At 39.9% G+C, this 288,358-nt stretch overlaps 1 protein-coding gene across 5 annotated transcripts; it reads right to left on the bottom strand.

Annotated features, from left to right (window-relative positions):
* Positions 1–64,353: 64,353 nt before the first annotated feature.
* LOC149238733 (uncharacterized) lies at positions 64,354–197,807 on the bottom strand. Of its 5 annotated transcripts, none has more exons than XM_089373170.1 (5): positions 197,528–197,807; positions 196,843–196,990; positions 167,694–167,838; positions 137,782–137,874; positions 64,354–64,563 (listed from the first exon to the last, which is right to left on the bottom strand). In XM_089373170.1, exons 2-5 carry the CDS (start codon positions 196,956–196,958, stop codon positions 64,378–64,380), a joined length of 540 nt encoding a protein of 179 aa, XP_089229296.1. In that variant the 5' UTR covers positions 196,959–196,990; positions 197,528–197,807; the 3' UTR covers positions 64,354–64,377. The 5 variants fall into 5 exon arrangements, 2 of the variants coding, with proteins under 2 accessions (XP_089229296.1, XP_089229297.1); XM_089373171.1 differs by having other exon boundaries at positions 197,602–197,807; XR_016246399.1 differs by lacking the exon at positions 137,782–137,874 and adding an exon at positions 194,697–194,789 and having other exon boundaries at positions 64,362–64,563.
* Between the last annotated feature and the right edge of the window lie 90,551 nt (positions 197,808–288,358).

Here is a 288,358-nt window from a genome sequence, read left to right as displayed (position 1 = left end):
TGATTTGATGATTGTGACTGAAACCCAGGAGGCATGCGCCCTGGTTTGCTTTGGCAAGAAAACCCCAGATATAAGGTAGGTTTCTACGTAGGAATATGACTAGTCTGATACCCCTGTCCGTTTAGGAAAATGGATTTGGACTGGAAAAGGATTCCCTCGTCAAAGGTTATGTGATTGGCACTGACAACAGTCACCTTTCTCCATTTCGATGGACATCGCCAAGGAAGTGTTTTGTCTGTGACGCGACTTCCATATGGTGACCTAGAAACTCTACTTTATACCTAGGGGCATGCAAACCTTTTTGCATGCAAGTGAAAAGCGACCATTTATTTTCTTAGTTTGTAGGCTCTTAACCCTTTAAACTCGTAGGTTGGTCATTCCTAGCTTGCATAACGAAAGGCTTAGGAGCAAAGTTGTGCATGGGGCAAGCTCCCTAAAAAATGAACCTACTGATGAGACATCCTTATTATATGACTGGCACGAGCAGTTTTACGCGAAGTTCAAGCTCGTTAAAAAATAAACCTAGCCATGAGCAGTTTTACGCAAAGTTCAAGCTCGTTAAAAAATAAACCTAGCAATGAGCAAGTGTTCCCATAGATTTAAAGCTCATTAAAAAATGAACTCCACCTTCGGTAAATAACCATTGTGATCGCATAATTATTAGCTTTTGAACCTTGGTCATGTTCTTACCCTCACCTCCACTCTTTTTTAGCCGATCATACGCCTCCATTTGATTGTTTACCCTTTTGAGGAATAGCTGCAACGAGTGATTCTATTAGCCACCTTCCTTATACTACCGTGATTGAAAAGTTATAAACCTTACCTGGAACCAGTTGTTATCCAAAAACATCACTCGTTCCTCAAAAAACGAGTCTCCTTTAAGCTCTTTTCATCTGACTCGTAAAATATGAAAATATTGCCAAGCAATTGGCCTCTCCAACTCGTTAAAGCGATCGGAAGTGCCATCCCTCCTCTAGATTTTAATCCTTTTGGACCCTAGGGATTATTACACAAAAAGTTCGAGTGCTTGTCTTGTTCGGCTCGTTAAAACTATCGAAAATTCATCCCTTTCGTATTATTTTATACTTTTTTGGACTTAAGGGATTACATTGCGAAAAAGGACCACTGGATTTGCCTTTCTGTCCCTTTTTAGACTCTCTAAAATTGAAAAGGACCGAGTTATCTTTGTCGTTAAACTCATTAAAACAATAGCAACAAACTTGTCCATGCAGACAAGAGAGAGTTTCACTGTCGCTAGGCTCGTTAAAACATAGCGACAGGTTTGCCCGAAGGGCAAATTATAGAACAAGCATATGTTATCCTCCTCAAGCTTGAAAAAAATAAAGAGGTACTGGTCAGCAATGACTAGGGAAAAAGGGAAGAAAACTTGAATAGCTTCATTTGTAGCAGGTCGCTCTTGAACATGACACTTCCACTCCATCACGATGATTGAGTTGGGTTGGGTTATTCCATTCACTGGTCATATCACCATTGGTCCATCGTACCATCCACCTTGGGGTTAATGCTACCATTCCATTTCAGTGTCGTCGATATGTTCAAGAGAAGTCGCTCAAAGAATTCACCAACCTAGCTAATGCCTCATCCGCTACAATACCTTCACTCTCCATTTTTCATGACCGCCACCTTGAACCTTATATCATCAGATCATTTTCACTTCCACAAAATCATTTGCTCCATTCCGTGTCGTAGATGTGGGATTCATTAAGGCCCTCCTACGACAGGTCACTTCTTGCCGACATTAGCTCATTATCCAAGAAGTTGCCTTAGGAAAAACCCTTTCAATACTTTGAAGCTTACATGCCTTAATGGCAAGTTTCTCACTTCCAGCGACAGGTTTACATCAATGGCCTTCGACCGAAAGATTTTACGTGGTGTTTGACATCAACTCATGTATTCACACCACGTGAATTGTATTGTAGTACCTTGAGGGTCATCATCATTATCGGTGATTCCTCTCGCGCCTGTTAACAGCTTACATCATTGGCTGGTAATCAGGCGATGTCTTTCCATGTTCAACATCAGAACATCTTTTCACATGGATCGACTTGTACTTCGGGCGAAGATTGAACGAGTTTGAAGACCCTGGATCTAGTTTCATCCATCTGGGCTGCAATATATTCAGGAAAATAAAGACATCAAATGTACATCACAGTTTCACAGATAATCATCCAAACTAAGGATGATCGCTCTACCAGAATCATCAGTCTGCCACATAGAGGATTATCTGTCTTATGTACATGAATATGAATTTATAAAGTTGAGCATGGGAATGCCCGCCTCAACTAGATCATGAAAATATTATGAAGATAATATATTGTATTGTATCTTATTACAGGTCACCTTCCAGTTTGAAAAACCTCGAATCCTCATTATAAAGCATTTCACCCGACATCAAAAGGTTTACGACCTCATGCTTTAGGGGGCAACTGTTATAGACATATTTTGGCACTGCAAACCCAATCACATATGTCCATAAACCAAGGGCTTCTAAACCCCTAAAATTTCTGTTTCATACCCTAAAGGAACAAGGTCAGCTGATTACATCATCTCCCAGAAGTTCTCCATGAAAAACTACTCAGAACTGGTCAAAACTAGACCATACAGACTGCTCCATGCATAGGGTGTGATGCATCTCACCTATTACACATGGGGGGTACGATGCATATTGGAAAGCATTCTGTAGGGTGGGATGAGTGAGAGCAAACAAATGGTAAAAGCAGTTTGCTAGGTGGAAACTCAAAGAATCTTCTAGAAACTGCTCATTTGACACTTGCCTCTCTGAATTTTCCCAGGGATAAGTAAGTGACCATGAAATCTCCAAGTGGAACCAAGAACTATCAGTGAAATGACACTAATCAAAATCCCAAAAGCTGACTCACTCTCCTGTAAACATCTATATATGGATCCCTCATCCTAGAGATCCAAAGGCTGGAATTTTGTAATTTGAAACGAAGTGTTGTTGGTTTCTCTTTGAAGACATTGTTGGGTGATCTTGCTTTGTATGAGGTGAAGAGGGCTTTCATGCTGGGAGGATGATGTTGGATTAGACAGCTTGGTTGTAATCCTCTCTTCTACTACTTCTATCAATAAAGCTATTTGAGTTTTCCTCCATATGCTTGTATATCTCTGAATCTTGTATTTGTATATGCATTTATATGGTTAATGTACATCTGATCCTACATTGTTTATGGTTATAGATCTCTATGCTTTGATGGTATTTTGTTGCCTTGACTCTACAGGTTTTCTTTGAAGCGGGACAAGTGAGAAAGGAGTGGTGAAATCTCTATCAAGGGAGAGAGGAAACGAGCAAGGAGACTAGCGAAACACTGAGGTTGGTACTCTCTGCTTCTCTCTCATCTATCTCTCATAAAGGAAAACACGAGTGACTTTAGTTTGTTTGTTTCTAAGATAGCTACCCGTCTTAGTGGGACTAGCAGCTTTGGATGGACACTAGTTTTCCCGATAACAGATATATGTGGGGTGATTTTATCCTTTATTCCATCCATCATTAGTGTCATCGCCAATATCTATGTTCCTATTAAATTTTCCTTTTTTGAATCACTTGACTCATTTGTAGGCTTCGTTACTTTTCTTTTGACTAAATCCAAGGCTTTATTCTTCTCGAGGATGAGATCTATCCTCTTTTTCCATGCCCTGTAATTGGATGCTCCTTCTAATTTTTTTTCTCCCTTCATTAAGTTAGGCATTGTTCTTGAAGATGATAGGCTTGACTTCTTATATGAACCTTTTCAAGCTTCTTAAAACTCCTTTATTCAAGCTTCTTAAAACTCCTTATTCTCTTTTTAATAGATCTTCAAGATGCCATTTTCCTTATTTTTCACCTTAGCTCTGAAACCATGTTAGAAAATTAGAAAGGCATAAATATTTTCTTTATGTTGATAATTACTTGTGATATGCATATGTTCTTATTAACTTTCTTGTGTTCTTATTTTACTTTATTTCATCAAGAAATTACCAAAACAATAACAAGAAGATCACATACACCAGATGTAGGCGGACAACCAGGGAAAAACCCCTATCTAGGGGGAAACCCAATCAACAACTCTTCCTTTAATATTATCACGAAATGATCCAAGATTCCTTGGCCTAGATACAGACTTCCTCCAATCACCAAGTCATCCCTTCCTTTCTTCTTCCGATGATAACCTTCCAGCAACAACTTCGAACTAGCACTTCGACTACCTAGCAATTGAACTTCAACCCAACAGTAACTTCGATCCAGCAGTAACTTCGACCCAACAAAAATTTTGACCCAGCAGTAACTTCAATCCATCAATAACTTCAACCTAGAAAAAATTTTGACCAAGCAGTAACTTTGATCCAGCAGTAACTTTGACCCAGCATAATCCAAAATTTTGACCTTCCCAACAGCATAATTTTGACCTAATAAATATCCTAGTAAATCCACATGTGTGAGAGAGAAACAACCCAGAAAACTTCAATTTTCCTTCTCCAACAAATTTCCTCCTTATTCTGAAAATTTGCAGTTTTCTACCTCCTTTTCTTGGATATTGAACTTGTGTGAGAGTGTCCTCCAAATGAATCGAACTCCTTGTATATATACCCTTTTCTGGAGGTTCAATTACCCTCATGTAGGTCGACTTGATCAGGTAAGCACTAACTTGGTGTGGAGGTGAACAAATAATTATTTTACTCAATAATAATTCTTTTTACATGATTCAAAATCCCAAGAAGAGTCTCTTTAAATGGACGATGACTCTAATGACTCGAGACAAAACCTAGAAGTCCTCAATGGGGGCTTTGACCTAAAACATGATGACCCAAGCAAGAAATTCACACTTTAAAAAGTCATAATAATAATAATAATAATAATAATCATTTTTTTCTTTATTTTGATAAATACATTTCATTGTGACTCAAATACAATTATGAAGACCAAACTTAGTTACATTCTTCAACAACCTATTTAATAAATTGAATATGATACATGGCCTTTTGGAGAGAAATAAATCAAATCTCATGGGGAGGTGTTGAGTATGGCAGCCACCTTTGAAGGAATTAAACTATCCCATAATACATCCTATTGATAGCATCCCATTGATGAGCAGATCATTCTTCCATCCAACATTGGGGCTCACTCAACCTAGTTCGAAAAACAAAAACAAAAAAATAGCAAAAATACATGGAGATGCTGTTATGAAACCTACTCACAAAAATATAGAAAAGATAGATCAACGAATTAAAAATCAGCCACTTCAAGGGGAAAACCTCCTTTACATTACACAAATGAACAATTCTTGGATTTTGTGAATGACAAGACCTCCTTTCTATATATAGAAGTCTAAGGGATCATAATATAATCAAAGCCGACATAACAATAATAACGTAAGGGCACAATAATAACAATAGTGGGCTTTTATGGGGCACAATAATAACAATATGGGAACTACATGGGCACAACAATATCATAAGGGGATTGCATTAATAACAATAAGGGGTTACACTAGTAGTATAGGGACCTACCATGCCCCTCTCCTTCAAAACTTGTTGTCCTCAATGCTTGAGTAGTTCTGGATGCTTCTGTATAAAATTCTCATCCTCCCATGTGGAATCTTCAGCATGTAAGTTCTTCCACTTGATGAGATACTCTGAAATTGATCGATTTTGTAGCTGTTGGGTTCTTGTTTCTGTGACTGCTTCAGGTTCCAACATGATTTTTCCTTCCTCGTCAAGTTCTAGAAATATTGTTTGAACTAGGATCTTCTCATTAGGTAAGGTTGACATTTCTTAAGTGCATGTACTCTTGCCAACATTTCCTTCTCATAAATAGCTTTGTGAAAATACTTTCCTTTGGTTGGACGGCTTTCAAAAGAAATGGGTCTTTCTTCTTGCATTAAAACATCACCAATTCCATTTACTGAGGCATCACATTCTAGAATAAAGGTTTTTGTGAAGTCTGGCGTAGCTAAGACCAGTGCTTGGCACATTACCTCTTTAATATTTTCAAAGTCCTTCGTTGCTTCTGGAGTCCATGAAAATGCATCTTTCTTCAATAATGTTATTTTCGGAATGTCTTCAGTCTTCATTCTAATTTGATGATATCCTGAACGAAGATCCAACTTGGTGAAGCAAATTAATCCATGCAATTCATCCAATAATTCATCAATGACAGGAATGGGAAATTTATCTTTAATAGTGAGCTTGTTGAGCTCCCTACAATCTGGACACATGACCCATGACCCATCCTTCTTATGCACCAATACTACTGGAGCAGAAAAATAACTTTGACTAGGTTGAATTATACCAGCCTCTATTATTGTTGAAACCATACATTCAATTTCACTCTTTTGGGCATAGGGATATCTATAAGGCCTGATGTTTGAAGGAACACTTCCTGGAATCAAATGAATAACATGATCATGATCATGAATAGGTGGGAGGAATTTGGGAGTCTCAAATACCTTGGAATGATTGTTCAAAAACTTTTGGAGATCTGGAGAAATAGAAGATTTCGATGTGGAAACCTCTAGTGAACATAATTCTGCAATTACACCCCGTTGTTCTTTCTTTAGAAGATTTTTCATGCTGTTAGAGCTGATTATCTTTCTTGGTTTCCCTTCAATACCCCTTAATTCAACTTCCTTTCCTTCCCAAAAAAAAATCTATAAAAGTTCTTTAAAATTAAAAGTTATCGTACCCAAAGATTGTAGCCATTGGACTCCTAGTACAACATCTGCACCACCCATTGGAATGGAAAGCATTGGACTATTCAAGACATATTCTCCCATGGATAGCTTGATATTATGGCACTTTCCAAAGAAATTTACAGTTCCTCCATTTTCAACTATTACTTGAGACTCTAGTGCTGGATATAGGAAGCAATTCAATTCCTTGGCTATCTTACAATGAATAAAATTATGGGTACTACCTGAATCAATCAACACTATTACCTTTTTCTTCTTGATATGTCATTCTATCTTGAGAGTTTGAGGAGTGGTAATTCTTGCCAATGCATTACAAGATATGGTCGGATTCATTTCTTCTTTCTATGGGGTTTGTTCCTGGTGTATATCCTCTTATTTTGATGTTTCTTGATCCTTTTCTTCCTCCTCTTCACAATCAATGTAAAATGATTTATTCTCACCACACTTATGACCTTTAGAATAAAGGTTATTTTCTCGTTTTTCTTCCAATTGTTGTGGTTTCTACCTTGTATTTTGTGGAAGGTTAGGAGCAACAACACTTCCATCTTTATAATTGTGAGTGGTAGGATTTCTTGTTGCCATAATTTTGATTTCAATTTTTCTTGCCAACCTGAATGCCTTCTCCAACTAATCAAGTTCCCAAAGATGAACCTCATGTTGAATGTTATCCTTTAAAGTCCCTATGAAGACATCAATCCTCTGCTTCTTTGGAATATCATTTACCCTTATATTCAATTTTTGGAAGTCCTCAATGTGCTCTTCCATTGAACCCTTTTGTTTGAGATTTATCAATTGGCTAAAGAAGGCATTTCTCTTTGTATCCTCATAATGTGCTATCATTTCCTACGTGAAAATTGACCAAGTGACAAGTGGTTTACGAGAACAAAGCCCTTTATACCATAAAAATTGATTCGGTTCTAAATATAAAGATGCAATACGTACCTTTTGTAATAGTTGCACATCATGTAGATCAAAATATTTCTCCATCTGTAGTATCCATGTTATCGGATCCTTGCCATCAAAATTCCTCATATCAATCTTTGGAATATGGTAGTTCTTCAATCCAATATTAGATTCTATGAAATCATGATTAACATTTATTTTTTTTCTTATCATGAGTTTCCTTTACTACCTTTTCGTCATTAGGAGGTCTTTCTTGTAGCATCTTTGTCCCACCTTCCTTCAAACCTTCCACGTCTTTCTTCAAATATTCCATGCCTTTCTTCATCTGCTTCCCTACCATCGATATTAGCTTCCATGGCACATATAAAACTATTTGTCTTAGCTTCGATCGCATTCTTCAAATCATCCATCCAATTTTGCGTACTAGGTGTTTCTATTTTTTTTATTCGAGTTATTCTTTTTCTTGCTTTTAGCAGCTCAATCTTGAATCTATTTTATCTCTAAAATTTCGGATCTCCAAGGTCTTAAATTGCAACCTATACTAGCCCTCTGCATCCTCTTCCCAATTCCACCAATTTGATCAAAATTGGATTCTCCAAGAAAGAGTTATGCCCAATCTCCCAAGATGAGATGATTATATACTTTTTCAGTAGAGCAAACTTGTACGAAGTGCCACATGTCACTATTTCAACCTTTGGACCTGAACAATACACACAAAAAAATTAAAGTCCATCATGTTTCTGTAAATTCTTACGAAATTTCAATGTGATGCTCAGAGATAAAGTTACGACGATTTTCCCAAGAACATGTGTTTGGGATGTAATTCGGGAGCCTACAGAAACCCTAAATGTATTGGACTGTATCTCTACAAATATAGTGGAACAAGCTCTTAAATTTGGGCTCAATCTTCACCAGGATTTTGGTTCAAATGGGTTTTAATTTCAAAGTATGAGCCATCGAAGAAAAAAAATTATAGCGAAAATTCCATGATGACATGTTTATGATGGAATTCTGGAGCTTTCAAAAACCCTAACTTCCTCAGATCATATCTCTGAAAATGTAGCGACATAAGATACGAAATTTGGACCCACGTTCAGAACGATTTCGGCTCAAATGGGTTTTTTTAAGCTTCTGAAACTTCATAGCGAAAACGTTATAGTGAAACTTCCACGATGACCTATTTGGAGCAATGAAACCCTAGAATCCAAATCTCTAATACCAAATGTTATGAAACTAGCTCACAAAAATATAGAAAATATAGATCAGTGACATAAAAATCAGCTACTTCGAGGGGGCAACCTCCTTTACATTACACAAATGAAAAATTCGTGGATTTTACGAATGGCAAGACCTCCTTTCTATATATAGGAGTCTAAGGGGTTATAATATAATCAGAGCCGACATAACAATAATAATGTAAGGGCACAATAATAATAATAGTGGGTTTTTATGGGGCACAATAATAACAATATGGGGTTTTATGGGGCACAATAATAACAATATGGGGACTACATGAGCCCAAAAATATAATAAAGGGGTTGCACTAATAATAATAAGGGATTAAACTAGTAGTATAGGGACCTAACAGATGTTCAAACTTATCTGCATATTTGTTTAAAATGGCTCCTATGAATTTTAAAATCATCACAATATACAAATAGCATTAATAAGACTCTTTTACTCATCGTCCTTTCATAATAATTAAGCAAATCTATAACAAATTTGAGAATGGAATAATAAAGCATCACTTGTCATCACTCAGGTTGTTCCCTTTGACTCCTAAGGGAATACGGCCGAGGTAACCACAAACCAATCTTTGGATTGCAGGTCCTAGCCTACCTGCAATCAGAGAGGGCTCTCTCTTTATGATTTAGCTTTGTTTTGGGGTGATTTTAGGCTAGTTATGATGTGCAGGGATTTGTTTTAAGTTTGGTGGGATGGTTGATGTTTTCAGACAGAGTTGGCATGCAAAGCGTAAGAAGTTCATACCATTGGGAATGGAGTCAATGAATGTGAACTGCTGGGTGTGTTTTCTTTGGTAGAAGAGAGGAATACAGAGCAGGATAGCTACACATAGAACAATCTTTAATGCTGGAAATGAGATGAAATGGAGGTCAGGGAATGAAAGGCAATGAAGGATCTTTCATTCAGCCAACAGAGGGAAAGTGAATGAAGACTATGTAGGAGCAATGAAGGATTCCTAAACAGCATTCAGAAATGAGAGAACTAGCTTAAACATGATCAATAAAGTATTCATATTCATGACTAATTCAAAAGAAAACATAGAAAAATCACAGAAGTTGAGCACGGAGTACAGTTAAGTAACATCTGAGCTATTCTTTCTTTCTGCAACTTAGATCATGATACATAGATGATATAGACACATAGAAACTGAAAACAGAGGTAGGAAAGACTTATTGAACCATGAGGAAGCACGAGAATTCCATATTTTTCTCTTCAGCCATTAAAACCACAACCAGCCAGTTCATAAGCAAACATTCCAGCAATCTTTGTTCATAGAAGTTCTCAGGCTTGCACCGCAAGTCTAGAATGACTTAATCAATCAACCAACCAACCCTTAAAACATTGTTTAGGCAGGTATTTATAAGCAAAATATCTACAAAACAGATCATAAAAGATCTGAGGAAATAACTATGATTAACCTAACATCTACTGAAATAAATGCAACAAATATCTACCTAATGCTTCGCTGGAGGCAGCAGCATCAAAAATGAGGCCTTGAGGTGTCCTTTGAGCTCTGTGCTAGCCATTTTTCCATAACTGTGCTTTGGAACCTGAAGCGCTGCTCTCATGTGGCTTTAATGCATTAAACTGATCTAGTGAGCCTTAATGGCTTTAAACTCCATCACTGATACTCTTTGACTTTGTTGGGGGCTCTTTATTGCTCATCTGCTTTGATATTAAATTCTTCCACTGATACTCTTTGCCGCTGAATCTGATACACTTTTCGCTGAATCAGGGCCTTTTCTCCATTGCTGATACACTTTGCCGCTACAAAATCGCCCTTGCCTGCCACTTTATGGCGAGATTTGACTACTGTTGTGCTTTCCGTGGCCTTTAGAACTGTTTCGGCGCTTGGTCAATCAAAACATTATCAAAATTAAAGAAATACTGCAACATAAAGGAGGATTGCATACTGAAGACCGTGTTGAGGCCATGCTCGTTGTCTGGAGCAAATCTGGGCTGAAGCGATCAAAAATGGCCGAGGAATGGCCATATTTCCCTTTGAAGATGGAGCGCGCACGGGCACCGAACAAAAATCATGAAGAAATAGCCTTTCTGCCTTTATAAGGCAAAAGACTATATTATACGTGAAATTCATGAAAAACAGAGGCGGGAGCGATACTGTAGCTCAAAATAGATCTGGGTTGTTGGATTGCGCGAAGGCAGATCCAACGGCTGCGACAAAGTCGCAATATCGCTATCGGTGGGGCGGAGGGTTTATATATATGCAATAGCGAAATGGGAGCGATGCGATAAGATATGGGCCGTTAGATCTGGGGGTTTGATCGGACGGCAACGATTAAATCGGCGATCGGCAATCGGCGGGGACATGGGGCGATGGCTTAACAATAGCGATAAGATATGGACCGTTGATCTGAGGGCAGATCGGACGGTTGCCGCGCGATCGCAATATCGCGTCAGCGGGGAGCATGGGGTGCGGGCTTTATATATAAGCGATGGAGCGATTAGATGTGGGCCGTCGGATGGGTGGGGGCAATCGGATGGTTAAGATTAAGTCGGCGATATCGCATCAGATGCGATAGCAATATCGCATCGGAGGAAGGGAGTGGAGGCATGAATGGGGGCATACATATATTGCGACTGCCAACTGCGAAATCACATCGGCGAAATGATATCGGGGAGCATATATAAAAGGGGCCACTGCTAACTGCTTCCTCCGACAGCAATATCATGTCGGAGGGGGAGGGATTTAATCGGAGGAATGATTTATGAAGGGAAAAAGGGCTAATGTGATCGGAGGGGTTTTCAATGCATCGGAGATGGGTTTTATGAAATTGGAGGGGGGTTTATGTGCATTGGAAAGGTTTGTTAATGCATCGGAAGGGGTCTGATTGCATGGAAGAGGGTTTTTATGCTTTCGAAGGGGTCCAAAGCATCGGAAGATGGTTTAAAGAGGAAAATGAGGGTTCTTACTAAGTTTCAGGCAAACTTAGTAATTCCCAAGGCATATTTATGGTTATATTTCAACCAAAGGGAGGGGATATGTATATAAGGGGGATATTTAACATATTTTTAATAAAGGAAGGGGAAATAAGAAGGGATTTATATAATAGAGTTAGGAATTAATATGGATTTTGTGAAGAAAGTGCTAAGTATAGAAATCTTAGGCTACAAAGGGGAAATAGGACTTATAGAAGAAATATGAGCACCTATAAGCAAAGCAGATCTTTACTTAGGCAAATGTTATGGAATATGATGAATTTTTTAGATATTAAGTAGATCTTAACATCTTTTAGGGAAATTAGTGAATGATTTGGGAAAAAGGAAGAAGGGGAAGTTAGTCATGCCTCACTTGAGCTGCTCCAAGTGAAAATTGCTTTGCACTTGTGATCTGAAGTAAAATAACACTTTGAAATACAAAATTGATCACGCTTATTCATTCTGCAACCTCAAAAACTACCTACCCGGCCTACTTACCTAGCATTTTCTCTTCTTTTTGGTTTGGGTGCACTTGAACTAGCAAACCCAGCTTTTCAACTTTTCTTTTGACTATCCTCCTATCTAAATCTACCCTTATTTCATCCAGGGGCTCAGATTAAGCAGTTGAGCACCCTTGCTTCTCTACCTATCTAATAATCTGCCAAGATTAAACAGTTTGGCCAGATCTTTATTCTCTATCTCTAAACCAAGAAATTTAAACCTAGGGAAGCCAAGATTAAGCTGTTTGGCCTTCCCTTAACTGTGAAATCCTTCAAAAATGGAACTTTTGCAGCATGGAAAAGATGAACATTTTTGGCACTTCCACTATCAATCATGAAATATGAAACCTATTATAATAGGAGGCTAACATCACTTACATTATGTTAACTTTAAAATCATCACATCCTACAAATTTCATTAATAAAACTCATTTACTCATCATTCATTCATGTCATCACTTCATAATTTAGATATGAATTATGTTTACTTATGGTATTTGGATTAACAAATACTTCAACCAATCATTTCACTTTCCCAAAGTTAAATAAAACTTGTTGCATTTTATTGGATACTAAATTAAGTCTAATGATTATAGACACCTTTTGTTTATCATTCTTGCACAAAGCTTTAACAAATGTGAGAGTAGAATAATGAGTTTAAATTATTACATTTAACTTCTCCAACAAAAGATGCCACCATGTTAGAATTGCACTTGATACATAATTCTTGGAGAGGCATTAATGATGGAATAGGAAGTAAAGATCGATTAAGTTGTTGATCCTTTAAACTCTAAAAACATTATTATTTAATGAACTTGGTGTTGACCCTAAAAACTTTATCATCGCTTTGAAAATTGAACCTTAGTGGACATGTAGCATGTTACCATATTTAGGGACAACAAGTGCATGGAATATTAGGGTGGTTGGTGAAGGGTGTCATCCTTATGCCTGGGGCCTAAGACAAGCAACAAACAATCAAAGAAAGACCCAAATTCTTCTACAAGGTCTCCTTCTCACCAAATAAACCAACAATTAAACTCTAATTGCTTTAGGCTAGTGTGATTATCAAATCTATGGCTGGAAAAATGGCCCCAAAGGGGAATAATCTTGCATCGATCATCGAACATATTAACAAGGAGGTTAGGAACCAACTCTATCTCCAAGTTCTATAGGATCTAAACTTATAAGTTAACTCATGTGCAAAAAACACATCAACACTTAAATAAGGGGTACTAGTAAAACATAGGGAGAAAACAGCTTGCATAATCCCCTAAGGTTGTTTGATTCATGGACAATGACACATTGCACCCATAATAAATCTCATATGCCACCACATCTACGGCATCAATCTTATTGTGCAAGGAGAAGTTTCACAAGGAAAAAATCTCATTTTCATTGTTTGAAATTCATTATTATTATTTTAATTTTACAATTCACAAACATTTTATCTTTGAAACAATATGGGATTATGAATTGGAAAGGAAACTTTCGTGCTTGTTGGAGAATTCTTAACCATTTGATCTTTGAAAACAAGGCGGAATTATGAATTGGAAAGGATTCTTTCGTGCTTGGAGAATTCTCAAGCTACTTGATACTGAGGAAGGTCCTTTGTTTCTTGGATTGTTTGATTAAAAGAGGGGCCTATTCATCTCACATTGTGAAGAATCCAAATGGTTTTAATTATTATAGTGTGGAATCCCCTAGCCTCTTTTGTTTCTCTTGCTACAATTGGAAATTGGGTCAAGGGAATGTGTCTAAATGTCTTATTTTTATGCAAAACCCTACTTTTCTAGCCTTTATTTTATTTAATATATTAATCAAGCCTCACCATTATTTGTCACAAAAAGGTTTCAAATCTCTTCTCTCAATTCATAGCTAGGGTTACATATGTTAAGAAAATTTCTCCAAGTTTCCTTTCTCGATGGGAGGCCATTGTTTCTAGCCCATGTTTCCAATATATGACACAAGGATACCACTTGTAGGGTTCATATTTGAATACCCTATTAAGTCAGCTATATTTTTCAATGATTTTTTTTTGGCTCAATAAGTCATGGATCAAAGAGACATTCTACAATTTAAAAGAAAACTAAACGGTATGAAGAAATGATCGAAGCTAAACTCATTTTCTCATTAACTACCAAGGGTGTGAGAATGAGAACCATTATGCCTCACAACATGCAACAATTATGAGAAGCTAGATGTTTTAGAAGTTGAGTCCAACATGTCGAGGAACTTGTTAACCAACTTCAATAAGGAAGCCCAAACCACAACCTCCAATAATAGGATGTCCATCAAGTGATATGCCTAGTAAAGCCAACCTTTTTTTCTAAATTAAAGTTTCTTTGAGCTAATTAATGGTTTCAAATATAAACAAATATAAAAAAGCGATGAGGTAGTGAATGAGGATTTTAGCAGAATTTGAAATGGACACCACCATTAGAAGTCTAGAAACAAATGTTGAAGTTTAATAGGGTTTTGGTGGGCAGGCGAGTTATTTGGCAAATTGAGCTTTTATCAGTAGTACGATGGAGTCAAAGCCTACTTACTTTTATAAAATCCCAGGTCACATGGACATATTCCTCTCCGATGTGGAGTTCAAACAATCTTGGGTGATCACAAGACAATTATCTAACTTTTCAAGCAAGGGCATGGTAACTTCTATTGGAATTACCCCCAAGGCATTGTCGGATTTAGTCTGGATTTTGGCAGTATTGGCCCTTTTTATTCTGGTTTACCTCTGGGTTCAAACTTTTTACCCCTTCCCCGGGTTAATTTTTTTGTTTCAGAACTGGAGGGGTCGAATCAGGTTAACTTATTGGTTCCCCCTCTTTCTGGGGGTTCATATTTCTCTGATTGGGATCTTTGGCTTATGGATATCAGACACTAAGGTTTGACCCTCATCTAGTTTTTTCTCTGAGTAGAGAGACATTTCCCTACTTGGTCACAGAAGGAGGCTTTCCCTCGTCAGTTGTGGGGTTGGTATCAGAGGTTGAACAGCTTTCAGTGGTTTACTACCAGCTTCAAGTACCTTCTTGAGGAACTTCCTAATGGATGGGGATGGAAGTGTTCTTATTGTTGGGACTATAGTTTATGGGCAACAAGAAAGGAAATGTGAGAGAGGAGAAGCCTCACATTCACCGGAAAAGTATTGTCTAGACCTAGTCCCAAAACAAAAAAGGACAGGGTTATGAGATGTGAAAAACGCCCCGTTGACTATAATATTATTTTGGGAGTTGACGCCGAGATGGAGGAGGCTGAATCGTTGGCGGAGAAGACTCTAGTCGGTTAGGCCAGAGGGAAGAAGTTTAGTATTAGGACCCTACAAGAATGGATTTAGGTCAAAATTACCCCAAAGGTAAATGCTCCTACTTATATCTTCATGCTTGTAAAAGGGTGGATACAATTAAACTTTGGCTCTCATGAGGAGGCTGAAGAAATAGCTAGGGTTGTATTTCAATACATTTTACTCTTGTTTCATGTAAATTTTTCATGTTGCTTTTCGACACAAGCTGGGAAAGGCTTGATGTTGTGCTTATATGGGTTCATTTGCATGGATTGTTTTCGAATATGTGGAATGAAAAGAGCTTCAGGGACCTTATTTCCTTGGGGTCTTCCTAAAGGTAAACTATTCATTAAATAATCCAAGGTTATGTCCATGGCCTGGATTATGGTTAGCCTCAATCTGTGAAAAATCCTTCTTGAAACCATTAACATTGGCAGAGGCAATGAGTGGCTTTAGATCCTTAACTATGAAGGGGTTTCGTTTAGGTGTAGATGTTTCCATAAATATGGGCATAAAATCCACTATTGCATTCTCCCCTTCAAAAAAGGGCTAGCGTAGGTGGGTGTAAATAAGAAGAAGAAGATGGATCGAATGTGGGATTTGGAAGCGAGCTTGAAGGGTGGGGTGGTGGAACCTAGGTTGGAGAATATAAATATGGAGGTTTAGCCTACACAAGATCAATCTGATGGTGATGGGTTCTCTCCTCAAGCGCTTTATGGGATGTCTCCTCTGGTTGTGCATCCTCCAGGATCTCCCTCTCTCCTTCCTATAATTTCTTCCATTATTATTTATTTATAGATTCTAGCATATGATTGAGATATTTTATTTGTGAGGCTTGGGCCTATTATGTCGCAATTTGTTTCTAAGGTTTCCTCTGCTCAGGTCGTTTTCCTTTTTCCCTCTCCGTCAATGGCGATGTCCTCCCCAAGAGCCTTTATTTCCTGTGGCGTTTCTAATTCCTCTGGGGATCTTGATGTTGGAGGGATTCTCTATAACATTTTTTCTAGAAAAAATTTCCCAAGTTTTGAAGGTTCACCTGGTGGCTTAGGCCAATTAGTGCTCTCCTGTTAGAAGTCTCACGGGCAAAAGTTGACCTTGTCAAAGGCCAGATAAAAATTCAGAAAAGAGATGGCTACTAGCAAGAAATGTTCCATTACTAGGGCACTTACAGCATTGAATGACTAGGACATGGCATCCTAATGAATTTTTTACCATTCAATTGTAGAGGTTTGGCAAGTTCTTCTAAAAAAGTTGTGTTAATTGGCTAAGTTTGAGTGTTTGAATGTTCTTTTCCTCCGGGAAACCCTAGGAGTTGGGAAGATGATCTCTAAGTCCCTGGAATCGATGTTAGGAGGGTGGCATGTTATCGCTTCAGATGTATATGATTGTTTTGACGATCTCGTTGTTGGTTTGGATACCTACAATGTTTATGTTCAAAATTTCTAGAGTATTAATTAGGGGTTGGCGCATGAAATGTTCTCTTCGTAGCTAAGGGAATCTCTCCTATGTATTAATCTCTATGGGCCTTGTGAAGGGAAAATAGACTTATAGAATCATTTTTTTGATATGAAGGTGTTGGAAACCAAAATATGATCATTGGAGGGGATTTAGACTTCTCCATGCGTGTTACTAAGTCTTAGGGGCCAAGAGCCAGAGTGGATAACCTCTCTGATTTATTTTTCCAGCAAACGTATGGGTAGAAAGTTTTTGGGTATAGAGTCTGCAAAGATAAAACCTTCTTATAGAAACCACTATGTTGGGGAGGATCAAATTTCTAATATGATCGGTATATTTTTAGTGGTTGAAGTGATTTAATAATTCCCATCAGTGGATTGGGTCCAGGGCTAATTCTAACCACTCGCCCATATTGTTGGAGATTAAAAGTCATGGTCACAAGCCTAGAAGCCTATTTAAACTAAATTCCTCTTGGATTAAAGATGAGTTTGTAAACATGTTTGAGGAGGGTTGGTCCTTTTATGCCCCAAACATTGGAATTTCAACTACACAACATTTTGAAGAAAACCTCAAATGGGTCAAGAGTTTGGCTATGGATTGGGCCAGGAAGAAAAAAGAAGAGAGGAGTACGAGCTTATTGATATCGAGAGGGAGATTCTTGTTGTTTCTGACTCTAGGGATGGGGGTATTCTAAATGCTAAATCTAGAGATACATTGATCTAATTGGGTCCTTCATGAAAGCCATCTTAGAGCCTCAAGAAGATGCGTGGAGGTTGAAAAGCATAGTCATATGGCTCGAAGGAGGGGATGAGAACACAAAATTATTCCAAGCATATGTTAAGGGAAGGAAGATGTGTAATACAATATGGAATCTTTAGGATGAGGAGGGTAGGGAGGTCTCAAATTTCGAGGGCCTTTCTTCTCTTGGTCGAGCTCATTTTCAGAAGTTATTCAAAGAACCTGAAAGGGCTAGTATTTCTGAAGTAATCAAGGTTTCCCAAGTATTTCCCAGGTTTGTGGAGGATGAAGACAATAGGACATTGGTGGAGGTGGTCTCAAAAAAGGAATTGAAATTTTTTCTTGCCAGGTTTCAGAAAGACAAAAGTCCTGACCCGAATGGGTGGCGTATTGATTTCTTTTAAGGCTATTATGAGATAATTGGATCAGACTTGTTGGTTGTTTTTTTGGAGGCCTTCAACACAAATTTCGTTTCCCTTATCCCCAAAGTGGATAAACCTTCCTCATTCGAGGAATTTCATCCTATTTCACTTTGCAATTGTATTTATAAGATTATCTCCAAAGTTATTGCCCAAATTTTAAATCCTACTTTGTCATACTCTATTTCAAATGAACAATTTGGCTTCCTTGATAAGAGATAGATCCATGAATCCAATGGGGTGGGAACAAAAGGGGATCCATAACATAAAAACTATCAGATTAAAAAGATTTGTCATCAAACTTGACCTTTCTAAGGCCTTCGATCATGTAAGCTTAATGTACTTCAAACTTATCTTAATTGGCCTAGCTTCGAAATAGATTTTGTGAATTGGGTGATGGGTTTCATTCAATCTGTCTCTTTTTTTATTATAATCAATGGATCTACCTCACCTTAATTTTTCCATGTCTAAAGTGTGTTGAGACAAGGATTTTCCTTACTTCCTTTTTGTTTTTATTGGTAGCGAAGGGTCTCAACCCTCTAGTAGTAGATGCTATATGTAGAGGTGAATTTCAGGGAGTTGGTATTGCTAATGCTCTAGCAATTACTCATTTACTTTTTGTTGATGATATTCTAATTTTATGTAATGGTGGTTGTAGTGATGTGGCTAAGTTATCTAAAATTATCGATATGTTTGGAAAAGCTACATGCATGGTGGTTAATGACAAAAAAAAACCTCTATTATAGCTCATAACCTGGTAGATAATGAAATGATGAATCTCAGGAATACTTTTCCATTTTTTTCTAGAAATGGATGCAGTCCTAAAATATTTGGGTTTCCACCTGAAATTGAATTCCTACAAGAAATAATATTATTCGTGGTTAATTTCAAAGATAGAGAAAATATTAAAAGGTTGGAGCCCAAAGTGGTTGTTAACAGGGAGACTTGTTCTAGTCAAAATCGGTTTCCGAAGTTATTCATGTGTTTTGGATGTCAGTGGCTTGGATCCCTAGGGGAGTTTTAGAAAGAGCTAGAATTATTGGTTTTAAATTTTTATGGGTTGGCTCTCAGGAACATTTCTTCCTTCCATGGGTTAAATGGAATCATATCGCAATGCCTAAATTACTTGGTGGTTGGGGTGTCAAAAATATTTTCTAGTTATCAAAAGCTCTAATAGGTAAATGTGGTTGGAGACCCTTGTCCACTCACAACCTATGGACTTGGGTGATTTATCAAGAATACATTCACCCTTACTCTCTTGAGGATTGTGTAAGGTTGAGAGACAATCCTTATGTTAATATACTGGTAATTTGGCATGTTGTTCTTAATTCTTTGTACCTTACTACTTTAGAGCTAGCCTGGAAGGTCTGAAACAGGCTTAAGGTTAGAATGGGTTAGGACCCCTAGCCTGGCAATAGGAATACTCATTTCTTTCCATGGGAACTTATAAATTTTCTTTGAGATAGAGGCATCTCAATACTTTCTCATTTCAACAGCTTAGATCAGACCTCTATATGGCACCAAGGTTGGTTATTTGTCAAATACTTGCAGATTGATCAGAAATTTAGTGAGAATTGGAGGGGTTATCTTGATGCTCTAGTTGTGGCCCTTATCATAATTTTCAAGAATGATGATGAGTTGTTTTGGCCTCACTCTCCAATAGGCATTTATACACCCAAGATGGGGTATCTTCACCTGAATATGGTTATAGTGGAGTAGGAAGGGGAGTGGTAATGGAGAGGAGTTTAGAAGGTGAAGTGTCTGGAAAAATCCCACCTATTTATCTGGTGTCCCCTTCCTAAAAAAGGTCCCTACTTGGGATCTTCTATAGAGACATTGCAATATCGAACCTAGATGATTTTCCCTTTGTAAGTCAAATGTTGAATCCATAGAGAATCATTTCGATGAGTTTCCTTTCTCTTGTCATATATGGAATTTGTGTGGTATTGTGTTTGGTCAGGAATGTGTTTGGAAAGGTCCCTATTTTGAGGAGAAGTGGCACTCTTGCGTCCAAAATGGGAATAATAAATCTTATAAGGCTTTGCCTTTACATTTCTAATGGGGTGTTTGGTTAGCAATAAATAAAGTAAATTTTCATAGCAAGCACTCCTCTCTAGATCGGGTGGCAATAGAAGTTATAGCCATCCTTTCCCATTTTCCTCAGCCATTTATCTCTATCAGGAATATACTTGTGTTCCTGGAGAAGCCTAAAAAATCTCGCCCATGGGGATTCTTTCATGGGGTTGAGTAGTGGAAAATATCACATGTGGTAGTGGTTTAATTCTTTATTTATATGACCATCACTATTACAAAATCAACTTGGGGATTGGGAGGGGAACAAACAATATTGCTAAGTTGTTATATTACCGCTCTTTAAGGGCTTTTTCTTGTGAGAAGGGTTGTGATCAACTCCAAGTGTTTGGTGATTCCTTGTTAGTCATTAATTGGGTCAATGAAATACAACAATGTCGTTGTTTGCACCTTTCCCACATATTGGAGGATTTGCAGAGGATAAAGCTTTCTTATGTATCTTTTTCTTGCAATCATATTTACAGGGAATGCAATAGGAAAGCGAACAAATATTCTAAGGCCTTCAGCTAGATTGGGGGCTTTGGTCCATTGAGGAGGTTCTAAATGATTATCATTACAGGTTTTTTCATCACCCATTCATGGATGATTTTGGATCTCAGATTTAGTACCTATATTACTCCTCTGATTTTATCTTTATATTTTACACGTTAATGCCAAGTTTTTACAATTATGCTAAAGCCTATAGGATTGAATACTTTGTTATTTTATTAGACTACATATGAATTGTATTACTCTTCTCCTTCTGAGTTTGACCCCTAGGGTTGAATGTTGTAAAGATTTATTATCATGATGGGCATACTGGTTCTTTTTATTAGCCACTATAAGGATATGGGAATATATTTCATGAATACACATTATGTTGTGTATCTACAAAATGTAATTTTGTTTAATCTATAAATGAAATTATGGTTTTTTCCTTGAACGAAAAAAAAGGATTTCCATCAAGTCAATAGAGTCAATGTTCAAAGAGGAAGAAATAGTTCATTGAATGAAAGATACCATGGATATTGAGCAACAAAATTATCTTCCATTAAAAATTGGTCAAGGGGTGGAAAATATCCATCATAATTCCCATTGGTTTTAAATGCATCTTTTTATCAAGAGAATTGATAAGTCTATTTCCTACCAGCAAGGAGACCCAAGTCGAGTCAGAGGGAGTAATCCTATACTCTTGAGCCTAGTGCAAATGTTCACAAGCACACTAGGTGGGATAACTAAATTTCAAACTTGGTCAGAGCCCCAATATTGGTCAACAAATGATTTTTGATGTGGGAAATCCACCATTTGGCCTAAACGAATGGACTATATTCATTTTAATGTTAAAATTCATTTAGGAGTTTTCATAGAGAAATATACTTTCAATAATATATAGAATGTATTGATACATTCTAGATACACTAGCAAACTATTAAACTCTTTTATATCTATAAGAGTATTGATACACTAGAAAACTCTTCTATGTATTTACTAAGCACTACCATTCTAATGATGAATATTGTATCAACCTTTATGTCTGCTCATTGCTAATTGCGACACTTTTATAATATAATATTATCTAGTTTCAATTAAACAAAGAAAAGGGCAAAAAGACAAGTGCAAGGATGTTTTTACTCGATGATGATGGACATTAGGAGGTGGCTTAGAGCTTCAAATTCCTATTAACGCTTCAAGTTAAAATGAGGCAAGGGTGATAACCATCACCTTCATAGATGACTTGTTAATTATCCCACAGCTACTGTACAAGAAGTCTTCCTTGATCCCAAAATTAGCCAAAAGATCATTCAAATGATTACCAATTGGATACAGGGATTTAGCATGATGTCCTTCCATGTTAAGCATTGCATTGTGACCAATGTTGAAATCCTTCTCCCTTCAACTAGCTTACCTCTTAAACCCAATGTTTCATTTGATGAAGGGGGGGGTGTGGGGTATCTTAGAATGTTGTTACTACTAGGTGGAAAATGTTTCCATTGCAACAACCTAATCACAATATAAGGGAATAGTTTTCACCTCTCTCAATGTTACCTTGTGAAAAACTTCAAGATGAAGGAGAATATTAAAACCTCTCTCTCCATGATCCTACAAGCATTCAATAAAAAAATCCTTTACTGTTTGCAAACCATTATTCTAGATGCGTAAGAGAAAGGGACCATTATGAATCATTGGTTATAAATTGAAAACTAGGTGGTGTGTAAAAACAAGGATCCAAAATGACTCTGTAGTTTCTACACTTGGTAACCAGGTGGAAAGTATCCATTTTAGTGACCTAATTACATAAGAGAAGATAAAGTGGGGTATTAAAATATTACCTCAACATCGGGGTATTAAAATATTACCTCAAAATCTTTCCTCCCTTGATGTTGGTTCATGCAAAACTTCAAGAGGAATGAGAATGTTAAAAACATCCTTACCCTACAATCCTTCAAGCATTCAATACAAAATACATTGACTACAAATTGATCTTCTAGGCAAGTGAGAAAGTCAAGAGCATGACGACTCCCTCATTCTACACTAAAAATTAATGACAATTTTATTAAATCTTGGACTCTAGAGAAATGAATAGACATTGCTTACAATGGAGCTTCTAGTATCCCTCTTAAACATTGTTCTCTTCTTGAAATATTTTGTATCCATTGAAGGGGTTTATCAATCATGCTTTTCCTCCTTCATTATAATTACAACTTATAATACCCCTTATATCTTCGGTTGTATGTTTTCCAAACTTCTTAGTAGAAATTTCACTAGAGCCTAGGATTATGAATCATCAACTAGCCATGGATTCTAGTGGTTCATCAAGCACCCCTCTTCAAGGCCTACATTGGCGTGAATCATGTAGTGTCATTGAAGGTGATTTATTAGTCATGATATCCTCCTTTCTTCACTCTCATTATAATCGATGACCAACCAAAGTTCTTGGGTTGTGTGTTTTCCAAACTTCTTGGGAAGAGTCGTCTTAAATACTTGTCATTATGTTTAAGAGGTTCTCTAAATCCAATGAGACCTAGCCAAGAAGTATCAAACATTATGTTAGAAAATTATATATTACAGAGCAATGGAACACATAAAATATTGCAGAAATATAAACACAGAAAACGCATAAAACAAGAGAGACATAGATATACATGGTTCACCCAATTTAGGCTACATCCACAGAAAAACAGCCAATCCTTCCTTTATATTATCCAACAAAATGAAGAGATACAACCTACATCAGATCTGTTGCAATTCCCTCTTCTCTCTCACAGAATATCCTCTCTATTTCTCGCTCAAAATACACAGATTTTTATAGTTGCAATACAATTCCATCCTATATAATGAGGGGTTTCCTTCTAGGGAAAAAAACCTTAAATTAAACATAACTTCTACCATCATATCATCTACCTAATGGACAGCTCAGATTGACTACAAAATTACAATATTTTACAAGGCAATTTTACATCGTCGTCGCGCCCCCCACCCCGGACCCCCTGGCAACGAAAGAACGGGCGGGGTTGCTGCCCCATTATGAACTGGAGTCCAATGCGGCGATACCTATGAATAAAGAAGATAATCAAGCTCCAAACCCAACAATATCCCACTTGGAGACTGATTATAGAAACTCCACCACTGCTTCATTTGTTGGACAATGAGTCCACATTGGACCTGGTTGTTTCTCATCTTCATCATCATACTTGAAAACCAATTGAAACTTAGAAGAATATCAGTTTCTCCCTGGTTACAACTTGTGTTAACATATCTGTAGGATTCTGACTAATGTGTATCTTTTCCAACTTCAACTGTCCATCTTCCAACACTAACCATATGAAATGGTACTTGAGTTGTATATATTTAGCCTTGGAATGAAATGCATAGTTATTTTCAAGATGAATGGCACTCTGGTTTTCATTGTATAACCTGTCCAACTCCTTCTTCTTACCCAATTCATCCAGAAACCTTTGTAACCAAATCATTTCTTTACTAGCCTCTATAGGAGCAACATACTCTACTTCCGTTGTTGAGAGTGCAACAACACTTTTCAAACTTGAAACTCAACTGAAAATTGTTCCACCTACAGTAAACATATACCATGTGTTGCTCCTCTTGTTATCTCTATCGCCTGCCATATCTGCATCAACATATCCCTGTAGAGAAATGTTTGAACCACCAAAGCATAATGTTTGATTTTTTGTACCTTTCAAATACCTAAGAATCCACGCCACTGCCATCCAATGTTCTTTTCCTCAATTGTTCATGTACCTACTTACAACTGCATGTGCAATATCAAGCCTTGTGCAGACCATTACATAAATTAAGCTTCCAACTATTGATGCATATAGAACTTTAGACATATAATCCATCTCTTCCTGAGCCTTGGGACACATCTCCTTACTTATTTTGAAATGGCTAGCCAAAGGTGTAGTAATTGGTTTTGCATTCTGCATATTAAATATTTTCAACACCTTTTGTATGTACTCACTTTGAGACAATGTTAATTTGTGATTTTTCCTGTCTCTAGTTATTCTCATACCAAGGATTTGTTTTGCAACACCCAAATGCTTCATTGCAAATGAATTTTCCAATTTTCGTTTGAGCACATTTATTTCCTGCATGTTAGACCCTGTAACAAGCATGCCATCTACATATAATAACAATATAATATAGTTTCCATCATTTTTCCTTTTGAGATAAAAAAAATGATCAAAGTGACATCTAGTATAACCTTGTTCAGACATAAATCTGTCAAATTTTAGATGCCACTGCCTTGGAGCCTGTTTTAAGTCATACAAGCTCTTCTTCAACCTGCACACTAGTTTCTCCTTCCCTTTGACCTCATATCATTGTGGTTGCCGCATATAGATCTCTTCCTCCAAATCTCCATGGATAAAGTATGTCTTTACATCTAACTGCTCAAGATGTAAATCTTCAGCTGCTACTAGACTTAAAATAGTTTTGATTTAATTCATTTTAACAACAGGAGAAAATATCTTATCAAAGTCTATACATTTTTTCTATGCAAACCCCTTCATCACAAGTCTAGCTTTATACCTTTTTCTACCTCCATTGTCTTCCTTCAACCTGTAAACCCATTTATTCTGCAATGTTGTTTTACCTGCAGAAAACCTGACTAAGTCCCAAGTTTGGTTATGTATCAAGGAGTCCATCTCTTCTTTCATGGCTAGCTCCCACTTCTTCTTGGTTTCTACCTGCACTGCTTCTTCATAACATTCTGGTTTCCCACTTCTTCTTGGTTTCTACTTGCACTGCTTCTTCATAACATTCTGGTTCACCAGAATCAGTCAACAATACATAATATAATGAAGGAGAGTATCATTCAAGGGGTCTAATTATCCTAGTAGATCTTCTAACACCACTTTCAGGTGTTTGAGGTATGTTTTTGTTGTGGTTGTTGTTGTTGTTCTGGTTATTGATCATTATGATTTTCAGGCACCTTTACTTTTTTTGTGATCTCATCAAGCATTGTGTATTCTATGTTTTCTTTCTTCTATTTTTTTCCTGCATCTGATCCTTATACAAAACTGTTTCATTGAATATGTCATCTCTGCTCCTAATGTGTTTTTTTTATTTTCATAATCATATAAGCGATAACCAGAATCATTGACACCGTATCTAATAAAGGTACAATTCTTTGATTTTTCCTCAAGCTTTGTTCTATTTTCTTTATTAATGTGGACAAAGGCTTCACAACCAAAAGTCTTTAAAAATGAGTAGTTTACCTTTTTACTTGTCCATGCCTCCTTTGGAATACCACCATCCAAGGAACTTGAAGGCCCTCTGTTTATTAGATAAACAACGGTATCTACAACATCTGCCCAAAATTGTGAAGGCAATCCTGCATGCAATCTCATGCACCTTGCACGCTCCATGATTGTCCTGTTCATCCTTTCTGACACACCATTTTCTTGTGGTGTTCATAGAACTGTCTTCTCTCTACGAATTCCATTCTGTGAACAGTACTTATCAAACTCTTTGCTGCAATATTCACCTCCATTGTCTGATCTGAGACACTTCATCTTTTTTCCTGTCTCATTCTCAACTAAAGCTTTCCATTTCTTGAAAGTGTCAAATAAGTCAGATTTATTTCGAATATAATATATCCATGTTTCTTCTAGTTGCATCATCAATAAAAGTAACATAATAATGATAGCCATAAAGACATGATACCTAAGTAGGTCCCCATACATTTGTATGCAGAATCTCTAATTTTTCACTCTTCTTTTCTTTCCCAACCCTGAGGAATCTGACTCTCTTTTGTTTTCCATAAACACAATTCTCACAGAATTCCAAATCAATGTGCTTCAAACCTGGCAACAAATTTCTTGAGAGAAGAATTTTCATCTCCTTCTCACTCATGTCCCTGAGCCTATGATGCCACAATGTTGTATCTTCTCCCTTAGAGGTTAAAGCATTAACAGAATTAGAAATATCATTGCATAAATACAATGTACCAACCTTTTCTCCTTTTGCTATTACCAAGGCTCCTCTAGTGACCTTCTAAGTTTTATCTATAAAAGTAGTTACATAGCCTTCACCTCCCAATTGCCTTGTGAAATTAGTTTTTTCTTTAGATATGGAAATTCCTTGCCTCCTTCAATAGCCATTGGTTTCCATTCTGTTGTTTTATGAAAACTTTACCCATTCCAATGATTTTATAGGGTCTATCATCACCCAAATGAACCTGTCCAAAATATCCTTGAACATAATCATGAAAATGTTTCCTATCATGTGTGGCATGGAATGAGGCCCCTGAATCTACCACCCAGACATCAATAATATTTTCTAATGAAATAATCGAAGTGTCTTGCAACACATCACTTGTCATATCCTCTTCATGGTTATTTTCTTGTTGCGCGTCTTCTTCTTTTCCCTTCTGAGACTTACAGTCTTTCTTTGGGTTTCCTTTATTCCTACATTTCTAGCACACTATCCCTGATCTGGACTTGGATCTGCCTTTCCTTGACTTACTGCGATATCCTGGGCTCTTTCCTCTTTCCATTTTTCTTCCCCTAGTCTTTGTAATCAAAGCATTACATGATTTATCATTGGAGCTTTTCTGTCGCATTTCCTCGATAAGGATTGCACCAACAACATCATCAAACTTTAAAGTACTAGATCTAGAGATAGAGTTATTAATGGCCATAACTAAAACAATCTAACTTTCTAGCAATGACTACAAAAATAACATAGCCCTAAATTCATCATCAAAAGTTACCCCTACAAAAATTAACTGGCTGGTAGCCGTATTAAATTCATTTAAATGATCAGCACCATATCCACCATCTGACATTTTCATATTAAATAAACGCTTCATAAGAAATACCTTATTCAAGGTTGAGGGTTTTTCATATAGTTTCGCCAATGCTGACATTAAACCCTCTATTGTTGTTTCCTTTGAAATATTAAAGGTTACTGACGCTACTAGGCACAACCATATTGTTCCAAGTGCCTTTCTATCGATAATATCCCATTCTGTGTTTGTCATACTCGTTGGCTTCTTTTCTTTTCTGTTCAATGGTAGGTACATATCTTTTTGATACATATAATATTCCATCTGCATCTTCCACAGCTAATAGTTTTAGCCATTAAAGTTTTCAACCCTAAACCTACCATCTTCCGCCATTGCTCCCACTCGAACCAGGAACCCTTCTCTCCTGCGAGTTTATTAGCCAAATAGACCTTTGACTCTAATACTAGTTGCTAGAAAATTATATATTACAAAACAATGGAATACATAAAATATTGCAAAAATATAAACACAAAAAATGCATATAACAAGAGAGACACAGATATACGTGGTTCACCCAATTTGGGTTATGTCGATGGAGAAACAGGCAGTCCTTCCTTTATGTTATCCAGCAAAATGAAGAGATACAACCTATAGCAAATCCATTTCAATTCCCTCTTCACTCTCACATAATCTCATATCTCTTTCTCGCTCAGAATACACACATTTTTATAGTCGTAATACAATTCCCTCATATATAGCAAGGGGTTGCCTTCTAGGGAAAAAAAACCCTAAATTAAACATAACTTCTACCATCAGATCATCTACCTAATGAACATCTCAGATTGACTACGAAATTAAAATATTTTATAAGGCAATTTTACATCATCGTTGGCCCCATTGGACCCCCCTGGCGGCATTGCCGCCCCATTACGAACTGGGGTCCAATGCATTGATACCTCTGAATAAAGAAGATAATTAGGCTCCACACCCAACACATTAAAATGGAAGGGCTCACTCAAACAACAACCTAAGGTCATCATTATAGCTAAGAATGCAATCCTCTTGAAGACTTTTTTTTTTCAGTTAGAAAAAAACCATTGGTTTTCTATTAATGAAAATTGTTTACATATGTTGGAAAAAATCCAGCACCTCTAGCATCTACCACCCAGATAGCCCAAATTTACAAATATGACCCATGCATCCCATAGGGCTACTAACAAAAATAATCCTAATTACAGTATCATCAACTTTTTTACAAGAATGTAACATCAACATATAAACTACAACAATATATTATGCAAGATAACTCTATGAGAAATGCACCAAGTATAGAAAATTCTTCAAATCCAAGATAGATATCATTGAAGTATGAATTGTAGTTGATCTCTCCAGGATGATAATGATGGCCAACTTTTAATAATGTATCAACGATCCATTTTTCTCTGGGAATATACGAGAAAAAGACAACTTATCAAATATTTCGATCATTTTTTTTATCCTATGCATCCAAAAAGAAAGCATGGGAGGATTAAAGGAAGTATCATCTACAAACCACTGAATAACCACTTTCGAGTCACCAAATACATCCATGTGCTTGATGGATAACCGGTTAGCATAGTATACAACACCCCAACGTGTTATGATCTCCACCTTCATGTTGGTACCTATCACAACCCCGCACTGTCATTACCTTAAGACCATTGTGGGTGACGTGCAGCACCAACGATATTTCATTGCAAGTTATACAACTAATTTAACCCAGATTGTGCCTACTTCTTTACCATTCAATACCTAGTCAATCTTTCATGTTCATCTTACTTCTTATTCAATTACTTCATAAGAATTCAACAGTTATACAATAGAAAAAATAAAACTTCAATAAACGCAAGAATGTGCGACGGGATGGGGAAACTCCCAATAACAACTTCTCCCCTATTCTTCTTTCCATTAAAATTAAAATGGGTTACAATAGTTTACAAAGGGCCAGTCATGGCTAAACCTATGTGCTGCCCAAAATTACAAAGTGTGGTAGTCATTGGCCCAACCCAACGCACTTGCCCAAAACACCAAAAACCAACACCCAATCAACTCAGAAAACCAACCCTGGGACATGCCTAAAAATTTGGTTCACCTGGGCGAACCTACCTCTTATGTGACCTTGTCGTTTGTTGTGTTTTCTTCTTTTGCGTTGTGCACCCCTGCCTATGGTTCTACGATCTTATTGTGCGAACTTACATCTCTACCATTCTTGCTTTCCTTCACCGTGTGGTACTCTTCTTTTTATATGTGTCATTTCCTATACATTAACTTGGGCTGACACCTGTTCAATGTGTTGAGTCGACACAACATGTTTTGTGTGGGCACGCTCCATGTTGGGCGCCTTGTCATCCACATCAAACAGTGCCCCATTGGGTGCCTAGGCACCCCACCATCGTGCGAGTACCCATGTTATTATCTAACGCATGCCATGCACAATCTTCAAGTCTTTTCTCGACCACTCTTGCTTCAACTGCACATCTTGTCCTTACTTGATCAACATATCAAGTCAATTGCCACCTATGTCGCCTGGTTCGCCCTATTGTGCAAAGCTCGTCCGCCCATGGTCATGTCGTGCAAGTCATCTTGGGGCGTCTGGGCGCCCCGCCTTTGTGCAGGTATGCCCTTGTGTCATGCACACGATGCCCCACGGGTCCACTTTACTTCCTTTTCATTTGGTTCATCTATCATGTCACCCTTCATGTTTCCCAACTCACCCATGTTGGTATGTGATGCACATTATGTTTTCCCATGGATGCTCGAGTGCCCTGCCTTCGTGTGGGCATGCCTAGGGCACTCGCCTCCATTTTATTCACTTAACACCCCTGCGGTACCACTTCGGTTTTTTTCCACTTCAATTGGACATGGGAATTCACGGGCACATGTTTGGCCTTGTTTCCAACTCAGGGCCTTGATATCCTCCCCCACTTAAAAATAGTTGTCATCCTCGACAACAACTTCACTTGGCTAACTTCATCACCAAATCTAAATTGTCATAAATTGCCACCAGCTCCAATGTCTATTGACCCTATTGCATGAACTCCCTGCCTTCTTCATATAAACCTTCACCAAGGCTCAAGTATTCATGTGGGTTAGACTCCTCAATCTAATGGTCATCGACCGCAACTCATCGCAATCAACCACACTACTCCAACTCACAAAAGGTTTCCCCTCCAACTTGGTTGCATGCTTTAGTCATGACTAATATCATGCCAACCCACCACATATTTCCATGTGAACTTGTTGTTTCCATACTCAAATTCAACTCTAACACATCTCAGCACATTTCGCGGCCCCATGACTTGAACTAGTTGGGTGATCAATCCAACCATCACCTTAAGACCATGAGAATGCACCTCCTCATGGTTTCATTGATTGTTTCTCCATCACTTTTTACCATCTTCAACTTCGATCAAGAAATCCTCCCATCTTTATACATCATCCCTTCAACCAACACTCAATCATCATGCCATATCCAGGTACATGAAGAAAATGTCATGTCATCTCGGATGAGATTCTCATCAACTCTGTCAAAGGGGAAAGCCTTCACTTGCCTCGTTTTTTCATCCATGTGCTACCCTTTGTCATAGACCAACAACTACATCCATCAAAATGGTTAAGTATCAATTCAACCCATTCCTAAATGTTCTCACCAAGACACCTTCATCATGCAACCACCATCGAACTACAAGGCATTTTGCTTCTATTGCATTCGTCAAGTCACTCCTTGCAAACACATCCCATATTATGCCTAGGGTATGTGTCCCATACTGCACAAAAGTCAAGTCCAAGACTGAACTCGGCTCCTCAATGAACTTGACACTTCAATACCACCATCAAACAAAGTCTTCATCAGCTACAACTTCTTTCAAGTTATCTCAAGCTCCTTCGAACCATCTTCAACTCGTCACTTTAGGCAGGCACACTTGCCTTGGTCACAAGTCCCATCACAAGTTACTTCTGCCCTCTTCGTCACATGAACGCCCTCCTAGGTTGCCCATGTCTTTCTTCAAAATGACCCTAGCCTTATTGTTCTAATGTGTTAAACATCCCTATCGGTCCATTTACAAAACATATTCATATGGCATCGACATGTCCATCCTGCGCGACATACTCACTTGGAACTTCTACTTGATTCCCATATGTGACATCATCTACAAGAACCCTGCCTAATGTCCTTGAATGAAGTCTTCCATGTCTTTCTCTTCTACCCAATGCGCACAACTTCAGTTGTCCAACTCATCCACTTCATAAAGACCAAAACAACTTCAGTCATCGCATCCTTGCCTTAATTTAGGTTCGCACCCTCGGTCACCCTACCATCATTTCATCATCGCAGGTCCCTTCCATCATTGTGGTCTCCCCCACTAAAGGTTTGCCAAAAACTCCACCTTGGCCCAAACAAGACTCCAATGATGAAGCCCACCCAAGTCTTCTTCCTTCAACATGCCCTTCCTTCCTTCTTTCCATGAGTTATGTCGAGAACTTAGCCAAATCTTCATTCGGCCAAGTATGACTCACCCATCGCATAAGTCCATCATGTTCCACCCTTATCTCAGTCATTCACACCATCTTCCCTAAGGTCAAATACCATCGGAACAAGTCCTGCAAACATCAAAATCATCCATCACATAACTAAATGCAAACTCACCTCAACCTTCCAAGTGAAAGTCATCCATCCATTTTCCTCTCGATAAACACAAGGGTAACCATCACACGAATTCCATCAATAGCTTCCATGTAGGGTCTATCCAAGGGATAAACTTCATCTTTCTTCCGTGATTGTGATATGCACGAATTTGGTCCAACTTCAGCAAGCTTCACCTCACCAAGTTCTTCCTCTTTCATTAGAAAACTTGCAACACTTTTTTCTTCATACTTTTCCCAATGCAAGATGCCTGAATCTGGTTCAGTTATGGTAGGCTTTGTCCCACCATAATCTTCCTCTTTTCTTTGCATGTTCCCAATACTTACTTCATACATTGTAGCTTCTTTTCCAACAGAACCAGTATCTTCAACCAACCAACCAACCAACCAAGGAAAAGAAGCTCCCTTCTAACCTTGTCTTCCAAAACTTCAAGTTTGTCACATAACCTCGGCCTCTCTTCCTTCATTCAACCCAATGTATCCATGAGCTACATAAGTCTATCACGAACTTCTTGGATACCTGCCATTATGTTGCCCAACCCTTAACAAGCCCATAGGCTTGATTGCAATTCTTCTTACAAACACCTACCTTCACAAAGCAAGCTCCTATATCATCTATCATGGACCCACGATGGTGTTAGAAAATTATATATTATAGAGAAATGGAACACATAAAATATTGCAGAAATATAAACACAGAACATGCATAAAACAAGAGAGACACAGGTATACGTGGTTCACCCAATTTGGGCTACGTCCATGAAGAAAGAGCCAGTCCTTTCTTTTATATTATCCAGCAAACTGAAGAGATACAACCTACAACAGATCCTCTATAATTCCATCTTCACTCTTCACACAATCTCCTCTCTCTTTCTCACTCAAAATATAGATCTACATATACACAATACAATTCCCTCATATATAGCGAGGGGTTTCCTTCTAGGGAAAAAAACCCTAAATTAAAGATAACTTCTACAATCAGATCTCTGCCTAATGAATGGCCCAGATTGACTATGAAATTACATCATTTTACAAGGTAATTTTACATCTACTTTTAGCTTCAAGGGCGCTATCCCCGATCCCCTACCAGGGAGGGGCTCCAAATAATCATCATCACCCCCCCTGGAACCCCCTCATGACATACATAAACGGGCAATGTTGCCGCCACATTACGAAATGGGGTCCAATGGAGCGATGCCTCTAAATAAAGAAGATAATCAGGCTCCACACGCAACAATCTCCTACTTGGAGACTAATTATAGAAACTCCATCACTGCTTGATTTCCTAGACAATGACTCCACTTTGGACATGGTTTTTTCTCATCTTCTTCATCATACTTGAAGACCAATTGAAACTGAGAAAAATCTCAGTTTCTCCCTGATTACAACTTTTGTTAACATATCTAAAGGATTTTGGCTAGTGTGTATCTTTTCCATCTTCAATTGTCCATCTTCCAACACTAACCGTATGAAATGGTACTTGAGTTGTATATGTTTAGTCTTGGAATGAAATGTAGAATTCTTTGCGAGATGTATGGCACTCTAGTTGTCACTGTATAGCCTGCGCAACTCCTTCTTCTTACCCAATTCATCCAGAAACCTTTGTAACCAAATCATTTCTTTACTAGCCTCTGTAGCAGCAACATACTCTGCTTCCATTATTGAGAGTGCAGCAACACTATGCAGTTTTGAAACCCAACTGGCAGTTTTTCCACCTATAGTAAACACATACTCTTTTGTGCTCCTCCTGTTATCTCTATCACCCGCCATATCAGCATCAACATATCCCCGTAGAGAAAATTTTGAACCACCAAAGAATAATTCTTTATTTGTGGTACCTCTCAAATACTTGAGAATCCACTTCACTGCCATCAATTGTTCTTTTCCTAGATTTTTCATGTACCTGCTTACAACTCCCACTGCATGTGCAATATCAGGCCTTTTGCAAACCATTGTGTACATTAAGCATCCAATTGCCGATGCATATGGAACTTTAGACATATAAGCCACTTCTTCCTGAGTCTTGGGACACAACTCCTTACTTAGTTTGAAATGGCCAGCCAAAGTTATACTAACTGGTTTTGCATTCTACATATTAAATCTTTTCAACACCTTTTCTATGAACTTACTCTGAGACAATGTTAATTTTCGATTCTTCCTATCTCTATTTATTCTCATACCAAGAATTTATTTTGCAGCACCCAAATCCTTCATTTCAAATGAGTTCGCCAGTTTTCTTTTGAGCACATTTATTTCCTGCATGTTAGAACCAGCAACAAGCATGTCATCTACATACAATAACAATATAATATAGTTGCCATCATTTTTATTTCTGAGATAAACACAATTATCAGAGTGACATCTAGTATAACTTTGTTCAAAAATAAACCTGTCAAATTTTAGATACCACTGCCTTGGAGCCTATTTTAAGCCATACATTCTCTTCTTCAACATACACACTATTTTCTCCTTCCCTTTTACCTCATATCCTTGTGGTTTTTGCATATATATCTCTTCCTTGAAATCCCCATGGAGAAAGGTTGTCTTTACATCTAACTGCTCAAGATTCAAATATTTAGTTGCTACTAGACTTAAAATAGTTCTGATTGAAATCATTTTAACAACAGGAGAAAATATCTCATCAAAGTCTATGCCCTTTTTTTGTGTAAACCCCTTCACCACAAGTCTAGCTTTATACCTTTTTATACCTCCATATTCTTCCTTCAACCTGTAAACCCATTTATTCTGCAATGTTGTTTTACTACAGGCAACCTGACTAAGTCCCAAGTGTGGTTATGTGCTAAGGATTCCATCTCTTCTTTCATGGCTTTCTTCCGCTTCTTCCTAGTTTCTACCTACGCTTCTTCTTCATAACATTCTGGTTGACCATAATCATTCAACAATACATAATATAATGAAGGAGAGTATCGTTCAGGGGGTCTACTTATCCTAGTAGATCTTCTAACACCACTTTTAGGCGTTTGAGGTGCTTGTTGTTGTTGTGGTTATTGTTGTTGTTTTGGCTGTTGATTGTTATTATTTTCACATGCCTTCACTTTTTCTGTGAACTCATCAAGCACTACGTATTCTCTGTTTTCTTTTTCCTGTTTCGTTTCTTGCATCTGATCCTTATACAAAACCTTTTCATTGAATATGACATCTCTGATCCTAATGAGTTTTTGTTTTTCATCATCATAAAAGCGATAACCAAAATCATTAATACCATATCCAATAAAGGTACATTTTTTTTTATTTTCCTCAAGCTTTGTTCTATTTTCTTTATTAATGTGGACAAAGGCTTCACAACCAAAAGTCTTTAAAAATGAGTAGTTTACCTTTTTACCTATCCATGCCTCCTCTTGAATACCACCATCCAAGGAACTTGAAGGCCCTCTATTTATTAGATAAACAACAATATCTACAGCATCTGCCCAAATTGTAAAGGTAATCCTGCATGCAATCTCATGCACCTTGCATGCTCCATGATTGTCCTGTTCATCGTTTCTGACACACCATTTTATTATGGTGTTCCTGGAACTGTCTTCTCTCTGCGAATTCCATTCTCTGAACAATACCTATCAAACTCTTTGCTGCAATATTCACCTCCATTGTCTCATCTGAGACACTTCAACCTTTTTCCTGTCTCATTTTCAACCAAAGTTTTTCATTTCTTTAAAGTATCAAATACATCAAATTTATTTTGAATATAATAAATCCAGGTTTTTCTGGTTGCATCATCAATAAAAGTGTAAGGACCACATCCAGACTATATACAATTTTTATTTTTTTTTCTTTTTTTTCTTTTTTTAAACAGCAAATACAACTAGAAAAGAAACGCATTGAAATTCAAATTTATTTAGCACACACATTCCTGCCACTCCTTTTAGGAAACATATCATAACATTTTCATACTTTTAACTAAGATCAATAGTAATGAAATACATATGTACCATTCACCAGAAGGCGAGACTCCACTTGCTCTACTGTTGCTGGTATTCCCTTGTAGTTGGTCACCTCCGCGAGTAAATGATGACGCACTTGATCCGAATGCGAAGACCCACCGGTTAACCTCCCAGCCTACTCCTTGGGTACTCTTCTTCCCCGCGGACCCCCGAGCTGCAATGGGGTTGTACAATGGAGGAAAGCACTAGCTGGTAGAGGAGAGCACACCTTGGCTCCAGAGTCCCCTCTCTAAAATCCTCTACCTCACCAAACTCACTATAGCTTCGTAATCACTGCTCTGACATCATCTCATCCATCCAACAATAGGGTTCCCAAAAGTCCCTTCTCCCATGGCTTGCCCCTTCTTTTATAGGAGTCCTCATAGGTGACACTTGTCATGTCATGCATAATTAATTATTTTTTTATAATTCAATAGCTTGATTATTCACCCACCCATGTGTCATTCTCACATCAAGGGTATCCCAAAATTATTTACTTAAATTTTTATTTAAAACTAATAGTTTCCTCACCTCAACAAGATTCCTATTTCTTCTCCTAGTTGTCTCTTTATTCCGCCCTTTTATTCCTTAATTTGTGTTCATTACTTGAAGTCAATTAATGAGTCAAGATTTTATCCCCAATCTACTCCCTAATTTCACTCAGGTTATCTCTTAGATGGATATTCTTATGTTGGTTTTTTCCACATGGAGGTTCTCTACATTTCTCTAAATTTAATTTATTATTCTTATTTTAATTCACCTTCCTCTTCTCTTAATTAGGTTTAATTAGTTTAGGATTAATCTTTATCCTTACAATTATGTTCCATCTTTCCCCTTTTTCCCTAATTAAACTACATAATCTACCTAATATTTTCCAACATGGGAAGGGTAGAGTTTTTAAGGTAATCTATTTTATTTCTACCTATGATCCTCTTAACCCAAGTTCTATTTTTTATTTAATTACCTCGGTTTCTAACATCATTTACCCTTGATGCCAATTTACCTAGTTTTCATTTCTTGATTATATTTATCAATTAATTTATTTTTAATGATTCCAAGTGTGCCAAGTTTGGTCGTGCCCTTCAAGAACTTCCCTTGAAGCTCCAAGGGTGCCACGCCCAACAATTTATTTGTGATGCAAAGGGTGCAAAGTTGGTCGTGCCCTTCAAGAAATTCCCTTGAAGTTCCAAGGGTGCCACGCCTAACATTTTATTTGTGATGCCAAGGGTGCCAAGTTGGTCGTGCCCTTCAAGAAATTCCCCTGAAGTTCCAGGGGTGCCACACCACTTGCCCTTCAAGCATCCAGTGACTACGAGGGGAAAGTATAGTGCAACGTCATAGACCACTATCATCTCTTATGTTACCTGCTATAGTGAGACTAATGGTGTCGGGGATCAAGGAATCCGCCTTGATACGCGCCCCCCGGTAAAATCCTCATGAGCGACCTAACTTTGGGACCTCCCCTCATGGCATCGTGATCTTCAAGGCGAAGGTGTTTCAACCCTTCCACCCAAGTCACGGTGGGAGTGCTAGTGGGTGAGATCAGGGACACTATCCCACCCCTCCCATGTAGTTCCATCCACTTGTACAATCCCATCACCCATATGTGAGTCATTCGGCCAAGCAACTCATATGTGCCTGCAACCATTACCATATCATCAGAATATAGATAAACATATATAGCAGGTTTCAAAATCGATTAGAATTTCAAAGATAAAATAATATAAATTTTCATCAAACCAGGTGTCGTCAACTCGTCATGTGCGAGTGCCTCTGGTGGTTTCCTGCCATACTCAATAATAATCAGTAACCAGGTTTTTCAGTGTTAGTCATTGTCATAATAGCATTATTACCATCACCTGGTCATTCACATCATTGTTCATTGTGAACCAGAACTAATGTAAGTAGCTAATATAGGGGATACATCCATCATGGCTTTCATCATCAAAACATCAATGGAAATCTACATATCCATCAAGTTATCAACATCGTAACATCAATAGAAATATACCTATCCATCAAATTTATCATCCTCATCATATCAATAGAGAGCATACATATCCTTTATTGCCATCATTATCATAAGTTCAATAGAGACCAAACATAACTATTTATGCTACAATCACCATAATATCAATAGAGAACATGCACAACCATTAATGCTACAATCATCATAATACCAATAGATAACCTACATAACCATTAATGTTATCTTTATCATAACATCAATGGAGAACATACATAAACGTCTCAACCACTAATAATAGAGTCATGTGCCTAGATCCTCAACCTGAGGCCCTTAAAGAATAATGAGTGGGCCTTAGGGTTAAATAAATGTTAGAGTCATATCAATTTTAGTCAACTAGAGCGGGGCACTACATACACCCCCTCTTAATAATAGACTTCGTCTCGAAGTCCTTGGAATAGGTAAGGAAAACAGTGACGCATCTCTTTGGTGTCCTCCAAAGTAGTTATCAGAATTCCATCAAGAGGGCACCATTTGGGTTCTTATATGGAAGATTTTGCAGAACACCTATCAGTTGGGACCAACTAGAGGATCGAGTATTAATGGGACGGTTTGTGGGACCTTTTGAAATCTTAGAAAGGAAAGGGCCAGTGGCATATAGGCTTGCCTTACCTCCATCTTTAGCACGTATGCATGATGTGTTTCATGTTTCTGTTTTACGTCATTATATTTCAGATCCTTCGCATGTTATTGACTTCGGTCATTTGCAGCACCAAGCTTGTTTGAATTTGAATTTGCAATGATTGGTAATCACATAATAGTAATAAGCACAAAAAAAACAGGTTATATCTTAAAAATAGTTTTAGGATTCATGTTGGTGAATCATGCTAGCCATAGTTGATCAATTATGAATCACTAATAATTAGTTTGAAATGATTCTTCCTTCATTATCCATACTAGTGATTCTCTTTTTAAAAATAAAAATCCCCCACCCCTCATATTTGGCTATCAATGCAATGCCTTTGTGTAAACCAAAGATATTCATAGTAAGGAATTACATTTTCACTTGTAACTTACTAGTCTTCCACCAAGTCAATATTAGTGTTTCTTAGACAAGAAATACTCAAATGTGACCTCTTACCAAGAATTTTCTCTTGCTAATGAATACTCTATTTATTTATTTATTTTTATTTTTTTTTAGTTGGTCTAATATATATCATTTTCCTTTTACTTTTGTCTATTTAATGTTTCTAACATGGTTGCTCTTAGAATTTTAGTTTCATTTTAAATCTAAATGAAACAAACATGTTTTATTATTATTATTTTTTTAGTTTAACATTTTATTGACTTTTAAAAATTAAACATATTAATCAACAATATTTATATTAATTTACATACTAAAATATTTCATAAAATTACTTTTACATATAAAACTCCAAACCATCATTCAATAAAATTAGCTATATTACTTAACAATATTCCTATTACATTACACACAAAAAAAAAACATAACCATGTATCACTTTATTTATCATCATTCAATAAAATTAAACATACTACTCAGTACATACTAACAAAAATATTTCATAAACATAACTTTTGCTCATAAACTTCCATAACTTTTGCTCATAAACTTCCAACTCTCGTTCAACAATGTTCATGTAAACTTTCATTAAATAAGCATTTAAACCAACAAATATATTTCTTAAATTTCTATAACTTTTGCAAATAAACTTCCAAGCCATCATTTTCAACAACCTTCATATAAACTTAAAATAAACATTTAACAACCTTCATGGAAGCTTCCTTTAAATACAATTTGGGCTAAATAAAAATTTCGTTGACCACATTAGGGATTCTGCACTACATACTGAAAGACAAGCACTTCAAAAGTAATTATATGGACACGCTAAAATCTCTTTTTCTATTTTTTAACATTATCTAGACCTAAAGTTCAATATATGGTTGCATGAGTACATGAATACACTTACATGAACGCAAATGCAAAATATCTAGATATATATTGATATCTCCACCTCTCCTCATCGGGTCTTCTTCGTTTCTTTCACCATGTTTCATTTTTTTTAAAACAACTCACAATTTCAACTAAAATTTATTACAAAATTCCGAAAAGAAACACAAAAGCTGCACCAAAATTGTATTCGAAGATTATGTGTTTTTTTTTTAAATAGCAATAACTCACATGTCAACCAAATTCAACTATAATTTTTTTTTTTTTAATAACAATCAACCAAATTTGTATTACAAGTTTCAGGATTAAATTACTAAACCATTACATCGCCTTCATTTCTGAGCAATGACATCAACAGATTAGCGTGTACGTGAAAATATATTACATAGATTACAAGTCAAAATTTAAAAAGGTTTCAAATATATTACGTAGAGTACAAGTCAAAATTCAAAAGGTTTCAAATATATTACGTAGAGTACAAGTCAAAATTCAAAAGGTTTCAGTGTGCGGTAAATTTAATTCAAAAGAGAAGTAACGGTAACTACGAGAAGGTGCGAAGCGCGTGACCACGGGTAGTTACAAAGCAAGGTCTTATGTTGTTGTTGTTGTTGTTTTTTTTTTTTTTTTTTTTTTACGCATTGTTCAAAACCTTGTAATGTGCCTGCAACATTATCTAGCCATTTGCAACCCAGGTTTGGTCTCAACCAACCAAATGTTATTTTATTTCTTCCTTATATTGTATCTTTTATTCAATCTAAGGTTATTTTATTTCTTCCTTATATTGTATTTTAACGAAGAAATTTTGATTTCAGTGCTCTATTGGCAAAATTTCGCCAAAGAAAGGAAGATGGGAATGAGACAAGGATGACTTGCCCCTTATTCTATCTCAAAAGACATCAATACTCCAAATTTCACCAAAGAAAGGAAGATGGGAATGAGACAAGGATGAATTTCCCCTTATTCTATCTCAAAAGACATCAATACTCTATTTGTAATATGAACCAGACCATTTAAACCAAGAAAAGGATACTCATAAACCATTGGTTTGGCTAGCCATATAGCTTATCCTCAAGCGTGGAGGCCATCCGCCACACTATATAATAAGCATGCACCCATGTTAATACTATAATAATCAATGTTTCTTCTTTTTGTCTGTGTTTCAAGTCTAAATAATACTTCCCTAAATTCTAAGTCAAAAAGGGACCGTATATACACATATATATATATAAAATACATATATTCAATAACTATATTCATTTAGAAACAAGAAAAATATTTATTCACTAGACACCTATAGTTCTATTCCAACATTGGTAATAATCATGACTAATATTCCATATGCATTGATTTGATTGATTTTTTTATTCTAAAAGGAGATTACCAAGATTACCTTGTCTACTTTATTCCCAACAACCATCTTGATACAATCTTGATATGTAGAATAGAGGTCCAATTCTTTTAACCACACGTCTGATAGATTTGTAAATGTCTCTCAACGTGTTACATCATAGACTGCAACAAAACAAAAAAATTTCTCGCTATGCTCTTGGAATGGGATAGAAGACAAACTGAAGCAGCAAAACTTCTTGATGAGTATTGAAAATGAAACATTGCTACACATTTGAATATATGTGTTGAAAGATGCTACTTTTGGGAGAGAACGCTATGGCATTAGATGGTAGCATTATACACAGAGAATGCCACTACTCAAACCCCTTCCATTACAGTTGCATTGTAACTATATCGTTCTTAAAGTGCTCTAAAATGCTTAAACAGGGCATTCATTCACAATATTTTGGGTTTTAGACTTTAGTCATCTGGTTTCATTTTTCTTTATTGCAGATACATAGCTCAGTCAATGGCCAGAACTTCAAGACAGTTATAGGTGAAATACACAGCTATTGCAGTCACCTTGGTTACTTGAATTGATTTGCGTTTCAGATCAACACAAAAGATTCAGAACATGAGTTTTGGATACTCTAATTTGCAAATCTGGGCATATCTATGAGGCCACCAAGCTAGTTAATAGCATGCTATTTCGTGGGTGTGAGCCTGACGCTGTTACTTATGGTATTTTGATTGATGGGTTGTGCAAGAATGGAAATGTTGGGAAAGCTCGGCAGATTTTGATGAGATGAGAGAGTGGCTACAAAAATATCTGCATTTTAAATGGACAGAAATCATGGTATTATAAGAATTTGACACATTTCTCCATTTGTAAGGTCAATGTCCTAAAATTCCAGTTATTACCAATTACATCATCAGGGAATACTTTTGGAAAATATTTTAGATCTCAGCATTCTGATCCTGCTTTAAGGGCATATCTTAGAAAGATATGCTTTAAAATTCCTACTTGGACTTCCTTCTATTTTGAAATACCTTTTTCCCAAATTAATATGATCGAAAACAATAAATCAACTTATAGATCCTAAAATATTATAATAATTGATATTTTCAGCCATTTTTTTATTTTTTTTCCAGAATTGTTATTGGATAATTAAGGATGAAAAATATCAAATAGCATACATATAATATATTCTTAATACGATATTTTATATAAAATGAAAAAGACGATAATATATCAACGATCAATTTACTATATCGTACTTAATTCCATGTTGACCATACAATATAAATTCATTGTAATGTAATACATATTGTTCAACTTAGTTTTGACTCGGACTTGGATCCACTCAGACTCGATGAATTGGTTTTTAAAAAGTAGACAAAACAATTTTTATTTTAAAGAAAAAATGCGCTGCTAACAACTTAAGATTCTGTGAAAACAATTATGCCATCCATAACTTCCAATCCTTTGACCGCATGGGCAGAAACAAAGTTAAAACAGATTACATGAGTTTCTTCCAGCAAAAGGGATGAAGGAATCAAGGGTAGGAACAGATATGGTGTGCTCTGCACTGCCACGTCACACATCACGCACGGTATTAAATCTGAAGGATCGGTCTACTTCCTACCCTTTAATATTTATTGAATACGAATCCTCAGCTTCGGCGCATCTTAAAGGGGCAAATCAAATTAGAAATCCGGAAATAAAAACACCCCTGAGACACCTTTTCTTGCTTATCTTACATTGCGCTGGACGCAAACAGCTTTGCCTCGTTTATTCTATCTTCCCGTCGTGCAACTCTCGCGGCCAGTTATTTTGCGACTTTCCACACAATTTATTCTCGCTTTGTTCCCAATCAAATTCAATCTCTTCCCGCCTTTGTCTCGCCAGTTTTTTGTTGATTTTGACATTGGAAATGTTGATTAATCATCCATTTTTATCATTTGCGAATCCTTGTGAGTCAAGATCTTGTAACGGACTTCATGTTGTCTATTAAAATCTTGCATTTGATTTCGGGGTTTGAGTCAAAGTCCCTCGGACTGATCGGCTCGGCTTGCATCTCACTTGATGGATTAATTCACCGTTCACCTTTGTATTGGGCAGGAGTCGATGTTGCTTTGTCAATGGATTAACCACTGCCAATTTTGTAAATGTGTTAATCTCATCTGGAGTCAAATTAAATTAAGTACTTTCATAACACATTGTTCTCAAACTGTTTGATTAAATGCTTAACTAGAAAAGATGCATTAACTAAAAATCAGTACTTCTTGGAGCCATTTCACAAGAAGTAATCTCACAATCGCGGATGGAAGAGGACTAGTTCTCTTATTCTTTTTGGCCAAGTTCTGTTCAGGATATGCTTATCAATTGAATTGTGGAGTTCGAGTTGTGTAGAAATGGACTGGTTCATTATTGAGATGCCGGCAACTGAGTTTGTAAACTAGAAGAAATACGTTTTCTTTCTGTCCACGAGCAACATCATCAACTCTTGATAAAACGAGTTCTGGACAGCATACCCTAAAATGGGGCGTATTTTATTTTGGGCTGAGCATATGAGTTTGTTTCCTCTTGCGGTGCGTACAAGGCAAAACCGTGAAGTCCTTTCTCAGTAAATATTCGCTGGAGTGAGTAAAATACAGGGCAAAATTCGCACAGAGGAACTATCTGGATATGGTATTTCTTCGTCAATGCAAAGGACACTTCCTGTGTTCCCATTTCTTTGTCCATTCCCATTTCCATGGGGTGAGTGACAATAATTATATCAAGAAGGCCAAATTCTATTATTCTTCGAAATGGTTCAATTTAATACAGATTGCCTTTGATGATTTTGGGAGTTTACCTCTCTTGACCTTCAATGTATGATTGCAAAGGTTAACTTGTTCAATATCAGTATCAAGCCGAACGATGTTGCATCACAACTAATAAACTCGAAGATTCCTGTTTTGTGCACAATCTTCATTTTACAGAGAGGAGTTATATGGTTTTACAAATATCAATGTTGAAATGTTAGTTCTGGAGGCTATCTGCGAAAGAAGTGAAAATTATGAAGGGTTGAACATATCGGGGAAAAAAATACAGCTTTATACTTGTCACTTACACTGCAAGCGTTTTCCACATTTAGGGTTTCATTGAAAATTCCGTTGAAGTTGTCCTTGGCTCGATTCTATAACAAGAATATATCTACATGAAACCTAGTTCTAATAAGCACAATTGTCTCAGAAAGAAACCAAGTGGAAACTGGTTTATTTTCTCTCTCTCCTTATATAAATATTCCGGGCAAACTGCCTGCCCGCTTCCCTCCCTCATTCCAGTATGGTATGATACCAGGCTAATTTTATATTCTTTGAGGCACAATTTCAGGTAACAACTTGATATATATATATATACTCACTCACTCATGTACAATCCGACTAACTAAATTCAAACTCATGGGCAATCTGACTAACTAAATTCAAACATATAAACCTTTCATAAAATGGGACTTGAGCCGAGGTTAACCACTTTTCCTCACAACGACTGGAACTAAAATGATTGTTCATCACATCATTATAATAAATCTACAACTAAAACACTGAAAATCAGATCTCCAAACACAAGTTGGGAGAGTAAATCAATCTCTTGATTTTAGAGAAATACCCATATATAGCAAAAAAAACTAGTCAAGCATGCATGGGCCCATAGGCTTCAAGGGTTCAACTTGTGCTCTGATACCAAATGTAAGAACCACATCCAGACTATATACAATTTTTATTTTATTTTATTATTTTTTTTATTTTTTTTAAACAGCAAATACAACCAGAAAAGAAATGCATTGAAATTCAAATTTATTTAGCACACACATTCCTGCCACTCCTTTCAGGAAACATATTATAACATTTTCATACTTTTAACTAAGATCAATAGTAATGAAATACATATGTACCGTTCACCAGAAGGCGAGACTCCACTTGCTCTACTGTTGCTGGTATTCCCTTGTAGTTGGTCACCTCCGCGAGTAAATGATGACGCACTTGATCCGAATGCGAAGACCCACCGGTTAACCTCCCAGCCTACTCCTTGGGTACTCTTCTTCCCCATGGACCCCCACGGACCATTAATGCTACAATCATCATAATACCAATAGATAACCTACATAACCATTAATGTTATCTTCATCATAACATCAATGGAGAACATACATAAACGTCTCAACCACTAATAGTAGAGTCATGTGCCTAGATCCTCAACCTGAGGCCCTCAAAGAATAATGAGTGGGCCTTAGGGCTAAATAAATGTTGTCATATCATTGTTAGTCAACTAGAGCGGGGCACTACAAAAAGTAACATAATAACGAGAGCCACCGAGAGATGATACTTGAGTAGGTCCCCATACATCTGTATGCACAAGCTCTAATTTTTCACTCTTGTTTTCTTTTCCAACTCTGAGGAATCTGACTCTCTTCTATTTTCCATAAACACAATTCTCACAGAATTTTAAATCAACATGCTTCAAACCTCGAAACAAATTTCTTGAGTGAAGAATCCGCATCCCCTTCTCACTCATGTGCCCGAACCTATGATGCCACAATGTTGTATCTTCTCCTATAGAGGTTAAAGCATTAACAGAATTACAAATACCATTGCATAAATACAATGTACCAACCTTTTCTCCTTTTTTTATTACCAGGGCTCCTTTAGTGACCTTCCAAGTTTTATTTGTAAAAATAGTCCCACAGCCTTCACCTCCCAACTACCCTGTTGAAATTAGATTTTTATTCAGATCTAGAACATGCCTTACCTCCTTCAACAGCCATTGATTTCCATTCTAATGTTTTATGAAAATTGTACCAATTCCAATGATTTTACAAGATTTATCATCACCCAATCGAACCTGTCCAAAATCTCCTTGAACATAATCATGAAAATGTTTCCTATCAAGTGCGGCATGGAATGAGGCCCTTGAATATACCACCCAGGCATCAATAATATTTTTTAATGAAAGAATAAAAGCATCTTGCAACACATCACCTGTCACATTCGCTTCATGACTTTTTTCTTGCTATGTGTCTCCTTCTTTTCCCTTCCAAGACTTACACTCTTTCTTCAAGTGTCCTTTCTTCCTGCATTTCCAACACACTATCCCTGATATGGACTTGGATCTGCCTTTCCTTGACTGACTGCGATATCATGGGCTCTTTCATCTTTCCATCTTTCTTCCCCTAGTCTCTGCAGTCAAAGAATTACATGATGTCTCACTAGAGCTTTTCTGTCACATTTCCTCACTAAGGATTGCATCGATAACATCATCAAACTTTAAAGTACTAGATCCAAAGACAGAATTACTAATGGCCATAACTAAACCATTCCAAATTTCTAGGAATGAGCATAGAAATAACAAAGACCTAACTTCATCATCAAAGTTACCCCTACAGAACTTAACTAACTAGTAACTATATTAAATTCATTTAAATGATCAGCAACAGATCCACCTTCTGACATCTTCATATTAAATAAATGGTTCATAATAAATACCTTATTTGAGGCCGAGGGTTTTCATATAGTTTGGCCAATGCCGACATTAACCCTCTGTTGTCATTTCCTTTGAAATATTAAAGGCTACTGATGCCGCTAGGCATGGCCGTATTGTTCCAAGTGCCTTTCTATCAAGAATGTCCCATTCTGTGTCTGTCATACTCACGGCTTCTTTTTCTTTCCGCTCAATGGTAGGTATAGATCTTTCTAATATAGATAATCTTCCATCTTCATCTTTCATAGTTGGTAGTTTTTGTCGTTAAATTTTTCGACCCTAAACCTACCATCTTCTGCCATTGCTCCCACTTGAACCAGGAACCCTTCTCTCCTACGAGTTTATAAGCCAAATAGACCTTCGGCTCTGAAACCAGTTGTTAGAAAATTATATATTACAGAGAAATGGAACACATAAAATATTCCATAAATATAAACACATAACATGCATAAAACAAGAAAGACACAGATATACGTGGTTCACCCAATTTGGGCTACATGCATAGAGAAACAACCAATCCTTCCTTTTATATTATCCAGCAAACTGAAGGGATTCAACCTATAGTAGATCCGTTGTAATTTCCTCTTCACTCTTCACACAATCTCCTCTCTCTTTCTCACTCAGAATACAAATCTACATAGATGCAACACAATTCCCTCATATATAGTGAGGGTTGCCTTATAGGGCCAAAAAACCCTAAAGTAAAGATAACTTCTACCGTCGGATCTCCACCTAATGAACATCCTAGATTGACTATGAAATTACATCATTTTACAAGGCAATTTTACATCTATTTTTAGCTTCGGGGGTGCTACCCCTGATCCCCCACCAAGGGGGAGCTCCAAATAATCGTCGTCGCCCCCCCTGGTGACGTACATAGACGGGCAGTGTTGTCGCCACATTACGAAATGGGGTCCAATGCAGTGATGCCTCTGAATAAAGAAGATAAGAAGGCTTCACACCCAACATTGATTTCCTTAAGACCACCGTGGGCAACGTACGACACTGGCTATATTCATTGCAAGTTACACAACTACTTTAACCCAAACTACGCCTACTTCTTTACCATCAAATACTTAGTCAATTTTCCATGTTCATCTTACTTCATAAGAATTCAACAATTATATAGTAATAGAAACAAAACTTCAACATACACAAGTGTGTGATGGGAGGTGAAAAATCCAAATAAAAACTTATCCCCTATTCTTCTTTTCATTAAACTTCAAATGTGTTTCAATAGTTTACAAAGGGCCATCCATGGTACTTTGCCCGACATAAACCCCAAAAACTAGCACCATATCAAATTAGAAAACCAACCTTGCAACGTGCGGAGAAATTTGGTTCACATGGGTGAACCTACCTCTTCTATGACCTTGTCATTTGCTACATTTTCTTATTTTATGATGTGCGCCCCTACCTATGGTTTTTACGATCTTATTCTGAAAACTTACATATCTATGATTCTTGGTTTCCTTCACCATGCAATGTTCTTCTTTTTATGTGTATTTGTCCATACATTAACTTGGGTTGACACTCATTCAATGTGTCAAGGTCCACCCAACACGTTTTGTGTAGGTGCACTCCTTATTGGGTGCCTTTTTGTGCACAGCACGCGATGCCACTTCGGGTGCCCCACCATCATGCAAGCATGCCCAGGGTGCAAGCCCCTATGCTACCATGCAATGCATCCACACCCATCCTTAATTGTTAATTTTAGGTATGTTTTATGCTAGAGCAATTTATTTCAATTTCTTTTCCACATTAGCAATCACATCAGCATAAAGTAAACTGCAAATAGAACATAAATATAAATCGTAGAAGACAAGCCAAGACAAGAGGACACAAGATGTGGCGCTAGCCAAGGACAAACCCCAATATGGGGAGACCCTTGATCGATTCTTCTTTTATGTTCTTCAAATTTCAGCAGAGAAAGTGAGAGAGATAGTAAATTTACAATAGAATTCAATCACTTTGACTTTTGATATCGGCATGAGATCAGTTGAAGACATATTGCTTCAACTGATTCTCTAAGGTGACTCATTCACCTATCATAGTGCTGCATCTCGTCTATTTTCTGCACATTACCGTGTGACACCTTGCTGTACTGTCACATGTGTTGAACCTTGATGACTGAGCTACTCTCATCTTCATGTTGCTCATCATGCTCCATCTTCCATTGTCTTATTCTTCGTCAAGTTGCCCATGCTCATGATCCCATTCATCATTATGCTACCCATGCTCATATCATCATGCATCATTATGTTGCCCATGCTCATATCATCATGCTACTTATTATGTTTCCCATGATCTCATACATCATGCTGCCTTCCTTCGGAGACAGATGCTCCAGCGGTTTCGGCAGTTCCCGGTAGTTCCAGCTTTTCCAGCAGTTCCGACTTTTCCAGAAATTCCGACAATTCCGGCAATTCCGAATTTTCCAGCGTTTCTGGCTTTTCTAGCTTTTCTAGTATTTCTAGATTTTCCAGCTTTTCTGGCATTTTCAGCTTTTCCAGCAGCTCCAGCTTTTCTGGAAGTTCCGGCTTTTCTAGCGTTTCTATATTTTCCAGTATTTCTGGATTTTCTGGCTTTTCCGGCAGTTCCAGCTTTTCTGACAATTCCAGCTTTCCCAGAAGTTTCGCCAGTTCCAAATTTTCCGACTTTTCCGGATTTTCTGGCAGTTCCTGCTTTTCCGACTTTTCCGGATTTTTGGGTAGTTCCGGCTTTTTTGGCTTTTCCTTAGGATCTCTCCTCCTACTAAAACCCAAAGACAAGGAGAGAGAGGAATACATCCAAGCGTGTGTAGAAATGACTTGATGTCCTCTTCTATTTATACTAAAACATAGAGGTTGAATAGACATGATTGTTGGGCTTCTGAGCCTACATAAGTTGTTGGCCGACTTAACAATTTGTCCATAACGTAAATAAATTCATAACTTCATAAATACTTATCAGAATTAGATGATCTTTAGATCAATCCTACACCTCTCAATGAGAGGGATCCAATAAAAATATCATTTCCCATAAATAATGTGACCCACATGGAGTTTGACCCTAGTTTCCAATTTTAACACTCCCTCTCAACTCGGGAGAACTCCATCTGCTGATCCATATGTCCAACTGTATTATCTCTACTATCAGTGCCCTGCACTGCTCTGCTCAGCTCTACTCATCTCTGCTAGCTTTGCTCAGCTCTGTTGGCTCTGCTCTGCTCTGTTGGCTCTATTGGCTCTGCTCAGCTCTGCTGGCTCTACTGGCTCTGCTCAACTCTGCTGGCTCTGCTCTACTCTACTCTATTCTGCTCAGCTCTGTTGGCTCTGCTCTACTCAACTTAGCTCTTTTGAACCATGAAGAAGAAGAATTGATTGAGAATGTGTCATACCATTCTCCACTGACCCAAAGTCAGTCTTAGAGTGTGTACCACTCGTCGCAAACCAGTCCTCAAATGACCTGAAGTCAATCTCATAGTAGGTACAACTCCTACCACTGGTCCCAAACCAATACTCTACTAACTCGAAGTCAGTCTTAGAGTATGTACCACTAGTCCCAAATGAGTCCTCAACTGACCCGAAGTCAATGTCATAGTGGGTACAACTCCTACCACTGGTCCCAGACCAATATCGTTGATCCCAGATCAATGAAGGTCATCCTAGCATAGGGAGTACGATAGATATAGTGATGCGTCCATCAATACTACTATGGTCCCTATCCTCATTTCCCTACTCATTGATCAGATGAGAGGTACTTCCCATGAGTCCCAGACTGCATGGGTAGGATGCCTCGACAGGAGAACTTAATCAATCCTGTCCTCACAGGAGCACTAATCATCCTGCTACACAATCGCCATGGAGAACACATCATCCAGGCCTTACAGGAGAACTAATTATCCTGCTACACAATTGTCATGGAGAACACATCATCCAGACCTCACAAGGTAACTAATCATCCTGCCACACAATCCTCATGGAGAACACACCAAACCTCACAGGAGAATTAATCATCCTGCTACATAATCGTCATGGAGAAAACATCATCCAGACCTCACAAGAGAATTAATCATCCTGCTACACAGGAGAGTGAATCATCCTGTCCCACAAGAGAGCGAATCATCTTGTCCCACAAGAGAGCGAATCATCTTGTTCACAGGAGAGCGAATCATCCTATCCATAGGAGAGTGAATCATCCTGTCCCACAAGAGAGAAAATGATCTTGTCCCACAAGAGAATGAATCATCCTGTCCATAGGAGAGTGAATCATCTTGTCCATAAGAGAGCGAATCATCCTGTCCCAATGCACACAACTAGGGGAGGGTGAGTCACCCTGTGGTCGTATGTTGCTCCAGTAAGAACCATAAGCCCCCAGAGCTCCTAGAGCTCAATGTATACAACATGTAGGACCCTTGTACAAGGGTCTCTTGATGACTCCAAGTCGTTCGTGAAAATCACATATTTGATCTTCCCTCGGGGCTTAGAAAAAGTGTAGCGACCTGTACATTATCTCATAGCGATGGAGCTTCCTTGCTCATAGACTTACCATATCCTAGATAAGGTAGTATCTGATGTTTATCTACTGGAGCAACTGTCGAATACAGGATTCCTCAATAATCGAATCCCACCTCTGGTTGTCACAAAGAATCACAGTGGTACAAACAGATCACTTGAAGAGCTTCCCCAACCAGGCAGCTTCATACAAGATAATACTTGTAGATATATCCGGTCTCAGTGGTGCTTATAACAACCAACTTCTGCTTCCTACTCATCCATGATATCGAAGCATAATCCAAAGAGAAACATCACTAAGAAGTGCTCTAGTGATCCTCCACACTGCCTGCCCAATCAGCATTCGAATAATCATGCAGTTTCATATTTCCAACAGTGTATCTCAATCCATGAGAGATTGAACCTCGAAGACATCTCTGAAGATTCTTGGCACCAATCCAGTGAGGTTCAACCAAATATGAGCTCACCATGCTAACTGAAAAACATATGTTCGGACGGAATTTCACCAAGAACATCAACGTGAATGAGTTTATGAGATTCAGAGGCATTTCCCAAATCTAGTTCGACATCACTACCATATAACTTCTGAAAGTTAAGATCCTCGAGGTAGTCATAGGCTTGCAGTTCACCATTCCACATTTGGAATCCAACTCCCTCTTACTTCTACAAATGAGAGGGCCTGCACTTGTTAGAAGTAGGTCGTCCTCATAGGGTACTGGTATGAGAGGTCTATCATCCACAACCTTCGGATGGTTTGGATCCGTTTCACTCCCAGTGAATCTCAGCTTTATCAGACAGTTATCGATCCTCTCATACTATGCCTGGGGTGTTTTGCTTCAAGCCATAGAGGGCTTTCTGCCACTTGCATATGCAAGATTCCTGATTATCAATCTCAGGCCCCTTGGGTTGTTCCAGACCTGTGGACCTGCTACATGAGGGGAATGGTCCCCTTGTAAGATTTTCCTTCGGTAAATTTCAGACATGTACTTTCATACTCCTTTTGAATTCAGGCATCCCTATCACCATCTGACTCACAGACCTTCGGTGCTACGTGACTATGGACATGGACCCCAGTGGACTTCTTGCAATTTGATACAACCCTGAACTCAAAAACATCTTTGAAAATTCTATTTCCAAACACGTACCTTTCCATTAATGAGTGCCACCCTGAAACCTTTGACTTCCATTTCTGAGATGGACACCAGGTTCTTATTGCAATCAGGTACATAAAAGTGATTCGGGGTTCCTTGCTTTCTTTGAAGAGTCGACCATTTTCTTGATGACCTACATTACCTTTGGACACTCCTTCACACAATGGCCGAACTTATTGCAACCAAGGCAGCCGCCTTCCACAATATATATCTGAACTTCCCAAAGAAGTGATCTTTAGACGGGCCATCAGAAACTTCCACTATGCCATTCTGATAATATGTTCTACTTCAACTTCACCCTTTGTGAACTTAGAAGAGAGATGTGGAACCCATTGATCCTTTTGTCTTGTCCCTATTGTCTTTGGTGATTGCTCTTTCACTCTTCCTTGGGCATTACCTTCACCTCAGCTCCGATGCCATGTTAATTTTAGGTATGTTCTATGTTAGAGCAATTTATTTCAATTTCTTTTCCACATTAGCAATCACATCAGCATAAAGTAAATTACAGATAGAACATAAATATAAATCATAGAAGACAAGCCAAGACAAGAGGACACAAGATGTGGCGCTAGTCAAGGACAAAACCCAATGTGGGGAAATCCTTGATCAATTATTCTTTTATGTTCTTCAAAGTTCAGCAGAGAAAGTGAGAGAGATAGTACATTTACAATAGAAGTCAATCACTTTGAATTTTGATATATGCATGAGATCAATTGAAGACATATTGCTTCAACTGATTCTCTAAGGTGACTCGTTCACCTATCTGTTGTTAGGAAAAGTATCTACTCAGAACGCCCCTATCCCACTAAGGTGTGACAGTGCCTTAGCAACAAACAAGGAAAACTACTTTCGTATTCTTCTTTATGAAATGTAAACGAAGAGGAATAGGATGAACCAACCTGTGTCTTTCGCTAGTCCTTTGATCCAATCTCTCTCCTCTTTGACAGCTTCCAGCTACCTGCTCCCTTACTTGCCCAGCTTCACCAAGTTCCTGCAAGATCACAGAAGAGGAAAACTACACAAAGACATAGATTTACATTCATAAATAGCTTAGGATCAATTTAAGATAAACATGCAAATATAACAAAACATCATTGATACACAAGCGTGTAGGAGAAACTCAAATAGTTTTATTGATATAACAAGAAGATCCAGGAGGAGATACAACCAAGTGAGTCCCGATCCAGCATCAACCTCCCAGCAAAGGAATCCCTTCTTCACCTCCAACAAAGCATAAATCACCCAATGCACTAATCTCAATCTCAAAACCAACAGTAATTCTCTGCAAAGTACAAAATTCCAGCCTCTGGATCTCTGGGATGAGGGATCCATATATAGATGTATGCAGAGGGGATGAGTCAGCTTATGATTTGACTTGTGGCTTCTCTCTGTCAGTTCTTGCTTCCACTTGGAGACTGAGAGCTTCTTACTCATCCTTGGTCGAACTCAATGAGGCAAGTGTCATTGGGGAAGATTCTGGAAGCTTCCATTGTCTGTCCACCTCGCGGAATGACACTGCCATTTGTCATTTCCCGCTCAGCGCACCCTGGTAGTGCATTTAGGTGCGTTGCAACGCACCTAGCTAGTGTACTGGGGTGCTATGCAATGCAGGTAGCTAGTGGAGCAGCTGAAATGATCCTGATTTGACTGTTTCTGAGCAGTTTCTGGAGGAGAACTTCTGGGAGAAGCTGTAATTGGTTGACCTTGTTCCTTTAGGGGCAGGAACAACACTTTTAGGGACTTTGGATCCCTTGGATTATGGACATTTCATGCTTAGAGCTGTAAGGCACAAAAATGTCTATAACAGTTGCCCCCTAAAGTATGAGGCCGTTTATTGGGTGAAATGCTTTATTAGGAGGATCCGAAGTTCTTTCAATGCTGGGAGGAGACCTGTAATAAGATACAATAAAATACATTATCTTCATACTGCTTTCATGATCTAGCTGAGGCGGGCATTCCCATGCTCAGCTTTATAAATTCATTTTTATGTACACGGGACAGACAATCGTCTAATGGTAGACTGATGATTTTGATGAAGTCATCATCCTTTTGGTAGGATGATTATCTGTGCTGCAATGCTCTACATGTCAATGTCTTTATTTTTCCTGAATATATATCGCAGCCCGGATGGATGAAACTAGATCCGGGGTCTTCAATCTCGTCCGATTTTCACTCGAAGTACAAGTCGATCCATGTGAGAAATGTTTTTGAAGTCGAACATGGAAAGACATCGCTTGATTACCAGTCGATGATGTAAACTATTAACAAGCGCGAGAGGAATCACCGATAAGGATGATGACCCTCAAGGTACTGCAGTACAATTCACGTGGTGTGAATAAAGGACTTGGCGTCGAACACCACGCAAAATCTTTCGGTCGAAGTTCATTGATGTATACATGTCGCCGGAAGTGAGAAACTTGCCATTGAGGCATGCAAGCTTCAAAGTACTGAATGGGGTGTTCCTAGATCAACTTCTTGGATAATAATCTGATGTCGACAAGAAGCGATCCGTCAAAGGAGGGTCTTAATGAATCCCACATCAATGACACGGAACGGAGCAAATGATTTTGATGGAGGTGAAAACGATCTGATGATATATGGTTCAGGATGGCGGTCATGAAGGAATGAAGTATAATGTATGGTAGTGGATGGAACACGGGTGACTTCTCTGGATGACTTCTCTTGAACATGTCGGCGACACTTATGTGATGGATTGGTAGCATTTACCTCAAATGTGGATGGTATGGCGTGACCATGGTGATGTGACCGGTGAATGAAACAACCAAACCCGACTCAGGCACGGAGTGGAAGTGTCATGTTCAAGAGCGACTTGCTACCAATAAAGATTCTTTGAGTTTCTTCCCAATTTTTCCCCAGTCATTGCTGACCAGTACCTCTTTATTTTTGTCAAGCTTGAGGAGGATAACATATGCTTGTTCTATAATTTTCCCTTCGGGCAAACCCATCGCTATGTTTTAACGAGCCTAGCGATAGTGAAACTCGTTCTCGTCTAAAGACAAGTTTGTCGCTATTAATCTTTTTAACGAGTCTAACGACAAAGATAACTTGGTCCTTTTCATTTTTAGAGAGTCTGAAAGGGTATGTAAAGTTAACTCTGGAATTCCTTTTTCGTCATCTAATCCCTTAAGTCCGAAAAAGTATAAAACAATACAGAAGGGATGAATTTTCGGTAGTTTTAACGAGCCGAACAACACAAGCGCTCGATCTTTTTGTGCAATAATCCCTCAGGTCCAAAAAGATTAAAATCTAGAGGAGGGATAGCACTTCCGGTCGCTTTAACGAGCTGGAAGGCCAAAACTCGGAAATCTTTTCATATTTTACGAGTCAGATGAAAAGAGCTTAAAGAAGACTCGTCTTTTGAGGAACGAGTGATAAAATGGGTAGCAGCTAATTCCAGGTAAGGGTTGGAATTTTCCAATCACGGCAGTGTCACAAGGATGGCTAGTGAAATCACTCTTCGGAGTTGTTCCTCAAAATGGGTAAACAATCAAATGGAGGTGAATGATCGGCCAATGAAAAGTGGAGGTGACGGTGCAAACACGACCAAGGCTTTAATGGCTGATAATGCTACATTCACGGTGGTTATTTACCGGAGGATAGTTCATTTTTTAACGAGCTTAAACGCGGATTGAAACACTTGCTCGGTCTTATGTTTATTTTTTAACGAGAATTAACTATGTGCTAAAACTACTCGATAATCCAGTCATATGATAAGAATGTCTCATATAAAACGGCAACATTTAGATTTTTGCCCCACATCCTTTCTTTATGCAAGTTAGGAAACGACTAATCCTACGAGTTTAAATGGTTAGCCTATGGGTTTAAAGGGAGGACCTAAAAATTTTAAAAATAAATAGCCGCCCCTTGCTTGCACTCCAAAAGGTTTGCATGCCCCCAGGTATAAAATATGATTTCAAAGTTACCCCTCAATTTTCAGACAAAACATTTGTTCTATCAGGAAAAGCCTACCTCTTTCAGGTTACCAAAGACTGTCTCATTCGCGTTACAAACGAAACACTTCCTCGGTGATGTCTACCGAGATAAACAAAGGTGAGTGACAATGAGCGCCACACACATAACTTTGACAAGAGAATCTTATTCTAGAATAACCCCTCTTCCACTGACGGACGGGGTACAGACTAGTCATATTCTCCCGCGGAAACCTACCCTATACCCGAAGTTTTCCTGCCGAAGCAGACCAGGACGCATGCCCCCTGGGTTCCAGTCATATCCCTCCTAATTACTTGCGCTCATCGGGAGGACGGACCGTGGGTTGAGACATTTCTTGCGTGAAGAGACCATTTAGGGATGGTATATGACTATTTGCGATGCGTGATCCGGGAAATGAAAGCTGGTCCACGAGCTTGACCACTCTTCCTTCGTGCGGAAAACACATTACTCTAAAGAGTGAGGAGACGATGGCTCCCATGCAATAAATATAGTCTCGTCCAAGGAGTAGGTTATAATCCAAGGGTCCTTGAACGACCATTATGTTCATTTGAACTGACTTCCCTTTCAATGTTATGGGCACATTGGGAAGGATCCCTAAAGGTCGATTGGTTCCTTTATCAAAGCCTGTCAGATTTCTCATCTCAGGCGAAAGTGGTGGCAAACCAAGCGCTTTCCAAGCAATAGAGGAAAGGATACTCACAGAAGCACCCTCATCTATGATGGTACCAGCCATGACCATTCTATATATTTGAATGATAATTCGGAATGGTATTCTTGCTGGTAAACGGGGTCTGCCTAGTTGATTCCAGTCGAAGGAGACAACTAGGTTGCTTGGAGGTGGGACCGAGTAGACGGCCGGGTACGGATCTGACAAACTTCCTTCCTGCGGTAAAGGAATGGGCAAGTTGCCCTCGTGTTCGTCGGAGCCTGTGTTGATGAAGAGAATTTGGACGGTGTCATCCTTGTTCTCTCAAGTGACTGTGTCATTCGAAGATAAAACCTCTGAAGGCAAGACCGGGTCGACTGCCACCTCGACCTTTTGACTTTCGGCAGGTATGGATTCAGCTGGTTCATCTTCAATGACAGGCGCTTCAGCTGACCACTTGAGCGGGCTAGCTGGATTCTCAACTAACAAAGGACTCGGCAAGAGTTTTTTATATCCAGGAGGAAGTCGTAATGGTGAAACCGAACGATCATCCAAAACTCTTTTAGCTTCGTCTAAGAAGGGACAACGGTGGATGGCGTGATCGCCTTCGCACAGTTTACAGGGAGATCTAGCTCTCCCTTTTTGTCTTGGGACTTCACTTTCGCTAGTTGACGGTGTGCTTTCAACATGGCCATCAGAGGTTGACGACACCGGATTGTGCAAACGGGGAGACCAGTCCCTTAGTATCTGAGGGATGCAAGGACAATCTCTGTGAAAGTGGTCTCCCTTGCAAATGACACATGGCGATTTAGGCTTGGTCAGTGCAGTGTGTGGATTTTCGTTAGACGACACTCGTTTGCCCCCATTCGCTTTTGGCTCCTTCTTCTTCTTCTTCTCTTTCTTCTTCTTTTCCTTCTTCTCCTTAGGAACTTGACTTTTGGCTTTACCAGCCCCATCAAGCGAAGAGGAAGGAGGAGAGGAAGAATTAGAGGAAGTAGAAGGTTGGTGGGTAACTCTGGACTGGTCTAACTGCTGATTCGATTGTTCAGGAATAGTGGTGTTCTGAACGACATTGGTTGAGAAGAGCCAGACTGGCAAGCCAATTGTCAGTCTTGGAAGCGACAATGTGGCCATATGGGGTGCACCAACATCTCCCCAAGAGGAGAAGGGACTAGGATTTCCACCAAGGGGAATTCCTTGGTTGGTAGACTCCATTTTCTCAACCTAAGATCAACGTAGGAAAAGGGTATGAATATTCCGTTTAAAATAAATTTTAAGACGCTTGGACACAACTTGTTTTTTCAATTTTAAAGAGTCGAGAAAAAACAAAAGATGACTCTAGTCTCCTTCGATTTTTAATGAGCCTGAAGTGACAAGTGCTCAGATGGACCATTTCTGTTAAGGAGTCTGAAAAGGAACGAAAGGGACTGCTCTGGAGATCCAGGTAGAGGGTGTCCCAAACCAATCACAAAACTGCAGAATATGTTTTACGGTACAGTAGTCAATCTTCCCGAATGTTGTGTTCGGTGCATTGCGATCAGTAGGGCGGCCGACACGACTTCCTATGGATAAAAGGTTTTAAGCCTATAGGGGTCTCCCAATATATACTCGACGATACGTGGGAGCACAAGTCCGTACTGGCACTTATCGTCTCACAGTGGAGGAATCACCCAACCATCAGTGAGGACAACAGTTACCAGGTTTTACGACGCCGGAACACGTCTCTAGTCTAGACCTCTATGATGTGCGTTAAGTTCCAATGCGTTGTTAGATTCATTCAATTTATTTTAAGTTGATCTTTCTTAGAATTTTGCCTTTTGGGATCACCACGAGATGTAAATGTAATTCCTAAATGCAATCTAAAGATGATAAGCAAATCTTTTATCTCTTTTCAACAATGAAAATCCTAGCTACAAGGTGAAAAGAAAGACACAATCTTTTCTCAAATAACAAAGAGCACACTATAAATGCACTTTTCCTAAATCAAGCCATACAAATTATCAATATGCAAATGCACATATGCATGTATTTGTTTTCACTTTCTTAATATTGATGCCTAAAAAGAAAGTTGATGTACAAATCTGAATTTGCTTTCAAGTGAAAAACACAAACAAGCTTCTTTTTGAAATCAAAAAGGTAGAGAAGATTACGACACTCTATGATTTTGAAATAAACACTCGTTTCGACACTAGAAAGTGACAAATTCAAACCAAAGGTAAAAGTAAAAGTATAATCAACTGTCAACAGCAAATAAACTTTCTCCTAAGATCAAAATCGACACTTACGACAGATCTAAATCCAAGGACGACAGTATGACTATTTTACTCTTTCAATGGAAAACTGTAAATGATGTAACAAACACACAAAGAACATCTACAGTCTTTTTGTACAAAGGAGGCGGAATTAAGGCAAAGAAAAGGGGTTTTCAGACAGGTACACACACTGATCACAGGCTACAAAAATCATATACAAAACTGGACAAAATGAAGCAAAGAACCTCAGCTGCACAGGGCAAAGGCTGATCAGCGCACCTGTTGCACAGAGAAACTGAATTGCAGCGCAGGTAGCCCTCTCGGGACCTGCGTTGAAATGCAGAACCTCTTCACAGAGCCTGCGCTGGGGCAGAAATGAGACTTCTATCCGGGTTCTGGGTCACGGTTTGCAGTTTAATCTATGGTTTTTGGCCGAGTAAAAGCAATCAGTAAGGTACAATCAGAGGGATGATTTAAAGGAGGACTAAGAGCTATCACAAAGGGTAATCAGATCATTTGTGAATCAGCTGCAGTGAGTGGATTGAAGTAGCAGGTGTCTACTTTGCATTTGATAATGGCAAATGCAATTCGATTGCTACTTCTGTGTTTATGAAACAAACAACAAGAGAAACACAAATAAACTAACTAGACACGATTCCCAGTGGAGTCGCCATTTTGTTGTTGGGAAAAGTATCTACTCAGAATGCCCCTATCCCACTAAGGTGTGACAGTGCCTTAGCAACAAACAAGGAAAACTACTTTCGTATTCTTCTTTATGAAATGTAAACGAAGAGGAATAGGATGAACCAACCTGTGTCTTTCGCTAGTCCTTTGATCCAATCTCTCTCCTCTTTGACAGCTTCCAGCTACCTACTCCCTTACTCGCCCAGCTTCACCAAGTTCCTGCAAGATCACAGAAGAGGAAAACTACACAAAGACATAGATTTACATTCATAAATAGCTTAGGATCAGATTTAAGCTAAACATGCAAATATAACAAAACATCATTGATACACAAGCGTGTAGGAGAAACTCAAATAGTTTTATTGATATAACAAGAAGATCCAGGAGGAGATACAACCAAGTGAGTCCCGATCCAGCATCAACCTCCCAGCAAAGGAATCCCTTCTTCACATCCAACAAAGCATAAATCACCCAATGCACTAATCTCAATCTCAAAACCAACAGCAATTCTCTGCAAAGTACAAAATTCCAGCCTCTGGACCTCTGGGATGAGGGATCCATATATAGATGTATGCAGAGGGGATGAGTCAGCTTATGATTTGACTTGTGGCTTCTCTCTGTCAGTTCTTGCTTCCATTTGGAGACTGAGAGCCTCTTACTCATCCTTGGTCGAACTCAGTGAGGCAAGTGTCATTGGGGAAGATTCTGGAAGCTTCCATTGTCTGTCCACCTCGCGGAATGACATTGCCATTTGTCATTTCCCGCTCAGCGCACCCTGGTAGTGCATTTAGGTGCGTTGCAACGCACCTAGCTAGTGTACTGGGGTGCTATGCAACGCAGGTAGCTAGTGGAGCAGCTGAAATGATCCTGATTTGACTGTTTCTGAGCAGTTTCTGGTGGAGAACTTCTGGGAGAAGCTGTAATTGGTTGACCTTGTTCCTTTAGGGGCAGGAACAACACTTTTAGGGACTTTGGATCCCTTGGATTATGGACATTTCATGCTTAGAGCTGTAAGGCACAAAAATGTCTATAACACTATCATAGTGCTACATCTCGTCTATTTGTTGCACATTACCGTGTGACACCTTGTTGTACTATCACATGTGTTGAACCTTGATGACTGAGCTGCTCTCATCTTCATGTTGCATCTTCCGTGGTCTTATTCATCATCAAGCTGCCCATGCTCATGATCTCATTCATCATTATGTTGCCCATGCTCATATCATCATGCATCATTATGTTGCCCATGCTCATATCATCATGCTACTTATTATGCTACCCATGATCTCATACATCATGCTGCCTTCCTTTAGAGACAGATGTTCCAGTTATTTCGGCAGTTCCCGGTAGTTCCGACTTTTCTGGTAGTTCCAGCTTTTCCGGTAATTCCAACAGTTCTGGAATTTCTAGCTTTTCCATCTTTTCTGAATTTTCCAACTTTTCTAGCTTTTCTGGCTTTTCCGGCGTTTCCGGCTTTTCTGGTAGTTCTGGCAGTTTCGTCTTTTCTGGCATTTCTAGCTTTTCCGGCATTTCCAACTTTTCCGACTTTTCTGGATTTTCCATTATTTCTAGTATTTCCAACTTTTCCGGTTTTTTCGACAGTTCCGGCTTTTCCGATAGTTCCGGCTTTTCCGGCTTTTCTAGATTTTCCGACAGTTCCGGCTTTTCTGGCTTTTCCAGATTTTCTAGTTTTTCTCGCAGTTCTGGCTTTTCCGGCTTTTCGGGAAGTTTTGTCTTTTCCGAATTTTCCTTAGGATCTCTCCTCCTACTAAAACCCAAATACAAGTAGAGAGAGGAAGAGATCCAAGTGTGTATAGAAATGACTTGATGTCCTCTTCTATTTATACTAAAACGTAGAGGTTGGATAGACATGATTGTTGGGTTTCTGAGCCTACATAAGTTGCTAGCCGACTTAACAATTTGTCCATAAAATAAATAAATTCATAACTTCATAAATACTTATCGGAATCGGATGATCTTTAGATCAATCCTACACCTCTTAATGAGAGGGATCCAATAAAAATATCAACTACCATAAATAATATGACCCACATGGATTTTAGCCCTAGTTGCCAATTTTAACATTAATTCTTTGCCTGACCGCTCTTGCTTCAACTGCACATTTTGTCCTTACTTGTTCATCACGCCAATTTGATCGCCACCAGTGTCACCTAGTTCATCCTTGTCATGCTCAGCTCACCCGCTTGTCATCGTGTCATGCAAGTCATCTTTAGATGCTTGGGTTCCCCACCTTCATGCAAATGTGTGCCCTTGTGTCATGCACACGATGCCCCACAAGTCCAATTTAATTCCTTTTCATTTGGTTTGTCCATCGTGTCACCTGTCATGTCGCTCATCGTGTCACCCGTCATGTTTCCCAACTCGCCCATGTTGGTTTACCACGCATGCCATGTTTTCCCATGGGCGCTCACCTCCATGTTATGCACTCAACGCCTCCACGGTCCCACTTTGGTTCTCCACTTCAGGTTTTCGCCACTTCAAGTGGGCATGGGTCATCATGGGCGCCCGCTTGGCCTTGGTGCCAACTTAAGGCCCTGATAGTACCCAACCCATTGAACTAGATGAAATTATAGAAATGTTAAGGCTTTAAAACTATGAATGCACCACTCCCACATTTGTTCATATGTGAAGCCCCGTTGAAGAACCCGATCGGATATCATTGCCAAATTTGTACCATTTTGATGCACCTCTTCAAACTTTTTCCCTCTCAATGACCTGTCTCATTGAAGTGAGAGCATATATTTATACTTATTCGATTGATGTCCACATTATGATTCTCAAAAATGCACCTATTCCTACACTTCCAAATTCCCTATATGATATAGAACGGCAGTGTTGAGAATTTTATATATCCATACTTCCAGTACTTTAGACAAGCAACCATAAATGAAATATCTCAATCTATATTGATCTTCAAAATGCACAAAAGAAACCTCCATATAGAAATTTCCACCGAACATATGCGCAGAAGGTGGGTCACATCCTCATGGGCACCCTTGCATAAAATGCACCAACCCGATCAATTGAAACCACGACAACATAAATTGTCCCAGCTCAAGATTTTGTTTCTTCCAACGAACCAACCAAAGTAAATAATCCTTAGAGGATCTTCCGTGACCAATTTTTTTTAAACCATACCCATTCGATAGAAACATGTTGGAGTTGTGTAATGTATTTATAAACCTCATTTATAGTAACCATACCCGAATCAATCTTACCATCCCATATGAAAATGTTTTCCTTGTCCTTATTTCTTGAAGACTTATGTCAATATGTTCAAGAGGTTGCCTAAATTCAGTGAGACCTAACCAAGAAGTCTCAAACAACATTACAATGGAAGGCTCAACTCAAACAACAAGATAATGTTGTTAATGAAAATAAGGATAATTGTACACTTGAATCTAGGAAGCACAAGCACAACCTTAGGGGCTAGGAGGTTTAGCCCAATGAAGTGAAATTAGTAATTTGACGATGAAGTATATGGATCTCTAAAAGCATCCATCTCTACCTATTTAATGGATCAAATGGTTTATTCCATATGTTCGAGATTAGGACCCTATTTTAAACTTATTCTTTTTATTAACTCAAGCCCCCCACCATACTACAAAAGTCTGGTTGGACTAGGCACCATGAGTGAGAATTTATTTCACCAAAACTACCCAAGGCTCACAATTTGCCCCACCAATTTTCGTAACCCAAGCATACACAAGAAAAACCATATGCATTTCATTGTATATACAAGAGCTCCTTGTACTAACCCAACAATCTATGAACGGGGGTGTTTCTATTCCACCAAAATTGCCCATCTCACACTTTGTCCCACCCACTTTTGCAAGCACATGCCCACACAAGAATTAGCACAACCACATGCATGTTATTATATAAACGAGAACCCAAATGAGGATTACAACACCTCATTTATAAGAGAGAATTGACATCCTTTCAGAGGAAAGAGACTCGTCTATCTTTCAAAGTCTATTCTATCTATCTTACTTGAAATAGTTACTACTATTTAATATTGTGCAAATATAGCCACAACTAATTTCTGAAATAAAAATACAACCACTAATTAAAATTTGATCATGGAGAAATCCAAACTCTCAATTATCTTATCTATTGTATGCTTTGAATATTCGAATATTAGGAATAACTACACCAATTTTTTAAAATATAAAATTAACCATTAATTTAAAAAATAAAATTTCGACATATTCATCAATAAATCGTAAACTCATTAATAGTTATAGCCAAAAATTACACAACAAATTGAAATCTCAAACTCAAGTGTTAAATCCCATAAGCAAGCAAACCCAACTACCTTGCTCAAGACAAGTGTCATTTTGCAGTGTATTATCTCTGTCTTAGTCAGCAAATGATGAAACATGGACTTAATCCTTTTGGACTCATTTTGATTGTTGCCCTTCACAAAAATAGAGGGGTTAATTAGTTTTTTTTTCCTTCTAAATTACAGTTGAATACTATGGAAAATAACTATGAATATGTAAAACATTTTTCTCTAATGGAAAGTATTATGTTTTTTTCTCTTGAAAATATAAAAAACAATCAAAACAAACTAATTCAAAATAGCCACAATTAATTTTTGAAATACATATATAACCATTAATTAAAAATTGATCATGGAGAAAATCAAACTCTCAAAAATTATTTCTATTTTATGTTTTGAATGTTTGAATATTGGGAATAATTACACTTAAATCTTGAAATACATAATTACATAAAATTTCAAAACACAAAATTAGTCGTTAATTTAAATAGAGGTTGTCACGAAAAAAGTTCTTTCTGAAGAGAGTGTGCTAAACATCTTGTAGCTTCTTTCCTATGAAGGAATCTTGAAAAATCAACTCAAATCACATATGGAACTTACTAACTCTAAAAAATATAATCTAGGTTGGGAAATGGCACAAATCGGGCTCTTAGGTGACAGTGATCAGTATATGGACTGATCTTTGTTGGAGGAATATTTTTCCTACTTGAACAATTGAAAGCCCTCAACACAATAGAGTGGGCACATGAGCTAGGGTTTAGCAGGTCGAGGAATGAATCATCCTCCTTGCAAAGGTTGGAAAATGGCATAAATCGGACTCTTAGGTGATGGTAACCAGTATAGGATTGAGCTTTGTTGGAGGAACATTTTTCCTACTTGAAAAACTAAAAGCCCTCGATGCAATAAACTAGGCACATGATCTAGGGTTTGGTAGGTCGAGGAATGAATCATCCTCCCTGCAAAGGTTGGGAATGGCACAAATTGGGCTATTAGGCAATAGTGATCAGTATATGGATTGAGATTTGATAGAGGAACATTTTTTTTCTTAAGCCTAGAGGGACCGCCTTCGGGGTTCATTTCCTCCATCTTGGGAGAAGTGTGTTGATTTTTGTAGCATCAGATGTGTTATAGCCATGAAACTTGTGAAGAGGCTAGAATACATGTATTCTCCTAAACCTAGAAATCAATTGGGAAAATTCCACCTAGAGATGGTTTAATTAAAAAAATTAATCATTTTTAATGTATTCCTAAGTCTAAACTTAGGAAATGTGATTAACTAAAGGGTATTAATTAAAACTGTTACGAATCTTCTAGATAAAAATTAGCATCAACTCCCAGTTAATCTTCGCCTTTGATTATGTTTTAATCTTGGTTGTTGGAGCTCCAACGAGAGATTATAAGAAGGAGCTTTATGGGCACTTGGAGAACACACCAAGATATTAATATCTAGAGATCGAATTCTCAAGAGTAGAAGCGTTGAGTTGACAGAAAGAGATTGAGTGATCTTCTTGTAGTGAGGGGCAGGGATAGTAGATCGGAGGGGATTTTTCCAGTCTCGGTGAGCACAGGGCAGAGAAGGCATCAAGAGGTCTAGAGAGGCAACACAGTGCCATGGAGAGGTAGTGTAGTGCTTCAGAGGGAGTCTGCAATTTTTCTAAGGAGAAGACGAGATCCAGTTCCACAAGTTGGGGTGTGAGTCCGGAGGGCCAGAGGGTCGAGTTTCCAAAGGCAGAAGGTCAAAAGGAGAGGGTGACGTAATCCCTTGAGTTGTGACATAGTGACTGTGTGAGCCCATGTAGAGACTGCAAAGAGATAGCGTAGGGCAGCGCATCCAAAGCCCGAATCAATGTTGAATCTCTAGTGACAGAGTGAGATATTTTCTCACTACCTCTTTGCTATTTTATTCTCTGTATCGGATAGCCAATTTAGGCATCCAATGATTTGTACTTAGAAAATTGATGCTTAATAATAAAACCCTCAGTTGTTCCACTGGTTTTCCCGTATTGGGTTTTTCCGAGGACGTTTGTCCAAAAATAATAGTATACGTGTGCATTTATTTCTTCCTGTGTAGTATTTTGTTTCCGCAGTATTTTATGTTGTGAAGGCTGCATTAGATTTTATTCTGAAGTTTACTATGTAATATTGTAAATAACTTGATTCAGAAATTAACAAGTAGGAGAAATTTAATCAGTTGATGCAGTAGGGATTCGAGGTCACCGAATCTTCACGTGGTATCAGAGCACAGATCTTAAGTCAAAGAGTTCAAAGCAGGAGAAGAGAAGGAGGTTCAAATTTCTATGTAGGCATCAATTCAAAACCCCAGAGGCAGTGTTGTCCTTGGTCCAAGAGGATTGAGTTTTGAGGAAAAGTCTATTTCTCTAAGTGAGTCGACAGAGAAATTAGATTTTTCAGATCAAATCCTACCAGAGGCAGAAGGGAGCAGCAATATTTTCCTTGCAGAGAAGAACTTCAGCTCGGACGCAGATTTTGCAACAGTTTGCTAGTGCAAATAGCGTTAAGAGGAAGGAAGAGCACACACTAAGGGAATTATTTCCTTAGGGGACTTCTAGATAAGAAGTTCGAATTTTCCTATCATAGTAGCAGTAGTTGTGTGCAAAATTTCTCACTCCATAAGGGAGGGTGAATAGTTGGGCAACAGTTGCACAGAGGAGAAGAGGAGGAATTCAACATTTTCTGAGAGATGGCATCAGTTGGGTTGAGATATCAAGATCAATTGGATGGAGCCTCCAACTATGTGATTTTGAAGGCTATATTTCCTTCCTTCTAGATGAACATGATCTCAAGACTTATATCGATAGTGTGGTAGTTGTACCTGCTGATGTAGATCCGCTTAAGAAGTACAATAAGGAAATGGTGAAACCTGAGAGGCTGATTCTTGATGGAGTTCAAGATCACGTGGTATCTCACATAGTTGGCAAAGATACTGCCCAGAAGATGTGGGAGGCACTAGCTAGGTTGTACGAAGGATATTCAGAGCAACGAAAGATGTATCTTAAGGAGAAGTTGAGATGCATGAGGATGAAAAAAGGGGAGCATATAGACCCCTTCCTTACTAGGCTTCAAGAAGTTCAAGACCAACTGTCTTCAGTGGGTTCAATGATAGAGTTGGTACAATTAGCTCTTAATAGTGTTTTCGAAGAATGGAAAGTTTTCGTCCAAAGTATCCTGGGCAGAGAAAAACTACCTGATTGGGATTGTATGTGGGATGATCTACAGTAGGAGGAGATGAGGTGAGATCTGGTGAAGAGAACTATTAGTGGTAGCAGTAGCAGCAGTGGGATGAAGGAAGTAAAGGAAGAACAGAATGCAGTCGTCACATCATACAGGAAGCGCGGGAGGAATAAGGACATTTCCAAGAACAAGTGCTTCAGATGTGGTGAGCTTGGCCACTACATCTCTCTATGTCCTTTTAGAAAGAAAGACAAGGAGAGGAAGCAGGATTAGTAGGCTACATCAGCTGAGATCAACAGGTTTTCCTCTAGGTTGGAGGAATAGTTTGCCATGATCACTGAGATAGCTCCAGGAGTGAGGTGATATGATTTTGTTTTGTAGCCACAGAGAGCTACAATATGGGCAGGATCCTTGAGGAGTTCGCCTCTTGGATCAATACCTTGCTACAGGAGCCCACAGTCAGTAGTAGCAGGCTAGACCAGTGGCAGTTGATGTAGTCAAGTGCCATAGTGACAGATGCATTAGCTAGTAGCAGTCTAATACTAAGCAGTGCAAAGTAGAGTTGGTAGTAGTACAGATGGAAAAATGCAGAGTCAGCATAAGTGCAGTGGCTTCAGTAACACCGCAGAGGCTAGTAGCAATTAGAACTCGGACAACAGGTTCATCAAACTAAACACAATTGGTTCAGTAGGATGGAAATCTCTCAATTGTTGCAGCAGCATATGAGAGACCTTTGTGAATGTTGCAGTAGAAGCAACAACAAAGTTGCAGTGCAAATGCAAAGGTTGACAGCAGTTCAGCAAAGTCAACGGCAACATGGATGCAATGCAAAATCAAAGTTGCGTAGTAGTTGGTGGGCAGTAGATTCATACATCAACAGTGTAATAGGAGATGTTGTAGAGAGAAAGTGTTGCTTCAGTGGGTTGCAGTGCTAGAACACATTCCTTGCTAAGAGGGAGTGTTGATTTTTGTAGCATTGGATGTGTTCTAGCCATGAAACTTTGTGGAGAGGCTAGAATACATGTATTCTCCAAAACCCAGAAATTGTTTGGGAAAATTCCACCTAGAGATGGTTTAATTAAAATAATTAATCATTTTTAATGTATTCCTAAGTCTAAACTTAGGAAATGTGATTAATTAAAGGGTATTAATTAAATCTGGTGTGAATCTTCTAGATAAAGACGAGGATCAACTCCCAGTTAATCTTAGCCTTTGATTATGTTTTAATCTTGGTCGTTGGTGCTCCAACGAGAGATTATAAGAAGGAGCTTGATGGGCACTTGGAGAACACACTGAGATATTAATATCTAAAGATCGAATTCTCAAGAGTAGCAGCACTGAGTCGTCAGAAAGAGATCGAGTTATCTTCTTGTAGTGAGGGGCAAGGATAGTAGATAGGAGGGGATTTCTATAGTCCCAGTGAGTGCAAGGAAAATAAGGCATCAAGAGGTCCAAAGAGGTAACACGGTGCCACAGAGAGGTAGTGCAGTTCTTCAGAGGGAGCCTGCAATTTTGTTGAGGAGCAATCGAGATCCAGTGCAAAAGTTGGGGTGTGAGTCCGGAGAGCCAAAGGGTCGATTTTCTAGTAGGCAAAAGGTCAGAAGGAGGAGATGACATAGTCCCTTGAGCTATGGCATAGTGATTGTGTGAGCCCACGCAGAGAAAGGGTAGGGCAGCTCATCCAAAGCCCAAATCAGTGTCGGATCTCCAAGGACAGTGTGAGATATTTTCTCACTACCTCTTTGCCAGTTTATTCTCTGTATTGGGTAACCAGTTTAGGCATCCAATTATTTGTACTAAGAAAACTACCACTTAATAATAAAACCCTCAGTTGTTTCACTATTTTTCTCGTATTGGATTTTTCCGAGGACGTTCGTCCAAAAATAAAGGTGTATGTGCGTGTATTTATTTCTTCCTATGCAGTATTTGTCTCCGTAGTATTTTATCTTGTGAAAGCTGCAGTAGATTTTATTCCGATGTGTTGAAGAATCTAGGGCAAAGTAGTGTAGTGTGATTCTTCGTTACTTGATAACAATTTATGGAGTCTTTTTACTTTTCTTGCTAGCTTAATCTTCTTCTTATTATTATTAATGCATGTGTGTGTACTTCATCAAACTACTACCAAAACATGAAAACAAGAACACAAGATGTTGGCTCTCTGCCAGGGCCAAAACCTCTCTTCTCTTGAGAGGAAAAGCCTTTAGTGAATTTCTTTTATTGATCAATTCCAAACCCTAGACCCCTGACAAAGAGATCCTCCAAGCACAAGTCAAGCATTCACTCCTTTCTGCACCTTATAGCTTGGAACTTCTTCCAGCACTTTGTCTTCCATCACTTTGTCTTCCAATTAGAGTCCTTTCACCTTAGAGAGATGGGCTCCTTCTCTAGGATTGGGAGTCCTTGTAGGCTTGATCTCTCACCCAAACAATGGACTATTAGCTGCTTTTATGGTTTAGACATAACCTTACCGCACCTCGCAAGTGTGACTATTTCTAGCCCTAGAAATAGTCCTTTATACTTCGGTTTTCTGCTTCCTTACTTCGCTTGAGAGTCCTTCTTCCACACTGGATTAGGAGGCCTTGTAGGCCTATTTTTAGCCCCAAACAAAGTGATATATGCAACTTTGATCTTATTGTTGTGATAGTTGTAGGTTGTCCTTCATTTCCTCGCACGTGTGGTTGTGTATGCCCTAGGAAACAGTCTCTTAACCTTCGATGTTTCTCCTCCTTTCTTCGCTACCCTAACAGATCTTTTTCCACGGCTTCTTGTCTCCTATTTTATTGTAGATTTTAGAGCTTGAGTAATATTTTAATTAGAGTGGACGGCCTCTATAAATAGAGGATTTTCCCTCCATTTAAGTCGACTTATAGGCCAACTTGACTAGATGCTTGTAGGTCGACTTTGAGGGTTGTTTGTAAGCCGACTTTGAGGGAAGTTTGGTGGTTGATTTGTTAAGCAGACTTCAGATATTTTCCATGGTGTTGTAGCATGCTTGAAGGAGCTTCTTGGAGGTGCCATTGCATAGGAGTAGACTTGACTTTTCTTGGAGGTTTTCTCTTTGACTTTAATACATATTTATACATGGTGTAACATGCACTTAAGGCCTTCAATATTTTTCTCTTGACTATTTGACTCACCTATAGCACTTTGACATGTGTTAGACCTACTTAAATGCGCAAGAAGCTCATTGACATATTATAAAAATAATATTCCTTTTCTTGAATAAGTACAAATATCAAAATTACGTTTATGAAGACCGAACCTAGTTACACTTCCTTCAACACTCCCTCTTAGCGTTTGAAATTTCACCTCAGGCTGAAAAGGAAAATCTCAAAGCTACATCAAACCATTCAGCCTCGTAGCTAGCCCTACGGGGCAGGAGAAGGCTCTCTCCGGTCAATCTCGGTAAATTTTCAATAGGAAGAGATGACCAATAAAGGTAACACTGATATTAGGCTAGTAAACTGATTTGAAGGTTGATTTGGGGGTTTTTGGTGGCAAATTGAGGAACTGCAATTTAGGGTGCGGGGATTGGACATAGTTTCTGCAGGGGGGTCTTTGGGGCAAGGTAGGAACCTGTATTGATGTCTTTAGCTGAAAGGGATGATTTAGAAGAAAGATGAGAGGGCTAAAGAGAGCAAACAATGGATTTGAATTCTCTTTAGACAGCAGAAAACATAGAAATTAAACAAATTTAAAAGCAGAGCATGGCTAGCATGAATTCTAACTTTATCACTTCATTTGTTTAATATGCAACAGTATAGAAAGGAAATGAATCACATAACAAAGCTTACAATAACATGAAGAGACACACCATCAACACAATGAGTCCACAAGAATCCCAATGATGACTGCAAAACCCTGGTCTTCCTTAGCCAAAAATTGCAGAGATACAAGCAAAATATACAATGATAGTTCCTCCCTCAAGAGTCCAACCATGAAAATGAGCATGAAAGTACACAATATAGATGATCTAACCTCTTCCCCACCTCTAGGGGTTGAGCTCACTATCCTAGGAGCTGTTTGAACAACTCCTAAACTAAGCACTACAAAATAGGAAGTCAAAACAACTTGCCTCTAAAAACTTGGAAACCAGTTCATACAGTCAAATTTACCCTTTTACATGAGAGAAACTTCTAGAAGAGTAAAACAAGAGTAAAAGTACCCAAAAAGTGCTACAAGGACAGTCAAAAGGACCACCATCGACCTCAGCAAGTCAAACTGGAGCTAAACTGCAAATTCTGGGCTGAACTGGTCAAATCTGGCAAAGTTCCCTCAACGGCTCGCGCACATCCAGCTCAACAGGTCGCGCACTTTGGAGCCCTGTTTGGAGGCCTTCCCGGTGTTAGAATCAGGAGCAGGATAGCTCATTAGAAAGGTCTCTGAGTCTACTTTCCAACCCAACCGGAATTTTTGGATTTGGAGGTCATTTGCCTAGTCAAAAGTCAATTCTCCCAAGACTACTTCTGCAGCTCAAAAAAGGGGCAGAAAGTCAAAATTTGACTGTATTTTGACCTCCTGGAGGCCCAAAACTCCATGAAAACTCAAGGTAATGGATGGGCATATGTAACTTTTCATGAAAAATCCACCAATGCTGAGTTTCCGCAAAACGGAGCTACGATGACAAAGGGTCTCGCCGGGGGTGAGACCCGTTGAGAAGCCAAAACCTGTAAATTGCCCAAAAATGCCAAAAATGAGCCAAAACTTCCAAAATTTTTTGTGCTTGGTGCTGTGAAGAGGCTAGTGAGTGTCATGATGAGTGAGAGAAGCCTCGGCCAAGATGCGGAGTGGGTTGGCCTTCTTTTTCCTCTTAAGTGCCTCGGTCAACCTTCTTTGGAACATTTTCATCTTTGCTTTACAAACGTGCATCCTCGCCCAATAGTGGTTTTTCATGTTCCTTAGCAGCCTTTTGTCTTGGTTGGCCTTAGCCAACAGCCTCTCCAAGTGGGCATTCTCCTGAATAAGCAAAGACTCCCGGTCAATAGGCAATGGATCACCGGGCCTCCTACGGTTTAGGACTCGATCACTACGAATCCTCCAAATCTCATCAAGTGCCTTCTCCTCCTCCAGCTGTGTGTTCCGCTGCTCTAGATATGTGATGGTCCATTGGGCACCCTCAAGTTTCCGCTGCAAAGTATCATTCTCGGCCCTAAGCTGCTGAATGATCTCCTTTGCCTCTTGGCTAGGAGAACTAACCTCAAGATCGATCACTGGATCCTCATGAACCATGGGCTCTTTGCCCCTCTGCAATACCTCTGCTGGTGAAGAAAGTGAGGCCCCTTCCACCTGCTGTGGAGATAACACTCGCTGCTCTGAAGATGAAGGCGAGACCCCTTCCACCTGCTGTGGAGATAGTACTCGCCTGGCTGCTGCAAATAAGGCCCTTGGGCCTTTCTGATAGGTGACCATAGGAGTGGAGCTGACATGTCGGGTGATGGGAGCATCAGGCTGCTGAGATGGTCCTCCCTCCTCATGAATAGCCTCCTGATGTGGCTGAGGTGGCACTGTGAAAAACTCACGGGAGATGAACTCCTCCCATGAGATACCCTGCTGAGTCAACTGATAAGAAACTATAAGCTGGATCAAACCATAGTGGCAAAGGCTCCTGTACTGCTGAGCCGGGGTCTTCCTCTGCAACATAGGTACCATCCTCTGAATGTTCTGAAACAGAAAGATCGGGAGGTTCATCATCCTCACCCGGGTGAAATGCATCAACAGGCGAATGTGATATGAATACACCTGTGAAAATCTGCCCTCACATGTGAAGTAATGCATGATGAGTCTCATGAGGGGGGCATACTCACTGCGAAGAAATCTGAATGGGAAAACACCTGCCAACAGTTTCACAAATGATGGCCGGACATAGGGCTCAAAGTGAACAAAATAAAGTAGTCTGCGCTTAGACCACACCTCTCCCACATTCGGTATACCTGTAGCCTCTGAGATCGCCTCGGGTGTCAATATGAAATTCACCCCTGCAAGAGTGACATGTCCATCGTGGAGGTGTAAGACAAACAAGCGGGCCAACTCTCTATGATGCTGAATCTGAGAGAGCCTCTCACAAAACTGATAGCATGACATGTACTGGAAACAACTCAGTGCGAAAGGACAAGCCTGTAACTCTGCCAATGAAGTAGGCTCCTCCCTCTTATGGTGACCTCCCTTACCCCCTCTACGAGGCCTCCTCTGTTCCTCAATCTCTGTAGATGATGAATGGTCATCACCTTGCTCATAAGTCTCAGTATCTGACATGGTTTTGGAGCAAGGTGGGCAAACGGAAGGACAAATTGAACTGCTGCCTCTGCCTGCAAAAGTACTGAACTTTATGTTGTTTCAGGGGGGAAAACATGAGGGGAATGTTAGGGGAGGGAACTTCTTAACAAGGAATGGGAATATATGAAAATAACAGGGAATTTTTCAAGGGAAACTTTACAAATTGTCATGCATATAGGAACAATTTTAACATTGGGAAATCATTTGCAAAGAACATCTCATATGGGACAAAACATGTATGATAATGAACATGTAAGGGGATACATATATCAATAGGGGCATAGGGACACCATACACCAAATTTGCTTGTATGAGTTCATGTGTGTCATAAGGCAAATTTTGCTCTTTTTGTTCTTTAAGGAGTACATGCACATTAAGGAGTACATACACATTATTTTCACATAATGGGAAAGTATTCATGTACAAGGGGATGTCAAGGGTATATAGGGGTTATGTACATGCCTTTTGCTATACAGCAACATTTTAATTTCACATGACTCTTTTCTTTATTTTCAAATGTATCTTTTCTCTTTGTTTTATTTTTTGCATATGTATGGTAGAGGGAATTAGGGTTTTGAGTGCTTGTGAGAGGGGTAGGGTTTATAGCTTAAGGATGGGGGAAAAAATCAACATTTTATGTGCAAATCAAATGGGACAGAGATGCAAGCATGACTATGAATGAAAGAGGGGAAAAAGGAAGGGATCAATGGGACAAAAACACTTGAAACAGTCACAAAACCCTAGCATTTTACAAACATTAGCAACAGCCACATTAATCCATTCATTTGCAAATTTAAAAGATAAAACCATAGCATACATCATTATTTTCATCACCCATACCATCAACCATGGATTAGGAGCCTACCTCGACCGATCAAGCAAGTTTGAAGAGGAATGAAGGAATTGTTTTGAAGTTTTGATAGCAGGCAGATGAACGGGTCACGCACAGCCTTGGACGGGTCGCGCACAGCCCAACGGGTCGCGCCCGTTATGTTTTTGCACTGCCGAAGACTACTGGACGGGTCGCGCACCGCCCAACAGGTCGCACACGAGCTTGGACGGGTCGCGCACCTGCAAACTGCCCGAAACGCTTGTATTTTCGCCTCCTTCGCTTTTCACGCCCTCACAATCTCTCTTGGAAGCTCGAAATGCACAATGAGAGTGAAAGGAGGGAGAATTACCTTTTATAATCTCACTTTGAAAAAATTTCATTCAAAACCCCACTTTATAAAGTCTATTTTGACACTTTTAAAAAACACTGATTTTCTTGGTTTCCTTTATCCTGAAGTTGACCTTTTGAGTGCTTTGACCTGATTCTTTTTGCAGGGAGATCATCTGAAGGACTGTGGCAAGGGGACCAGGGTTGTTGCTGCCTTTCTGAAGACAATTTGGAAATTTATTCTCTTTACAAAAATTATCATGACCTTGGCTTTAAAAACAGGGTTTTTAAATCCAAGGTTTAAAATGAACTATACATGATGAAAATTTCAAAGGAACATGTTTACCATCCTTCCTCTGGCTTGCTGGTCACTCAAGGACTCTCAGAAACATGACCTTGCTAAGACAACTGACCAAAACCCTAGACCTGGAATTTTGACATTAAGACCAAATAAGAGCAGCTTGACAAACTCAATGACCTGATATGACCTGATCCAGCAAAGCCAAGAAGGGTATGGATAGACCAGCTCCTCCATCAGGGTTATGGCATGCCTAACGGGATGCAAACTTTGACACTGATGAGACACCTACCAATGCAAATGCAAAGAGCTTTGATCACTGATGGAGGGCTTTCAAGACCGACACTAACATTGGCTCCAATGGGGATGGTAGCTCCTTGGAGGTACCAAGAACCTCAGACCTCTGGGAGAGCAGATCAGTGCCTTTATCATTGGGCAATGGAGTCAACTTATTTCACATGTGACCAACTTGAAAACAACTCTACTTGACTTAGACAATTAACTGAAACTCAAAACTATCTTGGACACTAACTCACTAACTCTATACAGAAAATGAACTGACATGAAACAACTTTGTAAAACTCACACCAACTAATCACCATTTTCAGAATTATAGCCTTCACCGCGGGCCCCAAACTGAAGATGGAAATCAGCTTCACACTTGCTGCAGAAAGAAAATGACATGGTATTTACAATGAGAGTGATGAGAGCAGAAAATGCTCAAGCATGATACCTTTTGAGCAGCCGGCCATTCACCGACCCTCCAAGACATTCATCTCCGTTCATTTCTTTGAGAAGGAAAGCATTTGGACCACGGTATGCTGCAATTTTATAAGGACCCTTCCATAAGTTGTCGAATTTTCCATGCTTCCCTTTATCCTCATTGCGGGCATCCCACCGTAACACAACATCATCAATCTGAAACTCATCTGCCTTGGCCTTTTTATCATAGATTCTCTTTATGCGCTCCTGCAACTTAAGGGAATTCTGGTGAACTTCTTCTCGTGTCTGCTGCAAATGAATCATTTGACTGATCCGTCGTTGCATAGGATCCTCTTCACCACTAGCTTCTTGAAACAACTTGGCTACCGGGACACTAAGTGAAGTAGGAAACACTGCATCTACTCCGTAAACAATTTCAAAAGGTGACATACCAATTGACTTCTTTTGACTTACCCGATCAGCCCATAGTGCATTTATCAACTTCTTATGCCAGCTCTTCTTGTTTATTTCCAGCAATTTCTTGATAATATTCACAAGGGATTTGTTCGAAGATTCGGCCAGCCCATTACCTTGCGGATGATAAGCGGTTGAATGCCCCAAACTGATGTTATATTTAAAGCAAAAATCAACCAACTTCTTTGATTTGAATGCAGCTGCATTGTCAGTAATCAACTTTTGTGGACAGCCAAAACGTGACAAGATATTATTTTCAAGAAAGCAAATAATTACCAAATCTGTGGCCTGCCGGGTGGGAATGGCTTCAATCCATTTTGTGAAGTAATTTGTAGCTGTCAAGATCCATCGATGCTGCCCGGAAGATGCTGGGTGGATTTCGCCAATAAAATCCAAGCCCCATTGCTGAAATGGTGCACTGATTTCCACCGGTTTGAGAGGCAAGGGCTGTAATTCTGTTTTCCTTGAAAAATTTGACATTCATGACAGCTCTTTACCGCTTTATATACATCTGAAAATAAAGAAGGCCAATAGAAACCAGCTCTCAAGATCTTATTAGCCGTGGTCTTCCAAAATAAGTGGCCCCCACAGTCACCTTTATGGAAGTCATCTACTGTTGTTTTTGCTTCCTCTTCGACCAAACAGTTCAGCAAGATGCCACCGGGATCCTTCCAATAAAGTGTAGATTTGATAATGCAAAATTTGGCAGCCTTAAGCTTCAATGTTCTAGCTTTGTTTCTAGGCATGCCAGGAGGTGCAGATAAGTTTTGAAGCACATAAACTATATCAGCATACCAAGGAGAAGACACAAAGATATCGGACACCTGTAGGACTGAATTTTCTTCATCTTCATCGGACAAAGTAGCAATCAAATTTATATCAAGGACATGAAGGTTTGCCTCAGCCATCAACTTAGCTAAGCCTTGGCCTTTAATCAACTTGGTAGGCTTAATTTCAAGATCATATTCTAAGAGTGCAGCAATCCACTTACCCCTTCTTCCTTCCGGTTCCGTTTGTACTAAAACATCCTTCACAGCTGCATTAGGGACATATGCTAATACATGAGAATTCAATATGTAAACTCGGAAATCTTTCAATGCTTTAATCAGGGCCAATGCTTGCTTCTCAATGATATTATAATTCAGTGCTCCATCTCTTATGATGCGGCTGAAAAAGGCTATGGGCCTCTCAACTCCATCTCTCTTTTGCATTAACACGGCCGCCAATGTATGCTCAGAGGCAAATGAAAACAAAATAAAATCCTGTGTATAATCTGGGCTAATCAAAGTTGGAGCTGAAGATAAGATTACCTTTATCAAATTAAACGATTTCACCGCCCCTTCGGTCCATCTTAGTTCGCTGTCCTTCTTGAGCATATTGGTTATTTCTCTGAGATGTTCAGCAAGATTGGGAATGAAACGACGCAGAAAATTCAACTTACCATTGAAGGACTGAATTTCTTTCTTGCTACGGGGTTGCTCCACTTGCTGAATTGCTTTTACTCGTGCAGGGTCTATACGAATGCCATCTTTAGAAATGATATGGCCCAGCAGCTTGCCTTCACTCATAGCAAAAAGACTCTTCTTCGGATTCAATGAGATGCCATATTTTCTGCACTTTTCAAACACCTTATTCAAATGAAACAGATGCTCTTCATCTGATTTCGAAAACACGGTCAAATCATCAAGATAAACTACTAAAAAGAGATCCTTCTCATTTGCAAAGGCCATGTCCATTGCCCGCTGAAATGTGGCACCCGCATTCTTCAATCCAAACGGCATCTTGGCATAATGAAATGTACCCCATGGAGTAGTAAATGCTGTCTTGTCAAGGTCATCTTCGTGCACTAAAATCTGATTATATCCGGAGTAACCATCAAGCAATGACATCCTGGATGCCCCCACGACCCGCTGCAATATGTGATCCATCTTGGGCAGCGGATAATTGTCCTTTAATGACACTTTGTTCAGATTTCTAAAGTCTATACACAAGCGAATCTCACCGGTTTTCTTCCTCACGGGCACCAAGTTTGAGATCCAATCGGAAAACCGGATTGGCACTATGATCCCGGACTTATACAACCTGTTGACTTCCTTCTCAATTAATGGCAGCAATTTAGGATTAATTCTTCTCAACTTTTGCCGGAAAGGCTTTTGATTTGGCTTTATAGGAATGGTATGCTGAATAATACTTGTGTCATAAGTTTTCAAATCTGAATAATCCCATGCAAAGACATTAGAATACAGAGACAATAATCTGATATACTCTTGCTTTACCTTAGGCGGCAACGCTTTTGAAAACTTCATCATCTTTGGATTTGCAGCTGTCCCAAGGTTCACATCTTCAACTCCTTCGTCCGTTGGCCTCAAAGTTGGCTTGCGGGCCACATCATCCTGATCAAACAATTCCTCTAAAGGAATCAATCCTTTTGGAATGTGATTGTCTTTGAGCTGCAATACATCCATTTGATTTACTCCTTCAGCTTCCGTATCTATTGAGATGTCTTCAAACTTACCCTTAACTTGCATAAAATCTTCAATTTCTTCGTCATCTTGGAACACTTGCCAACACCTTTGGTTATCTGGAACTGTAGGACGATGCTTCACATATATCTCAAACTTATTGCTGGAATTCATGGGTATTTTTAGATTACTTGCTGCCTTAGCCAATGCATCCGCAACACCATTTTGAATCCGGGGCACACATGTCAAGGTATGTTCAGAAAATCTTTTCAGGATATCTAAAGCAGCATTTCTATAAGCTCTCATGCGAGGATGTTTGGACTGAAATTCACCTTTCACTTGCTTGATAACTAGTTCGGAGTCGCCATATACTGCTATTTTCTTTGCCTTTAATTTCAGAAGGATTTTCAAACCAGCAATAAGAGCTTCATATTCTGCCTCATTATTCGAGCAATCAAATGCTAATTTATAAGAACATACCCGTACCTTGCTTGGGACTTGATCTTGGACTGAGAATGGGCTTCGAATCCACACACCAATACCAGCACCATCGCTGCCCATGGCACCATCAAAATCCATTGTCCAAAGACCCTCTTCATCATCTTCTAGGTGCTGAAAGTCTGATTTTGTTTCATGTTCTGTTTGCTGCCCATTTATTTCTGCAATTGGCCTTATGACAGCAGACCTTTCTTCCCTTTCCTTTCTCAAAACATCCCTGAAATTTTCTGAAATGTCTGGTATATCTTCTACTTGAACTAACTGACTATCTACCTCATTGAAATTTTCCGCAAACAAAACAAAAGATTCTAAATCTGTTTGTACATAATTTACAGGATGATTCACGGGCTTTTCCTTACTAGTGATCATGTATTTCATCTTCTGTTCCCGATATAACTTCCTCATTTGACCGAAAACTGGAATTGAAGCATATGAAAAATCAAGCTGAATCGTACCTTTGAGTTTGGCTCCCCATGACCTTGAAAACAACATGCCAAATCGTGGAGGAATGTCCGCCACCACCACATCCATTAAAACATTCTTCGCTGGAATTTGATCTAGACTCACCACTAAGTCTTTGATCAAACCAATGCATCTTACCCGGCTAGAATCAAACGAATACAAATCATGGTACTTCCTTGTGATGTCAAGCCCCAGCTTCTCCATGATTGTTTTCGGCATCAAATTATGTGAAGCTCCCGAGTCAAACATAGCATTGTGCAGCACAAACTCATGCAATCGCAAACTAATATAAAATGGAGGAATGTCACTCTCGGGAGACTCACCATTCAAAGCTGGCCCAAAGATTAACTCCGGCTGATCATCTTGTACATTCACCATGTCTAGCATTGGGTCAAAATTCAGCAATTTGGAAATTTGGCCTCGGTAAGTAGCGTTCTTCATAACCTCCGTTAAAGGAATAGGTATCTTCACCTTTGCAATTTCATTCTCCAAACTGAAAACTGGAAACTTCTCACCTTCCTTTGCCGGATTATCTCTCTTCTCAGCTTTATCCTTTGGTGCATTTGATGGCTGGTCCACTTTAGCTGCTGATGATGATGGGATTGTTGAGGGACCAACTATGTCTTTACTTTTTGAAGAAACTGAATCATTTTTCGCTGCAATGTCTTTTCTCTTCTGCACAGGATTTATAGGAATAGTCCGACCTCTCAATTGCCTTTGCTGTCCTTGCTGAGCTGATAATGCATTCAAGTACCCTCTTTGATATTCTTCAGATTCTTCTTCAAGTATCGTATCATTTGACAAAATATAATGCTCATCTTGTGGAAAGACGGAATTACTTACCAACTCATCTTCTTCCGTGATATATGTAGGCATATCATCAGGGGTAAAGAAATGATTTTCCTCGCCAACATTATCACCCTCATCTTCAGATTCTTGACTAACAAAGTTCTGCTGAAAAGGTGGTTTCATTTGCTGCTGAACTACTGTGTCTTGTGCCTTTGTTTCATGCTGCTTGATCCTATATTGTTGCTGCTGACCTCTGAAATTTGGGTTACGAATCTGAGGTTCCGGCTTGTCAATTGTGACCCTTTCAAGTAACCTCTTCACCTGTTCAACTGACTGAAGAACCTGATTTGATGTGGATGCTTCCTCCTTGATTGTAACTCGCTTTTCTGCCTTCATCCTTGCTCTTTTGTCATTCAAATTTGCCTCAACGCTGACAGCAATTTTCTGCATATCCTCCAAGGTAGGGGGATCTCGGTCTCTCAGTGAATAAGCCATCTCCGGATCAAAACCATCCGGGAATTTGAGAAGTGCTGATTTTCTAGATGGCCTCAAATCATCGGGAATAGCATTATAAACTGAATTGAATCTGATTATATAATCTTGAACTGACTCACCCGGATTACGCTTGAGGTTGTTGTATTCGGCATTAATTTGAAGCGGATCCTTTCTGATTTCCCACCGATCTAAGAATTGATTCTGAAGTGCTTCCAAGGTAGTGATGCTGTTAGCTGCCAACCCTCTGAACCATTTTCTTACTTCTCCGGCAAATGTTTGCACGAACAACCGCATGGTAACATCTTCTTCATCTAACTCATATAGATCAAAGAAAGTAGACATTTTATCGATATGTTGCTGAGCTGTAATACTTTGTGGAGTGCCATCAAACATGGGGATTTTACTTTGGTAATCAGCAGGCATATCATGAAGATTAGCAGGCAATGCAAGTGGGGCAAACCGGGCTGCCATTTTTCTAGGTAAGGTAGGTCTTGGAGTAGCAGGCGGGGTAGGTGTAGCGGTATGAGGAGTAAGAGGAGGAGAAGCAGTATGTGAAGCTGAAGGCGAAACAACTGTAGATGGAGGATGAGTAACTATGGGAGAGATAACAATAAAAGGAGGATTTGTCTGTTCATGCGCCGTGATAGAAGATCCAATATGACCAGAGATATTTTCAAGGAAATCAGCAAGAGTAGTAGCTTGTACACGTGTCTGGAGATTTCTCAAAATGAAGTTTTCAACTAATTTATTATGCCTCTCAAATTCAATAGCAGCTGCAAAATCAGGATTAGGAACTAGAGTTGCAAGTGCACTTTCAGATTTAGTTTTGAACAGAGACAACTCAAAGCTTTCGTCAAAATCTAAATCTTCAAGATACTCAAAAATAGTTGGGCATGAATGAGATCTGAAAATGGGTTTAGGAGCTGTAGCCAGCTTGTTTTCTCAGAATAATTGGGAAAGAAAAAGCGTTTCAGCCTGTGAATTCTCTCAACCTATCATCCACGGCTCAGAGTTAACAAATACATGGGGATAAGATGTCAAAGCAGTGCTATATTCACAAGCTCACGGAGATTGACTGAAGCAGCGTTTATCTACTTGCGCTGATGTAAAACAAGAGCGTTTTCGAAGGCTACCTGGCGTAACTTCAGGCTCCGTCTAAGACCTATGAAATAACACGTCAATGAACAAAAGATCGGTTTGTTCTCCCCAGTATGGTCGCCAGTATGTTAGCGTTTGAAATTTCACCTCAGGCTGAAAAGGCAAATCTCAAAGCTACATCAAACCATTCAGCCTCGTAGCTAGCCCTATGGGGCAGGAGAAGGCTCTCTCCGGTCAATCTCGGTAAATTTTCAATAGGAAGAGATGACCAATCAAGGTAACACTGATATTAGGCTAGTAAACTGATTTGAAGGTTGATTTGGGGGTTTTGGGTGGCAAATTGAGGAACTGCAATTTAGGGTGCGGGGATTTGACACAGTTTCTGCAGGGGGGTCTTTGGGGCAAGGTAGGAACCTGTATTGATGTCTTTAGCTGAAAGGGATGATTTAGAAGAAAGATGAGAGGGCTAAAGAGAGCAAACAATGGATTTGAATTCTCTTTAGACAGCAGAAAACATAGAAATTAAACAAATTTAAAAGCAGAGCATGGCTAGCATGAATTCTAACTTTATCACTTCATTTGTTTAATATGCAGCAGTATAGAAAGGAAATGAATCACATAACAAAGCTTACAATAACATAAAGAGACACACCATCAACACAATGAGTCCACAAGAATCCCAATGATGACTGCAAAACCCTGGTCTTCCTTAGCCAAAAATTGCAGAGATACAAGCAAAATATACAATGATAGTTCCTCCCTCAAGAGTCCAACCATGAAAATGAGCATGAAAGTACATAATATAGATGATCTAACCTCTTCCCCACCTCTAGGGGTCGAGCTCACTATCCTAGGAGCTGTTTGAACAACTCCTAAACTAAGCACTACAAAATAGGCAGTCAAAACAACTTGCCTCTAAAAACTTGGAAACCAGTTCATACAGTCAAATTTACCCTTTTACATGAGAGAAACTTCTAGAAGAGTAAAACAAGAGTAAAAGTACCCAAAAAGTGCCACAAGGACAGTCAAAAGGACCACCATCGACCTCAGCAAGTCAAACTGGAGCTAAACTGCAAATTCTGGGCTGAACTGGTCAAATCTGGCAAAGTTCCCTCAACGGGTCGCGCACATCCAGCTCAACGGGTCGCGCACTTTGGAGCCCTGTTTGGAGGCCTTCCCAGTGTCAGAATCAGGTGCAAGATAGCTCGTTGGAAAGTTCTCTGAGTCTAATTTCCAACCCAACTGGAATTTTTGGATTTGGAGGTCATTTGCCTAGTCAAAAGTCAATTCTCCCAAGACTACTTCTGCAGCTCAAAAAAGGGGCAGAAAGTCAAAATTTCACTGTATTTTGACCTTTTGGAGGCCCAAAACTCCATGAAAACTCAAGGTAATGGATGGGCATATGTAACTTTGCATGAAAAATCCACCAATGCTGAGTTTCCGCAAAACGGAGCTACGATGACAAAGGGTCTCACCGGGGGTGAGACCCGTTGAGAAGCCAAAACCTGTAAATTGCCCAAAAATGCCAAAAATGAGCCAAAACTTCCAAAAAATTTTGTGCTTGGTGCTGTGAAGAGGCTAGTGAGTGTCATGATGAGTGAGAGAAGCCTCGGCCAAGATGCGGAGTGGGTTGGCCTTCTTTTTCCTCTTAAGTGCCTCGGTCAACCTTCTTTGGAACATTTTCATCTTTGCTTTACAAACGTGCATCCTCGCCCAATAGTGGTTTTTCATGTTCCTTAGCAGCCTTTTGTCTTGGTTGGCCTTAGCCAACAACCTCTCCAAGTGGGAATTCTCCTGAATAAGCAAAGACTCCCGGTCAACAGGCAATGGATCACCGGGCCTCCTACGGTTTAGGACTCGATCACTACGAATCCTCCAAATCTCATCAAGTGCCTTCTCCTCCTCCAGCTGTGTGTTCCGCTGCTCTATATATGTGATGGTCCATTGGGCACCCTCAAGTTTCCGCTGCAAAGTATCATTCCCGGCCCTAAGCTGCTGAATGATCTCCTTTGCCTCTTGGCTAGGAGAACTGACCTCAAGATCGATCACTGGATCCTCATGAACCATGGGCTCTTTGCCCCTCTGCAATACCTCTGCTGGTGAAGAAAGCGAGGCCCCTTCCACCTGCTGTGGAGATAACACTCGCTGCTCTAAAGATGAAGGCGAGACCCCTTCCACCTGCTGTGGAGATAGTACTCGCCTGGCTGCTGCAAATAAGGCCCTTGGGCCTTTCTGATAGGTGACCATAGGAGTGGAGCTGACATGTCGGGTGATGGGAGCATCAGGCTGCTGAGATGGTCCTCCCTCCTCATGAATAGCCTCCTGATGTGGCTGAGGTGGCACTGTGAAAAACTCACGGGAGATGAACTCCTCCCATGAGATACCCTACTGAGTCAACTGATAAGAAACTATAAGCTAGATCAAACCATAGTGGCAAAGGCTCCTGTACTGCTGAGCCGGGGTCTTCCTCTGCAACATAGGTACCATCCTCTGAATGTTCTGAAACAGAAAGATCGGGAGGTTCATCATCCTCACCCGGGTGAAATGCATCAACAGGCGAATGTGATATGAATACACCTGTGAAAATCTGCCCTCACATGTGAAGTAATGCATGATGAGTCTCATGAGGGGGGCATACTCACTGCGAAGAAATCTGAATGGGAAAACACCTGCCAACAGTTTCACAATTGATGGCCAGACATAGGGCTCAAAGTGAACAAAATCAAGTAGTTTGCGCTTAGACCACACCTCTCCCACATTCGGTATACCTGTAGCCTCTGAGATCACCTCGGGTTTCAATATGAAATTCACCCCTGCAAGAGTGACATGTCCATCATGGAGGTGTAAGACAAACAAGCGGGCCAACTCTCTATGATGCTGAATCTGAGAGAGCCTCTCACAAAACTGATAGCATGACATGTACTGGAAACAACTCAGTGCCAAAGGACAAGCCTGTAACTCTGCCAATGAAGTAGGCTCCTCCCTCTTATGGTGACCTCCCTTACCCCCTCTACGAGGCCTCCTCTGTTCCTTAATCTCTGTAGATGATGAATGGTCATCACCTTGCTCATAAGTCTCGGTATCTGACATGGTTTTGGAGCAAGGTGGGCAAACTGAAGGACAAATTGAACTGTTGCCTCTGCCTGCAAAAGTACTGAACTTTATGCTGTTTCAAGGGGGAAAACATGAGGGGAATGTTAGGGGAGGGAACTTCTTAACAAGGAATGGGAATATATGAAAATAACAGGGAATTTTTGAAGGGAAACTTTACAAATTGTCATGCATATAGGAACAATTTTAACATTGGGAAATAATTTGCAAAGAACATCTCATATGGGACAAAACATGTATGATAATGAACATGTAAGGGGATACATATATCAATAGGGGCATAGGGACACGATACACCAAATTTGCTTGTATGAGTTCATGTGTGTCATAAGGCAAATTTTGCTCTTTTTGTTCTTTAAGGAGTACATGCACATTAAGGAGTACATACACATTATTTTCACATAAAGGGAAAGTATTCATGTATAAGGGGATGTCAAGGGTATATAGGGGTTATGTACATGCCTTTTGATATACAGCAACATTTTAATTTCACATGACTCTTTTCTTTATTTTCAAATGTATCTTTTCTCTTTGTTTTATTTTTTGCATATGTATGGTAGAGGGAATTAGGGTTTTGAGTGCTTGTGAGAGGGGTAGGGTTTATAGCTTACGGATGGGGGAAAAAAACAACATTTTATGTGCAAATCAAATGGGACAGAGATGCAAGCATGACTATGAATGAAAGAGGGGAAAAAGGAAGGGATCAATGGGACAAAAACACTTGAAACAGTCACAAAACCCTAGCATTTTACAAACATTAGCAACAGCCACATTAATCCATTCATTTGCAAATTTAAAAGATAAAACCATAGCATACATCATTATTTTCATCACCCATACCATCAACCATGGATTAGGAGCCTACCTCGACCGATCAAGCAAGTTTGAAGAGGAATGAAGGAATTGTTTTGAAGTTTTGATAGCAGGCAGATGAACGGGTCGCGCACAGCCCTGGACGGGTCGCGCACAGCCCAACGGGTCGCGCCCGTTATGTTTTTGCACTGCCGGAGACTACTGGACGGGTTGCGCACCACCCAACAGGTCGCGCACGAGCTTGGACGGGTCGCGCACCTGTAAACTGCCCGAAACGCTTGTATTTTCGCCTCCTTCGCCTTTCACTCTCTCACAATCTCTCTTGGAAGCTCGAAATGCACAATGAGAGTGAAAGGAGGGAGAATTACCTTTTATAATCTCACTTTGAAAAAATTTCATTCAAAAACCCACTTTATAAAGTCTATTTTGACACTTTTAAAAAACACTGATTTTCTTGGTTTCCTTTATCCTGAAGTTGACCTTTTGAGTGCTTTGACCTGATTCTTTTTGCAGGGAGATCATCTGAAGGACTGTGGCAAGGGGACCAGGGTTGTTGCTACCTTTCTGAAGACAATTTGGAAATTTATTCTCTTTACAAAAATTATCATGACCTTGGCTTTAAAAACAGGGTTTTTAAATCCAAGGTTAAAAATGAACTATACATGATGAAAATTTCAAAGGAACATGTTTACCATCCTTCCTCTGGCTTGCTGGTCACTCAAGGACTCTCAGAAACATGACCTTGCTAAGACAACTGACCAAAACCCTAGACCTGGAATTTTGACATTAAGACCAAATAAGAGCAGCTTGACAAACTCAATGACCTGATATGACCTGATCCAGCAAAGCCAAGAAGGGTATGGATAGACCAGCTCCTCCATCAAGGTTATGGCATGCCTAATGGGATGCAAACTGTGACACTGATGAGACACCTACCAATGCAAATGCAAAGAGCTTTGATCACTGATGGAGGGCTTTCAAGACCGACACTAACAGGTTGTCCTTCATTTCCTCGCACGTGTGGTTGTGTATGCCCTAGGAAACAGTCTCTTAACCTTCGATGTTTCTCCTCCTTTCTTCACTACCCTAACAGATCTTTTTCCACGGCTTCTTGTCTCCTATTTTATTGTAGATTTTAGAGCTTGAGTAATATTTTAATTGGAGTGGACGGCCTCTATAAATAGAGGATTGTCCCTCCATTTAAGTCGACTTATAGGCCAACTTGACTAGATGCTTGTAGGTCGACTTTGAGGGTTGTTTGTAAGCCGACTTTGAGGGAAGTTTGGTGGTTGATTTGTTAAGCAGACTTCAGATATTTTCCATGGTGTTGTAGCATGCTTGAAGGAGCTTCTTGGAGGTGCCATTGCATAGGAGTAGACTTGACTTTGCTTGGAGGTTTTCTCTTTGACTTTAATACATATTTATACATGGTGTAACATGCACTTAAGGCCTTCAATATTTTTCTCTTGACTATTTGACTCACCTATAGCACTTTGACATGTGTTAGACCTACTTAAATGTGCAAGAAGCTCATTGACATATTATAAAAATAATATTCCTTTTCTTGAATAAGTACAAATATCAAAATTACGTTTATGAAGACCAAACCTAGTTACACTTCCTTCAACACTCCCTCTTAACTAGGGAGGTATTTATACAATATTACAAGGTGTTTGGCTATAATCAATCTTGAAGAATCCACATAAGAGAAACCAGATTAGAAATCCATCTGTTATAGCATCATATCCATTAGCATTATCATAGTGCAAGACCTTGACTAAGAGCTCCATCTCTTTACGATACCATGAGCTACAATGTTGGCGAGACCAATGATTTATAAACACCTTCATCATTGTCTCTCAATGAACATACCCACCCGAGTGTTCTCTGAGTATTACCTTCTACGACTATTCTTATCTTGGGTTCCCAGCCCTCAAATAATATCGGTCCTCTTGCCTACTCTTGTCTTGGATGCCCTACACGTCCTCAAAGAGTATCGGATTCTCGATGATTACGTAATCCTCCCATTCTTTCTTCCCAAGTGAAGATAAGAATGTTGTGTCTATCTTGTGTCTGCATTTCCATTCATGGCCTACATCTAGACTTACGGCTGCTAGTCCTGGTCTAGTGCATGACCCATGAAATGGAAAACACAATTGTCACTCCTTTGTAATAAGGGGTAATCCAAAACTCCCTCTTAATCAGGGACATGTCAGATCTCCCTCTTAACTGGGGGAATCTTTCATTTATCAGCAGCTTCTTCTTCGTGGGTCCTTCAGCTGCTTGATCTCCTTCCTTTCTTGATGTTATGAAGTCTTTGATTGAACTTCTTCTAGGTATGGCACCATCCTTCGATCACTTGCATTATTGGTTTGTCATGTCATTGCTTCATTGAAAGTGAATATCAGGTCTTTCTTGTCATCGTGGCTACTCCTTTGTCATCTTGTTCATGCTTCGAAATACTCTTCTCATGGATGCTTCATTGTACTTGCTTGTTTACATGATTCGACCTAATAGACCATCATGACTTCATCCTGATATTGCTTCAACATTTCCTTTTGTTGGATTGTTTCTTCATCACGATATATCTGCAGAGTAGAATTAGTTATCTGCACCTTTTGTATCTCCAAGGAGTTCATATGTGTCAAGGGTCCTTTCTTCCCTTATTAGAGTTGTCCTACCTTCTTTCGGGAAATATCTTCAAGGCATTTTGTCAGATAGTGATTCTCGATGATCATGGTGTTCTTCACATGCTTGATCTCTTTCTTCATTTGCTTCTTCTTTGATAGATAGGTCAACCATATAATGCTTCTTGTGATAGCATTCCTTCATTGCTTGCTTTCTGTACTTGTCAGCATGTATTCTTGCTTCTTAGTCAGCAATCTTATGCTCCTTATGTGAGCATATTATTTTGTTGACCTTCATTTCATTATGGTACATGCCTTCGAGCATATTCTTGGTGAAAGAGATTCTCTCATGCTATATCATGTTATAGAACTATACCCATGAATCAATAATATACAAATGATAACATGACTAAACTTTAATGCATACATACCTCATCTTGATTATCCTTTGATTATCCTTTGGTGTGGCCCTTATTGCTTCATCTTAGCTTGCATGCATATAATCCTTTTCTTGAATCCCGTGAACGGGTTTCCTAATGAGACATTTGCCTTGGTTTATGAACCTTCTTTTGAAGATTCCATCATAGTATTTTAAAGATCCTAGCCTTGCAAATGTTTCTTTTCCTTTGTTGATGGAGGTCTTCTAAGATACTTAATCATGATCATTTTTTCTTTCATCATATATGAGGTCCTATACTAGGTATGCTTCTTCTACATGAATATCTTGAGCTATATTTTCCATTCTCCTATATTCTAGAAGATATTATACTTATGCATTTTTGTTCTTATCATAAATGCTACATTTACATGAGTATCTAGAACTCTATGTACATCATGATGCTAGATTCTAGAGGATGTTTCTAGTCATGCAATTTTAATCTATTCCTACATGCTCCTAGTCTACTCAAAAATTTGAAACAAGTCTAGAAGTAAAGAGTTTGACCTAGTCATAGTAGAGATCTGGAGGCTCTTCCTTCTTTTGTTTTTTCCTTCTTTTTTCATCTCTTGAGTTATGTGAGCTTTTTCCCTCTTTCTTTTGTTGTTGTTGTCCATCTTAAGTGTAGGAAAATTCATTTTGTAATGTCCATATTCATGGCATCCAAAGCATTGGATCTTGGACATGTCTTTCTTGTTTATCCTTCATGGACCAAACTTACCAAATTTACCCTTTCTTTTGGCCATGGTAGCAAATTCTTGCTCCTTTGATCCCACATATTCTTTTTCCTTAAGTCTGGTTTCCTTTGTTCTGCATAGAGACCACATGTCACTGTGAGTGGTTGCTTCCTTCTTGGCATATATGCTTGATGTGAATTTTCCCCACTCCTCAGGTAGAGAATTGAGTACTACAGTTGTGATCTCTCTGTCAAACATGACTTCCCCAAGCTATTGAAGTTGATATCTCATTTAAAATATTTTCATGAAGTAGGGAGCTATTCCTTCCTTTGTTATCTTCATCTTGTATAATTCATTTCTCAAAGACATTACTTCTCCGGTTGTGGATACCAAGAATAGTTCTACTAGCTTATCGTAAATTTATTTTGATGTCTCAACCTTGGAGACATAAGGAATGAGAGAGTCTTTGATTGATTCTATCATAATCCTTTGAGATCTTGTCTCATCCTTATTGTACTTGGCTAAGGTTTGAGTCTATTCCTTAGCAGGAATAGTGATATTCCCTTTGATATGCTCTAGGAGTTCATTCTCCTTGAGTAGTAGATCAGTCCTCTTCTTCCATGCAAGAAAGTTATTGGTTCCGACCAATTTATTTCTTTCCTTGCAAAAAGACGTTGATATATATTCAGAAGGGGACATGTACTTACTTGATAGATTTTGAGATGTAATGCATTTTCTTCCTCCTTGAAGGCTTGATGGCTTGTCTTCCCTAAATCTTGATGTTCTTCAAGTTGCCTTCTTCAAGTGGACTTGCTTGGTGATGAGGTTTGCTTGAAGACTTGTAGCTTGATGTAGGTCCTGCTTCAATCTGCTCTTCTTTGTAGGTGCCTTTATATAAGGCTCTTCTTCTAGCTTTGCAGACCTTCTTGATGAGTGATGGATTATATACCCTTCTTGACCTTGAAGTGATTGAGACCTCTAGTTTTGATGCTTCAACCTTGTAGATGCTTCCCCTTGATAAGTGTTCTTGAGTTTCCCTATCCTCGATGAGTCACATTTCCTCTGATACCATGTTGAAGAATCTAGGGCAAAGTAGTGTAGTGTAATTCTCCGTTACTTGATAACAATTTGTGAATTATTTTTTACTTTTCTTCTTAGCTTAATCTTCTTCTTATTATTGTTAATGCGTGTGTGTGTACTTCATCAAACTGCTACCAAAACATAAAAACAAGAACACAAGATGTTGGCTCTCTGCCAGGGCCAAAACCTCTCTTCTCTTGAAAGGAAAACCCTTTAGAAAATTTCTCTTATTGAATATTTTATTAATCAATGCCAAAACCTAGACCCCTGAAAAAGAGATCTTCCAAGCACAAGTCAAGTCTTCACTCCTTTCTGCACCTTATACCTTGGCACTTCTTCCAACACTTTGTCTTTCAGCACTTCGTCTTCTAATTAGAGTCCTTCACCTTAGAGAGATGGGCTCCTTAGCTATGCTTAGGAGTCCTTGTAAGCTTGATCTCTCACCCAAACAATGGACTGGTAGCTATTGTTATGGTTCATGCATACCCTTACTGCACCTCGCACGTGTGACTGTTTCTAGCCCTAGAAATAGTCCTTTATACTTTTTCTTTTGCTTCCTTACTTCGCTTGAGAGTCCTTCTTCCACACTTGATTAGGAGGCCTTGTAGGCCTAGTTTTAGCCCCAAAAAAAGTGAGATATGCAATTGTAATCTTACTATTGTGATAGTTGAAGCTCGTTCTTCATTTCCTTGCACGTGTGGCTTTGTATGCCCTAGGAAATAGTCTCTTAACCTTCGTTGTTTCTCCTCATTTATTCGTTGCCCTAACAGATCTTTTTCCACGACTTATTTTTTTATTGTCTCCTCTTTTCTTGCGGATTTCATAGCTTGAGTAATATTTTTTAGTTGTAGTGGACAACCTCTATAAATAGATGACTTTCCCTCCATTTAAGCCAACTTGTAGGCTAACTTGATTGGCTACTTGTAGGCCGACATTGAGGGAAATTTGGTGGCTGATTTGTTGAGCAGACTTCAGATATTTTCCATGGTGTTGTAGCATACTTGAAGGAGCTTATTGGAGGTTCCATTGCATGGGAGTGGACTTGACTTTTCTTAGAGGTTTTCCCTTTGAATTTAATACAAATTTATACATGGTGTAACATGCCCTTAAGGCCTTCAATATTTTTCTCTTGTCTATTTTACTCACCTATAACACTTTGACATGTGCTAGAACTACTTCAATGAGAAAGAAACTCATTGACATATATTATAAAAATAATATTTATTTTCTTGAATAAGTACAAATATCAAAAGTACATTTATGAAGACCAAACCTAGTTACACTTCCTTCACTTGATTCAGAATTAACAAGTAGGAGAAATTGAATCAGTTGTTGCAGTATGGATTCGGGGTCACCGAATCTTCACAAAGTGTTCCCCGGAAATCCCTTTGGGTGGCACTCTTTGTTGTTAGTGTCATACATTTGCAGATGAGGGTGCCAGATGTCAGGACCATTCTCCTTGTACTCTTGCTCGCCCTAGGACTTCCAAGTCCAAGCTATCTCGAGTCCCAAAAGTACTTTTGAGTCCGAGGAGAGAAATCGATGCTCACTTTGGGTAGCGACATCGACACCAATAGGCTTCAAAGAATTTCCTCCCGAGCCCTAATGGGAAAAATTTTCTACATTTCTCTATGTAAGGACAAGATTTGTCCTAAGTGACTGCCCATTAGAAACCCCTCCTCGGCTACACCCTGACTATAAGTCTGCTCATGAACAATTGGTGTCATTTTCACTTCTTAGATGAAAAGGATGTACAAATGACTCTGTGTAAAGCCTAGGTGATCGAGCGAAGTTATATATGGCTTCAGAGATGGCACATAGGGTTTAGACCTATCACAGAGAAGCCTAAAACATAATACCTCTGGGTAAAGGTAGTTGATTTTCCCCTTCAATTATGGTCTCACTAAATTATTATCTAGGTAACGAACTGCATAGGCAGTCTTATATATGTTGATGATAAGTCCCCGATTTCATACGACAAGAGGATCCTCTAGGTCCTGGTCAAGATGGATATGGTGCAAGGTCTTCCGAATGAAATCGAAATTGCACTAGGGAATTCTTCTTTTTTCCAGAGGTTGGACTTTTGGAAGGTCTCTTTCAGATGCACCCAGTGTAGACATATTGGACATCTCAAGATGTCTTATGCTTATGATATCTTAAGCAGTGAAAAAGGCCAAGCCTATCCTAGTTTTCTTGGTGGCAGGGGGGTCTGTGGGTCTAGCGCGAAGATGGGATGGTTTCTTCAAGGTAGAACTCATACAAGGGTTTGGTCAAGAATGTGATTTCAATTTCAAGTGATCTAGCTACCAATGGCTATTTAAACATTGGGGTTTTGCATCAAGAGAAACTTTTAGCTGGTGCTCCAAGTTTGAAAGACCTACCCCTTTCCTCATCATGCTTTGTTTCTAGGGACTAAACCACTTCTATTTACGATGCGGGGAACTTGGAAGCTCCAGAAGGTTCGATGGCCTACTCGCAGGACTAGGTTGTTAGTGAATCCCATCCATATCTCTCTGTTGGAAGCTCTTCGGCCCCACCTTTTTCTCTCATGGGTAAGTTTATTGAATCTCTCTCATTTGATGACATTCATTTACTGGATAGTTTATATCTAAATGGTTTTGATCCTTCCTAGAAGATATCTTGTGCATCTTCTCATTTAAGTCTTTCAGGTTCCTATACGAAAAACTTTATAAGCACTCAACATTGTTCCCCTCTTCCATCTAACCCTCCATCATCCAGCGCTACTTACATAAATCCTATACTTCGTTCTACAGGTATTTCTCAGTCTACGCTATTTCAGTCAGACATCCTTGTTTCCTCAATTTTCCCTTCGGGAAAAAAACTCTGGACAACAAGCTAGGTCACTTGACCAAACCTCGGAGCTTTTGGTTGGGGAATCCTCTATAAATGAACCACTCTTGTCGGACCAATCATATAAATCATCCCTCGACCTTCCATCTATTTCAACCTTCCCATCCCTAAATCCTTGCATACTTGCATAAGATGAATTCTTCAAAATGATACAATCAAAGAAAAGGCATAATAGAAAAGAGTTAGCTCAACAGGGGTCGTTCACGGTGGTCTTTTCTTGGAAAATTTTAACTTTCCTATATCCTCCATGGTCCTTAGAGCAGAGAATACCTCCAACCAAGTTACATAATGATTTTGATGTCCCTAAATATTAAGGGAGTATGCGGACCTCCCAAGAAACATTCACTCTGCCCACTGATGGACTCTTACAATCCCTTTATTATTTTCCTTCAAGAAACCATGGTCCCTACCGAAAAGGCTAGAGAGGAAATCCTTAAAGTATGCCCCGATTGGCACATTTTCATTGTTGATGTTGTGGGTTGCTCTAGAGGGCTTGTTGTCATATGGAACCCCCGTCATGCGTCTCTCCTCTTTAGTTGGCATCATATTGGAGGGTCACCCTTGTGGTTGAGGTCGCCCGTGATTGTAGTGAATCGTTACGGTCCATACGAGGAAAGTGTGATATCCCCAAGTAAATATTTCTCTCAATGTAAATAATTTTAATTATGTTAATCGCTAAGAGAGGGACATTGATTCCATTGGTTGAGGTAGGAGGTTACTTAAGGAAATGGGTGTTTTTAAATTTCAACCATGGGTTGGCTGAGGGTTAGATGAGAAGATTAAATGATTGGATTGTGCATTAAATTTAACTAAAGAAATGAGGACAAGTTTGGGTGTCCTTTAGCCCCAACCACAAGCAAGAAGCGGAATAAATTTAAAGATAGGCATGGGTTGTGTTGTCAGGTAGTTAATTGTTGTGCAATCACGGGGCAGGTCTAATGGCCCTGGTGAAAATTCCATGTAAAAAAAGTTAAAAATAATAACCATGGTTGATGGGACACTTATTCCAAGCTAAATGTTGGGCAAGACATCCTAGGGGGTGTTCATTTGGTTGTTTATGGCTAAGGAATTTGGCAAAGGCAAAGGCAATGGATAAGTCTTAGGAAAGGAAAATTGGAATTTTTGGCACAATTATTTATGAAATAATGGAAATTAGGAGAAAAATGAGGTGAAAGGTCACAAGTTGCATGTGAGGAGGAAAATGAAGGAAAATAATGGAAATGAAGAAAATAGAGGCCTCATTCATAAAAAGGCTTCTAAGGATTGGTTGGTAACCTTTATTCAATTAATTTTTGGAGCTCTCTCATTATTCTCTCTCCCTCTCTCACTCTTGGACACTTAGAGTTTCTTGGAGAACTTTGGCATTGGAGAATGAAAGGAAAATAAGGTAAGAGGAAGCAAAGATCAAGCAAGGAAAGAAAAGATCAAGCAGCTACAACAGGCTTCATTGCAGGTATCGACTTGCATGTGTATTTTACTTTCTAGATTTGGAATGCATGGTATTGCATGTGGGTCTTTTCTATCATGGCTTGGGTTTTTCCAAGTGTGATAGTGTTCTTAAGCCAAGCCTTGTCGTTTCCTAATAACTTTGATGAGATGGGTTCTCATATTCGGTTGAGTTGGGGTGGCCGAATGGATTCGAAGCTGAGTGGGGTGGATCTACGAAAATGACAAACACATGGCCTAGTGGTCCATGAACTAGACTGTGCAACACGGTAAACCACTAGCCTAGTAACCCCTGAGCTAGACTGTGGGTTGCGGTAAAGCCAGGGTGTGCCTTGGTGGGCCTAGAAATCCTTGCCGGTGAATGGCAGGATATACGGTAAAGACAAGAGGTGGATTTCTCTCTGTTGGGCCTAGTAGTCCCGGGATGGGATGTACATTAAATACTGAAGAGTGTATCTCGGTGTAGGGCCTAGTGATCCTTGGATTGAACTGTGAATTGCGGTAAAGCCTAAGAGACTAGGAGGCACTCAAATTCATCATGGTGTAGGTGGAGAACTCTAGTGGCATACATGTTTGTTGGTGTATTTGGTGTGTTTTATGAGTCCCACATCCATGCTTGGAATATGGCACGGGGGTGATTGGATGAAGAGAGACTTAGCTCAGCCAATCTATGATTGGGTGGAACGTGGTAGTCCCATCTCCGATTAGTTTATTGCTTTCATTAATTAAGAATTCATTCCCTTGGTTTCATGTCTAAATGTACTTATTTATATGTGGATCTTATGGCTAATATATTTATGGTATTTCTATTGTTACTGTGTTGGTTATATGTATGTTTTATGACAATGACTATGTATGGATCTTAGCATGTTTTTACTTGTAAATGAATGGATAATGTATCTATGACCTAATAGATGATAATGTAGCAAATTACATGAGGGAAAAATGGTTCCTAGTGATTCTCAGATAAGTACAAGATCCCTATGTTTAATTCTATTGGTTACACCTGTAGATTACATGTTTGCGATATATTTGATGAAATGTCTATCATGGCTAGTAGGGGTATAATTAAGGTCTTATTTAACTTATTTCTTTTGCATCATTATTTCCCTGTTCTTTTACTACTCCTATCATTCCATTATGGGAAGTGACCTAGGCTCTGGGCCTGAAAAAGTGGCTCAAATCCTGGGGACAATGGCACATAATTGGAAAAATGAGTCTCTAGACGCTAGCAGGAAAGCCTACAAGAGCAACTTTGGGTTTCTGGGCGCTATCATGCCTATAGCATGAAAGCGAATGAGGCTTAAGATGGTCAAAATTTTAGTAGGACCCAAGGGAAAGTTGTCTGAAGTGTTGGATTGGTTCCTAATGGTCCTCAAGCCAATGTTGAATGTTTGTGTGTTATGTTTATGTCGGTTCCACTTCCTTAAGGTCACATAGGAAGTCGAATCTAATCATAGTAGCCTCTCGTCGCATGTTTACCCTGGTTTGCTAGTTACTTGGGTAGATGTGAGAGGAGGGTGTTACAAAGTGGTACCAAAGCCAGTTTCACACCTCGGACTGGATGGGCTATGTGTTGGTCATGAATGCATGTCAGTTGCATGTGTGCCTCTCATACTTGCATTCCATGTTCTTGTTGCATTGCATAATGTTGATCATAGTCGTAGTAAGGTTGTCGTGAGGAACTTGAAGACTGATTTTGTGGAATGCATCATCATGAGTATATGATTGGTTACATATTGTTATATGTCACTTACATGTTGTTATACGTCACTTAATTACATCCTTGCATGTTATTTTTCATTCTTGTATGTTTGATTACAGGTATCAGTCTCATAGGTTTGGTTACAAGAGTCGATCACTTATGTTCGACTACATGCATTTATGTGTATATGTAGTTGATTAGGCATTGCTTATGCATGGTTATAGTTTCATGTGGCAATGGGTAAAATGGAGTAACGATTGTTGTCATGCATGAGGTCATAGCATGCATGGTTGATACGACCTTGCATTGATGAATGGACCCTACCAAGAATGATTTTTATGTGTTGATGCATTTATTTGTGCATGTCTATATGTTGCTATTTTTATGTTATACATGTATCATGATGATTTTTTGATCTTGTAGACGAGGTAATTTCCCCAAATTATTTTGAGGTACGTTGATTTATTGTGATTTGGTTTCTCTGACATATTATGCATTGCAAGAAAGAAATATCAAAGGGCTAGAAATATGGTTGACTACAAAGACTCTCCCTATGAATCCAAAGAGTAGTATGGTGTTGGGAACTCTTCCAATTTGGAAATTACACTGAGAAGCTTAAAGGAAGAAATAAGGAGTTGTAAGGACGACAATGACAGGATCATACAGGCACAAGGGAAACAAGCAGAGGTTAATTCTACACTTCTTCAGAGTTTGTTAGAATTGTAGCAACAAGGGTCACTTCGTAACAGCTAGGGACAGTAGGACATAACTAATGGAGCATATGGGAGTAGGTCTTCTGGTAGACACAGGTCAGATAGATCTGATACAGTGAGAGATGGAAAGTTGTTGGACACTCCGGATAGGAGGGGCAATGAGTGCAGCTACTATTTTAGTTCTGGTTATGATAGGCATCATGATCTTCATCATTATCATCCTTATAGGAGGAGTGATAGGGGATACTTGCCAGATGAGTTTAAGAAAGCGAAACCACCTACTTTTGATGGAGATGTGAAGAATTCGGAAGATGTAGAGGCTTGGATACTTGGGATGAACGAATTCTTTGAGTTTCATGAGTACACAGATAACATGAAGGCCAGAATAACTATTTTCGGCTTAAAAGGTAAAGCGGACATTTGGTGGGAAGATGTTAAGTGGGTCAGAGACATCAGGACGTATGACTTGAGTTGGCGGGAGTTCAAGATGATTTTCAGGAAGAATTACTTGTCAAAGAGGTACTACCACAGTAACGCCAAAGAATTCTAAGAGCTAAAGATGGGTTCAATGACAAATGAAGAGTACATGACCAAGTTCCTGGATCTATTGAGGTATGTATCATACCTTACATATGAGAAGGATAAATTTCACAGAGTTGTCAGTGGTGTTCCATAAGCATTTAGACATCAAATTGAGTATGATGAGCCTCAGTGACTTGAGGAAGTCATTGGGAAATTGAAGCATTGTTATGAACAATCAAAGTGTAAGAATGAATCTCAGCAAGGATGGAAAGAGAAAGATAAAAGTAAAGGTAAATGGCAGCCTAAGAGAACAAGGCTTTAGAGTGCAGATGGGAAAGAAAATATGGCACCACAAAAGAAGTTTAATGCATCTAGAGGGGGACATGGCTCGCAATAGCAGCATAGAGGTGAGGGAACTGGTCGGTTGGAGTGTTGAACATGTGGAGAGGAGAACCTTAGGAGAGATTGTTCGTAGCATCAAGGTGGTAGGCCTGAGATATACAATGCATAGGAGGCACACACTGTTGGAGATGTAGGGAAAAGTATTCCTCGTATCTATGCAGCAGTGAACAACGGGCAGGCAGAACATTAGGCATCTATCATTGAGATGGACGGTAAGATTTGTGATCGAGTTATTTCTATTTTGATTGAACCTGGATCTAATTATATCTATGTTAGTCCTGACTTGGTGGATATGTGTGCTTTCAATAAGGAATTGCATGTAAAGTTTTGGTTAGTGTAGTTGGCCACAGGTACAAAAAAATGAGTTCATCATTGGGTAAGAGCTTGTGCATTTGATTTGAATGGTATGCCTATAACAACATATTTGAATGTATTACTATTGGGATCATACAATATGTTGTTGGGCATGGATTGGTTGTATCTTCATAGAACCAAGGTAGATTGTTATGACAAATTCATTGAGTGCGTTGATGACAATGGGGAACCAAGAGTCTTGCAGGGTAAGAAGAAATCCACATCAACTAGAATGGTGACATCTATGCAAGCAAAGCGTAGTTGCAGGAAAGGGTGTATTTTATTTGCAGTGCATGTTTCTAGTGATAAGGGTAAGGAGGTTGAGGATGCAAATGTGTTGAGAAGGTACCCAGTTTTGCAGTAGTTTTAGGATGTATTTCCTGGGGATATTTCAGAGTTGCAGCTCCAGCATAAAAAGCACCTTACAGGATGAGCACACCTAAGTTGGTTGAGTTAAAGCTACAACTAAAGGAAATGTTGGACAAGGGGTACGTTAGGCCGAGTGTATCACCTTGGGGAGCACCAATATTGTTTGTAAAGAAAAAAGATGGAACTCTTAGATTATGCATTGACTACAGGCAGTTCAAAAAAATGGCCATCAAGAACAGGTACCCATTACTGAGGATTGATGACTTGTTTGATTAGATGAAGGGAGCAATAGTCTTCTCAAAGATCGATCTGAGATCCAGATACCATCAGGTATGCATCAAAGAGGAGGACATTTACAAGACAACTTTCCAGACCAGGTATGGGCATTATGAGTTTGTTGTAGTTCCATTTGGCTTAACTAATGATCCATATACATTTATGTGCTTGATGAATAGCGTGTTGCATCCGTATTTGGATACGTTTGTTATTGTGTTCATTGATGATATACTAGTATATTCTAAAAATGAGGAAGAGCATGTCAAGCATTTAGCAGCAGTGTCGAGGTTGTTGAGGGAGCATCAGTTGTACGTTAATCTCAACAAGTGTAGTTTCTTTTAGACTGAGGTACATTACTTGGGGCATGTTGTCTCCAATGAGGGATTTGCATTGGATCGAGAGAAAATAAAATCCATCATGGAGTGGTAGCTCCTAAGAATGTGGATGAGGTGAGATCCTTCATGGGGTTGGCAGGCTACTATAGCAAGTTCATCATGAACTTCTTACATATTGTTTATCTTATCACATCATTGCAGAGGAAAGGTAAGAAGTTTGAATGGACAAAGGAGTGTGAGGCTAGCTTTGAGTAGCTTAAGCAGTTGTTGACACATGCACCAATGTTATAGATTGCAAATTCGGACAAAGAGTGTGTAGTATGCACAAATGCTTGAAAGAGAGGGCTTGGTGGAGTCTTTATGTAGGATGGACAGGTGGTATGCTATGAGTCGTGAAAGCTTAATGAGCATGATCAGAACTACTCAACGCATGATCTTGAGTTAGCAGTGATCATACATGCATTGAAGATGTGGAGGCACTATCTTCTTGGCAGAAGGTTTGTACTAATGAGTGATCATATTGGTTTGAGGTATTTGTTTGACTAGCTGAATCTGAACATTAGGCAGGCTGATGGTTGGCCACGATCAGTGAGTTTGACTTCGAGATCAAGTACATTAAAGGAAAAGAGAACAGGGTGCCAAATGCTCTCAACATGCGGGTACAGGTAAATCACTTGGCAACTATGAGCTCCTATGGGACAGACTTACATGATAGAAACTTACAAGCAGGTCAGCAAGATGTCAAGTATATGGAGATTGTGCATAGGTTATAGCAGGTACAGGTACATATACTAGTGATAGTATAGGTACAAGTATAAGTGATAGTGTTGTGCTATTCAACAACCCCCCATTTATTTATATATAAATTTCTTAGGAAATTATTATAAAAATAATGGGGAACCTTTAAATTTTTAAATCATAGGAAAATAAAACATTTTAGTGTTTTAAAAAGGAAAAATTTGAGTTTAGTAGAATAAATATCCAAATTTCATTGTCCCGAACAACTCAAATGAGCCTGCCTTAAAACAAATCCCAACATTATCTCATTTCGCAAGTCTTAAAGAGCACCCCTCGTTTTATCCTTTTAAAAAAAAGTTATGTGATAAAGAACATTGCATATCGCATATCCCAACGCATATTATTCCCTGAGAACAAAAAACATACTTAAACTTTAAAAACCTTAAGTATTGTTAAAATAGGCGCTCTATATCGAAGCTTACCCGCATCGTAAAACTTATAACAAGTGCAATTTAGAAGCCTCGAGGACCATCTCGATTGTGATAAACCTTCCAGACCTGGTATAACAGTGAAACGCAACCCTATAAATATGTCACATCCAGATGAATCATAAATTTGCAAAAGGCATGTTTCTCCATTCACTCCAAACTCCTGATTGTGATATTATGATCATTGCATCACGGACTTCTGATACCCAAACCGCTGATATAATGTTATCGCAATCGCATATCAGGAAAACACATTGAGACATGTTTTAAGATTATCGTTTGAAAGGTTTTGTGTGATACGATCTATTAATTGAACAATAAAGGTATCACGTGAAGCCATGATTTCAGTCATTTAAAAAATATAATGTTAGTTATGATTTAAAGCCCCAAGACCATTTGATGGTCTGTATGTAGATATTTCTGATTTTCTCTCATTTAAACTATATTTGACGTCACTTCAAACATTGTATGCTCAAATCTCCCTCATTTCAAATATATTGCTCTTCATTTCTCTGTGTTTCCAAACACAGGCTAAATCCCTAGAAACAGTAGCACGACAAAATTTCCAAAGCTACAAGGAAGGGAAAGAAAACCATGGCATCTTCGCATCCCACACCTCTTGATTCCAAAGTAACATAAATGCCCCCATTTTTCTCGGACACTACATGCACAATAGACAGTGGATCATCCTCATGGGAATCTATGTATCAATTGTTTGAAAATGAAGGACCTAGGGTAATTCAGAGAGTAGTAACAGCATATGCTACTTCATCTTTCGAAGCCTCCAACAATGAAATCACCAGCTCTTTTCTTAACAAGATTGTTGCTCGACCCAAAATCCTTCCTTATACTAATATGGTGAGATGGATAATTGACAAAATCAATATCGTTGATAGGACTTTATTGACTTCAATAAACACATTCATTGGGTCTTTTAGAGTTGAATATTTGAAGAAAATGTACCATATAACCGACCCTCAAAAAGTATATGACAAAGCTTTTCTTGAAAATTTTGCAAGCGAGAACAAGGTAGAAACGGATCCAATCAGGCGATGGAGAATCAACCCAAACAAACACAAACATGAAAGTTTGGGTATGTACTCATTATCTTCTCTCATTGCTCCCTATTGTTATGTCGTAGCTATGATGTGTAGGTTATTCGAGTACCCTAATACAACCAATTTCTCAGTCCAATGGGTTCCCCTTATAGAGGCAGCATCAAATTCCTATATAATAGATTGGGGCACCATTATCTCAAATAATATTGCTTCCCAAATCCAAGAATAAAGGAAGAATCGGTTTGTTACTACCATAGTAGTTCCACCCTTCTTCATGAGTGCATATATCATTGACGCTCTCTGTTTCACTTCAGATTTCCCAATCACGGGATGGAAATGGACCATTCAAGACCCCACTCCTATTCATATATATCACAAAATCCTATGGAAGTCTAACTATCAAGCCCATTTTTATAAAATTTGCCATGGATTCATTATGCCAATACACTAAGCCGTTTTTTATAAAAGAGCCCCAAGATTGTCTAAGGAGGCCAAAATCTATTTCATACCCATAGGTAGGTGGTTTGGTGAAGAACTACTTACCTATGTCAAAGTCTATGGAATTCTGGAACCTCCTCAAGTTCTACCATTATATATCCCTGATAAACTATTGGTCAAAGAGATTGCCTATCAAACAGTAGGGGATGGGTTGAAAAAAACCCTAAAGGAAGCCAAAAATTCTTTATGGCATTCATTCCCTATTCAATGTGGTGTATATGCTCTACATGATTTCAATCATGCTTTGCTTGAAATCGACCACATAAGATGTTTAAATCTTGCTACTATGCCTGGAAGACAGTTTGACCCAAACAAAGTAGCCCAGAACATTACTACACAAGTAAAAATCAGGCAATTCAGTCACGAAGGTGATGACTTTGATGACTTATTTGAGTTTGCCAATATATTTTCACAAGAACAACACCTCACTACATTGAAGCTTGATCCAAAAGGGCTAGTGCAATTCAAAGAAGATCAAGATTCTGAACAGAATTCAAAAAGGCTTTCAAAGATATTGAAGTGCTAATAAAACACCCTTAAGTAATGAATTGGATAAAGCATGGGAACAATTGATCAACAATTAAAAGGACAACAAGGAGCAGAAAATATTGAGCTCGAGAAAACAATCAACACACCCCAGAACACTGGGCAGAGCTCATTTAATGATAGGGATTTTGACAACATTGTCACTACAGATGAAATTGAAATCATCCTGGCATTTCCTTCATCGAAAATTGTCCTTAAAGTAGAATAAATTCCCCCTCTCGACATCTTTTACAGCCCCAAACATCGGGTTGTCGTGAAAAGATAGAGGAATAGGAGAAGACCTGAGAAAGCACAAAAAATAATCCATGCCAATGGACATAGTGTGGAAAGATTCACAAACAAATCCCTCTGAAAATCTAACAAAGTTAACCTAGTTTGCAGGTGCTTATTCATCTGCCACAATTGACAAAGCATTGGAAGTTCGACAATTGCTCAGGGAAAAGGAAGAGAGGATTCAATAGTTGGAGCAGCAGTTAGTAAGAGAAAAACAACAAGTGCAGACACAATTGTCTCAACTCCAACAAAGCTTTGATCAATTAAAGCTAGAACAACAAGCAGAGATCAATACTAAAGATACTCAAATCCAACAACTCTAGTTTCACTTGACCAGCTAAAGGGCAATCCTAAAGTGGAAAATTTATAAAGGAAGCATTGGAACTAAACACTCTGTTATCATAGCAACAAGCGATATTCTGTCAAAAGTTGTCAATCATCAATCCACTATGTGTCAAAAGTGATTCATTGATGAATCAATCATCCGATCTAAGGGTAACTTTCAACGACATTGATGATAAAATCTTAGGATTTATAACATGGCATGATACATTAGAAGGAAAAGAAACAAACCTTCTCTGAATAAAGGAGTCTCACAAGGAAATTCTCTTTACTGATTGGAACATTCAGTTGAAACAGGCAGAAAGAGCAGTATCCAGGGCAAACAATGTTGCCAATAACATCATTGAAACTATCAATGATAACCTTTATAATGCTAACTTGATTCAAGAATGCATACCTGGTAATCTTCTTGATGTCAAAGTTCTGGAAATACAATGGCAGGAAATTTCAAAAGCAAAGGAAGAAGGTATTAAAAAGTTGACAAAACTTGACTGGGAGATGTATTCGAAATATCTTGTGAAGCCACACAGTCAATGGCTAATGCTCTGTTGCCTTGCTGACTCATCCACCCATATGTTTCATGCGCTTTCAAATGCAGTGTATATTGGATAGTTACATATGAGAACAGGTCACCCTCCTGAAGTTAAGCCAATGTTATATATTTACGAGCTCAAGAAGCGAATGGAATAATAGACACAATTACATTCATGAGCTTATCATTCCAACAGCTTCTATTTTTTTCCTATTGTCTCTTATTTTAAGGATTTTTTCAACCTCCATAGCACTTTCTATGTATTGTCTATTTTTATATTTTATTTTTGCTATATAAACCCTTTCATTTCTACAAAGAAATGGTCCCCAAATTTTATAAGGAAAGGCTTTGGAAGCTTGCACTTTTGTACTTTCAAGCTTATCTTAGTAGAATGACCGGATTAGGGTCCTGAAGTTTTGTAGAGAAGGCTTTGAGAGCTTGCACTTTTGTATTCTTGAAACCATCTTAATGAGAAAGACTGGACCAGAACTATTTCTTTCATGAGCATAGTAACATACATCGGGTACTTTTATCATTGTATTTCTATTTTGTTTATGAATTGATAGTCATTCCTCTTTATATTGTTTATTATATGTATCTTTTCTAACGCAGTTCTGCATTAATTTGTTTACGAACATGCTAGAATTGCCGTATTTAATACACATATTCGATTTGTTAAGTTATTTGATTGCAATACGAGTTTCAACAATTATTTTGATTAACTATTTAATCAAAATAATTATCTTAAATGTTTTTCATTTATGCAAGTGTTTGATTAATCTTTATTATCATGGACAATTATTTTAGATCGCATACACAGAAGTATCCCTGGGTAATAGATATATTAATACATGTATTTCAGTTTATAATCACTTCCATTTATCACCTAAATTCAGTTATAAGCAGTCTACATCCCTTCTATCACATTTTATTGGGAAATTGGTCCCATTATATCCAGTCAGAGCCACTATTTCAAATGGAAAAGGGACAATATTCAAGTCCCAGACCAGGTGGTTATCCCCAATGTTGTTGCAACGATTTTCGAGGCATCAACAGATAGTAGAGATACAGGTACAGGAACATGTACATGTGCAGGTGCACAGGGTATGGATTATTATCTTGCAGCGGATGGATTGGTCAAATTCAGAGACAGGATATATGTGCTAGATAGTAAAGAGCTCAAGAAGGTGATCTTGAGAGGGTTTCATGTGAAACCTTATTCAGGTCACCCAGGTTATCAGAATACATTGACTGCAGTGAAGAAATTTTATTATTCGTCGAATATGAAGAGGGATGTAGCAGAGTATGTGGCTAGATGTTTTGATTGTCAGCGAGTGAAGGAAGAGTGTAAACATCCAGGGGGACTATTACAGCCGATTGCAATTCCAGAATGGAAATGGTAGGTAATTTCCATGGACTTTGTCACAGGGTTGTCGAGAACAGTGAGACAACATGATTCCATCATGGTTGATGTGGACAGATTGACAAAGGTTGCACACTTCATTCCAGCGAAGTCTACATTCTTAGCTAGCGATGTGGCATAGGTATTCATCATAAATGTGGTAGGTTGCATGGTATTTCGAAGAAAATTGTGTCTTAAAGGGATGCAAAGTTCACTCTCAAGTTTTGGAAGGAGTTATTTGCATGTTTGGACACAGAGTTGGCCTTCAATAGAGCTTATCATCCATAGATAGATGGACAGACAGAGAGGGTCAACACGATATTGGAGGACATGTTGAGGATGTATGTGATGCATCAGCAATGGAAGTGGGAAGAGTGTCTTCCACTTGTATAATTTACGTACAACAATGGGTATCAAGAATCCTTGAGGATGAGTTCGTTTGAGGCATTGTATGGACAGAGTTGTAACACTCCTATCAATTGGAGTGATCCGGTTAATAGGTTATTGATTGGACCAGACAAGGAACAAGAAATGCAGGTGATCAAGAAGAACCTAAAGGAAGAAAAGGATAGGCAAAAGAATTATGCAGATCAGAACAGGTTGTTCAAGGAGTTCTAGGTTGGGGAATAGGTGTACTTGCGCATCAAGCTAAAGAAGAGCTCCTTGCGGATTGGATCATGTGTCAAACTGGCACCACGGTTTTGTAGACCCTTCAATATCATTGAGAGCATTGGGCCAGTAGCCTATTGACTTGCACTGCCTCCGATAGTGAAATTCCATGATGTTTTCCATGTGTCATTGATTAAGAAATATATTAAAGATGTTGATCATGTGATTGACTGGTTTGTATTGCAGGTGAAACTAGATGGACAATTATATCTGGAGCCTCAATGTATATTGCAGAAAAAGGTGCTCATGCTCTAGAACTGAGCAATCGAGCAAGTTAAAGTGCAATGGAATAACTTTGGGCCCAATGAAGCTACATGGGAGATGGTGGATTAGATGTGGGCTATGTATTCTCCTTGTTTTCTGGTTGAGGCAAAGTTGTCTTGAGATGGTGTTTTGGTATATGTTTTTATACGATGTCTTAGTATATGTTTTCGTGATATTGCTATATGCACATATGTATATGGATGTAAATACAACCATGAGCTATGTTATAAAGTTCCACTAAGTGGTATGGGTGTCATGTCATTATGATTATTTTGTCATGTTACTATGTTATCATGTGGTTATGTTATCATGTTGCTATGATTTCATGTGAGTTGGTACTACCAGGGTGATCATTGTAAATACTGCATCGAGCTATGTTATAAAGATCCATGAGTAGTGTGTCTTCTTTCCAGCAGTTTGTTGAGGTATGTGTGGTTGAACACCGAGGACGGTGTTCCCCAAGGGGGAGGGTTCTATAACAACCATGGTGAAAATTCCATGTAATAAAATTTAAAAATAATAACCACAGTTGATGGGACATTTATTCCAAGCTGAATGTTGGGCAAGACATCCTAGGGGTGTTCATTTGGTTGTTTATGGCTAAGGAAATTGGAAAAGGCAATGGCTAAGGCTTTAGAAAGGCAAAATGGCATTTTTGGCACATTTAATTGAGGTGAAAGGTCACAAGTTGCATGTGAGGAGGAAAATGAAGGAAAATAATGGAAAATGAAGAAAATAGAGGTCTCATTCATAAAAAGGATTTTGAGGATCAGTTGGTAACCTTTTGTCAGTTGAATTTTGGAGCTATCTCATTATTATCTCTCTCTCTCTCATTCTTGGACACTTGGAGTTTCTTTGAGCACTTTGACATTGGAGAAAGAAAGGCAAAGAAGGCAAGAGGTAGCAAAGATCAAACAGGGAAAGGCAGGATCAAGCAACTACAACAGGCTTCATTGCAGGTATTGACTTGCATGTGTATTTTCCTTGTTGTATTTGGCATGCATGATATTGCATGTGGTTTTTTTCTATCATGGCATGGGTTTTTCCAGGTGTGACAGTGTTCTTCAACCTAGCCTTGTTGTTTCCTGATAGCTTTGATGAGACGGGTTCTCATACTCGGTTGAGCTGGGATGGTCGGATGGATTCGAAGCTGAGTGGGGTGAATCTCTGAAATGACAAACACATGGCCTAGTGGTCCCTGGTTCGGATTGTGGATCACGGTAAATTCATTGGCCTAGTAACCCCTGAGCCAAATTGTGGGTTGCAGTAAAGTCAAGATTGTGTGCCTCGGTGGGCCTATGAATCCTTGCTGGTGAATAGTAGGTTATACAGCAAAGCCAAGAGGTGGATTCTTCTCCGTTGGGCCTAGTAGTCCCAGGATGGGATGTATGATAAAGCCTGGAGAGCGTGTCTCGGTGTAGGGCCTAGTGATCCCTGGATCAGACTGTGGATTACAATAAAGCCTGAGAGACTAGGAGGCACTCAAATTCCTCAGAATGTAGGTGGATAACTCCAGTGGTATCCATGTTTGTTGGTGTTTTTGGTGTGTTCTATGAGTCCCATATTCATGCTTGGAATATGGCACGGGGTTGATTGGCTGAAGAGATACTTGGCTCAACCAATCTATGATCGAGTGGAACGTGGTTGTCCAATCTTCGGTTGGTTTATTGCTTTCATTAATGAAGAATTCATTCCCTTGGTTTCATGTGTAAATGTACTTATTTATATGTGGATCTTATGGCTGATATATTTATGGTATTTTTTTTGTTATTGTGTTGGTTATATGCATGTTTTATGACAGTGGCTATGTATGGCTCTCAGCATGTTTTTACTTTTAAATGAATGGATAATGTATCTATGACCTAATAGATGATAACACAACAAATGACATGAGGGAACAATGGTTATTAGTGATTCTCATATAAGTACGAGATCCCTATGTTTAATTATGTTGGTTACACCTGTAGATTACATGTTTTTGATATATTTGAGGAAATGTTTGTTATGGCTGGTAGGGGTTTGGTTAAGGTCTTGTTTAACTTATTGTTTTTGCATCATTGTTTATTTGTTCTTTTACTGCTCCTAAGTTATCATTCCATTCTAGGCCACCTGGGCTCTGGGCCTAAAAAAGTGGCTCAAATCCTAGGGACGTTGGCACAGATCTGGAAAAATGAGTCTTTGGATGTTGGTAGGCAAGCTTGTGAGAGATACTCTGGGTTTTTCGACATTGTCATGCCTATAGCATGAGATCAAGTTAGGCTTAAGATGGTCAAAAATTCAGTAGGACTCGAGGGAAAATTGTCTAAAGTGTTAGATTGGTTCCTGAGGGTCCTGAAACTCATGTTGAATGTATGTGTTATGTTTCCGTCGATTCCACTTCCTTAAGGTCAAATAGAATGTCGAATCCAATCATAGTAGCCTCTCATCACATGTTTACCCTGGTTGTCTAGTTACTTGGGTAGATGTGGGAGGAGGGTGTTACAACAGGATGAGCAGTGAGTTCGTTCGAGAAAAGGAAGGACCATGATACATCCATTTTTCATTCATACATGCACTCTCATACACTCTCACGCACGCATAGAGGCATATGCAGTGAAGGAAGTGTCTATATCTGTTGTGGAAGAGTGCAAAGCTAAAAGAAGAGAGTGATATTTGTCATTAGATTGAATGGGAGCACCAGCTGAGGAATCCTCTAAGAGTCATGCTGGGTAAAATCTTACAGAGAGCAAAGGTTTTCCTGAAGGCTAAAGAACCCAATGAAAGCCTAGGATTGAAGAACCTACTATATTGGGAAGAATCGCTCGAGTGCATGTGAGGCTAGAGAACCACTAGGGGTCACCTTGGGGGTTGAAGCTCCAGTGCTTGTCTCATTGATGAACCACCTAAAAAGGTGATTTCTTCCCCCTATCAGTGGGTTATCCACTGTTCAAACTTCTTTATTGTGGATTATCTTCTCCTAAAAGTGAGTTGAACTCTTTGTACTGTGACATCCTGGCATGGATGTTCATAATGTATGAAAAGTCTGAGAGGACTGAGGGAAAAGTTTATGTAGCTGGTGAATGAAAGAAGAGTGGCCTTGAGACCTCCAGTTTCATTTGTTGCTTTGATTGAAATTCCCTTTGAAAGCACTCCATCTCAAGCTTTGGAATTTGGCTTGGGGTGATATCGACAAGTAATAGTGGTTGTAGCTCGTCTATGGTTGGATGGAGTGTTGTAGTCTCAATATCAGTTGCCAACCCCAGTGTTGAATTCAAATAAGTATTTGTAAATGCATTTATGGTTATTGAGTTCATGATGAACCATTACATTAGCGTTGTATTCATTGTATGAATGATTTTTGGTTCATTGTGATTGGAATGGAAATTTTGATGAATGCGTGTTTTTTTGTTGTAGTATTGCATTAATGCTCTTTACGTAGGAAATACACAAGTTTAACCAACTATATGAGTGTTGTATGCACTGAATAGATTCATTATATGTAGGATGAGCATTGGATGTTCACCTGGCTCTCATACAACATGTCATGAATCCACATATTAAAATAAACTACGTAAAAAAATAAAATACTAACCATTACTGCTTAGATAAACAAGGTACTTATATATACATTTTACAGAATTGTAATAACTAAATCCTTACAATTTGTTGATACGCAAATGAATTACAACGGGGCCTTAGCCTTTATTTTCATATATTCCCTTTTTAAAGGTTCTTGTGTCGAATTTAGTGGTTTTCATGATGATCGGAATTTTGAAAGTACCAAGGCATCACTGCCACATCGATGCCACTTTAATATTGACCTGTCCTACTCGGCTGAAGTCTGGAATATATATTCTGTCTCTGAGTTTATTCTGCTGAAGTTTACATGATGTGTTGTTCACTCCACTCGGCCCCCATTAATGTTGATTTATTGCTGGTTGTTGTGGTGGCCTAGGTATTAGGACGGACGCTCCAGAAACTTCAATGCTGGACGGCGCCATTGTCAACCTTGGGTTCTGCTCCCCATCTATGGCGTTGATCCAAAGGTGGATATAATTTTTAGGTTCTTTTGCCTCAAATGGAATTTTGTTTTTCGCTCGTTGTTTCTCGTCCCAGAGAGAGGTCTTCAATTCGCTCTGCAAGAGGGTTTCCATGCACAGGCATCTTCGGTCTTCCGCCTGTGGTTGGGGTCGTTGGGTGCCGAGGCTACCTTTCTATGCCATGATAGGCCTTACTGCTGGTTTATGGCTCCTCTGACAGTCAAGCAACGTTCCATGCTTAAGCAGTTCGACAGCGATGGGGACGTTTATTTACGGTTGGCTACAGGTAATTTGAAAGTTTAATTTTCATTGCTAGGTTCAATCTCCAATTTATACATTTTTAACTGTTTTAAATGCAAGCTTCTAATTGTGTTACTCCTCCTAGTTGGGGTGGAGGTTTTGCAGCCGTTGCAGATTCCTGGTTGAAGAGTTGGAGGAAACCCTTACTTAGACCATTGTGCACCGCGACGAATGTCTAGCCCATCATTGGGTACTTGAACTAGTCTAGGGTTTTTCTATCAGGGTTTTATGGTTGATGCGTTTCGACTCCAAGGAAGGATATAATCTGAACATACTTGTTATCTATTTGCAGTCTTATTTTCCTTATTTTGATTATAAGGTTGGCCAGCTTTAATGGTGGTATGCCTTTTGAGTTAAGGAGGACAATGCAAGGCCGAGGCCTGTTCGTCTATGTGCTTTTAATGGACTTAGGGTGACCTGGCTCGGCTTTCACGGGAATTCTCTAATGGCCAGTCTTTAGACTTTGTGATATCGTTACAATATTCAGAATAAAAAGAGAGTTATAGTTGCGGCATAAAGCTAAAACACTGCATTTTCACTTTAAAAAGCCCCCATGGGGTTACCAAAAATAATTACTGTTAAATATCTGTAATATTTCAAAGAGTCGCGTAATAATGTTTATTTGATGACCCATTGTGTGGTTTATGCCTGAAAAATGAACCGGCCTGAATGTGATAACCATAGGCCTATAATAATATTAATCTTGAGCCCAAATATATAATTTTCGCTTGTAAATCGAACTGAGAAGACGCAGATTTCCTTGTAACCTTCTTGGACATTGTATGTTTTATGGTTTCCTTTATAAGTTTTATTATGATTATTGTTCCTCCAAAAAGACTTGCAGATCTCTAGAGTGATATCACATGTTTCCCGCAAAGCATTAGGATTTAAAGGGACCACAAACAATTGAGAGGTTGAATGGGTAAGCCCTTGGACTACGTTATGCATTTCGAAGGGCAATTTTGTTGTACGCTCGGGAAGGATAGCACCAGCATGTGCTTCATAAAAACTTTGATGGCCCTAGTTGAGTTTTGACACGAGTCCAACCGCCTGCAGAACCACTGTAGTCGAGTCCTTGTTGAGTCCCTTCGCAAAAGACTCATATTGTAGACCAGGTGAAAAGATCTTATCTCTTTCCTTAGCTTCATAGCATTATCACTTGATTGTAGTGGGATTTATTGGGTCGCTTGCAGGTTAATTGATGGCTAGGTTGTTACCCATACAACCGCAACACATAACCACGAGCAAAGCTAGCATCTCGAACGGTTGAGATTGATCAGAAGAGATCAACATCACGGAAGGAACCCGGGGTGATGTGTCCTGGAAGTCACAACCTTGGGAGTTCATAGCAAATTGCAAAAAGAGAAGCCCAAGATGACCAAGACCGGGATGACCTAGTGGAGTCGTCGACGTGGAAGTAGCTGGGTTGAGTTGGAGCCCTCACATTGGTCGGAGAGAGGCAAAATCACCCTGCGTAAGGAGCATTGTGCAGGGAAAATTTTAAGAACCCCCTAAATTTATATGTATAATAAATGGGTGAATCCCCATGATACATAGGAAAAATGGAAGGCTATTTTATTAATAATATCATATGTAAATATAATTTTTTGGCAAATCTCACCAAATTATATTATCTTGTAAAGTCATGGTGAATCACTAGTACAAAATGGTGAATTGCTAGGAAATACAAGGGTTGTTGTGGTATCTTGGCACCAAGAGGGTTTTCAAGAAGAAACTGTAAAAGAACTTGACAACATTGTGGGTGAATTAGACGATCTTGACTAGTTACCATCAAGCGCACCACTCTAGTGACTAAATCATACAGATTTGGAACTAATTGTTAAAGTCAGTTGATGTGTAATTGTTTTTTCTTGTATTGTATCATTGATTGCAGACAATTAATCATTGGCATACTTAACACCTTTTAGGTGGCCACTGTTGATATGCGATTTTGTATTTCTATTTCTGACACATATAGCTTGATTATAGAGATGAGTATTCTTGTTTTATTTGCATATTCATATAAAAGTCGTGAACTTTTTTCTTCACCATGCATATTCCATGTCCTACACTTGAGGCACTCAGTATGAGGTCATCTATTGCAAATGGCATATAGATTTTTTGACTTTTGAAAATAATATTTCAATAGCCAGTTAAACGCAGAAGTTGCTGGAAAGTTTGAAAACTCCATTAGTGTGTAGATTTATAGTGAAACAAAAAGGTCAGCAAAATCTTACTTTTGTCACTAATACTTGTGATTTTGTCAGACTTTGTACAATATTAATGACATTTTGTTGGGTAGAATGGGTTATTCTTTGACTTTGGATAGAAGTTTTCCCTTCTGGTGGAATTTAAATGCCTTCTCTTAGGAAAATTCATACCTCTTGATGGCACCCTATTTTTCCTCTATCTTTCTGCGACTCTAAAGATCAAACCCTGCTCGACAGGTTTCTTCATGCTAGCCTACACTATTGGAGATTCCTTTCAAACTTTCGCTATTACATGAGCTCAGTCATTTCTTTTCACATACTTATCTCTAGAATAGGCTCTCTTTAAGGTTCTCCAAGCTCATGGCTCTAATGTCCATTTCAGAGTTTTTCTTGAAACTTTATGAAAATTTAAACTGACCTTTCATTAATGTCCTTTCTTGCAACAATCATTGATGCATTTTTTAAACTATCAATATATAATATTTGAACTCGAGAAAGCTTTCATCTTTGTCAATCTTGATCATTATGTCTGCCATGGACATAAAAATTTGAAATTTTGGTGCCCATTGTTATGCAAATCTGACAAGGAATTATTGTTGGTGTTCTTCCGAAAACCTTGATACCTAGTCAATCTCATAATCAATTATCCTGGATGGGATATGAAATTCCACTTTTTTCATATAAGTCCAATGAGGTTGGAAACACTCTCAAACACCCAGAAAAAATTAATGGTAATGTTAAAAAACTGACATTCTTTGGACATTCTGCAAACAATCATAAATGAGACTGTTTGGATAGAAAAGTAGAAATAAATGAGAATGTCTCATTTATGACTGTTTGGAGAATGTCCGGAGAATGTCACTTTTATTTTAAGAATTTGATATTGCCCTTAATTTCCAAGGTCACAAACTTCTCAAATTTCTATCCCATACTTTTGTTTTGTCTTAGAGGGTTGTTGAACAAAAAAAAGAGGGGACATGGCACCCAGGCATCCCCTCCTAGAGTTGGTGGGGAGACGAGGAGGTGGGACCTAGATACACCCCATTTGGGGAAATGTGTCCCCCACATTGGGAAATGTTTCCCTTAGTCCCATGCATAGCATGAGATACATGGGGGGCATGTCCTCGTGGCACATTGGGGATAATATGCAACAACAAAAAATCCAAGGTGGTTAAAATGTTGACGCAGACATCTTTATAGATACGAAAACATGCATTCCCCAAATTTTTAGAAAATTAAAAAATATACATAAACCATCAAAAATTTTAAACTAACAGTGTTTCTTCATTGAAAATCAATTTGAAATATAACATACCAGATACCAATGTGACATATATGATCTCGTCATCTTGATTCCCTCACTAATTTTAGGAGAATTCTTAGTATAAAAAAAAATCAACACAACTTTTTAACACGAAAGAACAAATGAAGCAACATGATATCAATTAGAGGCATTTGAAATCATAAATTAAAAGTATAGGCTCATGGTCTCAATATATTTATGTAATTGCATGTCCATCTTCATCACTGACATGAGTATATTCAAGTTGGCTTCAAGAGAATTCCTCAAATCCTCTATCAAAGGATCATCTATGTCAGAGAATGAAGCCTTAGGATCCCCTTTGTTTTCTATCATGAAATTCACATTGATAGAACTATCTATGTCCTTTTCCACATCATCAATGTAAGCATATGTCAAAGATGACTTATCATTTTTCTTCCAATCATTGAACATGACAGTGGAGTTATGTTTAGTGCACATGATATTCTCACCAGATTCATTTGAATGGTTTTCTAATTTTCTCTTTGTATTTGTAGCATGTATATGTGAGTTGCTTAGAAGTCACTTTGCATTAATCTTCCTATTGTTAGATGAAAGGGTATTCTTATTCTCAATATATTTTCCACGCATAGGACACTGAAATCGCAGCTTGTTGGTTTTCCCATATGGGTTTCCAAGTTCAAAATATACCGTCTATGATGCATTTGAGTATATTCAGGTTGGGTTCAAGAGAATTTCTCAAATACTCTATCAAAGGATCATCTATGTCAGAGAATGAAGCCTTAGGATCCCCTTTGTTTTCTACCATAAAATTCACATTGACAAAACTATCTATGTCATTGTCCACATCATCACTGTAAGCATATGTCAAAGATGATTTATCATTTTGCTTCCAATCATCAAATAGGATAGTAGAGTCATTTTTAGTGCATATGACATTCTCATCATATTCATTTGAATGGTTGTCTAATTTTCTCTTTGCATTTTAATCATGCATATGTGAGTTTTTTAGAAACTTCTTTGCCTTAATCTCCCTATTGTTAGATGGAAGGGAATTCTTATTATCAATATATTTTCGACGCATAGGACATTGAAATTGCAACCTGTGCAAGGACATAAGGGATCTTTGAATACATTCCAATAGTAAATCAATCTTTTGAGCCATGCAAATTTTCAACTTCAATGTCTTCAAAATTTTATAGTCCCTTGCTATCAGGTTGGTGAATGGAGAATGTAAATATACTCCTTAAAACAACTAAACAAATGCTTCTAGCAATTGATTGATATGAATTCATTAAAGTGGCAGCACATGAGATATCCACCAGCCCAAAAAAGGCAGGTCATTGTTGTATCAAAACCTATGCCATCTTTTTCTTCCCCCCTGTAGTGCTACAAGGGAGCTCTAGTTATCAATTCACATTGTTACTTTGCAAGCGGCTTCAAGGGCACAATATTATGAATGGCATTGTACCAGACTGAATAGTTCTGCTAGATGTATTAGTACGCTACATTTGGAAACTTGTGTTGACCACTAAAGGATAAATATTGTTAGCTTTTTTCTTTCCTCAGTATCAAAGGGCAACTTGTAGACATCCCCAATCAAAATAATTAAAATTGTGTTCAGATTTTAATATTTTATGCCAACCCAACTTGTGTATATATAGACAATTCAAGTCCCCTTGCGTGGATCACTGATTTGTGGTTTGTATTGGCCTTCTTAGAGGTTAATGGACAAGACAATCTTAGCTTCTTGTCTACCTCATTCTCTATGTATGTTCTTCTGCTACATCGATAAGGATCTCTAGTATCATCATCAGTGATATTTCATTATTCATCGACACTTGCTATGATAAGTTCCTAAAACTTTATAGTTTAATTGGGGAATATAATTTTAAATAGAATTATGGAATCAAGAGACTTCGTAACGATAAACCTTGTATTGTTGAAGGGATTTGATAGTCATTGATTCTAGTCCCTTAACGAATAAAATTGAACTTACTCCAATTCCCACATTCAAGCCTTTTTCACTATATAATGAAGCAACGCTTTTCTCCCCTTGCTATAATTTCATCATCCCTCCAAGTATGTTATCATTTGCATCCTAGTATAAGGAACAATATGACTAGGCAAAACTATTTTCCCCTTCTTGTAGTTGTATCATCCCTCTAAACATGCTACCACATGAAACTTAGAATGAGAAACTAATAGTGTTCCAAGATGGCCCCATACAGTCTCTTTAGATGCAATCAGTGTTTCTACACACACAAAAACATGGATACAAGATTTAGTACATCCTTGGAATTTTCTCTTTTAGAGACATGGAAAATATTCTTGCTTAACTTTGTAAAATACAAGAAAGACATGATCTAATAAACTCTACAATTAGATTGATAGAAAGCATGCTCATTTATGTTCTTGAGATTGAAAATGTTAACACACTAATTCTATATCACCTTGACTCAAATTTGTATTCTTTTTGGATATCCTGCTAATATAAATTTATATTTTAAATAACCATATAAATTTTGTAACTTTGAAAATATAGTCTCTTTTTTTATGGATAATTTCAAATCACTTGTAACACTCTCCAGTGAAAGTCCCTCGAATTTCATAATCTTTATGATTTTGTTTGGAATTGCTCCTGTAAAAAACTACAAAAAACAACGTTCCAGGGATTGGAAAAATTTCACCTACAGAACCTCTCACTACTAGGTTGAGGCATGTTAAGGAAGTTCAAACTTACTATCTATTCCCAACTGATCCACTGTAAAAACGAATTGTTGAAGAAGTTTCATGGTCTAGTGAACTCAAACGGGGCATCTCTCCCATAGGAGCCCATCCTCTGTGTCATCCACCAGAGATTGAAGCAAGACAAAGACATAAAACGAAGGCCTTGGTAAAAATACATATTTAATCATCCATCATAACCCATAGAAAATAATTGTGATCAGAATAACCAAAAAAGTCCCCCAAAAGTGCATTTCTTGCAATTGTCATAATGCATTATAGTCCTACACATTCAAGTTGACATTTTCTGAATACAAGATGCTGGTAATAAGGATTTCATACACTTAAGTATGCACTTTCATTAAATTAATGAAACGAAGTCTTGACAATAAAGAAAACATCCAAATTGAAGAAAAACAATATCTTAATATAATAGTATCCTACATGAGATTTTATTGCATTATAAAGCATGTAATTTTCAGTATGTCATTCAAAATTCTCATAAATTATTAAAACTAAGTCCTCCTCAAAAGTTCAAAACCAAAAAACAAGAGATCCAAATATCATTTTGGTGTTTATTATCATACATGAACATGTAGTTTCTTCAGAAATTAATGAAACTCATTCTTGACCAAATCATGTTGCAACTAAAAAAACATAAAACGATAGATTCCAATACCCAAAATTCTACTACTTTGGTTTTTACATAAGTAGATCATGTAAACTATCATACTACTAAAAACAATAACAGTGAAAATGACCTTCAGATTAGGCCTCTGAATACAAGATCAAGTTTCCCCAAAAAAAGTGTAAAACACAAAAGCAAATGCAGCTAGGCTTCTGAATACAAGATCAAATTCTCCCAAAACAAAGGTGTAAAACATAAAATAAAATGCAACTATGCTTCTGAATACAAGATCATGTTCCCCCAAAAAGGTGTAAAACACAAAAGCAAATGCAACATTATGTTGCTTAAGATCGTACAGAACTTAAATACATTTTATTGTCACAAAAACAACTAGTAAAATGAATTAGATCATTGCCCTAGAGAAAGCCACATAAAAAAAGTTAATAGCACAAACAACCTTCAAATTAAGCTTGATTTCGAACCCCTTATCTTCAGAAACAACAAATTTCCATGAACAATTTAGTTGTAGGGAAAAACCATTTACAAATTGGAGAATCTTGAATTTTCTAGTCCCAATAAAACACCAAATATAGCCTACAAAATTGTAAATTACACTATTGAAAAGAAGATAAAACTCCCACCCCCAAAAGAACCATAAAAACTATAAAACCATATATTTTAGTAGCTTCAACGAGAAAAAAGCATCAAAAACATCCTGCAAAATAGGCTACTCAAAAGAAGATCAAGCTTCCTTGAAAACCAAATGAAAAGTGTCCTACATCACTATGACATTTATGAGCACAAACAATCAATCAAAACTTGCAATAACAATTATAAAAAAATTGCAAGGAGAAACTCAAAGAAAAATAAATGAAGCATAAGCATTATAAACAGTTCAGAAATTAGGGTAGCAACAAAGACTCCATTCTTATTTTCTCCACAGCCATGGACCCCACTGCTAATTGTTAACCCTCTTTCGATATGTGTCCACTTCCTCATTTATTTCCTTGAACATATGGAGTAAAGAAAATTATGTCGAAGGTGGTTGCTATCAAATGTAATTGATTTCCTTTAAGTCTAAGCAGGATATTACGTAGTTCAACACTTCCCTTCATCCAGTGTATGTCAAAGTAGGCATAGTCAACATTCTAAATATGTTTGACTCTCCTTTCTAGTGCACACTAAGGCAATAACCTCAAAGTCATAAGCTCTGCATCGTTATTGGATCATGCCTCAACGCCTGCTTTAAATGTGACATGATGAGAATCAGATACAAACAAAACTCCTTCAGCATTGCTAAACTCTGGTGGACCCTACCTAGCTTCGTCAAAAAGACCCCAAGCTTGAATTTTGTCTAGTCCCAGCTCTTTCAACTGATGAGGAGCATCTTTCTTCTAACATTTAAAACCATTGATTTGATTTGTCAGAATTAGCTCTGACTTGTGAGAAAACTTGAAAGGTGAGGAATGTGTTTATCCCCCAAACTTGAATCTTGTCTAGTCCCATCTCTTTCAACTGATGAGGAGCATCTTTCTTGATATGCATTCTATCAAGCAAGGGGAATTAGCTCTAGGGAAAATTATGATAGGAACTCCCTACAGAACTCGGCATTGATTTAGTTTAAATTCGCAGTTCATTTTGTGATGTGTCTATTTATATACTTTATGGGTTATCCAATGGTCCAAGGTGTTCTTTATTGTTTTACATAACTGTTGCACTATTATTTGAGCTCATGTCCATGTTTTCATGTTCAATGATTCAGGGAAGCATCCCGAAGATGAACTTGGATGAAGTTTTTGAGCAAAAGAATGACATTACTAAAGGAGTTGAAGTGGAACTTGAAAAGGTAAAGCTAAGAAAAGAGTAAAGACAGTTCATGTTCGGTCTGTTTTTAAATAAGGATGAATATAAAAATAAAAAATTATTGCATGTTTCTTGTTTGATTTTCAGTGGGGAAAATACCTTCACGTTATTTGCATATTGAAGGGCAACTATTGCATTTCCTATTATGATTTTGTGAATGGTTCTTCTAGTTTGTAATAGAAGCTTTGAGCATTCTTTCCAATCTTGTCTTCTTTTTGGATACAGGCTATGTCAAACTATGGATTTCAGATAGTGCAAACTCTCATCATTGATGTAGTACCCGCTGAAACTGTGAATAAGGCAATGAATGAAATAAATGCAAGCAAGCATTCTCTAGCATATTGAAGTTAGAATAAAATTATGTATACACAACTACACCTTGACATTGATTTCTTACTCTTTACAATATTTTAAGTAAAGGAGTAGGTACCCTTTGTAGAAAATCATTGTTTTATATTGAGAGATTCTTTGGTATAAAATTATATTTTGTGGATAGCATCCCTAATGTAGATTTGCTTTTAAAATTCAGTATCTTCTCATAGTTAACCTTGCAAAAACAGTGCATGAACTCGCAATTATTGCTCAAGTTTTTCATATTTTTGGTTTAGTTGTCTTTTCTTTTCTTCACATTTCTTTTACAGTGTTTTTCATTTGATTCTTGTAACTTGTCTATTGAATCTCAATTTCAGCGGCAAGTTGGAGGGTGGAAACACAACACAAAGTTGAGGCAAAGAAAATATTGCGAATTAAAAAAGTGGAGGCTGGAGCAAAAGCAAAATATTCGTCTGGTTTGGGTATTGCTCGTCAATGGCAAGCAATTGTGGATAGCCTTAGGGATAGTGTACTTTCTTTCTCAGCCAATGTGCCTGAGACAATTGCAAAAGATGTGATGGACATTATCTTGGTGACACAATATTTTGACGTAATGAAAGAGATAGGGGCATCTTCAAAATCATATTCAATATTCATCCCTCATGGACCTAGTGCAGTCTGTGATGTTGTTGAGTAGATCAGAGATGAATTGCTTCAGGTATAGACTCATTAAACATTATAATGCTTTCTGGCTATAAAATAAAAATTTGCAAGATCACTTAGTTTCATGAAGGCTAGGGTAGTAATGATATGTGAATTTCCCATCCCAACGTGATATATTATGCAGACCAAAAACAAGTTATTGTGCAGATATTCCATTGTCAATGTCCATGTGCATTTTTGATAGCCATTTGCCTGTGTGATATTCTGGTAGACCCAGAGTAGTTTTCATGACATGTTGAACTTAAGAATAAAAGCACATCATGCGCAACAATGTTTATAGTGTTGAAAATAGCAACAAGAAATGATAAAAATAGAATCCAGAATATTCCAATTTTAATTTGTCCTTGAATTAAAATTGTGAATTAAATTCGAATTTAGTCTCACCCACTGCTTGGAGATTATCCCTTAATTAAGGAGATAAGATTGAGTTATATTTTAGTTGTAATTAGTTAACTCAGTTTACTGAGTTAAGTCCAGTTAAATTAGTTCCAAACTGTTTGAGGAACTAATTATGAGTTATCAGTCAGTGGATGCATCCCTGCACTCAACTAGTGTACTCCAGATAAATGAAGATTCTCTCATCATTAACTCATGCATGTCTATTCTGAGAAAGACCCAGATGAGATTAAATACAAGGACAGTGTACTATCAGTTGCATGTGTTCTTTTATAAAGAAAACTCATGCATGTAGTCAAGGCAATCATTCCTTGAGGATTGCACAGTTTTACAGGGTGTGAGATCAGTATGAGAGATCAGTGTTCCACTTGGTAACAGGAGGATCACCTAGGAGAAACTGTGCAAGAAAATAGGAGCTTGGAGGGTAGAAGAGAAGGCTTATGAGAAGTCTATTTTTCATGTGAGCATCTGTGAAGATTGTATTGAGAACTGGCTAGCTGTGAGAGCTAAGGCTTGGTGTAATTCTGAGATATTTCCAACTTGTATGATAATACAGATAGTGGGGTTTTTAACTGTGGCTTTCCCCTGAGTATTTTCTATGTTTCATGTGCATTGATTTTCTTCTTATGTTATATGTGTTCAGCGCGATCTTTAAGCTTCCGCAAGTTTGATAGTAGAAGTAGATTATAGTATTTTGCTTTGGTATATTGCATTATCGAGTTAATCTACAATCAGATTTTCTACATATATATCAGAGGTAGATTTGTAGAGAGTTTGCAGGAAATTCTACATAGTATTAGAGTTGAGTTTATTGGAGCTGTGAATAGTGTACTGAGAAGAGAATTCGAAGTTTTAAGTTCGGGGTTGCAGGTGCAAAATCGAATTCTTATCATACTTCAAGGTTGGCCAATGGCGTTCAATGGCTTGAGACTTGAGTATTCCTTAGATGGTAGCTCCAATTACATAGCATGGAAAAATCGCATGGAGGTTGTATTGGAAGACAAAGGCTTGAAGGAATTCATTGATCAAGAAATCCAAAAGTCAGCTTCAACTAATGCACAAGAGTTAGCTGAGTGGAAGAAGTGTGTGTCGAAGCCAAGAAGGATCATCCTTGAGGGAGTTCAAGACCATATTGTTTCGAGTCTCCATGGGAATGATACTCCATTTTCAATGTGGAAGACATTGAAGGACCTCTACCAGAACAATAGCGACCAAAGGAAATTGGCACTCAAGGATAAGCTTCTAAGAATCGAGATGGAGAAGGGCGATACTATTTCCACATATCTGAACAAGCTCACCACCTGTAGAGATGAGCTTAGCAGTGTGGGAATAACTATTGTCGATGATGATATGGTGAGCCTCGCTCTCCTTAGCCTTCCAAAGAGCTGGAATAGCTACTAGGACTCTGTTAATGGAAGGGACAAACTGCCGGATTGGGAACGACTGTGGTCGGATCTCATGCAGGAGGAGATCAGGAGGAGCACACGAGATGGTTCTTCATCCAAGAATCATGATGAAGAAAGTCTGGACTTAGCAAGTAAGGCAAGGAAAGGGAAGGGGAAGGCTTCCCATTCCAAATCGAATTCTTCTCATGGAGGGAAGAAGGTTGACAAGTCTAAAGTGAGATGTTTTAATTCTCATGAGATGGGACATTATGCGACTAATTTCCCATCGAAGAAGTCCAAGAAAGGATCCTCGAAAGGATCGGAAGGTGAGGCATTAGCCTTTTAGTTCAAAATGGACTTTACCCTCATCGCATGCAAGGTGTCATTGATGATGGGTTGTGTTTGGTATCTTGACAGTGGAGCCTCATTCCATATGAACGACGATAAAAGTTTATTCAGTACCTTGGAGGAGAAAGACCTCAAGATGCGCATAGAGATGGGTGAGAACGAAAGGTTTAGTGTTTTAGGAGTGGGCATTGTTGCTTTTCAGAAGGAGCATGGAGCTTCTATCACCTTAACAGATGTGAAGTATGTGCCTGGATTGAAGAAGAACTTGGTATCAGTCGCGACGTTGGAGGACAAAGGCTACGATGTTGTCTTCAGTAAAGGAAAGGTGTTCCTTAGACACATCACTATGAGACAGGTGAAACAGATCGGTTCACGAGTTAAGAACCTGTATGCTCTTGAGGTTCAAGATACATGCAAAGCCTTAAGGAGCAAGGAAAATGTTAGAGACTTGGTGGTTGAGAGGGAGAGTAAATTACCTCTCAACATTCAGCCTAAGAAGAAGTCTCAGACAATTGTGGAGGAGCCATAATTGGAAAAGTGGGCAGAAGGATCACATGCAGCCATACCTCCAGGTGTGAGGTGGGGTGATGTGAAGTGATAGTTCCAAGAAGGCTAAAATTGGGTAGGGTCCATTGAGAGGTTTTATCTCATGGATCGTAGCTTTCTACAAGAGCCCAAAGTACATAGTAGCGGGAGGAATCAGTGGCATTGATCCAGTCAGAGATCAAAGTGACAGACGTTAGATCAGTCACATACTAAAGAGCGCAAAGAAGGATTGATAACATTGCAGAAAGGCTGAGTCAGCAGAAGCGCAGAGTTTTCAGTTGACAGAGGTAACAACAGTGAGAGACTTTGATGACAGATGCATCATACTGATTCAGGTTGCATGTTTTTTGTTTTGTTTTTGGAATTGTTGGAGCAACAACACTTGAGAGAAGTGTTGCATGCAAAACATTCCAAAGGTTCAGGATCGAGATCGAGTTGAATTCATTTCTTGTTGAGAGGGAGCGTTGAAAATAGCAACAAGAAATGATAAAAATAGAATCCGGAATATTCCAATTTTAATTTGTCCTTGAATTAAAATTATGAATTAAATTCGAATTTAGTCTCACCAGCTGCTTGGAAATAATTAATTAATTCATTATGGATTAATTAGTTGGATAAATTCAAGTTAGAATTCTTTTTGAAGTCATGCAACAATTATCCCTTAAATTAAGGATATTATCCCTTAATTGACCCAAAAATGGATCCTGGATAAACCTCTAAGTCTAAAAGACTTCATATAAGAGGTAAAAGGTACCAAATGGCACAAATCATTTTTAATCAGAGGAAAATGAAAGTTGCAAGCTTCTCTCAGAAATAGTCTCATTTCAAAGATCCCTTCATTTTGAATCCAATGCAACTTAAATAAGCGAAATCGGACTTCAAATGGAGAAATTATCACAAAAAGAAGTTCCCCTTTGTTCTTTGGGAAAGAGGCAAAAATCCACTAATAATGGATCCAAAAGAATCCTCTAAGTCCTCAAAATCCTCGAAAAGGTCAAAACCAGCGCAAAAGAAGGACCTCTTAACAATTCGGATTACACTATCGGGACTTAAAAATATGAAGAAATGGTAGAAATGAGGCCTATCAGAGGCTGGAACAATGAATGCATAGGGGGTTGTCAAATCTGGCCGATCAAAGGTCCAGATCCGATCGGTAATCGCAATCGGCAGTAGCAGTCAGTGGATATCGAAGGCATAACGTGCGATGGGACTGGGCTGATGTGATACCGTGATCGCCGATATCGGTGGATCACAATCAGCGTTGGCGTAACCCACACTATATGGGAAGGCCTTGGGCTTGTGCGATCTGCGATTACGACTTGTCGCATCGTAGTATCACGTCGGCACATTAAAGTGAAGCGGGGACGATATATATATATATATATATATATATATATATATATATATATGCGTGATGCGATGGCCGAACCCGATAACAATCGTACACGGTGTTTGATATATTTGGAAATCTGCCAAAAGGCATTTTTTTAATGTATTTCCATGTATTTCGTTTATTAAATGAAATACAAAGGGGAAGCACGATGCGATGAAACCGGATCTGAAAGGGTTCCGAAATGCCTCTTTATAATATTTCAAGTCTGAAAAGTGGGATTTTCCCATATTTTTATGTATTTTCGTATATTTCGCTGTTAAATGAAATACAAAGGGGCAGGCCCTTACGACATGCGATGGTGACTTATGGGCGGACCCGATAGAAATATAAGGTGGGATTTAAGGACTTTTGAAGTCCGAAAGATTGTGTTTTGGCAGGTTTTTCTCGTGTTTACAGTGTTCCCTGTGAAAACATGAAGTGACTGTTTCTGAAGGATTCAAAGTGTTGGGGGCTCCTTCCATTGTGGAATAAGTGGCATTCATCACAAGGGAATTTAGCAATGATTGCTAACACTCAAAGAAAGGATTCGAGCAAACCAAAACAAGAAGACGAAGAGCCCGAGAGGGAAATGAAACGGACAGCGCCGATTTGGCTTAAAAGCCATGAATGTCAAAGACAGTGGGATGGTTGAGTTGTTGCTGAGTAGTTGTTGATTGTTGTTGGGTTTTGTTGTTGAAGGAGAAGCCAAAGCAGGAAGCTAAGGCAAAAGAGGCAGTGCAGAAGCCAAAGAGGAAGCACAGAAGCAAAAGGCAGCCAAGGGAGTCACTTGGAGTTCAAGTGAAAAGCCCAAAGAAAGTTGTAACCTAGTAGAAGGCAGAAAGAAGCCAGAGCGAAGAGCTAAGAGCAAAGAGCCAGAGCCAAAGACCCAGAGTCAGAGCCAAGAGCCAGAACCAAGAGCCAAAGAGCCAGAGTCAGAGCCAAGAGCCAGAGCCAAGAGCTAGGGGATAACATGGTGTCTGAACCCACTGTTGATGTGTAGAACAACAGGAGTTAAGCCAAAGAGCTTGTAAAAATACTAATACCATGACTCCAAAGAGCCTACTCGAGTTGACTAAAGCTCACGGAGATGTAGCCCAAGAGTTGTGAGTGAACTCCTAATTAATTTGTTGTCTTATGTGTTTGTTTTTATTGTTGCATTATTCACTGTTATATGCATATTTATATATCAGTAAGGACATTTACATATCAGCACAAACAACAGATTTTAAAAGCATATAATCAGTTTAAGACAAACATAAGCATACACTATATTGTCAAGTATTTCTTATTTCCGCATTGGTTAATAAAAAAGACTTGGGAATATTCAAGCTTTGGGAGTGGGAGAGATTCTTGTAAGTTAGACAAGAAGCCTAAGAGCCCCATTTTCAAATCAGGTGGTATCGGAGCTTAAGATTGATTAACCCCACCTTCAATGAAGGTTATATCATAATGCTTGATTGATATAGCAAAGACTGCTTGTCTGAAAGGTGTTTGAATAGCAAGATGATGATTGTATGCTTGTTTTTCACACTGACTATTTTATGAGTTTGCAGAGGTGAAGGGAAAGCTATTGATAGCTCATTCCAAGAAGGACAAGAAGGAGAAGCGCTGAAGGCACTCTTTTTATCCCAAAGGACTTCAAGGCAACCCAAGGCACAAGAGATTTGTTGCAAGAGGTTGCTTAAATAGGCTCTTTATTTATCTTGTTGAAGCTTTTTTGTTCATTGGCATAATGACAACTTCTACAAGTGGGTCATCAAATTCTGCTCTCTTCACAAGATTCTTTGATGAAGACATGAAGCAATAACTGTCCACCATGATGGATATGGTGAGAGAAATGTATGAGGATGGAAGGAAGAGAAGCAGTTGCTTGCTGACAAATTGCAAGAAATGGAGAGGCAACTTCATATTGCAAATATGAACCGGAAGAGGATGCATCAATTGGAAACACCTCTTTGTTGCCCAAGAAGCCTTAGTCAAGTACCTGCTTGAAGAAAAGGTAAGACGTTCCAGTTTGTCTTCAAATTCCTTTGAGAATTCTTATATTAGTTCTTTTGAAAATCATACTAAAGGCATATGTTCCAAGCTAATGTCCAAGATGGGCTATGAAGGAAAGGGCTTGGGAAAGCATGCACAAGGTATTGTTGAACCAATAATGTTTGAGGAAAGACCTAAGTATTTGGGTCTTGGCTATGGACAGTCTTATGGAGATAGTTCCAAAGCTACCATGAAGGTCATTGAAACAGTCCCAAGAAGGAGTTTCATTTCATGTCCTCTACCTCAAAAGTGTGAAGGTTGTATTCAAGAGGAACACAATAGCTTGAAACATCAATTGCAGGATGCAGGTGTTCAGAAGCACACACTTGAACCGGAGAGTTGGGGAGACTCCAACAGCCTTGAAAAGATTGATGACGTTCCAAACAAAGCTACTTCTTCACTCAAGTCACCTCCTCATGAAGGCAATAAAGGAGAAAGAGATAGGTATAAATCTGGTTCTAAACATATTCCTTTTGATTTTGCAAAGCATAGTGAATTTCGACATAAGCATGGGAAAAGAATTGCATGTTCCTTTTGTGGTTTGGATAACCATGATGTAACTTTCTAGATGTTGGAAAATAATGGCCACATACAGGAAACTTTTGAAAGAAAAGAAGCAAGCATCCAAAGGTCCATTGGACAAGGCAAATCATGTTGTCAAGAGGATGCACATGTTGTGCACTTACTGCCATAAGCAAGAATATCTTGCTGCAAAATGTTGGAATTTGAATCCAGTAATGCTTCCACAAAAGCTGAAGAAAGTGGAAAGAGAAGATGGCAGAAATGGGAGTGAAGATTCCATGAATGATGTGTCACGGAATGATTCACGTGATGATGTTGATGTGCAGACAAAGGTAGTACCTTTGAAAGGGATTGGTAAGGAACGGTTAGAGTTCTTATCCGATTGATATTGCATGTCTATTGATGCATCTACATTATATTTCATTACAGCTTCGAAAGTACAGTGTACTTAAGCAAAAGTTGAAAGGTGAAATGCATGCATGAGCATGAGATGCATAAACACAGGGATGTTGATGATTTCCTTGTTTTTGAAAATGTATGTGTAATTAAATTGCAAGGTTGATTTCTTTGACATGCATGTGATGCCATGTTGACTTAGAAGAAGTTAACTTGGTCTCCAAATGGAGATAATGATGAAGTGTTTCATCTTTTGAAAAAGAATCCTAATGCTCTTTTTCTACATGCTTGACTTGAAGGGTCATTTGTTTAAAGGCATGTTTTGTGGGCTTGTTATCTAGTCCATCATATATATGCAGATGTAAGACATGGAAGTGTTCACAAGATGTGAAAATCTATTTTTTTTTTGAAGGAGTTTAGTCCATCTAGTTGTTGTTTGTATGCTTGTTGTTGTTAACATTTGTTGTTGGCAGCTTGTCAAACAGGTACAAATGAAATTTTTGTGGAATAGATGTACTTCACATTTGTTTGAGCCACATTAGATCAATGATTAAGGCAAATAAGTTCAAAACACCTTCTATGACCAGTACAACAGAAGTTCTGCAGGAAGGCAAGGAGGAAGACAGTTCTTCCCAGGAAGACCAGCCCATCCAAGAAGGGAAGTGGTAAAAAACTTTGATTCAGAGGCGTTATGCAAAGGCAAATGTAGGGAGGCTGAAAGAAGAGGGTGAGTCACTCTCATTTATTGTTCATATCAGTATATCATTCTTTTGGAGACCAAAATTTCTCTTAGTGGGAAGGCATGATCCAAAAATAGATCCTGGATAAACCTTTAAGTCTGAAAGACTTCATATAAGAGGTAAAAGGTGCCACATGGCTAAAATCCTTTGTAAATCAGATGAAAATGAAAGTCGTAAGCTGCTCTCAGAAATAGTCTCATTTCAAAGATCCCTTCATTCTGAATCCAACACAACTTAAATAGGTGAAAAAAGACTTCATATGGAGAAGTTATCACAAAAAGAAGTTCCCCTTTGTTCTTTGGGAAAGAGGCAAAAATCCACTAATAATGGGTCCAAAAGAACCCTCAAAGTTCTCAAAATCCTTGAAAAGGTGAAAACTAGCGCAAAAAGAGGACCTCTTAACAATTCGGATTACACTATTGGGCCTTAAAAATATGAAGAAATGGCAGAAATGAGGCCTATCGGATGCTGGAACAATGAATGCACAAGGGTCGTCGAATCTAGCCGATCAACGGTCCATATCCGATCGACAATCGCAATCGGTTGTGGCAGTCGGCAGATATCGGAGGCATATAATGCAATGTGATCAGGCCGATGTGATACCGCGATTGCCGATGTCGGCGGATCGCAATCGGCGTTGGCGTAACCCACACTATATGGGAAGGCCTCGGGCTTGCGCGATCTGTGATTGCAACTTGTCACATCGCAGTATCGTGTCGGCAAATTACAATGAGGCGGGGCCGATATATGAGATAATATATATATATATATATATATATATATATATACGCGTGATACGAGGGCTGGACTCGATAACAATTGTACACGGTGTTTGATATATTTGGAAATCTGTCGATAGGCATTTTTTTAATGTATTTCTGTGTATTTCGTTTATTAAACAAAATACAAAGGGGAAGCGCGATGTGATGAAACCAGACCCAATAGGGTTATGAAATGCGTCTGTATAATATTTCAAGTCCGACAAGCGGGATTTTCCCATATTCTTATGTATTTTCGTATATTTCATTATTAAACGAAATACAAAGGGGCAGGCCCTTGCGACATGCGATGGCGACTTACAAGCGGACCCGATAAAAATATAAGGTGGGATTTAAGGACTTTTGAAGTCCGAAAGACTATGTTTTGGCAGGTTTTTCCCGTGTTTACAACATTCCCTGTGAAAACACAGAGTGACTGTTTCTGAAGGATTCAAAGTGTCGGTGGCTCCTTGTTATAGACATTTTTGGGCACTGCAACCCCAATCATAAATGTCTATAAACCAAGGGCTCCTAAGTCCCTAAAAGTGTTGTTCCAACCCCTAAAAGAACAAGGTCAATTGATTACAGCATCTCCCAGAAGTTCTCCATGAAAAACTACTCAGAACTGGTCAAAACTGGACCATTTCACCTGCTCCATGGTCAAAGTGTGCTGCATCCACATAAATGCACACGAGAGATGCGATGCATACTGAAAAGCCCTTCTATGGGGTGCGATGGGCGAGAGTGGACAAATGGCAGGGTCAATTTGCGAGGTGGAAGATCATGGAATCTTCCAGAAACTTCTCCTGTGACACTTGCCTCTTTGCATTCGCCCAGGGATGAGTTAGAGATCATCAATATCCAAGTGGAATCAAGAACTATAAGAGAGAGGACACTAATCAAATCTCAAAAGCTGACTCACCCCCCTTGCATACATCTATATATGGATCCCTCATCCCAGAGATCTAGAGGCTGGAATTTTGTATCTGTAAGGAAGTGTTGCTGGTTTCTTGGTGTAACATCATAGTGTTGGGTGATCTAAGCTTTTCATGAGGTGAAGAATGGCTTTCTTGCTGAGAGGATGACGCTGGGTCAGAACAATTTGTTGTAATCCTCTTTGCTATTATTGATTATTAATAAAGCTATTCAAGTTTTCCTCCACATTCTTGTATGATTGATGATATATGCATTTGTGTGGTCAATATATATTTGGTCATATATTGTTTATGATAGTAGATCTCTGTTCTTGGATAGTGTTATGCTGCTTTGATTCTACAAGTGCTTGTTGAAGTTGGGAAGATGAAGAAACAAGTGGAAAATATCTATCAGAAGGGAGAGGAATCAAGCAAGGAACTAAGCGCAAGATAGAGGTTTGTCTCCTTTGTTCCCCTTTTATCTACTTTTTATAAAGGAAAACAAAAGTGGTTTTAGTTTGTTTGTTTATAAGGTAGCTACCAACCTTAGTGGGACTAGCAGCTCTACATAGACACTAGATTTCCCGATAACAAAATGGCAACTCCGCTGGGGAGCGAATAGATTGTTTGTTTGTCTATATTTGTTTGTTTTATAAACTTACAGCCGGAGCCTGAAGTCAAGCCAGCTAGCCTTCGAACTGCATTTGCTATGCAAGTGCAAAGTAGAGCAATGTTGCTTCAGTCTATCTCCGTGTTTGTTTATGAACTGAGCAATCGATTTACAAACTCTCTAATTGCCCTTTTGATGGCTCTAGTAACCTCTTTAGATCTACCCATGTGATTTAATTACTGATTATCACTTGCTTGGCCTAAATCCCTGAACTGTGCTGCAAACTGTGATCAAGAACTAGATCAAAAGTCTCGCACTGTACCATCGCACCCTCTCTTCAAGGATATCAGTGTGCATCGCACTTCTCGTGTGCTGTAGGTGGGATGCATACTGGAATCCCTCTGTAATAGGTGCGCTGATCAGAAAGGGCTAATTTTGCCTCCAGACTTTGGTTTTTTCACTCTTTTCAGCTCTATTTAGGAGTTTTGTTGTCTGTAGTCAGTATACCTCTGTTGGAAACCCCCTTCCTTGCCATTATTTTGCCTCCATTGTGCAAAGGACTGTAAATGATTTTATGTATTGTGAGCCATTTTCAGTTCTCTTTTACAAAGAAGTAGCGTAATTGAACTGTCGTTTCTTGATTTGGAAGTGTTGCAAGTGTCGTTTTCAGTCATAAAAGAGAATCCGATTGTTCTTGATAGTCGATTACACTGTTACTCTTGTATTTGATTTGAATTAGTAGTTTTTCAAGTGTCGAAAGCAAGTTTTCAATTCCAAATAACAAAGTGTCGTCATTGTCTTCATTTTGTTTTGAAAAGAAGCTTGTTAGTAATGTTGCTTTGAAAAATAATTTAGATTTGCGCTTAGCTTTCTTTTTATCATTCACACATTAAGAAGGCTGAAAAACAAATACATGCATGTGCATTTGCATTTAGACTGTTTGTTGGTTTGATTTAGGGCAATGCATATAGTGTGTGCTCTCTGCTCTATGTTGAAAGAATATCGCCTCTCTTTCCTTAGTAGATAGGATTTTCATTGCAAAAAGAAGATTAAACGATTGTTTATCATCTTAGATTGCATTTTAGGAATTGTATATCTACATCACGCGGTGAACCTGAAAGGCAAATTTCTTAAGCAAGATCAAATGTAAAATAAATTTAATGAATCTAAAAACGCTTTGGAACCTAACGCATAACATTTAGAAGTCTAGGCTAGAGACTTACTCTGGTGTCGTAAAGCCTGGTAACTGTTGTTTTCATTGCTAGTTGGATGATTCCTCCACTTTGAGACGATAATTGACAGTGCGGACTTGTGCTCCCACGTACCGTCGAGTATATATTGGGATACCACAATAGGCTATATCCTTTATCCATAGGAAGCCGTGTCTGCCGCCCTATCGATCGCAATGCACTGAACACAACATTCGAGAAGTTTGACTATCGTACCATAAAAATTATTCTGCAGTTTTGCGATTGGTTTGGTAATCCCTCTGTCTAGATTTCCAGAGTAGTCTCTTTCGTTCCTTTTCAGAATCCTTAAAGGAAAAGGTCCATCTGAGCACTTGTCACTTCAAGCTCATTAAAAATCGAAGGCGACTAGAGTCATCTTTTGTTTTTTCTCGACTCTTAAAAATTAAAAAAACAAGTTGTGTCAAAGCGTCTAAAATTTATTTTAATCGGAATAAACATCACCTTTCCTATGTTGGTCTTAGGTTGAGAAAAATGGAGTCCACCAACCAAGGATTTCCCCTTGGAGAAAATCCTAGTCCTTTTCCCTCTTGGGGAGATGTTGGTGCACCCCATATGGCTACATTGTCTCTTCCACGATTGACAATCGGCTTGCCCGTATGGCTCTTCTCGACCTCTATCGTTCAGAACACCGTGATTCCTGAACAATCAAGTCAGCGACTAAATGATACCAGAGTTACCCCCCAACCTTCTACTTCGTCCAATTCTCCCTCTCCTCCTTCCTCTTCGCTTGATGAAGCTGGTAAAGCCAAAAATCGAGTAACCGAGAAGAAGAAGGAGAAGAAGAAGAAAGAGAAGAATAAGAAGGAGCCAAAGGCGAAAAGGGGCAACCATGCATCGTCTAGTGAAAATCCACACACTCCACCGTCCATGCCTAAATCGCCATGTGTCATTTTCAAAGGAGACCACTGTCATCGAGATTGTCCTTGCATCCCTCGGATCTTAAGGGACTGGTGTCCTCGTTTTCACAATCCGGTGTCATCAACCTCTGACGATCATGTTGAGAATACACCGTCAAGTAGTGAAAGTGAAGCCTCTGGACAAAAAGGAAAATGTAAATTTCCTTGTAAATTGTGTGAAGTCGATCACGCCATCCACCGTTGTCCCTTCTTAGATGAGGCTAAAAGATTTTTGGACGACCATCCGGTTTCACCGTTACGGCTTCCTCCTGGATATAAGAAACTTTTGCCAAGTCCGTCACTAGTTGAAAATCTGGTTGACACGCCATTGTGGTCAGCTGAAGCGTCTATCATTGAAGATGAACCCTCTGAATCCACACCAGACGAAAGTCAAAAGGTCGAGGCGGCAGTTGACCCGGTCTTGCCTTCAGAAGGTCCATCTTCGGATGATACAGTCACCGGAGAGAACAAGAACGACACCGTTCAAATTCTCTTCGTAACCACAGACTTCGATGAACATGGGGGAAGTTTACCCGTTCCTTTACCACAGGAAGGAAGTTCGTCAGAGTCATATCCGGCCGTTTATTCGGTCCCACCTCCAAGCAACCTAGTTGTTTCCTTCGATTGGAATCTATTAGGCAGACCCCGCTTACCGGCTAGTGTACCATTTCGAATCATTGCTCAAATATATAGAATGGTCATGGCCGGTATCATCATAGATGAAGGGGCTTCTATGAGTATCCTTTCCTCAACTACTTGGAAAGCGCTTGGTTCGCCATCGCTTTTGCCTGAAATGAGAAATCTAACAGGCTTTGACAAAGGAACTAGTCGACCGTTAGGGATTCCTCCCAATGTGCTGATAACATTGAGAAGGAAAACTATTCACATGAACGTAATGGTAGTCCAGGGACCCCTGGATTATAATCTATTCCTTGGAAACGACTATATTTATTGCATGGGAGCCATTATCTCCTCACTTTTTAGAGTAATGTGTTTTCCACATGAAGGAAGAGTGGTCAAGCTCGTAGACCAGCTTTCATTCCCTGGTTCACACATAGAAAATAGTCAAATACCATCCCTGAATGGTCTTTTCACGCAAGGAATGTCTCATCAATCCCCAGTCCGTCCACCTGATGAGCGCGGGTGATTCGGAGGACATGAGTGAAACCCAGGGGGCATGCACTCTAGTCTGTTTCGACAGGAAAACCTTGGGTATAGGGTAGGTTTCCGCGAAGGATATATGACTGGTTTATGAGATTAGACTGGAATAAGATTCCTTCGTCAAAGTTATGTGAGTGGAGCCAGTTGCACCACTCGGATTTGTTTATTTCGGTAGACATCGCCGATGAAGTGTTTTGTCTGCAGTACGGATAGAACAATCTTTGGTAACTTGAAAATTTTTCGCTATACCCGGAGGCATGCAAACCTTTTGGCGTGCAAGCAAAGAGTGACCATTTATTTTTTAAATTTGTAGGTCCTCTAACCCTTTAAACTCGTAGGATTGGTCATTTCCCAACTTGCATAAATAAAGGATGTGGGGCAAAGCTTTAAAAAAATGCCATTTTAAATGAGACATCCTTATTATACGACTGGATCGAGTAGTTTTAACGCAGAAATCAAGCTCGTTAAAATATAAACATAAGCAATGAGAAAATGTTCCCCTAGAGTTTAAGCTCATTAAAAATGAACCAATTTCTGGTAAATAACCATCGTGAATGCATTATCATCAGCCTTTGAAGCCTTGGTCGTGTTCTCATCATCACCTCCACTCTGGCCGATCATTCACCCCCATTTGATTGTTTACCCTTTTTGAGGAATAACTGCGAAGAGTGATCCTGTTAGCCATCCTTGTGACACTGCCATGATTGGAAAATTCCAAACCTTACCTGGAATTAATTGCTACCCGAATTTATCACTCGTTCCTCGAAAAACGAGTCTCCTTTAAGCTCTTTTCATCTGACTCGTAAAATATGAAAAGATTGCCAAGAAATTGGTCTCTCCATATCGTTAAAGTGACCGGAAGTGCTATCCCTCCTTTAGATTTTAATCTTTTTGGACCTGAGGGATTATTACACAAAAAGATCGAGCGCTTGTTTTGTTCGGCTCGTTAAAATTACCGAAAATTCATCCCTTTTGTATTATTTTATACTTTTTCGGACTGACGAAAAAGGATTGTTGGAGTTTCCTTTACGTCTATTTTCAGACTCTCTAAAATTGAAAAGGACGGAGTTATCTTTGTCGTTAAACTCGTTAAAACCGAATAGCGACAAACTTGTCCATACAGACAAGAACGAGTTTCACTATCACTAGGCTAGTTAAAACATAGCGATGGGTTTGCCTGAAGAGAAAATTATAGAACAAGAATATGTTATCCTCCTCAAGCTTGACAAAAATAAAGAGGTACTGGTCAGCAATGACTGGGGAAAAATTGGGAAAAAAACTTGAAGAAACTTTGTTGGTAGCAAGTCGCTCTTGAACATGACACTTTCACTTCGCATCCGAGTCGGGTTGGGTTGTTCCATTCACTGGTTATATCACCATTGGTCCATCACACCATCCATATTTGGGATTAACGCTACCAATCCATCATGTTAGTGTCGCCAATATGTTCAAGAGAAGTCGCTCAGAGAATTCACCTGTGTCTCATCCACTGCAATACATTTACGCTCCATTCTTTCATGATCGCCACCCTGAACCTTATGTCATCAGATCGTTTTCACCTCCATTAAAATCATTTGCTCCGTTCCGTTTCATTGATGTGGGATTCACTAAGGCCCTCCTATGACAGATCGCTTCTTATTGACATCAGCTCATTATCCAGGAAGTCGATCTAGGAACAACCCTTTCAGTACTTTGAAGCTTGCATGCCTCAATGGAAAGCTTCTCACTTCCGGTGACAAGTTTACATCAATGGCCTTCGACCGAAAGATTTTGCGTGGTGGTCGACGCCAAGTCCCTTATTCACACCACGTGAATTGTACTGTAGTACCTTGACGGTCATCATCATTATTGGTGATTCATCTCGCGCCTGTTAACAACTTACATCATTAGCTGGTAATCAGGCGATGTCTTTCCATGTTTGACTCCAGAACATCTCTCACATGGATCGACTTGTATTTTGAGTGAAGATCGAACGAGATTGAAGACCCCGGATCTAGTTTCATTCATTCGGGCTGCGATATATATTCAGGAAAATAAAGACATCAAATGTACATCATTGCTGCACAAATAATCATCCAATCCAAGGGATGATGGCTCTACTAGAATCATCAGTCTACACTCAGAAGATTGTCTGTCTTATGTACATGAAAATGAACTTATAAAGTTGAGCATGGGAATGCCCGCCTCAAATAAGATCATGAAAATATTATGAAGATAATGTATTGTATTGTATCATATTACAGGTCGCCTTCCAGCTTGAAAAAACTTCGGATCCTCATGATAAAGCATTTCACTCGACATCAAAAGATTAACGACTTCATGCTTTAGGGGGCAACTGTTATAAAAAATTTTGGGCACTGCAACCCCAATCATAAATGTCCATAAACCAAGGGCTCCTAAGTCCCTAAAAGTGTTGTTCCAACTCCTAAAAGAACAAGGTCAACTGATTACAGCATCTCCGAGAAGTTCTCCATGAAAAACTACTCAGAACTGGTCAAAACTGGACCATCTCACCTGCTCAATGGTCAAAGTGTGATGCATCCCACCTAAATGCACACAGGAGGTGCGATGCATACTGAAAAGCCCTTCTATGGGTTGCAATGGGCGAGAGTGGACAAATGGCAGGGTCAATTTGCGAGGTGGAAGATCATGGAATCTTCCAGAAACTTTTCCTGTGACACTTGCCTCTTTGCATTCGCCCATGGATGAGTAAGAGATCATCAATCTCCAAGTGGAATCAAGAACTATCAGAGAGATGACACTAATCAAATCTCAAAAGCTGACTCACCCCCCTTGCATACATCTATATATGGATCCCTCATCCCAGAGATCCGGAGGCTGGAATTTTGTATCTTGTAAGGAAGTGTTGCTGGATTCTTGGTGTAACATCATAGTGTTGGGTGATCTAAGCTTTTCATGAGGTGAAGAAGGGCTTTCTTGTTGAGAGGATGACGTTGGGTCAGAACAATTGGTTGTAATCCTCTTTGTTATTCTTGATTATTAATAAAGCTATTCAAGTTTTCCTCCACATTCTTGTATGATTGATGATATATGCATTTGTGTGGTCAATATATATATATGGTCCTATATTGTTTATGATAGTAGATCTTTGTTCTTAGATAGTGTTATGCTGCTTTGATTCTACAAGTGCTCTTTGAAGCTGGGTAGATGAGGAAGCGAGTGGCAAAGATCTATCAGAAGGGAGAATAATCAAGCAAGGAACTAAGCGTAAGACAGAGGTTGGTCTCCTTTGTTCCCCTCTTATCTATTTTTTATAAAGGAAAACAAAAGTGGTTTTAGTTTGTTTGTTTCTAAGGTAGCTACCATCCTTAGTGGGACTAGCAGCTCTTCATAGACACTAGATTTCCCGATAACACTCTGTTGTGGAGGTAAATCCTCTCTGCGGACAGAGACGATCCCTACTAGCCCAGACCGGGTCTAGCAACAATCACACAATGCTATCACGCAAGTCCCTAATTGCAAATACAAAGTGGATGGTGAGAACCTACTTGGATTCCAACGCTAGTGTTCGTAGAAGAGATGTCACCCTCGTTCCTTTGCCTTGGCCGGTCACGATCCCCACGATCTTCGTGATTGGACACCTGCACAAGCAAAGAACAACATGAAAACAAGCATAAAATCTAGTAGATGCAATTATATATCAGTCAGAAAAGATATAACTCAACATCAAACATAAGACAATGAGAGTGGAACCATAATGATAGTCATCTATTATTAATAAATAACAAAGAAGAATACAACCATTGTTCTGACGTCAAATCCTCCTTTGGCTGGGTAGTCAGCTACACAAGTCTTGCAAAGCTTGTTGGGATGAGGAACAAGCCTCTCTCTCTTTGGGTGACAAGAATCTCCTTACTTAGATTTGGCCTTATGGGTGCAAAGAAGGCTCTTGCAGCTTCAAACTCTCTATCACTATGCTGGGACTAGAACTATTGTAACTAGCTTGCTCAAGGCATAGAGGCAAGCTTTTATAGATAGAGAAGAAAAAGATAGGATCAACCACATTATTCATGGGATTGGCTTTATCACTTGGAAACTTCCATGAAAGGTGGCAAACCACTTTCCCTTCTATGGATATTCGAAGCCAAACCATCCTAGCTCAACATAGATTCAGTTGGTGAATGGGTTGAAGAGAACCTTCGGGAGCTGGTTGGTTAAAAACTTTACTCAATTCGGTTGGCGCGAGTGCGACTCTGAGACAGAGCGCCAATGGCGCGCCCTTTTTAGAGGATTTCCCTCATTGGCGCGGGCAGTGAACTATGGACCCGCGCTAATGCAAAAAGAGCTGTTTTCATGGGTATTTGGCAGGAGATGTCTTCAGGGCATATGAAGCTCATACTTAGAGGAATATGATGCAAGTGGTTTCAGGTCATGTCACTTCTCACAGGTCCTGGAATGAGTCCTCCAGTGTGCGGGTGAGAGGTAATAGGGACGGTGACAAACGGTGACAAATTGTTGTGTAACAAATGCCCCCTAAAGCATGAGGCCCGAGGGAGGGAGAGGGGTGAAATACTTTACAAGAACATGCGTGACTGAAAACACGACCGCCGGAGAACCTGCGTAAAGAAGTACAACTGATATCTCAAATACATGATATATGTGGTATGGGCGCAGCCATCCATAACAGAGTACATAATGGTCTTGATCCAAGGCATGGACGCAGCCATCCAGAGAGGATCGATAAATAGACTCAGGCATGGTCCCAGCCATCCAGTGAATGAGTCATGTAATTATCATAATAAGCCACAAATCACAGCCTGGATTCCAACAAACAAAATCCAGGGTCTTGCGCTCCATCTCGACCCAAACAGAGTACAAGTCCAAGCATGTGAATACAGGAGTTGAAGTCGAACATGCATGAACATCGTCTAATTACCAGTCAATGATGAAAATTGTTAATAGACGCGGGAGGTACCACCAATAATGACAATGGCCCTCAAGGTACTACAGGTACAATCTACGGCGTGTGAATCAATAGCTGGCGTCGAACACCCGTAGAATCAGTCGATCGGAGGCCAATGATGAAAACCTCTCGTCGAACACGAAGAACCTGCCATTGAGGCATGCAGGCTCCAAGGCACTGGAAGGGAGTCTCTAGATCAACTTCCTGGATAATGAGCTGAATTCGACAGGAAGTGACCTTGATCAAAGGTGGGCCATAGTGTTTCCCACACCATTGACACGAGACAGAGGAAAGATGTTGTGGTGATTCAGAATTATGTGAGGTATTAGAGGGAGGTTGTAATTCTGCAGCGGTCAACTTCTCTTGAACATATCGGCGGCACGATAGTGGACTTGGCAGTATTTGACATCAAATGAGCAGAGGTCATGGTGACAAGGCAATGAGCAGATGAGAGGTCAAATAGGATCACCCAAACCTACGGAGGCTAGTGTAAAACAAGATGAGATGTTCCCACCCAAACATGAATGCAGACTAGTGCCATGTTCAAGAGCGACATACTGCCGACACGACAATAATTATGGGTCCATTTTCCCCACCATTTCTGGCGAGTACCCCAGTTATTTTTAGCAAGATTGACGAGGATAGCATATGCTTGTGAGCGTCATTACGACGAAATTCGATGTCATTAAGTTTTAACGAGTCTGACAAAGGAAGAACTCGGCGTCTTTTCCTATTTAGAGAGTCTGAAAAGACAACAGAAAAGAAAACTCCAGGGGGGTCCTTTTTCGTAAAGTTGTGTCTCCCGAGCCCGAAAAAGTATAAAACAATGCTCGAAAGAACCGCCCGACCATTACGATCGAGGAGTACTTTTCATGAGTAGTGATATCGATCTGAAAAAGTAAAAAAGCGATCAACATCACGTTGTTTCATAACCATTAACGAACCTGAAACGACAAGGGTCCGACGATCTTTTCGTTTTTACACGGTCGGAAAAGGGTTTAAAGACGACCGCCTCTTATTTATGTTTAACGAGTCAAGAGGGGTAACCTGGCAATCTTTTCATTTTTAGCGAGTCAGAAAAGAGCTGAAAGATGACTCCATAGTGACTTTTTCGTGTATTTACCGAGTCCGAAAAAGTATAAAATACAACTCGTTTCACCATCGAAGTTGCAGAAATGACCTATCATAGCACCAAAAACAAGCGTAAAATCCATTTTCGACCAAAAATATATTAAAATATTCAAAAAAACAACTTTTTAAACCTAATTACAAGTCAAAAAGTCTATAAAGATGGTGAAAATGTAAAAAATAGAATTACTTTTACTTTTTACCTCTTGCATGGTAGTAGTGGTCCATTTGGGGAGCGAACTTCAAGCAGTGATTACCGCCAATCCGTGCAACCATTTGAGATTCCGCCAGTTCCAGGTAAGAGGCGCTTCCCTTAGCTCCATTTTCATATTATTTTTATGCATTTTGTTCCCTGATTGAGCCTCCGCAAGGGGGATTTCAAAACTTAGGGTTGCGCCCCATTGGCACGAGTATCCGGCACGGGTCCGCGCCAATGGGGTGATTTGCCCAAAGGTGTCGCGCTATTGGCGCGACTGTTTTAGAAACAGTCGCGCCAACCGCGCGACCTAACTTTTTACTTGAATTTTCCCATCATTTTTGAAATTTGTCCGGTTTGTAAGCCTACCAGGGTTTCATTAATGATTTATTCATCCTTGTGGGTGCAGGAAACAAGCAAAAATGGTGGTGGAATGGAAAGAACGGGAGCATGATGTCGTAGATGCCTTGGCCATAGCGGATGAGGGATGTATGAATGCTTTGAGAGACTGTGGTCTCAAGAAGTTCTTCCTCACCTCTTATCTGCGAGCTCAACCAGAGCTATTACAGTTCATAGTGGATGCTTGGGATGTTGATGACCAAGTATTTCGCTTACGGGATCAGACCTTAGAGCTGGATGTATCTGATGTGTACTTCATTACTGGGCTGTCACGGAGAGGGGCGAGCCCTATTTTGACCGGAAGCAGGCCTTCCGGAGAGAAGATAGGTGAAGTGAAGGCTCGTGTGTGTCCAGAGGTACAATTTGGGAAAAACAGTGCCAAGGTGGATATCGCCACCATCCATGACTTGGTTCTTAGGGTGATACTGTTCACTATCACGCGTGCAGCTGGGGTACAGGCGCCCCATGAGGCGAGCAAGAATCATCTGTTACTAGCGACAGAATGCCTCAGCCCTACCGTTTTTGACTGGGCTACAGCGGTGACTACAAATATCAAAAGGCAGCTTACAAAGTGTAAGTGCGAGGGAGTGAAACAGTTCGGGTATGGCTCGATTGTGGTGTCGTTCTTCTTGGAACGATTACCCCTCTTCCAGTACCAGGGAGCTGTAGTGGCGGACCCATTGCCGCGAGAGCCTAGGATGGCTCGCTGTGCAGCATTGATGCCCAGAGGAGGGGGGGGCCAGCAGATGTCTTGGCGGCCCGAGTTCTTCATATGGCTTCGCCGTCAGCTGATCGTGGTAGAGGATTGGCCATATGCGGGAACCAACTTCATGGGGGACCCAAACCTCCCACTGCTAGAGGAAGAGGAGTGGGAAGAGGAGTTAGGTATGATCTTCTCTTTTGATGTTTTATGTATTTTCATTTTTTTTGTCAATACATACATGTTTTGATGACAGTTTTATGCATATGCAGATGTGGGCCCAGAGCGACCAGCCGGCTTGTCTCCTATAGCGCGGAGGGATCAACCTGCAGCTGATCCTCAGGCAAGGGGTGCCGTGGGGGAAGAGCGAGTGCAGAATCTCGAGGGACTTACCCAAGGGATTCCAGGCTACGCTAGATTGGCGGAGGTGCCCTTTGCATACCAGAGGTACACAGTGGGGGTGCCGACCTGCATCCATCGTCTGTTGAGACGCTTGGTGCGCGCGGTGACGTGCTATCATGAGAACCACCACGAATAGACTCCTAGGCTTCTTTCATGCATATTTTTTGAGGGACATGTTGTCCGAGGATGTATCAGGATGAACATGTATTATTTTTTGGGTTTTGTAACGCACGCGGTGCAAACATTATGACACACACACATATATATACATATGCCTATGGTTTATTATTGTGCTTTTATGTTCTTGCTTGTATGATGTTTTGATTATAAATTACGCAAATGTCTATCTAATACATGATTGGCCAATGCATCAGATAATGTGTTTAATCGTCGTGGAATATGTTGATATGTGATAAAGTCAAAATTCCTTTCTAACAATTTAACACGTAAGTACAACCTTAAAATGTGACGGTCTTTGACGGAATATCGCCCATTGAGCTGATGGACGACAAGTTGAGAGTCTAGGTTAACAAGCAATGTACGAATACCAAGATTAATTGCCTCGGCTAATAATTCAATAACAGCGCTATATTCAGCAACATTGTTTGTAGTACAGCCTAAACAGACACCTTAAAGATCTATCAACTCACCGTGAGGATCGTAGATCACCCACACCGCAGAGGACAGATTACGAGTGCTGCGGCAGGAACCATCAGCGAAACCAATGTAAGGTGCACCCGACATCTGCACAAGAAGCAAAAAGACACAATAAGGGGCAATCACGCTTTCACACCAAACCGAAAACATGAAAACTCACACACACACATACGCATGTACAAATCGAAGCGCATGAATCATGAATAGTACTTTTTCAAGTACAGCCCATTGCGGGGCTTATCAAGAGGATTACCTTCGTAGTCAACTAGCTCGTACGCCCCTTTTTGCAACATTTTCTTTACAATGTAAGGGCCTAGCCACATGGGCTCAAGTTTGCCTGCCCCCAGCTTGTCATTTGCTTGGTCGTATAGCAGGACGAGGTATCCCTCAACGAAGGAACGAGGACGAATGGTATGGTCAAAATGAGTTTTGATTCTCTTCTTTTGAGCTTCGATGGCTAGAGAGGCTAAGCGACGGGTCTCATCTAACCGTTCTAGATAAAGAAGCCGTTCCTCTACCGGAGTAGTGTTGGGAAGCAACTCGACGGCTATTTTCAACGAAGGAATTTCACATTCTATAGGAAGGGTAGCCTCCAATCCGTAAACTAGTTGAAATGGAGTGAAACCGGTGGCGTCCTTCACAGAGGTTCGGTAGGCCCACAAGGCGGGAAACAACATCAGATGCCAATTAGACTTATGCATGTCGACAGTACGTTGAAGCATCGTAACCAAAATCTTGTTAACGGCTTCAACTTGACCGTTAGGCTGAGGATAGTATGGGGTTGAACTATCGTGTCGTAAGCCTAGTTGGTTTGTCAGTTCGGTCATCATGTGATTACGGAAATGCTTTCCATGATCTGTGACGATGGCCTATGGAACTCCGAACCGCGTAATAACATGATAGAACAAAAACTGCGCCGTTATATGACCGTCTTCAGTTAATGTGGGCATCGCCTCGGCCCATTTTGTAAAGTAATCGACAGCAACAATAATAAACCCATGCCCCCCGGCCGAGCGAGGCTTACAGGTTGTATAATCAATGCCCCATTTTGCAAAAGGGCCTACGGTCACTACAGGGTGCAGCGGGGCCGGTGGCGCACGCATCTTCCGCTGGTATATCTGGCATGCATGACATGAGCGGACAGCAAGAATGCAATCCTTAAAAATGGAGGGCCAAAAGTAACTAGCGCGAAGGATTTTTTGAGCTGTAACATATCCGGACATGTGGCCACCACAGGCGCTAGAGTGGCAGTCATTCAGGACTCTCTCAGCTTCCTCGAGGGTAAGACATCAGCGGAGAACAGAGCCAACGCCGAGGCGGTACAGGGTGTCCCCTATGATACGATAGGGTTGAGATTGATGGCGGATCCGCCGCCGAGCATCTTTGGATACAGCGGGGCGGAAAGAGGACGTTTGTAGATAAACGATAATATCCTCGTACCAGGGATCGAGGGTGCTGATCAGAAAAAGAGTTTCGTCCAGGATATGATCCTCTGAAAGAGAGGGTGCAGAAGGAGATGGTAAAGAACAGATTAATTCAGCAAAGACCAGAGACTTCTTAGACTTGGCAGCAGTAAATTCCAAGTCAAACTCTTGGAGGATGACGATCCATTTTGAGTATTTGCCCCCCAGCAACTGACGTGACAAAATGTACGTCATCGGTTGCAGTCAGAAATCACGGTCGTCGTGCGCAATAGGCTATAATGCCGAAAACGTTGGACGGCACACACAGCGGCCAATGCCAACTTCTCGACATAAGCGTAGCGAGTTTCCGTATCCAGGAGGTTGCCGCTGAGGTAATAGATAACGTGCTCATTGCCGTCATCGTCGTCTTGCACAAGAACCATGCCGATAGTGGTATCGGCGGCAGCCAGATACAAAGTATAATCACGATGGTAATTCGGAGGTCTCAATAATGGAGCGGAAACAAGGAGACCCTTGAGACGCTCGAAAGACTCCTGAGCGGTAGCATCCCAATGAAAGGGTGTGTCTCGCTTCAATAATCGTGTAAAACCCTTAGCCACCTCGGCATAATTCGGAACGAATCGTCTGAGGAAATTTGCTTTGCCCTGCAAGCTCTGCAACTGCTGCAAAGAAGTAGGGGGAGGAAGATTCAGAATGGCCTCGACTTTGACGGGATCCAGACGGATGCCTTCTCGGGAGACGATAAACCCGAGTAATCGGCCTGATTCAACGCAGAAGACACATTTATGAGGATTGAACCTAACACGGTAGTGTCGACAGCGGAGAAAAATTTCGCGAAGATGGGAAGGATGGTCCTGACACTTGACTGAATGAGCTGGAAGATCATCCAGGTACGGCTGTACAATGTGACGAATGTCATGAAAGGCATAGGACATTGCACGTTGGAAGGTAGCGCCGACATTCTTTAAACCAAAAGGGAGCTTTTTATAGGCAAAATTTCCCCAAGGACAGATAAAAGCCGCCTTATGTTGATCGGCGGGCGCAATATTGATCTGGTTGTATCCAGAAAAACCGTCCATAAACGAGTAAATTTCGCTTCCTACACACTCATCAATAAGCTGATCGATGAAGGGTGTGGGGAAGTTGTCCTTAGGACAGGCGCGGTTGATATCACGGTAATCAACACAGACTCGAATGGTGCCCTACTTTTTGTTCACAGGGACTATATTAGAAACCCAATCCGTCAGTGGAATGGGGTAAATGAAACCAGCCTTGAGAAGTTTTTCGACTTCTGCTTTGATGGCTGCGGCCTTTCGGGGGTTCACAGGGCGTAGGCACTAACGAACAGGCTTAGCACCTGGATACGTAGGTATCTCGTGCACCACTATACTAGGGTTGATACCGGGCATCTCTTTGTAGGACCAAGCAAAGACATCACGAAATTCGTGAAATAGGTCAGTGTAGAGTTGAACTTCCTCTGGAGTGCAAGTGACTCCAATGTAAATATGCTCGACAATCCCTGATTTTACAGAGATGTCGATGGGTTGGGTTTGCGTAATGTTTCCCATATTGCCCTCAGAAGATACTTGGTAAATTTGAATAGGTGTTTTAAGGGGCGGGGATGGGATACACGAAGCAAACCGTTCGAGACATGCGATCATTTCATGATGGGCAGGGAGAAACGAGGAACGGTGGTGATGATCTAACCAAGGGGGCTCCTCAAGAGACATGGTCTCTATGATGGCTTCATCGGAAGGAAATATTTCCTTTAATGAATCCGAAGTAGCATCATCTCCAAGCCAAGGGAAATGAACATACGAATCGGGAACACCGCTCGGAAGAGCAAGTCCGGTAGGGGGAGCCGATGCAGCAACGATTTCGACGTAGTTGAGCTCGACGGGACTCAACGGCATCATATCTCCCCAGGATTCTACCTGATTAGCGGGAGGAAGGACCCACGGATCAGAACGCACGGAAATCATGTTAATAGGGGCGAGATTCGGAGGTGGAAGGGGAGAGACACCCATTAGAGCGGGATACTTAAAGAGTTCGGCTCCCACACTCTCGAATGATTTGGAGGTATGCTCCACGAACGGCACATTGCCTTCGGAAGAAGAGGCGAAGGAGGGCTGGTCTACCATGACAATCTTCCCCTAATGAGGGAAACGAATGACACGGAAAAGGGAGGAAGCCACGGCTTGCATGGCGTATGTCCAGCTACGTCCGAGGAGGAGGTTGTAGGTAAGATTAGCGTCGACAACTTCGACCTCCACTTCTATCGTCTTCCCTTCCAAGGAGATGGGAAAGCGTTGGAGGATACCGTAAGGACGGGACTCTCTTCCATCAAAGGCTTCTAACGTCGTAGGAGACTGGCTCAATGTTGGAGAACCAATAGCTTTCCAGCAGGAAACAGACATGATGCAAGTTGAGGCACCTTCATCAATGACTGTATGATGAATCGCTTTACCATTGATGATGACCTGTATAAGGAAAGCAATTTGGTGAGGCAGTCTCGGCGTATAGCCCTCGAGATCAAAAGAAATCAGATCCGAGTCAGCCGGGTCTATGCCACCGATGGCTGATAGCAAGGACTTCCTCTAGGAGGGGCAGCTCTGGAGGACTTCGAGAGCGGACATAGCAGACGGAGCCTGGGCTAAGTCCTCAACAATTTTGTAGTGCTGAGCAGCACGAGCATTATGGTTGTAAGAAGACTTTCGGAGTACACCTTTTGGAGGGGGTCGGATAGTCGTCTCAGTGCTAGGTCTTTCGATGTGGAGTGGACCAGAACTGGACGGAGGAGCGCTGGAGGGGACCTCCGGCTCTTTCCCGGCATGAGATGAATATTCTTTTGCTCGAGTAGTGACATGGATGGGAATCGTCCCAGCCATAAAGACTTGAGAGCCGAATGAAGAAGAGGGTTGCGATGGATCTGCCACCATTTGAGTTTGCTGCGAAGGGAAAGGTTCTTTAAGCACAGCAGGAGTCCCAGGAGCACCTTTCAATAATCAACTAACTTCGGACCGCCTATGGCAGTCTTTAGTGTAGTGATCCTCATCACAGATAAGACAAGGATACTTAGTTTTACGTTTGGCTCCTTCCTCGGGTGGAGGTTTAGGGGAGTCCTGTTTGGGCTGTTCGGATTTATTCTTGGCTTTCCCTTTCTTTTTCCCTTTCGAGGATTTATCCGCCGTGGTGGACTGAACGACGTTTACCTCGGAGGTACTTCCAGAATTAGATTGTCCCTGAGAAGTGTTTCCATTAGAAGAATTCTGTTTTTTCTTCCCAGGGTTCGCGGATGATTTCTTTGAAGACGCATTTACAGAGCCAATAACACCGTCAACAGATGGTTTTGGCGGAGCTTTGGATGTTCCGGGTCTCGGGGCGTCTGGCAAATAATCATATAAAGTACCTGACTGAGAATATACCAAGTCAAGGTACTGAGCACGCGCGATAGCCTGCTCTTCAGTTACACAAGCTCCCATGGCGATGTCTCGTGCAATTGCAGGGACAAAGGAAGTCGTAAACCAATCGGTTAGGAGCTGATCAGGAATCCAAAACTTGATCAAGCGACGACGCCGTCTCCATTCATGTATATGATCGGATATATGCGTGGCCGTGTCATGTTTGAGAGACGTAAGGAGATGTGTCCCTGTCTCATATCGAATGGGTAACTGAAAATGAGTTAGGAATGCCATAGCCAGCGAGTTGAAATCTTGAAATGTTCCGCGATTCAACTCAATATACCACTTAACGGCCGAGCCGGTGAGAGTCCTTTGGAAGAGGCGGAGCCGGATGGAGTCATCAAGCCATGAGTTGGATGAGCACCAAAGGTGATAGGTCATGACATGGGCTTGAGGGTCCTCACCAGCTTTGCCATCGAATTTCGGGCAATCACCGGGTATCTTAGTTGGAACTGGTGGCCAATATGGGTTATGAAGAATGGGATCATTTGTCAATTTGGACACATCTGGGAGTTCCAACGTCGCTAAGAAAGGTAACTGAGGATTAAAGGACATTTGTGGCTGTGGAAGAGAGGTAGTACCAGGGTTCCAACCAGGTGGTGGTTGCCCCCATGGACTTTGTTCGGATGGGCCTGGCCCATAAGGGTTCTGCCCATAGGGATTTTGCCCATAGGGGTTCTGTCCATATGGATTCTGTCCATAAGGATTCTGTCCATAAGCAGACAGTTGACCCTGGGTCTGCCCCCCAGCACCCCAAGGATTAGCAACTTGACCTGCAGGTGCAACGTACTGTTGCTAATAATTCTGGTAAGGAGTGACCTACATTTGTTGATAATTTTGATAAGGGGTAAATTGAGTTTTCCCCTGGGGTTGCTGGTAGCCATACGTTTATTGAGCTCCATACTGAGCCTGATAAGAAGGCTGCGCTTGGTAAGAAGGTTGGGGACGTGGCCCACCTTGAATTTGATAACCAATTTGAGTCTGGGGCCCAAAAGGATGTCCTTGAACAGGTTGAGCTTGGACCATCTGGCTGGAAGGTCGGCTTGGTTGGGTTTGGGACGAACCTGTTTGCCTAGAAGGATGTGCTTGCTGGGTACCAGGTTGTCCTTGAGAAACTGAGGGTTGTCCTTGCGGAACAGATGGTTGAGCGGGCTGGACGGCCGGTTGACCTTGAGGTTGGCCAGCCTGTCCAGAAGGATGACTAGGCTGGGCAGTGGGTTGGCCTTGCTGTGCAGGAAGCTGACCCGCTTGCCCAGAAGGATGACTAGGCTGAGCAGTGGGTTGGCCCTGCTGTACGTAAGGCTGCCCCCCTTGCCCAGAAGGATACCCCTGTTGGACTGCCGGTTGACCTTGTGGAATATAAGTTTGTCCAGCTTGTCCAGAGGGATAACCCTGCTGGATACCAGGTTGGCCTTGTTGGATGTAAGGTTGTCCTGGTTGTCCAGACGGGTAACCTTGCTGGGTACCAGGTTGCCCCGGATAACCAGAAGGTTGATTCAGATAAGTAAAAGATGGACCACCAGCGGCCAAAGGTTGTCCCTGATAGGGTTGTCCTTGTGGGCCCCCAGGTTGTCCTGGGTAAGACTGGCCATAATATTGCTGCCCTTGGGGGGTTTGCTCATAAGATGGCTGGCCTTGGTTAGGCAGTCCCTGAAGCTGTGCAGGCATTGATTGGCCCCCATGGAAAGTGGTGGCGTTCCAAGCAACGGATAACGGTACCTGTTATCACCCCAAGAAACTCACCTAGGTTGTAAATCAGTGATGCTCAGGAACATTAAAAATTCAACAGTTTTTGTTGGATAAAATGATGGATAAATGGAAGATGTGCAGCACCTTTAAGCCAGATAACCACTCCTACTATGATTTACCCCAGGCATGGGTGAATACCCCCAAACTACGAGGCTTTCAACCACCAACTACTCACGGTTTAAGGTAAAGGTGATAATGGAGAAGACTGATTGCACCAGCAGATGCACAGAGCTCTGTGATGGCCAGCTGCAATCAGTTAGAGGATCTGCACGACTATTATTCAATAGACAGTGAGGATGACAGCTCTCTGCTATTTGAACAACAACCACCTGCAAACAATTTCAATGAGCCACTAAATCATAATACAGGGGTGGGATGACAGCCCCTCTGATATCAAACATTAACAGCACATCAACAAATGGAAGCAAGCACAGCCTAGAACAAGAAGCAGAAGTGAAAAGTGAGTAGGTGACAGCAAAAGAAGCTTGTATTAATGGAAATCAAGACCAGAAGCTGCAGGTCTCATAGTATTAACAGTCTCCAGAAGTTAAAGGGCTACAATAGGCTCTCATTCATCAAACACTCATCCAACCGATTACATCTCTGTTCTGGGTATATATACAATTGGTTTACAAGATTGCTCTTCTAAGTTATGCGTGGAGGAGCCCATAAATGGTCACCAACCGCATTTACATTTAGAAATGGGCCTCTGATACATATCTGGCTGTGTTTAAATGGATTTGACCCTCTCTGGTGCTCTGCTGTCCTCCTTGGAGCAGGTGGCGTGTAATATGGACGAAGTCCATGACTGATAATTGCTGCTATCTGCCCAAGGCATGTCCTCTTTCCATGCGGCCATGTTGTGAATTTATTGCAGTCGCGTATAGTAGACGGTCGATCCTCTGTTCCTTGAAATTTGAAAAATACACAGAAAACGCGCCCAATATCAATGAAAATGGCCTCCGCGCGGGCTTGAAAGTTTATAAAATGGAGTGCTGAATGATATCGGGTTCGGCCCATCGCATCGGCACATAACTAATGGTAAAGGCCCGCCCCTTTGGTTTTGCCGATAGCGAAATGCCAAAAGCGAAATCACCCCGGACCTGATAATTCATTAAAGATAACTTATAGCGCCATCGGGTCTGGGTTATCGCATCGCAAACATACATATGTTAAAAGCCCCGGCCGATAGCGATATCGTCGCGGACCCGATATAATATAAAATGCAGCGTTGTATGGATGTCTGGTCCGGCCCATCGGCGATTGCATCTCCCCCTTTGTAAGTCCTCCACTGCGATATGCCGATGCGATATCGGCGATCGCTCATCGGCGAAATCTTATGTCGCTACCACTACCCGCCTCCTCCGATTGCGACAGGCCGACGCGATCTGGACCGTTGATCGGCCAGATCGAACGGCTGTCGCTCATTTGAACTGCTAGGCCTGCGCTTTTGATTTTTGATTGTTTTGGAGTGCTTTTGGCCACCCGATAGATTATCTCCGCTTTCCCAAGGGCTTTCCTTTGCGATAGCCTTGATCAGTGGAGGGCCATTAACCAAACTTTGAAGATTTGAACAGCATGCATGAATCCTTTTGGGCACAACCAAGCAAACCAAATCGGCCTCCGACCATATGGAATCCTTGTCTTGTAGCAGAGCTAACACTGGCTCCTTCCAGGGATGAGATCCTCCCTGAGAGGTCTCAAGAACTGCAGATCAATGCCTTTCCAGCGACAAACAAATTAGCCAAAATTCCTAGTATTCCATTGGGCATGGAGTCTATTATAGCTATACTAAAACTGATAAAAACAAAATATTTACAGCTTTTAAGGCCAAAAGACCTTAAATCACATAATTTTTTAGAAACCGCCCATTAACTGGGCCATCAAAGACTGGTTCTCCTCCTTTACCTTTCAATATGAAGGTATTGTTCCCTTGAATCTGTGAAATGATGAAAGGACCTGTCCAGAGAGCATCAAACTTCCCATGATTGCCTTTCTTTTCTTTAAAAGCATCCCATTTCATGACCAAATCCCCGACCTGGAAATTGTTTCTTTTTGTCTTCTTGTCAAAAGCTTCCTTGACCTTTCGTTGATGTGCTGTTGTATTTTCAATCAGCTGCTCTCTGATCTGATATAATTCTATTAAATCAGTGACTCTGTTGGCCATCTCATCTTCCTCATTTTGTGCTGTTTGGAGCAGCTTTGCTACGGGGAGGGTAAGTTGAATGGGAAAAACAGCCTCAGTACCATATACCAGCTTGAAGGGAGAGCAGCCTGTAGATCTTTTAATGGTCACTCTGTCCGCCCAAAGTGCATGCTTCAGCTTGGCATCCCAATTCTTCTTATTATCCTCTAACAACTTCTTAATAATCCTAATCAAACTTTTATTAGAGGATTCTACTAGACCATTCCCTTGAGGGTAATAGGAGGTGGAATGAACAAGTTTAATGCCCATTGAATCACACATTTCCGCCAACTCTTTTGCCTTGAAGGCTGCTGCATTATCTGTTATAAGCTTATGTGGGCAACCAAATCTGCTGAAAATGTTTTCTGATAAAAATTTCATTACCACATTATGATCAGCCTTCCTTGTGGGGATTGCTTCAATCCATTTTGTAAAATAATCAGTGGCGACTAATATCCATCTGTGCTGGCCACTAGAATGTGGGTTGATTTCACCAATGAAATCCAAGCCCCACTGCTGAAAAGGTCCTTTTGCCATGATTGGCTTTAGGGGCAGGGACTTCAACTGCTGCTTGCCTTCAAATCTCTGGCATTTGTCACAAGATTTAACAAAAGCAAATACATCAGAAAATAAAGAGGGCCAATAATACCCGGCTCTGAGAATCTTTTGGGCTGTAGTTCTCCAATAATGATGTCCTCCACACATGCTGTCATGGAACTGTTGCATAACTTCTTTTGACTGCTGCTTATCCAGGCATCTTAAAAGCACTCCAGATGGATCTTTCCAATAAAGCAAGCTATCATTGATACAGTATTTGGTTGCTTTGAGCTTCAGCGTTCTTGCTTGACTTTGAGAAAACTCTGAAGGAACCACTAGCTTTAGCAGGAAATTAATTATTGCTGCATACCAGCTACAAGAAGCTAGGTTCTCGGCCACTGACTGTCCTTTCTGAGCTTCAGTTGTTTCATGCTCTTCTATTTGACCATTTTCTGCTACTTTGAACAAGAAATCAATGTCCAAAGAACTGCAATTTTCTTCAGACAACAGTTTAGCCAGTCCCTGACCTCTTACCAGCTTGGTGGGCTTCAGCTCTATGTTGAATTCTATTATTTTTGCAATCCACTTCGCTCTTTTTCCATCGGCATCAGGCTGCGTTAAAACATCCTTTATTGCAGCAGAAGGGACATATGCAACTATTTTGGAATGCAAGATGTATACTCTGAAAGCCTTCAAAGATTTGATAAGAGCATAAGCCTGTTTTTCAATAATATCATACCTTAATTCAGCATCCCTCAGATTCTTGCTGAAAAAGGCAACTGGATGCTCTTGGCCTGCCTCATCTTGTTGCAACAGGACAGCTGCAATGGTATCCTTAGAAGCAAATGAGAATAGATGAAACTCCTTGATATAATCAGGGCTTATTAAAGTAGGAGCTTCTACAATAGCCATTTTAATGGACTCAAAAGATTTTCTGGCCGAATCAGTCCATTTTACCTCTGCTCCCTTTTTTAACATGGAGGTTATATGCTTAACCAGCTCTGCAAAATTAGGAATGAACCTCCTTACAAAGTTTATTTTTCCTAGAAAAGACTGTATATCCTTCTTTGATCTTGGAAGAGTCAAGGACTGAATTGCTTTGACTCTTTCTGGGTCAATCTGAACACCTGCAGCAGACACTACATGCCCCAACAGTTTGCCTTCTTTTAAAGCGAACTGGGATTTTTTGGGATTGAGTGAAATCCCAAACCTTCTGCACTTCAAAAACACTTTTCTTAGATGCTGTAAATGATCATGGTGACTTCCAGAATAAACAGTTATATCATCAAGATATATCAGCACGAATTTGTCCTTCTCACCCACAAAAGCAATATCCATAGCGCGTTGAAAGGTGGCTCCAGCATTCATTAGCCCAAATGGCATTTTTGCATACATGAACGTGCCCCAAGGAGTGGTAAATGCTGTCTTTTCTTGATCATCTGGATGAACAGCGATTTGATTGAAGCCTGAAAACCCATCTATGAAAGACATCACTTTGGCGCCTGAGACTTGCTGCAACAAATGCTCCATTTTGGGCAAGGGGTAATTATCCTTTTTGGAGCACTTATTTAGATTCCTGAAATCAACGCACAATCTGATTTCTCCATTCTTCTTCCTCACAACAACCAGATTGGCCACCCATTTAGAATATCTGAGAGGCACTATAATCTTAGCAGCCAGCAACTTTTTAATTTCTTTCTCAACCAGAGGAAGGAGCATAGGATTCATTGGCCTCAGCTTCTGTTTGAAAGGAATAGTGTCTTTCTCAAGCGGAATCTTATGCTGTATTATACTTCTGTCATATGTTTTCAGATCACTGTACTCCCAAGCGAACACATCAGCAAACTGTCTCATTAATTTGCAATATTCAGCACTCTGATCAGCAGATAGGCTAGTGGATAGATTTATGAATTTGGGCTGACCTGGACCTCCTATATTATGCTTGCAAACTTGAGACTGATCTTCTTTGTGGGCAGCTTTGTAAGGCACATCATTGTGGTCAAACAATCTCTCAAGAGGAATTAGACCCTTAGGAATATGATTACTAGGAAGCTGAACTATGCTATTCTTGCCAATTTTATTTCTAAACTGGGATTTGTGATCTTCTAACAAAGCATCATTATTCTGGTCAATTTGCATTTCAGAGAACTCATCAATGACTTGAAGGAACCTACTTAACTCATCATCATCATTAAAAACTTTCCAATGGTGGACATTATCAGGCACAGAGGGTCTATATTTCATTTGTACCTCATAAACTAGTTTGGGAGGCAATGGAGGGATGAATAAACTAGCGGAGACAGCAAGGGAATCAGCAAGCTGATTTTGGGCTCTAGGAATATATGAAATACAGAAAAAATCAAAGAACTCTTTGACCCTCCATACCTCATCTCTATAAGCTTTCAGCCTTGGATGCTTTGCTTGGAACGTTCTGTTTACTTGCTGAATTATCAGGTCAGCATCTCCAAATACCTTCAAATTTTTTATCCCTCTATCTTTGGCTTCATGAAGGCCCAACAACAGTGCTTCATATTCTGCTATGTTGTTTGTCACCTGAAAAATCAGCTTTAGGGATAACTGAACTGTTTCTTGTTGTGGAGATACTAGCACCACCCCTGCTCCTGCAGTCTCCTTGGTACATGCTCCATCAAAAAACATTTCCCAAATCTGACCACCCGTATCATGCTCAGCCTGAGCTGTTGGTTTCCGAATATGCAATGCAGCCTTCTGAGATTCTTCTATTTGGAGGATGCAAGCTCCAAAATCAGTGTCCACTGCATATATGGGATGGTTTGTAGGATTCTTCTCATCACTAATAACATATGCCAGCTGCGCTTCTCTATACAACCTCCTGCTTTCTCCTCCAAACACTGGGATAGTTGCATAAGATAGATCATTCTGCAATGTCCCTCCTAGTCTCTTAATCCACCCTCTAGACAACAGCATACCAAACTTAGGAGGAACGTCGGCCACCACTATATCCATCATCATACTTTTCATGGGCAACTGGGTTAGGGAAATAGCCAGATCCTTAATTAATCCAAGGCATTTCACCTTCCTTGAATCGAACGAGAACAAATCATGATAGGGTCTGGTGATATCAAGGCCTAGCTCTTCCATGACAGTTTTAGGCATTAAATTGTGACTGGCCCCTGTGTCTAGCAGGCAATTGTGGAGGATTTTATCGTGGATGGTTAATGAAACATAGAAAGATGGAGAAGTATCATCTGCAGGTTCAATCATGGGGCTAAGCACAATAGCAGGCTTGTCGTCTTGCAAATTGACAGAGTCAATGGAGGATTGGTTAGGCTCTAGCTCAAGGGCTTTAAGGATGGGCTTTCTAAACAATTCGCTCTTGACCAACTCAGCCAGAGGGACGGCTATTTTCAGCTTCTGAACTTCTGACTCAAAACTGAAAGACGAGAATGATTTTTCAGTAGTTTTTACCTCTTGAGCAGGGGCCTTGAGGGTGACAAGATCAGCTGCTGGTCTTCTTTGCCTGCTGTTCTGTGGTACTGCTTGAGCAGCTGCTTCTTGCGTAGTATTTTCCTTTACCTCCTTTGCATTGGATCTTAGATTATATCTTTGCCGCTGCTCACCGGATTGCAGAACGGCACCATTGTCCCACCTTTGACTGTTTTGCTCTTGCAGCAATGATTCTTCATATTCAGCCAATGTTAAAAATGCAGCATTACCTTTATCCTCCAAGCAGTGAATTTCATCTTCATCTTCTTCATATTGTTCCCCCTCCATGACTGCATTCTGAAAGGGAGCTTTAACTTTATGATCTTCTCTTGCTTCTTCACCCCTTTGCATAATCTGTAGCTGCTCATTTGCTTTTCTGAATATGTTTGGATTTCTTGGGACAAATGTGTTTTGCTGCCTTGCTTTGCCTGAAGTCTGATCAACCTTTAACTTAGAAATTTCAGCAGCCAATGACTCTATCATTTTGGTCATTTTGTCTAACTTAGGCTCGGAAGTCGACGCAGTGGAAGAAGAAGCTTCACCTCTCGGCCTTCTTCTGTCACCTTGGCTCTTTAACTTTTCTGCTGCTATAATATTTGATTCCACTTCCAAAGCTGCCTCTTGCATATCACCCAGCGTAGCACATCGTCTTTCTCTCAATAATAAGCAAAAGTCAGAATCAAAAGCATTGGCGTATGTGAGTTTGGCAGCAGTAGGGGTAGGCTTTACCTCAGCTGGTATTTTACTATACATTCTATTAAATCTTTTATTAAAGTCAGGCAAAGACTCACCCTTTTCTCTTTTCAAGTTTCCAAACTCTGTATGATAATACAACAAGTCCTTCTTATCTCCCCATTGCTTCAAAAATGCCTCATCTAATGCTTCTATATCTGTTATCGATCTCTGGGGTAATTCTCTAAACCACTTCCTAGCCTCTCCATCAAGACTTTGGACAAAAACTCTCATCCATACATCATTCTCACTTATGTCTAAATTATCAGCATAACTGTAAAAAGCTTCAAGATGCTCTTCTGCTGTCACTCCCTCTGTTCCAGTAAATTTAGGCATATATTTTTGATATTCTCCTGTAGGCATGGCATTTAAAGGTGTAGGCAATATTAAAGGTCCATATCTAGCAGCAACAATCCTTTCAATCCTAGTAGGTGCTTGCTGTCCTGCCATGTTTGGAATATGCGGAAGAATACTAACAGATGGAACAACAGGAGATAATGTAATGGATGAAAAAGATATTGGGATGTTTTGGACAGTATGGGAAACTTTCTTCGGACTCAAATTCAAAGGGGAACTAAATGGAGAAGGAGCTTTATGAATCCCTGCATGTATTTCTTCCTTAGCAATACTAGCCTCTAAACCTTCAAACTGTGTATCCTCAACCAAAAACTCCTCCTGCAGAGACAAATAAGATTTCTTGGGCTTACCTGATCCTGATGCTCCTTTACGCGATGTTTTCTTCGGGTTAACAATCTTTTCAGGGTCAGGTACTGGAACAACTGGAGACTTCTGCGGATTTCTTCTAGTATGCCTCACAAACTGCGCCAGAACTTCGATGTGGAGTCGCCAAAGGATGGTCTTCCCCGGTGGAGTCGCCAGACAGATGATTACAACCGAAATTTGTGTTCAAAACTTTGTCTGTCATCAAAGTTTGAAGCTGTGTCGTTCTCCCAGGGAAACTGAGCTTCGATTCTCCCTTCCTCGGCAACGGCGCCAATTAATGTTATCACCCCAAGAAACTCACCTAGGTTGTAAATCAGTGATGCTCAGGAACATTAAAAATTCAACAGTTTTTGTTGGATAAAATGATGGATAAATGGAAGATGTGCAGCACCTTTAAGCCAGATAACCACTCCTACTATGATTTACCCCAGGCATGGGTGAAGACCCCCAAACTACGAGGCTTTCAACCACCAACTACTCACGGTTTAAGGTAAAGGTGATAATGGAGAAGACTGATTGCACCAGCAGATGCACAGAGCTCTGTGATGGCCAGCTGCAATCAGTTAGAGGATCTGCACGACTATTATTCAATAGACAGTGAGGATGACAGCTCTCTGCTATTTGAACAACAACCACCTGCAAACAATTTCAATGAGCCACTAAATCATAATACAGGGGTGGGATGACAGCCCCTCTGATATCAAACATTAACAGCACATCAACAAATGGAAGCAAGCACAGCCTAGAACAAGAAGCAGAAGTGAAAAGTGAGCAGGTGACAACAAAAGAAGCTTGTATTAATGGAAATCAAGACCAGAAGCTGCAGGTCTCATAGTATTAACAGTCTCCAGAAGTTAAAGGGCTACAATAGGCTCTCATTCATCAAACACTCATCCAACCGATTACATCTCTGTTCTGGGTATATATACAATTGGTTTACAAGATTGCTCTTCTAAGTTATGCGTGGAGGAGCCCATAAATGGTCACCAACCGCATTTACATTTAGAAATGGGCCTCTGATACATATCTGGCTGTGTTTAAATGGATTTGACCCTCTCTGGTGCTCTGCTGTCCTCCTTGGAGCAGGTGGCGTGTAATATGGACGAAGTCCATGACTGATAATTGCTGCTATCTGCCCAAGGCATGTCCTCTTTCCATGCGGCCATGTTGTGAATTTATTGCAGTCGCGTATAGTAGCCGGTCGATCCTCTGTTCCTTGAAATTTGAAAAATACACAGAAAACGCGCCCAATATCAATGAAAATGGCCTCCGCGCGGGCTTGAAAGTTTATAAAATGGAGTGCTGAATGATATCGGGTTCGGCCCATCGCATCGGCACATAACTAATGGTAAAGGCCCGCCCCTTTGGTTTTGCCGATAGCGAAATGCCAAAAGCGAAATCACCCCGGACCTGATAATTCATTAAAGATAACTTATAGCGCCATCGGGTCTGGGTTATCGCATCGCAAACATACATATGTTAAAAGCCCCGGCCGATAGCGATATCGTCGCGGACCCGATATAATATAAAATGCAGCGTTGTATGGATGTCTGGTCCGGCCCATCGGCGATTGCATCTCCCCCTTTGTAAGTCCTCCACTGCGATATGCCGATGCGATATCGGCGATCGCTCATCGGCGAAATCTTATGTCGCTACCACTACCCGCCTCCTCCGATTGCGACAGGCCGACGCGATCTGGACCGTTGATAGGCCAGATCGAACGGCTGTCGCTCATTTGAACTGCTAGGCCTGCGCTTTTGATTTTTGATTGTTTTGGAGTGCTTTTGGCCACCCGATAGATTATCTCCGCTTTCCCAAAGGCTTTCCTTTGCGATAGCCTTGATCAGTGGAGGGCCATTAACCAAACTTTGAAGATTTGAACAGCATGCATGAATCCTTTTGGGCACAACCAAGCAAACCAAATTGGCCTCCGACCATATGGAATCCTTGTCTTGTAGCAGAGCTAACAGTACCGAAACCTCAAAAATAGGTTGAGTAGGCAAGGGTCGAGAAAGCTGAAGGTATTGACTGGTAGAATCGTAATAATAGAATGCACCTTGCGCATTCGGATCCTGAACAGCTTGTCCATAGGCATCATATGGCCCCCCTCCTGGGACGGGACCAGAAGAGGGTGGTGCACTTTGTGCAGGGTGGACAACTTTGGATGTGTGTGCCGGCTAACCGCTACTCACTTGACCGTGAGGGGGACCAGCACCAGTGTTCAAAGCTGAAGACGCCGTAACGGCACTAACAACCGGAGTTGAATGTGCTACACAGACAGTTGGATTTGTCGGAACTGAAGTGACAGGTGTAGTGTGGACATGTGAAACAAAAGATCCTGTGGTGGGAGTGATGTGTGGGTCCCACATACTCGAAGCAGGGGTCCTGGCACTTACCCTATCCCTCAACGACTAGTAGCGCGGGCGGAGCGAAGAAGTAGCTGGGATGGGAGTGTCGATATTCAACAAAATAGGTGTCTCACTTTCTCTAGGAGATGTCTCATCCATGTGAGAGGTAGACATTGGAGACGAAACACCAGGGGGGTAAAAGGAATATCGTCCTCTTCAGGCTCCCAGATGGGGTTCCAATGAATTTCGTAACCTTCATCGTCCGGAGCACGAGAGTTGATCGGTTGGATACTCGGGATAACAGGAAGAGTATCACTTACAACCGGTACCTCAGGAGCAACGGAAGACGGAGACCCTTGATCACTTGGAACGGGAGTCGACGGTTCAGCCAGGATGACAAAATTCAAACAAAACCTAAGGGAATCTAACGATAAAGGACCCTACTCAAACTAACGCACACAAGATCTAACCAGGTAATGTTAATCGCGGCCAAATAAATTTTAAGACGCAAGGACACAATTTGACCTTTTCATGATTTAAGAGTCGAAAAAAGGACAAAAAGGTGACTCTAGTCGCCTTCGAATGTTTTGTGAGCCCGAAGTGACAAACTGCTCAAGTGAGCCTTTTCTTTTAAGGAGTTTGAAAAGGATCAAAAGTGACCTCTCTGGAGAACGAGGCAAAAAGGTTTACCAAACAAATCCGTAAAACTGCATATACACCTTGGCAGTCATATGAAAACCAAGGACTTCCCGTACGGTAGTCAATCTTCCCGAATGCTGTGTTCGATGTGTTACGGCTTGTAAGGCATCAGACATGGCTTCCTGTGGATAAAGGATGATAACCTAGTGGGGTCTCCCCTATATACGCGACGGTACGTGGGAGCTCAAGTCCGTGCTAGACCACTATCGAGTCACAAAAGGAGGAATCACCCAACCGTAGTGTGAAACAACAGTGACTAGGTTTAACGACGTCGGAGCACGTCTCTAGCCTAGACCTCTAATTAGTGAGCGTTATGTTCCAATGCGTTTTTAAGTTCATTCAGTTCATTTTATGGTTGATCTTTAGTTAAGTTTCGATTTCCAAGTCCTATCGTATGTAATCTCTCACAATTCCCTACATGCAAACTATATGCCAAAGAATATCATTTCGTTCGATGAATACTAACTACGAGAGAGTTAAGAATTTTTCAAACAAAATGACCACAAACAATCAAGAACCACTCTAATGCAGCTAATGACAAATAAACAAAACTTTTCTTTGTTTTAAATCGCTTAATCAACGAAAAGCTTCTAATTTCAATTAACTAATGCAACGCAAAAGAGATTATTCGTTTTCTTTTCAATGGAAAAGTGCACTAAACAAATTTTGAGAGATAGTAACACCAAGCAAAAAGACCAATTTCACTCAATGAGAACACAATCGAATCCCCAAAACACCAAAATAGTCCTTCAAACCAAGAAGAAAACACAAAGACCTCTACGGGCTATGTAATCCAAGCCTAAACGAAGTCAAGCGAAATCCAAGCGGAAAAGGAGCAAATCACTTGAATACTAACAAAAGGCTTTGACAACTACTAAGCAAGTGCAAAAAGTAATCACAAAGTCGACTGGACGATCAAAGAACCCAAGACTCCTATGGAAGGCTCGACGCACAAGGCCACTAGATGCCCTAGGGCTAAAATGTGAAATCGATAGAAAAAGGCAAACACCCGAAGGATGAAGGTCCAAAACCAGTCAAACAAGGGTCAAACACACTCCAGTAATTGAAAAAGACGCGGCAAAATACAAATCCAAGCTCAGAGGGCTTGAAGACAAGTGAACTGGAAAAGTTGACAGGCCTGGCGCGACTGTCAGGCTGCAACTCGCGCTTTTATGGGATTGGCGCGGGTTTTTTTTGAGCAACTTGCGCCAATTGGCGCGACTGTAAGGCTAAAAAGCGCGCTAATCGAGTTTGCTAAGTCAAAAACAAAAGCAAGCAACTCAGGGCTTGAAAACAATATCTAGGCAAACCAGGAAGCAAGAAACAGCAAGAAATCCAACCCAGAAAGCTATCTAAGCAACCAAACGAGAAACCAAAGAGACAAGACTTCCCCAGTGGAGTCGCCAAATTGTTGTGGAGGTAAATCCTCTCTGCGGACAGAGACGATCCCTACTAGCCCAGACCGGGTCTAGCAACAATCACACAATGCTATCACGCAAGTCCCTAATTGCAAATACAAAGTGGATGGTGAGAACCTACTTGGATTCCAATGCTAGTGTTCGTAGAAGAGATGTCGCCCTCGTTCCTTTGCCTTGGCCGGTCACGATCCCCACGATCTCCGTGATTGGACACCTGCACATGCAAAGAACAACACGAAAACAAGCATAAAATCTAGTAGATGCAATTATATATCAGTCAGAAAAGATATAACTCAACATCAAACATAAGACAATGAGAGTGGAACCATAATGATAGTCATCTATTATTAATAAATAACAAAAAAGAATACAACCATTGTTCTGACGTCAAATCCTCCTTTGGCTGGGTAGTCAGCTACACAAGTCTTGCAAAGCTTGTTGGGATGAGGAACAAGCCTCTCTCTCTTTGGGTGACAAGAATCTCCTTTTTTAGATTTGGCCTTATGGGTGCAAAGAAGGCTCTTGCAGCTTCAAACTCTCTATCACTATGCTGGGACTAGAACTATTGTAACTAGCTTGCTCAAGGCATAGAGGCAAGCTTTTATAGATAGAGAAGAAAGAGATAGGATCAACCACATTATTCATGAGATTGGCTTTATCACTTGGAAACTTCCATGAAATGTGGCAAACCACCTTCCCTTCTATGGAGATTCGAAGCCAAACCATCCTAGCTCAACATAGATTCAGTTGGTGAATGGGTTGAAGAGAACCTTCGGGAGCTGGTTGGTTAAAAACTTTACTCAATTCGGTTGGCACGAGTGCGACTCTGAGACAGAGCGCCAATGGCGCGCCCTTTTTAGAGGATTTCCCTCATTGCCGCGGGCAGTGAACTGTGGACCCGCGCTAATGCAAAAAGAGTTGTTTTCATGGGTATTTGGCAAGAGATGTCTTCAGGGCATATGAAGCTCATACTTAGAGGAATATGATGCAAGTGGTTTCAGGTCATGTCACTTCTCACAGGTCCCGGAATGAGTCCTCCAGTGTGCAGGTGAGAGGTAATAGGGATGGTGACAAACGGTGACAAATTGCTGTGTAACACACTCCTTCCGTTGTGGAATAGGTGGCATTCATCCCCGAGGACATTTAGAAATGATTGCTAACGCTCAACGAAGGGATTTGAGCAGACCAACACAAGAAGATAAAGAGCCCGAGAGGGAAATGAAATAGAAAGCATCAATTTGGCTTAAAAATCATGAATGTCAAAGACAGTGGGCTCACTGAGTTACTGCTAAGTGGTTGTCGATTGTTGTTCAGTTTTGTTGCTAAAGGAGAAGCCAAATCAGGAAGCTAAGGCAAAAGAGGCAACACAGAAGCAAAAGGCAGCCAAGGGAGTCACTTGGAGTTCAAGTGAAAAGCTCAAAGATAGTTGTAACTTGATAGAAGGCAGAAAGAAGCTAGAGCCAAGAGCCAAGAGCCGAGAGCCAGAGCCAAAGAGCCAGAGTCAAAACCAAGAGGCAGAACCAAGGGCCAAAGAGCCAGAGTTAGAGCCAAGAGCCAGAACCAAGCGCTGGGGGATAACATGGTGTCTGAACCCACTGTTGATGTGTAGAACAGCAGGAGTTAAGCCAAAGAGCTTGTAAAAAGACTAATACCATAATCCCAGAGAACCTAGTCGAATTGACTATAGCTCACGGAAATGTAGCCCAAGAGTTGTGGATGAACTCCTAATTAATTTTCTATCTTATGTGTTTGTTTTTACTGCTGCATTATTCACTGTTACATGCATATATATATGTCAGTAAGCACATTTACATATCAGCACAAATAGCAGATTTTTAAAGCATATAATCAGTTTAAGACAAACATAAGCATACACTATATTATCAAGCATTTCTTATTTCTGTATTGGTTAATCAAATAGAATTGGGAATATTCAAGCTTTGGGAGTGGGAGAGGTTTTTGTAAGTTATACAAGAAGCCTAAGAGCCCCATTTTCAAATCATTAATTAAGGAGATAAGATTGAATTATATTTGAGTTGTAATTAGTTAGCTCAATGTATTGAGTTAAGTCCAGTTGAATTAGTTCCAAACTGTTTGAGGAACTAATTGTGAGTTATCAGTCAGCTGATGCATGCGTGCACTCAACTAGTGTACTCTAGATAACTGACGATTATCTCATCATTAACTCATGCATGTCTATACTGAGAAAGACCCAGTTGAGATTAAAGGCAGGGACAGTGTACTATCAGTTGCATGTGTTCTCTTATAAAGAAAACTCATGCATGCAATCAAGGCAATCATAACTTGAGGATTACACAGTTTTACAAGGTGTGAGATCAGTGTGAGAAATCAGTGTTCCACTTGGTAATAGGAGGATCACTCAGGAGAAACTGCGCAAGGAAGTAGGAGCTTGGAGGGTAGAGGAGAAGGCTATGAGAAGTTTATTTTTCCTGTGAGCATCTGTGAGGATTGTACTGAGAACTGGGTCACTGTGAGAGCTAAGGCTTGGTGTAATTCTGATATATTTCCAACTTGTATGATAATACAGATAGTGGGGTTTTTAGCTGAGGCTTTCCCCTGAGTATTTTCTGTGTTTCATGTGCATTGATTCTTCTTCTTCTGTTATATGTGTTCAACTCTGCTTCAAATCGATCTTTAAGCTTCCACAAGTTTGATAGTAGAAGTATATTATAGTATTTTGCTTTGGTATATTGCATTATTGAGTTAATCTATAGTCAGATTTTCTACATAGATCTCAGAGGTAGATTTGTATAGTGTTTGCAGGAAATTCTACATATAGTTTACCTCTAGAAGAATTCCTACATATTTTTCAATTTTGGTTTTGTTTTTTGAAATGCTTAGTTAGAAAGCAAGAAAATATGCATAAATATATTGTCTTACCTTTTTTTCTAAGATATCGAGTCTACATATGTGTGATGAATATAGAATTAGGTAGGGAAATATAGGGATTATAACACCATGTCAAAAGGTTTATATATGTGTGCATTGCTATCAAATCTTTGGCAATGCTCTGCTTCCATCACCCTCATATCAATAAACTTTGTGCTTCTTGTTTTTTCAGTTTATGAACTTTTGTGCAACTGTTGTTAGGAATAGAAATATCATTAAACCTATTTGAATATGGAAAGTGTTTGATAATGAAACCAGAACTTTATTATAATGGAACAAAATTCGTGTTGTAATAGTGTTATTATTGCATGGGCTTGACCTGTTAAATCAGTTAGAGAGTGTGTCAAAGGAAGGAAGATGGGTTCCATTCTATGTGATATCGAATGAGACCGGATGTTCCTTGAGAGCTTCTCTATTCTTTGTGACTGTAGGGAGGATTATTATAATGAATTGTCCTAGTTTTTTTCTTGATACCTATGTTTTCTTCTATAAACGTGTGTTTCTTTTTTGTTGATGAATTTCTACCTGCTACGTATTATGTCTGTAGATCAGTACTTAACATCGCAAAAATATGCATTAAAAAGACTGAACAGATTAGCGAGATAATCATAGACTGTCTAACCATGCCATTTATAGATGCCTCTTCGTTCGGGCTGGTGCTTTTTCATCCACAGGGGGATGTCCCTAAAATGTCTGCATGCAATTTTTCTTGTGTATGGATCTACCTTTAAACTCAAAATGAATCAAGACACTAAGCTTCCCTCAAGCACCTAGAAAGCACCTAAGGACACGAAAAAACTTGTAAATAAAATTTTAGAGAGTGGGACTAGTTTCTCTAATTATGTTACAACAGCAAAATGGAAAAGGATGAGAGATAATATGTGCATTGAGTGAAAGAGGGATTAAAAGCAAGTACATAAAAATGACAACACAAGCCCTTTTGCACGAGTTCCTTGAGAAGCAAGACGAAATTCAAAGAACAAATCATGTTAAATCCATCTGATATATTAATATAGAGGCAGAAATTAATAAGAAATACAATAAACCAACAAATCCCATGCCAATCTCGAGCAAGAAATAATGGAAGTGCCATCAAGTCTGGAAGGATGTAAGACTGTGGTGAAGGTGAAGCGCCACTGAAATGTAAGAATGAATCTCACCTCATGCACTTTTTTCTCCACTTCTTTGTAGAATCCAAGAGAGAGAAATGTGTCCTGGGTGTTTGTGTGTGAGAGAGAAAGGGATCAAACTAAAGTAGAATCCAAGCTGAAGTAGAATCTTCTCTACATGGCGAACTAACTGCCTTTCTGCATGATTGTAACTCACCCATCACCTCCCTCACCCCCTTGTTACTCTTTCTTTCTCCAAGATAAACAAACTTAATTGCATGCTAGAAGTATGAAATCTGCTCAAAATACCCTCATGTGGAGTGTACCTCTTCTCACATTGTTATTTTTATCTTGCATGTGTTAACCATGGTCCAAGTCGATTTTACAATGACAGTTGTGTTCTATGCATGCTCTAAACTAATTGGCAGTAAACTAAAACAACCTCTATTAGAGTGCAACCTTTCTAAAGTATCAGCTTCTTTCTAGTTATGATCACAAACCTATTGGCAATTACCTACATTGATTTCCAATAATAATTACAACCACAGGCTGAAAGTAGGCTCTTCTAAATCACATCCCTCCCTCATAATTTTTTTCCTTTAATAACCAGAGAAATTTGTTGATAAACATCTTGATTAGAGGGTAGAGCACTAGTCCTCCATGGATTTCACTCATTTCCCTTTTTAATAAAGTGAATAGATGCATAAGATAAACAACAAAATCTCATGGGAAGGCAGGTTGCACTCACGCTGATTTTACTTGAGTAGGAGGGCGACCTCCAATATTATGATACATGCAATATACTTAATGGAAACCTCCAATATTAGGATATGCATGCAATGAAATATATATGGGAGATTCTTGTTTTAATTAGAATGGCAGCTCAGACAGAGAACAGCGTGAGGTAAGTTTGTAAAACTAGCAATAAACCTATTCTAGATATAGTGTTCCACCTTAGCCTAGGAATGACATTTTTAAGTGTTCACATGTGTGTATAAAAAGCACCTCACCTCACCTCAAGCCTCGCACTCCACTATCTAAGCAGATCTTCCATGAGGTCAAGTAGTAGGGGGAATTAGCTCTAGGGAAAATTATAATTCCCCCTACATAACTCAGCTGAAGTTGTAGAGGTATAAAGTCACAGGTAAGCACTATCCATAGCAACATATCGCAAGGTTCCATAGGGATTTTGAGTCGTCGTTTTTGAGTGAGATCTGTGTCCAATCATTTCTTTGCAATTCTTCAATCTAGCTTTTATAGGACTTGAGCCATTGAATCTAGCTTCCTTGGATATCCCTAACCCTAACCCTAATGCATCTAGTGGATATCACCATCACGTGTGGATAACACTGCTTCAAATACAAGACCCAGTAGGGTAGACTGAACGCATGAACTCATGCACCCAACACACTTAGAAAATTGTACCATTCACAGAATAGACACTCATGCATACCCTCCCCTGGATGGGTAATTATGCCTTCCTAATTGAAGACAATACATTCATACATGTGCCTCATCCAGTGATCCTACTAAACTACTGCACCTCCATTAGAGGATCTCTTATGGGCCCTCTACTAAACATCAACTTTCCTTTGTACAAGCTAGAATGTATTTGTTGAAGGATGATGTTGTTGCCGAAGGAGAACAACTACTGAGAAATAGGTAAAATCTAAGAATACCTCCACTCTTGTATCAGATAAAGTAAAATTATTGTCAAATTAAGCAATATTGTTAAACAATTTTCTCTTTATATATTCAGCGAGCCAAAAATGAAAAAGGATAATTGTAATTTTCTTTCACTTGACGAAATAAAGAATATAGAACTGATTTCAAAGTGTTACAGTTATGTGGGTAATATATTATATCATATGTGGGTACATGGAGCAGTTAGAAATCAGTCTACTGCCATAGACTGAAATGGAGTACAACCCTATTACAAGGCCTATGGTACCAAGTGCAACATCTAGTTTAATCACAGTGATATTCATTGGGTTGTAGCAGTGTTCTTTTGGAAAGAAACTAAAAGAGCTTTATTACATTTTGAATTTCAAATGCTTGTTAAAGGATCAAGTGGTGGCTACAATGAACAACTCAAACTGGGTGATCCGAGAACAAAATAATTTAGTATTTCCAAGACAAAATAACATTACTAATGTATCTATGAATTCCATGAAAACAGAACAATTTAATGTATTGAAATGATATTAGGAGATTTAAGGTAAAGAGGATCAAATTAAGTGATGTTATAGCCATACCATTGTATCCGTTGACGCTTCAAGCAAAGAGACTCGACAACACCAAGAACATTGACTGACCTCCAAGCATTGGTCATCCAAGACAACATAGTCCTTGTGGTTTGTAGAGATTCTTCTCACTCTAACATCAAGCTCTTCAAACCAACTTTGCACAAGGTCATTACAAATGTAAAAATTAGCAAGACACAAATTTGGTAGTAAATATGACCAAAATAAGAACTAGTGCAAATAATTTTCACAATCCTGCTTTTGAAACCAACATTATAATCTTCTTAGCATTATGATCAGTTGTCGTTGTTCTTCCCACATCAACGAACTCAACTCTACCTTGACAAAGTGTAATTGCATAAAAGGAATGTCGGTCTCATGCCAATAGGTCTCCTACGCTGAATGCGTAGGAAACTAGTACATAGACCATTTTTCTCTTCGCTTAGCTACCCAGGGCTTATTTCCCTTTCCAAATATCAATAATTCTTTTCCAAGAAAATATAAAATAAGAATAATATTTTACTATGTTCTAAAAGGTGAAGACGCTGAAATCATGCCACAAAGTGAAAGGAAATCAAATATTTTTCCTCAAACCACCAAATATGTAAAGTAAACAATAATAATTCTAAAAATAAAACTAGATCTATCGATCTATGCAAGAAATGAGTCAAGCGACTAAAAAAATCTGACCAGATCAAACCAAAAATTTCAAACTTGACAAAATCCTCTAAATAAGCAGCAAACAAACCACTAAAATTTTGTAAGATATCATAGCTAGACATCAACACAATTTCATGTACTTGAATAATCCCATTGTTTCTTATCGCTAGACTTCTTAAATTAGTTATTTATCATTTGATACTAGGACACTATCTATGTGAAAATAAATAGGTCCCAGCGTCATTAAATCCAACTTCATTTCCAATCAAAGATCAAATCCAAAGGACACTAACTCGTTACTCTAGGATGGTGCTAAAGTTAAATACACAAAATAACAAAAAATAAAGATATGATAAAAAATAGACCTGCAAGATTGTATTGGTCGAGTGTGACAGGGACACCAATAACTGAGACTAGAGAGATTTATAGAATGTGGTAGTTACTAGTGTGTGTCTATTGTGCGATTAGTGGTATGGTGGAGAGACCTACCAAGAAGGGACGTTGGTCTCGGGAAAGTATAGTAGGGAGATCCATAGAGCATTTATGTAAAAGGAAGATGAGAAGTGTTGTCTTCAAGTTGGGTTATGTTATGGTAGAATTTTGTTGGTGATAAGTGGTAACACTTACATCAATAGGTAAAAAGTAAATTTGAGGCATGAGTTAGACTAACTCATGTTATCTCATCCCTTAATGGTCCTAAGGACATGTGGGGACCCGAACAACTTAGTACCTGAAAGACTCGAAAGCATGGCTGACAAATGATTAACAAGAAATGGTTGAAAAATCACTTGAAAGTCTTGTTAAATTAGTTATTTATCCTTTAATAATAGTCAGACACTATCTATGTGGAAAGAAATACATCCCAACCTCATCAAATCCATCTTTATTTCATGTCACAGATAAGAAACAAACAATGTAATGATTAAATATGAAACATCAATCTTAAAATAACATGCATCAAAGTAATGTTGTTGTAATGTTACAATGAAAAATACAATATAGAACCTATTTTTACCTGAATTTGACATATAGTAGTCTTGCATGATCAATGGAACATGTATACCAAAATAAGAGTCCTAGGGTATTTCATTTTCCCAGTTCTCATCTTGGTCCTCATTTTCTAAATTGTGAACATGATCTTCTCTAAATGAACTGTCATTATGAGCCTCCAAAACATTATGTTCTATATCAAGTCCATTAGAGAGATTTGTTATACTGTTTTCTCCCCTTCTATCACAATCTGAACGCCAAAGAGTTAGCGCTCTTCATGTGGAAAATTGTCAATGTCGTACTTTGTTACATATAATCTTAAACATGTATCCACATGTCTATTAAGTTTGTTCCTCAACTTTGACTTCAAGAATGATAATGCACTAAACATTCTTTGATCCTCCACTGATCCCAAAATCATGTTTTGACACAAATCCGCTAATTTGAAATATTCTTATATGTTTTCTTGCAGGTATTGGCTAGTCCATAATCTTATTATAGAACCGTTTTCATTGGGATTTGTTGAAATGTGGCAACAAGAATATTCCAATTTTAATTTGTCCTTGAATTAAAATTGAGAATTCAAATTCAAATTTAGTCTCACTAACTGCTTGAAAAATAATTAATTAATTTATCTTGAGTTAATTAGTTGGAGAAATTCAAGCTAGAAGTCTTTGTAAGTCATGCAACAGTTAACCCTTAAATTAAGGAAGTTATCCCTTAATTAAGTAGATAAGGATGAGTTGTATTTGAGTTGTAATTAGTTAGCTCAGTTAACTGAGTTAAGTCTAGTTAAATTAGTTCCAAACAATTTGAGGAACTAATTGTGAGTTCAGTCAGTTAATGCATGCATGCATGAAACTAGTGTACTCCAGATAACTTAATATTCTCTCATAAATAATTCATGCATGTTAGTTCAGACAAAGACCCATTTGAGATTAAAGACATGGACAGTGTATTATCAGTTGCAAGAATTTTCCTATAAAAAAATATCTTGCATGCATAAGGAATTCATTCCTTGATATTTGCGCAGTTATACAGTGTGTTGGAGCAGTGTGTGAGATCAGTGTCACACAAGGTTACAATTGGAGCACCCAGGGAAAACTGCGCAAGGGAATAGGAGGATTGGAGGACAGAGAAGAAGTCATATGAGTTGTATATTCTGTCTATGAGCAGCAGTGAGGGATTGTACTGAGAGCTAGATAGTTGTGAGAGCTAAAGTTGTGTGTAATCCTGAGATATTTCCACTTGTATGATAATACAGATAGCGGGGTTTTTAGTTGAGGCTTTCCCTAGAGTATTCTTTTGTGTTTCATGTGTATTGATTCTTTTTCTCTGTTATATGTGTTCTATTTGATCTTGCTCAAATTGATTAAGCTTCCGCGAGTTTTATTGTAGAAGTAGATTAAGTATTTTGCTTTAGTTATATTGCATAATCAGGTTAATCTACAATGATAATTTCTACATGGTATCAGAGCAAAGGTGATTAGAGCTGTGAACAATATACTGAGAAGGGAAATTCGAAGTTTGAAGTTCTTAACTGCAGGTGAAAAATCAAATTCTTATCACACCTCAAAGTTCACCAATGGCATTCAATGGCTTGAGACTCGAGTATGCTCTGGATGGTAGCTCGAATTACATAGCATGGAAGGATTGCATGGAAGCGGTATTAGAAGACAATGGTTTGAATGATTTCATTGATCAAGAAATCCCCAAGCCAGTTGTAGCTAATGCACAAGAATTGGCTGAATGGAAGAAGTGTGTGGCAAAGACGAGAAGGATTCTTTTAGAGGGACTTCGAGACCATATTGTCTCGAGTCACCATCGGAAGGAGACTCCGTTTTCAATTTGGAAGACATTGAAGGACCTATATCAGAACAGTAGTGACCAGAGGAAACTGGCGCTCAAGGATAAGCTTCGAAAAATCAAGATGGAGAAGGGCGACACTATTTCTACATATCTGAACAAGCTCACCACCTGCAGAGATGAGCTTGGTAGTGTGGGAATAATGACAGCCGATGATGATATGGTGAGACTTGCTCTCCTAGGTCTTCTAAAGAGCTGTAATAGCTACCAGGACTCTGTGAATGGAAGAGAGAAACTGCCGGATTGGGAATGACTGTGGTCAGATCTCATGCAGGAGGAGATCAGGAGGAGCACTCGAGATGGTTCCTCATCAAAGAATGATGACGAAGAAAATCCAACCCTAAAAAGTACGGCAAGGAAAGGGAAAGGGAAGGCTTCCCATTCCAAATCGAATTCTTCTCATGGAGGTAAGAATATTGACAAATCTAAAGTGAGATGCTTTAATTGTCATGAGGTGGGCCATTATGCAATTAATTTCCCATTGAATAAATCCAAGAAGGGATCCTCGAAAGGATCAAAAGGTGAGGCATTAGCCTTTTAGTTCGAATTGGATTTTACTTTCATCACATGCATGGTTCATCAATGGTGGGTTGTGTTTAGTATCTAGATAGTGGAGCCTCATTCCACATGACCGACGATAAAATTTTATTCAGTACCTTGGAGGAGAAAGACCTAAAGATGTGCATAGAGATGGGTGATGATGGGAAGTACTGTGTTTCAAGAGAAGGCACAATTGCTTTTCAGGGGGAACATGGAGTTCCTCTCACCCTAACTGATGTAAAGTATGTGCCTGGACTGAAGAAGAACTTGGTATCAGTTGCGATGTTGGAGGACAAAGGCTATGATGTTGTCTTCAGTAAAGGAAAGGCATTCTTGAGACACATAGCCACGGGTCAGACCAAGAGGATTGGGATTTGACTGAAGAATCTCTATAAGCTAGAGGTAGATGATTGTGTTGCATTGAGTTCGAAAGCAAAATTGGTGCAAAGCCATGACATTAGCGAGTTATGGCATAGGCAGTTGGGCCACTTGCATCATGGGGCCTTGAAGATAATGCAGTAGATCTCTACCGGACTTCCCAAAGGTAAACTTGAGCAAGTGGACACATGCAAAGGTTGTACCTTGGAAAAGTACGCCAAGTCTTCCTTTCATGATCCAGACAGTCGAGTTGAAGCAATCTTAGAGCAAGTTCATACTGATGTGTGTGAACCATTGTCGACAGCGTCCACCATGAAAAAAAGGTATTATGTGATCTTCATTGATGATTTTTCTCGTAAATGATGGATTTATTTCATGCAGAAGAATGACCAAACCTTCTCAAAGTTTTGTGAGTTCAAAGCTTTGGTTGAGAAAGAATCAGGGAAGAAGATCAAGGCCTTGAGAAGCGACAATGGTGGAGAGTATGTCTCTCAATAGTTTAAGGACTTTTGTGCAGTGAAAGGAATTAAACGGGAGTTGACGGCACCTCATAACCCACAACGAAATGGGGTGGCCAAGAGGAAGAACAGAACGATTGTGGGAGCAGCTCGAGCGATGTTGCATGACTAAGGCCTACCATTTCATTTGTGGGCTGAGGCATGCAACACAACAGTGTATTTGCATAATAGAAGCCCGCATCACATTCTTGGGATGAAAACACCAGAGGAAGCTTTCTCCGGGAAGAGACCAGATGTGGGTCACTTCAGGATCTTTGGCTTATCGGTATATTGCCATGTGACCAAGGATGCCCAGAATTAACTTGAGCCGACAGCTGAGTTGGAAATACTTGTGGGGTACACTGATACACCTCACAACTATCAGGTGTACTTGCCTACTAGTCGGAGGACAGTGGTTCGCACAGATCTCAACTTTGATGAGCAGAAGGCCATGCAAGTTTCCCTTGAGAGGGAGCTCCAACTACAGGTTGTGGAGGAACTTTCGGTTCCTAAGGAGGAGGAGCCTCAGATTGATGCGGAGCAACCGCATGCAGAGGTTCCAAGAGTGGAGACATCCACTCAAGAGAGGGACAAAAGCGCACAAGAGAAGCTGACAGATTGTTGTCAGATGTGAGAGAGAAAGTGGGAGAACCATCTTCTCAGCGTACATAGAGGAGGTCGCCTGATAGGTACACTGAATACATGGCCTTTGTTGGGGAATGTGTTGAGATCGAGCCATCTTCCTTTGAGGAAGCAGTGCAGCAACGGATTTGGGTTGATGCTATAGTGGAGGAGTATGACTCCATAGTTCAGAACAGTGTTTGGGATGTGGTTCCAAGACCGGAGAACAAGTCAATTGTGAGTTCCCGTTGGCTTTACAAGGTAAAGCAAGCTGCTAATGGTAGTGTGGAGAAACACAAGGTAAGATTTGTTGCCCGTGGTTTCTCACAGGTTGAGGTGATCGACTATGATGAGACTTTTGCTCCTGTATCAAGGTACTCATCTATTAGATTGATGTTGGCACTATCAGCACAGATGGGTTGGAAGATCCATCATATGGATGTGAAGACTGCATTCTCCAATGGCAAGATTGAGGAAGAGGTGTACATAGAGCATCCAGAAGGTTTTGAGACCTTTGATTGTGAGTCGCATGTGTGTCGACCCAAGAGAGATTTGTACAAGCTGAAGCAAGCACCTCATGCTTGGTACACCATGATCGATAACTACTTCACTGGGTTGGGCTTCACAAAGAGTGAAGTGGATGCGAACCTGTACCACATCATGGTAAAAGGTAAGCAGTTGACCATTGTTCTGTATGTTGATGATCTCATATTGACAAGTGATGATCAGTTGATCATGTCTTGCAAGGAGGACCTTGCAAGAGAATTTGAGATGAAAGACATGGGTCTCATGCACTACTTCCTTGGCATGGAAGTGTAGCAGAAGGATGGGGAGTTGTTTGTGTCTCAAGGAAAGTATGCCAATGAGATACTTAGTAGATTCTACGTGGATAAGTGCAAGCCCATGCAGACTCCTCTAACGGGTAACTGGAGGAAGGAGGATGCTACTTCAAAAGAAGTAGTAGAAGCTACTATGTATCGGCAGCGTGTGGGTTCACTGATGTACTTAGTGAACACACGACCAGATTTGTGCCATGCGGTGAACCAGCTGAGTCAAGCTATGGTTCAGCCTACCAAGATATTTTGGAAGGCAGCTAAACATGTTTTGAGATACCTCAGAGGCACATCTTAGTATGGATTATGGTACAGACGAACAAAGGGAGTGAAGCTACAGGGCTACACAGATGTAGATTGGGCAGGGAGTCCATCAGATAAGAAGACCACATCAGGAGGAATTTTCAACCTTGGCTCAGCTGCAATTTCATGGTATAGCAGGAAACAGAGGTCGATTGCACTCAACTCAGCAGACGCTGAATGCATGGCTGCAATTCAAGCAGCATGTGAGGCCATTTGGATGCGGAAAATTCTAGTTGGTTTGTTTGATCAGAGGATGGATCCAACTGTGATCTATTGTGATAATCAGAGTTGTATCAAACTCTCTGAGAATCTAGTATTTCATGACATGTCCAAGCACATCGACATTCGGTATCATCATCTCAGAGACTGTGTGGCGAGGAGAATCATGTTGTTGCAGTATATTTCGACCGAGGAGCAAGATGCTGACATTTTGACCAAGGCATTGTCAAAGTGTAAATTCGAGTTCCATAGAGATAGGGTCGGGGTGGCAGATAATCCCTTTCTTGTTGAAAGGGGGTGTTGAAATGTGGCAACAAGAATATTCCAATTTTAATTTATTCTTGAATTAAAATTCGAATTTAGTCTCACCAACTACTTGAAAAATAATTGATTAATTCATCTTGAGTTGATTAGTTGGAGAAATTCAAGCTAGAAGTCTTTGTGAAGTCATGCAACAGTTATCCCTTAAATTAAGAAAGTTACCCCTTAATTAAGGATATAAGGATGAGTTGTATTTGGGTTGTAATTAGTTAGCTCAGTTAACTGAGTTAAGTCCAGTTAAATTAGTTCCAAATAGTTTGAGGAACTAATTGTGAGTTTAGTCAATTAATGCATGCATGCATGAAACTAGTGTACTCTAGATAACTGAATATTCTCTCATAAATAACTCATGCATGTCAGTTCAAACAAATACCCAATTGAGATTAAAGACAGGGACACTGTACTATCAGTTGCAAGAATTTTCCTATAAGAAAATCTCTTGCATGCATAAGGAATTCATTCCTTGATATTTGTGCAGTTTTACAGTGTGTTGGAGCAGTGTGTGAAACCAGTGTCACACAAGGTTACAGCTGGAGCACCCAGGGAAAACTGCGCAAGGTAATAGGAGGCTTGGAGGACAGAGGAGAAGGCATATGAGTTGTCTATTCTGTCTATGAGTAGCAGTGAGGGATTGTACTAAGAGCAGAAATTGTCTACTAAACATTTTGATCTTTTTTGAAAATCAGCTTTTAAAGTTCTTGGACATTGACAATTGTTCCAATATTGAGGGTATACCACACACATGGCCTCCAACAATTTATCTCGAGGAAATCGTTTTCTTATCCCTAATGATAGTGATCTTGTAATTTATATCAAATTTTGTCTCACTGAAATCACAATATTATCAAATTGGTCTCTTGACACGGGGCAATCTTTAGTGATTTGTCCCGTCTTGCTAATATAATGAAAGGGAACCATATACCCATGCACTGCGATACATAGTATCCCTTTTTCATCAAACATAAAAAAAAATCAGTATTTCCTATATTGATGATCTTAGTCCAACTTTTAAACTCTAGACCGGTAAAAGAGTCTGGCATCATATACAAATTATCCAATGCAAGACATGTTGACTTTCTCGCATTTGTGTATTCCGCAATATACATTGTGCGATTCTGAGACATTTTCACAAGAACATTCATTTCATGTAACATAGGAAGAATTCCAACCAATATCAATAATGTATCTATATTAGTTAGTTGAGAAAGAAGATCTTGAGCTTTGTCTACATTGTAGCGATTTTCATACATCAACCCTACCAAAAATTTGAAATCACTAAAGAGTCTTTGAGATGGTCCATTTAATGAAATCCATCTTGTATCAACATCTTTCAGTAGTTTTTTTTCCATCGTAACACCATATGCAAATTGTTGAAACTCTAAATATTGTTTGGGACTACGAGAAAAGTATGCATGAGTCTCACGTATAAGATCTTCAACTTTTGAAACTAATGGAAATTTGTTTACTATTTTAAATGCAAGATTCTTCCTATGAGCCATACAATGAATATTAAGCATACATGGTGAAGTTGATATTTGTAGCCTAACACAAAGGCCATTCATTTGTCATTACATTACCGATGCTCCATCTGCTCCAACACACACCAACTTTTTTGCAATCATTAAATGATCCACACCACTTTCCTTCAAACCATTAAGAACAAGTTCATAAATATTTTTAGCTGTAGAAGTCTCTCTCATCTTTTTAATCCTAAGTAGATAGAAATGCCTAATATGGTCATTAACCATATAAATGTTCATGCAAATCCATGAAGTATTATCTATAGTCGTAACCTCATCCAAAGACAATGCCAAAAACCTAGCATTTGCAGTCTTCTCTTTCAAATCATCATTTTCTACTTGAGCTAGATATCTTGCCCATTCCCAACCACTGGTTAAAGACCAATGAGAATATGGAAAGTTTGACACTTGAAGAAAAGATAGAAATTTCATTTGATCTGGATAATCTGTCATAAGATGACCTTTATATAAGATGTGGAATACAGTGCTCAATTGTGTCGTCTTGGATAACAAACTTTTTTCCATCATCTTTTTAAATAGAGATATGATGGTTCCTCCATTTGCCTCAAGTTTCCTCTTACTTATTAAATAATTTTTTATATTCTTCTACATATTCAACATGTCGACATTCCTCAGAAGATTTCCATCTAACAATAGATTTCTCTTTACGATTTACAATTTTCTTTTCATACACCTTTCCTGCATGTTTTTGTATCGTATCTAGCTTCATTTGAAATTTCACTACCTTTTGAGTTTTCCAACTACACACAATACATCTAACTTGTCAGAAAACCTTGTTCTCATTTGTAGGAGGTATTTCTTCAATAAATGGAAAAATGGAGACCCAATTTTCTTGGAATCATCTCCCTATGGTCCACTGGCCTATTTTCCTTTTCCGCGAATTGATTGTGTAACCTTCCAAGGAAAAATATTTAACATTTTCATCACCAATTTATGTTGAAATTGCATTTATCTCACCCTGATCACTTGAGGAACCTATTATTTCATCCATCGTATGGATACCAAATACATTTCCACAAGAGTTAACCTCTCTCTCGTAACAGATTGTTCAAAAGAGCTTCAATCATGAAGAGAATGTGTATCTTTAGATGGAGCCTTTTGAAAGTATGATAATACATCCATTTGCCTTGATGGTTTCTTCCCCGATTATCTTTTTACATCTCACTAAATATTCGACAAGTAAAATTTCAAATCAATCTGCAAATCTGCATCAACATTTTTCAAGCGTTGAAATATGTTTCATATAAATTCACTTGTTCATAGAAAATAGAATTGTACTTCGCAAAAAAATTGTTGAGTCAACATTGAAAGAACATATATCAAAAATTGAATTTTGAGGCAAAATGGAATTTCACAAAAATTATTTAACCATGATAATAAGAAATTATTAACTTTTAAGACATAAAATATAATAATTCATTTGTATAACATTGAAACAACATCATCCTTACAGGTCTATCTTAGTCCTTTTGGTTTACTAGTTTGGCTTGGGTCGATATCCATGCTACTATATATCTATGGGTGGGCTTTGAATCATTCCCATTCCATGCAGTCAGTTTTTTGGACAAATTCTATTAGAAAAATTAGTGACTCTTTCAATTCTATGCAGAAAATAGAATATTAATCCTCATGTATTTGAATGTAGGAATGATCTAGCATGAAATCCATTCTTAAATGAGTAAATTTCATATGGATTTGTTGTAGAATTCCCTTGTTGTTTTACATTTGTGTAGCCATCCATCATGCTAAGAAGTGGATGAATCAATGAAATTTGCATGTGTTAAATGGGGATTCTATGTGAGCATTTGTGATTGCATCTGTGGTTTTCATCACGAATCCCATCTCTTCAATAGCGCTAACACTTTCTTTGGTTCTTACTAAATTAACACACTTCTCTCTATCTTGATGATTTGGGGTTTCTCGGGGCCATAGTGAGCGGGGTCTGTCACACAACTTTCGCTCCCTTAATCCAGATATATATCAGCTTTCGCTCCCTAAATCAGATATATATATTCTTTCACTCCCTTAATCCAAATATATAAGAGCACAGATGGACGGATGTGAATGTCAAACGAAAATTTTGTTGTACACGTAGTTGTCTTTGTTTTTGGATTTGAAGAATAATTTGATTTATATATAATACCACAACAACCATTTCAATATATGAGCAGGGATAATACATTGGTCTCTACATATATTTTGTCGTTATGAGATGGGCATTTGTGTATGTGGATGTTTTTGGATGTGAAGAATAATTTGATTTATATCTCACTATAGAAATTTCAACTATGGCTCGACTTTACAAAATGCGTGCAGGAAGGAAGAAGTTATGTCATGTACAATATCCCCAAGTCATTAGCAACATGAGAAGCACTCTGGGAAACATTGAAAATTTAATTTTAAAATGTGAGAATGGGGGCGAGTTGAAAATTTAACTTTGAAATGTGAGAATGGGGGCGGGTTAAAAATTTAATTTTGAAATGTGAGAATGGGGGTTAGCATAGTACATTTTTAGAGCATTCAAGTATATTTTTTCATTGTCAGTGAGATGATGGATGTTGGACTATACAGTGTCAAATTCTTCTTCAACACATCATCATGATGTTGCGAAAATGGTAGAATAGAGATTTCTTAGGGAGAGTGCAGGGTGTGTGCTCAAATATATATGTGTACAGGATTTTGCTTGTTGGACCCATTTTGGGCAAAGGCAAATGACACTGTGTTGTGCCATATGTTGTTTGGATAGGATGGGATGCCCACTGCAACATTGTGGAATAATGTCATGTTTGAAGATATGACACAGGAACAAGCCAAGTGAAAGGAACTTGACAACTTTTGGATGTAACACACATTTCATTTTGGAGGAGAGTGGAAGAAAGGTTGGTTGACTATGATGAGAATGTGAAGTTCATTTTGATTGGTAATGATATAGATGTCATGCTTATGACTCTATTTATTAGTTATCTAGGTAATGGAATTTACAATGCTTGCAACCTCCAATGGTTGTTGTTGTTACAACAGTTAAAATTGCAACATGACCAAGTCCTCTTTATCTCGCAAGTCCCATTGGTCTAAGTCTCGGTTGCACCCACATTCACTGTACAAATTAATTGTCAGTGGCTCCTCTTAAAACTAGGAATTATGGTTAACTTGTTTCTACATTTTCTCTACTCCACACACACACACACACACATATATAGTAGGATTGGTGGACTCGTTTTGGGCAAAAGGCAGATGACACTTTGAACATCATCCAAACCCAATGTGAAAATAGGAATGAGAATTTGCAACTTTGGTCTTTCCCCTTCTTTCAAGGTAAGGTAGCAAAATCAATTGTGACATTGGATTTTTGGTTTCTGATGCATGAAATATTGTTGAGCCAAATATTTGCAAAATTGTTCTCTGCTCTTCCACACTATTAGCCTTAATGATTAAAAAGAATAAAGTGCTTCACTTGACCCACCTTGGCTCCAAAAAATGTATTTCATAAATCCAATGATAGAAAATATGTCTAGCTATGAAAGTCTCCATTCTAAATTTGATTTTGATGGTTCAAAAAAATATATTTCATGTTGTAAAAACCACAAATCCAATGACAGACAATATCTCCACTTGTGAAAGTCTCCATTCTAAATACAATTTTCATGGGTCAAAAAAAAATATTTCACGCTGTAAAAACCACAAATCCAATGACAGACAATATGCCCACTTGTGAAAAGTCTCTCCACACCACAAATCCAATAACAGACAATATGTCCACATGTGAAAGTCTCAATTCAAAATACGTTTTTCATGGGTCAAAAAAAGATATTTCACACTATAAAAACCACGAATTCAATCACAGTCAATATGCCCACTTGTGAAAGTCTCACCACAAATCCAATGACAGACAATATGTCCACTCGGGAAAGTCTTTATTCTAAATTCGATTTTGATGGTTCTTCAAGAGGTTGCCCTAGAAAATGCAAGTTTTGAGTTTGTAATTAGGAATCACATGGAAGACCCATCCTATGTTGCTATAGGGAATATAGGCTAACCTGCCAAGAATTATGTCGACGTTGTGGCAGCCAAGAAGGAGCTAGAGCGTCCATAAATTTGAATGCAGAAGTGTAGACTTGGAAGGGGACTCAAAACTCAACTATGATCAATTAAGGAATCAACAACCTTCCATGAATCATTGGAGGTTGGAGTCCATTGTCATAAATGAAAAGGGTGGCTTCCCTCATCCCCAATTTGGAACTCAAACACGCAAGGAGCAGGAAGGACGGGTGCAACAAGATATCCAGATATGTGGAGCATCCTCCAAGGGGATATGAAAAGACAAACTTCACTTCCTGAATGATGCATATAGGAATAATGTGGGAGGATCAAGGATCTTTAATGATGGCAATTCAAGCCATCAATCCACCTTTCCACAAAATGAATAATCGGGAAGGATCCATCCATCATGGCACTTAAAAAGTGCCTCAAAGGTGTGGAAACCCCTTGATCAAATTAACCATCAATGGAGAACAAAACCTAGAGCCAAGTACGACGAATGAGGTTAATGTGTTAAGTCCATGACAAGGAGATAGTTAAGATGCACGCCTCACTATCTCCAACGGTCTACACAAATTCCTAAACTTGTGTTTTCATTCTATGGAACTCTACTCGCATTCTCTCTCTCTCTAATGTGTTAAGTCCATGACAAGGAGATAGTTAAGATGCATGCCTCACTATCTCCAATGGTCTACACAAATTCCTAAACTTATGTTTTCAGTTTATGGAACTCTACTCGCATTCTCTCTCTCTCTCTCATAATGTTGTCTATCTTTGTCCCTGTTTGAGCCTCTCTCTCTACCATGGAGGATCCTCTCTAGGTTTCTTTAGTGCATTAGTAAAAGATTGAGTCTACCTCCCTATTTGACCAAGGTTATTTTTGTGATAGCTATCATGGAGGATCCTATCTAGGTTTCTTGTGTATGATTGACTCTTCCTCTTCCCCCAAGCATCTACCACATCTATGTGGCCCTTGGAAGCATCCCTTCCTTATTCCTACCTGAAATAGAATTTTGTTATTCATTGCCAACAAACAGGACGTTGCTACTTCTAGACAGAGTTTTGGGAACTATACCTTCTTCTTGGGGTTGGGGAGGATTTTTGGGAGCTATACCTTCTCCTTAGGGTTGTGGAGGAGCTTTGGAGCTATACCTTCTACTTCGGCTTTTCATTCGACGTGACCCAATCTTAATCAGAGTGTTGGGTCTCCTTCCTTTGTTGGGGGTATTGTCCTTTTTCTTTGGCGTTCCAACCAATTATGTATTATCCACTTTTCAAAAATCACTTTTCCCTCTCCAAGTTCGACGACATTCATGATTTCGATTTCCAAGATATCAAGCATTACTCCAACACTTTTAATTTTAGGTTTTTAGCCCAAAAGGTTAAGCCTTCCCCTTCCAAAATTGGCCAGTAGTCTTTTTGTTTCAAAATCCAACCCCTCAAGATAATTTGGCTTTTGGTTGCCTATTTCGTTGTTTCTAAAAATATAAGTTTTCTTCCATTTCCATCCAGTTACATCACTGCAGTGGAAACGTAGGGATGTGGTCCAAAGACAAGTTTGGAGAAAGGGATGCTGAGGCATGAACTCCATTTGTAATCTGACTTCTGTAATAATACATATTCCAATGTCAGCCAATCACTTCCAGAAAACAACAACAAAACAACAAAACAATACTTAAAGTAGTCAAACTGAACAAGAGATCTGTTGGGAAATGCATAACAAAACCAATCAATACAATCATGGTATTTCAAGTGTAAAGACAAGTTATCAAAACAACAATCACTGATAATTTTGAAGACACACAACAAAATGATTTTGTATATTTGATTTTTCAAGGATACTAACATACATGTTGATAATTTCTTTTAATAAAGCATAAGTATTTTTGCCTTGTGTGAAATCATAATTTACAAATATTCTAATGTCTAATGAGGATAGGACAGTTGATGTCAATGTCAACAATGCACTAGGGAACATTGTTGAGGATGACCATGTGACGGTAACTAATGATAACACACCATCAGCCACAGAACCACCATCAACAACAGTCCAAGGGGCAAGTTCAACTAAAAAGATCAATGCTATAAGAGGATGAACAAAAGAACAAATGTTAGTTGCAATTGATGACAGAGTTTAATGGATACTTAGTTCGGGCATCTGCAAAAAACATGGTATTCCTCCCTCATCAATACATTATTGCATAAATGCACTGACTCGTACAAAACGTAGAGGGCCTCTTACAATTATGACTAAGGAGGAGGAGGCCAAGGTGGTTGAGTGGTGTAAAGAGATGGCCCAATTGGGACATGGGCTAGAGTTGATACAACTCAAATCAACAGTTGCTCAAATCTGTCAAGGGAGGCCAAACCCATTCAAAGATGGGTTTCTTGGTAAATCATGGTGGTTTGGGTTTTAAAAAAGGCATCCAGAACTTGTATTGCGCACTGCTGAGGGCCTTGACAGAGAGAGAGCATTAAATTTGCGCCCTGCAGTTGTGCAAAAGTTCTATGACACACTTTCTAGTGCTTATGATAAACATTCTTATGGAGCAGACCATATATGGCACTGTGATGAAACAGGTTTACAGGAAGTGAGGAATTGTGGCATGCGGGTAATTGCCAAGACAGGGAGCCGAAATGTGCCAAAGATTTTGCCTAAGAGCAAGAAGTGGATAACTATTTTATGTTGTGTCAATGCAATTGGTACTTCAATCCCAAGATTTTATCTATTCAAAGGTAAAAATCAACTGAAAAACTATATACATAACTGTGAACCAGGTGCATGCATGGCTGCACATTTCCATGCATGGATGACTAAAGAATTGTTTCTAAGTTGGTCTTTTCAGTTTGTTGCATTGGTACCAGGAGGCGTCTCGCCTAATAACAGACACCTATTAATATTAGATGGCCATGGGAGCCACATGGTTGTACAAACAATTGAGGAAGCAAACAATTTAGGCATCGGCCTGTTGACATTGCCCGCTCATACCACCCACAGACTGCAACATGTTGATGTTAGTGTGTTTGGCCCTTTCAAGAACTATTTCAAGTCGGAGCGTGCTGCATGGATGGCAAAGAATCCAGGGGTTGAGGTGAAAAGGTTCGAGCTAGCAGAGCTTGCAAGTAAAGGTTTTAAAGGGCTTTTACACCATCAAATATCAAGGTTGGCTTTAGGAGGACAGGAATCTGGCCACTGAATATGATGCTCTTATGCATGATACTGGTTGTAGCCAAGCGTTTCATGTGGATGGTCAGGAAGAAGGGAATGCCCAAACAGGTGATGAAGTGCAAGAAGTAGATGACCAAGATGATGCTGTTGCAGTTGGTAATATGATTTCCCTATCTCAAGGACACTTATATGTTGAAGATGATGAAATTGTATGTGAAACACAAAATAACCATGAACAAATTCATAGTAACATGGAGATCGTTCCACCAACTCAAGAACATGAAACACCTGTTGCTGATATTGTTAATGACATTGTTGAACATGCAGTTGACAATGACCAATTGAACATGCGGTTGACAATGACCAACCAACTCAAGAACATGAAACACCTGTTGCTGATATTGTTAATGACATTGTTGAACATGCAGTTGACAATGACCAATTGAACATGCGGTTGACAATGACCAATTGACATTACCAAGGAGAGAGCATTGTATTCTTGTTGGTGTGATCTTGCTATTTCATGAGGTGAAGAAGGATTGAAGCTGGGAGGATGGCGCCACCTTCATGGCTAGCAGAAGCAATGATCAATATGAATGCACATAGTGTCTCAACAACCAATGAAGAAAGCATGAACATGCCCTCACAACCAGCAGAATTGAACAGTGAAATTGTTCATTTTTTTGTGGACAATAGATCAATAGAAGAAGATGAAGGACATAATGAGGCATCAAATGAAGATAATGATATAGTTCAATCAATTCCATCAGATACTGAAAGGGAAGTACCAAGCAATGACATGCAGAGTGGGAGGGGTGGAGAAGACATTTGACCGGTTCCTAAAGCTACCAGTAGAGAGAGTATCAATGAAAAAAAGCAAGGTGCACTAGGTAGTCTTTGTCTGGGCCGAAGCTCACAGTTACTCACCTCAAAGGACTATATAAACCTGTTAGTTGAGTCTGCAAAAAAAAAAAATTGAAATGCAAGAATTAAAACAAAGAAAGAAGGATCTAGTCAAGTAGAAGAACGCACCAAGGATTGTTGCAGCTCAACGTCGAGCAGATGAAAGGATTGAAAGAGATAAAGCAAGGCAAGGGAAAGGAAAAACGAAAAGCACAACAAATGCTTGAAAAGAAAAAAGGGATGATCAATGATACAAGAATCGCTGATGAAACTAGGATTATTTCAAACTCATTGGACTCCATTGTAGATAATACACCATTATTTCAAGATCTCATAAACATTCAAGTGCCTCACTATCAAACTGAGGGTTTACCCACTTGCCTTATTCCTACCAAAGTTGGTGTCAATTCTATGTATGCTCATTACACACCTCCACTTAATGCAGGGGTCCACAGTGTGAATGTGAGATATGGGTACTCAATACCTCCATGGTTGGATGCTGCAAATTGGAATCAATCATATGGCAACAATCAACCATTTCCTAATCAACCCTTGACTGGTAGGCCAACCTACCTGGCTCAAGAAGGTAACTCGGGGAGTTTTGGCGCTCAAGATTCTCAGGGCCATAAAGAATAGGGGTGTCATATGCTTTTGGTTCTAACCACATTATGATATGGATTTTGGATGGATTGTATCTTTTTCTTCTCACAGAAACATTTTGGCTCACAACCTAAATTGTTTTATTTCATAATGTGTGCGACATTGTAACCAAAATCCATTTTAAAAGGAACATCTATAGTCTATTATAATGTAGAAATCTTACAAAATTCTCAGGGTCATAAAGAATAGAGTTTAAGAATTCTCAATGAATTACGCATACTTTCAGGATATGCAATGTATCGTTAAATTCACTAAACCTCTGATCTTTTGAATATCCTGCATGCAATTACCAAATTAATGAAATTAAATGAATCAGTCATGAGAACTGAGGTATATCTTATATATATTGTATAAAACAACTTTTCAGTTTGACTAGCCTTGCAGTAATGTTTATATGAATCACTGCAAGGGTACATAAACTTTTCAGTTTGACATTAGGGCAATGGATTTTCATATACCCTTGCGGTAATGTTTATGTCTTTAGTGACAAACGCTCTGCGTCTTTGGTGACCAGTGCTCTTTTTATTAGCAAATCTATATTGAAATCTTCCACAAATAAGCAAATTTCAAGAAATGGATCTTTCATTATCTCAGGATAGAAGATAGTTAGAAACTTAGAGGTGAGATAGCATTCCATTTGTTTTTCTCCGCCATCTCTATACGATAAGCTTTCTGTATGTCTTCCTTGCAAGGTATAAATGCTATTGGCATAATGAAAAGTTTTGGAATTCCACCATATTCTCTACTATCTTGTTCGATTTGACTAGATTCCATTTGTTCCGCTGAGTCACTTGTCTTATTGTACATTTTATTTTGATAAAATGCACTGCTTCTGCTAAGGGAAGGCATCTTATAGAAAAGGCGTTTGTTTTCATTCTGCACCCTTTACGCACATCTCTGTTCCTTGCAGTGATAAACACCCTCACATGTTTTTCCTTGTGTATATCCATTGGCAAAAGCTGTTCAGGCGGATTTCTATCGAAGACATTGCCTATATAAATTTATAAATTGGACAAGCAGATCTACACACTAGGAATAACTTTTTTCTTTTTTTGCAAAAATTTAACTGAACAAAGAGGCCCAAACATAGGAATTGCAGGGAGAGCAATAGCATAAATTTAATAGGACAAAGAGGTATGGACAGAGGAATTGCGCAAAAAATTACAACGTCCACTGGAAGAGATGTTTCACTCATATGTAATATTGTTCAAATAAAATGGAAAATAATATGATGAAAGATCAGAGAGTTTAGGTCCAATTTGACCTTGGTATTTCTTTTTCTTTTTTATGCTAAATAAATCAAAATTAAAAATTAAGATAACACAAGCACTGTTAGCATTCATTGCTATAGAAAGAATTACAAACTTGCTAAACTAAGTTGTAAGAAAGAATTACAAACTAAGTTGTATTCTTCCTCTATCAACTTAGTTTAAACTTTACTCTCTTGTTTACAACATCCCTAATTCAAATGTAGATACTCCATTCTTAGAGCTTGTAGCTTCACACACCCTGATTATAAACCCTCCATCTGTCCAGGCAGAATTTGACCAATACAACATTTCCCTGTTATGGTTTAAAATATACATATATATATATATATACTATTCCTTAATTAACTTTTTGGTTGCTTTGACCATAAATTATGCATTCTTTAACATATGTTAAATAGGTAGGAGAGGAAGGACGGAAGATGAGCGACAATGGCCTTGGTCTAGTGTTTGGTGACGGTTGAAAATGTTGGCCGTTTAGAGATCTTGCGGTGAAGGGGTGGGGTGCCTAAACTTTTCTTTGGGCCTTCATTCCTGAACTAATCCCCTTTTTTGTCAACTCTATTAAAGTATTTACTAATCCCCTTTTTTGTCTTGGAGTGCAACAATGGCCTTGGTCTAAGGTTTGGTGACAGTTGAAAATGTTGGCCGTTTAGAGATCTTGGGGTCAGGGAGTGCCTAAACTTTTCTTTGGGCCTTCATTCCAGAACTAATCCCCTTTTCTGTCAACTCTATTAAAATATTTACTAATCCCCTTTTCTGTCAACTCTATTAAAATATTTATTAATCCCTTTTTTTGTATTGGAGAAGGGGTCTGTCTTCACTGCCCAGTTTATTGCATTTCGCTTAAGGGTTACCGATTACGGTTTTTCCGTGAGTCTTCATTCACGAAGGATCTCCATTAGATTATTTTGCTTAAGGGTTACCAGTTACGATTTTTCCGTGAGTATTCTTTCACAAAGGATCTCCATTAAATTATTTACCAATATCCCCTTTGTCTTAGAGGGGTTTGTTTATCACTGTGTGCTTTTTATATCATTTCGCTGCAAGGTTCCCAGTTACGTTTCTCCCCGGCGGTGCTTTTGCCCCTTGTCTTTTTTACCTTGGGCTTTTCGTTGCTTTCGCCAGTTTCCCGGTCAAGTCACGAATCGTGGAGGCTTTCTTAGTCTTCTCACCCTAACAATTTGTAAAATGGTTAGTCCCAAAGATTATGTGGACTTAGAGCCAAAATTGGAGGACATTTTGTCAAGAGTGTAGGACCGACTCAACAGAGCTTGGGGAAGGTAATTTTGCCAGCTAGGTCTCCACCTAACAAAAGAGGTGTTACTACCTGGCAAAAGAGGCAGTACAGTGTTGGCATGGAACACTAGAGGGGTAAAAACCCTTCTCCACAAAGGCAGTATGTTGGCCTCCTGACACTGTATCTTTAGCCAGTGAGGAGAATGCAATGCACTTGGCGAGCTTCATTGTTGGGTTGTCGTCGCATTTACTGGTAAGTCCAAAAACTACTAGTACAACCCCTATTTCAAGTTTTTTAACAGGTGGCCTTGAAGACATTTTCAAGAGCAAGGGTTTAAAAAGAAATGGAGGGGATTAAATCTTGTTTATATGAGGTTTCAAGGTCAGAACCCCCTATTTAAGGCCAGAGCCTGATTAGAACGAAGGCATGCAAAATCCCAGTATCGACATGTGCCCTTAACCTCTCAAAGTATTTTTACTTAGTTGCAAAGGACGCAGAGATCGTGGAGGGTTCGTTCAAAGATTTTCTGACTATACAAGACGTTGAAGTTCAGAGCAGCCAGGAAGAAATAAGGAAGGCAGGCATAGGGCTTCCACCTCCTCTTTCAAGTCAGTGTTTTGAACATGTGGGTCAATTGGGGTTCGACCCTCAGGTGTCAAAGGAGGGCAGTCAACATTTCATTCCCGGCTCAGTGGGGCAGTGTTTGGATTTGGTGGTTTTACCCCAAAAAAATCAAGTGCTGGAGGATCTATTAGGGGGCGAACCTAGTGGTCGACATTCAAGATGGCAAGGAGCTCTTGTCTAAATCCCCCACCAAGATTGATCATGAGAGGACGAAGAAGGGGAAAGTGATCCAAAAAAAATTGGAAAGACCAAACTTGATTTTTGGTGTTGACATTTGGAGGGATGAAGTCATGGAGGCTTCAAAGCTTATTCCGGTGAGGCAAGTCAAGGGCAAGCAATACTCGTCAAACTATATCACAGAATGGATTAAAAAAAGAGTGGAATAAGGGTCTGGCTGCATACACAGAGGTCATTCTCCTAACTAGAGGATGGTTTATGGTTAGATTCTCGAATGGGGAAGCAATGGACTAGGTACTCAAACAAAATTGGGGTTTTGAGAAAGCTCTGATCTTCTTCAAAAAATGGACCCCTCTTTCAATGCCTAAAGAGAAAGACTTGAAGAAATCCCTGTGCGGGCGCGCCTTCCGACACTTGCTCCTCAGCGCTAGTCGATGGATTTGTTCAAGGCTATTGGAAACATTTGGGTGTTTCTCTTGATGCAGATATGCCTTTTCAATCAACCAAGGAAAGGAAGGTTGCTAACATTTTGGTGAGGTTGGACCCGAGGGAGGGTCTCAGAGACATGATGCAGATACATGTTGACAGATATTCTATCTTCGAATTACTCGATTATGAATAGTTGCCCTGCCCATGCCACCATTGTCACAAGCATGGACACTTTGCAAGGCGTTGTCCTTGGGGGCTAAGAAGATAGAGGAAAGAAAGGGGAGAGCTTGACCAAGGGGTTTGGGATCTGCCCAACGAAGAAGTCATGAATCATTCAAAAGCGGCAGGGGTTCAACAAGCTAAGGTTTCAGTTCAAATGGAGGCACAGGGAGCCCAAATTGGGATCCCTAAAGGTCCAAACATTCATGTGATCGAACACATGCAGGAAGAGCATGATGAGATGGAATACATGGGTCAGGTACCTCAACCCGAGGATAGTGTTTCTCTCCCTTTCTTCTCTCATTCATTTCAATTGATGCCACTTTTGGATGCTTGTCATATGCCTGATCCCTCCAGGCCATCCTCTAAAGCCCCTTTGCCCCCACCCCTTGCTGCAATATTTCTCTGGCCTAAGATAGAGAGCCTGACCAAGGGGTTCGGGATCCACCTGATGAGGAAGTCATGAAACATCCAGAAGCACCAAGGGTTCAATCCCCTTTGCCCCCACCCCTTGCTGCAATATTTCTCTGGCCTAAGATAGAGAGCCTGACCAAGGGGTTCGGGATCCACCTGATGAGGAAGTCATGAAACATCCAGAAGCACCAAGGGTTCAATAGGCTGAGGTTTCAATTCAAATGGGGGTACCAAGAGCCCAAATTGGGATCTATGAAGGTCCAAACATCCTTGTGATCGAACACATGCGAGAAGAGCAAGATGAGATGGAGTAAATGCGTTAGGTACCTCAACCCAAGGGCATTGTTTCTCTCCCTCTCTTCTCTCATTCGTTTCAGTTGATGCCGCTTTTGGATGCTTGTCATAGGCCTAGTCCCTCCAAGCCATCATCTAAAGCCCCCCCTGTTGCAATATTTCTTTGGCCTTAGATAGTATTATTACATCCATTTCAGTTTTAAATCTATCTAGCGCCGCCCCACCCCGTCATGCCCTGTCTTTCCCTTCTCATCAGAGCGACCCCCTAAAAAACCTGATTACAATCTTTGTCCGCGGGACTAAAGAAAACTTGTGGTTGGTCTTAGATCCTTTCAAGAATCTTCTAATCCTCCAAAGACCCATGGCTAGAAAACGAACATCTCCAAGGCCCAAATCAAAGCTAAACTTGATATTGCTGATGAAAATCAATTATCCCTCAGAGGGTCACTTCGAGCAGCGTCGGCCCCTATGGTGGTATCTAAATTATTCTTTTGTCATTTAATTGTAGAGGTCTAGCGAATACCTAGAAGAAGTTGGCTTTAAAACATTTATTTAAATATGTTAGTTGTGATGTAAATGTTCAAAGAGACCCTTGGAGCTGGGGAGTTTGTGATGAAATCTTTGAGCATTAAGTTGCTTGGTTGGTCTTTTGTGGCACTTGATGCAAATGGAAGGTCTTGGGGTTTAGTTATGGGACTTTAGGGACAGCAGTATAAAACCCTTGAACTCTTAGGAATCATATTTGGTTTTAGTGGCGGAGGTGTTTCCTATGATCTTTGTACAAACCTTACCCTCGTTAAGGTTTATGGCCCGTATCAAGAGAGAGTTCATTTTTGGAACAATCTCTTCTCAAAATCTCTACTGAATAACTCAAAGGTTGTGGTGGGAGGGGATCTAAATGTCTCCTTAGGTTTGTCAACATCTTGGGGTCCACTAGCCTAGGGAAACCTGTTCATGGGCAAGTTCATCAATGTTGATTTGATAAAAGATGAGCCCACTTGGAGGAACAAGAGAGTTGGAGAGGCTAGGGTGGCAAAGCATTTGGAACATTTTTTGATAAAAGAGGACGTGGCAGCTCAAACTCCTCCTTCAGATAGTGGGTTGGATTCGGCATGGAATCTGACCACTTTCCTATATATTTGGAGTTAAAAGGGGCTAGTAAGAAGCCTGGTTCCCCTTTTAAATTTAACTCCTCCTGGCTAAAAAATCAAACTTATAATAAACTTGTTCGACTGATATGGAGGCCTCGCGTCAAATCCCAGGCTATGCACTTGCTTAGTCCTTTATGGAAAACCTAAAAAGATTGAAACAAGGAACAATATCTTGGGCAAGGGAAAAAATTTAAGGATGAATCTGTTTTAAAAAACATTGAGATAGAACTGGAGGCTTTGGAAAGCTTGGAGGGTGATGTGTATGAGACAGAAGAGAAAAAGGAGAGGATAAAAATTATGGAGGGTGAAAGGCGCAAGATCTTGAAAGACATTGACGAACAGAGGAGAGTAAAAAATAGGGATATGGGGCGCTAAGGATAAAAATTCCATTTTTTTAATAAAACTATGCCCTAGGAATTCAAACATTATTTGGGAAATGAAGAAAGTTGATGGTGGTTCAGCAAATTCTTTTAACGAGTTGGTTGTTCTAGGTGTCTTCCATTTCAAATCTTTGTTCAAGGCTCTCTCTGAAGCCACAATCACCGAAGTAATTCAAGTTGCCCAAGCTTTTCCAAGTTTTGTCGAGGAAGAATAGCGTGGGTTTCTAGATAGCAGGGAAATTCATGAAGCCAACGATGTAGTCGAGGAATCATTGCATAGTATCAAAAAATTCAACAAGGGAATAATTGTCAAAATTGATCTTTCAAAGGCCTATGACAAAGATCAGTTGGATGTACTTGCATCTTCTGATGACTCACTTAGGGTTTGACATTGGTTTTATTAATTGGGTCACATGTTGTATATCAAATATGAGTAGTGCAGTTCTTATTAATGGGGTTGCCTCTCCTTTTTTCTCCAGATAGCGTGGCCTCCATCAAGGAGGCCCTCTGTCTCCCCTATTACTCCTCTTCGCAGTGGAAGGGTTAAGCCAACTTATTCACGCAGACATTGGTTTTATTAATTGGGTCATGAGTTGTATATCAAATATGAGTTTTGCAGTGCTTATTAATGGTGTTTCCTCTCCCTTTTTCTCTAGTAAGTGTGACCTTTGTCGAGGATGCTCTTGTCTCCCCTATTGTTCCTCTTTGAGAGGAAGGGTTAAGCCCACTAATTCACACAGCCATTAGAAGGGAAGAGTTCAAAGGAATTGAAGTTGCTATAAACCTCTTTATTACTCACACCTCTTCTTTGTTGATGATATCCTTTTGTTTTGTGATGGATCAAGGGGATACTTGTCCTAGCTGAAACTAGTTATGGACTTATTTCTTGAAGCAATTGGGATGAGCATAAACAGCATCCACTATTGCCCACGATGGGCTCTCAAGGGAAGAGATCAACAAAATCTTAGCAATTTATCCTTTTGAAATTAAACCTATGTTAAAAAGCCTCAAATATCTAGGTTTTTCCCTAACGCTTGATTCCTACACGAAAACTAACTTGAACTCAAATATCTAGGTTTTTCCCTAAAGCTTGATTCCTACACGAAAACTAACCTGAACACTGCTACTAGTGGTTATCGAGAGCGAGGCGTTTGGTTATAAAATTTGTCTTAATTGCAATTCACGTACACTAGATCGCTCTCTAAAAGGAGTTCTTGCTAAACAATCAGTGAAGATTGTGTTCGTTTCTTATGGGCAAGTTCAAAGGAAGATGAAATTATTCCATAGGATGCCTGGGAGAAAATTGCTCGCCTTTTAACCAAGGACAATCTTTAGACATGATTGATAAAAAGGAAATATATTGATCCAACCGCAATGGACGATTCGCTACACAACCCAAACAAAAATTTCAGAAACTCTAGTCATTTGGAAGGCCACCATAAATTCGTTTGGTCTTATAGCAAAATGTCTTTCCTAACGTGCTGACGTGTTGGGGATGGCACTAGGCTTCGGGTGGGGGTGGATCTCTAGGTGGGCTACTGCGAAGTCTACACACTTCCAAGGGATTTGATGGAGTATTCCAATGCTCAAGGTATTTATTATCTTAATCAAATTGCAAAAGAAGAAAACACTTCATTTTGGAATCAAGGTTGGAAGATGGCTAACGACTTAAATCTTGAGCCCCAATGAGGTTGGGTGTTGTCAAGCATGCCTATAACAAGGAATTGCAAAGAACAAATGTTAGAATTAGGGATACGGCAGACAAATTCTGATGGGTTCATGTCCAATGTGGTCATTATGATTCAAAGTTTGGTTATAATCTTCAAATGAATAAAAGAGTTGGTGGGGATCAAATGTGGTGGCACGAACCACTTTGAAAATTAGATTATCCCACTAAATCTAGACTTTTCTTCTGGTGCATAATAAAAAACAAAGTGCCTACTTGGGAACTTGGGATAACTTGCAAAAAAGGAACAAGCACAAGGCGAGATGGTGCAATTTATGCGAAAAAATTCCACACTTATTCTTAAACTTGAGACTTTCCCGAATATTTTGGGTATCAGGCTCAATTGGCATGGTTCTACTTGGCAAAATTGATGGTTTAATTCAAATGAAAATCATTTTAAAAACATAACCCTGATTATCTGCTAAGGTATATGGCTGGCGCAGGACAAAGGAATTTTCCAGGATCAGGTTTCTGCCCCCTTTCTAATTGCAGTGCAACGCACCTCCATTTTTTAAATGCTTCCTCAAACCACCCCCTCTCTAATCCAAAGGAACATCCGCAAAGAACAAATCAGACCGTATGTATTTTGGTGGCACCTCTCATGCGCAGGATAGATGTAGGGCTGGCATTTTCATTCATGTTAATGATCACAGATCTCTCAAAACCTCTGTGGGCATTGGTATAAATTCTGAAACTCCTTGCGTTGGTTCAGATTTTTGATGACTCTGAATGCAATAAATTGGATAGCAATGTGCAGATAAATTGGATAAACAATGTTCAGCGTTGTCAAATCTTATTTCAGTTCCTATTTTAGAATAAATTTCATGAGTAAAATCTGGTTTTGTTGATTTTCGTGTCAACTTTTCACAGAGAAGAACGCTGAACTGGATTTCCTTTCTAAAAAAGGTTTACAACAGGCTCTGGACGTCTTATAACAGAATCAGTGAAAGGGCAGGTCATCGAGAAGGATCAACCACCAAATGGTTAATGGGTGTCAGATGTGGTTTCATTTTACTCTCACAGCCACTGTTTTTAGTGGTACATGCCAATGTTCAGTTTTATATGCTGTGTTTAAATGTGTTTGCTGTATATATCCTTCAGACTATGATGAACTTTAACCAATTATTTTTTGATATGGACAGGTTTTCTCCAATGCTCAGAGAGACCAAGGTTATATGGTATCAGACTATTTATGTGTTTTTTGTGCTTTTTGGTATTAAGTGATGTTTTTCCACTTCTCTCCGTACGCTATGCTTTCACTTTTTACATATTACAGACACTGTTTTTAGTGGTACATGCCAATGTTCAGTTTTTACATATTGTGGATTCAGTCTGATCATGAATTCTTAACTGCATCTTACCTATGTAACATTTTATCCTCTTAATAAAAAAATTCAATTTTTCCCTTTGGAAAAAGGCTTTGCTTGCTTCAAATTCTTGACACAAGAGTACTTTTTCTAACCTAGTCATTACAAAGCCCAGAAAATACCAGTTTTTAGCTGTTTCAAAAACTTAGTTATAAACATTAACATCATCGAAGGAGGAATTTCTCACCCAAAAAAGCTCCACTCAATCTTGTTGATAATATAACGTGTACTGCATAAGACAGCTCAATTAAATTTATCTCTATCCGATGCCCTTTCGCCCCTGTTATTTCGAACAACAAAAACTAAGTTCTTTAGGCACTCCTTAATAAAAGGTCTTGCATTTGTCTAAATTTAAAATTGGATTATATTCCACACATAGGTTGACATATGTAACCTAGCATAAGACTGGGCATCCACATTTAGCAATCAAGTTCCCAAATAGAGGCTTTCTAACTTTCCGGTATAATCCAATAAAAATAAGAGACTTAAAAAACGAGTAATGAGAAGTAGAACTACGAACTACAGAGACAACCTGGATTCAGAACATATATTAAAACTTAAAACCAGTGCAGGAGAATTTATAAAATAATTATAATTTACTAAAGGAAGAATACATTTGACAATTTCAACTCCTTACTGATGTCAAGGTTCTGAATTACTTTCAATGAATCTTATAAATTGTATGAAAACAAAATTAGTTTACAACACCCACAGTATAAATTATTGATGTTAAGGTTCTCAATTGCTTTCAATGAATCTTATAAATTGTATGAAAACAACATTATTTAATTATTTTACAGCAGCCACAGTAAAAGTTATAGGACAAGTGGATGGAATTACAAATTAGAAAAAGGAGGGTACACTTGGACTATCAAATTAACACTAGGAGAGAAAAAAATTGACTCAGTAATATGAGTTACTATGTAAACACACAGCATCAATCAAGAAAAACCCCTACATTGTTTACTATGTTTTTCTCTGTGGGTATCTACTACCTATTTTATTTTTCTATGGGGTATCTGGTTCATGGTCCCAGAGATCAGAAACTAGATCTGATAGTCCCCAAAGACCAGATCAGTGATCACTACCTCCACAAGATATTTGTATCAGTCAAATTCATCTAAAGGAACCACTTCCTGTCAAGCCAACAACATAACCTAATCTCAGGAGTGTCAAAAGAATTGTACTTGTGACCTCTCAATAGCAAAGTTAACAATAATGACTAACCAACCAGGGCTAAAGTTTAAACCAACTTAACGAACCCTCTAAACTATCTACTACCTACTAAACTAGTTGGAACATCAAAAATTATTCTTCATAGTACCTCTTCAAGACCAGATAAATATCTGCTGATACAACAAAACGTGGTAATTAACTTGACATTTATTCAAATTTGGCCAAGGAAGCTTAGGGCCTGAACCAATAAATGCTTAAAATCAAAATGCCACACCATGGCTCCTTTACGCAATGGATCGAGCAGTTATACTAACCTAACCAAATCTATCGTGTCACAATACGAAAATAGGGATTAAAAAACATAAATGCGACTCACCAAACCACCCAATCTATGACGTCATAATAAGGGTGAAAAATAAGCCTGTGTTCATTTCAAGGATCTAGGAAGAAAATGAACTAATACTATGGATATATACTAATTTGTTCTTATTTTTATTAGTCAACATCCATTTGTATTTATCATTTTATTTACAAGTATTGTAAATACCCATAACACAATCTACGCAAACTAAGAGCAACACACGCATGAGCAGGGGGCAGTATTGCGAGCCTTTTCCGACTCGCTGAGTGTGAATGAAAGGATTCGCCGGTAACATGCATATGGGTAAGGAGAAGCAGTAAAGGCGAACCCTTTCCGGCCAAGTGTGAATAAAAGAACTCGCAGGCAACATCTCCATATAGCTAGGAAGGAGTAGGGGCAGCTTAAGCAAGCCCTTTTCCGACTCCTCTGTCTTGGTGCAATTAAACCAGAAAAAACTTCAAACCTCCACAATTACAAACTCACACGCATTACCATAGACGATATCAATGGTCTTTCAGGAACCCTATTTAGGCTTATGAGACAATCAACACGGTACAATTCTGTCCGCCCGTCTGCTTTACTCGTCACAAAGACCATTCTCATCTCATATAACTCTTAAAAGCACGGCAACAAATCTAAAGCAAATAAAGCAATTGTGAATAAAAGAAGTCGCAGGAAACATGCATATAGCCAGGAATGAGTAGGGGCGTTTAAAGCAAGCCCTTTTACGACCCGCTTGTCTTGGGGCAATTAAGCCAGAATAATTTCAAAACTCTACAATAAAAGACCCACACACCTGTCCATAGACGATATCAACGGTCTTTCAGGAACCCTATATGGGCTTATGAGACAATCAACACGGTACAATTCTGTCCGCCCGTCTGCTTTACTCATCACAAAGACCATCCTCATCTCATATTACTCTTAAAAGCATGACAACAAACCTGCAGTAAATAAACCAACTCAAAGAAATGGCTTTTACCAAAATGGAAAATTTAGGGGAGTGAATATAACCATCTGCAACCATAAAAATCAATACAGCATGCAGTGGGCTAGTTAAGCCGCACCTACAATACAGCCGTCATTTTTAACTCTTTAAGGCAATGAAATAAGTTTGTCATTTACAGAACTGAAGGTGAAGCTAAGTATTGGTAACGATGCCACCTAAAACTACCTAACTCTGAACAACTAGGATATCAGTACAAATGCTCAGAAGATATTACTATGTTCATAGACGTATCTCATAAGTCCAGACATAAATATTAAGGTCTTCATCCTTGCATTGCAACTCAAGAGAGACGTTTCACGAAACCAAAAAAGCAGTACAAACAAATAATCTACTGATCATTTCCCATTAACACTGGAAATGGAAACAAACAAAAAACAGTGGGTAAAGCGAACCAATGAAACTAGAAGAGTTCTTTAATTTTTTAAACTTAAACAACCGCATGCCTACCGAATTCGTAATTTTTTAAACTTACACAACAGCAGGTCTACCGAATTCGTAAAGGCTAAAACAATCATAAATCTCTTGGCTGAAAAACAAAACAATCACCAGCAACTCCACTTTCACTTCGAGATATCCCTTGTAACCCAAAAAAGTCGAAACATCCTCTTCGTCTCCTGGCACTCGCCAACGAATCCTTCCTTATGCAAACAACAAACCACTCGAACGTTACCGCGACTTTATAACCCTAGATAGGGTTTTCACATATTCCGTCACATACAAACCCTAACGAGGAGAATAACCATTCTAGTCAATGGAACCCTCACTACGGTTACTTTGCGTCCTTGTTCAATTTATTTCAATCTGCCTCTCGTGAGCCTCTCAAACCTAGCCAAATGAAACCTTGAAACCTTGCCATGGTTTCTTTTTGTCCATGTTCAATTTCATTAAATCTTTCTCCCTTGGTGTTCTTTTTGGGTTGGATAAATGGGGCATTTTATTTATTTTAGGTGAATCATCAACCACTGATAATAATAATAATAAATGAGATGTATTATTTATTTGGTGGGCAATAATAAGAATGTAAGAATATTTAAGTAAAATTTTCTCTGGAATGATCGAAAGTTGAACAGAAAAAGATGGCTTTGAAGTTGCGAAAGATTTTGATCCTATGTCTCATGCGGGGTTACAGTTAAGGCATGTCATCCAACTGCGATCCGCCAGGTGAACTACAGCAGAACCCTCCTTGCTTACATACGGGTCCGAGGCTACACCTGGGGAAACGGGTGACATTATCGTTGGTTGAGGCAACTGTACGGTTTCAGGTTATTAGCTGCAGGTCAACCATCACTTTTGGTCGGTTGAGATGGACAAGGAGCTTCTAGGGTCAACCATCCACCGACCCCTCTGGTCATCGTTTCTAGGGTTTTGCCGGAACCTACCTTAGAAAACCCTAAACCCCCCCCCCCCCGGACTTTGAATCTTTTTTGGCTTCTGATCATACTTCTCTTGATCTCTCGTATTCTAGATCGCCTGATGAACCTTACTACCTTCCACAATCTGATTACCTATCTCCATCCCCATCTTCTTTATAGTTTTTGGAAGCTTGTCTTGACCCTCCCCTCCCCAATATCCCCTCTCATGATCCTGTGTTACACCTCTCCTCGACAAGACCTTCTACATTTTTCTCAGCCCCGGGGCCCTCTAGGATTTTCTCCTCGGTAAAAGATGGACACTTTTTGCCCTCTATAAACCCCTCCCTTGCTCCTCAGGTCACCTCCACTCCCACATCGGGTTGTTTTGAAGGTGCACCTAACCCTATACCGGACGACCAGGGTGATGAAGCTAAGGTTTGTTACACATCGGATACTCCATCAAACGAGGTTGTAAATTCTAATGCGGGTTCACTGAAACAAAGAGGCAAGAAGTCCAAGTGCATAAAGCTCAGTAATAAAGGGTGTTTTCTGATTCTTGGGGAAGGGTTGCAGATGGAAGAGGTCATCAATACCGCTGATAGGGTTTTGGTCGATGGGTTCGTGGCAGAAATTACACTACTACTTAATTGAGGAAGTGGGTCTCTAAGATTTAGGGCCAGGTTCTGGAAGTATTTCCATTAGTGGTAACAATGTCCCGAGGCTGGTTTGCCCTTCGTTTTCACAGGCCGAAACACACCACATGGGTTCTCATGAAATTCTGGCATATTGAAATGGTTCATGTTTTGCTCAAAGGATGGAGTCCTCTCTTTGATCCTAAGCGGGAACAATTAGGGGTAGGACCTATACGAGTCAGATTGTTTGGTTTTCCTTCCACCTCTGGTTTGAGGATATTTTCAAATTCATTGGTAATGCACTTGGGGTTTTCCTTGATTATGACAAATCTTTCATTGATTCTAGGAATATGGCTTTCGCTGGTATATTGGTTCACCTTGACACCCATGAAGGGTTGGAGCAACATCTAAAAAAATAGTGGATAAGCTCTATTCGACTACAAAAGCTATATTATGAAGGGGTTCCCTTCACATGTCACAAAGTTGGCCATCTCTACAAGGACTTCCCCTTACTTTCCAAAGTCAATTCACCACTAGAGTCTATGGAAGGTAATTCTGGCAAGGAAGTGACACCTGACTTACAGGTACCACAAACTCAGAAAGTTGTGGCTCGCTCGTCAAAATCGAAGGATCAAGACAAAGGGAACCAGGTAGCCCCTACTCACCCCCCTTCACATCGGATGACCAGAGCTCGAGAAGTTGCCTCTAGTATGCCATTGGGTATTGTCTCCACTCTCCCTTTCTCTTCTACTTTTGATTTGAATGAGTCATATGTTTCTGGTTTGTCACAACAATTAGGGATCCATTTATCTGGTTGTGATCTTAATACACTTACTTGTCCATCGACATCCTCCCTTGTTGTCTACTCTACCCCCCCCATCCATACATGTTATCTCTTTGTCTTCCACCCCTTCAAATGAGGATTCCTCTTATTCACATACTAGTCACAGATACAATTTGCGTTCCCTAGCCAAATCTACAGTTGTGGATGGTTATGGACTTGGTTTAATTCTCGCCCCAAAGACTATCAAGCCCTCCTGGGGCAGACATTCTAACATATCTAAAGTTATACACAAGGTTGGTTTAGACGTAGCTAAGGTAGGTAACTATCCATTAATGGGGTTCTTATAGCAAGAAATGCCCCCCATTCGGTTCCCTAATGAAGTGGCTCTCCTTCAATTGTCACAGATTGGCTAGTCCCGCTAAAAAATTAGCACTTCGAAGGCTCCTTGGTATAGAGAAGGTGGATGTTATTCTATTATAGGAGACCCTTGGTGTATGTGATTTTATTATCCCTACTCTGGAAGTAATGATGCCTAGATGGACCTTTCATGCACTACATGCTCGGAGGGAATTGTGATCGGTATTAATCCCAGGGTGGTTAAACTCATTAATATCTGGGGGAGGGCAGGAGTATTAGTGGTAGATGTATTTTCTGAGGAGCTTGGGATGGATCTCAGGTTGGTAAATATATACGATCCCTGTCATAACCAGGAGGTGTTCTGGGAGATGATTTTGAACTCATCATATTTGTGAGTAGACAATATCATTTTGGGGGGTGACCTAAATTTTTCTATAGGACTTGCGAAATCCTGGGGTAATCATGCTCAGATTGATCCTCTTTCAAAGTTTATTGGTCCCTGTTGGACAATCAACACTTAATTGACATTCCTATGGCACGTCTTCAACCTACCTTGTGTAATAGGAGGATTGGGGATGTCATGCTTGCTAGGTGTTTGGATTGTTTCCTTGTTAAAGATGTTTTGCTCAACAAATTTAGTCTGTTTAGATAATGGGTCGAATCGGGCGGTATCTCGAATCATTCCCCGATATACTTAGAGATTGTCGGAGCCTCTCCCGAGCCAAAGGTCCCATAAATTTAATTCGACATAGATTAAGGATAAGGCCTATATTCAATTGGTTACAAAGTTTTGACAATCTCATCATCCTGCTATTGGGCAATCTGCAACTGAGTGCTTTGCATCTAAGCTTATTTGTCTTAAAAGGAAGACGATTGCTTGGGCCAAGGACAAGAAAAAGAAGGAAGACATCAACCTTAGATCGATTGAAGAGGAATTAGCCAGGCTTGAAGATCCAGGTGGAGGAGGTTTCGACACCATTGAATCCAAAGATCGTGTCATTAAACTAGAAGCAGATAGGCTCAAAATTCTCAAGGACAAAGAAGAGACTTGGAGGCTTAAGAGCAGAGCCATATGGTTACAAGTTGGAGACAGAAATACAAACTTGTATCAACAATTTGCAAAAGGTCGTAAGGCCATCAACACCATATGGTCCTTAGATAATGAGGTAGGTCAACCTGTTCATTCATTTAATCACCTTGCTGCCCGAGGAATCTCCCACTTTGGTCAATTATTCAAAGCTACATAGGAAGTCACATTGGCGGAAATGATTAAAATATCCAGTCTATTTCTAAAATTCACAGATAATGACACAGCTGAGGACGTCTCCAAGCCTCTGTCAATGGGGGAACTAGAGGGTGTTCTCAAATGGTTCAAGAAGGATAAGATCTCGGGACTAGATGGTTGGACGGTGGAATTTTACCTATCATTCTATGAATTGCTTGGACATGATCTTCTTCATGTTATTGAAGAATTTCGAATCAGTGGCCTGATGTATGATTCTTTAAATTCCACTTTCATTGCCCTTATCCCTAAATCTAACTCACCTCGCACCTTTAATGATTTCAGACCTATCTCTCTCTGCAATTGCATTTATAAGATCGTTGCCAAAATCATAGTTAATCGCCTTAAGCCTATCTTATCACATCATATCTCTTTGGAACAATTTGCCTTCCTGGACAATCGATAGATCTAGGAAGGCTTACATTCCATTAAAATTAAGAATCTGAAGGGCATGATTCTTAAAATTAACCTATCAAAGACCTTTGAAAGAACCAGTTGGTTATACTTGCGGATGTTATTGACACACCTCAGCTTCCCTATTTCTATCATTAATTGGATTATGTGTTGTATCTCAAATGTGTCCTACAGTGTCCTCATTAATGGATTTTCATCTCATTTTTTTTATGATGAGCGTGGACTCAGGAAAGGTTATTCCCTTTCGCCTTTGCTCTTCTTATTGGTTATGGAAGGATTGAGTAGATTAATTGCTGAAGATAAGCAGAATGGGATATTAAAGGGAATCAAGATTGTTGACAACTGTGTACCGTCACACCTCCTATTTGTGGACAATGTCCTCATTTTCCTTAATGGATCTATCATTGATTCCTCTGCCTTCAATTCCTCTCTTAAACTTTTCTGTAAGGCCATTGGAATGGAATGTAATCACTAAATCCACACTGACTGTTGTGGGGTGTTCACAGTTTGAAGTACACTATGCACAACATAGATTTCCCTTCTCTCCCCTTACATTTTAAGATGGTCTTAAATACTTGGGTTTTTGACTTAAGCCCAATAAATATAAAATTGTTGATTGGTCATGGTTCGTGGCAAAAATTGAAAGAAGGTTGAACATTTGGCAACATAGATGGCTCTCTAGAGTTGGTCGCCTCGTCTCAATCAAATCCGTATTAGAATTTATTCTTGTTTATTGGATGTTGTTGCCTTGGATACCCAAAGGCATACTCTCTATAATACAACAACTTTGTTGCGGATTCCTTTGGAGGGGTAACAAGGAAGGAAATACCTTTGCATGGGATAAATGGGATCATATTGCACTACCAAAGAAATGGGGAGGTTGGGGTATGAAAAACCTTGTAGCATTCTCAAAAGCAATTGCAACAAATTTGGGTTGGCAAGTTCTTACAGCGAAAAAATTATGGACCGAGGTAGTCATCCAAAAATACATCAGTATACTCCATATTGTTGAATGGATTTAGAGATCGCACTAGAACATAACTAATATATCCTTGATTTGGCAGGTTATAATAAACTCTACTGTCCACATTCGAGATGGATTGACCCGAAGAATAGGCGTGGGCAGTCAGGTCTGTATTGGCTTGGATCCCTGGTTGGGATGTGGGAATGCTTTCTCCCTTCAGTCGAGCTCATCCAACATTTGGCGAACTCTGGAATATCCTCATTGGATCACATTGTCGATCCAGACGACACCACTATCTTCTCTCAGGCTTGGAAATCGACATTGGATCTCAGCATTCCTGAGGCCTGGCAATAAGAATGGACTAGATATATAAATGCACTAGTTGAATCACATGTCAGGATCCTGGACAGGGAAGATGAGCTCATCTGGGTCCTATCTCAGCGTGGAACATACTCTCCAAAGGAAGGCTATCCCATAATTTATGTTGAGAATAAGTCCCCAGCCACTGTATGGTGGTGGTGCCCTCTTTGGAAACTAAAAGGCCCTCCCAAAACAAAAAATTTCATGTGGTGCATCTTGCGTAACAAAGCTCCCACTGGGGACAATCTTCAACGTCGACCTTTCTAGGGACCTTCGTGTTGTGCACTTTGCAGGAATGCTAAAGAAATCATTGAACACCTTTTCTCTGTTGTCCCTCTATAGCATCATTATGGAATTGAGTTCAACAATCATTGGCTTTGAATCTCAAATAGACTGGTTAGACAATTTTATCGACCTAGGAATTGTGGTGGAATTAGGCTCACCCCACAAAACTCGGGAATATTCTGCTTTTGGTCTGCTGGTTCATTTTGTTAAGCAGAAACAAACTCATTTTTCTTGGTAATCCTCCACACTGGTCACTTGTCGTTGCACACATCACTACACTTAATAACTTGATACCTGATGACGATCCCATTCAGCCCCATAGAAACGTCTTGATTGAACACATCGATAAATCCCTCGCTTGGGCATATTTCGACGGATCCGCGCAACAGACAGGTTGTGGTGGGGGTGCTATTTTATACCTCAATGATGATCATTATTTTAAATTACAGATGGGCCTAGGATGTGGCACAAATAACTATTCAGAAGTTATTCATCTTAGACATCTCCTCCACTTTGCATTAGAAAAAGGATGCAGGCAGCTTCAGATCTTTAGCGATTCAAAACTTGTCATTAACTGGTTCAATCAGCAACCGGTTTGTCACGTGCACACACTCATAAACATATTGGATGATGTTTTACTATTAAAATCATAGTTTGATGTCATTTCTTGTAAACATATTTACAGGGAAAGGAACCAACTTTCCGATCATCTATCCAAGGAGGTCGCGCTCCATCCACGTGGTCACTGGTTGATACATGAGTAGATCGAGCATGACTTCTATCAATAGTTTCATCGACCTTTTGATGATCAACAACTTCAGGGGGCAAATATGCCCTGATTTATGATGAACCTCTTTTGACAGCACTTCCCTTCAAATATCAATTTTTTGTTTATATTTTTAGACATGTTATATTTTGTATATTTATTACGAGTATATCAGTTACACCAATGTAATAGACAATCATATCAATATGTGGCTCGACCACCAGTTTTTGATATATGCTTCATTGAAGCATCTACAACATGTAATTTTCAATCTTAACGAAAGTTACGATTTTTCCTTGGGGAAAAGAACATTTTTTTGGGATAAATTACATTGATAATTTAGGACCAACCAGTTTGGAATCCTACCAATGTTCATCATCACGACAAAGTTGGAGAGCGAGATCAAATACTTATAGTAGAGATGCAATGGTAAAATGCTATTAGTCACTAAGACAAATAATAAAATAGTATGTTATAGTGAGTCTTAAAAAAAAAAAAACAAACAATGTATTATTTAATAATAATAAAATCTATATATTTAATTATGTATTGATTATTTTTATTTAAAGAAACATCTAGAAACAATTACAATGATTATTATCATCTTATTAATATAGAAATTAGAAATTCATTAAAATAACAAATAAGGGAGCCAAAAAATACTACGAAAATCTATATCCAAATGTATATTAATACTCTTATAAATATTATTAAATTATAATCATTCTCAAAATAATAGATATTCTAAAAGAAATTAAAAATAGAGGCTTCGAAAATTCTAAATAAATAATAATATATAAAAAGAAAGCTAATGGAATGATAACATAATAGAGGAAAATATGTATTTATATATGCTATGTCACAAGGTTCATCGTACTTTAACCTTGAGGTTCAAATTTTGGTGAAGCTTAAAAAAAATTTGAAGTTCGGCGAACCTTAAAAAAAATGAAGTTCGGCGAACCTCATCGAACCTCATGGTCATTGACCAAGTCCATAGATCAAAACTCATAACTTCATGTCACAACTCAAGCTGGTAATTTATCCTTGTAGTTTCCATGTCAGTGATAGCATTTTTTTATGTTTATTGATGTTGATTTCCTACTATTTTATCCTATAATTCATTTTAAATTAATATATGTGTATATGTGTATAATGTCACATGGTTCAGGTTTCAATTTCTTTAATTGTAGCACAATTTACTATTTTTGTTGATTTTTCATCCATCGTGTCCCTATTTAGATTATTAGATCTTTTTTCTATCTCGATGGCTTCTCTTAATTTACGGTGATGGAAATGATCACTTGATCTAGGTGGATATTGGTGGCCACCCGACTATTACCCTCACCATTGTTCCTTTTTTTTTCTCAGTTTCCTTAATTGTAGCACAATTTACTATTTTTGTTGATTTTCCATCCATCGTCCCTATTTAGAGTATTAGATCTTTTTTCTATCTCGATGGCTTCTCTTAATTTACGGTGATGGAAATGATCACTTGATCTAGGTGGATATTGGTGGCCACCTGCCTATTCCACTTGGACCCTCATCATTGTTCCTTGTTTTTTTTTCCTCAGTTTCCTTGATTGTAGCACAATTTACTATTTTTGTTGATTTTCCATCCATCGTCCCTATTTAGAGTATTAGATCTTTTTTCTATCTCGATGGCTTCTCTTAATTTACGATGATGGAAATAATCTTTTGATCTAGGTGGATATTGGTGGTCACTCGCCTATTCCACTCACAATTTTTTTTTTCATAGTTTTCTTAATTGTAGCACAATTTACTATTTTTGTTGATTTTCCATCTATCTTCCCTATTTAGAGTATTAGATCTTTTTTCTATCTCAATGGATTCTCTTAATTTATAGTGATGGAAATGATCACTTGATCTAGGTGGATATTGGTGGCCACCTACCTATTCCACTTGGACCCTCACCATTGTTCCTTTTTTTTCCTTAATTGTAGCACAATTTACTATTTTTAGCAGTTTTTTCGGGTCATGAACTTCCGGAGTCGTTTTGAAGCCCTAAACGATTTTTTTTGGAAATAATAGTCTAGGCAATTTAATGGAAATCATGTTTTCAGTCGTAGTCCTCGAAGAGATATTTCCAACGAGGTATCATGCGCGTCAAACGGAGATAATATGACCAAGTTACGACCTCGGGAAGTTGGTTGCCCAACTAACCACAACATGTCCCATAAACTCTTGGTGTTATATCTCCTCGGGTTAGGGTTTTGGTTGTTTAGGGTTTTCTCTTATTGTTCAATAATAAAAAGGCCCTTGAGCCTCATTGTAACTCAGTTCAAAGGCATGTGGCCGCCACTTCTCTTCTCAAAGATAAGTTGCCATCACCCGAGATAGTCTCATTTCCATCATGTTTGTAAGCAAATTTAATTATTTGATATTAATGAAAGGAAGTGTTATTTCTGTTGCATCTCTCTATTTATGGTTATCTCTATAATTTGTTGTGTTCCTGTTTAAATTCGGATCAGTGGTATCAGAGCGGTCTACTTTTTCTCTATTTTTCTTTGCATGTCCCCAACGAGGTGGGGATATAAGGAGTTAGGGCTCGAACTGGTCAAACCTTTGCGATACCAGCCTCGTAAACCCCGACGACCTCCCATGGGGAAAGAAAAGAAAGACGAGGCAACAGAAGATCCTATCAAAATATTGCTCGAGGAGGCCCTCGAGAAATAAAGGAACGTGATGATGGATAACTTTGCCTAGATCCTTCAATGGTTGCCCATCGGTAGTGCATCCACATCCAACAGCCACCCTGGAGGCTCCACACCTTTTAAGGCACAAGTAAACTTTGACATTCCCATATTTGAGGGCCAAATAGACGCAGATGTCGTAGATAAATGGTTGAATATGCTAGAAGGATATTTTTCTATTCATGATTTTTCCAGCAAGGAAAAGATTACTTTTTCTCTTCTCAAAGTCACTCCCCACGTCAAGGACTGGTGGGAAACCTATTGTGAGCAGAAGGATTTAAGTCGCTCCCACTTGGAATTCATTCCGAGACGCCATCAAGGAGCAGTACTACCCAGTCGGGAGCTACGAGGACAAATATATAAAGTGGACCACGTTGCAACAGGGAAGGGACCAAGATGTGCCGGAGTTTACCAATTTTTTTCATACCCTTCACACGAATTTGGGTATCAAGGGTTCTGAGAAACATTTGGTACTCAAGTACCGCAACTGCCTACATGGATACATCCAGGACAATATGGAGTTCCTGGACATCTCCTCGCTCGACACAACGTACCAATACACCTTCAAGATTGAGCAGAAGTTTAAATAGAAGAAGTGAGACTTTGGATCTACAAATCCAAAGCAAGGGAAATATGCCCCCAAACCGTAGAACAAAGGACAAAGCCCGACCCAGGACAACCTGCCAAGGCCACAAGAAAAAGGACAAAACTGTGAAGCCGAAGAAGGACACTAGAAAGTGGTGTGAGTTCCATATCTAGAAATTTGAATAATATAACACTTATTCACAGAGATTATCCTGATTATACACTATTTGCAGAATGCATGCATAATACATAACCTCCTCTACCATTGATCATCAATTTGCGAAATTAAAAAACAATCGCATGCGCACATTGAAACATCAATCACACATATCAACATAGTATGTAATGGGGAAAGCATACAGTTGAAAACCCCCAACTATCTGTATATTATAATGATAGAGAACATGTAACAATACACAGTACAATACTCCTCACAAGTACTCAGTACTATCTCCACATGCTACACACAAACTAGCTCATATCTGAACAAGTCACGGGTTCAAATCTCCTCCACTGTTTGCCTGCCTCTACTGCGCAATCCAAGTTGAGAATAGATCAGATCCAAGTTCGAATTCCCTTGGCTTGTACTATGCAATCCTTATTGGCAATCTCAATCAATGATTGTGCAAATCTCATGCATAGCGATAGTTACAACTGATAGTAGTCTCACCCTTTCACCCACCTCTGACACTTGTCTCCACTGAACTGTCCATGCACTGAGTTAATTGATGTATTCTTTAGTTGATTTATGAGTTAATAATTAGTGAATTAATTAATAATTAATTCACATCACTCATCACTAGTGTATTTGGCAGTTAGACTAAATACAACTAGTTCAACTAAGTCAAACTGAACACAACTCCATCAACTCCTCAATCAACTCCACCAAACTCAATCACTTGAGTTCTAACTGAAGTCCATCATGCAATAGCTCAACTAACCCATAGGAAAAGCACATTTCCTTCTGGCAGTTGCATGTGCCACATTCGTAGCTCAAACTGAAGTGCTGCAAGAGGATAAGATAATGTTTATAGTCCAAATATTATTAAGAGCTAATAATATTCGACTGTTCTATTTTTTGACTGGCAGTATAAAAATAGACTCCGCCCATATGTTTAAAAACAGAGGTCCATCTATTTTTACCAACATGACCAATCATCCATAAATAGCATCCTACAACTCATAGACCATGATCCATATGTCTAAAAATAGACTTTGCGCCAAAAATAGCCTGCGGGCCCACTTAGTGAAGGCGACTTCTTTTCACGAAGCTCCATCATCTTGTTGCATTTTCAACACTCCCTCTCAACAAGATATGGATTATCTGCAACCCCTATCCTTCCTCTATGGTATTCGAATTTGCTCCTGGTGATCGCCTTCGTCAAGATATCAACATCCTGATCCTCTGTGGGAATGTATGAAAGTAACATGATTCTCTGCTGCACACAATCTCTGATATGATGGTACCTGATGTCGATGTGCTTGGATCTATCATGAAATACTGGATTAGCCGAGAGTTTAATGCAACTCTGGTTATCACAATAAATCACAGTAAGCTCCAAGTGTGACCCGAATAACCCGACCAGGATCTTCCTCATCCATATAGCCTCGCACGCAGCCAAACTTGCTACCATATACTTGGCCTCTGCTGAACTGAGTGCCATGGATCTCTACTTCTTGCTGTACCACGAAACTGTTGTCGACCCGACACTGAAGATCCCTCCAAATGTGCTCTTTCTGTCCGTTGGGCTCCCTGCCCAATCTGCATCCGTGAAGCCACATAGCTTCACCTCATCCTCCTGTCTGTACCACAATCCATATCCCGATGTGCCTCTGAGATAACACAATACATGCTTGCCTGCCTTCCAGAAGAGCTTGGTTGGCTTAACCATAGCTTGTGAAAGCTGGTTAACAGCATAGCATATATTGGGTCATGTATTGACCAGATACATAAGCGACCCCACCAACTGTCGATAAACAGTGGCATCCACTACCTCCGTTGAAGTAGCATCCTCCTTCCTCCAACCTCCAGGAAGAGGAGTATCAACAGGATTGCAGCCATGCATGTTGAACTTCTCCAGTATCTCCCGGGCATACTTACCCTGAGAAACAAATAGTCCATCACTGCACTGCCAAATTTCCAATCCCAGGAAATAATGAAGGAGGCCCAAGTCCTTCATCTCAAACTCTCTAGCAAGATCCTCCTTGCATGAAAGTATCAATAGCTCATCTCCCGTCAAAATCAAATCATCTACATAAAGTACAATGATTAGCAACTTACCCTCCACCACAATCTAGTATAGGTTAGGATCCGCCTCACTCTTGGAGAATCCAAGTCCGGTGAAATAACTGTCTATCCGTGTGTACCAAGCACGAGGTGCTTGTTTCAACCCATACAACGCTCTCTTGAGCCTGCAAACATGCAACTCGCTGCTGAAGATCTCGAAACCTTCGGGTTGCTCTATGTACACCTCCTCCTCAATGACTCCGTTGAGGAACGCAGTCTTCACATCCATCTGATGGATGTGCCACCCATCTACGCTGAGAGAGCAAGAATCGTCCATATGGAAGAATACCTTGCGACAGGTGCAAAGGTCTCCTCATAATCGATCCCCTCTATCTGTGAGAAGCCTCGGGCAACAAATCTTGCCTTGTACTTCTCCACACTCCCGTCAGCTACCTGCTTCACTTTGTATATCCATCTCAAACCCACCACTGATTTCCCTTCCGGTCTTGGGACAATCTCCCATGCACTGTTTCTGACAATCGAATCATACTCTTCCACCATGGCATCTACCCATGTGGGATCCTCCACAGCTTCCTCGAAAGAGGATGGCTCAGTCACGACACATTTGCTCACAAGAGCCATGTATCCAGTGTACCGATCAGGTGACTGTCTCTGTCTGCGCTATGTTGTAGGTGGTCCTACAACCTTCTTTGCATCTTGAGCTAGTCACTCAGCTTCTATAGTGCGCTTTCGCCCTCTGATGGTTGGCACTGCATGAGTGGTCTCTTCCACTCCATGAACTTCATCTTGTGGCTGATCCACATCCTGAAGCTCATCCTTAGGAACTAATAGCTCCTCATCTGCATGCAAGTGTGGCTCCCTCTCAAGCGAACACTTCATGGCTTTCTCCTCCTGAAATTTGATATCCCGTCGCACAACAGTCTTGCGACTGTCTGGCAAATACACATGATAGTTGTGGGGCGTATCAATGTACCCCACAAATATCCCAATCTCTATGGTCGGCTCCAGCTTCTTCCTGGCATCCCTCGTCACATGCATGTAAACAGGAGAACCAAAAATCCTCAAATGGGAAATATCAGGCCTCTTACCAGAATAAGCCTCCTCGGGTGTACTCATGCCAAGTATCTTGTGAGGACAATGGTTCTGCACATATACTGCAGTATTGCATGCCTCCGCCCACAAGTGAAGGGGTAGGCCCTGATCATGCAACATCACCCGTGCAGCACCCACGATCGTTTTGTTCTTCCACTCAGCAACCCCTTTTTGCTGTGGGTTATGGGGAGCTATGAGCTCTCTTCGAATCCCTTCTGTGTTGCAGAAGTCCTTGAACTCGCCAGAGATGAATTCACCACCATTGTCGCTCCTAAGAGCCTTCACCTTCTTCCCCGATTACTTCTCGACCAGTGCTTTGAACTCACAGAACTTTGAGTATGTCTCGCTCTTCTTCTGCATGAAGAAGATCCAACACTTTCGAGAGAAATCATCAACAAAGATCACATAGTACTTGTGCTTTGTTGTCGAAGCTACTGAGAAAGGTCCACACACGTCTGTGTGAATTCTCTCAAGGATCATCGTGGCGCAACTATCCTTCTCGTGAAAGGTGGCTTTCACAAATTTTCCCAAAGTACACCCCTTGCACTGATATGACTGCGCAAGAGTGCCTTTAGGAAGCCCAGTAGAAATCTGTTGCAGTATCTTCAAGGCTCCATGGTGAAGGTGGCCCAATCTTCGGTGCCACAACTCGCCATCATCCCGGCTCACCAATCCTTCTACCTTGCATGCCATTTTTGCGCAGCCATCTACATGCAATTGATAAAGGTTCTTGACTCGAACCCCTATCTTCCGGGTTTCTCCAGTTGGCTTACTACGCTGGAAAGCCTTTCCCTCGCTGAAGACAACATCATATCCCTTATCTTCTAACATTGCCACAGAGATAAGATTCTACTTCAATCCTGGAACATGCATCACTTCCTTCAATATGAAGGGTTTACCAGACTCCCTCTCAAAGGAAATGGTACCGATATCGGTCGCACTGTATCTACCATCATCACCCATCTGGATGTGCACTCCAAGATCTTTCTCATCCAGATCAGAAAACAAATCTCGATCTCCTGTCATGTGAAAAGACGCACCACTGTCCAAAAACCATACCAATCCAATCACACTTGATACCAAGCATGCAATCAGCGAAAAATCCAACTCAAACTGCGAGGCTAAGGCCTCTCCCGCTGCAGATCCAACAGCTTGCTTATTTTTCTTCTTCTGCGGACAATTTGTGGCATAATGTCCGTGCTGGTGACAGTGAAAGCACTTCACCTTGGACATGTCCAGCTTCTTGCCTTTCGCACCGGAATGAGAAGCTTTCTTGTTCTTCCCATTCTTTGCTTTGGCAGCCAAAGCGCAATTTTCTTCATCAGATGCCTTTGATGAAGATCCGTCCCTGGTATTTCGCCTGATCTCCTCTTGCACAAGATCAGACCAAAGTCTCTCCCATCCTGGCAATTTCTCCCAACCATTGATAGAGTCCTGATAGGAATTCCAACTCTTCGGAAGACCAAGGAGAGCCAAGCTCACCAAGTCCTCATCATCGACAGTCACCCTCACACTTCCCAGCTCATCCCGGCATTGGGTGAACTTCGTGAGATACTTGGGCATACTGTCTCCTTTCTCATACTTAATGTTTCTGAGTTTATCCTTGAGCGTCAACTTCCTCTGGTCGCTCTTGCTTTGCAATAAATCTGTCAACGCTTTCCACATCAAGTATGGAGAAGCCTTTCCATGCAGGTTGGATACAATGTGATCCTTCACACCCTCCAACAGAATCCTTCGACACTTTGTTGTCTTCTTTTGCCAAGCCTCAACTTGAGTAGCATCAGTAGGCTTTGGGACCTCAGCCTCTATGAACTCCTTCAACCCATTGTCATCTAACATTGCCTCCATCCTGTCTTTCCATGCAATATAATTCGAGCTACCTTCAAGGGCATACTCCAATCGCAATCCGTTGAAAGACATTTCAACTTCGACACCAAGAAAACACTGCTGCAAATTCGAATTCCACCAACTCAAAACTCAACCGCTTCTGATCTAAAATTTGTGAGAACAAAGTATTTCTCGTACAGAGATTGACTGTATGGGCATTTACCAGATATCTCACCTTCCAAAAGAAGGATGAATCCAGAGGCTACCTGGCTCGATTACAGACTCTGCCTGAAGAAATAAAATGTAATCACTTTCTGAATAATAGATCTGATGATCAACTTAGCTATGATACCATGTAGAAATTTGAATAATATAACACTTATTCACAGAGATTATCCTGATTATACACTATTTGCGGAATGCATGCATAATACATAACCTCCTCTACCATTGATCATCAATTTGCGGAATTAAAAAACAATCGCATTCGCACATTGAAACATCAATCACACATATCAACACAGTATGTAATGGGGAAAGCATACAGCTGAAAACCCCCAACTATCTATATATTATAATGATAGAGAACATGTAACAACACATAGTACAATACTCCTCACAAGTACTCAATACTATCTACACATGCTACACACAAACTAGCTCAGATCTGAACAAGTCACGGGTTCAAATCTCCTCCACTATTTGCCTGCCTCTACTGTGCAATCCAAGTTGAGAATAGATCAGATCCAAGTTCGAATTCCCTTGGATTGTACTGCGAATCCTCATTTGCAATCTCAATCAATGATTGTGCAAATATCATGCACAACTATAGTCACAACTGATAGTAGTCTCACCCTTTCACCCACCTCTAACACTTGTCTCCACTGAACTGTCCATGCACTGAGTTAACTGATGTATTCTTTAGTTGATTTATGAGTTAATAATTAGTGAATTAATTAATAATTAATTCACATCACTCATCACTAGTGTATTTGGCAGTTAGACTAAATACAACTAGTTCAACTAAGTCAAACTGAACACAACTCCATCAACTCCTCAATCAACTCCACCAAACTCAATCACTTAAGTTCTAACTGAAGTCCATCATGCAATAGCTCAACTGACCCATAGGAAAAGCGTATTTCCTTCTGACAGTTGCATGTGCCACATCCGTAGCTCGAACTGAAGTGCTGCAAGAGGATAAGATAATGTTTATAGTCCAAATATTATTGAGAGCTAATAATATTTGACTGTTCTATTTTTGACTGGCAGTATAAAAATAGACTCCGCCCATATGTCTAAAAATAGAGGTCCATCTATTTTTACCAACATGAACAATCATCCATAAATAGTATCCTACAACTCATAGACCATGATCCATATGTCTAAAAATAGACATAGTCTAAAAATAGACTTTGTGCCAAAAATAGCCTGCGGGCCCACTTAGTGAAGGCAACTTCTTTTCACTAAGCTCCATCATCTTGTTGCATTTTCAACACCATAAGAGCTCCACCCACAACCCAAGTGAGTGTTGGGCCAAGCAGTCATTTGTGGCCAAGTTGAAGGCTTTAGAATCAGATGCATGTTCTGACTCTAAGTTAGAACCCGACAAGGGGAATGACAAAGGGAAGTAGATTATTGATGTGGAGCCCAATGGCACCATCGCCACCACAAAGATCCAGAAGGAGGAACTCGAAGATCCAGAGGAGGAGGAGCATCTCTTCCACTCCCAGATGTGGGTAAAGGGTTCCCTGCTACAATTCATTGTCGACAGCGGGAGCCAAAAGAACCTCATTGCAGCAGAGGTCGTGAAGCGACTGGGCTTACTGACCACAACACACCCACAACCGTACACCATCGGGTGGCTTCACCAAGGATGGGATCTGCCTATGAGCCAACAATGTTGCCTTACATACAACATCAAGCCCTTCACAGATGAGGTATTATGCGATGTTGTTCCCCTTGATGTTTGTGATGTATTATTAGGCCAACCATACTTGTGGAAGCGACATGTTGTGCATGAGTGAAGGCCTCACGCTGTTATTGTTACATTGGGAAATAAGTTGTATAAGATACTGGAGGTAGCAACGCTTACCGCCATCTCTTTGGTTACTGCAAAACAATGCAGTAAGCTCATTTCCAAAACCGGGAAATTTGTTTTCCTGATGATATGCCCTCAAGGAAGGAAGAAGACGGTGGCCAAGGCCTCCAGACAGGGCCCCTCCACCAGACAAAAATAGATGGACAAGGTCATGGAGGAGTACAAGGAAATCTTCACCTCCCTTGCAGGGGTGCCTCTGCACTCTCAGGTCAAGCACTCCATCAATTTGACCCCGGGTGCTTCGTTACCCAATGGACCAATATATCAACGCTCCGTACTGGAGAATGATGAAATCAAGAGCCAAATTCAAGCGCTGCTACAGAAAGGTCACATTCGGTCGAGTTCATCGCCCTGTGGGAGCCCGATCGTGTTGGTACAAAAGAAGGATGGGACTTGGAGACTCTGTATTGACTATCAAACGTTGAACAAGATCACTATTAGGAATAGGTACCCGATCCCACAGATTAATGACCTTTTGGACCAACTCAAGGGGGGGAATATTTCAACAAGATCAACTTGAAGTTCAGATATCACTAAGTACTAATCGAACTCTCTGATGTGTGGAAGACTACCTTCAAAGCAAAGGAGGGTCTTTTCAAGTGGTTGGTTATGTCTTTCGGGTTGACGAATGCTCCTACAAACTTCATGAGGATGATGGATGACCTCTTGCGGCCATTCACCAACTCATTTGTAGTTGTATACTTGGATGACATCCTAATCTTCAGCCAGAGTTGGGAAGAGCACCTCCACCACATTTGACAGGTTCTCCAAACACTGCGACAACACAAGTTGTGTGCCAATTTGGGGAAATGCACTTTGGCATGACTGAGGTTCAGTATCTGAGATACATTATTGATGAACGGGGGATGCATCTGGATCCAGCCAAGATCCAAGTCATTTGGGATTGGCCAGCCCCAACCACTCTGACAGAGCTTCGCAGCTTTCTGGGTCTTGCCAATTTATACCATAGGTTCATGTTGTGGTTCTCTCATATCACTTGGCCCTTGAGTCAAGTCACCAAAGGAGGAGTGAAGGAAAAATTATTTTGGTCTGAATCTCAATCTAAGGCATTTGAATGAGTTGAAACATCACCTCTACTCTGCACCAGTACTCAGATTACCAGACTTGCAAAAACCATTTGAGATCGAGACAGATGCCTCTAACTATGCTATTGGGGCAGTCCTTACTCAACAAGGGCATCCAATGGCATATCACAATGAGACACTTTCAAACACAGTCCGAAAGTATCCCACTTATGAAAAAGAGATGTATTCCATTGTGCAGGCTTGCCGACAATGGAAGAATTACATTTTGGGGAAGGAAACAGTCATCCACATAGGCCACCAACCCCTGCAGTTCATACATACACAAGGGAAGTTGCAGAATGATCGCCATCAAAAGTGGTCCACATACCTACAACAATTCCATTTTAACATCAAGTACAAGAAGGGCATCACAAATAATGTTGTAGACTGCCTCAGCCGACCATCGATCATGGCGTTAACCACTGTGCTCAACTCTTGTGGGCAAGAGACTTCTGATTGGTCACTTCTCTACAAAAGCAACCCAAAACCCGACCACACATACCATACGCTCTTGGAGGGCCAACAAGTTCTAGATTTTCACCTCCAGGATGCTCTGTTATGCCACCTGGGACACCTTTGTGTTCCTTCAAGCGAGTGTGCGAAGATGATTTGGGAAGTGCACTACAGTCGGGCTGCTAGGCATTTCGGGGTCGAGAAAATAGTGGCAGTACTGCAGAAGTATTTCTATTGGCCAAATCTTCGAGAGGATGTTGGGAAGTACATTAGATCCTGCACTGCCTGTGCCATTGCCAAACCGACCATCAAGAAGCAAGGTCTCTATACTTTGTTTCCTACCCCTAGACGACCTTGGGAATCCATCTCCATGGATTACATGTCAAGCCTTCCTTCTACTAAGCATGGCACTGACTGTGTTTTTATGGTCGTTGATAGATTCTCGAATATGGCCATTATGGCAGCCTGCAAGAAGAGTATCACAACAGAAGCCACTGCTAAACTCTTCTTTGAATGAGTGTGGGTACATTTTGGGATCCCACTGTCTATCATATCAGGTCGGGACAACAGGTTCCTTAGTACATTTTTGTCTAGTCTCTGGTCGATGCTAGACACCAAGCTCACTAAGTCTACAACTCTCCATCCCCAAACAGATGCCCAGACAGAGGTCGCCAATAGGATGATCATACACATTCTGCACATGTACAACTCAAAGCATCCACGCACATGGGATGAGAGCCTCCCATATGTCCAACACAGTTACAACTGGGCTCTCCACAACTTGAATGGCCACAACCCTTTTTAGGTGGGCTTGGGATTACAGCCAGTATGTCCCATTGATGTGGCCATACCATTTGCAGCGACTCAGACAGATTCATCTCATGTTCAGTCCGATGCTGACAAGGCAAATAGCTTCATTGAGCACATTCAACAAATCCGCCAACAGGACCATGACATATTGGACAAAGCCAGTGCTAAGTACAAGGAGCGGCATGATCAACATCGGGTGCCACACAAGTTCCATGTGGGTGACAAAGTTTGGCTACATTTGTAGAAGGAGCGCCTCATTGAGCCACATCGCAAGATGTTTCACTCGCTTCGATATGGGACATACACCATCACCAAAGTTGTGGGAGATAATTCTTTTGAGCTCAGCATTCCCCCATTCCTTGGCCTGCACCCAGTGTTTAATGTGGATTGCCTTCGACCATACTTTCCACCATTATTGGACACATCCGACATTACAGAACAACTCACACCAACAGAGTTAAATCCAAACTGCATGGAACAAGCTACAACTGATCGGATCATGGACACATAGATCAAGAACACTCGCCAACAGAAGATCCAACTGTATCGAGTTGTCAAAGTCGTCCAACTCCTGCACCAAGGAAAATGGCTCACAGGGATCAAGTTCAGTAGAAGTTTCCTCATCTCATGGAAGAACTCAACACAATGGATACCATCACTTCCTAAGGGGGGAGGAATGATCCAGGTGGATATTAGTGGCCACCTGCCTATTCCACTTGGCCCCTCACCATTTTTTTTCCAGTTCCCTTAATTGTAGCACAATTTTTTAGGTCCTTAAATTCCGAAGCCATTTTGAGGCCTAAATGATGTTTTTTTTTTTTTGGCAATACTCGTCCTAGAAATTTCATTGAAGTCACATTTTCATTTGTAGTCCTTGGAGAGATCTTTCCAATGAGGTATCATGCGCGTCAAACGGAGATAATATGACGAAGTTACGACCCTGGGAAGTTGGCTGCCCAACTAACCACAACGGGGCCCGTAAACTCTTTGTGTTACATCTCCTCGGATTAGGGTTTTGGTTGTTTAGAGTTTTCTCTTATTTTCAATAAAAACCCCTTAAACCTCATTGTAACTCAATTCAGAGGCATGTAGCCGCCACATCTCTTCTCAGAGATAAGCTACCATCGCCCGAGCTAGTCTCCTTTCCATCATGTTTGTAAGCAAATTTCATTATTTGATATTATGAAAGAAATTTTTATTTCTGTTGCGTCTCTATATTTATGGTTATCTTTGTAATTTGTTGCGTTCCCATTTAAATTCGGATCATCACTCCTAGAAAGGACCTTGGAATCCTCTAAATAGATATGGTGTTTTTGTCTTTTTAGCATGTTCAAAAAAAGTAGAGGAATGAGTCCTACAGTGTCTAAGGTTAGTCGCATGCTCTTGAATCCCCTGATATATGGAATGACCAGTCTCTCCAATATAGGAGGTTCCATAGTAACAAGGAACCAAATAAACACCCTTCATGTTTTTCGAATCCACTTGATATTTTACGGATCTTAACAATCCACGAATGGTTTTTAAGGGTCTAAATGTAGAAAAAACCTTGTGCCTACTAAGAATCTGAGTAATCGTGTTTGTAGTCCCTTGGATAAAGGGAAGATGGGCAATAGATGCCCCTTCAACCAACTCTTTCTTAGTCCTAGGACCCCATCTAGCTTTCAAAAAATCTCTAATACATTAGTATCTATTATAACCATTCTTCTTGAAAGCATTGAGGAGATGGGTTTTCTCATTCACAAGATGGTCTTCATCAAAAACCCTTAAAGCCCGAGTGGCTAGTGTGTTGAGAACACCTAGCTTTTGGGTTGGATAGTGATGGGAATTCACATGTAAATATTGTTTAGTGTGAGTTTTTTTACGAAAGACCTGGTGAGAGAAAGAACCATCATCTTTTTTGGAGACAAACATATGAAGGAAGGGCAAGCTACCGTCAACTTTAGATTCCATGGTAAATTTGATGGAACTTGATTGATTGTTGAGATGTTGAAAAATAAATCTAATTTCTCACAGCCATGGGGCCATAAGATAAAGGTATCATCAATAAACATTTTCCATACTTTTGGTTGAAATTAAGCAGAAGTTAAATCTTTAGATTCAAAATCCTCCATGAACAGGTTCACAGTGATGGGAGAGAGGGGAGAAGTCATCGCTACCCCGCAAGTCTATTCATAGAATTCACCTTCAAAGTAAACGAAGGTCGAGATAAGGAAAATATCCAGAAGCTTGGTTGTATCATGGTAATTTATGTGATTGATTACTTCAACAACGTCAGTAATAAGGATGTTGGTATAAAGAGAAACAATATCAAAACTAACCATAATATCACCGGACTCAAATTCAACCTCCTTTAACTCATTCATGAAAGAGAAAGAGTCCTTAACAAAAGAGTTAGTACGACCAACCAAAGGCTTAAGCTTTCAGGCTAAATATTTAGCAAGGAGATATGTAGACCCACCTATTGTATTGACAACGGGTCTAAGGGGAACCCCTTCCTTGTGAATCTTAGGAAGCCTATAGATTCTTGAAGTGAGAAAGTTGCTCTTAATAAGTTTGTGGCTTATGTAGCTGATAGATTTATTAGATTTAATAGCCAAGGAAATAGCTTTTTAAAACTTTTTAAGGGGTTTCTTATTGAGCTTTCTATAGCTCCCACTGTTACACAAGTGATCCAATGTTTTTCTTCAATAATCTTCTTTATCTAAGATTACAACTACCCCTTCTTTATTGGCTTTAAAGGCAACAATGTTTGGGTAATTGTTCAAAGTTTTAACACATTTAATATCACGAATATTAATATAATGGCAATTGTTCATCAAATAAAATTTGCTTATAGACTCAAGCCTATTTTCTCTAAATCTATATCGAAAGAATAATTTGCCTTTTTGGAAATGAAGCAATTGGAGTGGCCCAGGAGGGATTACACGGTATTAAAAATCAGAACTTAAAGGGGTTTTCCATTAAGATAGATATATCAAAAGCTAATGACATAGTCAACTGGATTTATATCAGGCTTCTTTTGACCCATGTGAGTTTCTATAATGTCCCAAACTAGGAAAAGCAGTGATATGCAAAGCAAACAATGAATGCAACACCAGAAAATTTAAACATTCAATTCACACCCATGTAGAAACCAGAAACAATAACCAACTGAGCCATTTTATTAAGATATGGGAGCAATAATACAATAGTGTGGAAGAAGTGCACCTGGACTTGCCTCAATGGCAAGTGTGACAAAGCTCGGGTGATAAAATGACAGGCCCAGATGGTAGAATCAACTACAGTAATGATGCCCTACGTTGCCCTAGTAAAATTGTGTTTTCTGCTGAAAATATGCTACTATAGACCCCACCTCTGGTGCTCAGAAAATTATACCAAATTAACCCCAATCTCCTCAAACAAAACCCACCAAAACCCATAAAGGGTCTGGCCTAGTTTTGACCCCAAAAATTTGGCCTCCAAGTACCACATCCTCCTCTAATTACTAGAAAGTACGACTTGCCTGAAACTCCAGAAAAATCTCTCCAAATCACCCCAAACATGATGAGATACACTTCCCCGAAGTTCCCCTTATCTCTCCCAGCAAATGCTTTCCCCAGAACTCGACCCCCAAACTCCCACATGTGCCGAGTGAGAGGCTTATGCGCTAGCCCTGAATGTTGTAAGTCATATTTCTCTCAAGAAACAAGCTTATGCTCCAAAACTTCTCCCAAAGGATAGTGTCCCACTGAACATCCTTCGCCAAAATTCTACCGATAATTTTACCCCAGAAGACCCCTGAAACAACTCCCACATATTCCCTTCCCGCATCCTCCTAGAATATGCACTAGTTGAGTGATATGATCTTTATCCTCTCCAGCACTCCTCCAAAATGGTAGAATGGAACCTCACTAGGGTGGCACTCGTAGTCCATTGAAGAAAGGGTGAGTTCTCCGCTTGGAAACCTCATTGCTAAACAAAAAGTGACCCGACTAAGTAGCTTGAGCAACCAAAGTGTGATACCAAATGAGGCTAAGGCTCCTCTATTTGTAATTCATGGGCCTTCTTTCCCCATGTGGGCTCCTCCATCAAGCCTTTGGACTTCCCTCCTTGGCTATTCACACTTTTTCCTTAGGCAAGTGTGTGTTTCTTCATGTGGGTGGCCCCCACACTTCATTAACCAAACATTACGCCCCCCTTTCTCCTCCTAAGTCATTTTCCCAGAATTCTGTGGGTCCCATGGCCTCCAAAAATTTCAAAATTGTGGAAAGTGATTCCGTGACAAATTAAGTTAGGAAGGGAGATTACAGTCCTCCCCTCCCAAATGTTGCTTGTCCCCAAGCAACTTCAACGTTGGATGCTTACGTATGTGTTCGCCCTCTGGGGTGGCATCCTCATCCTTTAAACTCCTCCAATGCACCAAATACTCTCTGATAATTATGCTCCTCAACTTCCTTTCCTTGGTCTCCAAAATGGCTTCCAGTTCCAGAACTAGATGCCCCTCATCATCTAGTGGTGGAAACTCCACAATTATCGTCACCTACTGCCCCAACACCTTCTTGAGGCATGAAACATGAAAGGCAATGTGGATATTACTCCATGGGGGAAGCTCCATCATATAGGCCACCTCTCTAACTCTCTGAAGCAACCTGTATGGCCCATAGAAACATGTTTGTAGTTTCTCGACCCCCCTCTGCTTCAATGTGGATGGGAGGTATGGCTGTAATCGCAAGTAAACCAAGTCCCCCTCTTGAAATTGCCTCTTAACCCAATGCCTATCTACATACATCTTTCGTTGATTTTGAGCTATCAATATGTTATCCTTGAGAGCCTTGAGGATGTCTTGGCTCTCTTGGATCCAATATTTGTTGTTTGGGACCCTATTGTATCCAAAAACAATGTTTGCAAAAGAGAAAGCATCATATCCATACAAGGCACGGAAGGGTGACATATCGATGGACATCGCCTAGGTGTTGCCACCGAATCCATGCTCTCTACTGTCGAGTCACATAGTTTTGAAGATAGACCTCCAATCATTTGTTGACCTTCTCAGCTTGACCATCAATCTACAGATGGTAACTCATGCTTAGGGTGAGCTTAGTGCCCACTAATATGAAGAGATCCTACCAAAATGCTCCCATGAACTGAATGTCTCTATCACTGACTATAGTCTAAGGGAGCCCATGCAAGTGAAATACCTCCCTGAAGATTAGTTCACCCACCTATGATGTTATATATTGGGTCGGTATGGTGAAGAAGTGGGCATATTTGGTTAGCAGGTCTAACACCACATATATACAATCCTTCCCTTGCACTGTTGGGACCCCCATGATGAATTCCATGGAGATACTCTCCCATTTCCCCTCAGGAATGGGAAGTGGATGCAACAACCTTGTTGGGTGAGTAAACTCCCCTTCGTTCCTTGAGCAAGCCTCATGCTCCTATACATATCTCAATACATCCCCCTTGAGGCCTTTCCATGTGAACCGCTCTCTGACTATCATATATGTCTTCTGGAAACCCTAGTGTCCCGATAATGGGGAGTCATGAGTTGCATGGAGAATCCTCTCCTTCAACTGTGAACTTGACACCAAGAATATATGCCCTTTGTAGTAAATGACTTCATCCATCACCCTATAGCGCTCATCAACGTGAATTCCCTCCAATATCTCACATGCCCTTTGGTCCTTGGAGTACTCCACCAGTAATTGCGCCTTCCAGTCAAGGCAAATACTCATGAGTGAAAGTGTCACAGACCTCCTGGGTAATGCATTTGCTACTATGTTGTGCTTTCCCTTAGCATAATGTCGAAATCGTAGGCTTGCACCTTGTTGAACAATCTTTGTTTCCTATCACTGAGGCCTTGCTACCCCATGAAATGGTGAAGACTATTGTGGTCTGTCTTCACCCAAAATTTGTTGTCCACTAGGCACTGCCAGAATTTGGCCAATGCATGCATGATGGCCAACATCTCCTTGTCGTAGATAGAGTACAACCTCTCATGTGGGAGGAGTTTTCGACTGTGAAAAGTAATGAGGTGTCCATCTTGAGACAATATTGCACCAACCCCCTCTCCTAATGCATCGCACTCCAATGTGAATGGTTGTGTGAAATCCAAAAGTGCCAAAACTGGGTAGTTGCTCATCACCTCCTTGAGGCAATCAAATGCTGACTATGTTCTGTCCGTCCATGCGAAAGCCCCCTTCTTTGTTAGATCTATGAGGGAGGCTTCTAGTTGTGAGAATCCCTTTATGAACTTCCTATAGTAGGTGCATATCCCTATGAATCCCCTCAACTCGGTCACATTCTGGGGCCCAAGCCAATCCCAGATGGCCGTAATCTTCTCCTCATGCACTCTCACTCCATCTGCGCCAATGATGTGTCCTAAGTAGAGCATATTTGTTAGTCCCAAATCACACTTGGACAGTTTGGCGTAAAAATGTTTCTCCTTTAGGATACACAACACCATCTCTAAGTGTTGCAAATGCTCCTCCCATGTTTAGTTGTAAATTCGGCTATCATCAAAGAACACCAATAAAAACTTCTGCGACTGCCCATGAAATACATGGTTCATACAATAGTGAAAAGTGGCAGATGCATTGGTCAGCCCAAGGGCATGACCAAGAACTCAAAGTGCCCATAGTGGCACTTGAAAGTGTCTTGGGGATGTCTTGATCCCTCACCTTGATCTGGTTGTACCCTGAGTGCAAATCTATCTTAGAGAAGTATTTGGATCCTCTAAGCTCATCCATCATCTCATCAATGTGTGGGTTGGGGTGTATGTTCTTTAAGGTCTTCTTGTTGAGCGCCCTATAATCAATGCACATGCGTAAGGTCCCATCCTTCTTCTTCGCTATAACTACTAATGAAGCGAAGGGGCTAGAACTCAACCTAATGTGCCCCAATGCCAGCAACGCATTGATAGCACACTCTATCTCATCCTTATATGCCTTAGGATGCTTATAAAGAGTGGTGATGAGCGCTTGCACCTTAAGCTCTAACTTAATGGTGTGCTCAAAACCCTTGTCAGGTGGCTACCCTAGTGGTATGTCCCCAAACACTACCAGGTATTTATTCAAAATGGTATGTATGTCTGGATGAGGTGGTTTGGGTTGTCCTCCAACCTCTGAAATCCTCAGCTCCACTGTCCACGCTATGTCTACATGCCTCAAGTCAGCCTCCATCCTGTGCGCTAAAACTGTCTGTGGAGGGTACAAATGCATGTCCCAAAGAACTACCAATTTGTTATCCGACCATGTGAACTCTATCTCCAGATTCCTCCAATCAGTGGTGACCTATCCAAGGGAGTAGAGCCATTGGAAACTCATCACCACGTTGGTGTTTGACACATCAACCACAAAGAAATGATCCATCACCAATAGTTCCCCATGGTCACTGTTAATGCGAGAACGTATCGGGTGCACTGCATAGTCCTGTCACCTGTCACCAGGATTGAGAATCCCTCGAACTCCTCTGTAGTGATGCCTTGCCTCTGGACCATCTAGGCATCAATGAATTTGTGGGTGGCCCCACTGTCTACTAAAACTGAGACACGTTATCCCTGCATTGTGCCTCAAATCCTCAAAGCCAGAAACTTAGGAACTTCATGCAAGGAAGCAAGGACCCCCCCAATTGGTGCGAAAGGTGCTCCCTTGGATGGTGGTGGTGGTCCCCTCTCTAGCTAACCCTCATTATCTCCCCCGCCAAACTCCAACTCCACATCATCCTCCTAATCATTATCTTAAAAGACCACGATATAGTCGGCCTTGTCGGTTGTGCACCGGTGGCTTGCTGCCCATGGCTCCCAACAGCTAAAACATAGTTTCCTCCTCCGGAGGTTTATCCTGGTCTCCTCATCCAACTTCCCATATCTCTACATTGCTCGTTGTGGTGGGGGTATAATGTCACTTCCCTTCTGGGGATAGGGGGTTCGTGATGGAAAGTATGCTATGGCCTTGAGGATTGCCCCCTACAAATCTCTAGCATAAGTCACTACCTCCTGCAAGGTAGAGGGCCTACGTCACTTCACCAGTCTACAAAATAGCTCCAATAAACCCTCTATGAAAGTGTACACCATCTTAGCCTCGAATAGGTATGGAACCAAAACTGAAACCCTAAAAAACTATTCTATGTAATGCTTTGGGTGGCTAGTCTGTCTAAGTTGGCTCAAATCCCTGAAGTGAGCCTTTGGGTCCCTCCTATCAAAGTGTTCCACCACTCTCCATGTGAAGTCCTCATAAGAGGTCATGCTGGCATGCCCCAATGTGGACAAGCCATGAAACCACCACACATGTGCTTCCTCCTCCAAGTGTAGGGTAGCCATTTTGATGGTTTCCACAACTGTCATTCGATTAAGCTAGAAATAAGTATCCAACTTCTCCATCCAAGCTCGTGTTGTGTACTTGGTAGAGCCATCATATGTGGGGAAATACATCCTCCAACTGGTATGATGTAGCTTTGAGTTATGTGTACTCAGTCCCCCATTATACTTGCCCTTCTTATTTTGTTTGAGTGGGTAGTAATCTCTAAATGACATGGATGATTTGAAATCTCCCCCCATGGCTTGCCACTCCTTGAAGAAATCTCCCATGGGTATCTTATTATCCGGTTGTCCATGCTCACTAGGTGCTAATGGTAGGAAAGCAGGAAATGTAGTTCTGGATGGCCCACTAAAAGTTGGTAGGTGGGTGGCTGGTGAGGGTGGTCATACTGTTGTGAGGCCCCTGAAGTCTCTCCAAATATGAACTCGCGATTAAGGCCCTTGTCCCTATTATGTTGTTTGATTTCCTCCAGAATCTCTTTCTGTCCCCCAGCCAAGTCATTCAAAGCCTTCAAGAGGCTACTAAATGTTGCTTCTTCCTTATTTCTTGGCTCCCCCATCTCATCTACAACTATTGCCTTCCCACGTGCCTCCAGATCAGGTGTAATCTCCAACTATCTTTCCTTGATCCTATGCCTCTGCCTCTGGGAAGTGATGTTATGCATATCATCCTCATTCATAGGAAAAGTCTCCCATGATTGTGCCAAGATCTAAGCTCTGATACCACTGTAATGTCCCAAACTAGGAAAAACAACGATATGCAAAGAAAACAGTGAATACAACACCAGAAAATTTAAACATTCAATTCACACCCATGTAGAAACCAAAAATGATAACCAACTGAGCCATTTTATTAAGACATAGGAGAAATAGTACAACAATGTGGAAGAAGTTCACCTAGGCTTGCCTCAATGGCGAGCGGGACAAAGCTGGGAGATAAAATGATAGGCCCAGATGGTAGAATTAGTTGTTATAATGATGTCCTGCGCTGCCCTAATAAAACTTTGTTGTCTGTTGAAAAGATGTTGCTAGAAACCCCATCTCTGGTGCTCAAAAAATTATACCAAATTAATCCCAAGCTGCTCAAACAAAACCCACCAAAGCCCAGAAAGGGTTTGGCCTAATTTTGACCTCAGAAATTCGGCCTCCAAGTACCATGCCCACCTCCAATTGTTGGAAAGTATGACCTGCCTACCCCAAAAATGTTGAGATACACTTCCCCAAAGTTTCCCTTATCTCTCCCAGCAAATGCTTGCCCTACAACTCAACCCCCAAACTCCCACGTGTGCCTAGTGAGAGGCTTATGTGCTTGCCCTAAATATTGTAAAACGTATTGCTCTCAAGCATCATGTTGTTGCTCCAAAACTTCTCCCAAAGGCTAGTGTCCCATTGAAACTCCTTCCCCAAAATTCTCCTGACAACTGCACCCATAGAAGACCCCTGAAACAAATCCCACGTATTCCCTTCCTGATTCCTCCTAGAATACGCACTAACTGAGTAATGGCTAAGTGATATGATTTTAATCCTCTCCAACACTCCTCCAAAATGGTAGAATGGAACCTCACTAGGGTGGCACTCGTAGTCCACCGAAGAAAGGGTGAGTTCTCCACTTGGAAAACTTGTTGTTAAACAACAAGTGACCCAACTAAGCAACTTAAGAAACCAAAGCGAATTCGATAGGGAAATGATACTGAATGAGGCTAACGCTTCTCTATTTATAATTCGTGTGCCTTCTTTCCCCACGTGGGCCTCTCCATCTAGCCTTTTGACTTCCCTCCTTGGCTATTTGCACTTTTTCCTTAGGCAAGTACGTGTTTCTTCATGTGGGTGGCCCCCACACTTCATTAACCAAACATTACACACCTTTTCTCCTCCTAAGTCATTTTCTCAAAATTTTGTGGGTCCCATGGCCTCAAAAAATGTCAAAACTGTGGAAATTGATCTAGTGACAAATTAAGTTAGGAAGGGACATTAAAGTTTCACACTGGACTTTATTGCCTGGGTAATTATTTGTATCCAGACAATTTCTTTTGTTGTGTTTGTAAATGGATCGGTGCCACCCTTCTTTCATGCCCAAAGAGGGTTGCGTCAGGGATGCCCCCTTTCCCCACTTCGATTCCTACTTGTTACACAGGGGCTAAGTTGTCTCCTGACATAAGCAAAAAGACAGGAGGATTTTCAAGGAAATCTTATAGCTTGATTTTTAGCTCTTACACATCTTATTTTTGTCGATGACATTCTCATATTCTATAACCAGACTCTATGAGAAGTGAACATGTTAACAAAGACTCTTTCCCTTTACAAGAAATCCACGAGTACGGCCATAAACAATAGAAAATCCACAATTTCCTTTCACAATCTAGATGATAGGATGATCTTCAATATAACTCGGCTTCTCCCATACAAATCTAAGCCATTGTGTGAGGGCATGAAGTACTTGGGGTTTCATCTCAAGCGAAACTACTATAGCAAGGAATATTGACATTGGCTCATTACCAAGGTGGAGAAAAGAACGAACAGTTGGTGTTTTAGGTGGCTATCAAGGTCAATGTGATTGTCTTGGTAAAATCAGTGTTAGCATTCATTCCAATATATTAGATGTCTCTTGCATGGATCCCTAAATTTATCCGGGAAAAACTTTGAAGAATCTACTCAAATTTCCTTTGGGTTAGGAAGCAAGATCAGAAGGTGCTCCCTTAGGTTAAATGGGATAAACTATCAATTCCAAAGATCTTGGGAGGTTGGGGATTGAATAATATCTTCTTGTTCTCAAAAGCATTGGAAGCTTAGTGTGGATTAGAAGGGTGGACATTGGTTGTCACTAAAAAATACACCGCTCTAAGTTCGTTGGAAGATTGGATTAGAAGGGTTGACAAACCACATACAAACATTTCAGTGATTTGGAGGGTTGTCTTAAACTCTTTTGACCTCATTGGTAATCGGTTGGCATGGAGGGTAGGTAGTGGTGACAGAGTGAGAATTTTCCTCTATCCATGGCCTAGAAGTGGATAAGGGCATTTACTCCCTCAACCACTAATAAAACATATGAGAGACATAGGTCTATCCAAACTCACTCATATAGCTAGCCCTAAAAAATCAACATTTGGAGGCAGGGATGGATCTCTAATGAGCAATTGGGATTAGAGGAGGAGTATAGAAAATTTTGGTGTGACTACCTGAATGTTGTGACAGCTAGCCATATAAGACTGTCAGAAAGAGAATATGAATTAATATGGAGTATCTCCCCCATAGGAATCTACACCCCCAAGCTTAGATATATCTCTCTAATGATTGTCAGAGTTTTAGCATATTTGAAATGGTGGCGAAAAGCAATTTGGAAATCCAAGTGTCTTGCAAAATCAAGACTACTCATGTGGTCTTGGATGGAGAAGAAGGTTCCCACTTGGGAGGTCCTGCAAAGAATATTTATGATTGGATCGGGATGGCATTTCCTATGCAAGAACAATGATGAAACAACAAAGAATATTTTCATGACATGCCCATTCTATCAACAAGTACGGAAAGTGTGCAATAATGCTTTGGGAATCACAAGTGCATGGGAAGGGGGGACTTAGAGGGCACCTAGAAGGCATGGATCTTAAATCCTAGGTGTTGCACCTTCAAAGCTCTCCCCCTAATCATATGTTGGGGAATATGGCTAGCTCAAAACAAAGCCATTTTTTAGCACAAACTTTAAGTCGCTGAGCACATAGTTGTTGAAGCTTTGGCTATTTTAGACCACTACCCACAGGAAAAAGGAATTGCTCTTCCCAAAGTGATTATAATAGAAATGATTGATTGAACCAATTTGCGGGCCTATTCTGATGGAGCCTCAAGTAACTCAGGGCATAGGAGCGGACGAGGAGTTGTTCTCTTTCTTTCACGAAAAATTGGGTCTCAATCCAGGGTCTAATAACCTAGTTGAACTCTTGGCTTGCAAAAAAATGTTGATTTTTGCTTTAGAAAATGGATGCACTTAGATTCATGTGTATGGGGACAGAAAGATTTTAATCAACTTGTTCAAAAAAACACAAGTCTACAAAAACATATTTCGCGTGCCTATCATGGAAGAAACTATGTGACTCATAGACTATTTTAATATTTTTTCATGTTATCACATCTACGAAGAACATAATAGAGTAGCATATTGCCTCTCGAAAGAAGGAATAGATATGAATCAAGGTCTATGGGGGATAATGGAGCAATGAGATGGAAATGCTTTTGAGTTCTATCACAGGCCTTATAGGGGTAGTCTTTTTGGGGCAGAAAGGACATAAAACTTGCGGGATCCAAATTATAAAGTTTTTTTTTGTTGTTTTTTTGTTTTTTTACCAATCCGTTTGTTTTCCTTGTTTGGTGGAACTCTAATTTTCACTCCACTCCTTATGTAATTAACAGAACAAATGCCTCGTTTAATTTTCTAGTCTAGTTTGGATATTAGCTAAGGAATTGTTTTTTAACTCCCACAACTTTTTTTTGCAAATTGAAAACACACAAGGTGTGTGTATACATAATGTAATTTTCTATCATTTCTCACATGAATGAAATTATAGTTTTTTTTCGTTTGGAAAAAGAAAAATTATGGAAATTATTCATAAAGCTTAAAAATATATCATTTAAAAAAAAGTTGAAATGTTATATCTTAAAATTTCCTTGGGTATTGAATATTGTGCCAATGCGTCTTTATGGTATTTCTAAGACATTTGTTGCTTGTAATCGCAAATAATTTTCACAAAAGAGAATATGCATGTCCTGAATATATTATTAGTTTGAAGTTTCTTTCAATGGCATTCAAATTAAATAGAGAAGGACTACTCGTGCTTATATGCCACATGGCACAAGGGAGTGGGTAAAGTTTATGTGGGTGTACCTTTAGAAAATATTTCTTTATAGATGTAGCATGCAACACACATCTTAGCCAAATTATAGTTGTCGCTAGACAAAAATACATTATTTTCACTTGCGTATTAGGCATGCAAGCAAGGCATATTCAAGACTAATTCAAGGTTATTTCCCGCATATGGAAGAAGAGATAAGTAGGGTTTGCATATTCAAGATTTCATGTTACTACATAGTGAGACCATGAATGAGTCTTTCATATGGCATTGTGATGTGCATCAAATAACATACTATATATTAATGTTTAATGTTTAATGGGAACTTATAAATGCAAATAAGCGGGGGATGCTTAAGTTTGTATTGTCACGAATAATGAACATCAAGATGCATTTGTCTTTGCTAAAAAGTTCATCGGCTGACTCAACCATCAAAAATATAACATTAGAGGAAACCAACACTTCAAGGCTTCATGTTACTACTGTTACACTAAAATATCGTCACCATGATTATTTGCAGTCAGTATGGGTCTATCATCACTTGTACTGTCCTCCTAAGCAAGTCTAAGACCTCAGCTCTTCAAATCAAGCTTTGGAAATGGGAGAAAGACATCAAAAATCAATGTAACTCTGGTTCCGCACTTTCTCTCATGGTCACCTGCGGTCCCGCACCTTCTGTGTACAAAAGCTACGTACCTACCCGCTCTGTCCCTAACGGTGTAGGTGCGGACTCCTGTGAAAGTCAAAAGGCGCAAGTTTTATCTTAAAAAACTCACTTTGGGTTAATTCTAGAGTTTTCTAGAAGGAATTTTGACGTGGATTGTTCGCTCTGAGGTGGTTCATGCATCCCAAAAGAGAAGGAGCTAATCCCTTGACTAAAGGAGCTATCCCTTTGAAGGAGGGCTTTATCCCTTTGAAGGAGGACCTAGTAACTTCCCTCCATTGCACTATAAATACAGGCATTGGGGTGAGGACTAGAGAAGTTAGAAGCTGAACATTTTGAGGGTAAATGCTGGTGAAATTAAGACTCTTTGGTTGAGCTTGAGAGGAGAGATCACATACCTCTTGGTTCCATTGGAGAGTGAGTGAAACTTGTCAAAGTAGAGGAGACATCTTGTTGGACCCTGGGAGGAGCTTGTACAGCGTCAAGGCAAAGGTTGTAAAGTTCTTCTTTTTTTGAATTAATACAATCAAACTCATTTTTCTCAACAAGTATCTTATGTTATTTGTTTCATGGACTCCTTGACTTTCATGTTAAATATGTTTTATGCAATTGGCTTTTCAGGTGCTATTTAATTTGTTTGCCTTGTTTGTGTTTGCAGATTCGCGAAAAGGAGCTCATTTGTATCAAAGGAGCGAGGGCATCCACAAGCTTGCGTTGGACCAAAGGTAGGCCCTAAAAACACTTGTTTGCTATTGTTTATCAAAGCATATTTAGAGAAAGATAGTGTCTGGTTGGTTTGCTTGTCATTAGGTCTTCTTTAGATTCTAGGAAGGTCTATCTTGTCCGCAAGATCGACTCATTCCGTGTGACAAAATGGCGACTCCGCTGGGGACTTGATTGTTTTCCTTGTTTATACTTTGACCTGAGAAACTGTATTTTCTATTTCTGTTTTTGACTTGATGATTGTGGGATTGGGTGAATTTAGTTAATTTTGAGTTAGTTTTCATTTTTCATAGTTTTAGGAGAGGTACGCACCCTCTGAGTTAAGCACAGTGCGTACCTGTACGCACTTTTGCTTTGTGCACAGAGCGTGAACACACCTGTGTAAACAGGCTGCCTGCGTACCCTGTCAAAAATTTGAAAATTTTTATATTTTTCTCTTTTTTATCAGTTTAGAATTTGTTTATAGGTTTTAGCCATTGCCCAGACCTTCTTGTTCCCTGTCAAAAACTTTCCTTGGTTTAATTTCATTAGTGTTAGGGTTTTAGGTGGAATTCCTAGGAATTTTGCTTGTTGGGTTTGTTTTTCAATTTGGTTGTGTAGTGGCTCTGAGCTTAGAAGCTGTAGGGACCTCAGATTACCTTGGTGTCTACTAGCCTTCTTATGAGTCTGACCATTTATGAAATCTCCCCTTGTTGAGGGATCCGCTTTGAGTTTTCTCATTTCAAAATTTCGAAAAGCTTGTATTTAAAAGTTTGGATTTTCATTTAAAAAAAAAATAAAACGAAAGATTGGTTGTTTTTGGACTAATTGTGATTCTGCATAAATTAGTCCTTAGCTCACATTTAGCTAAGTAAAACATCCTCAAAAAGACACTTTGTAAGCTTTGACTTCAAATAGGTTTTTTATACTTTGTAGCTCTCAAAGTTAGTCATTTTCATTAGTTTTGAGTGTTTTATTTACAAAATATAAAAAAAATTCTCTTTTGGAAAAAGTTTGTTTTTTGTAGTGACTGAGTGCTTTGAAAAGAAAAAGGAAATTTGTGTGAAATAGCTAGTTGTCTCGTTTTGAGTGCTTTGGAAAGGAAAAGCTCTTCTTTTAATTTGTTTAATTGAGAAAGATTTGTGTTTACAAAGTATTTGCATTCTCAAACTCTTTCTTAGTTTAGAAGTTCATCGAAGAGAAAAGATTGTTTAAATCATCTTAGGTGCATCTTTTTAGTGATTTCGAGTCGAGTCTTTACACCACGAGTTTCATCTCCGCCACCTCTTGATTTAAGCAAAAACCACTAAAATTAACGCTTAAAGTAAAATTCACCTGGTAACATTTTATTTCTAGGGCTCTGATACACCAACTTAGCTTAGGCTAGTGTCTTGGAGTAGGAGAGTAATTAACTCTCTAAGACAATAAAAACAAACAAGTAGTTGTATCTTGTGGTAGGAAGAAATCCAATTGTTGCATTTATGCTCTGGGAAAGCTCCTCTTAAAGGAGAAGCACGAGATTGTGTCCGAACCAGTGTGGGAATCAATCCTTCCTCATTGGGAACGATGCCATATATTCACGTATCAAAAACGGTAAACCTCGGATTAACCATTGTCGAGGAGCCTGGGGTCACTTGTTGGTAAACCTTGGATTATGTCAAGGAGCCTTCAAGGGGATTGAGCTTGCTACTCTGCCCTTGCATGCGTATCGGATCGTAGACTGTTCCCCCAGGTGTATTTGTCTCAGTTGGTAGCCTTAGTGACCATATTCTTTAGGATTCTTCCTAAGGTGACAGTGGTGGGAAGATCCCACTGTACCTGGAGCAGACGTCGGCTAGACTCACTTGGATTTTCTGGGGAGTTCACTTCACTCGAGACGGTTAAGTGGAGGAACTTGGTCCAGTCTATTCATTAAGCAGGTTGCCGGGGTAACTATTCCAACCGCCATTTCTGTACTGAATTCTGCGACGTTGGATTTCATCACCAACTAGTGTTTTCGGTCCAGAAAGTTATTGTTTGTGTGTGTTTGATCTCTAGATTCTTTAGGCGTGTGATTCAAATTTGTTTGGTTCTTTAGAAGCTTTAGGTGGTTTTCATTGAGATTTTACTTTGTTTGCGTGTGAAGTAGTTAAAAGTTTTTAACTGTGGCTGAATTACCAAGACAGTCCCATAGACTTCGGGGCCAGTCTCCTGAGTTTGTAACCGTGGCTGATTTACTGAGGAAGTCCCATAGACTTCGGGACCAACCTCCTGAAGAAGTCCTGAGCCAGCTTGAAGGCTTGAAAGTCCTCATAACTCCTAGTGGTAGTAAAGTTGGGTCACCTGAAGAAGGAGAGTCTTCATTGGTTGTACATCCTGATTACCAAACTCTAGTAACAGGTTATAATCCTGAATCTATTTCGATTTCTGAACTTGCTGGTAGCTTTTCATCTACTAGTGATATAGGTGAAGAACCTAAGATATCTGAACCTGTTACTCCAACATCGGGGTTTGTCTCTCCAACTTCTAGTGGTCCTAATTCACCTAGGGTAGAAAGAGTAATCACCGAAAATCTTCCTTCTGGTTTGATAGCTATTGAAGAACTTGCTCCGGAAGAAGAAGTAGGCATCCCTATCCCTGAAAATCAACCTGTTATTGATCTAAGGGAGCGTGAATCAATTTTTTACAGTCCACCTAGAAGTACTACTTGGTATCTTTCTTTGACTAATTATTTGGAAAACCCAGGGTTAAGTTTTTCACCACCTCGTGCTCCTTATCATCCTAGAGGTTTTTATACTCCCGTAAATATGTCAGGTCAGTCGTCCATGTTTACTCAATCACCTGAATCTTTTTTGTACGGCGGTCCTTCTGTTCCCTCTGGGTATCAGTCACTTTCTGGTACTTTTTCGGGAGCATCTCCTCAACCCATTGAAGAAGGGTTATTCACTGGAAGCAATGGTGCAAAGCCGTTGAGCGTAGAAGACATTCTTATGATGTCGAGTTCTATTCCCAATTCTCAACCTCAAGGTGGCCAGTTACTGCCTGGGGGGCAGCCTCAATTAACGCCTGGGGGGCAACCTCAAGGTACACAATTTGCATTTGGGGGGCAACCTCAAGGACAGTACGTACCTACGGTACAATACGTTCCTCAAGGTCAACCCCAGACTCAATATGTACCCCAAGGTCAACCCCAGTATCAATTTATACCTCAAGGTCAACCCCAGTATCAGTACGTGCCTCAAGGGTATCTACCCCAAGGTCAGTACTCGAACCAAGGTTTCCAACCACCCCAAGGTCAATCTTATGTTCAAGGAACAGGAAATGTACCTTTCAATTATCAATCCTACCCTCAACCCGGTTATGGTCCTCAATATTCTCAACCTGTTATGGGTCAGTACCCCGGAATGAACATAGTGTGGGATCCATCGCAAACTCAACAGGTGTTGCAGCCAAGTGTACAGTTGTCATCTCAAACTGGAAAACCCTTAGTTTCTGGTTCACCCGAGCAACCAGTCCAGTCTAACATTCAAACTTCTGTACCTTCGGTAGTTTCTCAGTCTGGGCCTACTGCGCCTCGTACTCCATCTCAAACGACTGCTGCAACTGCCGCAACATTTGTTCAATCTACCCCACCTACTTCTGGAGTATCGACAGCTCCGGTTTCTACTGTTCCTGTATCTACTCCTCAGACATCTTTACCACCGTCTGGATCCACGATTCAAACTACGGTTCAGATTCCTGTAGGACAACCTGGTTTAAGTACGGTTGTCACAAGTCAACCTCAATTCACCTATCAACCGTACCAGGGACAGTACCAATTCGGTCCTGCTGTTCAGCAACCAGTCTATCAGTATCAACCATACCCTGGGTACACTTATCAACAACCTCAACAACCCCAGTACGGTCCGGTTAATCCTGGTTTTCCGGGAGGATACAATATCCCGAACGCGATTCCTATTCCTAGTTATCTTGGATATCCTCCTCCTGGGGCTGGTCTCATGACCCAGAGTTTTAGGGATCCTAATCGACAGTTAGCGTTTATCGCAACTTTGGACTTACCTGATTTGTCGTGCCTAATGAACGATCCGATTAATTATCTTCCGTTTTGGCCGCCAATGCCGAATAAGTTGCCCAGTGACATTCCCAAGTTCGAAGGTAAATCTGGAGAGGACCCGTCGAACCATGTGATGACTTACCACCTATGGTGTGCGTCTAACTCCATCACAGATGATTCGATCCGTCTTAGACTTTTCCAGCGCACTCTAATTGGTCTCGCGGCCAAGTGGTACATTGAGTTACCGCGAGGCACTTTTTATAATTTTAGTCAGTTGGCTACCTCGTTTTTAACTCATTTTCAGTTGCCAGTCAGATATGACAATGGCACGGAATTGTTAACTTCGCTAAAACAATCGACATCCACGTACATTTCAGATCATATTCATGAGTGGAGACGTCGACGACGTTTAGTGAAGGTATTTATTCTGGATCAAATCTTGGCTGAGTGGTTTGTAAAATCTTTGTTGCCAAGGATCACTGAAGATGTTTCTAAAGCCGGAGTTGTTACTGAGGAGCAAGTGATTGCTCAAGCACAGTACCTTGACTTGGTCTATACTCAGTCAGGTACGTTACACGAAAAGATCCCCGATCTTCCCAAGTCATATCAAATCGCTGCAGCTCCTTCGGGATCTCATGCCGCTGACGGTATGATTGGTACGGTTAACACTAAAAGTAAGAAGAAGTCTTCCAAGAATTCTTCTCCTATCATAACCTTGCCTGATTCCCCGACAAGAGATTCTTCTGCAGAGGTTTCTGCCGATATTCACGTTGTAGAGTCATCTACGGCTAAATCAAAATCCGGTGGGAAGAAGAAAGGAAAGAAGAAGAATAAAACGGACAAAAGTTCAAAGGAGAAACCTGAAAAGGCGGAATCCAATGATGAAAAGCGCAAACCTCGTTATCCTTGTCTCATTTGTGACGAAGAACATTTTACAAGAGACTGCCCTCATCGTGCAGAGGTTGCAAAGATTGTCAAAGGTTCCCAAACTCCTGCTGTCTTGAAGGATCCATTTCCAAGTCAAGACAGTAAGATGATAGGTTCTTCCTCGAGTGCCAATGAAGAACCCATATTGATGATGTCCCATGTTAGGATTGCGACTCGATCGCAAGATTATGGTAGTAAAAGTCCTGTTGATGGCAAAGAAGCAGAATCTTCTCATTCTAATCCATCAACCTCAGCTCCCGGTTCCGATCCACTACAGATCGAGAAACCTAATCCAGACTTAGTAATCAAACCGCCCGCCAAGGGTATACTTCGAAAGTCAGCTTTCAATCCACATGCGAGAGCGGCTCAGAATTATAACATTGTTGAGGATTTAGCTGTTTCACCCTCAGCAATGTCGGCTTTGGAAGTGATGCAATCATGCCCAGCACAGCGTAAATTACTTTTGTCGGCTATAGGAGTTGTTGACGTTCAGGACCCGAACCTAATAATATTTGATCTAGAAAATAGTACACCACGTTTGCCTCATCAAATGGCTTTCCAGATCCCAGTGATAGTAAAAAACAGGCCTATTCATCGGACTGTAATTGATGAGGGAGCCTCAACGTGTATTATGTCGATACAGTGTTGGAGATCGCTTGGTTCTCCTTCACTAAATCAATCCCCGACAATTCTTAAGGCCTTTGATGGCCATGGGTTTCATCCTTTTGGCATTCTACAGGATTTGCCTATAGGGGTTGAAGGAAAAATCGTTAATCTAGATGTGGAGGTGGTTGATGCCCTCTAGATTACAACCTTCTATTGGGTCGAAGTTGGTCTTACGCTATGACAGCGGTCGTTTCATCGGTCTTCCGAGTAATAAAGTTTCCACATAATGGAAAGATCGTAACAATAGACCAACTGGCTTACTTTTCATCCGACCCAGCCTCTTCGGAGAGTATTTAGCATGTCGGTAAAACGACTATCCCATTTAAGGATGTTGGAGTAGGATTAGTTAAAGATGCCGGTTTACTGGGAACTTTTCCTTTTCCTCCAATCAACGCATCATCTTCATTTGCAACCATTCATATGATTACATCAGACACCATTTTTTATGACGATCCTTGGATCGTTCCTTCTGAATCTGAAATAGACTCATTTGGTAATTCCATGCCTTTGAGTCCATATGAAATTGCCTATGAAGCCGTGCAGTCTTTTGCCGACCCGTGTTCAACCGAAAATGACTTAATGAATGTGGTCCGTGAGGAATCACTTTTCACATCAACCTCGGATTTAACTACGTTTTCTGAACTTGTTCACTCTGATGAGCAAATTCGTGAAATCCTATGTGTAGATGATTTACCATGGGAAGATCTTCATCACAGATCTTCGTTTTTACCTGAGGATGATCGTTTTGAAAATGATTTCTCATCAATATTTACGACTGAATATGTCAAGGAACCTCAGAGGCCAATGAAACATCCCGATTCAGAGTTAAATTTGGGAAACATCTCTCGAACTATTCCTATTGACATTTCGGTTAAGCCCGGAATTGTTGAGAACATTCATATAGGTGCCTCGTGTAAAAATGACGAAATTCAATTATATAAGGCCCTATTTCAAGAATTCCGCGACGTGTTTGCCTGGTCCTATGAGGAAATGCCAGGAATTGATCCCGCGATTGTTGTTCATGAGATCAAGACTTACCCGGATGCTAAACCCGTCCGGCAACGTTTGCGTCAGATTCACCCACGAAAAGCTGCTGCAATTAAAGCAGAAGTTGAAAAACTGTTGAAAGCAGGTTTCATTTATTCGATCCCGCTAACGGATTAGGTATCGAATATTGTTCCGGTTAACAAAAAACAGGGAACAATAAGAATATGCATCGACTATAGGGACATTAATCGAGCCTGTCCAAAGGACAACTACCCAACTCCCTATATCGATCAAATCATTGATGATTGTGCCGGCAGCGAAATATTTTCCTTTATGGACGGTTTTTCCGGATACAATCAAATCAATATTCTACTTGCCAATCAACCAAAAACGACTTTCATTTGTCCATGGGGGACATTTGCTTATTACAAATTACCTTTTGGGCTTAAGAATGTCGGAGCAACTTTTCAGAGGGCGATGTCTTATGCGTTTCATGACATCAAGCACATTGTGCAACCCTATCTCGATGACTTGCCTGCTCATTCATTACATCGAGATAATCACCTCGTCCATTTACGAGCAATCTTTATGAGGTGCAGGCATTATCGTATTCGGTTGAACCCACACAAATGTGTCTTCTGTATAGAAACGGGTCGATTGCTGGGATTTGTAGTTTCGAAAGCCGGGATTCGCGTTGATCCCTCGAAGGTCGAAGCTATCATCAATTTGCCTCCTCCTTCGAGTCTTCGCCAACTCCAAAGTTTGCAGGGGAAAGCAAACTTTTTACGACGATTCATTCCTAACTACACCGAGGTTACAAAGGGTTTTACACGGTTGTTGAAACAGAACACTCCATTCTATTGGGATGAGATATCTCAGAAATCTTTTGATGCACTCAAACACACGTTGACCCATGCACCGTTGTTGCATCCTCCCAACTACAACCAGGATTACTTCTTGTATATTGCCGCCTCTCATTCCACCATTGGAATGGTCTTAGTTCAGGAAGATGAATTTGGAACGGAACATGTGATATATTACCTTAGTCGAACGTTAAATCCAACTGAGCTAAAATACTCACATGTGGAGAAATTGGCATTGGCAGCCGTTCAAGCTGTCTAACGTTTTTGTCACTACATTCTACTACGCACAACTACAGTAATTTCGGATTGCAACCCTATGATCTACATTTTGACCAAGCAATTGCTAGGGGGCAAGTACTCTAAATGGATCGTTATCCTGCAAGAGTTCGATTTGGAATTTGAAAAATCTAAGTCTAAGAAATCTTTAGTTTTTGCGGAGTTAATGTGTGACTTCCCGCGTGCTGACACAGAAACTGTGGCGGAGGAACCCATTGTGGACGAATCCTTGTTTCTAATCAGCACTTTAGATCTTTGGTATGGGGATATTATCGTCTATCTCTAGACCCAATCCTTTCGGCCAGAAATTTCAAGGTCGGAACGTCGGAAAATTCGATTCCAGTCCCAACAATTCAAAATTATTGGAGATACACTTTATCACCGTGGGGCGGACTCTATTTTTCGACGTTGCTTAACTCACGAAGAAGCTGAAAGGGTTCTAAATGACTGTCACTCTGGAGCGTGTGGCGGTCATATGTCTGGGTATGCCACAGCCCAAAAGATATTGCGTGCTGGCTACTTCTGGCCGTCTTTATTTAAAGATTGTATTATGGCGGTCTGAAAATGCCACAACTGCCAGATTTTTGATCGTAAGATGCGTGCTCCACCTACTCCTCTCCACCCTATAATTGCCGTTGGTCCTTTTGCCAAATGGGGTATCGATTTTATTACATGTAACCCTCACTCGGCCGGGGGGCATGCGTATATCATCCTTGCGGTAGATTATTTTACTAAGTGGGCCAAGGCGATGCCTACATTCGAGGCAGACGACAAGACAACTGCAATTTTCGTGTTCAATCATATAATTGCTAGGTTTGGTGTCCCACAAGCGATAATCACTGATCATGGGCGTCATTTTCGAAACGTTATGATGACCGAACTTACAGGCCAGCTTGGTTTATGTCACGATAGTTCAACTCCTTATTATCCACAAGCGAATGGTCTGGTTGAATCCATCAACAAAGTTTTAGTTATCATGATCCGACGAATCATTGGGATTCATCGGTCGAATTGGCACAACATGCTATTTTCAGCGCTTTGGGCGTACCGAACTTCAGTAAAAACATCAACAGGGTTCACTCCTTTCCAACTAGTCTATGGTTTGGAAGCTGTGTTACCCATTGAATGCGAAATCCCGTCACTGCAAATGGCCATTGAGTTACTTCCAGCTACTTCCGAAGAGGAAAAGCGTTTGTTATACTTAGCTCAATTAGATGAGAATCGACGTGATGTTGCATTGGCGATCGAGACTCACGCAAAACGTATGAAAGCTCAGTATGATCGGAATGTGACCCCTCGAAATTTTTCGGAAGGAGACCTAGTGTTATTGTATGATCAAGCTAATGATAAATTAGGCGCTGGGAAATTCATTCCTATGTGGCATGGTCCCTATATTGTTAAGCGAAAGCTAGCAAAAGGGGCCTATGAATTGGTAGACTTTGATGGGGACTCTTTGGGTAAACCCAGAAATGGCCTTTACTTGAAGAGGTACTATGCTTAAAAGAATGGGTATGGAGATTTTTAGTTAGGATAGTTTTTTCTTTCTAGCTAGTGTGCTTAGCTTAGAGAGTGTTTTTTTCGTCATTATTCCTGCTTATCTTGGTTTTACTCTTGATATTGCAGATGTCGATGCCTCTCCAAACATACATTGGATTTGTTGATGGTGCTTGTCGTAATACATGGAACATCTCTTCCGTAGCTTGGGTTATCTATTCGCCCTCTGACGAGTTAGTTTCTATGCATGGGGTAAGCCTCGGTCAAACAACAAACAACATTGTAGAGTATAGTGCAGTGATTGAGTTATTATCTGAATCTATTTCATTTGGGATTCGGAGTTTGATAGTGAGGTTAGATTCTGAACTCGTTGTATCATAGCTTAATAGAGTGTATGCCATTAGAAATCCAATGTTACTGAGATTGTTTTTGAGAGTGCGTCTCTTGGAACGTGAATTTGATTACATTGAATATCAGCATATTCCAAGGTCTTTAAATACATTAGCAGATGCAATTGCTTCTCGAATGTTAAATAGACATTTGCAATAATCATACATGTAAATTTAAAACCATTCCATAACATGATTTAAAAGATAAGCTGGTAATAGTGATATATATATAGGAGTGTGTCAAAAATACATCGTCCTCGATCATAGGTTGAAAAACACCTTATGATCGGCAAAAATGATAAGTACAAAAAGAAAAAATGTCACATGTGCCCACAATAGGCCATCATCCTATCACTGGTGATGATCTCTATAAGAAACCACTGCCTGGGCCACCTTGCAAAGGAACCTCCTAAAAGGTCCCGAGACTCCAATCACATAGCGTTGAAGTCGACGAGGAATGTCATCTATATTGGTCTCGGGAATATCTCTTGTCAAACGCTCGAGATGACCCTCCAACTCGGCGAAAACCTCTGCTGATTCGTCCTGCGGGGCAGGCACGGGTGCAACTGGTTGCTTCCTATCGAAAGGCCGGAGAGCGGCTGGTCGCTGTGGACCCACATCTGCATTTGAAACTTTTGCTATCAGTTTTGAGACGATGGAAAATAACAAAAAAAAAAATTAAAAATAGGAAAAATGTTGAAAAGGATTTTACCTGAGTCATCCCACTGCTCTCCTGGTGGAAGAGCCATGTCTGGGTCACCACGAAAATCTATCCCAGCGTAAGGGAAATCCTGAATGGAAAAGACCTGGTTTTCCAGCCATTGGAAATACTCAGGTTTGAATCGAGCAACCTCTGTCCTCTCGTCCGAGTGACGGGCCATGACTGCGACCCATCGCATCAGTTTGGGCTCTCGAGGAAGCCCAGCTCCAACAGTAAGGTGCTGCGGGATCAGCATAGGAACCCTCTCCAGGCCAAATCTCATGACCAAAGCCCCATAACCAAAGGTTTTTAGTCGTCCGCTCTTGGCCTTGGTCAGTTGGCCTTTCACATTGGCCAACACATCATCGCACCAATTGAAGATGGTGCCTCGAAAGCAATCAACTGCCATACGCATCTGGGATCTGGTGGCAATATGTAATGCGGCAGCTCCGCAAAGTCTGGTGACAGTAAATGCAATCACCATGAGTTCAAGACGGGATATGGTCTTTATGTCTATCCCTTTGTCTCTAGCCTGGCTGTTGCAGTACTCTAGTCGGAGGCTATCGACAGACTGGCCACCTGGCCTAGTCCCGTGCAGAGTCAAGTCTTCGCCTCTCTTAGGCAAACCAGTCAAGAAATAAATATCCGCCGGCTCGATTTCGAGCTGGTGGCTGCCAATGAAGAAGCACTGGTCCTGTATGCTCCATCTGTCAACCAGCCACTGTAAGAAATCCACCTGAGCCCTCATGCCAGGAATGGCCCAGAATTTGTACAGTCCACACGCCCTCAAAGCATCAAGTGAAGGCTGATGATTCCATGCGGCAGCATCCACGTCCTCATGCTCTCGTTCATGCCAGTCTAGCATAATGTACTCTCTGCATCAAGTATAAGGATAAATTAAATTGCTAGAAAATATTTTGTGTGGTACATTTTTTAGAACTTTTGGGTTCAAAACCCTTGCGGCGGGGTACGCACCCTCCGAGTTAGACACAGTGCGTGGGACCGCACTTTGTCTACACGGAAGGTGCGGACCCCGAGCTTTTTCCCAATGGAGAAAAAGTTGGGGTCCGCGGGTCCGCAATGGTAAACCTGCGGACCCCCGCGCGCGGGTTTTGCGCCTAAAAACCCTCCCAAAAATGAAATAAATGACTTAAACAAAAAATTAAACGGTTAAAAATGAAGAGTGGGATGATGTGGATTACTTGAAGAAGACGACATTCGATTCTGACGGTTGGATTTTCCGCAATCTTCACGGGAAGTTTTCTGAGCAAAAGCACTATTTTCTCACCCAAACTCAAACGGTAAAAATGAATTGACAAAGGCCCTTTTTATAAGTTTTTTGAGTAAATGAATTGCAAATTTGTTTATGTTTCACTTTGAAAAGGTATTTTGCGACATTTTTATCCATTTCAAACAGGTATGAGTAATGTTTGTGTTTTTGTGCAGAATAAAGGATTATTCAGGCGAAATCTATCATTTTCAACGAAAAAACAAGTAGAGTCATCTTTAAGCCTTTTTCTGACTCCTAAAACATGAAAAGATTGCCGAGCGTTTCTTTTACACTCGTTAAAACGGAATTAAAAGACGGTCCACTTACAGCTCTTTTCCGACCGTAAAAATACGAAAAGATTGCCAGATTTTTGTCGTTTCAAATTCGATATTGGTTATAAAACGATGTGTCGTTGATCGCTTTTTTACTTTTTCGGATCAGTGACACTAATAACGAAAAGTACTCCTTGGTCGTAAAAGATCAAGCAGTTCTCTCAAGTATTATTTTATACTTTTTCGGGCTTGGGAGACACAAATTTACGAAAAAGGTCAACCCTGGAGTCTTCTTAAGTTTTTTCAGACTCTCTAAAATTGAAAAACGCCGAGTTTCTCCTATACTGGACTCGTTAAAATTTCACAGTAAAGGAACTGTTCAATTACAAACAGGAACGAACCACTCCTTCTTAGGGTTCGAATCTAAACTAAGTTGGACTCATCCGAAGGATGAGCTTATAATCAAGCAAATGTTATCCTCCTCAAGCTTGTCAAAAATAAAGAGGTACTTGCCAGAAATGGTGGGGGAAAAGAGAGAAAAATGAGTCTGTTTGTCATACTTTGTAACCACTCTTGAACACGACACTTTCATTCACCTGGGTTGGGAAATCCTTTGCCTAACAGTTGGTCAAACCACATTGAAAGTCTTTAGTCGGTTTCTGGGTATTAACTTTGGGTCAATTGTCACCAAGCCATCTGTCGTGTCGTTATGTGTTCAAGAGGTCACTGCCAATAAGCCATTCATCTGCAAAATATATGTCATCCATCTTGACCATCCCTGAGTCAGTCCTTGCAACTAAATTTCTTCAACTTGATCTATGATTTCGTGTTGTGGGCTTGCCTGCAACGGATCGCTTTCTATCGACATCAGCACATTATCTAGAAAGATGATCTAGGAATCGTCAGTACCTTGAGATCTGCATGCCTCAATGGCAGGTTTCTCGCCTTTGACGACAATTTACATCATTGACTTTCGATCAAAGGATTCCATGACATGTTCAACGTCAACACATTTATTCACATCTCATGGATTGTACTGGGTACTTTGAGAGCCATTGACATCACTGGTGGTTTCTCTCACACTTGTTAACAGTTTACATCATTGACTGGTAATCAAGTGGTTTCTACCATGTTCGACATCAACACATTTATTCGCATGGATAGAATCGTACTATTTCGGGAAGTAGAAATGAAGACCCTGGATCTAGTTTCCACCATCGAGGCTGCGAGGAATTTTGTATTCATTGTGTTGTGGACTATTTATAAACAGATGGCTGCGTTCATACTGTGTTCACACGAGTCTATACTTGTGATGTTTTACAAGATCATTCCTATATCAGAGCAGTAGATAGTTTTCTAGTTAGTTTTGATCCGAGTATGGGAATGCCTACCTCAGCGATGATATGATCTCATATATATATATCTTACATTGAATTTTTTTACAAGTTCCGACCGGGCTCTCCACAAGATGATCCTCGAAATGATAAAGTACTTCACTCTTCCTATATGATAAATGAAATCCTCATCTACTACAAACTTCGCACTTTAGGGGGCAATCTGTTACACTAAAATATCGTCACCATGATTATTTGCAGTCAGTATGGGTCTATCATCACTTGTACTGTCCTCCTAAGCAAGTCTAAGACCTCAACTCTTCAAATCAAGCTTTGGAAATGGGAGAAAGACATCAAAAATCAATGTAACTCTGGTTCCGCACTTTCTCTCATGGTCACCTGCGGTCCCGCACCTTCTGTGTACAAAAGCTACGTACCTACCCGCTCTGTCCCTAACGGTGTAGGTGCGGACCCCTGTGAAAGTCAAAAGGCGCAAGTTGTATCTTAAAAAACTCACTTTGGGTTAATTCTAGAGTTTTCTAGAAGGAATTTTGACATGGATTGTTCGCTCTGAGGTGGTTCATGCATCCCAAAAGAGAAGGAGCTAATCCCTTGACTAAAGGAGCTATCCCTTTGAAGGAGGGCTTTATCCCTTTGAAGGAGGACCTAGTAACTTCCCTCCATTGCACTATAAATACAGGCATTGGGGTGAGGACTAGAGAAGTTAGAAGCTGAACATTTTGAGGGTAAATGCTGGTGAAATTAAGACTCTTTGGTTGAGCTTGAGAGGAGAGATCACATACCTCTTGGTTCCATTGGAGAGTGAGTGAAACTTGTCAAAGTAGAGGAGACATCTTGTTGGACCCTGGGAGGAGCTTGTACAACGGCAAGGCAAAGGTTGTAAAGTTCTTCTTTTGAATTAATACAATCAAACTCATTTTTCTCAACAAGTATATTATGTTATTTGTTTCATGGACTCCTTGACTTTCATGTTAAATATGTTTTATGCAATTGGCTTTTCAGGTGCTATTTATTTTGTTTTCAGATTCGCGAAAAGGAGCTCATTTGTATCAAAGGAGCGAGGGCATCCACAAGCTTGCATTGGACCAAAGGTAGGCCCTAAAAACACTTGTTTGCTATTGTTTATCAAAGCATATTTAGAGAAAGATAGTGTCTGGTTGGTTTGCTTGTCATTAGGTCTTTTTTAGATTCTAGGAAGGTCTATCTTGTTCGCAAGATCGACTCATTCCGCGTGACAACTACTAAGTGAGACAACAAATGAATCTTTCATATGACATTGGGATTGTGTTAGGTGTGACATACTATACATTAATGCCAATTTTTTAATGTGACTTATCAATGTAAATAAGAAAGCGAGGATGCTTATATCTATATTATAATAAGAAATGAATATCAAAGATCCATTTGTGTTGGCTAATCTCATCATAAGAACATAACATTGAAGGAAACCAACATTTCAAAATCTCAACAATGTTCATTGGTTGTTATGCATTTGTACTTGTTTACTTGGATATGAGTTAATAGAGGGGAATCAAACCATTTGTTAGTTTCTCTTTAGATTGCAAGGGATAAACAAACCCCTTAATCCCTTTTAAGTATAATTTATTATGGTCGGAGGATGAAGGCTTTGTCAAATTGGTCAAATTAGAAGGGAAACTCTTTTATGTCTCCCTAAGGGAGTTAGCTAGGATTCAGGGTGTTTCTAATCTCAAGGCAATAATCTCATGGACAAATATTATTTATTTTTTTTAGACGTTGTCCATCGAAAGGATTGTGTATTCAACCGTTTCCTCACATTGAACCCTTGACTTGCTAAGGGGACTATAATAGGAAATACAAAAATTGGGCTATTAACATGTTTCCTTATGTCCAAGTAAGACAAACTCTTAACGAGTCAAGAATAGTTTTAAGGCTTACCACAAGACTAACCAGTGGTTTTAACCTAGGCAATATCCGCAAGAAAACTAATATCCCTTGTGGCCATTATTGTGGTTATCTTTAATTAGATCATTGTACTTTTTAACATATCTAATCTTAATCTCATATGTGAAACCAAATATCATTCTAGCTTGCACTTTAACCTTTTATCCAAGGATATCCAAGTAAAGGCACTTAACCATTAAAAAAAAACATTTATTTTTATAATAATTTTTATAAATACATTCAACTTTTAAACTTAAAAAAAAAATCAAAAAATATAAGAAATGATTTTTTTAAAAATTGAATTTAGTGAAATGATTGTGGAGAGAAGCGCTCTACAACCCAGAATGGGAGAGATGTTGTCATGTAAGGTGACATTTAAAAAATATTAAAATAATAATTTAGATTAACAAATCAAAAATAGTAATAACAAGTGAAATTAATGTTGGCCATAATTAAAATACATCAATTTTCACCTTAATTTTACATAACTTTATATAGAGATATAAAGCAACTGAAAATAATAATAATAATAATAATTACCTTTTAGTATGAAGAAGAAATAAAATTTCTTCACTACTTAATATGGAGATGAGTAAAAAAAATCTACTTTTTACTATGAGGAAGAAATGTAATGAGATGCTAGGAAATAGTATTATTGATAATACATGATATATAATATTTTAAAAATATCAATAGCAAAGAAAAGTTTAATGTAGGAATAAAAGATTTCAATACCCACGTTGAGTAAAATATTTTAACATAAAACATATAGAAAGAGAAAGATTGAGAGAGTTCTTATTCCATTAATAGTTGCTTGATTCAATGTGTGAGGGATATTTGTAATTTTTTTATGCTTCATATGGATTTGATATGTAATATTTAGAAAATGTTAATAATAAAAACAATTAAATGTAATACAAAGAATGTGAATTATAAATAAAATATTCATTGTCAACTACTTATATATTATACCAGCCTAGATCCATCTTAACTCTAGATCTACCAAGCATCGATCTTTTCACTCTAAAAGACGTTTGTATCTCAAGAAATGTGATCCCTCTAGGTGCTTGGTAGATCCGAAGTAGATGGATCTAGGCTGGTTATTTTCATATATATAATAGTGTTATTATATTAACAACTAAACTTGAAAAACTAAAAAAATAAAATACATAAATTCCATAATTGTGACACAACCACCAAGTCAACTTTTTCCATGTGTTAAATGCTTGGACACTTGGATTTGACCTCATACTAGATGCCCATTTGCATCATTGGTACCCACCTCCCTTTAGGTGCCACTCTCCACGGAATCATTGATCATTGCACTCATAAGCAAATTAAGTATTGGTTTTTGTATTGGGTGTTGATACTAAGGTTATGCATTTTGTCAAAATAACTAGCATATCTCAATCATTTTTTGTTGTTATAGGTTTTTTCGAGTTTATATTTGAATTAATTTAGTTCCAGTGAATTTGTATGGCTAATTCCTTATATTGGTAAATTACAAGTAATAAAATTTATGTGTTTTTTTCCTTTTGCCTAAGCTATTTGTATTTGTAAAAAAAATTGAGGAAGGATGAACCTACTTAATTATTCACAATGGTTGATGCATTTGTTAGTGGAAAAAACTACAAGACAACCATCATGTCCATGATAAGAGTGACAAGTTTATTGGCCACCTTGCTAATTAAGCACTTAGTCCAAAAGAGTTATAATGTCGGGTAATTCCATACATGTCACGGCCCCACGCTATGGTCGCCTTGAAGACCATTTTGAGCGCCTATGCAGTACCAAAAAAGTTCGTCACAGTGTGAAACAACTAACGATTACTACTTCTGGATCACACCTAACTTCACACATTGTTATCTTTTTTACTTAGTCAATTTCCCAATTCAAGTTCAATATGTTTGATGATCTCTTACAACAATTATAACTCTGCGATATCGTAAAACAACATAAGCAACAAAAATAAACAAAAGTGTGATATTGCAAATACAATAATGAACAATATTATGCGATGGGAGGGGGAAACTCCCAATACACTTTCCCCTTTGCTTCTTTTATTAACTTCAAATATACTTTACAATAGTATACAAAGGGTCAGTCATGCTCAAACTCATGCGCTGCCCAAGTACAAAGTTACAAAGGTGGCAATTGTTGGCCAAGCCCAACGCACTTGCCCAAAATGCCAAGTTCTACAACCTAGGGCATGTCCAGCCTAAGGTTGGCACCTTACCCAACAGAAAACCTAAAAATGGAACCCCAAAATAGCCTAGAAAACCAACTCTCGGTCCTGCCTAGAAACCATCTCGCTTGGGCGATTTCTCCTCCTTCATGTAATGTGCCTTAGCTTCATTTCCAAATTATGTGATGTGCGCCCTGTGGATCTGCGATATCGCACCCCTTACATTTATGTGATATTGCAGAATTTTCCCTTTTATGTGATCTGCTTTGCAAACTCTTTACCTTGTGTGAACTTAATTTCTTGCCTCCTCCAAGTGCTGAACTCTTCTACTTATATGTGTCCCTACCCTTTGGTTAAGTGTGTGTCGATGCCCATCTAAGCATTGAGTCAAACTTTCATTTTTGTGTAGGCCCCCCTTCATGGATGGGCGCGCCCCTTGCTGGGCAAGTGTTCCCCTCAGCCGACATGTTGTCGTGTCGTTTGGGCGCCCCTTGTCGTGCAAGCACACCCCTGCCTAGCGCTCCACCTACCGTGTGCTCCATGCTACCTCTTGTCGTTGTTTTCGTATCGCTCACTCCATGTTGAGTTGCCCCTAAACTCGCCCATCACAACCTCACTTGCCTTTTCTGCTATGTCTTGATTGTTGCAGCGCCTGCATGCCCCACCTTGGGTGTGAGTCTACTGAGTGGATTCCTCATTGTATTGTTTGGGCGGGCGTTCCCATTATGATGTTCCTGCTATGTATTTCCCAACACCTCGTCATTGTGTGGGTGTGCCCAAGGCACACACCCCTCCAACTCGTGCATGCTGCCCCTATGTGGGCCTAGCCGCCCCTCCTCCATGTGAGCATGCTCATTGCATAGACGTGCTCATCGTGCCTCTAAGTGGTTTTTCGCCACTAAGTGAGCATGGCCTATCATGGGAAATTATTGGCCTTTGTGTCAACTTGAGGCCCTGACATCCTCCCCCACTTCAAAATGGTTGTCATCCTCGACAACAACTCCACTTAGCAACTCCACTTGTCTCAAAGTGCCACCAGCTCTGATGTGAATCGTTCCCGTTGCATGAAATCTTTGCCTTCATCACATGAACCTTCATCAAGGTTCATGACACTATGTGGGTAAGACTCCTCAATCTCGTGGTCATCAACCACAACTCGTCGCAATCCTCCACACTGCCTCAATTCACAGAAGGTTGCTCCCTCCATCTCAGCAGTATGCTTTTGTTACAACTCATATCGTGTCAATCCACCATATATCATTGTCATGTGAACTGTTGTTACCATACTCCAACTCAACTCTTCCATGCATCTTTGCACTTATCCACCCCATGACTCGAACTAGTTGGGTGATCAGTCCAACCATTGCGTCCAAATCCATGATAATGCACTTCCTCATGCCTTCGTCAACCGTTTCTCCAAGTCTTCATCACATCTTCAACTCTGATCAACTCTTCCCATATCCACTCATCAATCCTTCAACCAATGCTCATCGTCCCATATCTAATTCCATGAAGAAAATTCCATCTTATCTTTGATATGTTGCACATCATCGTTGTCAAAGGGGAAAGTCTGCACTTGCCTCATCATCTCATCCATGTGTTTCCTTTGGTCATAGACCAACAAACTCCATGTCCATGAAAATGGTTAAGTCTCATCAGACTCAACCTGTGCCTAAGTGCTCCCACCAAGGCACCTTCATCTCTGCAACCACCATCCAACTCCAAGGTGTCTTGCCTCTATCGCATCCATCAAGTCACTCCTTGTGAACACATCCCGTAATGTGGCCAAGGTATGCGTCCCATACCACATGAAATTCAAGTTTAATACTGACCTCAAATCCTCAACAAACCAGATACTCCAAGATCACCATCTCATGAAGTCTTCATCGGTTACAACTCTCTTAAAGTTGTCATAGGCTCCTTTGAACCATCTTCATCCAATGCTTCAGGAATTCACATTTGTCTTGGTCTCAAGTCCCATCGCAAGTGTCCTCTACCTTCTTTGCTGCATGAATGCTCTCATAAGTCACCTATATCTTCCTTCAAAAACTACCATGGCCTTGTTGTTCGAATGCACCCAACATCCCCATTAGTCCATCTACAAAACATATTCATGTGGCATTGACAATACCATCATGCACAATGTACTCAAATGGAACTTATTCTTGATGCCCATATGTGACATCCTTTTCTAGCACCTTATTTGATGCCCCTACACAAAGTATGTCATGCCCTACTTAATGCACACAACTTCAATTTCCCAACTCATCCACTTCAAAAAAAATCAACACAACCTCTTCCATTGCATCCTTCCCTTTAGTCAGGTTAGCACCCTCGGATGCCATACCCTCATATCGTTGTCATAGATCCCTTCCATGATTGTTGTCTCCTCCACTAAAGGTTCACCAAATACTTCTCCTTATCCCAGCAAGACTCCAATGATGAAGTCCAACCAAATACACCTCATATCATTTTATTCACTTTGGTGTGCCCTTCCTTCTTCTCTCCATGCGTCATGCTAGGAACTTAGCCAAATATTCGTTCAACGAAGCATGACTCATTCATGGCATAAGTTCATCACGTTCCACCATTTTCTTGGGCATTTACACCTTATTCTCTAAGGTTGAATACCAGCCAAATAAGTCCTACAAAAGTCAAAATCATCCGTCGCATAACTAAATGCAAACATACCTCGACCTTCCAAGTGAAATTCATCCATGGCTGTGATATGCACGAATCTGGTCCAACTTCAGAAACCTCCATCTCACTAATTTCTCCCTCTCTTGTCGGCAATCTCACAACACATTTTTCTTCATACTTGTCCCCATAGTCAACTTATTCCTTCAATGGATGCAACATGCCCAAATTTGGTTAAGCTATGGTACGTGTAACAACCTTGGTGAAAATTCCATGTAATAAAAGTTAATAAAGGAAAAAATAATAACCACGGTTGATGGGACACTTACTCCAAGGTGAATATTGGGTAAGACATCCTAGTGTGGGTGTTCATTTGGTTATTAATGGCTAAGGAAATTGGCAAAGGCAATGGCTAAGGCTTTGGAAAGGAAAAATGACACTTTTGGCACATTTATTTATGAAAATAATGGAATTTATGAGAAAAGGGAGGTGAAAGGTAACATGTTGCATGTGAGGAGGAAATTGAAGGAAAATAATAGAAAATGAGAAAATATAGGCCTAATTGATAAAAAGGCTTTTGAGGATCAGTTGGTAACCTTTTGTCCGTTCAGTTTTGGAGCTCTCTCATTATTCTCTCTCTTTCATACTCTTGGTTACTTAGAGTTTTCTTGGAGCACTCTTGGAGGGTGTGGCGTACTTGCATTTTTGGAGCAAGAAGGCAAAGGAAGAGCAAGAAAGTGCAAGAGGGCATCGGGATCAACAACTACAATGGTTTTTCTTGTAGGTACTAAGTTGCATTTATGCTTTCCTCACTAGTTTTGGCATGCATGTGGATTGTTGGTCATGATTTGTCATTAGCATGGAGGATTACCTTGATTGATAGTGGATTACCTAGCCTTGCCATTTCCTGTATAGTCATGGAGATTGTGGGTTTATTTCCTTGTTTGTTTTGGTTGGTTCTCATGTTTCCTTAGCTTGGGTTGAGTTATTAGTTCTTGGAAGCCCTGGTTGGACAAACACTCGAGAAGCCCTGTAACAACTTGGGTTGAATTACTAGTCCTAGAAGGCTTGGTTGGACAAATGCTCTGGAAGCCTTTGGTGGGTTGAGTTAGTAATCCTGGAAGCCCTAGTTGGACAAACACTCTAGAAGCTCAAGGACAACTATGGGTTGAGTTACTAGTCCTAGAATCCTTGGTTGGAACAAACACTCTGGAAGCCCTGGAAGGATTGGATGGAGACCAATCTGATGATGGTTCTGTGATGTCCGACTGTGAGGTGGAATCATTGTTTGATGGGTTGAGGCGGTTTGGCCTCTGTAAGCCCCAGATGGTTTTGATTGATGTGTTTTATGAGATCCCACATTCATGCTTGGAATATGGCATGGGGGTGAATGGATGAAGAGATATTTGGCTCAACCATTCTATGGTCAGGTGGAAAGTGGAAGTCCCATCCCGGGTTTGGATTTTGCATCATCAATATGAGGTTAATTCTCCTTGTATTTATATGAGTATTATACTGGTTATATGTGGTTTATATGGCTATGATTTCATTGGTATGTTTGCTACTATTATGTTGGTCATGTATGTGTTTTATGATAGTAGCTATGTATGGATCTCATCATGTTTCTACTTGTAAATGAATGAACAATGTATCTATGACCTGATGGATGAGATGGAAGTTAATGTGTTGACACATCAATATCTCTTAGTGATTCTCAGCTAAGTATAAGACCCCTATGCTCAGATATGTTATTTACACCTGTAGATTACATATTCATGATATGTTTGACGAAATTCTTGTTATGGCTAGTAGGGGTCCAGTCAAGGTCTTATTCAAGTAATTTCTCTTTTACTGTCATTTCACTGTTATCTTACCATTCTAAAGAGATCATTCAATTATGGGAAATGGCCTGGGCTCTGGGCCTGAAAATGTGGCTCAAATCTTGGGGACTCTGGCACAACACCGAGCAAAATAGTCCCTCGACACTGGCATGCCTTGTCATGAGAGCGTCTAGAGCCTCCTGGATGCTGGCAGACCTATAGCATGGGAGAATCTGGGGGTCAAGTAGTCCAAAATCTCAGTGGGACCCAAGGGCTAGTTGGCAGAAAGGTTGGGTCGATTCCCTAGGGTCCTAATTCTAATGTTGAGTGTCTTTATGGTGTGTTTCTGTCAGTTCCACTTCCTTAACATGATTTAGGAGGATGAATCATATCATAGAGGCCTCTCGCATGTTTACCCCGGTTGGCTAATTTCTCGGGTAGATGTGGGAGGAGGGTGTTACAATAGGCATCATCCTTTTTTGGCTACATGTTCACAACACTTACATTGTACTTGACCATCTGGTCAACTTCCTCTTCATACATCGCAACTTCTCCTTCATCATCACAACTAGCAACTTAAACCTGCCCAACTGACCAACCAAGTTGAAGAACTAACATTATCTTCCAAAAATTCAAGTTCTTCTCACAACCGTGGCCTTTCTTCCTTCATGTGGCCCTCTTGCAGACTTGTTATTGTACCGCCCAACTTTTAACAAGCTCACATCCTTGATCGTAGTTCTTCTTCGAAACTTATCCTTCTACCAAAACAACCACCTTCACAAAGTAGGATATGATACCATCTACTCACGAGTGTCACCAACTTTTGCCAACACCTACTTTCTTCAAAATGGGCTATGATACCATCTATCATAGCCCCATGATGTGGTCACCTTAAAGACCACCATGGGCATCCGTGCGACACCAACAAAGTTCATTGTAGTGTGAAACAATTAATGATTACTACTTTCGGACTACGCCTAACTTCACACATTGTTATCTTTTATACTTAGACAATTTCCCAATTCAAGTTCAATTTGTTCGATTATCTCTTACAATAGTTATAACTCTGTGATATCATAAAGCAACATAAGCAATGGAAATAACACATAAGTGCGATATCGAAAATACAATAATGAACAAGAGTATGTGACATGAGGGTGCAACTCCCAAAACACTTTTCCCTTTTTCTTATTTTATTAACTTCAAATATACTTTGCAATAGTTTATAAAGGGTCAACCATGCCAAAACTCATGCGCTGCCCAAGTACAAAGTTACAAAGGTGGAATTCGTTAGCCTATCCCAACACACTTTCCCAAAATTCCAAGTTCTACAACCTAGGGCTGGCCCAACCTAAGGCTAGAACCTTGCCCACCAGAACCCCAAAAATGGCGCCCCAAAGTAGTCCAGAAGACCAAACCTCGACCCTACCCAAAAACCAACTCACTTGGACGAGCTCTCCTCCTTCCTACGACGTGCCTTAGTTTCATTTCCAAATTTTGTTTACCTTACGTATTTACAATATTGCACCCCTTACATTTTTATGATATCACAAAATTCGACCTTTTCTGTGATCTCTTTGTATTTTTCGAACTTTCTTTTCTACCTCCTCCAAGTGTCGAGCTCTTATACTTATATGTGTCCCTTCACTTTGGTTAAGTGTGGGTCAATGCCCCTCTAAGCATTGACCCATCCTTTCATTTATGTGCAGGTGTCCCTTCATGGGCGGTCACGCCCCTTGCTGGGTGGGTGCGCCCCTGGTCTAACCTGTTGTCGTGTGATGTGGGAACCCATTGTCAGGTGAGTGTGCCCCTCCCTAGTGCTCCGCCTATTGTGTGCTCCACACTACCACCCATTATCGCTGACATATCACTCACTCTGTGTTGTAATGGCCCTTGACTTGCTCGTTGCACCCTCGCTTGCCTCGTCTAGTACGTCTTTCCCATTGCGACGCCCAGGCACCCCACCTTGGGTGTGGATGCGCCAATGGGCATGAGTCTGCTGAGTCGAGTCATCAACTTGTTGTTTGGGTGGGCACGCCCATCGTGATGTGCTCGTAATGTCTTGCCTGACCCATGCCATCGTGTAGGCACACATAGGGCGCATGCCCCTCTAACTTGTGCATGCTGCCTATGTGGACCTGGGGGTCCCTCCTCCATGTGATCGTGCTCATCGTGCCTTCAAGTCGATTTTTCTCCACCAAGTGAGCATGGCCTGTCATGGGCACCGTTTGGCCTTGGTTCCAACTGTAGGCCCTGACAATACCCTTCCTCCTTTCAATCCATATTAGGGATTTTATATTTAGCTAGAAGAATATTATTGTCAAAGAATGAGATAAAGATGCGACATCCCCTAGACTATGATAAGGAGAGGTTGAACTTATTCAAAGTAAAGTTGTTTCAAGATGCAATTTCGACAATTCCCTCAACCATTGTGGTGGGATTTTTCATGTTACTAATTATATCGACTTCACACAAAATATCCCAAGGTAAGAATTATGACACTTCAATTCCCCCCAATGACATGTCTTTCATGTATCTCCATTAGTGTATTAACATTTTTAATTTTGAACAACTTAAATTTTTATTGTATAAAACAATGTGATAAAGTCATGCGATGGAGGGTGTGAATATAAAATGCATATCTTGAGAGGGCATGGCTATAGTCACGAATTCCTATTAAATAAGGAATATGCTTCTCAAATCTTGCTATTATTAGTATTTAATATTCTAGTTATAGAATGACATGAAAAATAAGCAATCATTGGCATCGTGTGTCCATTATTGTAATATTATTAACAAATATACATAAATATCTATTTGGGGAATATACATAAATATCTATCTGGGCACAATAGAAAATTAGAATTACATCAAAATTTCCAAGCGATTCTATTTATCTAGAGGGACTAGGAGTCTGATTTTTATTATATATAATACTAGCCTAGATTATTCCTCCTCCTTATTATTTACAACGTGTATCAAATGAAACACTTTCGAAATTTTACAAACTTTGACCCACATGCATTTTAATTAGGAGAATTGTTGATCCAACATGAAAAAAATTATGGTTGGGGAGAGTTGTTCAAATTTAAATTTAGTGGGGAGGATTGATTGACTTGGAGTTGTGCCTATTGTATTAGAAGCCTTAAGTCTTCAATTTGAGCTCCAAGGACCTGAATTTTATCCTTGATTTGTTGCATCCCTTGCCAGTGGAGATTAAAATCTCCATTATAGTTGTCAAACTAGAGGACATATGTGCTTGATAAATTCACAACTAAATTATTTCATGTTGCATTCCTTCAATCTCCTCCCTTTGAGACAAAAAATTAAGGCATTGGTCTTGAGTGATTGTGCCATCATGAGGATTAGAGGCTAAATTTTCAATATGGGTTCAAGGAGATTATACAAGAAAGTTAGAGTAATTAAGGAAAAACTTGTGAGGGTGGATAATGGTGTGATAAGATAGTGGCTGAATGTTCTATTTTCACCGCAAGCCCAATGGTGAGCAAGGATGATAGAATCTTTACAAACTATAACCAACATAGTGGTGAATAACATGAACCCAAACATTGCTAGTGAATTGAAAGAGGATCGTGCCAAATTAACCCCCTTTGACACCATCCCTCTACATTGATTCTAGATAGGGCTTATTAGCATGTGATCCATATTAATAGGGGGATAGAGAGATCTAATAAGAGAAAGCAACATTACAAACATATTATGAGTCTTTGTGGGATTCAAATTGCAATGAAACCTAATGAATGAAACCGCTTATAACATCATTGGTCGAGTCTTCATGAGTTGGGATTTAACCATGGTTAAGAGATGGGTTCATAGGAACCTTGACTGTTGGTTAACAAAGTTCCAACTGGGTGATATATTTTCTAATTTGCCAATAGGTTTGCTCTTTCACTGTTTTGATGGAGGACATGAATCATTTTAATTTCACAAAGATTGTTTAAGAGCCTAATTGATTATGATGAATATGTTTTTCAATCTTTCATCACTTAGTACACAATGGTAATATAGATTTCTAATGATCAGAGAGGAGTCATTGATAATTGTTAATTGTTGTAGTTGTAGTAATCTAGCCCGCTTCTACCTGGTTGTTAGAGGTTTTTCTCGACCTCTAAGACTATGCAAATTCTTATGTTCCTCCACGACCTAACGTGACCACATACACACTTGCCACCCATACAAATTTTCTCATTATTGCCAAATCCATGACCTTCACTTCATGAATCCACGACCTTCATTATATGAATATGAATATCTACCATTAAATTAAAAATGATGGCCACATTATGTGTAAGAAGACAAGAAGAGTAATCTATATGAAAATTTCAAGATCGATAAATTTAGACATAAAAGGGGAAATCAGGTGATGATTGCATGCTAAATAGAGATGTTTAGGTGTCAAGCGACTCATCTAGCTAAAATACATAAAATCTTTAAAAAATGAAAATTTGTTTGTTCTTTTTCCTATATTTCACATATTAATTTGATTGAAATATGTGAATTTTGGCTTATATGGACCCAACCAATGTCACGTGAATGACTCCATCCCTGCTATGATTTTATTATGTTCCTATAAAGTTTTGAGAGTTGTGGCTATGGATTGTTCACTCTGTAAATTTTTATAGTTTTCTAGAGTCTTCTTATGGAGAAATGATAGGTTTTGTAGTTTGTTTAGACATATTGTCATGGATGGTTTTAAATATGCATGTTTGAAGTGAAACTTGAGTGAAGTTTAGGGAACTAGTTTGAAAAGGATTTTTATTTTAGTTCATTTTTCTTTTCCAATAAAGGATGGCCATGGAACCTTAAGAAATGTATGTATGTGTGTGGGTGAATGAATAATTTTAGCTTTTTATTTTTTAAACAAACATCACACAATCCCACAATAAACTGCTTTCACAATTGTACACAATAATTTTAACATGAGAACTCTTATGGGAGAAAAACCACCAAAGTTTGTTTTTATTATGATGTAAATTAAAAGCACCCACTCCGTTTACATCAATTTTTTTTTGAGCACCCACTAACTAGAGGCTCCAACCCCCTCAGACCAGAAAGCACTAATTTTCTTAGAGGCACCAACCTGCTATTGTAAGTTAGATCTACTCTTTCATGGGATTTCAAAACGAGACCTCTTATAGTGTTCTTTGATTTAATTTACAATTGGTTATCATCGCTCACACCGAGTCACTTCAAATTTTACATCTCACATATGCCTTATTTGGCTCTTTGTTCTTTTGCAAATACACACACAAACAAAATCTATAACACTATTCTTCTACTTCTCACTTGCTATCAAACTCTATTGCTCTCACTTGTGTTCACTATACATTGTGTGCTCATACTAGTTGTCTTGCACACTCACTTCAATTATTTGTTGCTCTTCCTTTTCACTCCAATTACACGTTACTCGAGAATAGGTACTTTAATTAATTTTTCTCTGATTCGAGGAGCTTTTAAGTTCATTCCAACCATAGTTTGTTGTAGATCTCCTATGAAACCATTCCATCATCTTGGAATGTCAAGCAACTCTATATTAAATTCCACCAACCACGTGTTTCATTTAAAGCTTCTCAATCTTCAATTGTGATGGCACCAACTAGCAGACTCAAACTTGTGTTGCTATTTCTACTAGAGGTCATCCATCACTTTGCATCAACAAATCAGAACTCCCCATCTATGCCTTTCTTCATTTTCCAACTATGCAATGAACTCTTTTCTTTCATAACCGATCTTGACACCAAATTATTAATGGTACAAGTTCCTGACAGTTTGAGATCCTTCTTCCATAACACTATGACTATGACCAAATCCTTAACCCAAAATGTTTTTATGTTCCTATTCAGGTTCGAGCCTCATTTGATGTTGCCTCGAGAAAACCACTAAAAAGTCAAACTCCCAAATTGTCGAGCTGAACGGACTGACCCTTGTTCGGGTCCCACTTGGTCTCTACTCCACATCAACTTCCACTAACCACTTCATGAGGTCCCACCATTATTTCGTTGTGAGGTACAAACTTTGAACTGCTTGGACAAGGATCTCGTTCTAGGCCCACCATCTGATTCCCGTAGAATTTTAGAAATTCTATAACACTGGGAATCAACTCCAAACACAACGCTTTAGCACAAATCCTGATGTTAAACCATGTCACCTACTATTGACAAGCTTACATCATCACTGCCACTTGGATTCCTCCGACCGGTGCCACGCGTCACATGGATTTGTTTAATTTGGCCATTTTAAAATTCCAAAATTGAATGCCACATGTCATTTGCACAAAGTGCCACATCATCATCCATCCCTAGTTAGTGCCACCTCATTGACAACATTCTTCTGCAATATTATCAACCTGTATGGATAGGAATAAGGTCAGGTTCGAGCCTTTCCTCATGATTGCATTGGAGCAGAACATCTCGGACAACCAACTGGTTTGAACAACTTGACTAGCCTGAACAATTCAAATACCTCGAACAGTTGCGAGGTTCAACCCTTTTTTCCGCGTGTTTCTTGTTTTCCTTATAAGGCGCCCGAACCTTCAAACTTCTTCAACAAAAATTGATTACCTAACTTCAACTTGCAATATCTCTATTATGTATCCCCATCAAAATAACATAGAAACATAAGGAAATATAGATAAAAAAACTAGATAATAAGCCAATTTGAGGGGGAAACCTCCCTTTATGTCACATAAATGAATTTTTTTTGAAGGATTCAAATGACATGACCTCCTTTGTATATATAGGAGTCTAAAGGGTCAAAATATAATTAGGGCCTACATAACAATAATAATGTAAGGGCACAACAACAATATTATAGGCTTCTACAGGGAACAACAATAACAATATGGGGGCTACACTAGTATTATAGGGACCCAACATGCCCCTCTCCTTCAAAAAAGTGTTGTCCTCAGCTCTTGAGTAGTTCAATATGATTCTATATAAAGTATGCATCCTCCCACGTGGAACCTTTTGCAGGTAAGTTCTTCCACTTAATGAGATACTCTAAAATTGATCGATTCCGTAGCTACTGGATTCTTGTTTCTATGATTTCTTTGGGCTCCAATATTATTTTTCATTCCTCGTCAAGTTTTGGAAATATAGTCTAAACTGGGAGCTTGTCACCTATAGCCTTCTTTAAGCATGGAACATGGAAAACTAGGTGTACTCATGAAGATGCAGACAACTCCAATTTGTATTCCATAGTATCAATCTTTTGCAACACCTTATAAGGACCATAGTACTTGGGTGATAATTTATGATCCTTCTTAGCTTGCTTGAGGGACATTTGCTTGCATGGTTGTAGCTGTAAAAACACCCAATCGCCCACATAAAAACTTCTTTCACTACGATGTTGATATGCTTGTTGTTTCATTCAATTTTGTGCCAGAGTCAGACTATCCTTTAAGGGTTGGAGAATTTTTTGTTAATGCTCAATGTGATCTTCCACTGCTTGAACCTTAGAATTTTCTCTTAAAGACAATGTGATGGACAATGGATGATGTCCATAAAGTGCCATAAATGGGGTCATTTTTTATGTGGTATAGAAGGAAGTGTTATACCACCATTTTGCCAGAGGTAACCACTTGACCCACTATGTTTGTTTTTCAAATAAAAAGAAACAAAGATATCCTTCCAAACATTTGTTCACACTCTCAATTTGCCCATCAGATTGAGGATGATAAGATGAGTAATGAGCTAATTGATTACCAAGAAAATAAAATAATTATGTCCAAAAATTTCCAGTGAAAATGGGATCTCTATCACTTACAAATATCTTTAGGTTTCCATGTATCTTTTGAATTGTTTCCACAAATGTAGTAGCAACTATACTGGCTTTTAAAGGATGAGATAATGTACAAAAGCTTGCATACTTGGTAAATTTATCAACTACCACCACAATGACACTCTTTCCTTTAGACTTGGGTATACTTGTGATTAAATCCATTGATACCTCCTCCCAATGCTGACTTGGAATGGCTAATGGTTGTTCTTGATGGTGCTGGATGCCACCAACATATAGGGGATCTCCCCAATATAAGATCCCAATTAGACCTCACACCATTTGGTGTAGGAGTCCCATATGGAATACGACCCAATTGTCATTTACTTAAAGATATCCCTTGGCATTAGCTATTAACACGAGAGAGAATCACACATGTGTTTTTGAATGAGAAAGAGAGTGTGCCTTGTGAATGTTCGATTGCATATGTATTAAGGCTCTTTCACTATTGAGGGGAAATAAAGTGAGTGCCTAAGAAAGAATTAATAATACTATCCTAATGGAGACATGTTACACAATATTTTGTCGCGCCTCTTGCACTTCCCTATGACAAACCCTGAAGTGCACAAAACATGACCATTATATATTATACTCATCCATGTATACAACTCAGACCCCTCCTTTAAATTTTCTTGGAAAAGGTATGGAGCTTTCCATGAAGAAATAGCTCTTAAAACCCTAAAATGAAGGTCATCACCCTTATGAAGCTCACAACCGCGATGGTCGCCTATTGCATCGTGTTAGGCCATTGATGGCATCACTATGTTCCATTTCATACCCACGATGGTCTCAAAAAGGAAATTTTCCCAAAGAGGATGAGAAGCTTCGTGATCTAGAAGCTTCCAGAGCAATGAGCTGGAGGTGGTTTCACATAGATGAGGTTGAATCCTCCTAACTTAACCTCTTTGTCTTATCCCTATGAGCTACCTCCTTGAGATGTGGGCCTAATACTATCTTTGGAGGAGTCCTAACTCCCTCTCCCAGCCTATAAATTCCTCCTCTACCATTCCCAAATGGTTGGTCTATGTCGATTTGCGCCCCTATGCTGAGCTTGTGCTTAGAGGCTATTCATTAGACTTGGATAAGGAGTGTTTGGAGAGTTTCTTGGATTGGACTTGGATTGCCACTCAAGGAGAGCCTTTCAAAATCAAGGCTATGGTTGTAAGCTTCCCTTCATTCTTTAAATAATATACAACTGTTGGTTCATCTTCCCAAAATATATATGTTCATGTATGTATGTATTAGATTTGCTATTGGTTTTGGCATGATTTGTTCTCTTGATCACTTGTGCAGGTACATAAGCATTGAAAGAAGCGGGAAAAATTTTTGTGACACAAGTGGTTCAAGGATCTCAACAAAGTAAATCAGAATAACATCAGAGCGATGTAGGTCATCTCTTTCGTTCTACTTTTCAATTATAATCTAGGAAGATGTCTAGTTGATTGTCACTTCAGTTGCTAGACCCACTCATTGGGCTAGAGGGAACGTCTCTGTCCGCAGAGAGGATTAACCTTGTCAACAAGACACACACACACATGAGCAAGGGTCATCTAACATCAAGTGAAATAGTTCACATACATGCAATGATTGCTACAAACATTACAACGCATTTCCAATAGGTTAAGCACCAAATTCACTGAAATAGTTCAATTACTTCGATGCATGTGAGAGAAAAAATGAATCATAAACATTCAAAGAATTGTCTTATAAACATCCACAATCCATGTGTGAAAACGTGTCTATTGAAAGGCTTAAAGTATTAACAAAAAGTTCCAAGATACATAAGTACAATGAACATAACTAGCTCCAATATTGGAGCGTTAGAGCCACTACTTACTCCCCAAAAGTACTAACTCTATCTCTCTAATTCCTTATGGGAGAAGCCAAGGTTGAAAGTACTTTTGTGTGACTAATGAGGTTCCTTTTATAACTTAAGGCATGACCTTTCACATCTTCATGACTCCTAACCTTCCAAGTCCTAATGACCTTTGGACTTCCAAATGATTTTTGGAATTACATATGACTCTTTGTATTACATGTATTTTGGAGTTCCATGGCTCTTTTGTCCATACATGACTCTTGGACTTCCAATTATTTGTCTTTACAATGATTACATAATTACATCATAACTTCCACGTCGTCATGTGATGAAGACGTGAGATGTCACTATCCTTGATGATTAGGACTAATAGTGACTGATGACATGGACTTTCTTCAATGGTGACATGGTTGCCACTCATGTCTTCGTTTTTCATGCAACTTTCAACCGTTGAAGTCTTCACCCTCCAAAGGGTCTTTGATCTTATGGAACTTTCCAAGTGCCTCGATAATCAAGACTTCAATGTGTTCTTTTTATTTTAATGCTTCCTTTGCTTTCCTTCTTTACTTGAACTTCTTCATGCATGCTTGCCATGATGTTCCTGAAATACCTATAGCTGCAATCGCTCATCACAAGAAACCATCAACCTGAAAATATCCTATTCTAACATGTTTCATGCAGATTTTATGTTCACGCCTTAATGGTGTGCTTGGAAAGAGAAAAGAGAGCTTATGGGTGAACTTCAAAAATTTGAAGGGTTTAAGGGAAGAGTCTTCAAGGCTTCGGCATGCACTCATGCCCTCAAGAGAAAGAGGCAACCAGGGTAGGGCACATGGCACAAGTTTGAAGGATGAAGGAGAAGGCTTCGAGCTTCCCAAGTGTTTTTTGGTGTATTCTCATGCACTCAAGAAGGTAGAGGGGGGCACATGTCACATTGTCAAGCGGAAAAGGGTGGAGCTTCCGAGAATTAGAGGACACTCATGCACTTAAAGGAAAAAGAGGGCGCATGACACATTTATAAAGGTTGGAGGGTTGATATTCGAGTCTTTGGTGTATGATCATGTGCTAAAGGAGGGAGCACTTCTTCAAGTCGAAAGAGAAAACTCAAAGGAAGGCTTGCTTTCTCAAATGGCACAATTCAGAACAAGGAAGGGGGAATGGCTTAAGGAGTGTGCTATGTGCTCTTGGAGGGTGCAATGTGCACTTCCAAACAATGAAGGGTTCACAATCAAGGATTAAGAGTTCGCTCATGCACTCCTTGCCTTGATGGGTTCACTTTGTAACAAAAACTTGTCTAAGTTTGGAATATAGAGCAATGGGTGAACATGATGAGTTCAGACATAAAACCATGCACAACACATACCAAATCATAGAGAAAACCTAGACAATATTAAACAAGGATAAGTATGCATCAAAACGCCACTTTACATACATTCCCAAAGTACAACAGATGAACTGTGTGCAATTGCGACCAAAAAGTGTCGTTTTACAACAACAAAGGTGTTATGACCATGAAATACATTAAATATGTTATAATCAATGCGACGACACTTGAGAACACTCAGGAACACTTGAAACATTTAGAATGACATGAAATGACACTTGATGACCATGGCAACACTACATACGATGGTGAAGTAGGCTCCAAAATTTGAGTGTAGTTAATTTTTGGGGGGTGTTGTAGCAACGACAACACTTGGCGACACACTAGGTGAGCTTCAACTTCTTTGTCTAAGAATAAATTTTCAGTTAGAGGGTCATCCCTTTAGGAAGTATTGATTCACCAATTATTCTACCTTGACTCCCCCATTTTGAGCTGATTATACACATAGTATCTCAATTTCTTCTACTTGGTTGAACACACAAAATATATGCCATATCACAATTGTTTCAATCCAGGAAAGGGTACTGTGCGCGGTGATTTTATGATATTAAGAGTATAATTTTTCATCTTTTGTGTTGCTCCACTTCCAACAAGCCTAGAAAGTACCCAAGAAGAGCCACTTCAGGAGAACAAATGTTGCTCTGCTACTAGCAGGCCTAGATAGTACCCCAGCGAAGTTGCTTGCTTCACCTCCCTACGTAGGAAGCCTTTCTCTTCTTTCACCCTTATTCATTTATTTAATAGGCCTGTGCATCGACACTTATTATTTTCAATGGGTGGAAGAGGAATCCAAACTTATTGAGAGCAGATGAGGTTTCCCCTTCTGAGAAGTGTTTTTAGAACCCCTGATATTGGTTGGCTCACTTTAGATTTTCCTCTTATACTTTCTTTACTAGATTGGACAAGCGTTAACACATAAGTAGGATTACACCAAGTTGTGTAGTTTGGATACTAACAAAGGTACAAGTCTAATAGGTTCTCGCAAGGTTTTCCTCTCGGATGTATTGTATTTTCCATTCAGACTTAACTCAACCTATGGAATTTTCCAAAACAAAGAAGAAGAACCAACAGAAACCTAAGCGTCGTGGTTGTCACATTTCTCTTTTATTCCATCAAAGAGTCTTTTTGAGCCATGCACTTTTTACACAAAATCTTATTTATGCACAATGACCACAAACACGATAGGACATGACTAACATAACACACATACAATCAAAATAGATGAAAAATAAAAGAAGAAATTGTACAAGAAGTGTAGCTTGTAGTTGATATTCAAAATAATGTTTCAAATCTTGACCATTTACAGGAAAGGGATCAATTCTGGTGTCTAAATATTTAATCTTGAAAGTATTATGAACGATATTTTCTTTAATGGAAAAAGGGTCAATCCAGAGAGGTTGGAACTTTGTGTATTTGCCTTTCTCTTCATGGGCTTTATCCCACTTCAGTACTAGGTCACCCACATTGAAACTATTTGAACCTGTGGACTTCTTATCGAACCAATGCTTAACACAGTTTTGATGAACAACAAATCTCTCTTTGGATTTGAGACTTTCTTCATCAAGTTTGAGTAAGGTGTCTATCCCACTTTGAACAAGAAGGCAAGGTCTACCTTGGGACTCTTCGGAGAGTTGAAAGCCTGGGAGATATAGGTTCAGGGGAAAGATAACCTCTTTACCATACACCAGAAAGTAAGACGAGGTCTTAAGGGAAGGTTTAGGAGCTACACAGTCAACCCATAATGTATTGGTAAAATCATTGTGTCATTTCCTTTTCTCAGAGAAGATGGTTTTCTTAATTACGCATATAAGATTTTTATTTGTTGATTCATTAAAGTTTCAATGATGAAAAATGAGTCACATTATCAAAGATGAGTGATGTTAGAATGCCAAACCTGGTTATAATATTATGTCTTAAGAAGTGGATGACTTCCTGGTCGTTTACTTGTCTTAAGGGAACTGCTTCTAACCATTGAGTAAATTACTATGTATTTGTCAAAATGTATCGATGTTCATTTGACAAGTGTGGGAAGATTTCCACGATAACATCTAAGCCCCATTATTGGAATGGTTCCTCAACTTCTATTGGTAGTAATGGGATGTCTGACCTCTAATCTTGATAGGTGCATATTTGACAAGTTGGGCACTTGTGGACATAAGCATGAACATGTTTAAATAGAGTGGGCCAGTAATAACTAAGCCTCATTACTTTATGCGCAGTTGTGTCGCTCGCATAGTGACCACCTGTCATTCCATCATGCAAATCTTCAAGTACCTTTTTTGTATCTTGTGGCTCAAGGCATCTTAGCAAGACACCATTGTGGTGGTTTCTGAAAAGCACTCCATGAACAAGTTGGTAGCATAGAGATTTTAATTGAATTTCCCTCTTTTGTTTATTCTATAAATGCGTGGGCAAGGTGACATGCTCTAGAAATTATTGTATATCAGAATAACATGGCATTGTAGATGTGGACTGAGGAACATGTTCGATATTGTACATCAATGTCTCTTGCTCCCAACCCGAGAGATATTTCTTGGGAGCGTCTCTTTCTTTGGATGCTAGCTGATAGAGGCCATGACCCTTAATGGTATGAACTGGTTTGAACTATAGATCATATTCTTTCAATCAAGTAATCTAATTTGCCCTCTTCTCACCCAGCTCTTGTTGCACAAGGAGTGTTATTACCATTGCATGACTCACAAATATGATCGTGTGAACTTTTAGAAGATACGTCCTGAAGTGTTTGACTACCTTATATACAACATATGCTTATGTTTTGATGGTAGGATAATTTAATTATGACCCCTGTAAGTCATCACTCATTAAAGAGATAGGCTGCTCATTTGCTTCACATTCCTTTTGAGTCAATACAACTACAATAGATGAATCCAAAGTAAAGGTATAAAGCAGGAAATATTTTCCATAGTGAGGACTAAATAATGCGGGTGCATCAATGATAACCTACTTGATTTGAGAAAAAGTGTCTTTTTCTTGCTTGTCCCATTTGTAAGTTGCATCTTTCTTAACCATCTCTTGTAGAGGCTTAACTATTTGAGCATTATCAAAGATGAATTTTCGGAGGAAATTAATCTTTCCTAATAAGGACTGCATAACCTTCTTATTCATCAGGAATGAGTTTTGTGTAATGGATTTGACCCTCTCAGGATCAACTTTAATTATGATCTTTGCAATGATGTGCCCCAAGAGAGTACCTTTTGAAACACTGAAGATGCTCCTCCTAGGATTGAGAGAAATCCCATATTTGCGACACCACTTAAATATTTGTTTCAGATTACGTATATGATCTAATCTTGTTTTGGAAAACACATTAACATCATCCAGATAAACAACTACACTTTGACCAATAAAGGCACGGAAAGAGATGTCCATCTCTCTTTCAAGTGTGTCATCGACGTTGATAAGTCTGAATGGCATTCTCTTGAAATCAAATGTTCCCCATTTGGTCCTGAAGTTAGTTTTCAAACAATATGGTTATGCTACTAGCACTTGATTGTAACCAAAGAAACCATCTAGTAGCAAGAACATCTCAGACCCAGATACTATCTGGAGGATCTATTCCATGGATGGCACTGGGTAATTATCTTTATAAAATGCTGGGTTGAGATTGTGGAAATTTACACATATCCTTATTTCATCAGAATTCTTTATAACTAGGACCAAATTTGAAACCCAAGTGGAATGTATGACTTTAAAAATGATCCTAGCATCCTACGACTTTCTCAATTCTGTTTGGATTAGGGGCTCCAACGTTGGATGAACTTATATAGTTTTTACTAGAATGGTTTTACCCCTTATTTTATGGGAATGACATGCTGGATAATACAAGTATCATATGTCTTTAAGTCATCGTATGTCCATGCAAATATATCACAATACTATTTGAATAAGCAGATAAATGCTCGTCTTTCTTGTGGAGGACATCATGTATCGAGGTTTACATACTTCAAATCTTCTTAAGTTCTCAAATTGACTTGTTCTGATGATAACTTCAAACTCTGAATCTTTGTATTGGTTGGTCTTCTAAACCGGTTCTAAAGGTCATATAATATTCCCACGGACACCACACCTTTAGTCATAGTGTTTCCTTTCATCACATTATATGCCTATTACACAGTATTTTGTCACACCTCCTGCACTTCCCTGTGACATACCCTGAAGTGCCCGAAACATGACCATCATGTAGTGTACTCATTCATATATGTAGCTCAGATCCTCCCTAAAACATTGATTGGAAAATGCCTTGAGCATCCCCTGAAGGAAATAACTCTAAAAGCCTAATTTGAGAATCATCGCCCTTATGAGACTGAAAATTGTGATGGTCGCCTGTTGCACTATACCAAACCCATGATGACATCACTCTGTTTGCTTGTATACCCGTGATAATCCCAAAAAGGAAATTTTCCCAAAGAGGATGAGAAGCCTTGTGATCTTGAAGCTTCCAGATCGATGAGCTGGAGGTTGTTTGGTGTAGATGAGGATGAGTTCTCCCAACTTGGCCTATTGGTCTTATCCCTATGAGCTACCTCCTTGAGATGAGGGCCTTCTCCTATAATTGGAGAGATCCTAACTCCTTTTCCCTACCTATATATTCATCCTCTCCCATTCCCAAATGTTTGGTATTTGTCTATTTGCACCCTTATGCTAAGATTGTGCCTAAAAGCTACTCATTTGGCTTGGAGAAGGAGTGCTTGGAGAGCTTAGCTTGGACTTGGAAATTCATTCAAGGAGAGCCTATTGACATCAAGGCTTGGTTGTATGCTTCCTCCTTTATTTTATTAATATACAGTTGCTGGTTCATTTTCCACAAATGTGTATGCTTATATATCACTTGTCTTAACGCTCCTTGATATGTTAAGTAGGTTACTTTTGAATATGCTATTTGTATTTGCATGCTTTGTTGTGTCTTGATCTCTTGTGGAGGTGCATAAATGCTGTGAACAACCGGAACGAGCTCGTGACGCAGGTGATTCAAGGTATTCAACAAAGGAAGACATGATAGCGTCAGAATGAGGTAGGCCATCTTCTTCATCTTTCTTTTCAATCGTAACTTAGGAAAGTGTCCAGTAGATTGTCATGTAGGCTTCTAGTCCCACTCATTGGGATAGAGGGATCATATCTGTCTGTAGAGAGGTTTTCCTAGACAAAAAATGGCAACTTCGCTGGGGAGGCTATAACCCCTTCCATCCATTCCTTTAATCAGATCCTTTGACTAGGTAGACCAACCGTCAGTTTCTCGACCTGTCTGCATTAGTCTCGGTTTATACCATCACTGATTACTGCCTCAGAGTGCTAAGACTGAATTATTTCTTGGAATATTTTTAGTTTTTTCCCATATTCTTCGCCCATCGTGGGTTTAGCCTTAACAGTCGCCATGGCACCGCTGTTTTTACCTTTATAGTCGTGATAAAAAAATTCTTCATTATTTGGTCACGTTGAAATCATCACTACTTTTGCCATACAAAGTAGTGATGATGACCCTGACCATCGCGATTTTGGCTATGAAAAGTAGTGATGATAACCCAATCATCACAGGTTTTGGTATATAAAGTAGCGATGATCCTTGAATGTGTGAATTTTTAGGGTTTCTTCCTTAAAATCCAGTATGTCTCCTGTATGCTTGGATTTGTTAGTGTTTTGATTGATTGCCTTGATTAATTTGTAAAATTTGTCTCATTAGCTCCGAAGTGAAATCTGACTAAGTTCTAGGGCTTATAGTCATTGGTCATTGCTTGCTGCTTGTTGGTGTCATTGATATATTTGTTTTGTTGATTAATTGAGTGTTGTTTTCTGTGGAAATCATTGCAAACATTATTTTGCATTTGTTTTAGCTTGTCTTTCAAAATTTTCTTTTCGTGAAAATGCATTAGATTAGTTGCATTGAAAAGTTATTTTCTGAGATTCATCATTGAAAATAGATGACATTTTACAGTGATTGAAAGCTAAAAACTGTATTAGGTGCATCAAATCATTCAAAACGAAAAGAAAAGAATAAGTCATATAAGTGCATCTTTGTAAAGTAAAATCATTTTTCTCTCGAAAAGTTGCATTGAGGGCAGTGACACGTGAAAATCTTTTTTACTTTTGGTTTTGCATTGGAAGGCAAAAGTGAAATTTAGTGGAAGGCATTTTGCATGATGCATTATTGATTGAAATTTCTTCCCTTGGTTAGTCTATCTTTCATTGAAACGAAAATTTTTCCTTTTCTCATATAGTTGCATCATAGGTGTTTAGGTGACATCGTTTTGAGCCTTAAAACTGAAACTTAATTGAAGATAACTTAAAAGTACCTCAATTAACCTAACGAGCATTTGGAACTTAATGCAAAAATCTAGAGGTCTAGGCTAGAGACGTGTTCTGGTGTCTTTAAACATAGTAGTTGTCGTTAATTGCCAAAAGTGTATCCCGGGGGTAGAATCCCGTCCCAGTATGGAAGTATATAGAAGGTTCTCTAGTAATTTTGATTATATTAGAGGCACTTCAGTATGAAAAGTATATAGGGACGCTCTCATCGAACGATTCTACATTAGATAGTGCTAACACAGACTTGTGCTCCCCGTAACGTTGTGTATATATTGGGAGACCCCATTAGGTTGCTATCCTTTAGCCACAGGTAACCGAGTCAACTGCCTTGTAAATGTCATACACCGAACACAACATTCGAGGAGATTGGCCACCGTACATTAAGTCCATGGTTTCGGCTAAGGTGTATATTGTAGTTCAAGGATACTGGGTAAACCCTTTTGTCTAGATGACCCCTTTTTGATTTTTTTTTTTTAAAGTTCTAAAATCAATTAATTGACCACGGAAAAACATCCTTCCTGTGGAAATACTCCTTAGTAGATCTTAGGTTGATATCAATGGAAACATTTCCCAAGTCTACCAGTCAAGAAAACCCCTCTGATGGGAATCCTAGTCCTTTTACTTATTTTGGAAATATTGGTGCTCCTTATTTGGCAACATTGTCCCTTCCTGGATTGACCATTGGTCTTCCAGTTTGATTATTTTCGACCTCAGTGATTCCGAGTGTCCAAACTGCTTTGCAACTGAGTTCACCTCCACCTGAACAACATCAACCTCATGTTGATCTTAAAGTTACCCTTTGCCTTCTTTGCCTATTTATTCACCCCGTTCTTCCTCTTCGCCTGGTGAAATTCTAGATTCTAGTAACCAGGAAGCTAAGAAGAAGAAGAAGAGGATGAATAAGAATAAGTAGAGTGAACAAGGGGGTAACCAAAGTCCTATTGTTATCGATGCAAATAATGAAGAAAAATGTTCCAACGAACCCAAGAAAGTAAAGTTCGCTTGCATGTTATGTAAGGGTGACCATCTTGTTCGAAATTGTCTTGGTATTCCAAATGTCTTGAAAGTGTGGTCTACAAGTTCACATCAACCTTTTCCATCAGCCTCTGGAGATCATGTTGGTGACAAACCCTCAACTAGTAACGGTAAATCTGACGGGAAAAAGGGAAAAGTGAAATTTGCTTGTAAGTTGTGTGAAGGTAATCGCCCCATTCACATTTTTCCTCTTATGGATGAAGCTTCCAAAGAGTTGGAAAACCTTACATCTTCTCAACCTCGTCTTCCAGATGGGTATCGAAAGATTTCTCCTAGTCCTTCACCAGTTGATCCAGTGATTGATCAAAAGTCATCTTTGGTCAACCCTGCTCTCTCTGAAAGTGAGTCTTGTGAGTCTATTCTTGACCAACCATTGGTTGAGAAAAGGATAGACTTGACTCCACCTTCAGTTAACCATACCTTTTCGTAGAGAGTTAACCTTGTATTGCTCAAGTTCTTTTGGTTTCTTTGTTGGGTTGTGTTATATTCTTTCCACGACTAGCCCACATAGTTAACCGGGGGTTAGAGGGGGGGAAGTCACAAGGGGTTTGAGGGGCACCCATAACCCCACTTTATGGGGTTCGGGGCAGCGCCCCGGAAAATTTTGGTTTTGGAACCTATGTTAGGTTGGGTGGACCCACCTATGGTTTTGCGCATGATTTTCGCACATGTTTTTTGGACGCGATGGTTTTCGGTCCATGGTATTGGACGCGATGGTTTTTCGGTCCATGGTATTGGATGCTTTGGCATGTATAAATATGTATTGTAACATTGAAAGGAACATAATGAAAAATCAAGCTGGTAGTCCCGGTTTTGTGATCTAGGGGAAAATCTCTGTGTATATGTGTTTTATGTGTTATGCTCTCGCATTGTTTATTTTTTGTGTTTTAGAATTCTTATGCAGGTAATTTATGTACGGGGTTAAAACCTACATTTGGTATCAGAGCTATTTTGGCTTCAAGGGGACGCCTTTGTTGCTGAGGGGTTTCGCTCGGGCTTGTGGTAGACCCTGTTCAGTGGGAGATCTGCGAGATCGATTCTAGTGGTGAAAGAAGATGGCGAGCAGTGGAAAGATAGAGATCAAGAAATTTAATGGTCAGAGTTTTGAGTTGTGGAAACTCAAGATGGAGGACCCGTTGGTGGATAAATATTAGTGGATCGCGGTATATCCAGGTACTAAACCAATGGGAGTGTCCAATGAGGAATGGAAGAAGTTGGATTGGAAGGCAAAGAGCACAATACGATTGTGTGTCTCAGATTCAATATTGTTTAATGTATTAGGGGAAGCTATGATGAAGGCTTTGTGGGACAAGTTAGAGACTTTGTACCAATCTAAGTCTCTGGTGAATAAACTGTTCCTGCGAAAAAAGTTGTATAACCTGAGGATGAAAGATGGAGACTCGGTGACAGAGCATCTGAATGCATTTAATACTGTGGTAAGTCAGTTAGCATCTGTTGATATTAAAATTTTAGATGAAGATAAGTGCATTAGTTTGTTGTGTTCTCTACCAGATTCGTGGGATAGTCTGGTTATTGCAATAGGTAGCAATGCAACTGCCTTGTAGTTTGATGAAATAGTCTCAGCCTTGCTGATGGAGGAGATGAGACTGAAAAATATGGAGAGCCAGAATGGTGATGCCTTGTCTATACGAGGACGGTCCCAGAACAGAAACGAAAATAAGTCATCCAGTGGGAGATCTAAATCTAGAGGGAGATCTAAATCTCTGGGAAAACTTGTAAAGGTGGTGTGCTGGAAATGTAGAAAGGAAGGCTACTTCAAAAGGGACTGTAAATCTAAAGCTCTCGACAAAGGAAAGGGATCTGATGAGGCTCTTTCTGCAGAGGTGAAAACCACCTTAGATGAAGGTGGGGATGTGTACTTGGCTTCTTCAAGTACACATGTAGATCATGAGGCATGGTTGATTGACTCAGGTGCATCCTTTCACTTCACTCCCCGTAGAGAGTGGTTTTGCGAGTATGAGAAATATGATGGTGGTGATGTCTTCTTGGGGGTTGACAGGAAGGTTAAAATCGTTGGTCGTGGAAAGGTAAAGTTGAATTTTCAAGGTGGAAGAGTTAGAACACTTCCGGGTGTTCTACATACTCCTGCATTGGCCAGAAATATAATTTCTGTAAGCAAGTTGGATGATGCAAGTGTAAAAACAGTGTTCGAGAAGGATATCTGCAAGATGGTTTAGGGAGCACTGGTATTGATGTGGGGAGTTCAGATTGGAACTCTATACAAGCTGCAAGGTAGCACGGTTGTTGATGGGTGCAACAGTTCTGTGGTTCCTAAAAGTGGAGCAGAAAATCTAGTGGTCTCTGGAGAGAAGACCATCCTGTGGTATCAAAGGCTTGGATATATTGGAGAGAAAGGCCTTAGAATACTTCATGGTAAAGGTATGGTAGAAGGTATGAGTAATAGCTCTCTGGATTTTGATTTCTGTGAAATTGTGTATATAGGAAGTAGAATCGAGTGAGTTTCCCCTCTAGTGGTAAGAGGACGAAACAGATATTAGAGCTTGTGCACAGTGATGTGTTTGGACCTGTGAAGGTTCCATCGCTAGGTAAGTCTGTGTACTATGTATCATTTATAGATGAATTCTCAAGGAATACATGGATATATTTCCTTAAGAAGAAATCTGAAGTCTTTGACAGGTTTAAAGAATTTAAGGCTCTCGTGGAAAATCAGACAGAGAGGAAGATAAAGGTGCTGAGGACAAATAATGGTGGAGAGTTTTGTAGCAAGGAATTTGAAGAACTATGTAAGAAGTGTCGTATAGCACGGCAGAAGACTACTCCATATACACCTCAGCAAAATGGAGTTGCGGAAAGAATGAACAAGACGTTGACGGAAAGGGCAAGAAGCATGCTCAGTGGTGCCGGGTTAGGACAGGAATTCTGGGTAGAGGTGGTGGATACTGCATGTTACCTGTGTTAACACCCAGGTTGTTCCCTATGACTCCCAAGGGAATACGGCTGGGGTAACCACTAACCAATCTTTGGATCACTGTTTCTAGCCAAACTGTGATCAGAGAGGGCTCTCTCTTTATGATTTGTAACTGTTTATGATAGGGTTTTAGGCTAGCTATTATGCACAGGTTTTGTTGATGTTCTGGTTGATGAAACTCCTTTTAGATTCCAGTGATGTAGTTTTCAGAGAGGTTGAGTACCATTGGGCAATGGAGTCTGTGGCTATATGTGTTTGAAATTTTGAGATGAAAGATGGAACTTACAGGGCCATTTGAGTGTTTAATAGAACAGATTTTTGATTAAATGACTGGAAACAGGTAACACAAACAGTGAAAGCATTTAAGAATTTTCACTTATTGTCTATATATTTCCAACAGACAACTTTAAGAGAAGAAAGACGGAGGTCTCAGGGGCAAAAATTGAATCCCTGAGAATGCCTGTCACAGTAAAAGACACAGTTTTGAAATGCAGCAATTAAGAATTACAATTCTGTCACTGTATCTGAGGAAAACATGTATAATAGCTCAGTTTGAGTCCAGGGTAAACATGGTTAAATCCTGGAACTATCCTTTCACCTTGCTATCAAGTGTAAAACATTTGAACAACAAAAGAGAACAAAAGACTCGAAAACATATAACAAAGAGATTTGAGAATACTTATTGTTTTATGCAACACCCTGGAATCCTGTAACATTCATCTTTCACCACAATACATCAAAGAACACCAAGCCTTGGAAATTCCATTATTCCTTTGTATTACTTCTCTGAAAATATTACAACGAGTGAGAGCTCTTCAAAAGAAAATTGCAACAACCCCTTCAACTGCTGTGAAGGGTGAATATATACTTGCGTTCATTTACAAAATATCTGAGTTCTGAGTTATCTCAGATTTTACATTCTTACCAACTACTTAAGATATTATGATCAAAATTTAATGCAGCATTGATTACAGAGTACAGGCATTTTAATGCTCTGTCAGAAGATATTTTAGCCTTTGGAGATAGCTAAGTCGGTCGAGATATTCTGAATAAATGCTGGAAGACCTGTCTTTAAGGCTTGTACGCTGTATCCTGGACTTGTCACCTGTGATTGTGACTGTTGCTTGTGGTGAGTCAATGGTCCTGCTGAGTTGGCTCAGCCTCTGCCTCTTCTCTGTAGATATCTTTCTTCAAAATTGTGCCTGCGCATGTATGCTCATTTGCCTGGAGAATTGGCGCTACTGATTCTGGCCTGACAAAACTGTCTGTGTCAAATTTCTCCAGGCATCCTGTGTGGGCAGTTGGTGTGCTAAGATTGCCCCTAGAGTTTCATCTGCTTCTGTGAATTTGAAGAAGTTAGGTGGTGTATCAAACAGATGGTCAACTTCATTCATGAGGAAAAACAGGTTCTCCACTCTGTCATACATACTCTGCCCGGTGGCTGGCCCTGGTTCTGCTGAAGTGCTGGGCGGTTGTGCAATCTCTGCTACTGCCTGGGCATCAATTCTCTTATTGTAATTGTCCAGGGTGAGCAGTCTTCCTACACTGCTTAAAATGCTGGGGAGGCCTCTGTTTTGTAGTGCCACGAACTTTTCCAGGAATCTGTTGATTTCAGTTTGCATATCCTGTGTCCTCCTCTCCAGTGTTCCAACCAGGTTCCTCAATGTTATGACTCTCTTGGCTACAGCAATTGTTTCTGTCCTGTTGGTGATTCCCATGACAGCTAATTGAGAGCTAGTCTTATAGTTCAGAGTATTGATTATCCTAGTAGCAGCTTCTGGCATGTGTCCAAGGCTTGCCCTGGCTCTCTGTATTTCTCTGTTTGCTTTAGTGATGAGCACCATTTGCTCATCCATGGTCTCAATATATTGCCACTGGTTGGCGATGGACCGCCCAATGTTGCTCCATAGCACTGCTTTCATTTCAGCTGTCACCTTTTCTAGTGCAAGCTCTTTCTCTAGTTCAGCAATTCTCCTCTTAAGAGCTTTTACCTCTCTCTCCTTGGCTGCCTCATTCTGTTTGCTCTTGTCAAACTTTTCATTTACCTTAGCCAAGGTTTTCTTAAGTTCATCCAGCTCTTTCATTTGAGATTCCATGGCTTTGATCTCAGCTTGCAGCTTTTGCATGTCTAAACTAGTAGCCTGTTCCGATGTTGTAGTTGTTGTTGCTGTGGATGGCGCTGTAGTTGGTGCTGTAGCTTCTGTTTGCTGAGGAGGAGGAGTGGTCTTTGGAGGGATTTCCTCAAGATTTATTATCACAGGAGGAGGCTGGGAGGGTTGGCCCTCTTCTCTTTGCTTCAGTGCTTCTTGTAGTGCTGCCTTTGCAGCTTCAGTTTGTCCTAGCTGGTCTTGAGTCCTAACCAGCTCTTTGTATAGGGATACCAGCAGATCTGTAGCATCCTTTTCTTGCCTTTGCTGGGCAACTTCATCTGTTTGTGGATGGATGGTGGCCGGGAGTTTGATTTTCTTTCTTAGGGCCGCCATGTCTGCATCCCTTATCTTCAGGAGTTCTTGGATGCCCTTGACATCTTTAGGATCATGCCCTATCTCTATAATTACCTCTTCCAAGGACTTGATCCTATTGTCCTTGGCTTGTGATGATGCTCTTTCTAACTCCAGCTGAGAAGCTGTGTTATCCAGGCTCTTCTTTAGTTTATAATTCTCCAATGTCTCATCTGCCAGGGAGGCATACACCATTTCACCAGTTTGCTTATGTAATTCAATCTTGTCCATGGGGTGTATGTCTTTGGCAAGAACCTCCATGTTGGTTCTTAGATAGTCCGAGGTGGACTGAGGCTGCAAAGTTGTGGGCATGAAGTGGCTCATTACCATTTTGCCTTCGCTCACATCGAAAGCAGACATGAGTCTCTGCTGGTTGCTAGGAGCTAGGTTTAACAAGTGATCATACAGCTGCACTTTTATGGGATCACTCCTCCTTTTGATGTCAATGAATTGCTGCTTTATACTTGACTGCCCCTTTCTATGTTGACCGGAGGAGCTGACCTCTCCACCCATAGTCATGTCATGTCCACGCTGAGATGAGCTGGCCGAAAGTTCTCCACTGGGTGGGCCCATGCCCATGGCTTGCCTTACTGCTATGTCCTCCTCTTGGGAGTCATTCAGTCTTTGTCTCTTCTCTCCTCTGATGAAGGATGAGGTGTGGGGGGTCTCTCTCTCCCTTTTCCTAGTCACATCCTCCTTCTGTGGTGTTTGGAGGACTGAGGTGTCTACATTGGTGTCTGTGCTGGGAGGCACCTCTGTTTGGGGCTGCTGCTCAGTGTTACTAGGTTGATCTGTCCCCTTTTCCTGCTGCAAGGGCTGCTGTTCACTGGACTGTGCTTTTTCTTGTTGCTGCCCCAGTTCTTGCTGTTCCATTTCTTCTTGCTGCTGTAGCAAGGTGTCAACTTGTTCCTCTGTCAATACAGGTGGCTGTTCCACCTGTTTACCTTTGTCTTTGCCTGCTGCCTGGGATGTCTTCTCAGTGGTTTGCTGCTGTGCTGCTGAAGATCTAGCAGCTGTTCCAATTTGCTTTCTGTAGGAGGAGGGCACCTGTCCACAAGTTTCCAAGTCAGCTCCTTTTTGCACATTCCTAGCTTCTTTCTCAAGTAATTCTACCTCAGTGACTTGTTCTACTAGTGTACCCTCTTCCCAATCTAGTGCATTGGCATACTGTTCAATTTCAGGTTGTCTTTTATGTGCATAGTTGCCCAATTTGTATCTAATTCTCCTGAGGGAGATAGAATGATTGGGGTCATAGGGAATCCATTCAAAACTGGTCTGCAATCTGAGGCCTTCCAGGATGCTGTGTGCCTCTTTCCACCCTTCCTCTTTCTTGTTATACAGGAAGGAACCTAGCTGACTTCTTACCTTCAATTGTGACTTCTTGTTTCTACTCTGAAAGTGAAGGTAATCTGAGTTCCCAAACTGCCTGAAATACTCTAAGGCAAAAAGCCTCATGGGGACATACCTTGGCAATCTAAATGGGTTCAATTCACAGCCATATATCCTAATGACTGTGTGGTTCTGGTAGAAGTACCAGTTGCCAATATTGTAAGATTTGTTCAAATGTAGAATCCTCTTCATTTCATCGGTTAATCTAGGAGGAGGAGTACCTTGCAGAGCTGTTAGGGCCGGATGAACAAATAAATCAATAAACTCACAGTATGTATAGGGTGATACTGAGGTAAAATGAAAAACAGAGGTCCAGAAAACAACTGATCTTGGGCTTCCTTGGGCATTGAGTGGCCTCAAAGGAACAGAGAAGGTAGCTGGCTGATAGAAAAGGAATAAATGATATATATAGGAGGAGTACCTGAACAGTCTCTCCCTTTTCAAATTCATGAACTGATCATGGATTTTCTCTGCTATGTAAGTTGCATAATCATACTGCACAGCTGGAGGCTTACCAGGGGCAAATATGGACAGCATTGCCATTATGCTTTCATCTACATCTTCCAGCCCCCTGAATCCTAGGACATAGCCAATTAGATCCACCAACATTCTGCCCAACTCATTCAGACAATGGTACCCAATAGGAGGGATTCTGACTGTTTCAGAGCCTGGTGTGACAAACAGTTGGTTGATTTTGACAATCTGGTCACTGGACAGCTTGATCCCTGTGTTAATCAGATTCTGCATGGACAGAGGGGTCAATTTCTTGGCTGTATTGAAGCACAGCATCTGGTTTATGCTCTCTGGGGTGATCTGGAACAGGACTAGGCCTGTGGGGCTCATGACTGCTCTTTGGCTGGGGTCATAGCATTCCTGGCAGCTATAAATAAGCTCTGGCATTGGATTGACTTGGGGAAGGTTGTATATGGGCAAATTTGACTCCCAAATCCCCAAGATATCTGCCCCACTGAGGTGCTGGGCTCTTAATTCATTCAACATTAGCACATTGTACTTGGTTCCCATGGGGAACCAATCCAGCATTTGGTAGTCCATGTCCCCCAGGGCTTTCCATGCTAATTCCTGGTGAGGGGCATTGATGGGCTTAATATTCAGTGCAATAGGGGTCTCCATAGCTCTTCAAGTTGCAATAATTGTAGGTAGACAGGTGGAATAGTAAAACACAGTCTGGAGGCAGTTTTCTGTGGAAACAGTTGAGGTTTTGAGTATTCAAGGGGAATTCTCTCAATAGCAATTGAAATACTACTGGAGTCTAGTGACAGAACTTCTCTGTGGCCTAACTGAACTCTCCAATCGGGTGAATTATGTCTATTAGGAGTTCTGCCGGGAAAACGCAGAATTACAAGGTTTTATGTGAATTGCAGGTTTCTAAAGCTCTGCAGGTACTTCTTGGCCCTCACAATGACAATGGTGGATGAATGAATGGAAATGAACGGTGTAAATATCGTTTTTATGGTTCTATTATCCCTCTGAGCAATTTTAAGCTTAATGAAGGTCGTATGGAGGGCGAAACGGTCTAAATACCTGTAATTCGACGAGCAGAGGTTGAAACACAGGTGCACAGTTGCTGTTTGAGGAGGTCGCCCGGGCTAATTGACTGGTTGGCGAAAATTCGAGTTCAAACGGTCATGCAGAGCAATCAGCAGAAATCACAGTGAAAATGGTAAAAAACACGGGAAAATTGGTAAATATGGGTTATTTTACCAATTTGGCGCTTTTTCCTGCTGACGTCAGCATGACGTCATTGGTGGGTCATGGTGAGGTGACGTCAGTTGACGTCATCGGGCGACGTGGCAGTGGGTGACTGGTCAAGGGGCGGCGAGGTGGCAGTGGGTGACAGTCAAGGGGCGGCGAGGTGGCAGTCCAGTCAGCAGTGAGGTGGACCCATACGAGAGGCAGGTACGAGCAGGCAATGACGTGGCGGCGAAACTGCAGCGGTCACGGTTAAGGCCTTAACCGCCGCGGTTTCTCGGGGCGGTTTAGGTACGGCGCAGAGGCTGTCAGAGCGGGCTCCGAGATGGTCCATCGGTTGACGCGTGGAGGAGGCGTGACAAGGCGCAACGTCACTTTCCCGGAGGTTAACGTGCCGCCACAGGAAGCGCTCCGATATTGATGTGGGCCGTCGGATCTGATGGGCTTGATCCGACGGCTGGCGGAGGAGAAAAAGGCGCGTTTGATAGTGCGGGCGGAAAAATCAAACTTTGTGGGTTTTATGGGTTTTTTCAAATGTTTTGATTAATCGACCATGCGGTAGGATTGGGAAACGTGCCAGAGGCGGGTATTAGCCTTTGCAAAGGTTTTATATGCCAAAGGGGTTTGGAGAGGGGTTTTATCAGTGCAGAGGTGATTTGAGGGCAAATTGACTTGCAGCAAAGGGGAAATAGGGTGGAATAGGTTCACCAAAGTGGCCAGATGCCATTTTGGTCCCTTTTGAACAATACACGGCTATTATGCCTAGGGGAGGGAATATACATAAGATTTGGGGTTTTATACACCTTAGTGTTAATAATATTAGGGGTGGGGGTAAGATAAGGGAGGTTATATAGTAGAATTAGGAGTTAATATGAATGAAGGAGGGGAATTAGAAAGGGGGTGTTAGTGATAGACTAGAGAGGGAAAGAAAAGAAGTTAGTGATGCTCTTTGCTGTGAGTTCATGGAATTCACCACTTTGTTTGCTGATAGATTTATTGCCTTGGCAAGAGACCTATTGATGCCTGTGTAATGGTGATCATATTCTTTCTGCAACCACAACTGCCTACCCAACTATTTGCCTAGCATTTTTTGTTTCTTCTTGGAGGGGCACTTGGACTTGCAACCCTCAATTGCCTTTTCTTTTCTTTGGCTTTTTCCTTTTCTCTCTATCTACTTCTACCCTTATGTCTTCCAAGGTCCCAGATTAAACTTTTGGGAACCTTTGCTTCTCTACCTGAACTACTTGTCTGCCAAGATTAAGCTGTTTGGACAGACCTCTTTCTCTATTCTACAACTCAAAATTGAAACATGGCATGATCCAGATTAGACTGTTGAATCATCCACAAAATTTGAAATAAGGTCCTCAATACTTGAAACACTTTACCCAGCTCTTGCTTTCTAGGAAATATGGGATCTTTGGGATACCAGAGCAGAGCATATTTGGCTTTTCTCTTGCCAATCATGAAATATGAAACCTATTACTATAGGTATCCAACAGTGGCTCCACATGGGGATGGTTTTTCTTTTGAAAGACCAAGAACAGCAGGTCAGATTGCCTTATTCCTTGATTGCCCATCTTTGTCTTTGAAATCTGCTGCATATAATCTGTCAAAATTGTGTGCCTTTTCTTGGAGAACCTCTGATTCTATCTGCCTGTTGCTGCTAGGTGCAGCATTTGGGAAAACCTCTTTATACAATTTAAATCAAAAAGGAATATGTACAACTGCATATATACAATGAACCTCTGAATTTCTATCATAGTGAACAGTCAAAATAGTGCTTCAGCATCCTGCCATTGACAGGACCTTCATCCATTTCAGTCACAGTCAAACTTTTTAGGAAGTAGGTGTTATTACCTTGTACTGCTTGGACAGAAAATGGTCCTTTCCATAAAGAATCAAACTTCCCATGTTTTCCTTTCTCTTCTCTTCTTGCATCCCACTTTAAAACTTTGTCCCCTACATTGAAATCTTCTGCTTTAGTTCTTCTATCAAAGGCCTTTTTCAGTTTCTCTTGTAGTATCTGCACTCTGCTGAAAACTTGTTCTCTGGTCTGCTGTAGACAAATTATCTGGTTAATCCTTCTTTGCATGTCATTGGCTCTGCTTGGCTTTCTTGTAGAAGTTTCATAACCGGCACTCCTAGTGATGAAGGAAATCTGGCCTCTAATCCATAGACTAACTCATATGGGCTGGTCCCAATTGATCTTTTAGTGGTTAATCTGTCTGCCCATAAAGCATTTACTAGTTTCTTATGCCAGTTCTTTTTGTTCTCTTCCAGCACTTTCTTTATGATGTTTATCAGGCTTTTGTTTGATGATTCAGCAAGGCCATTTCCTTGAGGATAGTAAGCTGTAGAATGGCCCAAAGTAATGTGAAATTTATGGCAGAAGTTCACCATCTTCTTGGATCTGAAGGCAGCAGCATTGTCTGTTATTATCTTGTCTGGGCAGCCAAATCTAGCCAGTATATTGTTTTCCAAAAATTGAATGATTACTGAATCATTTGCTTGTCTGCATGGGACAGCTTCAATCCACTTGGTGAAGTAGTCTGTTGCTGTCAAGATCCATCTGTGTTGTCCTGAAGATGAGGGATGAATTTCTCCAATGAAATCCAAGCCCCATTGTTGAAAAGGTCTCTCTGTTGCAATGGGCCTCAAAGGAAGTGGCAGCAACTGTCTTTTGCCTTCAAACAGTTGGCACTTGTGGCATGATGTTGTGAATTTCTTCACATCAGAGAACATAGTGGGCCAGTAATAACCAGCCCTTAATATCTTGTCTACAGTGGACTTCCAGTACAAATGTCCACCACAGTCTCCAGCATGGAATTCTTGCATGATATTGTCAGTTTCACTCTCAAGAAGACAGTGCAGCAAAATACCTTCATGGTTTTTCCAGAGTAGATTCTCATCTATCACACAAAATTTAGATGTTTTCATTTTTAGGAACCTAGACTTAGTTCTGGACAGTCCTGGGGGAGCACACAGGTTTTGTAACACATAACAGATATCAGAATACCAAGGAGATTGTTCAAAGGCTACATTGATCTTTGGAGTCGCCAGCTCTGTTTCACTGTCCAGTTGGTTAATGTCTAAGGCTTGGAAATTTGCTTCTGTCATTAACTTGGCCAAACCTTGCCCTTTTATCAGCTTTGTAGGCTTTATTTCAATGTCAAATTCAAGTATGTTTGCAATCCATTTTCCTCTTCTACCTTCTAAGTTTTCTTGTGTGAGAATGTCTTTGACAATAGGACTTGGTACATAAGCCACAACATGGGAGTAAAGGATGTAAATCCTAAAGTCTTTGATAGCTTTGATTAAGGCATAGGCTTGTTTCTCCATTATTTGGTACTTTAGGGGGGCATCTCTAAGAGCTCTGCTGAAAAAAGCAATGGGCTTTTCATTCCCTTGGTCATCTTTCTGTAATAAAACAGCAGCAATAGTATGTTGGGAGGCAAAGGAGAAAATGATGAAGTCTCTGTCAAACTGAGGGTTAGTTAACACTGGGGTTTGAGTCAAGGCCAATTTTATACTTTCAAAAGCTTGTTTTGCTTCAACAGTCCATTTGACCTTTGAATCTTTCTTTAGCATATTGTTTAGTAATCTGATTAACTCTGCTAAATTTGGGATAAACCTTCTCAAAAAGTTGATTTTTCCTAAGAATCCTTGCAGCTCCTTGACATTCCTTGGGTGAGGCATTTGTAGGATAGCTTGTATCCTATCTGGATCAATTCTTATGCCATCTTTCGAAATGATGTGTCCTAAAAGTTTCCCTTCTTCCAAGCCAAATAATGACTTCTTGGGGTTTAAGGAAATACCATATTTCCTGCATGTTATGAAGATTTGTCTTAAATGTTTCAAGTGTTCTTGGTCAGATTTTGAAAAGGGTGTAAGATCATCTAAGTAAATGACCAAGAAGTCATGAATTTGCTTTGCAAAAGCAATGTCCATTGCTCTTTGAAACGTTGCCCCTGCATTTTTCAATCCAAAGGGCATCTTCACATACTTGAAAGTGCCCCATGGGGTAGTAAATGCAGTCTTGTCTTGATCATCAGGGTGCACCAGGATTTGATTGAAACCTGAGAAACCATCCAACAATGATATCCTTGAGGCTCCTACTACTCTTTGAAGGATGTGGTCCATTTTGGGCAAGGGGTAGTTGTCTTTGAGTGACACTAGGTTCAAATTCCTTAAGTCTACACAAAGTCTAATCTCACCAGTTTTCTTTCTTGTAGGGACCAAATTTGAAATCCATTCAGAAAACCTGATTGGTGCTATGATACCAGCTTTGAACATTTTTTGTAATTCCTTTTCAATGGAAGGAAGAAGCACAGGATTGATTCTTCTCAATTTCTGTTTGAATGGTTTTTGATTAGGCTTGAGGGGAATGGTGTGCTGGATAACAGAGGTATCATAAGACTTCAAGTCCTCATAACCCCAAGCAAAGACATCTTGGAACTCTTTAAAGAGATCAATATATTTGGGTTTTTGATCAGGGGGCAAAGCAGCAGATAGCTTTATTATTTTAGGCTTGTCAGTGGTACCAATGTTACATTCTTCAATTGTTGCATCTAATGGCTGCATCTTTGGTTTCCTGGGGACATCATTTGAGTCAAAAATATCCTCTAGTGGGGTAAGGCCTGCTGGAAGAAGATTGTCTTTGAGTTGTATGATTTCATCTTCAGCGTTGCTCAGCTCTTCACAGTCAATTTGGTGAATTTGCTGAATGTTTTCTTTGTTGAAAATGGTTGGACTGAGTAATTGTTTTGCTGTCCTAGGTGACATTGGGTGAGCAGATTGTTGAAACTGTAATTGTGATTGACTTGCTCCATCAACTATTTGAGATTGACTTGCTGTCTCAAGGTCAATATTTAATCCTGTAAACTCTTGTTGCAAGGTTAAAAAGTTGTTTATTTGCCTGTCATTCTCAAATACTTGCCACTCTTTGACATTGTTTGGAATAGAAGGCCTATATTTGACCTCTGCTGTGAAACAATTGTTGGGTTGTAGTGGGAATTTGAAGGTGCTGGCAAATGTTGCCAAGCTGTGAGCATGGAGATTGTGGCCCCTTGGAATCTTTGTGAGAACAAACTCGGAGAAAGTTTCTAGTATTTCAATTACAGCAGACCTATAGGACCTTAATCTTTTGTCATTGGTGACAAAATCCCCTTTTACTTGTTGAATTACTAGATCAGAGTCCCCCATGATTGAGAGGCTATGTGCTTGTAATGATTTTGCAATCTTGAGACCTAGTAGCAGAGCTTCATATTCTGCCATGTTGTTAGTGCATTTAAAGTTCAATCTATAAGCCCGGCCTTCTGCACAGCCTTTCTCTTTGTTATGTATCCATACTCCAGCTCCTGCCCCTAACTTGTTAACTGAGCCATCAAACTCTAGGACCCACAGACTATCTTGCTGGTCAGGAGATTTTAAATTCTTTTCATGGGATGGCAATGTGAGCATGAGTTGAGGTTTCTTTTCCCATTTGTCTCCTAGGATAATTTCATCATTTGTTTGACAATCTTTGACAACTAGAGGAGGGTTAATGGGTATTGTTGGGCTGATTGAAATTTGGCAGGTGCCACTTGTTTGATCAATGTTTTGTTCTTGTATGGGTGTTTCGGTTTTAATGTCATTGTTTGAGAAGCTTGCGCTGTCATTGAAGAGGATGAAGGAGTCTATGTCTGAATGGACAGCATATATTGGGAAATTTTGAGGCTTTTCTTCACTGCTGACCATATATTTCATGAGTGTTTCCCTATAAAGTCTTTTTGGTTGCCCAAATACAGAAATGGTTGCATATGACATGTCCAATTGCAGGGAGCCTTGGAGTTTGGCTCCCCATGATCTTGATAAGAGCATCCCATATTTGGGTGGGATATCAGCAACAACAACATCCATTAAAATGGTTTTGTTGGGAAATTGAACCAAGGACACACATAAATCCTTAATTAGGCCCAAGCATTTGACTTGACTAGAATCAAAAGAAAACAGGTCTTTGTATGGTCTTGTGATGTCTAAGTTTAACCTTTCCATGACCGCTTTTGGCATAAGGTTGTGAGAGGCACCTGAGTCAAACATTGCATTATGCAGTATTTTATCATGAATATGCAAGCTGACATAAAAAGGTAAAACCCCTGTGACTACTGTCTTTCCATCTACCTCTGGGCCAAACAGTAATTCTGGAGTGTCATCTAGCACATTTACATCATCTTTGTTGTTGGTGAGCTGAAGGGATTTTTTGATCTGTTGCTTATATATGTCATGCTTGGCTAGCTCTGACAGGGGAATTGCTATCTTTAACTTGCCAATCTCTGTTCCTAGGTCAAAGGGTTTATCCACCTGAATTTTAGAGTCACGGATAGCAGTCCTTTCTCTGTTCATTGAATCTTCTTGTTGGATTTCATCTTGATTTTGGAACCTGCCCCTCATGCCCATGACTTGAGGGGTAATGTTCGGATTTGGGTGGGAGGATGAGGTTGCCGTGGGCTGTTGTGGTGTGGACAGTAGTTCAGTGACCTCCTCAACCACTACTTCCTTTGCAGGCAAGTTTGTTTTGTCATTAGGTTCAGTGACTAAGGTTTCTTTAGATTGCTGTTTCTCCTTTACCTTCTCAGGCTGATTTGCATTTACAGTCCGACTTCTTAGTTTGTATTGTTTATGGACTTCATAGACAGCAGTATCATATCCTTGTTTAAAGTCAAAAGATTCTCCTGATTGTGTTTGGAATGTTTTGTTTTCATCTTCCTCATGGTCTTCTTGTGTTAAGAAAACCTGGCTTTTACCATCCAGACCTATTAAGTTGATGTCAGGATCTTCATTGAGCTGATTAGCTGAGGAAGTTTCTGCATAATTTTCTTGAAAAGGGGGTCTGATATCTTGGTCAGCACCTGTTTTTCCTATATTTGGGTTCTGTGTTCTCCTAAAATTTGGGTTTCTAGGAGGGTTGTTTTGTGGTGCCTCCCATGATGATTTCCTTTCTACTGATTCCACTCTCTCACCTAGTTTTTTCATGCTGTTTAGTATTGCATCTAACTTTTGATCAAAACCTGAGGGTTCTTCTTTGAACACAGTCTTCTTTTCCAGCTTTGCCCTGTTTCTTTTGGCAATTAGGTTGGCCTCTACAGTGACTGCAACCCTTTGGGCTTCTGCAAGGGTTGGAGGGTCTCTCTCTCTCAACTGATAGGCCATATCAGAATCAAAACCATCAGGGAAGTTATAAAGGGCCAAATCAGGAGGGGGCCTTAAGTTCTGGGGAATAGCATTGTATATGTTGTTAAACCTAGCACAATACTCCAAAACCGTTTCTTGGGGACCTCTTTTAATAGTGTTATATTCACCAAGTATATGGTGCGGATCTCTCTTTTTCTCCCATCTGTTGGTAAATTCCTGGTATAGAACTTCAGGGGTTGCAATGGAATTTGCATTTAAGGATCTAAACCAAGTTCTGACATCCCCAGTTAAGCTTTGAACAAAAATTCTCATCCTGACACTGTCATCATCTATTTCATAGGTCTCAAAGTGGTCTTGCATCTTTTTAGCATGCTGGATGGCTGTCAAAGGGCCATGGGAGTCAAAAAATGAGAGTCTAGTTTGGTAGTCTTGGGGTAGAGCTGGAGCATTGGCTGGTATCTGCAGAGGTGCATATCTGTTAGCCATGTTTATGGGATTTATAGGGTTAATAGGAACAAATGGGACAACAGGGATTACAGGTGTAACCGGGTTAAGAGGATGGGTAATAAGTGGGGAACTGGTTGAGGGAGTGTGTGCAGATGGTGAAGATGGAAGGAGAGGACTTTGAGAGGTTGATGGTGAACTGGGGGAATTGGGTGTGGAACGGAAAAGAACTTTGCAAGGAGTTGGAATGAGGATAGGTTGGTCTAAACTTATATCTGAATCAGCAAGCTTTTCCTGCTTTTGCTGTCTCCTTATGTTCTTTGGTATGATATTTGGGTTATCAACAATGATGGGTTGATCAGGGTCAGGGTTTGCCCT

Source organism: Pinus tabuliformis, chromosome 8 (genome assembly GCF_031772625.1).
Source record: "Pinus tabuliformis cultivar Carrire ecotype Pingquan chromosome 8, CPIR1, whole genome shotgun sequence".
NCBI classification, from domain to species: domain Eukaryota; kingdom Viridiplantae; phylum Streptophyta; class Pinopsida; order Pinales; family Pinaceae; genus Pinus; species Pinus tabuliformis.
The sequence above is the reverse complement of the archived record's forward strand: the minus strand, read 5'-3'. Positions and strand labels throughout refer to the sequence as shown.

Coding starts and splice junctions, on each gene's coding strand:
- LOC149238733 (XM_089373170.1), bottom strand. CDS start 196,958: ATGAGGATGGTCTTTGTGATGAGTAAAGCAGACGGGCGGACAGAATTG. Junction 137,875..167,693: donor AAGCGTCAACGGATACAATG/GTATGGCTATAA, acceptor TTGCTTGTGCAG/GTGTCCAATCACGAAGATCG. Junction 64,564..137,781: donor ACACTAGCGTTGGAATCCAA/GTAGGTTCTCAC, acceptor ATTTTTGTGAAG/GGCAACAATCAAAATGAGTC.